General features: G+C 40.5%; 1 long non-coding RNA gene across 1 annotated transcript; it reads right to left on the bottom strand.

The window, feature by feature from the left end:
* Positions 1-40,496: 40,496 nt before the first annotated feature.
* On the bottom strand, positions 40,497-240,056 carry LOC136363172 (uncharacterized). Its single transcript, XR_010743914.1, has 2 exons — positions 239,998-240,056; positions 40,497-40,599 (listed from the first exon to the last, which is right to left on the bottom strand). It is a non-coding gene; the product is annotated as an uncharacterized lncRNA (long non-coding RNA).
* Between the last annotated feature and the right edge of the window lie 33,137 nt (positions 240,057-273,193).

Genomic DNA, 273,193 nt, shown 5'->3' on the forward strand with positions numbered 1-273,193 from the left:
GAAAAGCTTTTGAACTAATAAGAAGGGAAGACCTCTGCTTTGAAAAATTTGGTCTGGGAAACAGTTACCAAGGCTGGTGAGTACACAATGCTCTCACAGAATAAATGTTGGCTACATTGCAATGAATTCCATAATTACAGTAGTTGTGATATTTTTCTTAGCTTTTAAGCAGTTTTCTGAAAAGCAAAATTGATGTTAAAAATAAATTGACATAAATGATATTGTGAGCCAATTTCATAGCACTGCAAGAAGAAAGATCTCTGCTGTATTAAAGCACTCAGTTGAAAACATATCTTGTCGTTAGTAGGAACAAGAGGTTTAAAGTCAAGGTTTTCATTCCTAGAAGAACAAGTTTTGAAACTACTTCTGAAAGTTGATGCCGTTCACCAAATCACAGTGAATGAATTTTTAGATAACCAGTGGATAGCTCAATTTTAAAGAGATGCAATTTCTTTCCATTGTATTGTACCTCTTACTTTTATGGTACATAAAGTTGCTGTATTGCCTCAGTGGAACCCGGTAGGTTGAAGAATTTAAAAAAAATGCAGCCTAAGCAGGATAAAACTTTTTAAGGGTCTGATCCAAAGCTCCCAAGTCCATTAGCATGTTTTGCTTGTATCCCATGGGCTTCTGATAAACTTGTTAACTAAGAGAATCTTCACACTGTATTCCTTGCCCAAACAAACTTTACCTGGTTTCCCATGGATTTTGACATAATGTGGCAGTACATGTTTGGGTCAGGTTTGATTAATTCAATGATAAAATTTTCTTAAGAAAAAAAAGAAAAAGAAAGAAAAAAAAAAAAAAAAAAAAAAAAAAGAGCTTTGAGCTACAGGGCAATTCTGAAGGCAAGTGAAATGTAGTGCTGGAAGGGAACCTGAGAGCTCCCAGCTTGCTGGCTGGGCTGCAGATCCTGTCACTGTGAGAATATTGACCTTTCAGCTCCTGGAAAACTTGTGCAATTCTGTAGTCAAAGGGGAGGGAATGGACACAGCTGCTACTTAAGATAACCCATGATAGCAAACCCTTATTTCTTCCCTAGCTGGCTTCTGCGCCATTTAGAAACAGAAATACCTGTGAATCACTGCAAAGTATTCTGGTATGTGGCAGGATAAATAGCTCTCTCTATTCAAGATGGAGCACTGGTTTTGCCTCACACCTTTCTCTACAAAAGAACCATTCTGGTCTAGTCTGCAGCTTTCTTACTTCCAGCTAATTGAGTAGAGCTGAACAGGAAACTTTTTTTCCAAGGTTTCATTGCAGTCCTGTGTGTGTGAGAATAGCCACAACCAAATGTGTAACTCTACAATAGCCTGGAAAATGAGACAATTTTCATCCACCTCTTCCCTGCCTACTATGAGTACCCTTGCTTCAGGAAAATCAAGATACGGAAAACTGCCACCCACCCATGTGATTTCATGACTTCTCATGGAGCCTTGGGACTAATTTCCATATGAACATCACTGCATATAACAAGACTTTCCTATACCTCACAGTAAACCATTACTTCTCTCCATGCTACACAACATTTCAGACATGGTAGATTTTGATTTGCAATAGTTTTCTTCCTTCATGAGGTAGGTAGCAGACTGGCTGTCTTATCTACAAAATACCTACAAATGGAACCCTGTATTACTTGGTTTCCATTTGTGCTTCCACAGTAACTGCGCAACATTAAGCATTAGTGTCAATGCACAACTATATTTTAGATTTCTTCATCGAGTTTGAATGGTTTCTTAATGTTGAGAGGTGGTCATCATAGGCTGATGAGAGAATTCCCTCATGCCCGGGAATGCACTCTGAGGCCTACAGACATCTTTGGGTCAGAAAACATCAGAAATGAGCTCTGGAAATACACTGAAGCCATTTGTACCTCCAACTGATCTACTTCTAACAGTTTTAACTGCTTTCCTAAGGGAAAACCTTCTGGATGAGACTGTGCTTCAGACAGTGATTTTAGCTTCATGCTTCATCCTTTCCTGTAGGTGATCAGCCAGTGTTGTCCATTACTCCACCCTTTGTGCATCACACTGGGCTTCAAAAAGCACTGTCATGGTTTAACCCCAGCTGGCACTTAAGCACCACGCAGCCAACTCACTCCTACAAAAATTTACTCCGCAGCTTCAGTAGGCAGACAGTGAAGGAGAATCTTCTCCTGTGCCATACTTTCTACATTCCATCTGCATGTTCCATCCAAAGCCCCCAGTTGCTTTATTGGCATTCTCCTATGATGCTTCTGGTTTTCACATATATTACAGTGTTAAAAGTTTTTCCATTTCAGTAAAAACTCTAGGTTCTTAGAGTAGCATAAAAATAAGAAATGGGGGCTTCAAGTGACACTTAAGATGAAAAGTCTCTGCCGAGTTCTTAAAGAGATGCTCCTGAAGTTATCCTAATAACAACCTGGTTTTCAGAGCTGTGAAACACCTGTGGCTCCCTCCTCACTTCAGCAGGAGTTGCAGATACTCAGTACCATTGAAAATCAGGACACCAGTCTCTACTTCATGCTTGTGCCTTCACAGCCTCTGTGATTTTACAATAGCCAGATGGGGAACATGAAAGTGCATTATCATGTAGAGAATTCTGCATGTAAAAAAATTAACCCCTTGGAGCCGTGTGACACATGAGCTTCTGCATAGGAGAAAAATGCATTTGGCACCAGAGTCTCCCACCAGGAAATCCCTACCATCTGTACCAAAAATTTATGAAGTCACAAGTCATTCCCTATGATTAAAACTGGCATTTCAAACATAGGTGCAGCAATTTTATATTCCAGAACAACACTTTAACAATAAAAATTTTAAATTTAAAAGTTACCATGTTCTTACGGCTAAACAAATGACCTCAAGCTCAATTCAAGTTAGTGGATACCTCTGGAGGTTTATGTGTTGTCAGTTTGAGACCATACAGAGTTTTGGCCGGGGGCTATGCAAAGGGTTGATGATTAATTATTTACCAGAAATACTAATTAATGCAGTCCTGTTACTAGTTTTGATTATTCTGATCTCTGTAACAGCTAAAACTTTTCCAGACATATTTAACTTTTTAGATCTGCTGAAAAGTAAGATCCAAATAGATGATAGGGTAGCAGAATGTATTTAAGTTTCTAAGAAACACAAAGATTTTGTTACCATTGTATAGTATCTCTTCATTATCTGCATTACATATACAATGAGTATAATGTTTGTGAAACATAGAGTAAATCTGACTTTGCAATAAATATCTTTATGGATACATATACTTTGGTTTGATATTATAATTTCCAACTACTTTAAACTACATATAAAAGATAATCTCTATTTATTTCCTACCTGTATACATTGCATGGATTGTAATGATTTTAACTATATCTTTAGATATACTATATATATTTTTATATATATAATATACTATATACTATATTATTAACTATAAAAATTTTAGCTATAAGAATATTCTACCTCATTTTCTCCACTTTAGATCACCCTGAGAATTTGATATTTTCTTAGCTCTGGTTTAATGGGAGTTGGTGTTTCCTTTCAGATAGTGGGTGGCTTGTCTTTTTTTTTTTTTTTTTTTTTTTCTTGTCCTGTATTGATTTTTATTTCTATTGGAAGAACTTTTGAGCACATTGATTGTGAGCTCTGATTTAGAATTCTGTATTATTGCTGTGATTTTTGATGAAATTTACAGGTATGTGAGTATGCTTGGTTGAAGAAGAAAAGCAAGACTCTAAAATATAAAATTTACATATACAGCATGTGTGATTTCTTGCTTCTTTTCAGATTGGCTTTTACAAGGAAGCCAAATGCCTGAAGCTCAAATCCTCTGGTGCCTGAACTGCAACTGCAGTTCAGCAAAATGCTTGTGTATCTGTTCTGCAAATTATTTAAGCACATTTCCAAAAGTATGTGAGGACTTGAAAAATCTGACACAATGAAGTACTGAGATCGCTAAGGATGCCTGACAATTCTGAGAAGAAATCTGCTTAGAGCTCTCACTTCCCATTGTAAATTTTCTCAGCTGTCTGGATTTGGATCTTTTTGTGCACCTGCACCTCTATATCCTGGCAGTTCTGGGCAGTTTGGAGCAGAGTCAATGTATTGTTTCTAATTCCATAGTTACATTTGGCTTGTTTTTAGACTCTGAGACTTCTCTATGCATCAAGACTTTTCCCTGTTTGTCTCAACATTCCAATAGTATCAGAGGCATTTTTACTATTTTCAGGCGTCTTATTCTTCCATGTACTGGGTATCATAAGTAATTTGAAGGTGTTTCTGTTTACCTGCACAAGATTTTAATTCTTTAAATGATTAATGGAATGATTAATGTATTCTTAATGTCCAAATCACATAAATCAAGTATTTCCTAGTTCTGTTTCCTGCTCTTGGTGTTAGCTAAATTCTCCCCCTGAACTGATAACTGAATTATTGTCCCCTAAGATATCTATTTAAAATTTTTCAAACTAATGCATTGAACAATTCTTGCAAATGATCACTTCAACCAGTCCTTCTCCTTGGTGTTCTAAAGTTTGTGTATATGTCAGTGAAATAAACAGAATATAGGTGCTCATCAGGCTTCAACCTTTGTATGTTCCATGTGTTCATGGAGAAAATACTTTACTGCATTCTCCAAGAGTAGCTGGTTGTATTTTGCATTTTTGTTTTGAATGCTGCTGAAGTTTGCTTACTAAAAATTGAGTAGAAAAAAAAGTTGAAATTAAAAAAAAAGTGAACAACATAATCTGTCAATTAGTGACCCCCAGGCCTGTTACCCACAGTTGGCACCAGGTGCTGATGAATTAAACCCAACAGGTGTTCAAATGAGCCAGCACAGATAATTAACTTAATTGCTCCCATTTTCTTAAAAACTGTCATGAAATAAACCCCCTCTTCTCTTTTATAAGGTATACAATTATCTGGCACTTTGTAAGGCTTAGCTCTTTTTAAAAGGCCTAATTTCAGGCTCTGATTTTGTGGGCACCATTCAATGCACACTGCACATTTAACTACATAATTGTTCATGCAAAGGAGGCAGTTAAAATGTGTGTCATCAGTTATGCCCACAGTTGTCATAATTGCAGATGTAAATTGGCTTGTGCAGTAAATGAGGTTGCTTTGCACAATCCAAATCCACCTTTCTACTGGCTGGGAGTGTTTATTCCTCGATCATTTGCTAGATAAGTGACTTTGCTCTCTGTTTAAAACAAAATAAAACCTTTGTGAATACCAGTCTTCATGTAACAGAAAACAAATAGTTTGAAATGAGAACTGTCAGTTTAATGGGATGGATGAAAGAGCTTTGGAAACTGTCTCATCTGTGACCTCTTTCCTCTGCTGGGTATACCGTGTGACCTCAGAAAAATAATTGTGTTTCCTGTCTTCTAGCCTCTACAGTCTAGTTAAACTACCTAGTAACTCTAATATAACTGTATATTAATTAATATTAGAAAAATATATCCCTGCTCTTAGTGAAGTGCTCAAAGAGAGTCAGAAGATTAATAGTATTAATGCCAAATATTTTCTATTAATAATAAGTAACAAGAAAACTTTAGTCTTCAGAGTTGTGCATAAATTTTGCATATAGCATGTGCTTGCCTTTCTTTCCAAACTTTCAGATATGTAATTGCCAGTTTTACTGAGTAACCAGGGTAATAAAACCAAAATGTTTTCAGATCATTTAGTGTGATCTGAGAGGACAGATGTCTGATCATTTAAAAAAAAAAAAATTGTTCCTTTGTTATCCACAGCTTGTTGCACTCCCCATTATGGATCAGGCCCAGTAAAATGGGGGTGTTGTTGAGGCACATTCGTTTTCTCAGTAACCTAAAGAAACATGGATAGGTACTGAAACAGCGAGAAGCAGAGATAGTGGAAAGTCTCAGTCATCCTCTGACTCTTTGGGTTTTCTTTTTATTTTTACAGAAAGAGCTAAAATTCCTTTCCCTAAAGCACTGAAAAGCACTCTGTCTCAGAAACGGCCCCTGAGGAAGTGGAAATGGTGATGGCTCTTTTAAGCAGGAACTCATATCAAAACAGGAAAAAAACCCTAGAAGGTAAGAAATTACTTATGGGGTGAGGTCATCTATGTCAGTGCTCTCTCTGACAATGATGACAGGAAATCTTGTTTAGGGAGACTATTCAAGCCCAACTATTTTCTCTCATGTAACACCAAGCCTCAATACTTCCTTTCATTTAGCACCCCAGCATTCAGAATTATCCTTAAGGTTTTGAGAAGATGCATTTCAACATAATCCCGTTAGGTTTCATTGTGGCCCTGTTGTCGATGAATATCTCTGATTCCTTGTTGAATATGCCAATGCCATCTGCCTCTGCAGCTGCCCATGGCTGTAAGATCCAGAAATGCACTATTTAAAATAAGTAAATAAATATTTTTGTCTTTTCTGTTTTAAAATTATCTCCTACTCCGTTCATCAGATGGCCCTTATTTCTAGGAGTACAGGGTGTGGCAAAAAAGCTCACATTCTCTACTAAATAAAATCTCAGTCATGTCCCTCATCAGTCACCTTCTCACCAAACTGGTGACTCCAAGATTGCTTTCCTGACTGGTGGCTCTTGCCGCCAGTTAGATCATACTGAGCATCAGGAAGACCTGCTTGGGATTACTTTTCCCTAAGTGTACAATATTATTTGTTTTCCCTCTGTTGTTTGAACCAGTATTTTCATTGGAGGCGACTCGGGTGTTTAGATATTTGAGTTTCTAACTGTGTATTTAGGAGCGGGATTTTCAGCATTAAAGATATCAGACTACTTTCCTTGTTAGTCCTGAATATTATTCGAGTTAGCAGGAGTGTTCAGAGAATGACATTTTTGAAAGTCAAGGAATTGTCACTGTACTGCAGAAAAAGTCTTACCTTCTCAACAGGTATAAATCATTATTATGACTATTACTTAAATCACTGATTCTTATCAATCAAAGATCTGTACCAATGAATATTCAGCTGTTTTGCTAGTTTTGTCTTGTTCTCTGAAGAGATAAATCTAATGGCAAAAGGTTGAACTTCATCCCATGAAGACCACTGATCCTGTCCTGGGTAAATTTTGACCACAAAAGAGACCAGAGATACCAAAGAATGTATTTTTTGTGAGAGATGAAGATACAGGTATTCATCTCTTGTTTTCCCAATATGAAAATACTATTTTCTATTGTGTTTGGTTATTGTGATGAATATTTGAATATCTGTCATTTTGATTAAGAAGCCTAGTTAGTGAAGATTAAAATAAAGAAAAATGTCGCTTACATTTGTTAAAGCAAAAAAGAGTTTTGAATCAAAGATTGGATTTAAAATTTAAAGATGAGAAGCTCATCTCTGTGTACTGTAGGAGAGATTTAAAGTTATCTGTTATAATTCTTTTATTTCTGCATGATCTTAGTTTTGCATATTTTATGATATATATAATAGAGTAGAATTACATCAGAATATTATTTTCTAATTGTTCTCCATTGTGATAATTTATTCATATCTGTATTCTTCCCACCTGTTTAGAGTATTTATAACGTTGTGGTCTTTATTTTTTTTTATTCAAATTACACTCCCCTGAAGGTAGATCAGTATCTCTTGTGTAAAGTTCAGAGTAGAATCAGTATTTCCAAGAAAAGAAGGGAGAATTTGACATGTTCTTGGTGTCCTCCACTCAGAAACTGGGAAATAAAAGCCTCCTGAGCTCTGCTGTCTCACTCACAGTCAGACAGAAATCATAGGACATCCATTGACTTTGAACAACTCAAGAGTAAACAACTATTACTTGTACCAAAATGAGCAAACTATAAAAAGATAGACAAATATATCCTGAAGTGTTTTTTCTCTTTACTTACCTGAACCCTTTAATCAGAAAGCTTTAGCTTTCCTTTAGCACTGAAGAAAATCTTACAGCAGTGTGAACTCCTAACCTGTAAGAGGACATCCACTGACTGTATTTTTGTCAGAGTACAAATTATGGAATTGTCTAAAATGTATGTAATTTATTTGTTCTGTACTAATGGATGCCATGCCAGGTAGGCAATTTTCTTTCACGAGTCCATTTCGTTGTGTTTTACTTGCTTTTACTTCCTTTACTTTTGTTACAAACATTGAGGGTAGGGGGATCTCTGTTCGCTGAGGCCAGAATCTGCAATGATTCTTGATAACTTCATGATTCACACTCAGAGAATGTTTTAGGAAATTGCTTATGAATTTGCTTGAGGCATTTTAACACAAGTGCTTCCGTCTGTGGAATTTGTTACTGCTATTTTAGATTGCTTTCAATTGCTTATTTTTGAGCAGGACTTATGTTAAACTGCACAAATAAGAGATGTTTTTTAAAGCACAATAGAATTCCGGGGTTCCCATGACTGAAATTCTGGTGTGTTGATTAACTCTAAATAAAACAGGTGTTAGAGTAATGGCCTTTACAAGTTAATTAATCTTCATTTTCAAAGGATGAGCTACCATTTGGCTTAGGTTTATTACACGTAAGTGTAAATTACAATGTGATTTACTGTTCTAAAGTAAAAGCCGCTCTCTAAGGACAGGTCTTGCCAGTAAACTGGTATTGCGAGCAAATTATGTACACCTTTGGTTGAAAACATTTCCTTAAATATATGTACAATTTGATGTATTGCTGATTCAAGAAATTTTGCTGAGAATATCAGTTTGAGGAAATACCAGCTATTTAAATATCTTCTAATCTCCAAAATAATATTGAAATTCCTCTTACAGTCATTACAGCCTTGATTTTATTTAGGTGTGAAGTATTTCTATTACAGGGCCAAAATCTTTTTTGTACATATGTGAACACTTGGAGAGGTTTTATTTACAGTAAACCAAGAAAGAGCTTTTTGACAGCATATGATATTGAAAGGGTAAATATAGTCCTCTTATTCTCACTGTAGAACACTGCTATATGTATAATAAGGCACCTTTTGGGAGGATTGATCTAGTTTCTAGTTTTTCAGATCAGAACAAAGTCAAGCCTGTTGAGGAGAAAAAAGATACATTCTACAAAATGCAGTGAGTCTAAGCCATAGATTTCTATATTTTTCTGACAGAATTCTGTAAGATTTTCACTTTAAGCAGAAAGTTGTCCTTTTCTTTTTGTTGTCACCCACTCAGTAGCGAAGTCAACTTCACTTTTGAGTTCTAATAGTCACGCTGTTTTCATTTGATGTGCTTCAAACCTTCCACAAAGTCCCAACTGCTTTCTGGTTCTCATGACACCAGGATAGTAGGTCAGAGTGTGGCCTGGATAACTATCTCCTCAGCTGGCAGGTGACAATGCTCATTCCTTTCACTTAGTGAGAGTCACTGGGAGGGCACCTCTGGACTCACCATTCCCACAGTGGTTGCATCCTCAGCCCACCTTGTGGCAGTCCTACTCCATCACTGCACTTGCACAGCAGTAAACTTGGGGAACAGTGGTGCCTTGTGCTGATATCCTCTTATGTGCACTTCTTTGGAAGAGAAATGAAATTTTCAGAATCCCAGCAGACATGTACCACCCCTGCCTTTCAAACCAAGGGATCTTGGAAATGTACTGCTTCACAACAAAGGGTTATGTCATTTTAACAGCACTAGCAGAACACAGTAAGTGTAATTTGCCTTTAGAAAGTGAGGTATTTACTTTTCATAGGTACATTCCCCTATCCTGATGTGTTAAATCATTTCCCATCTCTGTTGATTTTAAGATATCTTGGTTAGAGCACAGCTTTTGTGACTGGCTCCTAAACCGAATTAACTTTGATCTCACTTGATCTTGTTGTGACTTCTCATTTCCTCCACACTCCGGGATCTATTTTGCATGCTGTCCTGTTTTGGTGCAGTACAATTCTGTTCCCACAACCCCTCATGTCATTTGCCACCGACAGAATGTGCACCCTGCACTACCCTGTAAGTCTCATGTATGCCTCGTGTTGTCCTGACATATCAGTATGCTTTGGTGAGGTGCAGTGGAGATCTCTGGGGCTCTCAGGAGAGAAGGCAGCAGCCTGTCAGATCCATGGCTGTGACCTGTCTCCCACCCAGAGGTGACTTGTGTCAGGCAAAGAAGGGAATGAGGAATTAGTATATAGGTTGGAAATATCTTGAAGGTGACTGCCAGGATGGGAACAGTTGGGAGGTGCTAAATGGTTGAGCTTGTGCAGGAACTGCAGAAGGGTAGAACATCATTGTCCCAAATCCTTGAGAAGAAACTTTCATTCTGTCAATGACTCCTGGCATTAAACCTCTTGTTAAACAAAATTCAGCTCTTACAGTAAGCTCCACGTATTTTTCCTTTTTTTCTTTATCCTCTTTTTTCACTCCTTTTCAATACCTCCATCTCCTCAGTTGATTCTTTTTTTCATTTGTCAAAAGATTTCTTTTTTTCTTCCACAAATCCCTTTCTTGTTTCTCCTTTTGATGTGGCTTTTCTCTGTGTTTCCCTTTCAACCCTCAGAGCTTATTTTAGTCTCTTCTCTGTATTTGTTACATGGAGGAGCGCTATTGAAAAATTAAAAGTAGATTGCATGAGATTTTCTTATTTCTCTTTTTCCTCTAGAGGCCTGTTTCTCTTCCCTGCTATTTCTATGAAGTTTACCGTTCCCAAATGCTTCCTTCTTCTCCTTCCAAATTATTTTACTCATCTTTTGCTCTCTTGCTCTGTCCTTCAACTTCCCCTTCACTTACTATTGCTTGATATTTAATTTCTCAGGCAGGGTGAGTCTTTGTGGAAGCAGCCTGGATAAATACTCCAATCTGTACCTCAGCTCTGCTGACAAACACCAGCTTCCCAACTGCATCAATACTGGCTTTTTGTTCCATTTTTTTCCTATTTCACCCCCAGCAGCAGCAGCGAGGTTGGCAGTATTAAGTGCTACAGCCACATTATAACCACAGCCTTGTATAACCCATTAAAGATCAGGTCTGTATGACATTGTAATTTTAATAGCAGTCGCTGGCAGCCTATCTCTGCTTGTACTCCTATTATTACAACCACCAGTAGAGCTGTTCTACTGGGAAATTTCAAGTGTAGACAAAGCTTTAATCAACAGTAATCTGATCCTTTAAAAATGCAACACCAATTCATTTATTTCTCATTTCACATATGAAATTTTAATAGGTACAATCACCCTTAAGGATGTTTCAAATATTAACATTATGCACAATTACAAAACAGAATCTTTTTTCTGTATGAAGCTATCAGCATCTTTGAACCAAGTAAGTAGTTTTCTGTGCAGACATCAAGTTTACTATCAATCAGAAGCTTATTAACAGCTGTGTTAGTCCTAATTAAGTGCAAAGCAATGGAAGACTTTTTAATTAAGTCTTATTTTCCTAAGAGGAGTCTGATGGGGTTTTTTTTTCCCTCTTTCTTTTCCCCACCTCCATCCTTATTTACTGTATAAAGTCATCTTTAAAAATAGCTGGGACACAAGATGGGGCCATTGACATGAGGCCAAGGCACCAGGAAATCTTTCCTTTACAGAATGGCTGTGTTGTGATTATACTGACCATATCTTTTTCCTCTGGTTTTGCAAAATAATTCTGATTTTTTTAACTTTCCTGCAGTGTTTTTAATTTTGTTTTCTTTTTAGTTTGAAATGTATTTCCTGCATCCTCAGTTTCAACCGAAGTAGAAATTAATTTTAGTGTATTAATTCACACGAGAGAAAGTGGAAATGTGTGACATCATATACACCAAAGAGGTCCTTGTTGCCTGACTAGACCTCTGTGTGCAGTACAATGCAGTAAATACTCAGTTGTTATGAGAAAGAATTGGCCTCACAGGTAAGCTGAAATTTAGAAGTCTCTACAAGTGTTTGATTTTCTTAGTCCTGAGCAGTGCCCAGTGGTGTGTGTGTACAAGTGAAGGAGGGAGAGAAGTGCCCTGAAAACTTTCGTAATCTGCACATTCTACCCAACACTGTTGGAGCAGGAGAACTTCTGTAACCACAAATGATGCTTGGATTATTACTTTGCCAAGAGGATGAGCAGTGTGTACATGTAAGAGGGCAGAGTAACCTCTCCCTGCTCTTGACAAAGTATTGTCAAGCACGAATATTCTTCTATACCACTACAGGTATAAAATGCCTTTACCTGAGCTCTGTTCAGTCTCTATTTTAATCGGAGATAAAATGTCCTGAGGCAAATCCTGGCCTGGATGAGCTCACAGTTACACCAAGGACTCCTGTGAAATGCTGACAGTTTACAAGGGGTGAGGATCTGACCTCTACACTTTAAAGATGGATCACCACATGAGATGAATTTCAGGATTTACTTCTCTAACCAACCCCTGAGCTCCTGGGTTTCCTCTTGCATGTTTTAGGCAATAGGCTGTTTTCTTTTGGACAATGTGTTCAGCAGGAAAAGCTTAATGTGTTCCTGTCAAAAGTGTTCCAATGTGCAAAGGTGGAAAGATCAAGGCATTGGTCAGCAAGTTTAAGAGGAACTGGAGCCTAAAAGCCATTAAACCTCATGGTGTTGCCTATCTAGGCTTAACACTATGGGCTCTAAAGAGCAGGAATTGTCATTTTCTGAGGGTTTGCAGAGCACTTGTTGCAACCTGAGCTGGCTTGAGCCTCAGACACTGGTGTAATGTAAGCACTGAGGTCTGTAAAATCATAGTAACAGTCAGGGTGTCTTTAAAATGCTCTGGCTCAATTATAGCAGTAAATCCAAGTCTAGATATAGCAGCTCTTCATTTATGGGCACAGGTATGTCATAATTGTCTGTAATAAAGTATGATAGAAATTAAAATGGCCACACTTTACCTCCTGCTTTGTGGAGCAAACCAGTGAATGTTTTTTTTCAGCAGCACCTATTGTGTGGTTTCTGTGTTGTTTCCAACACAGGTTCTGGGTTTGTATATTTAGAAGTTTCTGTTCAGTAATCAATACCTGGTATGTTCTGGTTCATTACAGCCACAGGGGTTAATGAATGACTATTGTTTATACGTTGTCTGATGTTAAAGCTTAATCCATATTTGGGTCTGATGCCAGCTTTGTTTCCAGGAAGAAAGAACTGAGATAATGGCTAGGCATATTTTAAAAGAGAATAGGGGTTTTATAAGGGTTATAGATCATTTTTATACTTTGGTTATCTTGAGTACATTGGACGTGTATGCTTCAGGATTGCCCAAGTCTGATTACTTTTTTTTCCCCTTACTTTAATAAAAAGCAGAATAAGCTCATTAATTTCTTCCACTTCTTTTCCCTGTCTCTCATACACTTATGTAAGGTTTATATTCATATAAGAAACACTAATATCCTCTGAAGAATAAATTTTAAAAATGTCATTTTCCTTTTTTTGACTGCAATAGCCATCTTTAGGTGGGAACCTTGACATCCGAACAGGATTCTCTAAGGTCCTCTGGACCAGGCAGCTTCTTGTAACCAAACCTGCACTGGCAGCTGTTTTTAGGGGTGCTTGGAAAGGGTTGCCAGAGGTTGGAATGGGCTGCCCAGGGAGGCAGCGGAATCGCTGTCCCTGGAGGTGTCCAAGGAAGGAATGGATGTGGCACTCAGTGCCATGGTCTGCTCGACACAGTAGTGTTTGGTCATAGGTTGGACTTGATGGCCTTGGGGGTCTTTTCCAGCATAAGAGCTTCTATGTTTTTGTAATGGAGGCCTTGGAAATGACTTTTTAAAAACAGATAATACTGTAAGGTTTCTGAAGATTCTGCCCATTTTCCATGTAAAATATCTGCTTTCCCAAGGTGAAAATTTATTTTCCTAGCTCCTAGTCTGCCAAGAGATCTGCAACACTTACCTTGTAGCATTCTCCCTTGTTTAGTGAAGATTTTTTAACTGTTGGAATTTCTTTGTTTTTCTGTCCTAGTTAAACATATTAAGGAGCACTATAAATGACACAGTGTTTATTTGATGAGCTACTGTTTTCTGGCAAAATTGAAATTAATCTTTAACAAAACTATGTCATAAAGGTGAATTCATCTTTTAGGTTGATACTGTGAAGTAGTACAGCATAGGTTTTCATGACTATACTTACAATTTCCAAGAAAAATAGAAAAATATCATGCAAACATTACCATGTCCAAATCAGATAAAAGGTGATACTTAAAAAAAACAACTTACTCTGTTTCCATAATAGTTGGTTTGCTAATTATCTATAAAGATTCAGGAATAGGGCAGCCATAGTCTGTAGAAAAATATATTAGGGAGTTGTTGGAGGATTCTTAGCATTAACCAGGAAGTGTTTTGGAATAGATGGCACATTAATACCTACTGTGAAAGAAAAGGAGACTGTGAGGTGAAATAGAAGGAAGTGGAATCAGCAGCACAAGGGTGACTGCCATTACAGGTCCCTGAAAAAAAAAGGAGAATGCACCTGTCTGGAATGAGGAGAATGCACCTGTCTGGAATGAGGAAAGTCAGCAAGAACATCTTTGAAAGAGATAAAAGGACTCTCATCCCCCTTTTCTCCCTTTATTTATTCAGTGAACTTCAGCCCTTGCAGAAAGCACCTGGCTGACAGCTCTGTACCTTGTAGTCCTGGGAGTATTCCCAGCAGGGTGTACACTACAGACATCTACAGCACCAGTTTCCCGTTTGCTCTCCTGACGGGAAATGTGGGCTATGCTTTTATTTCCAAGGTGTGCCCTGTCACGGGCCTTCTGCCCACCTCTGCAGTGGGGTGAGCACAGGCTGGGGGGTCTGCAAGGCTTGGAGACTGGACTGAAATGAGGCAGCTCATTGCTGTTAGTGCCCCAGCCATCATCCCCACCCTTTGGTGGATGTTGCCACCCCTGAGGCAGTGATGTCTAATCCACTCATGAATCAATTATTGAACTGTCGCATTTTTCAGCCTGGCCTATTAAATTAAACTGACATCAGTCTCATCTCACAAAGACATTAGGTAGTGATGAATTTCAGGTACTGTTAACCTGGTTTTGAATTGGCCAGCTAGAGACAGACAGATTCATTTTACATTCCAGCTGCCAGAACCACTGTCATGTCCTATCTTGCTGTTGTGGCTTTTTGATCAATGGCTTTCCTTGCTAACTCCTGAGAAGGAGCAATTTCATAAGAAGAAAGGGAGCATAAGAAAGCCAAAAAGGTCAAAACCTGGATTTATTTTTTTCTTCCTTTAGTAGCACTGTGAGGAAGAGGGTGCATATGTAAACAGTGAGATTGGCTGTTTGGCTGGTTAAAAAAAGCTTCCCTGAAAGAATCACAAAATGGATTAGGCTGGAATGGATCCTAAAGATCATACAGTTCTTCCTGCCATGGTAGGGACACCTTTCACTAAACCAGGATGCTCAAAGGCCCACCCAGCCTGGCATTTAGCTCCTCCAGGGATGGGGCACCCACAACTTCTCTGAGCAACCTGTGGCAGTGCCTCACTACCCTCATAGGGAAAAGCACAATATTGCCTACACGGATTTAAAAGGCACTGTTTGGAATTAATGCAGCCCAAGTCAGGGGAATTTACTTCTGTGGAAAAATGGAAAAGAAATATTCCATATTGCCAACAGCATTGCTTTATACCTGCAGTATGCCCACTGTGGATAGGCCCTGCTTGCTCAATGCTCTACTTCATCCACTGGGTGCACCTGGTGAGTAAAATACAGAAGCTTTTTTACTGTGGCCTGGAAAAATGTGGAAGGTCCTCAGAATGCTCTGAGCTGAACCTGCATGTGTTTGGCTTTGTCTGTACTCATTCCCTTCTTGGATTCCGGTTTTATTGGTAACTGAAATAGAACAGGAAATGTGTTGGTTCACTGCTTCCACACTTTATCCTCTTTTCTCCCCCCAGGACTTTGGGGGGACTGGTGAATGTCTGTGTTCTTCCTTTTGACTCTTCAAGGCAAGATGGATCCACTGGAGACCTGTTACAAGGGATGGCCAGAAGGGCAGCCTGTGAGTTTGCAGAGTGGGGTCCTTGCCAGTGCTAACGCCCTGCAAAACCTGTGTTTGTGAGTGCCCTTCTCTTCAAAAGCACTTGGTCTTTTTCATTGTGGGGGGGGAAAAAAATCGGCAAGGAAATGCTGGCAGATATTTCCTGCCTGCTGGAGCTGTGGATTCATTACTATTAATAGAACTCTTAATTGACTATTTGAGAGCAGCTATAAAAATTGATTAGATGCATATGAGGAAATAAATATGGGTCAGTCTGTAGCGGCACAATGATATGAATTTGATGACCTACTAGGACACTTTTGTGTCTAGCAAAGGATTTTTTAATAAACATTAAACACTTCACCCAAATTCTGCCCTCTAGCACTTCTCCTAGTCTAATGAATGTATAATGAAAGCAAATATTTGGTATAGCAAAAGAATCCCATTTTTTTAAAACTCATTCCTGTACATTTTTAAGAGGTTAGGTTACTTGACATGTAAAGCATCTATGAATTTTAAGTGAGGCCAGATTAGTAAGGCTCTGTAGTTGGTCTTTCATCTTAATGTGACCAAGAATGTCCTCTAGCTCACTCTATTTACTAAGAAATTAAAAAATAGCAAATTGCACATCACTGCGGGCCATATGTCCATTCCTCTCTTGGGCTCTGCTCTACAGCAATGTTAATTGACTTGCCCAAACCCTCTTCTCCTGAGTTGTGACCACTGCTGATGAAACAATCAACAATGCTCCTGAGCAGAATAGGGAATGAAAAAACAATGTAAAACACTGAACCACGTTAAGAATAAATTCTTTTCTGCAATAGTGTGATAAAAAATTAATACTGACATATAACCTAGGCTTTCAAAGTAAAATCTTGTTTTAAACTTGCTTTAAAAGTGGGGGTTTCAGCATGGTCTGAAAGTCAGAGACTTTTTAATGGCACTTTACACTGAGAAAACAAAACCAGTAATATACAAATTATTGACCCTTACACATTTATTTCTGGTTTAGTAGACTTTGAATACGACGCACAAAATTTTTAAGAAACCTGCAAGGGCTGTTAAATAAAGACTATATATGTTAAATAAAGACTATATATTCTTCTATTGGGCAAATTGATAAATCTGTATGTAGAAGATAAATTGGACTAGACTACATTGAACAAAAGTAAGAAGAATCGTAAGCTTGTAAGCCTGTAGTGTATTAATTATTTTCACTTGGGTCTTCAGAGAAACTCCATTAAATCACAGGCTTTGTTTTTTAAGCCAGTACATAACGTTTGGATGAGGATGTATTACTCCATTATGGGACACACCTGAGTGCAGGACCCAGCTGAAGCCAGTTTTCCCCACAGCCAGTGGCAGGTGCTGTGGTGGCAGTTGCCCTGGGCTCCTTGCCCAGCCCATAAAGAGGTGTTAGTGGGCTTCCATCCTCTTTGGGCAGCCGAACCTTTGGCTTCAGACCTTCTCGGCTAAGGGCTAAGTGGGCTGTGGGAAGGAGAGAGGAAGAGCCCAGGAGATGGGCCAGAGGCTGGCAGGAGCCCAGGCTGCAGCCCTGGAGCTGCCTGCACTTTCCTGCTTGGCTTAAACTCTACCCCTGCCCACCTGCTGTCCCCAGCATCTGCAGAGTGCTCAGTCCCCAACCAGCCAGGGAAGATCAACCACAGGAAATTTTTGTGAGTACTCCTTCTAATGCTTACCTTGAGGGTGCCTATGGGGCTCCTTCTCAGTGCCCTTCATCCAAACCCGATGCTGAATGTGGGATTTTCCAGTTCCTCTGCAGGCATATGTAGCTAACTCTTCACCCCTACCTAATTTTTTGTGTTAGATAACATGATCAGGTCAGAATTTCCTGCACTTTCCTTCTAGCACTTTTTTTTTTTAATGCCTAAAATAGTAGGGCTTGTGGATGTAGAGAAAATGCTTCAAATACCAAAAAGACCCAGAAATGAAAAAGCAAATATAATAAAAACTTCATTATCATTAATAGCCTGATCACTTTCCTTAGTAGTTTTGTAATTTTTTTTACTCCTTGAAGCTGGCAATGTGCAAAAATGGAACATGGTTTTGGCAAGCATATTCCAGATTTTCTTTATAATGTTATTTGGTTAGTAGCTATGAAGTAGGAATTTTAATAGCACTTTTTTTTCCTATGCATGGTCAATCTATCTTTTTACTATGACGAGTTATTTTAAACTACTTAGTATTCAGGATATTTGCAGTTGCAACGAACAAGTTCATTTAAACACCAAATCAATCAGTATTTTCACTAGAGAGAAATTTTTAAGTACCAATTAAGAATGAAAAAGTGATCTACATTCTCTAATACAATATTAATGTGCTGAGAGGGGTGATCCCAACTGCATGAGAAAAAAATGCAGCTCTGCATATGCTTGCCTTAAAAAAGGGTTTTCTTCTGTCACTTAGAAATAATTTAATGAATAAGAAGTGGTTCTTTTACTGCTACTAATGAACGGAAATCCCATCAAATTGCAAGGCATCAACACAAGGACATTACTCTTAAACTAAAAGTGCTGTAGATTATCACAGTGATAATGGAGGCCATGAGCATTTTGTGGGATGGATGGACTGTTCTCGTGGTGCTGAGCTGGAGTTACCTTTCAGCAGTGCATAGATCACAGCTAAGAGTTATACCAGGTGCTTAATTCTGTTATTCTCTGTTGAAATATCAACCTATCTGCTCGTAATGAGACCATTTAAAAAATCATAATTACAGAGGCCGTGAAGAAATCACATCCTTTAGGCTGATCAGGGTGTGCACTGGTCTGCTGAGGGAAGTGGTGGAGTCTTGCTGATGGAGTACCTCACACCCATGTTGATGGATCAATTGGACATGTCATGGTGGGAAGAACACTGGCCTGGCTCTGTGTTCCAGTGGCCACGTTCTCCTCTGGCACCCGCAGTTTGGGTTTTGTGCGCTTTGAAGGAAGGGGAGCAGCACATGAAAAGCCTTGGGGGAAGGGGACCTGAGCTTTTACAGGAATCAGGTGCAGGTACCCTGTTTAAGTGGGGATTAGATTGCAATGGAAAGAGGATTTTACAGGCCTCCAACAACTGGAGGGCAGTTCAGGAGACCTAAAACAGAAGGAACGGGTGCTTTAACCAAAAGAGGTTTTATCACCTTCACTTAGATAGCTTTGTTTCAGCTTAACGCCCACTTGGCTCTTTAGAGTCGATCTGCCAGGAACATTGCTGAACAATAAGGTGACAACCTCACCCTATCAAAATGACATAAAATACATTTTCTTTTAAGTTGTGTTTGAACTTGTCTTACCATAAAAGTATTTTTAGAGCACAGGCACCTTGGGGGAACATCTGAAAATGTGAACAGAAAAAAAAAAAAAGAACCTGAAGTTGAATTGTTGAACCAAAGATTGCCTGGCCTCTCCAAGGATTTCATTAGTGCCTTTCCTGTGAAACAGTTTCAGGAGCCTATTTACAACAATTTTGGTTTTCTTATTCAAGTGACTCTCTTGCATTAATTTGTATAAATGCTTTTTCTTTCCTGCGATATTTCTGTAAGTGTTATCTAAATATATAATTTAAAAAGAATGTTGGCTTAACTATTTTAAGATAGTATCTTTATGAAATAGGCTTTTTTTAGACCAGCAAAAGATATGGAATCTTTCTGATTATCTAGGGGGAAAAAGTATTTATTATTCATAAACACAAGGATTTGTGCATATAAAACTAGAGCCATTGAAGTTGGCTCGATATACACAAATTGAAATCAATCCATGTTGTTCTTAAAGTACTTGTTTTGCAGTTTTGGCATGAAGAGTTTGCAAGTAAAACTGTAAAGCTTCTGCTCTCTTGCTGGTTTATAAATAGTTTATATATTAGGCATTTAGTATGCGTTTTTTAATAAATCATTACTTGTCCTGAAATTCAGGATGCTTTGATCTGTGCAGGTTTTCACAAATATGTAGCGCCTCTAGGATGACCCCAGTGCTGGCAGCAAACTGCACGGGAGGGCTTTTCACAGGAATATTCCAAATTTTTGCAGTTTGGTGCGCAGCAGCCCAGCTGTGTGCTACATCACCCTTTCCCCATGCACCTCTGGGTGGGTGGTGTTGGAGATACCACAAACCTGGGCTCGAAGTTACTGTGCAGAGGAGGAAAACACCTTCCTGGATATTGCTGTGATAATCCCAGCCTAACAAGGTGAAGATACATCTAAGAGATCCCTTCAGAAGAGAGTAGGAAGTGCAGTAATTGGGGAAGTGAATGGAGTCATGTGGGAAAATATTTGTAGCAGATGACTCTTCCAGCACTGCGACTGTCACAGTAAAGAGCTAATGTGTAAGTTAATGCTGCCTCAGGCAGGATTAACTTCTGATTTGTTGGGATTGAAGATTGCTAATGGCCTAGCCAGCTTGTCTGGGAAGGAGACTTACTGTACTTGCTTCTCTTACCTGGCTGTTGCTTGGCTTATTTTACTGAGCACCTAGCACTGAATTTTCACTGTCCGCCCAACTCCTGAGGGGGCACAGGAGCTGCTGCCGAATCCAGGGCAGGGCAGAGCCATTGGTGAGGTGATTTGTGCATGAGAACAAATCAAGGTGTATGACTGACTGCTTTCCTGGTCTCTCCTTGGGCTACTCTGCTGGCACAAAAGAGCTTGTGCTACTTCCCTGGACCAGACTCATAGTAGCTGCTGCCAGTGGGTGAATCCCAAAGAAAATGGCAAATTTGCTCGCTCTGGGAATGTGATGCTTGTGTTTAGGTGATCCACTTTGGTGTGCTGAGGCTTTTCAGCATGAGAGAAGGTGCTTCCTCCATTGATGGAGGGTGTTTGTCAGGGTGATAAATGCTGTAATGGACAGAGATAGGAGCATGCCCTCTTCCAGGCCTAGTCCTAGTTCTTGCTTTTCTCCTCTGTTGTGGAGGGATGGCTGGGGTCCTTCTGGTGTGCCCCAAGTATTGAATGGAGGTAAATTCCCATGGGAACCTCCTGTGTGCCCCTTTCCAGTTTGGGTGTGAGGAAATGAGCTCCCAGCATTGCTGACACACTCAGCAAGGTAGACTTGGTGTGGGTGGGAATTCTCTGGGGACATTTGCCATGGAGCTTTGTGTATCTTCTTGGATGGTGTCTTTGCTGGAATTTAGTCTCTTTTTGCATTTCTTCCTTCCTTTGCTTCTGAGCTCTTACTCTGCTCCCAGCTCCTTCTCTGGAAAACTACTTCAGTGTGCTCTGCTATGCTGAGGGCACTATTTCTTCAGCTTCTGGCTATCTTCTCACCTCCAGTGTTTTGCTTCTCCTGATGGAGAGACAGAGCACTGTTATGTATCCCAGCTGCAGTAGGTTCTGTAGATTTGTGTCTCTGTATCAGCAGTTGTGCAGTCAATCCACTTTCTTGTTAAAGTGCATGATATTTCAATACTGCTATGTAGCTGCCCTCTTAGGATAGATGTGAATTTAAAAAATATTAAAATTAAAAGCAAGAGATGGAGAAAAATTAGTTTTTAAAATGAGTTTTCCTCCTTTTTATAAAACGTGCTAAATGTGGGTGGAAGTGTTTGTATAGACTCAGCAGCCTTGAATTAGGATTTTTCTTGAATTTTTTTTCTCAACAGGATGTTGGCATTTGCACCTAGAAACAGTATTTCAAATACAATATTTTTTTAATGTGTCATCTTTTCATGAATATACCAGCACTCAGCTGTTGCAGAGGTAACAAGACCCATCAGCATCCATCAGTCTGAAGGAGCCTCTGTGATTGCCATTTTAGAGAGTCCTGCCTGTTGTGAAGCTTTCAGGCTGAGTGCTGAATGGAATATTTTTTAGCTTGTGTGTGCACAGTGGTTGTGTGAGGAGGCAGAGGGGATGAATGGTGTTGGTGAGAAAGCCAGGAATTCCTTCAGGAATTCCTTCAGGAATTCAGAACCAGGACATGTTCTCCTTCTAGAATACGAATATGGATAAATTGGTGCTAATGGCTGTTATGCACAAGGGGAAGGATCTATCCCATTGCATGCTCTGGGAAGTGCAATTTAAAGCTTTCCTGAGGCATCTTGAAATTAAATTTCTTGCAGTATCTACCTTTGAGTTGTCTCACATGCAGAACTCCCACTGACTCAACAGGGCTTGCTGCACACAGATCAGTGGTGGGAGATTTCTCTTTTGTTGTATCTTTCCAAGAGATGTAAAAGAGACAGTGGTAAATCATTGTTATGATAGATAGGTGCTTGCTTGTGTGTGTGGTAGGGATTCACTATGACGTGTGTGCTTTTGGGTTGTGTGAATGCCAAAGCACTGGAAAAATAACCAATTAAAAAAATGGTCAGGAATTTTCTTCAATCCCTAGAAGAGGGATTGAAGAAGAAGAGCCTCCTTTTTAGGAGTACCCTTCCCTGCTGACAGGAGTTAAAGGAATGTAGATTGGTCAGATGAGCTATAAAGACTGGATTTTTCAAATGGCTAGCAAGAACATATGGATTTGCTGTGAGAAGAATTATACAAACTAAAACAAAATCCCCATAGCCACAGGACTTGGGTGACAAAGAGATGTCCCCCTAAAAAGATGGATTCTGTAGTAGGTGTGTCAGGGCTTTTACCATCTTCCTCAGATGCACCTGGTATTAGTTATGGTCAGTGATTGCAATGTGGGATTCAGCTGGCCTCTGCAGCTGACCAGTTCCCAAGTTCTGTTTTTTTCCAATTCAAAGAATTCAAAGAGTCTGAATCCTTTCAGCTCTGCAGAAGATGGACTTGTGTTATCATAGTTATGCAGTGTTTGGCCAAATCCCCTCCATTTTGCTTGCAAAATTAAGGAGGCAGCATGTGGATTGTTCTGCTGAAACATCAGACTAACACGTGATGCTGGTGTCTGCAGTGCCAAACTGCTGCTTTGGGGATCTTACCTTATTTCTTTTTCCTTCTTTAAACACAAGGGAAATTTTGAAATGATATCTTTTTCTTAAACAGATTTTTGAAATCAGTGGGGGTTAATTAAAAACTAAACTTGGAATCTACAAACATCCAGAAATTATTTACACTGTTGTTAATTTCTTCTTTAATATTCATAAGTGTTTTCTGTTAATTAAGAAGAGAGGGAGAACATCAAGAAAGGCTCAGAACAAAGCAGTTTGCATACAGATTAAGGACGGAGTTCTCAAAGAACTGGACTAAATACATACTGCCAGCACTGAGTGAGGAATTTATATGCAGCGAATGTATCTTGCAGGCAAAAAATTGGGCAGACTTTTGCCTTAAACTTACTGCATCAGAATTTGGCGTGATCTTCTTACCAGCACGGTTGCCACTTCCCTGCTTTCAGGCACTGGACATTCTGCAATCTTAAAGCAGTTTTATAGATGCATTAAATGACCAGGGCTGGAAGGAACCTTATAAAGAGCATCTTATTTCCATCAGCCTTTCAGCAGACCAGGTTGCTCAGAGCTCCATCCAACCTGCCCTTCATCCAGGTTTGGGGCACCCACAGCTTCTTTGGGAAACCTGTTCAGCAGGCACAGGTGATGCACCTTTCTCAGTGAACCTTTTCTCACATGTGGAGGTATTTGCAGCCACTTCTGTGTCTGTAACCTTCACCAGCTTTCTTCTTTCCAATTTTTAGGAGCACCTGTTTAGCTTCATTCCTACAGTGTATTTGCCTTCAGTATTGAAACAACCTCCTACTGTCAATCTTTTATTTGAGTTGTTTTGAATACTGACCTACTGGGCTGTGATTTTTCAACTCTGTAGGGTGTGGGTGAGATTTAAATAATGCACTTTAGAATACACTTATGAATAAAAGTACTGTATTTCCCTAGGCAAGGCTTGGGAATTGTGTCAGTTGTAAATAGCTAGACTTGATGTCTGTATGGGTTCTCAGTATAGAGAAGACATTGAAGGAATGACCTTAGTTAAAGATGTATTTCATTTAGGACATTGAGTGGCTAATCTGCTTGAGAAGTAGAAAACCCAAACACCTAGGTCCCTAAAAATGCCCTTTGTAAACAGGCTGTGTGATTGGCATTCCTGCACTGGTGGCTGCTGTCATGCAGTGCTACCAAGACAGGCTTATTTTCAGGTTTCCCATTTCAGCATCCCTGCCTAACATTGTGGCAATCTTCTAAGAATGAGCTGTGCAGATAACAGAAAGCTAGAAGTAAGGAAAATAGAACTTGGAAGAAAAAAAAAAAGTTAATTGTATTTCTTACCTCAAATCAAAGGTAGCAAATTTTTTGTTTTTTCAGGTTGTTTGTTTTGTTTTGGTTTGGTGTTTTTTTTTTTTTTTTTTTTTTTTTTTTTTTTTTTTTTTCCCTTGTTTTGCTTTGTTTTCCTAAGGGTGTAGAATCTGGAATGTTGCTGAGGGAAGTAATAGAATTAAAAACGAATAAGAGTTCCCCTGTGCTCCAGGGAGGCTGTTGTATGCTCTGAACTCATTGTAAACAATATTCTAGGCTGTGACAGTAAGTCAAAAGTTGCAGAAAAATTTATTTTGGCAAAGGTTTATGGAAGAAATGAAGGATATAGGAGAGTCTGGATAGCAGAAGCAGACTTCAGACTCTGGCAGCTTGAGCACAAGTTAGAGACCTGGGTTAGAGATGAGCCAGCTGTATGTACAAATACATTTCTGTGATCTTTTTGATAGGAAAAAGATCACAAATTATATCAGAAAATACAGGGTCAACTGTAGCAAGAACACCTCGGGGGAGATGGGAGTTGCAGTAATATCAGAAGACATCTGGTAATGGGGCTACAGCAGATATTTTTCCCCCTCAGGGATGACGATGGAACAGTAATTACCAAGAAAGCCAGGAAGCTGCAGAGTGCAGGAGAGTCTTGCCTGTAGTTAGAGATGCTGAGGTCTGGAATATATAGGGAGCAAAATCTGGTCTCTGAACAACGGAATCTGCAGGTGGTGACAGGTAAGAAGGCAAATGGAATGGGGAAGGAGGAGAAAGAACTGAACACTGGGATAAAGTGACTTCCTCAAAGAGCTAATGCACATCAGTTATTTTCTTTAAAAGTTCATCAGCTAATGCTACTGCATCTCTCTAACCCAAATTTTATATGAAACTAAACCCATGAAACGGAATAGTCCATGTATAACTGGCTACAGTTGCATCAGTCCCTATGTCACCCTCTTCTCCTGTGGGTGCCCTCAGAGCTGCTCATCCCAGTATCAGTCGCTCACTTTCTCTCAAAAAAACCTTCAAATTGCTCGGTTTGTGCTATTGGAGCCCTCTGTGACTTTGATAAGTTGTTATACTGTATTTATATGTAAGCATGAAACATTCTTCTCGTTGAATAAGAGGTGAACAAGTGGCAATGAAAATGCAATTGAGAACAAAATCCTACACAGCTGAATAAATTCTGTCCTTTGCGTATTAATGAAGATCTGGTGGGATCAGCAGAAGGTACAGTAGTGGGGAAGTGTTTGAGTGGGTCTGTCCAACCCCCATGTGAGAACCAAAGGAGAGGGGAGTTAAGTCACTGCAGAAAAGGGTTTAAAATCCACAGATTAAAACAAAAATCATAGATGTTGTTTTCAAAGAAATAAGGCAACAGATACTATTTTCATTTTTCAGCTGTTCACAGAAATAATTTACCACATCCATTTGTTTGTCAAGAGACCACTGGCTGCTCACTGGTGTAGGGAAATCTACCAATATAATAAAGCTTTTCTGTTTCTGAGCATTAAAACATCAAACACTGAGTAGCTTTGAAATGCCTGTTTTTTAACTGAGGTCTTTCTAGAAGTAAAATTAACTGCACATCACTATTTAATGCATGAAACCACAATTTACTGTCCTGAGAACTAATTTCAGCTTGCTGCAGTTGTAAACTTGCCCTCAATTAATGCGCTACTGGGCCCAATTCAGAGATGGGTAAAGTCAGCAGGTCTTTCCAATTACTTTTATGGATATCAGATGAAGTCTTTAATTAATGCACCACTGAGTGCTCAGGCTCATTTAAAAATTTCTCATTTCTAGATAGAATGCAGATCTTTCAAAATGTCATTGTACTTTAAAGCTGTTCTGCTCTCTTGGATGAGAAGTTATTTACACTTGTGTGACTACATCTGATATATTCCTTCTTTCCTCACACCATAATATGCCTACAGTATGTGTTTTGATATATTATGTGTATCTTTGAATACATAATATATTACCAGATGGTATGTGATTAGCAGGGTACACTAAAGTAGAAAGATGTGTTCTGCCCTGGGTACGTGTACACAGTCTGGTAGTGTACGTATTTAAAGTGAATATTTCAAGATGTATTTTTAGGAGAGAAAATAATCTGTTGGTATAGGCAAAAGTTCTGTGTGTGCAGTAAATGAGCCTACCCGGGAAAGTTTCATATGTAACGTGCTACTGGAAGTATTGGAAAACTACCTCTAATTCATGAGGTCAGCCTGGTGAAATTTTGACTGAGGACTAAATATTCAGATTCCACTGGCATGGTTTCAGTCCCAAGAGCTTAATAGTTCAGATTTGGAATGTGGAATAGTTGTCCCTAATTTGTAGAGGAGCAAATAAAAAGTGTTTCTGATGGGTTACTGGCTACTTGGGTGGGAGCATGTGAAAGCCATTGCTTTCTCAAAACAAGTAACCAAAATGCCAGCTTTGGGGTTAAGCTCCAGCATCAAGGAAAGCTTATGGATATCTTTCAGACTCCTGAAAAATCAACATTTAAATCAGAAATATTGATAGAGCCCTGCATGAAATAATGTAATTTGCTCTTAGAGTTCAGGCTGGTGTTGTGAAGACACCTGAAGTTATGGTCATCTGTTCCTTGCATAGCTTTTAATCATAAGAAAATGAATGTCATTGGCCAAACTTTCAGCTCTTAGCAATAAAAATTACACAGTGAAGAGGAATTATAGACATTCCAGAAGTGCACTGTTTATGGGTCGATTCCAGTTTGGAGGTAGGTTTAGGTTGGTAACTGATAGAAAATTCATGCAAGAGCCTTACCTCACATAAATCAATAAGGCTTCCTTGATTGTAATGAGCTAATGCCAATTTATACCACCTGAAGAGCTATTGCCCAGATTTACAGTGTAAGTATAATTACTATGACATAGATTTGCTTTGGTTCACTGAGCTGGCAACCAGCAAGGTTTAGAGTATCATTTCTTTTTGTTCTCGCTTAAATTGCCTTTCTAGAGGGTGGCTGGAGTTAGAACCCAGACCCGAGTTTCCCTCCCAGTCTGCTGTTTTAATGGTATTATGTATAAAGTAGAAATCCTTGTGGAGTGTGGAGCTCCTTCTTACAGGCCCTGTGTGCTGTTGGCACAGCAGGGAAGGGCCATTCCAAGGTGGTGCTTGGCACAGCCGGAACCTGCTGACTCCTCAGTGCCTGCAGGAGACTCCATGCCCCTTTCAATGATGGCTGCTGTAAGCAGCTGCAATTTGTGCATTATTTTGTTAAAAGACACTTCTTGTCTTTGGCCACAAGCTTTCCTGGTCTCCAAAGTATCTCAGCACAGGTCTCTCTCTGCCTGGCTACAGGCTACCATTCAATTTCCATTAATTTTCTCCTTTTCCGTTCATGATGTGTCTTCCCCAACTGTTAATATCAGTAAAAAATAAATCAAGATGATGTAGTAGTAATTAAAGCATGGGTGGCCCATTATACTGGGTGGGCTTGGTCCCTCCAAAAGTAGATTCTGCACTCAGCTGTGCAAGTGCACCTGGAGTTACTTGGTGCAACCACTGCGATCTCTGGATGCACCTGAGAGTAGGACATGCCCTTGGCCCTGGGAGATATTATTTTAAGATATTGTTAAGCTCAGTACAACTTCTGATTTTAAGGGGTTGAAATGCCATGTAACTCAGAGAAAATTGTGCAGGAGGGAGAAGAGCTGGAGTGAATCAGTGAGCAAGCTTTTTGTGCTTGGAAAAGAGAGAAACTTGTTTCCAAGTGCTCTTTGTGTCACAAATAAGAGTACAATAGTTTCAATGCTAGCATCTAGCAGTCATTTCCCACAGTATAAATGCACCATAACTTAGCATGATTTCTGTGCTCCTGGGAAGCCATACACGTAAATAATAAGGGTGCTCCAGGTCACAGCTGAGATGCAATTAACCCTCAGATTGAAGAAATACCTTCCCACTTGCAGGAAGGATTCTCATTTTGAATAGCTTTCCATTAGTTTTCCTGTGGGAATTACACAATATTGGCAGAATTTCTGGAACTAATGTGACAGTGCTAGCCAGGGAACAGCTTAGCTATAGGTCCTTAATACTTCTGTGGTCAAAGGAATTCTGTGGGCTTTCAGTCAGGCTCTGTCTTTGGTTATTGGGAAAATTTTTTTGCTCTTCTTCAACTGAGGTGATGCCATATGGCAAAAGAAATGTCATGCTTGTATTTAACAAGGGCCGTGTTTGTGTACATCTGAGATATGGTTTTGGTTTTTGGTTAATTCCTTTTGCTCCCTTGGGGAACCTGTAGATCTGAATATGGTGGGGTTTCAAGCTGACCAAAAATATTCAGATGTTTGAAAATCCGTAAAAGAAATTTATTTCTATCTGAGGAATAACCTGATAGATAAATTGAGCAGGCACACTTATAAGAATCAGAGCTTCAGATTATTCAAAGTCATGTAGCTAAGGTCACTAGGAAAAGTTTAGGAATTTGAAAATGGTCATTAATGATAGAAAACAATTTATTTTTTTTAACTTACTACGCAATTTTCACCCATGATTAACTTGATGTGTGTCTGAATTCCTCTGCCTCTTTCTTGCGGAATTGATTGTGTGTTCTCTGCTTCTCTGCTACAAGGTTTTTAGATAAACTGATATTTCCAGACTGATGCTGTTTGCTATTCAATTACTTAAATGTTCTCCCATCTTTTCTTTTAGTTTTTCATAACTCTTACTTTAGTGTAAATCCACTTCTGCAGAGGGACACACAATAAGATGAGGGGACATACAATAAAAATGAAACAAAACAGGAAATATCATTGTAGAAGAAACTTGGTTAAGGACAGGATGTCCTTTAAGTCTTTTGAAGTGTGGATGCTTGAGATGTCCAGCATGAAATAATATCAGGGAGAAGAGCCATGGGTTTGGAGAATGGGTTTGGGATGACCAATGGTTTGTTTTATTGATACTCCTAAAAGTTTTTGCATCTGGGCTGTGGAACATCAAAAGCCACTGGCTAAAAAAAGAGACTGACTTGAGTTGGTTCTTGTGAAATCTATAGAAGACGTGGTCAGTGGACTGAGTCACTGATACACAAGGACAGGCCTGCAGTGACTTTGAAGTGCATATGGTACAGAGGTAAAATAGTCTTTGTGCAATCAAGTGTTCTGCATCTTCTGCTTTCCTGCCTCCCCTGCCCATGGAGTCTGGATATCTGGGATTGTGACTTGATTACTGCTGCTGTCACCCACAAGGAGATGATAGGCAATGCTGCCAGTGGCTCATGTTATCTTTGAAAAACAAAACCTGCAAGACCCTGTAGAACAAAAGGCAACAATATTGAGAGCAGTGAGATGTAGCTGCAGCGATGAGGAGAAAAGCAATAGCTGGAAAAGCATCACAGAGGCAGTCTGGCTCATCAGTGCTGTCGTGTGTGTGCTTAGGAAGGGGTTATTCCTAGTGACCAGCTCCCACTCTGTCAGATAACTCAAAAAGTGAAAGTACTTAGAGTCATAAAAAAAAGCATAGCAGATACATATTTTAATCACATGAAAGTGAAAAATCGTCTCAATTTTGTTAAGGGACCATGAGGCAGGTAGAGAAAATTAGCAGTACTTATTTACATTTGAAACGATTATTGAATGAACATCAGATTTGGGAAGTGGGGAGATTTGGACCAGGTGATTTTCTAAGGTCCTTTCTGACCTAAATGATTCTTTGATTATCATTTTTGAAGAAAGCAAGAGGCAATGAACTGTTAAAGGATGTTTTGGCCTGTAGACACCCCCTGCCATAGCATACTACCGAGCCCATGATATTAAATGTGAAAAGGAGGATTAGACATCAGTATAGATGAAAGAAAACCAAAACCACACTCCACCCTTGGGTTGGATGCGATACCTTTTGCTGAGGGCTGGATGTTGTCTGGCCAGCACAGCTTGTAAAACACTGTAAGATTTCTGAAGAGGTAGAAAGGAGTTTCCTTTCCTTTCCCTAGTGTACTTGATGTGGGCCATGGACAGAGACAGCTCATCTGTCTTGTCAGGACATGCTCTGTGGAGGGTGAGTTCAGACTTCAGCTATGGGAAGATAGATCTCATCACAGCATGGGAACTTCTTTGTAAGGCAGCTTGACTTTCATACAAAAATATCGTGGGGAAAGAAAAAAAAATAATGTATAAATTTTCCCTGGAGTTAAAAGTTTCATTTTGCACTGGCATGTTGCACAGATGGAGAGAGGGTCCAATCCATCAGGTATTCATGCAAGGTGCTAGGCTAAGAAATGTATTAAAGGAGTAAGCAGGGAAATATTGAATTCCTTCCATGAGGAGGGTACAGCCAACTCCTTTATGCTGCTCTGTGACACCTGGAGCAATGTTACCCCAAATGAAGCCAGTGCTTTCCAACTTTTTGCAAACTAGGCCAACAGATTCTCGAAGTGTTAAAAAACTATCCATCTCTTCTTGAGTAAAAGCAGATTAAGAGAAGAGAGTTGGCTCTTTTCTACAATAAACTCACCATCCTGTCCTTGTCCAGAATTTATTTCAATAAAATGCTGTCTTCAAGAGTGGGTAATAAGAAGATTATTTTTGAAAAGTGAGAGGAAAAGAATATAAGCCTGAAACCCACTTTTGTTAGTGCTGCAGTGTGAATTTGTTGCAAGGTTAATAATAGAGTTATCGCTGTCAACAAAGGAAAGAGTCTGACAACAGAAGAGAATTCCAAATGGGTTTGAGTTCCTTGCATAATTGTTATTTTAATTACCATGTTCAGAAAAGGCTTCTGAGATTCCTCAAACACTACTCATATCCAGATGAGATTTACCAGAGCACCACTCACAAGCTTTCTTTTGAAAAGTCGCTTTCTTGTTTTATCATGTTTACAAAAAACTGAAGTGAGAGTTAGCTATGAATCTTCTGTTATTTGAGTCGATGGCAGATGCTAGGAAGGCTTGGCTTTGTGATAGAGTTAAACTCTCTGGGACTGATTACAAAGAAATTCCATTAGCAATATTTAAATGCCATCCTTGAAAGGCACTCAATAATATGCGTGTTGGCGCTGATCAAGAATAGTACCTTTTAAAAATGAAAAAGTAATGTGACTGTTAGTTTAACATAAAAATGTCAAACTGTGGGCAGTCTCTTGTCAGTTAAAGAATCTGGGCTATTCCTAATGGGAATAAGGAAGAAGGGGCGGGGGAGAAGTGGGTACTAAAAATTGCAGATGTGCAGAACTACTTAGAGATAATTTGTGCTGGCAAATAACACTGTCAGCCAGTTTGGGAGTAATACAGGCAGCTTGATACCTGTTTTTCCTGAGCTACCTTAGTGATTTTTTTTTTTCTTAGTATCTTCCTTAATAGCTAGCAAGGCTTTAACAGCAAGCAGGGCTATGGTAATGGTGTGCTGAGTGGAGGTGGATTTGTCCAGATTTAAAGAATGTGCTTGCTAAAGTTCATAAAATGTATTAAAATGGCAAACCTGCGTGTTGCTTAACTGAGGGATATACCTGTGAGATGGGAAGGAGGAGGACTCTTCAAACTTTAGGGGCTGGTGGATCTCATGCTCAGGTAGGAGTCAAGGGATGAGGATGTGCTTCTTTGTAACCTGCCAGTTCTTGTTAAGGATATGTCTGCATAAATAAAACACCACGGTCAAGTTTCAAACTTTGCCTCATCTAAAAGTAGCTTCCAAGGAAACAGAAGTCTGTTAGAATTTCACTTGGAGGGAATGCCATACAGCAGCTTTCTTTATTAGCTCACATGGGTCTGTTGCTCACTTTTGGAAGATCAGTGCCTGATTTGTTTTTTAATCTTAAATCAGTGTTATTTCCATTGTAATTCACACACGCATTTTCTCAACCATCTTTAAACTAATCTGTTTAGTTAGTGTCCTCTCTTCCTTCACAAGTTTCAAATCCTTCTCTCTTTTTAGAGAGTTTCTAGGTACTTGCTCCAAAAATGTCCCACCTAAAATGAGACCTGTGCAACAGTTGCTTGCTGTAGTAGTATGTGGATGCATATCCAGAGCTGTCTTATGATGTCAATGTCAATTGGAATGGAAGCATTAGCATCTCTGTTTTGTAAGGCAGGAGGTGAGTATGAGAGTGTGATGTGACCATGGTCATGGAGGTCTGTGGCAGGCCTTGAAGCTGAACATCCAATGTATTGTCTGAGGCCTAAGACATCTTCTTTTTAAGAAATCTTTATATCTTAGTGACAAATTTCTGATTTTCTATCTAAATGACTGTCCAAACTATAACAGATTTTCTTATTCTTCACCCTGGGATCTTTTATTTTATTCTTTCATTTTTTTCAAATTCCTTTAACTGCAAATTGTAAATTGTTTACCAAACTTTTTCAGCCAATCTTTTGGATCTTTCTCCTTTTATTAATCTGTTTCTCTTTGTGCCTTAATTTTTTTGTTTTAATAACTCTTATTGTAACTTATTAACAGTATTTCATCCAGATATTTGATGGCTTTTCATGTCAGCTTAGTGTTTTGTCATCCCTCAGGGCCACCAGTCATTGAGTCACCATTTTTGACATTGCTAATTGTTATACTTCATTTTATTGCTCTGTCCTTCTGTTATCCTTTCCCGATACTTTACTCAAAGTGCTATATAAATGACTAAAATATAGTGTTACGGGCCAGCTGTAAAGTAAATTAATGGACACTCTTGCTGTGAGGCCAAAACCTGTGGTCCTCAAGAACTATGCTGCAGAAATCCAGCTGAAATTTGAGCTCTGGTTTCTCTTAGCACTACTACTATTAGAACTTCTCAGTATTAATCTCCAATTTTTAATTTTTGTTTTGTTTTGGGTTTTTTTTTGCATATGAGCGTGTATATTTCCCTAAAAATGCAGGAGGTGACAGGAGTTTTGCATCTTTAAAGGAGCTGTGGTTATTCTAGTGACATTTTCTCAGTGTTTGGAGGTTGTTAGAGCAGAGGTTGCAAAGTGAGGAGAGGATGCTGCATGAGCAGACAGAGGGCAGGCAGTGGGTGGTGCACATCTCTCTGACAGATTGGGCTTCTACCCAAGCCTAAGACAATTTTCTAATTTTTGCAAAGCCCATGTAGTCAGTAAAGCGAGAATTTTTCACATAGCTGAAAGTTTGGACAGCTTTTAGGAGAACCAAAGTGTACCTTGTTAATTTGCCATAGGAATGTGTGAGCCTTTAATTAGGGACTCTCTAATAAGAGCAGCAGCAGACTTCCCCTCATGCAAATGCTGTGGAGGAAACTTGTTCTCCTGAGTTTGATGAGTGCACTTTTTTTTTCCTTATTGCATTTTGCCTTTAAAGAGGGAATAAGTGTGTTTATTAAGGTGGTTGTATTCACCCTTAATGCAATGCATTAAGCATCTATTTATTTCTAAGAAGTCTGCTCTAGCAGACAGTGTGCTTGTAGGAGAGCAGAGCTATTGATTAGACAGTGTCTGAGGCACTTTACTGTCATTACAGTGGGAGCAGATTTGATGTGGTGGACTCTGTTTCTATAAGCTCTGTGCTATGCATGCAGGTGTTGTCCACTGCACATTTAAAGGTTGCTGTTGGAAGGGATTTTTACTTTTACATGACATTGGTATGGGTTGAATGGTGGTGTTTCCTCTTCCTTTCCATTTGTTCTGTCAATGGTAATAATTAACCAGCTCTGATTTCACTTCTATGTAGTTGTCTCTCATGTGCCATAGATGGAGTCTCAGTATCGCTACTTTTGGATGAAATATTGCTTCTGGAAGCTCTGAAATTTCATGCAAACAGCTTTTAAAAACAAGCAGGAAAAAAGAATCTTTCAGTACAGGTGTTCCAAAAACTTTTAGGAAAACAGGGCTCAGAAATCTGGACACCAATACATGACTTAAGGGATTTTTGTAATTCTTTTGTCTGTGGTGTTACACACACATAAAGACTTGTCTACAATTTGTCTATGTTACAGCTTTCACAGACTGTAGTGAGACTAGTGTTCAGTAAGCTCATTTGGTTTTTTTAGATTTTGTTATATTTTTGAGATATGTGAAAGAAACTTATTTTCCCATGAAAAATGAAATATTTCTTCTATGGCAAACACTGATTTGCTGCTTACTAACACTTAATGTTTCTGCTGAGTGGCGTGAGGGCTTTCTTTGTTTTTTCTATTTGCTTTTACTTTTTCCTTTGCACGTCTTTTGCATTTGTTTGTATTTGTTGGAGTGTCTGTTTTTCATTTCGTTTTCATTTGGGTTTTTTGTTTTTTGTTTTTAGGGTTTTTTTAGCAATATAGTTTGTGTTCTTCTCTTTGGAAACCAGGAATTCTTGACTTCATTTTTGGGGGACTTCTGCTTCCTTTCCCCCCTTGCCCTGAACACAGCATGAGCAGCAATGGCAAAACCTGTGTTATTCATGAGCATGAGAAGAAATGAGCTGGAGAGGTGAGGGAATCAGAAATATGATACTAATTTCTTTCTGCTTCCTTGTACAGATCTGCAGCATCAGAAGCAGAAACTGAGGCTATGTCTCTTGTCTTCAAGATCCCTCACCTAATTTTTGAGACAAGTTTTGGTGATTTTGAACAGTATAGTGTCCTATCACAGTGCTCTTAAATTCTTGTCAGCAATCTTAGGAATGCTAATGACTGGGAAAAGTTTATAGATAGCAACAGCAAAAAGGCTCTACAAAGCCTGAAGAGCATTGGACAGCTTTTTCTAAATTAGAAAATAAAGGGGAGGCTTGAAATTTAAGCTGTTTCCTTTTCAGTTCTGTATTTTTAAGATGTGTGTGGATTTCTGTCCTGGGAAGGTACCTGTATGGCTTTCTTCCCTTGGCATGCCTGGAAAATTGGGTGCAAACGTTCTGTGCCAGCTTTCCAGCAAGGCTGGAAAGGCTGATAGAATCAGGGTTATTCTTCTGCAAAAGTTTCTGTTGTAGAAAGATAAACACATTTGTTTTGTTCTTCAGGGAGTGGAAAAGGAGTGTTTTTGAAGTTAGGAACATTTTAATTAACAGAAAAAGTAGACTTACTCTAGCCATATTAATACAGGTGGATGTTTATTCCAATTATTTCCTGCAAACTTTAGCTGAGGAACCTAAAACTTCTTTGGTCGGAATTTCAGAGTATAATGGTGGGTGCAACTTCCTCACAGTGGTTACTGCCTAGTTTTTAAGCACTTCAATGAAAGAAGTGTGAAAGAGGCCTTGGAAAATAAAGCAATGAAAAAAAAAAAACCAGAGTCTGGGGAGAAGTAAACCCTGCCTTGTCATTTTAATAACCAGTGCCACATATTGAAGCAGTGGAAGTGGATGCAACTACCCAGTAAGCCCAAAGACAGACTCAATGCTTGCTTTTTCCCTTCTGAAATGCATTCTTTAACCATGTAAAATTTCCTGCCTAGGACTGAACATTACTTTAAACCAAACCCTGATTATTTCAGTACATCTGGGGAATGTAGTAATTGGAAGCAGATTGTAATGATAGTGAATAGCTATTCCCAGCATTTGTATCCCTGTTGTATTCTGGGTCTTCATAGTACTAAAAGGCTAGTTAATCAAGAAATGGCATGCAAGAGACTGGATGAAAAGAAAGTGGTCTTAGCCTTGATATATCTTTTTGGTGAATACCATTCCTTATTCTTCTTTCTCCTGCTGTGGAAGCTGTATTTATTAGAAGTGTTAATGCTCCTTCTCCTTTGTTGATCTTGAGGACCAGGGTAAGGCCAGGTAATTGTGCCACTGCCATGGTGAAGAGGGCAGGTACAGCTGCTTCCTTAAAGCAGGTGTGGCCATTTCCTTGGAAAATGCAGGGAATTGGGGAGTTCCGTCTGTCAGCTTTCTCACCAGAATCCTTCACCATTCCCCAAATGATGTCATTGCCACATTTCCTCGATTTAGCCAACCTGCCGTCAGCAGAGGGACCAGAACAAGTAGAAAAGGCTGTTCCATGTAATATAATCTGAAATATCCTTAAGGATTTTGTCCTTGCTTCACAGGCAGATCTGTACCCATGAGTGTGAGCTTTTTTGGCAGCAAAGTTCCAAGCTGTGGATGTGTCTGAGCAGAGAGGTGTGCTGTATGGAAATCCAGTCCTAGAGAATACCTCAGTTCAGGCTGTTCCTGTGCTTACACACACAGTTAACCTACCTAAACTGAGACTGCTTACACATGGATTTACTCCAGTAACGTCCCTTCAAATCCCATTTGTTTTTTTGCGTTCTGTGCCTGGCTGGACTGGGAGCCCTCCTGAAGCTGCTGTTTCTCTCCCTCAAGCTGGTGGTTATTTGCCCAGCTGCTGAAACTGTCTGGTCATCTCCCTTCTGCTAGTTTCTTCCGGTTTCCCTCACCAAACGTATCCCCAGGACAAATAATTTTTCCTTTTGGGTGGAAACCCCTGTTTTTTGGGCCTGGCAGCTGCTTCCTGAGCCGCCTGAGGCATCTTCCCTGCTCTGAAAGGTTCTGTGGAAAGCACACAAGCTGTTGGTGCCTTGAGAAGGGTACCTTGGGCACAGCATGTGGCTGACAGCACTTCTGCAGCCATCCAAAAGATTACAAGTGTTGGAGACAGCCTGGTTTTGGAGGGAAAGGTGTGCTCTGAGGAAACAAGGATTTGGTTGTGAGGCCCTTGTGACGCTGTAGGAGCGGGGTCTGGTGGCAGTGGGGCTGTCTGTTAGCAGGGCAGGGATGGAGTGAGGGGACAGGCTGGGCACTGAGCAGTGCCTGGAGGGAAGAGATCTCTTTGGGAACAAAAATCTCTGCTCTCCGGCTAAGGTACGCTGGTGATGGGGGGTGCTTGGTTATCCCAGGAAAGGGGAGAAATCTCCTAAGGACGTCCCACACCAGTGCTGTGATTGAAACACCTTCCAGCTCATTAAATCAGGCTAACACTTTGTCACTAGATGGCCTATCCTTGCCATTTTTCAGATTAAGTTTTTACTTACTGATTTTTCCTAAATGTTAAGCTTCTTGCCTTGTCTTTTTCTCTTTTACTATCCTGTTTTTGAACTGCAGCCATGGAACTGCTTCTCTGCCTTGTGCCCCAGGTAAATGGCAGCAAGTGCCTCACTGTAGGTCAGGGAGCAGGCAAGGGAAAGGCTTTTTCCTGGCAGAATTGTATTTTATTCCATGGGGAGACAACATTTCTTTGCAAAACACTCTTCTGACTTTAAAATAATACATAATAACTATAAAATTACCAAATGCCAGGTAAACAAAAAGTTATTAAGAATGACCTTATTAGTTCTATCTGCAATTCGCAGAGCAAGGTAATTGTCAAGCCTCACTGTTATTAGGTTGAAATAATAGTTTGGGGACCATCAACATTAAAATTTCATTATGATGGGACAAAAAGGCTCATGTATAATCAATAGTAAGAATCCATTATTATTGACTTGGAATGAATGAAGCATGAACACATTTGTGCAGATATGAACAGTTAGCAATCTTTTGAATAATAAAGAATTAACACTACACAGATAATGCCATTCTGGGAATTGGACTCGAACTCAAATTGGTACATGTCTCTTTGTTATAAAGTCAGACCCACCTCCCTGGGTAACTTCCATTAGGCATTTTCTCAATATACTCACTGTCTACAATTTTGTATTCCTCAGCTCTGGTTTGTAAGGGAGGTGGGCACGCAGGCCAGGGTTGCATTGGATCATACCCTGCTTGCTGTGTTTGGTGATCCTGCTGGGAGCAGCACTACTTTGGGACACAATGCAGTGGGCACAGGTGGCTGGGAGCAGGTTGGAAGGGTGCAGTTGATTTCTGCCTGGCAGATTTCAGTGAGACAGTGTTACTTCTTGTGTCACAAGCTGAAATAGGTGAGGGATGGTGAATGCAGAATAGAGAAGTGCTGGGGATGCGGCCAAAGCTGTGGCTGGGATGTATGACATTACCTTTTCTGTGTGCTGAGACAAGATGTTCCCAGCATGTTCTGTTCTGTCTCAGTGGGATACATCACACTGGCAGTATGGGCTCTTTTTTTGCACTGACAAGGTGAACCAAAAATGCATTTCATTATGTGCTAAATCTGATGTGTTTAAACTTGTTTTGAACCTGACTTTGAATTTCTATGTACTAAGTGCCTTTGAAAGGTGCTGTTTGAGGGTATTGTAACCCTCTTCCATACTAACAGCTGCCTCTCAGCATTGTCTTCTGGCTGTGGTTTACCTGCTCCCTTGTGCTGGCTCCCAGCTGCTCTGACATCCAAGGTACACCGAATCTCTGTTGGCTTAGACTGCATTTTTACAGGGAAGAAGGTTTGGGTTGCTCCAAACCAACTTATTACAGCCAAGAAGGTCAAACATGTGGTATTACTTGTGGGTTATGGAGTGTCCTCCAGTGCTCCTACTCCCACATCTTCCAAATTGCCAGTCAAGGAGCACCACAAGGGAGATTCTGACCTTCTGTTCCAAGTATCAGATGTGCAATCTTAGAAGCATTCCTTAAAACTGCTGGTCCAGTCAAAGAGCACCTAGGAACAGAATCTTCTGGAAATCTGCCTGGTTTTCTGCTGTGGCTCCATTCTGTAGCTTGCCCTATTTCTAATGGAATTGGGAAAGTCACCTGATGCCTTAAAAAGAAGTAAAGGGATCTTGTGGCTGTGGCACTTGACAGGCTCAAGGAGGCTTTCTGAGCAATCTGGGAAATATTTTTTTTTTACCTGTGAAATGGGAACAATTATTTTCTTTGTCAGTGGAGAGGGAATTATTATTTATAACTTGCATTACAATAGCACTAAGGGCTGGTTAGGCTAAATGCCCAGAAATAGAGAAAGTTATTTAATGAATTAAGTGTATTTCTTTTTTCAAAAAGCACTCATAGTACTTTGGATGGAAGTGGGAATGAGTGGTGTATGGCAGTGGCACCTGCTTTAAGCCATTAGAGTGAGTACTATCATGAAAAAAACATGAGTGTTATATCCTTTCAAATTTACTAACAGAGCATTTCTTCTTCCCAATACTTAACTTTCAGATGCCTTTCAGGGGTAAGAAAGGAAAACATTTGAGAGGTAAAGGGCAGTACAGTGAGGCAGAGGGAAAAATCTGACCTAATCCTAGGAGGGAGGGAGGATTATACTGGCTCATTTCCAGCATCCCCTTTTCCAAAAAAAGGGGCTGGAAGAGGGGGAAACCCTTGGCCTTTCCAACAAGGGAGGCCAGAGGTCCAAAACTTTTAGAACATATATATTCAATTTGGCTTAATACCCTAAGCCTGTTTGAAGTGATGGGCATACCTCATTTTTTTGTAATTTCTCCCTGTGAGAACAGAGGTTACAGACAACCTGAGATGTTTTCAGTGAAAAAGACTCAGGGGAAACCTGAAGAATGGAGACACACTGAAAATTCTTGTCCTGCTGAAGGCATGAGTCTCTTCCTGTTCTTTTTAAATTTTTCTTTATTGTTTTTCTATTGACACATCATGTGAGCCTTTGATGTTTCCTTTACTTCCTTAAAGATGGAAAATAAGGAATAAATAGATGTATATAAATTTGTGGAAAAAAGAGGCAATTTATATTACTTTTTTTGGTGCTGAGTTTAATTTCTGAAAATGTTCCTGAATTTTTACTATTTTTTTTTTAAGTGAGAGATACATGCAGGGCACATAGAAACATTAAAAAGATTTTACAGAGCACATACCATAAATCAATGAATAAGTTGTTCAGAACAGCACAACAATGAATATAACGGAGCATATATAAATCTAGGGAGAAGGAAACCTTTTTTTTTAATCTTGTCAAGTCTCCTGCTGATTTATAAAATAGGTGAGTAGCCAGCAAAATCATCAAAGTGTGCCCAGAAATTATACAGTGGTCTAAAAATACAATACTATTGTATTCACAACACAGAGTATTCATCACTGATATGGTTCCATAATTATAATTGTTAAACATGAGTCCTCCATACCAGATCTGATATTTTATTAGAGTGATTGATCACTGCAAAATTTGTCTACAGAGAAAAATCCTATTTTTCTCCAATGAATTGCATCAACCTATTTTCCTTTTAGTGCTAAAACTAGTTTCAAGTACTCCGTTTCAAAGCTGACTTCTTAGCACAACTAAGTTTTCATTTGAGTTGAAAATTTAAAGCCCAAGTCTTTCAAAACTTTTTCATACCTAAAGTAGGAAGTACTATAGGCTATAAACTTGTGGGTCTTCTGCTTCTTTTGGATCTGCTTCCCTGCTATGCTGCTTGGATCTCTTTTGGCTTCCATGTGTTTGTTTCCATTTATATGTAAAAGTTTTTCTGATGCCATACATTTAATATCTGAGAAGGGACTTGACATACTTGAATTCTCTTCATGGGAAAAACATTTCAGTTCTGCCTTTCTTGCAATCTATTCCTGAAACTTAGAGGCGAATGATAAAGGTATAGTGTTTTCCATAATGAGTAATATTTCAAGTAAAAGCATTTACTTATGGGTCATAATTGTTTTTAAGTAGTATTTATAAGGGGAAAATGCAGTGCAATTTACAGGAGTTTAAACCAGCCATGAGAACGCTTCATGCTCATAAACTGCATTTCACTTTAAACTGTTGCAAATACCCAAGAGACTGTGAATTTGCATACGTGCATTTCAAACATTGCATTTTCTTTCTTTCCTTTTTTTTTTTTTTTTTTTTTTTTTTTTTTTTTTTTTTTTTTTTTTTTTTTTTTTTTTTTTTTTTTTTTTCTCCTTGTGTACGTGGTGACTTTTCCTTGCTGAATTGCTGCATCATGTTTCTGGCCTCATTTTTATTGCTGTAGCATGCCTACCACAAAATAATTGCAAGTATGGGCAAGGTCTAATTTTATTCCTCCTCCTTCTTACCAGCTGGAGAGCACATAATACTGCTGAGGAGACATAAACAGAGAGTTCTGTTAAAGCACGAGCATGTGTGAACTCGATAGAAGCCCTTTTTGTGTGACCTCCCCACTGATGCAGTCCTTCGGATTAGAGAGGATTTCTTCTCCTTAGCAATAGAGTAACTTACTCACAGAACTATTGGTACTGCTATTTCTTCTTCTGGATAGAAGCCAGAATAACGACAGAAAGTGTTAGTTGTTGCTTTTAGGTGGTTTGCTTTGTATCAGGTGAGACAAATAACTTTACCGGTTTTATGAGGCCTAGCAGCCTTCTTATTCAAAACAAATAATGACCTTATGTTTCTCCCAGCCAGTGTGTGCAAACCCAGACAAAACCAATTGGCTTGTTAGGCTGACACTTTTAAGGATAATTCACATTTAATGACTCCTGTCATTAAAAGGAGATGGAGAATGAAATTGGTTCAGTCTTTGTGCAAATGGTTCTAAGGGTTTTGTAGTCACTCTAGTCAAGTTGGCACATTTGATGTCTATCAAAAGAAGAGGTGTGAGCCATTGAGAAATGAGTCGCATCTTTGAAACAAGTCTGTTCTTTTTTTTTTTTTTTTTTTTTTTTTTTTTTTTTTTTTTTTTTTTTTGAGTGCAAAAAGCATCTTAAAAGATTTAACTTCTGTTTCTTTGTCACTTTTATAGCTCCAAAATGCTAGACAAGTGTTCTTGAACTTCGGCAAAACTCTGTGAATGTTACTGAATTTTGAGTGGTGGAAGGAAGATTCTGATGAGAAGTACTTCTGCTCACATCAGCTTCCAAAAGTTTTGGTCCTCATTTAAATCTGCTCCAGTCTTTGATCTGGCAGATGGACTGGAAGTCTCTTGGCATCTTAAACTTTTTTTTTTTTAATTTCTGCCACTGTAAAAAGTTTCTGAGAAAACTGTCTGACTTGGCTGCTTTCCCTTCTCATGTTGGAGAGAGCAGGTTATTGAGACCTTGACTTCAGTTAGGACCTAGATATGGACTTCAAAACTGGGCGGGGTGGAGGGAGGAGAAGTTTCAAAGCTGAGTTTTCCACAGCATTTTGATTGCTGAGAATATTGTTGCCAAATCTGTTTGTTTGTTTGTTTATACAGGCTTGTCTTGCCTAAAATGTATATAATTCTGTAGTAAATTCTGAGAATACTGCAGTCTCACAAACATTTCAATTTTTACATCTTTTAGTTACAATTCAATGAAAAATGATTCTGCCTGTCACAGGTAACTACTTTCCCTCTGATGTTTGAACTTCCATTATGACACTCATTATATCATGTAGTATGGAGAGTCCTTTGTAATTACATTTTGACAAATACACATTTCATGTTCATGACATTATACAAAATAACTTGCCTTTGTTTAACTCTTCCGTTTCTGCCTTGTTTTTATTTTACTGTGGTAGGGTTTTACTATTCCTGAGCAGCTTTCTTTTTATGGAATACATGTAAAAAACATGAGTGCAGTTTTGTAACTTATACGTTCATATTTGTCATATACATAGATCAGTCTTTGTGATTTCATTAAAATAGTTAGGAAAAGGATGAATAGGTGCAATTGTACCATACAATAGTTTTAGTTTATGTCTAATTATAATTTTTTATTGTAATGGTGGGATTGACTAGACTTGATAATCTCAGAGGTATTTTCCAGCCTAAAAGATTGCATGATCAGAACCTCCTCTCTGCATATCAATTCTATTCAAGCAAACCAGTGTGAGTGGAAATTGTGTATTATGAGCAGGAGGGATTCCCATTGATTGAGATAGGTGTCACATGGAATCAGCTGAAGTTTACCTGGTGTTTGCCCGTCTCTGGAGATGCTGGACAGCAAAGCTTGTGTTCTGTATTTAATCCTTGGAGAATTAAAAGGAGTTCATTCCCCAGCTGAGCACATGGATAGATAAAACCTTGTATGAGCAGAATCCCTTAAATCCTTACAAAAGAAGAGGTAAAATAGTGCAAGTTGCCTCTAGTATTCAGTGTTGTTTCCTGGCATTTTCTGCTCATCCAGATCTGTTGAACAGTTCTATATCTGGCAAGGATTCACGTAATATTTCTCCCCCATCTATTTAGCAGGAAATTATTGTTGTGGCTTCTCAGCTTCTAAGTTTTTAAGGTTTTCCCTTTGCTTTTGCTGATTGTCTTCCACTCTGCAGATCATTCACAAATGAGGCCTGATATCTCTGTGCTGACAATGTGTGAGAAATTCTTGTGTTCAATACCCTGTGTTTGGTTTTGAAATCTTTGTTCCCAGAGAACCAACTGTTTCTCTCAGCTCTGTCTATTAACAGTAGACCATATTGTACCATATTTATTTAAAAGACCATGGGAATATTGTTATCCAAACTAGCAAAATTGGAATGAATTCAATCCAAAGAGATTTTCCTCTCTGCATTCAAGGCATGAAAATTTTTCCTCCATCAAAACATAACAATTGTAATGAATGATATCATAATACTGAGAACAGCTTAAGAGCTTCCACTTTAAAACTGTAATGGGCCATGCAGACAGAAGAGGAAAAAGAGGCTAAAAGCATAAATTGAAGATAATCAATGTGAATAGACCTTACCCATTGTGCAGTTTGAATAGGATAAGCACATATTATCTGGCATAATTGGTTCATGTGATTTTCTAATTGAAGAGAAGAAGTAATTAGAGCCTAATTGAAGCAAAGTAACACAATGTCTGTCAGCATTTCTCCTTCTACCACACATTATATTATTACCTGTCATCTTTTACCTTAGCAGGAGTGAAAAAATGAGAAAAAAATACCAGTATGAAGCCTTTGGAGTTTACCTAGCCAAGGAAAAGTACAGATAAAAGACACTAAATAAAAGCAAATAGGGCTGACAATAGGGTACTTCTAAACTAGAAGTGTTCAGTTTACCTAATTAAGAAATGAATTGCGTTTGGTAAAATGATATTCTAAATCCAGTCTTATTAAATATTAGAAGATGACTATTTTGAACTTGTTGCATTTGATTCAGGGCTCTGTACTTTCTGCTTTACATTTCTAAGTGAAGAACTTCACAGTGGCAAATAAAATAGTTGCTATTTTTGGCAAAATGGTGGAAAACATCATTGCAGCCCTTTCTGCTGGTGTTTTTTTTTTTTATGAACTACATTATTTCAAAACTGTCTAACATGAGAAGACCAATTGCTCTCAGTGCAAAAAACAGAATGTACTCTGAAGTTGTTTGGGAGATGCTTTAAATAAAAAGAGAGAGGTATTTGCAGGTTTTCTCTGTCTTGGGAGCAAAAATATGTTTTTAATATTTTTAATTCCCAGAAGAGAGAGAAGAGCCCAGATGATGAATTAGTTTTTGTCACTCTACACCCATAAATTTAGGTATAACTTGAAAACAAGTTTCTTGAGACAATATGCAGTAGTTCTTATTAAGGAAAGGTGATATCTTAATGGAATAGGAGGTTACATTAAGTAAAGAAGTAATAACATTTTTAGTAAAGAAGTTGTAGCTAATCTCCACTCCCCTTGTTGGTATCGTGTATTTAGTGTTGCCAGTGGAGCAGGATGGTGAAAATTAGAGATAAAACACCTTCATATTGCAAGGCCTCTCAGGTTTCTTGAAGGCCATCCTGACATTAGTTATTAACTTTTAATGTTGGTGACAGATCTGAAAGCTTCTTGGTGGAAGCAGTGAGAACAGCACTGTGAGACAAACCAGCTAACCAGGACTGGAACCAAGCAGCCAGTTCACAGCTAGCAAGTTCAGGAGGGCTCACTTGGGCCTCTTGATAGAATCTAGAACAACTACAGAGAGATTGTTAAAAGATCTTTTAAAGCCTTTGTCTTTGAGGGGCCTAAATTGATGAAATTGAGTTGAAGCAAGTTTTGCTGTTTGTCCTGGTGCTGTTTGAGTTTCAAATAGTGCATTTCCCAGTAGAAATGTGTTACTTGTGAAAACCATGCTAGTTCTGCCTTGCTGCTGGGTAGGTTTGTACTGCTCATCAGAAAATTAAATTTTATCGAGGGACAGTGAGAGATAATGGAGGAAAGTCTGAGTAGCAAAAATGGGTGAAGGTATGCAGCCTTATGCTTGACTAGAGAATATATAGAATGGGATGGTTTTGCTTGGAGCTAGGCAGGCAAACAAAATAAGGGTTTGTTGAAAGAAAAAAAAAACGGAAATGAAAGCTCTCAATTTCTTTTGTTGTTATTTTTCCTTAAAAATATTGAAAAATGCCTCTGCTTTTTGATGAAACCAGAGGCAATTCCCAGCTTCGCTTATGCCCTTAAAGAAATAATTTTGATGGAATGGCTTTGTGTGGAGTACCTTTAATATTTTTTCTGTGGTCACAACTTTCTGGGCAGCTGCCTAATATGTCCTGGAAAGGCTGGAAAGATGTGGCCCATAGCCACTGTCCTTAGTTTGGCGCTTTCTGTAGGGGATTCTGACATTAAAGAAAAGATACTGTGGGCAATGAAGGAGAATAGTCTAATAATGAGTAAAAGCCAGAGCTGCATAAATTGGTTCTACCTGAAGCTTTGCTGCCAAATTCCTAAGGCCAAGGAATATGTGTTCATTTGGGAAGGCTGACATAACAATCCTTCCTTGTGTTTGAATTTGGTTCACTTCCCATGAGAGGAAAGATTTAAGTTAAGCTCTCTAAATTCTTGGAGAAACTTTGAGTTTAAATTTGGAGCTAAAACTGCAAGAGATTTGTGGCCCATAATGCTCCTTTCAGCACATAGCATTGAGAGCCTTCCGTCATTGCCATCAGGGCTAGCTTTTAGCTTTTCACATGTATTCACTTTCCCGTTTTCTGATGTGACATTGTGGGTAGAATCTGTTACCCTCCCATCTGCTGCTGACCACCACTGGGGCCAGGCTCATTCCTGAATGTCATTTACTATTCTGAAATACATGATTAACAGTGAGGCTGTAAAAATGCTTGGCTACATTATGTTGCTTTTTTTATGGAGGTGAGAAAGAATTACATTTTTTAAATGAAACACTTCATATGAAAGTAGATATTAAAATAGTAATGCCTCCAGATGCTGGCACTGTCGGAGATGCATCCATTCCATTTATCAGTCCTGTAACATGAGGGCTTTTTTCCTCCTATGTTGAGTTAATGTGGTGCTTTTTGTCTGCAAGGAATAAAAATTGAATGTAATGACATGCTTTGCACAAGCTGATGAGCACAAAGGAATTAAATCTGTCACCTGGCTGGGTGGAAATTCCCAGTGTGAGAAGCTCTAGCACTGAGCCAAACACCTGACTCTTGCATCACCTCCTGGTTGCTCTGATGGAAGGCATATGTTAGCAGGTGAGTGTGGGACATGGGCTTCCCAACCTGGCCAGCAAACACATCTTACAAGCTGATATCAATTAGCCTCTTTGCCTGCCTGCCCCTCCCTATGTAGTGCACAGAACCTCACAAGGGACTGAGGTGTTGCAACCATCCCTGGCAAGCAGGATTGGGGATGTAGGGATGAGCTCTGCAGGCTCGCTGCTTAACCTCAGCTTGCATTAAGCCTGTTCTACTGTGTCTTCCCTTCTGTTGATTAAATTAATTTGATTAAGTCTAGCACATATGACTGTACGCTGCAGTCATACATCCTGGCTGATTGTAATGCCAATATGTGTACAGTTAAATTCCCTTTTGCTTTACTTAAGCAGTGTGAAACTTTGACTGAGTTCTATCTTTAATAGCTCTGCAATTTATGTTCATTGACAACGGATGCAAAACAGAATGAAATTCAAATGGTAGTGAGCAGCCTCTCTCAATCTCTGTGCTTAATTAAATGGCTCTTCTCAGGAACACTAAATATGAAAACCTTGTTAGCACAGGAGACGAGGCTACCAATGTATTATGTAGGCTGTGCACACTGCGAGCAAGGTTCTGATCTTTGTGTACAGCTTTCTTTTTGTTTGACAATGAATGTCAATAAGTTTTTGCCACCAATGCCTTCAGTTCTCCTTGAGGTATGCTGTGCTGATGTTTGAGCAATGTGTGCTGCTTACTTTAAATGCATCTCTGCACTGTTGGCCTCCAGCGTGAGTGGAAAAGTGTAAAGATCAAACGGGTATCATCTGAACATTTTTCATCTAATTCTTGCAAAGCCTGAAACTCCATTGTCGAAGACATTAATGTGGAAAGAGTAATCTCCAGCAAAGTCAAAGGCCAAGCTGTTTTTATTTTTCAATACAATGAGCCTCATTCATTTGGAAATTGATGGAAAAATTAAATTAAGCATTTGCATGTACTGTAGATTGATGGAGGTCATGTTTCCAGCTTGCTTTACAATTACTTACATAGCAGACATCCTCACAAAGCAGATAAATACTGTAGGTAATACTGCTTATGGCAGTTGTGAAGAGAAGAGTTGTTTGAATGAATCCATAATACTTAAGATGTATTTTTTGATCTTAAAAATGCCAAGGACCATACCTGGGCCCTAGGAGCAACCTTTTGCCCCCCATAAGATTGTCTTTTCATGTAGGCATTTCTTATACTTAGGGAAGGCTGGAGGTATTTTGTGTTTACCCAATTACAAGCTGTATAGTTTGACCCTGTTCTTTTTGTTAATAATTAAATGGGAAGAGAGTGACAGAACATAATAACAATGATTGGATTGTAAAAATCATCTTTATGAGTCTTTCCCGTTTTTCTCTCCCAGTGCAAAAATTAAGAGGAATCAAAATTACCAGGAAACAAACTGGATGAAAAGACAAATGAAAAATTTCTTTGCATCTCTGAAGTTGTGTGGGTGTGTTGTGTGTGAAGGACAAAACTTGCAAGCATATATCCTGATTTTCTCTGATTGAGTAATCACCTTGTAAGGCTTGAGAAGCATGAATTTTGATACTATTGCATGTTGTTTGTCATACTGGGATAAGTGTACTAATTCTAACTATCTGTGTTTTTTGAGGCTTGGGTTAGATCTTTAGGAGTACAATTTCAGCTTAGTTTCTAATATGCCACCATAAATTATACTGAGGTACAGCCATACATTTAGCCATCTGTATGTGATAGACTTGTGCTAGCAAACAATTGCATGTGAAAAAACCCAAAAGCCAATATTTGAAAATCAAGCTATATCCTATCCTGCAGTAACATTCAATTTATATTTTACATTGTGGTACAGTAGCAAGTTAAAATACATGCCAACAATTTCTTGAAAAAAATTTCTCAGTTTTGCTTAAATTATCGTTGTTGAAGAACTATAAAATAGTGAAGGGAGGGAGAAAGAGGAAAGAGTTTCAGTGAGGAGACTATTCAATACAAAATAGAATTCAAAGTAAATGTGTTTACCTGTGTAGACATGTTAAATGTGTTAAAAACAACCGGAAGGAAAATGTTTAGGAGTGATAAACCAAAGCTGAAAACATGTACTATAGCATTTTTTCAGCAGTCCTGTCTAGAGAAGGAAAAGGAAAAAAGAAGCCTTGAAAGCATCAGAGTGCTGTTATATGGCTGCAGAACCTAAGGCAAATGGATGCAGGCAGGCAGGCAGTACATGACTAGGGCAAGAGAAAGATTCAGAGATGTTTCTATGTAAGATTTGGGCTGGAACTAATCTAGAAGCCTACTGTGCAGGAAAACTATTCAAAGAGAAGCCTAAAATGGTGAAAAGGACCTCTCACAAATGCTGACCATTAGCGATATTATTAACAAATGTTCTTACATAAGATTAAATTCTAGTATTTGTGTATCTTTGTTCAATCTTTGTTTCCTGATCCTAGGACTAGATACTGGATCTGAAGACTTTTCTTATCCAAATTTGTTACTCATTTATGTACAGACTGCAACCACAGCTTACATCTTAACCTCTTGCTCAAGGTGCAGATTCAGTGGTACATTAGTGGTCATGTAGTATCTTCCAAATTTTCATTATTCTTGAGGCTCTTCTCATTTCTGATTTATTAAAAGCATTCCCGCACTTCTGGATATTAAAACTAAAGCCTGTATTCCAATCCTCATTACTTTAATGCCAAACTAAGAGAAATAAAACTTTCTGATTCTGTCTTGCATTCTGATTCCTTTCAAGCATTTTGGGACCGGGTTCTTGGCAGCAGCCTTGTTTAGGATCCATACTTGGCTGAATATGACAATGACACTGAAGGTCTGGTCACAGCTTGTGCCCCACAGTCTGCACATATACACGCTGTTCCCAGATAAATTGCTTTAATAGTGACATATGTATGCTCACTGGGAAGTAGACTGTTCAGATTCTCTGCAGCTCCAGGAGGAGTATGGTAAAGATTTCAGAGAGTAAAGGTTTTAGTGAGTAAAGATTTCAGCTCTAAAAACATGAACTAAGGTGATGGAGACCTTAGGCTTTAAAACTGAAAGTTTTCTGCTCACAAAGTCAAGGTGATGATACATTGTCTCTGCGCCAGTGACTGCCTAATTAGCATGCATAGTTACTGTTAATGACTCCCCTTCTGCTCCATTTCAGGCTGGTTTGGCCGCATAGTGGTGCCTCAAACACCACGAGGGAACTTTCAAACAACACCCCATCAGCAAACACCTCTGAGCTGCCATTTCTGTTACAAGTGAAGTAAGCAAAAGTTGTTCAAGAAATAAACAACACAGAGTTGCAGGTAACGTTATGCAAATTGATTTTGGCTCCGTGCACTCCCATGGATTTCCTGGTTTGTCTTCCAAGACTGAAACAGATGCTTCTTGTGAATGTGTTTCCCTTCCTTTTTTTATGAGGTGGAGGCTTAGCTTTACGCAAAATAAGAATGATAAACTGAGTCCCAAACCTCATATGAATGAGAGACTTCAGTAAGATTATTACTGGTTCTTATGGGCTGTCTCACACTGTGACTGCTGTCATTATTGTAAACTTGTCTCCTGTACCCACTGCATTAAAGCCTTTAAAGAGAGGCTAAACACTTTCCCAAAAGGTCAGGTGTTTTCTACAGTGATGGACTGTAAAAATAAACTGCAGGAGACTGCAGATTCACGGGTAGGTGTGATCAAATGCACTTGGACTGCTTTGGGGTGTGGTGTCCTACAGCTGGCCTGTAGGCCTCAGAGTTAAAATTAGTTCCAATCTTATGATGTAATAAATTATATATATATATATAAAATATATATTATATGTGTTATATATAAAACATATATATTATATATGATATATATAACATATATAAAATATAGGTAACATGATAAATTATAACATAATAAATTATATAATCAATGTAATAATGTAAATAATCACACGATAAATGTGATTGATTATATAATCCCCTTAATTATGTAGCCTGACCAATAAGGCCCATTGGAGAGCAAGCTCAGGCCATGTGTTCAGCTGGTCTGTGTAAAACACTGAGTAGCCTGCACTAAAAGCAGCTGGAGATCTAAACTCCTTGATGCTTAGCTCCTGCCTTTTGTGAGATTTGGCTTTAATAGTAACTCAAAGAATACAAGTCTATTGCCTTTGTTGTCTCTGGATGTGAAGTCTTGTTGCAGAACTCTCCTGCAAGCAGAACTGTCTTATACCCTCCTTGTCCTGAATTATGCTGGAAGGTATAATCTTTGAAAGAAAATAGAACAGGAAATGGCCAGAATATTTTTCCAAGCTCTTTATTCCTGATATAAGGTTGCATTAACAGCACTTTGGGATTGCTTCTAAAAGTGTGACAATTTTCGTGAGTAAATAGGAAGCTGGTCAGACCTGTCTATGAACTTACTTTTAGTTTGTGTTATTATATAATCTAAGTTACATTATTAAAGGCAGTGTCTGTTATTTGCTATTTCACATTTGACAAAGCTCAGAACAAATACAGTACAGCTTGAAAATACAGTTTTGTAGGTTTGTTATTTTCAGAAAGTGACAAAACTTTCATCTCAGAAGTTCAGCCTCTGTATTAATAGATGCCTTTTTAAAAACAGGAAGATCTTTGTATGATGATTCAGCAACCCTAAAAAGGCCAGGGGGGACTGGTAAGGCATAGAGGGTGTACTCATAAGTATATAACTAGGCAGTTACAAAATGAACAAAGTCAAAGAGAACATATTTGTAATCATAAATTCTAAGAAGCCAAGGAAAAAAAAGTTGGTTCAGATATATGTGAATGAAGAATACAAGTTGCTGCATCTGGATTTATGGCATTTTGTTAAATTGCTCCCAACATGCTGAAAAGCTAGAATAAAACAAGAATGCTATTGCTAGTATTCTTGGGCCTTTTTCAGACCCAAGTCTAGGCAGCACTGACCACCCTTAGTTTCCTTCAGAGAAATATAACCCTGGAGTCAATTACTCAGAATTTATATTTAAACTAATTCAGAAGAGAACAAAATGTGTCCCCAGTGTGAGCCAAATGATACTTAAAAATAGTCTAAATTTGGTAAAACCATGATCTCTTTCATCTCCCACATTATTAGCATTACAACCATAGGGTTTTCTTAAGTATTATATGCTATTGGAAATTTACCAGTGGGTCTGGCTTTAATTTATTGTTATTTAACTTGTCCATATCTACGGGTAGCTCTGAATTTGGCCGTTCTGTGTTGTTTTTACTTTGGTGGCTATTTTTTCTTTTCTTTTGTTTTTTTTTTAAAGATAAAGATTGCAGTTTCCCACTTAGCACTTTTAAGTCTCAAATTCTCGTTCTCTATTTCTATGTTACTGACTGGAGTTTTTCAAATCATTCTCCTCTCTGTCTTGAGAGAATGTTTTGTTGCCTTAAAATCACTTTGTTGCCTTAAAATACAGAAGAGCCAGTGATCATTTTTTCCCCTTTGACTCGTATGTGAAGGCTTTGGGGACAGCAGAGGAAATTATGCTGGCAGCTTAATACAGATCCATCAGTAAGACTTGATATTGATAGCATGCATGGAATGAGTCTATTAAAAAGTCAAAGAATAGCATTTACGAAAATACAGCATTTACAGCGATATTTTGCCTTAGCATCAACCAAGAAATATATTCATGTAGAGCAACATAACATTCAGTGGAGTGGAAAATAGTTTATGTAAAATCGTCCTGACTATGAAATTGTATCAATACACAGAAAAAAAGGCGATATTTTTAAAGGTAAGAAGCAAAGCTGTTCTGTTGCTTCATGGAAAGGCTTTTGCATGTGATAAAAATTACTGTAGACAGCTAAGCAAAAAAACTAATTCACAGGAATTACCAAAGAAAACAAGTCATAGGCACTGTGAAAAGAGGTTGCATTGAGGTCAGGACCTCATAAATGATCGTGACAGAAAATCGTATGCTCTTTTTGTCTGACCTGCATGAAATATCCGTGTCTGCCCTAACTCATAAATGATATTAGATCTGCAGTCTGACTCATTCATAAACCAGTCTCTGATAATCCTCTGATGGATGGTGATGATTCCCAGTGATGAGAAGATATTTATAGTCTGGTGTTTTGGGTAGTCCTCAAGCAGAGAATCTCTTCCCACGGAAACAAGGGAGTGCAACAAGACTAAACTCTTCAGTGAATGGGTTTGATTTCTGCCCAAATCTTGCAGCCCCTGGGGATGTGTGGGAGGCCAGAGATGCCTTTCAAGCCTGAGTTCTCACTGTTCTTCCCAGTGCCATTGGCTCTGTGGCTCTGAGGTTCTCATCAGCTGTTGCTGTTGGTCTTCAAGAGCATAAAAAGGAAGATATAAAGTAGTTAATGCAGCCTCAGGCTTAGGCTGTGTGGTTGTCAGCTCTATTCACTTGCTTTTTCCCTTTTGACTGGGCCTGGAGCCAGATCCCCAGACTTTCATCTCTAAAGAGATGGTGCTGGAAGGGCACGGATGCAAGTGTAAAGGATTATGCACTCAATTACTTGTAGCCAGATGGTTTCTGTGAACCACAAAATCCCTTCCAAAAGGAGGGAGGGAAAGGTGGGTGTGGTGTTTTTTAAACTATCTTTTAATATCAAAGATCACTGCTTCATACCTGTAATTATTAATATAGTGGTCTCCAAAGAGATTTTTACCTAAAAAACCCCCAAAGAAACCCCAAAACAAGCAAATCCTAAAATCATGCCTCTGCCTTTCTAGCTGTTAAAATTTCGTGGTCTACTACAAAAGCTGCAACTGTCAGGAAGTTCTGAGTTCCAGCATTATGCAGTTTGCGTGCCCTGTTTTTTACTGGGCTTTACCATGCATAGTTTACAGGAGATAATTTTACTTGGAAATGCTGGTTAGCTTAGTGTGGAGCCAGCTTTCTGCAGTTTAGGACAAGACCCTGTGATTTTATATAAAAGACATCGTGAATCTCTTTCTGGGTTTAAAAACAAACCCAAAAAGCTCTTTGAACTTGAAACCCGTAGAAACTGCTTTTCCCTGTTGTATCAACCATATAGACAGGAGAGTTTTCTACTGATGACTTGTCCATATTCTAAATCTTTCTTTCTTGCATGAACTTTTACATGTGTTCTGTTACTACACAACTTTATAGGGTATTTGACCTATGGCTTCTTTGGGTTACACTAGTACAAAATCCAAACTATTCCTCAGTAGAGTTAATTTTGCAATGTTCTGATTACCTCAGAAGGTTATATTAAGCTCCATAAATCTCTCTCACATTGGCATTTTCTCTAATTGGCCAACACGTGGGAACTCAGAGGTGCCCAGTCTGAGTTTAGGTAAGTTATCTGTGTATACTGGAAATCTTCAGTGGCTGCCTTTCGTTTCAGCATTTTCCTCCAAACTTTGCAGTTTCTTATGCTGTGTAAAAGAGGAGAATTACTTGTACAGACACTGAATATCTGAGCTAAATGTGAAAAAGGCTTGAGGGATCAGCAATGAATCTTCCTAAAATGGTGGATATGCTACATGGAGATGACAAATACTAACTTAGTTTTCAGTGGAGAAATAAATTTCTCAGTGAAACTCTAAAGTTCTTTATTCTGAATTCTGCAATCTTGATACAGCAATGTTGGCCTCCATGAGCTGATCTCTTGGTGCATTTAGTAACAGGACTTGATGGTGGCTGTCACATTACACTGAAGTGATTTTGTATTCTGGTGGTGGCCAAGACTTTGAACACCTGGACACAATCTCTGTTTGAAACTGCGCTCTGCAGCCATCAGGACTGAATGATTCAGCAGTCACCTCATTGTTTTAACTTGAGACAATATGATCACTTAAAACAGAGCTTTATCATACTGCTTTAAACACTGCATGCCAAGTATTTTGATCCAAGATATCTTTTATAAAAATGTAAAAATTTCTTACTGGCAGCTTAGGCAAAGGGATGGGAAAGTGGGCTCATTGTCTGTGCCCACATGGCACCAACTTTCATGTCATAAGAAGTACTATTGTAACTTAAAATCTATCTCCAGTGAATACACATTCTTTGCATGCTGTTCTTGGATATGTCTGTATAGTGCAAAGTAATTTTTTCTTAGGCAGTGAATAGGTTTTTATATGTATAATTTCCTTCATTGCACATACTTTGTGCATTTGACATTATTACATTAATGCAAACTTTGTTGTACCTAATGGTGCAAAGAAAATGCAAAATTCTCCTCCCACTTATCCTCATCAGTACAGTCAACTGAGAGCCAAGGCTGGCTATATACAAACAGCCTAGATTGTCTTTCCCTTCAAAGGTCTCAAGCCAAAGGCAGTTTTAATGAAGACAGCTGTGCCAGGCATTAAAGGGATTTTTTTTGCCTTTTTTTGTTGCTAGAGGTTTTTCATGGGTTAAGGGGGAAACCAAATTGCTTGGTTTGTTAGAGAGAGATGAGAAGGAGCAGGTAAAAATATGGACATGGCAGTTGTTTTGTTTCCTTTGGAAAATAAGAGTAAGAGGCCTGCTTACAACCTCAAACTTGATGTGATGGAACCGGGTTCAAGTATTTAGAGTGAACTTGATCCAGCCATCCTTGGGAGCAGGACAAATGATTTTGCAGGAGCCAAGGTGTCTCCACAAATCGATTACATGAAATTCTCTGTAGAAGGGAAGGTGGGGAATGGAATCAGATTCAATAACATTGTTAGGATCTGACTTTTCAGAGATGCTCAGCACTCTGAGTTTGTACCAGTCCCATGGAAGTCATGTCCTTCATCTGGTAGCTGGGGCAATCCAGAACATTTTCCTGCTCTCTGTTATTTACAAACCCACAGACTAATTATGATGGATGCAAAGAACCTGTTTGGTGATGAGTAACCAAGGGTTTGAAATGGTATGGAGAATTATAAAACAATGAGGACGAAAAGGCTGTTCATACAGAAAAGTTGGTATTTACAGGATGTATAAAAAGTTGTCCCCAGAGAAAAGCTAAGACTGATTCACTCTTGCTTTAACCTTCTGTGCTGAACGCAGAAAAGCTTAAGGTACAAACAGATTGGGAATTAATTGGTGTAATTAACAGTTTGCGATTGTAATGACTTCCAATCAATACTTTATGCAGATAGCTGTATTGATGTGCTGAAAAATGGGTGCTAGTTGTATTTCGATGGGAAAAAAAAAATACAATCCACTTTAGAGTCCTAATGAAATTCAAACCTTTCAGCTCAGGTAAAGTCCTGACCACATCTTTTTCAAGGTAAAGGAGGATCCTTTAGTGACCTATTTAATTAAAATGGCTCTGATACAGCTGCTGACTAAACTTCATGAAACGAGGTGGCTGGAGGATGAAGCACATCCTCCTGCTGACTGTTCCCTCTGTTAAAACACTCTGTTTTATCACTTTAACAAAGCAAAACAGAGAAACTGTCTTGATTGGTCCTGATCCAAGCTCACAGCAGTGAAACCTCCTCCCGTGGTGGGCGTAATCTGTGGGACTTGGTTCAGATGTCAAAGAAGAGAATGGGATATCAAGAAGTTTTTCAGGGCCAGGAGGAAATGGATAGAAGCCTTTTTTTACATGAGTGAATGGAACTCAACTTCTTTCTCTGTCTCTAGAAACCACCTTTGAATTGTTCCTGATTTTTTTTCCTTCCTGAAGCTGTATTTAGTGATCACAAAAGGTTAGATAGGAGCTCCCAGTGTTTCCACACTCCAACCTTCACCTTGGTGGTAAATAATACCTTTAACACGTCTTATTTGCCAGTGATTCAATTTCTTTCCTCTTTTGAATGTGAATTGGAGATTGAGAGGCATAAAAGTACTGTCACTGCTAAGTCAGACACTTCCTGAATCATCTATTTAGATGAATGATGGAATTAAAAAGAAAAATCTTTGAGCCTTTGTCTTCAGAAGTAGCAGGAATGCTTTTGAAATTGTGGTTTGTAAACCTTCAGACATAAGGAGGCCTGAAATATTGTGGAATTAGTTCTTTGCCATGAGAGATCATCATGCTTTTATGGGTGAACTTCATGTTTTTAAGAGAGTTTTCCAATTTAAATGATTCTAAGAAATATATTTCAGGTCTTCAGTTTGGCTGTTAATGGATATCTGCTCACAGGGGACAGGAGGTCATCAGTGACAGGCCTTCCTTGATGCAGCCTGAGGACTGTGACAAGTTAGCATTCAGAGATCTTGGAAAATACTCTGTTGGGAAGATTGTATAATTGTCTTTTGTTATAAGGCTACACTTGACCAACAGAGAAGAAAACGGTGACAAAGTAAATGAGCAAACATTTTACACACACAGTGTTGGTCTTGTTTTTAGAGAAGGACTAAAGTTGTGTTTTCTTATGGTTTTTGTGTTCTCAAGAGAAAAGTCACCCTACTCAAATGTTCAAAGGGCTACTGGAGTTTGTAAGTAATGTGATGTTGGTTTCATAAAACTTGCAAGCCTTTTGGCCAGTCATAAGGAGGCATTGAACTTTTCAAGAGCGTCTGATAAGCAAACTCCCTTAGTCCTCAAAGAGGAGGCAGTTCATGCCAGGTATTGGCCAAAAATAGCTGTTGGGATTTCACACAGTAAGCATGTGTCTCATCAGCATTCTGCAGCACTGCCAAAGTTTGCTACAGCATGAAGGAGAAAGAAACAAAGAAACATAAGGAGAAGGGGGGGGGAAAGGAAGCTAATGAGAAGAAAAATTGCTTTTTAGCTGTTCATTGCAACTATTTTCATTTCCCAGTGAACCTGAACAGTATCTTAGGTGATAATGTGGGGAAGCTAGCATTTTTGGCACCTGAGCAGGACACATTTGCGGTTTGGGCACTCTGTAAAGAGCTAGTTTAAGTATTTGCTGAAAAGTGAGGGAATGGATTTTCTGTACTTTTTGAATGTCTTGCTGAATTGGGCCCTTAGTCTGACTCCAGTGGTGAAAGTGCCCCCCAAAATTGTGGGTTTTCACCTCGGACTGCCATGGACCACACTCCCTTATTAGGGAGGGTTCACACTTCACGTGCACATCAAAATCTGTTTACCTGCTCTGGGAGTATAAAACACCTTGAAGTAGCCATAAGTGCCACATGATGCCAGACCTTTTTTTTTAAATGACAGTCAACCAAAAGGTAATTCTGTTTGTGTAATTTGGTGTGGTTCTTTTAGTACTGGACAGCACAAAGTGTAGTTGCTTGAGAGAGGTGTTCAAGGGAAATTTAAGAAGACTCCTGCTTGGGTTGGCCTTCATGTGATAATTGCTTTCACTGAGTCATTTAGAATAGCAGACAGCTACTCCTGGTCTGAAGACCTTCCCTCTCCTTTGCAGCTTACAATGGTGTCCCTGATTTGCTGGGTCTGACAAATACTGCTGAAGTCAAGGTGTTCAACTCCAATCATCAGAAAGATGCCAAGGTGTGTGTGTCCCACCTCTTGAAGATGTAAAGCTGAGAGGTTCAGAAAGTGACTTAGCAGGACATGGGTGGCAGCCACACTGTTACTCTCTTTTTCCTAAGGAAGCAGTCTCTGAGTTTTTCTCTGTGTACCTACAGCTTTCTCTCCACACCTGTTCTCTCACACTTCATGTTCTACCAATAAATTTTGAATTCAGAGGTTAGAGGCACAGTGGTCTCAAAATATTAGGTTAGATATTTCATGAAAACAAGCAAGCATTGCTAGTGCCCTACCATACACCAAGACCAGTCTGCTCTGCAGTCTTCACCATATAATGAAGAGTCTTTATAACCTGTAGGAGAAACTTGTTTGGTGCTCGACCTAAATGATGCAAATGTTTGGGAACATTATTTGACCTCTAGTTTCCAGAACTGCTGGTTGCAGACAGTGGAAGTGTTGTGCTGCTTATCACAGGAAGAATAAATTAATTTTCTGGCTTTCCTGTGTTGTAAAGGTCCTTCACAGCTACAGCTATGATGCTCGCTATCACACTGTGTGCTTGAGTGATGGTAATACAAGTTCTAAAGTTTTGTCTGCACTTACGGTTTAAGAAGGATCTGACTGAAAGCAAGATTTACAGGCTCTAAAGCATGTATGCAAAAATTCAGTTGCTCAAGGGGCTCTTCTGCTTTGTCCTCAGCCCAGTATAAATTGTCAGGAAAGATGGGATCCAGCTGAAGGCTCTAATGTTTCTGCTTTGTTGAAAGGGAAAGTATAAAAAGCTAAAAACCTTTTCTGGGGATGCCTTTGATACCGCTAAGGAAGTGGAGACTGCTCTGTATCCACCTGAATTCTACTTCTGAAAAAGATGAAATGAAATATTTCTACCCTTTGTACCTGTAACAGACACAAAACTACAATCTAGGGAGTCTCTATAGGCTTCAGGAATATTCTTCAGTCCATTTACCAGCTTAGCCTCTTGTTCGTTTTCAGACTTGCTTTGTATTTGGCTGAAAAAAAAGGTGGTTTAAAATCAAAATACTTTAAATACTGTGCCTCAGTAACTTGCTGAGTGTGTGTTGTGTGCTACTTCCCTTCCAGAGGATTATGGCCACATGAAGGCAGGCTGGAGTTTCTGCTGGGTTGTGTCATGAAATACCTTTACTTTCTATAACAGTTTTGACCGCTGACCAACGACATTTTTTTTGGTATGCCTTCTGCTCTATCTTTCATGTGAAAGCATGTAGTAAATATTCTGAAGGCAAGGCTGAGAGTGGGGCTTCTAAGCTATTTTGGTACTTTTGATGTTTCTAAAACAATGTTGCTGGGCTCCTATTTATTCCTGCAATACTTACCTGTGCTGTCTCAGAGCCACTCTAAAATAATAGCCATATTAATGGCATAAACACCTTTCCAAATCAATTAATCCTCTTGAATTCTCTTGGGAGGAGGCAAAAAGGAGGGAAAGAACAGCAAACTCAAAACCAGACCTTTGAAAAGAAGTAGCTTGAGACAGTAAGATTAGAGAAACCTGACAAACTGTCCAACCACAGAGTATTTTGCAGTCTCTAGAGAGGTATCAGGCTGGGACATGGTGCTTCTGGGGCAGAAACTGGGATTGTGAGTGGACATTTAGCAGGCAAAATAGTGTCCTGGCATGGGGCTCACAGAAACAAATCAAGACAGTTGGCCAGAACAAGGTGTTTTAGAGAAAATGCATGTTTGTGTTCTGTAAACATTTGTTTCACTGAACTGCAAAGCTGATATGAGCCACCAGGCATTGCAATGGAGACAAACATGCAGGAGAAGCAGCATTTGGGATACCTGATCTCACGTCTTGATTCCTCATAGCTTGTGACCAGACAAATCCTTCCTTCTACTCTTCTGTTCCATGGCCTTAAATTGCAGTAGCAGTCATGAAACCTTCATGGTTCATTTTATGCTGTAGGTTCTTTATTTTGTCTTTAGTTGGGCTCTGGTAAATAATTGTCATTAAACCATTTTTATTCTGCAGCAAACCTCTGTCTCCATTTATCTCTAACTACTCCTCTTTGCACCTGTTTTCCAGTAGTGCAGCTGGACTGAGAACATTTTTCCTTTCCTCTTTTCTGATGAGTGAGGGTGAGAACAGGCATTTGGCTGAGCTGATCCAATCCTTGGTGGGAGTCCTGTTGCTGCACAGGATTCTCCTCCCACTTCTACACACCTGCTGCCTATCCTGTGTCAGCCTGATGTCTAAAATATCTCAGACCCTGTCCTCTCTCCTCAGAGCAAGAGTAGTCACTGAATCTTTGAAGAGGCCTCAGTGGCCTAAAGACAAGATTTTAGGAAGGCTTGGGTTTGTTTGCCCCCTATGAGGTATAAAATGAGGTCAGGCAGTTATGGCAAAATTTAACTTTATAAATATTTGGTCACGTAACGAAGATGTTATTCTGTTCCATTAGCTAAAGGTATGTGGGACTGTTGTCTTCATGATGCTTAATGTCCACTAGCAAAATATGCTTTGAAATGTAGAAATTTATTCAAAGTTTCCAAGTGATTTTGTCCATTGCCTTGTTTTACACAGTGGCAGTACAAGTCTTCAAATAGCTTAAAAAACAATTTTGATGGACAATACATAACTGTTTTTCTTTCTCCTTAAGTATTTAGTAAGTTATTGTGTGCTTTCCTTTTGTAACAAATATGTGAACAGATCAGAGATGATTAAATACTGAGGTCTGCTTCAGAGAAAAAGAACATTAATATGGTGGACTGTTTTAAAAATGGATATCTTCTGATTGATAATGAAATCAGACAATGCAAATCAAGTGAAAAAGAATTAGAGCTGATGCCTGGCAGGCTAGTTGTTTACAAGATTCTTCTGTGTGCTCTAATGTGCGGAGTATTTTTGCCAAGATTTACTAAATGATGAAATGATACTGCAATTAGAATTAAGGCTGGCAGGGACATTTGTTAAAATTCTGCTATTTCTTCTCCAAAACATAATCAATTAAAAAAAGGCCTTTGAAAATAATGAGAACAAATGAGAAGTCAGGAAGTAGCCAAGTAATCACTTGGCTGGTTCTGTTTAGAGAAACCGGAAAATTCTTCCCAGTCACAATTAAAAATTAAATTACACAAATTGCGTCCTCTGTCCTGCAAGTTCATGGGTTGGATGTGTCTGAAAGAGAGAAATAGCTGTTAAACTACCTACTTCTCTTCAGGAGAGAAGCCAATAAAGGTCAGGTTAAACCTTCCCTATAACCAAAATCAACATGTTCTGAAAAATTTATTAAAAACCCATTTGCTGCTCTACCTATTTGCTATCACCAAGTGAGATCCTTACAGCTAGCTGATGATTCTAAAACTAATCACAGACCCAATTATATGCTTATAAATATTATTAGCAAATTATTGATTTGCATAGCCTGAGCACACAAAACATCAACCTGGATTAATGTCTTATTGTCCCAGGGATGGTATGAGTAGAATGAAAAAGGCAGACCCCAGTAAATATTACAGTCTGAAAAGGGAAATGTGATACCCCAGGTAAGTAGAGCAAAACTTTGAAGGAAACCAGGTGGCTGAAGAGAACACAGATGAGTTATTAGGTTTTGTTTGGTGTTTATTTGTCGTCTTTTTCTGTGTGGTTGAATACTGAGGCCAAGGGTTCCACTGGCACATCATTCCCTGCTTCCAGGTCACACAGCCTCACTTAAGGACTGAGCAGCCTAGCTGTCAGCAATGAACTTCTGAGATGTCCTCACAAGATCTTCTGAGAAAAATAGACCCTCAGTTTTCTGTAAAATCTACAAGTTTTAGGAATTAGTATTTAGGAATTAGTATTTAGGAATTTGAAGTCAAGTTCTGGAAAGAAAACAAACCAAAGGCCGCCTGCCCCTTGGCCTGCAATTCTTACGCCTAGACACCAAAAATTGAAGAAGATTCAACTAACTTTGGAAAACCAGACTTGAACAGTATTGTCTATTGTAAAAATGAGAGTCTAGACCATTTTAAAATGAGACGTCTAAAAGCTCTTTAATTTCATTGCTACTAAACTTGTATGCAAAGCTTTTGAGGCTAGGAGGACTGGCAACAAGATGGATTCTTCTGTTCACACAGTATAATAGCAATTAAATATACAATGAAAGCCTTTTACAAGATTCTGCCAAAATTACTGGAATTATATTGAGCCAGACTCGTGACTAGTGCAACTCCATCTGTGTCAGTGTTCCTGCTACATCTAAGCACGGAGAGATGATGAGTCATAAGGAAAAGTGTATTTTCAAGGAAAGAGAGGGAAAACGGATAATTGTAGTACAAATAGGAAGCCAGTTTCTAAAATCGTGTTTGACAAAAGACAGTGTTCTTTGATATTTTCCCAGCTGGTTAAAATTTAACTAGTTTCAGGAGAGAGCATACGGAGTTTGGTCAGAACTAGTGTAGGGAGGGGAAGCTTTTCATAAAGAATTGCTAACAAATGGGATTCAACACTCAAGAGGCTCAGATGGCCTATTAATTCTGGTCCTGGCTTTCTTCCAAAACAACTGTGCTTCTCTTAATTCATGGCTAATTTCTATCAGCGATACCAAGAGACCATTTCTTTTTTCGACGGGAAGCATCCACGTTGCCTAAATGGATTCGTGCGAGGGGCTTTAGCCAGCAGACATTGATTGGCTTCTCTCTGGGGCCCAGAGGAGGCCCGGTGGGTTCTGGTTTGACACAGGCAGCAAATGAAATACGACCTCCTGTAAACGGGCCTGAGCTTTTGGGCCTTTGTGGGATCCGGGAGCTAAGGACCTTTTCAATCCCTTTTAATTAATGAAGTGATTTGACTTGACTGAGATTACACTCGCCATAATGAATTAAAAAGTAATAAAAAAAGAAATCTCTTAACAAATATGCAACGGGGAACGAGGGCCAAATTCAGTGCATATCTGATCCCCACTGTATATCTCATTTCTGTGTGCGCTTCAGATCAATAGTTTTAAAAGGGAGGCTCTTATTTTCCAAGCACTGACATCTGCATGCTTCATTTTTTTCAAGTGCTTTTCTACAGAAGATTAAAATTATGATGATCTCATATGCCTGGATGATCATTTTAGTCCTTTCTTATCTCTGTTGTGCTAAATCTCTCTATTTCTCAGGATTCTTGACACCTTATCCCAGCCACCTCTGTGCTGTACTTGTCTCCTGTGGTATGGCACAATTTTAGCTGCACTTTACTCCATACCAGTGAGCAATGGTCACTGTGTATATTTTGTAATGGGAATGCAGTCATCCAATGCCACTTCTGATGAGCACATAATGAGTATGAATCTGTGCCCAGCCCAATTTAAATAATTCCCCTCTATTATGTCTGAAATCATGGCTGCATTTCCTCCCCCATCCCTTTCATTGTCCTGTAAAGTGACATGCTGTAGAAATGATCCTAAATTTTCTTGGAGAACACGCCATTCCAACTCTGATGGGTCTGTCGTAATTTTGGAGATATAACTCACTGTCACTTGCTTTTTTTCCCAGTCTGTTTTGAGTTCAGGTGTGACTTAAGTCAGTGCAAGTCTAGAAAACTCCACAGTAATAGTGTGGGGCCATTCTGATCCAGGAACTGTGGCTTAGTCTTCTCCCTGATGTCATGTTTCAAGGTGTCTGAAGCGTCTTTCTCACCAGCTGAGAGGGTGTTTCATTTAAACACCTGATTGAAACATTAAAATCAAAGCAGTTGCTGAAATGGAAGGAAAATATAGGTTGATGGAATAAATGGAGCAAAGCCTCTGTATTCTTGGCTCAACTTGTGATATCTAGGGGCTTTCAAGAATGTCAAGTGTATTTAGGTGCATAGACAAGGTTAGCTAAGAAAAATCATGGGGAAAACTTCATTCCAAGGGTTACATTTGTATCATGTGTTTGTTCGTGGACATGCACAAAATACTGTGTGTGAGCACACCACAGTGCAATGTGACACACAGAGGGATCTTGGAGCCTTCTACTCACAGGATTTCCACTGTGAGGGAATTGCAGGGCCACTGTGGTAATCAATCATCCTTATTATATTATAGGATGTGCTTGAAGTTCAGTTAACTCAGTTTCTTTTTATCAACCAGTTGTCTTCCTCTGCTACAGCATAGATTTATTCAGTTTTAATTCTTCTTTTGTATATTTGTCTATAAGAACGGCTCTCTTTTTTTCTGCTGTAAAAAATAAATGCCATCAATATAATGTTGAAGTAGAAAACTTGAAATTGTCAGATTTCTAAAAATTTTTTCATCTTTTGACAGACTAGAGCAAAACAGAGGTACAGATGTCATAAAGGCCTTCTGTATGATCCACTGGGAGCTCATTAAAAAGCAGTTACGCTTAGCTACTATTAGGTTTTTAGGATGAGAAGGATCTTGCCATGCAGAAGAGGAGGATTTAGAGTGGTAAACAATGAGCAGTAATGTAGCAATTGGTTAAATAGCAAAGCATAACTTCTATTAAAACTTTAGTTTTCAGCATTTACAGCTTCGTTAAGATGCCAGTTAATTACACAAATTTTAAGAAGTATCTCCTTAATTGCTAATACAGTGGGGGAATCCACTGAGAGGTGGTTATCATCTACTTTAATCTGTTGTCTGTTGCTTAAAAATAAGTGACCTAAAATTAACCCCCCCTGGCTCCCTGGAGAAGTTTCCTTGCAGATTTAAGTTTAGAACTACAATAGTTTGAAATGCATGTGTAGACTTTAATGGCAATTGGAAATTAGAAGTCATCAGTGAATGAACAAACAGCTGTTTGTTTGAACAAACAGCTACGGGCTTCCTAACTGCATTTTCCTTTGAAACTTCCTCCCGGTACTTTTAAGTCCACACTGCCCATTTGGCGAGTAAGCTCCGGGAAGATTTAGTAACTCTCTTATTTTCACCATTACTCTGCGGCGGCTGCCGCAGCTCGGAACTTGAATTACTGCGGAGAGCGTGCGGCAGACACGGCCGGCTGCGAGCGGGGCAGGGATGGATCCCGCTCCTTCGGGATGTGCGGGGAAGGATCCCGGCCCCTCGGGCTGCCGGGACCCGCACCCCAAACTCCTGCGGGCTGCACCCGAGGGCCAGCGTGTGATTCCCAGCGGGAGCGGCGCCGTGCGGGACCCTGGTGCCGGTGGCGCGGCACCAGGTGGCAGCAGCGCACCGGGGGAAACAGCGAACCGCGGGATGCGGGGCCCCGCAGGGAAGTTTGACCTTGGATGGAAAGCTCCCCCGCGGAGAGATGCCGTCAGTGAGGGCGGCTGGAGTGGTCTTGGTCGTGTGGGAAGTGGTGCAGGAAGGGAAGGCCAAATAATACATTGGTGTGTCAATTTAGCAAAGTGATTAAGTACTGGAATAATCTGCCCGGGGAGGTGGTGGAGTCACCGTCTCTGGATGTGGCACTCGGTGCCATGATCTAGTTGAGGTGTTAGGGCTGGGTTGGGCTCGATGATCTTGAAGGTATCTTCCAACCTACACATTCTGTGAGTCTGATAGCATTATAAAGCTTCTGCTTATAGCTTTGTGGTAGATGACTAAGAGAAGAAAACACCTCGGAGGTATCTCTGAGGGAGAAGGCAGGTTGGCTGGAGCACAGGAGGATGGAAGTTGGCCATAGGTTACAGATGTAAGCACACACATGCACATATTTTACTTGCACATGCTGGTGATACCTCAGTTTAGTTATCTTAACATCCCAGCACCATGAACTTACTGTAAACTAGATATGTGCTCATTTTCTGTAGGTAGATCTGCTGGATTTGGTTTTCAGAAATAGTTTGAATTAGCTGGAAAATATCCTTGAGAATAGAGACATCATGAAGGAGGGGAAAGAAAAAAGAGATGTATTTATTTGGCAAAATAAATATTTGTCCCACCAGAGAAGGCAGTGATAGCAGGAAATTTTCTTAAACTTCGAATACAATCAAGTGGAAAATGGAGGAATGCTACTGGAGAAGGTATGTGAGTGAGACTATATTTAAGCACCTCATCAATAGGTAGACAACCTTGGTACGAGGAGATGACTGTTTAAAATAATGCCAAAGGAAAGATGCAGGAGCAAGACAATGGATGAGTAAAACCTATTTTCTTTTCCAAAATTTGGGGGCAGTGGGAGGATGAGGACTGAGGCAGGAACAAAACTTTATGGAATGGTAAAACTTTGGTGTAATGGAAAGGAAGGTTATATGGAAAAAAGAGTTGAAGGATTATGCTGAGAATGAGAAACGGCCAACAGACAATTTAGATCTCTTTCAGGAGAGCTGGAAAAGCCACAGAAAGCCACCCTCAAATTTAAAGTATATTCCATCCTCATCAGTACATTAGCAGGTGAATTGCTGAGAGCTCAGAGACCCCGGCAGAGTCTGGCATTTGGAAATTAAGTTCCTAGTTGGAAATATGTGTGTATTATTTTCCAATGTGGAAACTTGGGGCTCTGTGACCCATTTACCTCCAGTTTCCCTTAAATCAACTCTTTGGGTGTCACTAGTTTGATATTGTATCTGAGATTTATTGGTGAGATTTGTGCTGTGCTGCCGTACCCCGGTTCCAATGTGCACTGTGTTCCCTGGCAGTACTCATTTCTGTGATCCCTCTGAAGTCCTATGAGGAGGTGATGACAATATTTCATAAGTTTCCCTCCCTGGATCCAACAGTGCTTTATGATAGCCGTCAGCATCCTGATTCTCCCTGTGTAAACAGAGACTCTGTGCCAAGGATTAGATGGAGACATGAAACACAGGTCCATTTAGTCACCCTGCAGCATGATGGTCTGCATGGGCAGAAATCCCTCTCGGGAAGTTTCTGGCTTGGTGTTTGCCAGAAGGTGCACCCAAGGAAAGATGTCCATGCTGTCCCCAGGCTGTGCTCCCCTTCCCTGATGGAGGCAGCTCCTGGGCTATGCAGCTGGGAGTTGGCCTGGAACCTCTTTGTGACATCCATGGATTTAGATTATTCACGTTTGCTCTGATTGGAAAATTTAAAATAAAGTAGAAATTCAGAAAAGCATAATTTCAGGAAACAGTGTATCATCCTAAATGCACTACTAGGTCACAGTGTTTAATGCAGCACTTACCTGTGGCGGTATTTACATTATGTTGCATCTTCCCTGCCTTGTGCCATGTGATCCTCCCAGCACATTGCCCTCTAGTATTGTCTAAATAAATACAAGACGAGTCAGCTATAGAAATTGAGTTATTTTTACTATTTTCATGTAATAACTGTGAGCCCTGCAGGCCTAGTGCTGGCAAAATACCACAGATTTGTCATTTGGAAGCAGAAACTTCCGTATAATTTCCCAAATAGAATTTTGGTCCCCTCTGCTGCACTGAATTTGTTATTGTTGCATGTTTTTCCTGGTGTTTCTAATGAGCTGTTAATGAGCTGCTAACTATGTATGTAAATTAAATGGGGTTAGACACTGAAAGGTTATCAGGAAATAAAATGCCATATGATACTTCAAAGTGATATAAAATAAATTAGTGTATTTAATTTTGCTGGCACAAAGCTGATATTTAATAACCTATGGCCTCAATTCTTCTAAATGATGTTAATTTAAAACATTTTCAATCTGTACCCCGAGTGACATAGCAAACAAGTTATTTCATTCCCCTTCATTAAATGATATATCTGTAGTGTAGGTGTGGGTTCCTCTGTGCCTCAACTGAATGATCAAGTTAATAAAGATAATTTGAGACCAGTGAAGCTTTAATGTAAATATTTTTGTGATGATTTAATAGAGCAGGTTAAGGATGTGACCATGGTGAATACTTTGGCTGTGATGATCTTTTGAAAATTATGATACTGGCAGCTCAGCTGTCTTGCTTGTCACTTGTGGTTGTATTTTAGCACCCCAATAGCAAAGTGCTGTGGAGCAGGCTATTCACAACACAAAGGTGCTGTGGGGAAGCTTCTTTTGCTGAAGGCCTCACCACCTTGCAAAGAAGGGACAGCACAACCTTTTCTTTAGTGTCCCAGCAGAAAGATCTTAAAGAGCTGGTGAGATGCAGCTCTGGAGGTTCACTAATGAAACCAAGAGATCTCCTGTAAATATTAATATTTCCATTAGATGTATTGATATGACAGGACAAGGAGTTGATCTTCTACTTGTGTCTGACTGGGCAGGCATTAGTTAGGCTGAAAAATCCATGCTTTAATTCACTGTTCACCTGAACCTTGTAGATATGCAAAGCATCCAGCATCAGCTCCAGGCTGTACTGCTCTGAGTGTAGTAGGTACAAAAAAAAAAGTCCAGGCTAATTTTAATTTGGGCAATTAGGAAGCTGAGAAACAGTACCAGAGTAAAAAATCTAGGGTTCTGCATCACAAAATGTAATTTAGTCATTTGTTTGACAAGTGTAGTTTAGCTTAAATAATGTAGAATAATACTTCAGAGTATGCTAGCAAATGTTCTGCAGTATGTATTGAGAAATTAATGAGGTTGTGGTAATACGAGATCTCACTACCACACTTTGCCATTAAATGTTTGCTGAAAAGTAGGACAGGGCACAATTCCTTATGGTGGCTGACTTGTGAACAAGTCTGGTTAGTCTGCTAGGAATCTGCATTATCCTGCCAGACTTCAGTATAAATGGGTATTTGCTCCCTCATGTTGAATACTTCAGTTATGTACAAAATGTTGGCTTTTCTTTGTCATGATCTGAATGTTTACATTGTTTGCAGAATATTATGCTTAGTTTAGTAGCATAATTTAAATTGTTTTGGAAACCAGAAGAATTGGTAGACTAAAAGAAAAGCTTGTGAAAGCTTTTGTTTCTCATAATTTCCCAGAGTAGCTGCAGGAATTTCACCATATTTTACTGCCATACCTAGCTCAGAAAGATGGACTTCTTCTGAATTTCAGTCAGCTTAGGAGGTCTGGGATAAGATCCTTAACTGTACTTTTTCAGTACTTACATGGAACTATATATTGTGTCACTGTGTGACACTGAAAAAAAAAGGGCAAATTTTAATTTTGTTATTTTGTACTGAGCCATCTTTGCTACTTGCAGAAAATAAGATGTATAATTTATGTTCATTTCCCAGGAGATTGACAATTTTGTCCTAAAAGCCTGTAGGGACTTTAATACTCAGAGTCAGCACTCCAAGGACTAGTAACAAAAAGCAGCACTCCACTGCAGACAAACTAATCCTCTAACAATGTTTCATTCAATCAAAAAATGTTGCAGATTGGAGGTGTTATTGCATGCCTGTGTTTTCAAGAGATTATTGTGAATGAACCGTATTTTCCACTGAATAGTAACAGCAAAACAGCCTTTCCATCTAAATGTTTCTCATGATAATTTTGCCCTAAACGAGCAAAGATTGGGAAACAAGCTATTTTTTGCTTTAACCTTTCTCCTTTTGAGTATGTGAACAAAAGCTGTTCTGAGAAAAATTAATATTTGTGGTTTAAATTCCTAAAGTGAAATTTATTTTATATTATGTGGTACTTATTTTTATCTTCAACTAAATATTAAAATAAAATTGCTGTGAAATTTTGTTATAGCACACTTGAATTAATTTTGCCACACGTATATCTAGATACTTTCCCTGTATATGTGGTTTGTTTTGTGAAATCAGTACCTGATGGATCTTTTCCAGTACATGCAGTTTTCTACAAAGTTTGCCTTTATAAAATGTGTGCGATGTTAGTGGAGTGCCCATATCCCATTTTTCAGATGCTCAGATATTTTTCAGCTATGCTGCTTTTGTGTCTGAAAGTGTTCACATGTGTCTTGATGATAGAGCTGAATATTTAAAACCTGAGATCTGTCTGCAGAAAAAAAGAGTTTGGTTAAAGCCTCCATGACTGGAGTGACAGGTCAGTTCCCAAATTTGCCATTCCCCTCATTAAAGGCTCGTGTCTGATCTGAAGGGGCTCACAGAGGATGTGAGTAGCATTGTGCCAGTCTTAGGATAGTTTGGAAGTTCCTTCAATCCTCCCCAAAAATCTCTTTGGTGAAAGGCACAAAGATAAGTGGTGGTCCAATTGCTGTTGCCATTTTTTTCATAGCAGAGCTCAAGTTCTCAATTCCCTGCAAATTATTGTAAGATGTGGAGGAGATTCACAGATGGCTCAGGGGCTTGTCTGTGTCCCCCTTTTCAGGCCTGTTTGTGGAAAAATGGGTCTGTTCAAGCCTACCACGGTGAATATCCAGATGTTGGACTGAGTAGCTGTAAACTGGATGATTTTCCACAGTCCCATAGTTCATTCCTAAAAGAATAATCCCAGCAAGGTAATGAAACCAGCTGAACTGTTAATCCAAAGCCAGGGATGGGTTGGTGCCCTGTGAAATCCACATTGCCAGGCAATCTAGTAACACAGTGACTGCTTTAGTTATGGGCTGCTCTTTATTTCTGTTCGTATCTTCTTCTTAGTAATTAAATGTTTTGGTTTTAGGGCTCAGAGCCTAGCTTCACAGAGCAGAGATGAAATTTCAGCCTAGATTTGCTGTGAGGTGCTGTCAAGTACTGCAACAATACAAATGGACACTCACAGCTTATTAAACAGAGAACAACTCCACTGATGCCCACAGTCCCACCTGGCATTTTATAGGGCTGGGATTGAAGACCAGGTGGAGATAAAGGTGTGATCATAACGAAGGCAGTGGGGAGAGAGGAGTGGTGGTGCTGGGATATTTGTACTGGTAATTGTTTTGTGAAGAAAACAAAATGAAAAGGGGGGAGAAGGAAGAAAAGAAAAAATAGTGTATCCAGGGACATGTGTGTATTTATGGTGAATCAAAGCCTTCTTTCCATAAAGTGAGGGGGGAAAGGGTCTTTTAGCCAAAGGAGGTCATTCCATGCAAACCTCTAAAGGAAAGAGGATTTTCAAACAATGAAAGAAGAGGGGGGGGGGGGGTCTGTTTCTTACACTTTAATGATTTTTTTGCTTCTCATAGATAGGAACTGGAACTCCACACTATTAGCCACAAATGGCATTTTGAAATGACTTTTTTTTTTTGGGCAAACCCAAAAGACATTGCTAAGATTTACATTTTCAAATATATGCTGACCTTTTTTTCCTCTTTCTTTTAGTTCATTTGTCATCAGTATGTAATTGAATCAATATATTTCCTGATCAACCCAAAGATTGAATAAGGTCATGGGAAGCCATGTGTGGACATTAAAAATCATTATTTTACTCAAAATGAGCAGAGATGGCATAGACCATTCAGAGTTCCAAATGAAATTCTATTAGATTCTATTACACTTTTACAATTATAGAGACGTTCCAATATTACAAGGGGAAATGAAGTCATAATAAAAAAGCCCAGAGGTGTATTACAAAGAAATGGGCATACTATTTTTCTAGTTAAAAACTTGATGAAAGGAGCTCTGCTACTTTTCAGTTGCTGAGATGTGACCTTGTTCTTTTTAAAAAAAATGGAAAAAAAATACCAGGAGCCAGTTTTCTTCTAACCATTTACATTTCTTGTTTCACAGCATGTTTCTAAGGAGGACAGGATGTATAATCTGATTTCAATTGTAAAAAGATTTATATAAAGATGCAATGAAATAGGTGTGATATTTTTAAACACAAATTACTTTAGTGGCTGATACTGGAAAGGTAGTTTTGGGGAACTGCTTGCCTGTTTGTGGAAGGTGGAAAGATAGGAGCTTGTGGCATGTAAGAGACATGAATCTGATCATTTTATGTCCTTTCCCTAACTGTTCCTGCTTACTTCATCTCCCCACCCTCACTGTAGCGTTTGGTCAAGCTGCAAATCTTGGATTTGAGGCAGGCTTCTGTAATTTTTTGGGAAACCCTGAATTGGTGGCTGGGAGGCAACCATTCCTATATCTTAGGAATGCAGTAGTGCAGCTGAGGATAAGGTTACTGCAGAGTTTTAAAGGCACAGTCATTGCATGGCCAAGGACTGTGTCATCTGGGCATTCCATGGGGAAGAGTGAAAGACAACAGCTTGTGGAGTTTGAGCTCCATTCCAGGTCTGCAGGAATGGGGGAGGGTTTGTGTGTTGTCTTTTTTGAAGATTCAAGCAGGCTGTTCTGTACTTAGATATAGTGGCCTAGGTGATAAAGAGTTCTTCTGCCACTGCATCCAAAGAAATAAGGCAAGGTATTGAGACTGTTCAGAGACAAATTAATTGAAAAATGAAGCAAAGAGGTGTTGCTTGAGATACACAAGGAAAATGGTGAGGCACATTCCAGTCTCTCCTAACTACATATCAAAAAGTTACTAAGGAAATACAAAACTGAGGAATGAAGATGCAGAGATAGCCTAGATCCAGCATAAAGGCGGAGTCCTACTCCTTCTGTAAGGTTTCTGGATATCTGCTGAGAAAACCCTGGCTGTGCTGGGAAATTCTCTTTGGTGCATATGTGGATGTGTTCACATACAGGATTCTAGACTGATAAAGGCTGCAAAGGTATCTCAGTTTCTATGGGGCTATGAAGAAGGAAACAGGGTCTTCTACACAACTTTTCTGTCTGTAAGTCAGGTGGCAGCTTTGAAGGCATCTATTAAACCCTAGAATAATGTCTATTACCCACCACAATAAATTATAATCATTTTCAGAAATGAATGCTTCAGAGATCATCAAGTGGAGGTGAAGAGGTCCCATGAGAAGCATAATCTCTTCTTTCCAAGGTTTGGGACACCATCAGAGCTGCTCTGGGAAAATTCCTAGTAATAAGGCCACTGCTTGTTTCCTTTTTGGATGGTTAAAGGCAGAGACTGTGTTTTGAGACAGAAAGAGGTACTTGAAGAGCCCCCTGGTAATGCCAATGAGGGTTGGAGCATTAGTCTTCTGTGGTGTTTCCAATGTTACCTTTGACAATATTCCCTCAGTACCTGAGCTTGTTTCTGCAAGTTATGAAGTCACCTAGGGTTCCTCCAGGTACTTTTCAGGCAGTTTACACACACAAGTCCACAAATTCTGGATATATTTCCAAAGGTGAGTGAGATATGCTGCTGGATGAGTACCTTCTAAGCACATCTATTATTCAGCCTTTATTTTAAGTCATTGCATAAATGGAATGATTTTGCAGTTTCAGGACATAGATGGCAGGTTTACTCCTGGCTCTCTTGGAAGCTGCCAAAAGTCTGTTTGAATGTGCAATGAAGGATAAGATCTCTAGTATGTTGCCCTGGTGCCATTAGGGCTTTTTTCCGGACACTTATGGATGCTTTAGAGTAAATTTCATGGAATCATAGAGTGGTTTGGGCTGAAAGGGACCTTAGAGAACATCTAGTTCTAACCCCACTGCCATGGGCAGGGACACCTTCCACTAGACTAGGCTGCTCACAGCTACATCCAGCCTGGTCTTCAATACAGCCAGGGAGGAGGTATCCACAAATTCTCAAGGCAACTTGTTTCAATGCCTCATCAGACTCACAGTAAAGGATTTCTTCTGAATATCTAACCCAAGTCTATTCTCTCAGCTTGAAGCTCTTCCTCTTGTCCTGTCACTAAGTTTGAAGCTCTTCCCCTTGTCCTGTCACTACATGCTCCTGTAAAAATTCCTTCTCTAGCTTTCTAGTAAGTTCCCTTCAGGTACTGGAAGGGCATAGTTAGGTCACCTTGAAACCCCTTTTTTCCAGGCTGGACAAACCCAGTTCTCAGCCCTTCCTCATAGGAGAGGTGCTCCAGTGGCTGGTGTCTTGGTTCTGGATAGCAATATTGCATCTGCTATTTTGACCTCTAAAAATGCAGATCTATAGTGGTTTTGGTTGTGTTTTTGTTATAATTGTTGCTTTTTGTTGTTTTTTGTTTTCTTTGTGATGGTGATCCTCTTTTTCCACCTGGGGAAGAGACTTTCTAACAGGTTGGTGGGCTTTGGCACCTCTTCAGGACTTGTGCAGCTGCACAGCTTTCAGTCAAATGTTTGCAGCACATGTTAGAGCAGTAGGGGTGGATATTGAATAAGTGGTAAATGAATACAAATCTAGAATCTTTCATGTCTCTCCTGCATGTGGTAATCCTGAAAATGTATCTTTTCTTTTCTTCTTAAAGCCTCTTTCTGGGATAAATGTATTTTGAACTTGTATCTTACAAGGTCCTGTGCTAGGCCTGTGAAAGGAGTTAGTACAGAATTGCAATGAGGAAGAATAAAAGTCTTTTAAAGAGTTGTGTAGCCTGTACTAAATTAGGCTGAAGTCACCTCCAAAGCAAGAGACTGATCTTGAGTCTTGAGCACAAATTTCTACCTGCTACCTTGAGGTTGTGCAGTGAGATTTGTTTTAGGCCCGTTGCGTAATGAAAATATGTGCGAGTGTCCTGGCAGCTTTTAAATGGGTAAGTAATAATTGATGAAACAGTCAATTGCTGGAATGACCTCCCCACACCCTCCTAGCAGTTACTGAGACATTAAAGTGACAGAGATGGGATCAAGCTAGCAAATGGGAATGTGCATTGCTGTCTTCTCTGGATGATTTCCAGCCACTGCAACTATTTTGAGCCCAGAATATTGTGCAATAGTTTTGAAAGCAAATGCCTAATGAAAAACTGAATTTAAATGTCATGACTCTTTAGTGGGCTTTTTCACCCATAAATGCTTACAGTATTGGCATTATTCTTACCCTCTCTGTTCCTTTGTCAGTGTTTTTTTTCTATATGGATAAAATAGATAAAAACCAGGAAAAAAAAGGAGAAGTAAGATTTATTTTTTTTTTAAGCCAAAACCTTTGTCCTGCTCTATTTAATGTTCATTCTTTCCAAATGTTAACCACAATAATTCATTTTGGCAATCACCTTGCAAGAAAACAGGTGAATATTTTGCACCATTTTCACAGAAGCTGACTGATTTGAAGGGCAAATTTTGCTTTCCTCTCTTGTGCTGCATAGTACCTGCCCTCCTTCATGAGGAGAGCTATTTGAGTCCGACCTTAAATGATTTGGTGAAAGCCAGAAAAGCAGTCAGTGTTAGAGTGGAGGAATTTTGTGTTCTAATCCAGAGTTCAAATGACAAAACCATATATCTGATAAAATGAAACTTAAACCTGTGATACTGCATACCATACAGCACATTTAAAATGCATTTACTTCCCCACCCCAGGAGCTTCAATAGCTCCAAAATAACTTTTAAAAATAAATTGTTTATTGAAAGATTAAGGGCATTTTATTGACTTTGCAGTTATGGCCAATTTCACTGCATTTTTGTGGCAGTATCTAGTCACAGATAGTCTCTTTGCTACGTGTGATGGTTTTATTATGTGAAAGAGGTCTACCTACTGTTTATCCTTCCCTTGCTCTCACCCTCACAGTCTCCTAAATTCCCCCAGTGCTTTGTATGTCAAACGATCCCTCTGTCTCAATTCAAATCCCTCCTTAAGAGATGACTCCTGTGCAGATTTCCTATAATGATTCCCCCAAGATATCCATACTGATTTGAGACAGGACTTTCATCTATTGTGGCACGTGTGGTTGATGACACAATTTCTGAACCTAATACTTTTGTGTTCAGAACAGTTTTGAAAAAGTCTTTAAGAAAAAAATCAAACACTCTTTTTTTCTTTCTCTTGTCTTTTCTATTCACCATGCCTCTGTAGGAAAAAAAAAAAAGCCTCATTTTAAAAGCAAGGTAAATGAACAGATCAGATTTTAAATATGCAGAATAAATGTTAATTAGTTCACAAAGAGTTTAAACATTTAACTTTATTAAAATCCTGTAATGTCCTCCACATCAAAGTGCACTCCAGTGAAAGTGAATGTATCTGTAAACTTTTGCACTTTGGTGGCTCTTGCAGCCTTTCTGAGCTTTCCTGTCCCGTGTGTGGGCTGAGCATAGAGCTGGGCTGCTTTTCAGCCAGTGTCTCCGTTATAAGAAGAGAGGGAGTCTGCCCCTTGTGGGAGGTTCCCAACCAGGGAGTTTCTTATGTTCAGTTTTTTAAAGCTAGAGTTTATTACTGAGCAAAGTGCTGCCAGTTCTACCTTTGCATCTGAGCCTTTGCCCGAACATTGAATTAAAATAATGCTTTCCTTTCTTTCTTAGCTGATTAATTTCTTCTTTCCCTCCTTCACTGGCTTCTGTATGACCACAGATGGATTTTTTTTTTTTTAATCAAAGTCATATGGGCTGCTCCCTTTTTGTGGACATGGACGCACAATAAGTGGGGAAAATTAGGGGTGTATTGTGTGGTAGTTGCACACATGACTGTATTGAACAGCCTTCTAAAGGACCTGCGTGCTGCTAATCTCTGCAAATGAGACAGAATTAGCTGACCTCTGGTCTGCTCTGCCATGACAATTTCTATGTCCAAGGAACTTCTTGGTAATGTTTTAAATCAAGTCACAGAAAATGAGGTGGGGGGAAAATATTTGGAAAGGTTTTTATTCATTAGTTTCCAAATTGACTTGTGGGTGCATGTTTTGTTTTGTGTGGTGTTTTTTTGTGTGTGTGGTTTTTTAATGTTTATTATATTTGGAGGGGGAAAATTGACCAATAATAGTCATCATGCAAATGGCACTTTCTCCTAACAGAGACTGGATGGATATTAAATCCCCAGGAGCCAAATAAACTCTAAGGAGTTCTGTAAAATGACACATTGTTGCAAGGGATTTTGTGACTTATGACCACTGTGCAAGTATGAACCAGCAAGCACACATAAAAATAGACTGTGGTATTGTGGAAATTTTTAATCATAAGCCTAAAATGTTTACAGTATTTCAGTCCACTCTTGTTGAATCTTTGACTCATGTCTGTCCCGTGGCTTCTGCTTGGCTAAATGCGATTTAAAGCTGGAGTCATGGCTTTTTAATTTCAGTCCAAGAGAAGGTAGCTTTTGGAAGGTGGTCTCAAAACATGCAAACCAAAACAGTCTTTAAAAAAAGAAAAAATAATACACCTTCCCCCTGTATTTGTTTTGGATCCTTTGAACTGGAACCTCTGAGGTAATAGGTGCATCATGGATATAGATCTATAATCCATGACCTTATTACAAGTGATAAATTAATATTTGCAAACCTAATTGCCTCACTAATGTGCACCCACACCTGTCCTAACTTACTACTTCCATTTTTCAAGCTGCCAGTGAAAGCAGCTGATCACCATTCTCTACTTAAATAAATCTACATCTAGTGAGCAGAGCGAAGAAGAATATCTTAATCACACACATTAAAAAAAGGTGCCAGATGACACATAGATAGAAATAGCTCGGAAAAAAAAAATGTGGTTTGACCTAAAAGCTTTGACCAGAAAGCTGCTTAACTTACAGGCTTCACAGATGTACCACCTTGAAGCTAATGGGCTGGGACCAGTATAAATGAGAGGAGAATTTGGTCACTTGTGTTAAAATACCCAGGGCCTTTTTTCTCTTGAGTGCTGGTCTTGTTCCCCTGTGACTCCAGAGCTTCCCACCCTTCTCTCAAGCACACTGCCCCAGTCAGCCACAGCCTCTCCAATTCCTGCCCGTGTGTTACTCAGACAAGCTCACATTATCAGTCAGCAGGCACCTGGCCAAGTGGAATTTGAAACAAGAAGTGCTCCTCTGTCATTTGGCAAGGCACATTTCTGCAGGATTTGGTCCTGTTAGATTTCCTGAGCAAAGCTGAATTGAATCACTGTGTAACCTTTCGGTGATGCAGCAGGTTTTGCAGTAGTCATATCTCTGGCTTTTGTTCTCAAGATGCTCTCTAATATTGTGGTTGAAAGGAACAAAAAAAAAAAATAAATTTTTTTTTCACTGCTTCTTCCCCTGGATTCTGGAATCAGAAATCTAAAGGACACTTCAGTTCTTTTGGATGTGATCTAACTACTCTTCTAAGCAATGTTTGTTTTCTCTGATCGTCTTAACTTAGTAAACCAAATTAATCCCACTTTGCACTTGTTTCTCCAATGTATTTTATTCTCCTAAGAACTTAGTGTCCACTATGCATATTGGTCCCAGTGCACAGGTGTTTGGAACAAAGTGATAAATAGGAATATATTGATTAGGAAACTCAGCTCTAATTTCTCAAATGTCACTGAATAAGAGATCACTCTCATGCGAAGCAGGATTATCTAGTTTGAATACTTCTAGGATTCTTCTGGAATCCCAGCCTTCTGTTTCAGAAATTATTCATGAAATGCTAATAAAAGAGCAAGAGAATCTCTTCAGTGTCTTCAGGCTTTCTTCTCAAAACTAAACAGTACTTAACAAACAGACAGCCCTTTCCCCTTTTCCTGTTTCATCCTCCCCCCCTCTAAAAAGAAAGGAAACCCAAACCCCCCACAAAACTACCCACTGCAATATTTCAGCCCCATGTTACAATCCTCAAAAATTGAAATACCCTTAGAAAGTCATAGCAGATATGAAATCAGAATTTGTTTGGAAATCAAGTTCAGGATCACAATGAAGAGGGTAGGGAATCGAATGAGAATTTCCATAAAGAAAGTGAATATACTTCCAGAGGCATATAATGGGCTGATTTAAAATCTGATGTTGACAAAGAGAATAAGATGAGGGGAAAGTAAGAGCAAAATACTTAGAATCCAGTGTGTAAAAGCCACAGGTGATTCTCAATAAGCAGTAAATTAACAGAAGGATGGATATTGCCATTTTTGTGGTAATAGCAACCCTTTCATTTTTTTAGCAAGTTTTTAACTTAAAAAATTAACTGAAGAGTAATGCAAAGAATAGGAAGGTAATTGTGAATTAGGAGCCAAATTATGCCAGGCACAATTGAATAAGTTCTGACTTTTCTTACTGACAGACATGTATATTAATAGTTGGCACTTATTGAACCAAATATGAATATTCATCTTCATTTATATTTCAAGGCCTTTCAGTCCTTAAGGACCACAGTGCTTTTGACCAATTTTCATCCACATTACTAAAATGACAGCTTTCACTCCTGGGCCCTGACAGAGGTCTGCAGAATTCATTGGAGGTCCTGGGAGGAGGGAACCAGCTCCCGCTCCCAGCTGTCCACAAACACTCATTAAGAGAGGCAAATATCCAGCAGAATCTCTGTGAGAATTTTTAATCACGCAAAGGCTCTGCTAATTAGGTAGCTGATGGGGCATAGAGAGCACAAGGACGAATTCTTTAAACAAAGGACTAGAAACTTTAAGAGCTTTAATTACTTGGGCACAGAGTTCATTTCAGAACTTGGGAGCAAATTATTCTAATAACAATAAGACCAAGTAGCAGGCCATATTAGTGGGAATTGTGTGGAAAAGTTCAATCTTCTTGGGCTGCCACAGCTGTGATTGGAGCGTATTGGAAACTGAGGGGGCTATAAAGGCATTAATAATAAACTTTATTGTGAACTGGATTTGATGCAGAGGATTTCCTATGCTCTTCTTTTCTGCTCTGTCAGGGCGAGTTGCACTGTGTCCTACACCTCTTGCTGGCGTAGCTCAAGAGGTGGATACTTTTACAAAAATGAGGAACAATGCCTATTTTCAAAACCAAATCCCCCTTTTTGTTTAGTGCACCAGACTGTCTCCAAACCCTAACAACTGGAAATGTGTTGCTTTCTTGTAGGCTGGAAAGAAATCCATTTCACTGTCTGAAAATTATGGGTTTGGGGGTTTTTTGATTGTTTTGTAAGTGCATAAATAACATGGCTGGGTTGTATGGTTTCTCTCAGGACGCAGTTCAGGCCAAAACGATTTCCAGGATCCCTTTCTCCTAGGTGAAACAAGAAAAAGAGAGAGAAATTGTCAAGGAAAAGGAATATGCAGAAGCTTAAGGAATTCAAATTAGGAAATTGTGCTCTCCTAGTAGTTAAGAATAGAATATAGAAAATACACAGTTCTCCTTCCCTTGGAAAGTGGAAAAGAGCTGATGTGCTACTCTTGTTATTGCTGCTGAGAAACCTTAGCAAGCTTGTCTGTAATTGAGCACAGGGGGCACATCCTGCCCATGTGCTGGATGAGAAGCTGATTTTCCGTGCACAGTATTTGGAATTTGGGGTAGGAAAGAAAGGAGATATTTGCTGTCTGCAGCCTTGGACGTTTTTGCAGTCAGGGTAGAGGGAACGTACGTTCTGATATATACACCCATGTAGATCAGAAATCTTCTGTGAAGGTACACATTGAATGTTAGTCATTTTTTAATGAAGGGATGCTAATGTGTCTGGTGTCACTCTCTGACAAGGAGAAAGCTGGTAAACTTTTAAAATGTGTTTGTATATGTTTTAAGAAAACTCTGTTCTAAGCAAAGGGTTGTTTTCTGGTAGATTTAGTGCAAAACACACACAGGGATTATTCATATGTTAAATGCTAATGGAAACTTTAGTGTCCAAGGGCAAGTTCTCTATCTAAGAGAATGTTCACTGCTGCTGGGGAGATGAGCTTGAATATGTCAGTTGAACACGAGTAAACAGGTGAAAATGCAAGTTGTGATAATTGAGAGCTAAGTGTTTTCAGTGAGTTACTGATGGACTGGTGTTCAGAGCTGCAGAAAGAAATTGGAGAAGAAAGAAAAAAAGATATGTCTGCACAGAGAATTTGTCTGAGTTAAAGCTTCACTATCAGTTTTGAAACTTGAACAAATATTCCTCTTGTGCTTGCTATTGAGTTGCTGCATGCTTTATCCACTGCAGAGGAAAGGCACTGCTAAAGGAAAACCACTGCAATCTGTGGCTATAGACAGGCTTTCAGTTTGTGTGGACTTTCCCCACATGAATAACCAGGGGTCTGAGTGCGGTGATCATAGAGCTGAGTCGTTCCATTAGGAAGTCGTTCTGCCCACTGCTGTGGTCTCTCAGCCATTTGTGAGAGCAGCTAGACTAACAAAATGTGCTACTGACAGAAGAGCTTTTCCTTTTCATTGTTGCTTTTTGCTTTTCTTTTATTTCCCAAGAGAGCAGGTTAAGCTGACATGCAGGAGTAATTCTGTCACCTTAGATCCTAATATTTCTGACAGCAGTAAGAATAGAATAAACAAATAGGTGGGGGAGAAAATGTGAACAGGAGATAGGGAGAGAAAAGTCCTATATAGTACCTTCTTTTAAAACAATCCTTTTGTAATTTTGAAAAGCACTTAAGCTTCAGGAACACTGTGCTGCCATTCTCTCCCTGGATCCTTTGGGGGAGTGGGAATAGCATAGTTTGATGCTCATTTCATGTGCTGCTCTGTTTTTCTGGCTGTTGCTCTTACTTACTTGCACTTTTGGTCTTGGATATGCAGCTCACCAACGGTAATAGCACCAGTTTGATTGCACTGCATTGATTTAAGCAAAAAATCCCAACCCTAAACCAAAAATTTATAAAGGTCAGAGTCCAAGGACATAGCTGAAAGTAATTGGGTTTTTTGTGCATAAAAAATTATTTCATCTACTTCTATTAATAAGTACTGTTATAAATATTATTTTAATATTTTAATCTTAAAAATTATATAGAGCAAAGTTTTCACAATTATGTTTACTTTTTCTCCTTTTTTTTTTTTTTTTTTTTTTTTTTTTTTTTTTTTTTTTTTTTTTTTAATATAATTTGTGGAAAAAGTGCATGGCCCTGCTGCATCAACTTAGGTGTTATGACCCAGATGAAAAATAAAGCTCCGATTTTTCAGGAGTTCTTTCACATGTCAGATGTCATTACATATTTTTTTTTGTAAGAGTAAACTGTGTCTTTTTCTTTTGTCTTTTTTAATTGTAGATATTAATTGCCCATTTTGTGTGTTCTGAAACTATGCTCTTTCAACTTGTGCAGAGATCTTGAGCACAAAGAAAATGTGTAAGACAAAAAGACATACAAAGAAGTTTTTTCAGCACTGCGCAGAAGTTTTAAGTAGGTCCATTTTAGACAGATCGTCAATATCAAGATCCCAAAATATGAACATTTTTGCACAGAAAGATAGCTGTCTATGCACATTTGTCAACTGCTATGTTCTGTTTTCTATTGGAAAAAGAATCATTCATCATGTTACAATCACTGTCCAGTGCAAAACTGATCAAGAGGCATGACCATTAATTCATATCTGTCCGTAGATGTCAACTCTAAAGATGTATACAGTTTGTATGAAGATAATAAAAAAATATTCAAGTAGTTGAGTACAAGAGTCTTTAGAACCACCCTCACGTCCTTTTGAGGGATTTTACCCCGTAATGGGAATGTGAAGGAGCTTGACTTTAGAGTTGATACTTGAGGAAAATAATCTTGGAACTGCAGAAACTGGAAATGGCTCTTGAGTGTGGTTTCTTATCTAGAAAGGGAAATAGAAGAGAGAGATATTTCTGCTGATAATGTATTTTGATAGGTTTATGTCAAGAGAAGCTCTGAGAAACTTTTATAATGCAAAAATATTGGAATTCCTAATACAGGCAGAAGAGCTGCTTTCATATTCATATGCTTACCCAAAGAAAAGAAAAGATGTCTTTCCTCTATCTTTCAGCAGTTAAGAGTTAGATGGACTCTTTTCAGGAAAAAAAAAAAGTTGAAATTACGAATATCAGCAACACTGATTGTTTGATGGCAACACTGGTAGAGACCAGCAGGTTTGTGTGGATAAGGCAGACCTAACAGATCCCATACTGATTACACGGTTAAGATGCTGATTGAGAAGAACTTTCACCCTAACTGATGGGATGGTCCTTTTCTTCTCCTCAGTAGGATTTCCCTCTCTCCATTTGAAGCTGTGACTGGGCCTTTGACAAACGCTCAATTTGGAGTACTCAGGCTTAAAAGGGAGACTTTTAAAAATCTTTAATTGGGGCTAAGCGCTAGTTCCTCATGCAGCCCATTGTTTTGAACGAGGAGGCAGGACTAAAGAGTTAACTGCTTCCAATTGTAAATGCATCAGTGGCAGGCACATTACAAAGCTCTATACAATCCTGTGGAGTAAATGGTGGACAGCTCATCACAATTAGGCATGGTCATAATGAAGAGCCAGAAGAGAGAAAAAGGGGCATGGGGAAAAACAGACCTTTTACAAATGTTTTATATGAAGAGAAATTATAGCTAAAAGGGATAGTAATTAGTTTAAAGAATAGGTGGTAATGCCTTCTCTTTGCAGAAAAAGAATACTTTGAAAGATGGAAAATGGCTGAGTTTCTAGCTGGTGATCTGGAAAAGGAGAAAACAATTCAAAGCAATACTGTACGTGGGTGTTTCTCATAAGAGGCTGTGGTGGGAAGTGTGTGATCTGAGTAGTTTGCTCTTAGCAGAGACAGTAGGCACCCCTGTGTTTGACAGAGACCCTGCATGCAGCCTTGTTTTCACTGGCGTGTGTGTGTGTGTGTGTGTGTGTGTGTGTGTGTGTGTGTGTGTGTGTGTGTGTGTGTGTGTGTGTGTGTTATTGCAGGTGCTTAGCAGAGACAGAGATGTTCATGCTTTGCTTCCCACCTTTGCTCACCTCTGAGGAAGGCAAGGCCCATCTGGCTCCAGCTGAGAAGGATGCAGGGAAGAGCAGGGCTACAGCCAGGCTTCTACTCTGGCTTTTTTGCAGTTTCCTGGCTAGCCAGTCACCTGTAAAAACAATTTGCATCCTGAAAGTCGTTGTTTGGGGAAAAAATGAGGAATGACAGCAATCTGCAGCAGATTGTTAAAAGAGCAGTGCAGGTGTAAAGTCAAGCCTTGTGCTGCTTGTGAGATACAGGCTGTGAGACACTACCAGGAGGTGAAGCTTTTCACAGCACCATTGAATTTTTGTGTGTCTTCCTAGCACGAATGCCATCGTGTGTATCTTGGTTAGGGTGGATTTGTGTGCCATTAACAGAAACACAATACCCTCCACATACACTTTCTGCTGTTTGGATAGGTATGAAGTGCAGTCATTTCCCATAAAGGGGATTCAGTTTCGTGCTGCTGGGATCAACTTCTACAGCTTGGCTGTGCATTTCTGTGTTACACCACAGATTCTGAGAACTGCAGGATAACTGCAATCTTTATTTTTTAGTCTGGGATTTTGGAACCACATTCATCATGGCAACTGTGGAATAAATGTTGGTGTTAGCGCTGTCTGTGTCTGTCACATGGCTCAAAATAGATTATGTTATAGGAATGAATGGATAAGGTTATTATTTCTCAACTCTTTCTGCTTGTAGCAGCATGTGTAGCATCCTTTGTTCTCAAATAGAGGAGTTATTTGTAGTAAGGACCTGATCCTCTATTAGTAAGTGGGCGACTGTTGTGGGACTGCTTTGGTCTCTTTTGGCCCAGGGAAAGAAAAATTGGTATTGCAGTTGTCTCTAATCTGTCACCTGAGTTCTCTTGGAATTTACCTACTTCTACAACATCCATCAGTCTCCAAGGATGAGTAATATCCAACTACATATGCCAGCAGTTGTAATATTGCTTCAACAACCCGTAGATTCTATTGTGGTTTTTGTGGTTAAAGTGGAGGCGTGCAGGATAGAATTTTAAAACACTAGTTTTCCTGCTGTTGAAATCAGTGGTAAGACTTGTGAGGGAACAAAGTTGGATCAGTTTTTGACACTTCACAGAGCTTCCTGTAAAATATTCTATTTTTTTCATTTATTGTACATATTTGCTTGTCATGACTTCGTAGAGAAAGCTGTAGCAAAAGATTGTCTTTCATCATTGTTCTCTGCAGACCCAAGATCAATATTTCTGTGACTCCCCTTTTCTTTGAATCATCTCTGATAAGGTCTGCTTTAGCATTTGAATATGTGCAAATAAGATGGATTCATGCCCCCAATTACATTTGTCTTGTACATGAACAAACAGTATGATTAGAAATTTAAAGGATAAAACCTGTACCAGTGCCTTCATCAGGAGTTATGTAAATATAAGCTCTTTGAAAATTACATTTCATTGGTACCAATAGATGTTAGAAGGGAAGCCAGAACCCCAAAAGGCAGGTATTGTGCTGAATGATCAGGAATGCAGGAGTGTAAAACTGTAAGTAATATACAGATTTGATTCTTCAGGTCTCTCCAAACACTTCTTAAAGGTTTTGTTGTTGTTTTTTTGTTTTGTTTTGTTTTGTTTTATGAGAAAAAGAGAAATTTGTATCTTATATTTTATGAATAAAGAAAAGTCGCATCTTGCTTGTTTAGATTTAATACAGGGTTGGATGTAGGTTGTGGGATATTGAAAGGGAGAATAGAGAATAGAATATGCTGCTAGAAAGGTAAAAGAAACTCAGCATTATTCTCAAAGAAACTTGTGTCCTTGAAATACTATTGTGCAGATAAAATAATGGAAGAAGGCCTGTATGAAAATCTTGAAAGAATTAATAGGGTTTTGTGACACATTAATACACATAAAAACCTAGTGTAAAATAGGAACTTGGAAAAAAAATTTTTTCCACTCAACCTCCTGAAAGTAAGTTATTTTTATTGCTTTTGTGTATCTATGCTTATGTAGAGACAAAAATTCCAATAAATTATTCAGTTTCTCTGCAGAAGGTTGTCCTCAACCTGTAAAAAAACCCAACTCTCTAACTCTGGTCTTTAGGTGGGTAGTGAGCCTGTACCAGATCAGTCCATTCCTGTAATTTTACAGAAATACTCATCTTGGAAGACTTCATCTCTGAAGTGTGATATAACAGAAGGAAAGCGCCTTCATAAGCTATCCAGGAGCTTGGATTAGAGAGCTAAGCATCTTTAGAAATTTGTTTCTGTGAAATTTTATTTTATTTAACTGTTTGGCTAAGCAGGGAGACAAAGTTGGAGGTGATCCAAGCCCAAGAATATGTAACATAAATTGCCAAGGCATATGAAGAACATAATTGAAAAGAGAGAGCAAAAGATGGGCCCAAATAATGACAAATCCCAGCATTTTTAAACATCATAATGGCAAGAAAAGGTAGCAATTGATGGAGGCCAGGCCTATAACACTTTCTTGCAGTTTTAGCAAAGTTCTTGAGAGCTTTTCTGTCAGTCTGTGAAGTATTAATGAGGCATTTTGTAAAGACCGTCAGTCAGTCATCTGGTAGAATCCCAGTGCGAAGATGAATGGACCAGGACAAGACCGTGAGGTCTGTGGGTAATAATGTCTCTGCAGAATTGCATCTCAGCCATGGGCAATTGCAAAGCAGAAATCTCTTCATTACAAAGGCTTTGGTTCTTCTGGAGGGTTATTTGGAAAGAGTGGGCAGAGCAGCCTGACCACCCTGGCTGTTTGGATGGTTAGCATATTCACATTCTTGTTTGTATCAGACTGTGAATCAAGCTTTTTCCTGGGCTGCCATTTACAGAAACAGTAATATTCATTTTAAGCTTCAATGTCTGCAAATGCTTGCTAGCATTTAAATGCTAGCATTTAGCTAGAAAATGTTCTTTGTGAACCGGTATTTTTGTCAAATCAAAACCTACCAAAAGTGCCTTAACTGTAAGATTTATTAATAATTGGAAATTTGTTATTGAATCTAGAGTTTAAATGTAGTTACATATGCCAACTTAATGCCACAAAATAGCCTAAGAATATTCTTAAGCAGTATGTCAGCTAAATTTTATTGCAGTTCCATTAGTATTACCATTAAGCAGCTGACTAAAGGTCATAATGAATACTTACTATTTTATATCACCCAGGAGGTACTAAGTACAGCTGGAGTCTATTTCACTACTTGAACACATATAATAGTCGACAAATTGTCGATCAGTGGATACGTCCATCTTATCAAAGTACTTTGTCTGCCCAAGTATGTAGCAATTCTTCTGGTGTGCATTGCATAATAGATGGTGGAGGGTTTTTTTTTTGAGAAAGAGAAGTTCTTGTTAAAGGGCCGGTTGCTGCAGTCCTACTTTAAGTACTGTCTATAATTCTGTGCTTGTACTGACATTTCAGAAATGCAGCCAGGGCTTACGTGATTCTTGCTAACCAGTTTAACAAGCGGGGTAGCAACTATTGAAATTTCTGGTGTTCAAGATGATGACGATGATTCTGTAGTTTTTATTTTCTTAATAATGCTTTTCTTAATGCTTTTCATACTTTTCTGACCATACAATTCCTTCTACTGACTCCAAGTTCTGCTGGAACAAGATTATGCCCTTATTGTAACTGTTTTAACAGTTGTTGCAAAATAAGTCTTGGCTCTTAACAAACCAGTTCTGTGCATTTAGAATGGATTTTTTTAGAATAGTTAGTGGAAAAAAAATCATCAAAATAGATGGCTTGATGAATGCAGTGATTTGAGCTGTCTTTACTCTGCATTATAAATATCATGCAGAACTGTGTGAGCAGCATGGACTTGGGATCCTATCAACTGGTGCTATCTATCTGATGTTGTTTAACAGTTTTATTTGCAATAGGAAAGCCCTGGCTTTAAGTAGAAGCACTTAATATTTTCAATAATTGCTTTCTTCTGTTTCAAGTTGATTGTATGAGTACATAGAACTACATAGGACAAAGGGACAACTTCTTTATGAAATATGAAAAAATATTCCACAATCATCTTGGTCTTATTTCTTTTCACTACAGAGAGTCTATGAAACTTCAGACTGCATTGAATTTCACATTCATTTTGGCAGCAATAGTACTGTAAATCTGCTCATTTCCTACAGGGCTTTTGCAATATGTATTTTAGCACACACATTCAGCAATGACTGACTTTTGATCTAAAATGAATTAAAAATACTTTGTTATCAAAAATGGTTTGTGTATGTGAATGAAAGAGAAAGGTTAGCTCTCAACTGTATTTGCCTTAAATGCCTTTTGACATTAAATTGTTCAAAAGAGAGTAATTTACACTCAAATATGATTATATTAATAAGCAACAATAGGATCCTCATCTAAAAGTTTATGCTTTAAAGACCTCAGGTGAGTGAATTTATTTCCTTTTCTTCATAAACACAAATTTTTTTCTTTTCAGCAGCAAGTCTTTCCCCTTTAGTCCATTAGCACCAGGCAATCTCTTACTATTAGTGGTAAATTGCAAGATCAGAAAGGATTAAATTTTTATGGCAAAATACCTTGTTGGCCTTGTCAGTCAGAGTAATTGCATAATTCAACAGCCACTGTTAAATGAGACTTGATATTCAAATGTTGCTCTTCTCCACACCTCACCTTGGCTGAAGCTGGGAACATAACTGAGGCCAGAAAAGAAATGGGATATCTCAGAAATATCCCAAATCTCATGGCTATCACCAAAGTATGTGCTGGTCAGGTGGGGCATAGCAGAGCTGCAAGTTGAAATTTTGCCTTGCTGTAAAAGGGACCAAAGTCTTAGACTTCTTTGTTGGAATATCTCAGTCTGATGAGAACAGTGAAGCCACATTGAGATTCAATGGAAATTGAAAAAATGCAGGCAGAAAAATGGGAATGAAAATGGAGAGATATTTTTAGAATATCAGACACTTAAAAACCCAAACACTCCCCATGGTATCAGAGAAAAATGGAAGCCACACTTGTAATAAGTGGCTGTTATGCTCTCTCTACACTCACATATCAGTTGACATCACTGTGAAGTTCTTTCAGACTAGAAGTAATGGAATATAAAAATTCAAAAAAGAAGAAATGATGATTCCTGCTGACAGAATCAAGGACTATGGCTTTTGCAGCATGTTTAGGGTAAAAAAATACTCCCCAAGTATCCCAAACCCAAAGAATTGTATAGATCATTCACTAGATGGAAACTTCTAAATTCTTCTTAGTGCAGAAAAAACCTCGCAGATATGATTAAATAAACACTTAACTTGCACTTGGGCAGAAACATGGTGATGTATCCAAATACTGTAAAAGTGCAATGAACACCTTTAAAATTCATTAGCTGCTTAGCTAAAGAAGGTCTTTAAAAATAAACATTTTGGGTTTAGTTCAAGCAGGCTTAGGTGACCTCAGTACAAAAGTCCTAAAAGACTTTGCTGAGATGATTTCTGGTCAACCTTTATATTAAAAGGTGATTTTTTTGGTGTATTTTAAAACCTAAGTCATAAAATTGTGCTAGTGTTTAGAACTGCGAGCAGAACGGTTTTCATTTGTATAAATTAGTCAGCTTGCTATTGATTGCACATAAATGAATGGAAATGTTGGTCGTGAATTCGATCAAGAATTACAGAATGGAAGTGCAGTTCATTGCTGTCACATAGTTTTATGATGAAAACACCTTGTAAAACAAACTTTAAGTTCCCTCATGTGGTTATAAGTCTAATGAATGTACTGTCTAGACAGAGAGTATTTAGGCTTCAAAAAACTCTTGATGCCATGTTAGAGTTAAGAGGAGCAGTGGAACTGTCACAGCAGTATCTAACAAACAAATTGAAACTGCCTCACTGGCAGATGCCAAAGAGGAGTTTTCAATGATGAGTGCTTATTCTGTGTGATGTTTCCAATGGCATCCTGCTAGGACTGATTCTGCCAGTGTTTGGTGTCATCTTCACTGATGGGACACTAAGCCAACGACAACTTGGCCAAGTATGTTTTTGGGCTAGGACTGGTGGAAAATTATGAGGGAGGGCATCCTCAGGTTTTTATCACTTTGTGTCACGTACATTTTATTCCAAGAAGGTAGAGTCTATTTTGACACACTCAGGTGTAAGGCTGTACAGAGGAGACAAGTGTCAACAGTCATGACAACTGCATCCTGTGAAACAGTCTCTGACTTAAAAGATTTTGAGGTCACAGTGGCAAGAGTGACGAGCTGGAGCTCTTAAGGAAGTGTGCTTAGAAAGGCCAGTGGGATTCCTGGATGTGGCAGTAGTGGGCTGGAAAGTGATTTTTACCTCCAACAACTGAGTAACTCTTTCCCAATCAATACTCCGCTAACTGTTCTCTTACAGGCCCTTTGTATTGTCTGGGGAGGCAGCTTGTCTTTGTCACTGCTGTTCATGCTTCTTTAGCTCAGTGTTATAGGCAGAATGTTATGAAGCAGAAGAACAGGTACACAAGCAATTTCTCGGATAAAAGCCCTGAAGTACAGAACTTTTTCACCTGAGATGGTCTGTGGTCAAGGCACTAAAGGAGGACTTGTATATCCTGGAGCTGTTACTGGTTCCATGAAGCTTTTCTCTATGACTTGGAGCTGGTTTTGACACCATCTGTGGTGGGGTGAGAGAGAGGGAAAGTTGTGGTCCTTACTCTTGAGGTGCATTTCCTCTGGGACATCGTAGAAACTGTGCTCTGATTTAATGATTTGAAGTCATGCCCACCTGCAGAGTAGGGCCAATTCCTCTCCCCAGTCCTGGAGGCAACCTGAGGGGTGAGCACATTAATGACAGTGTGAGGACATTGCAGCAAGGAGCCCCTCGGGGAGAGCTTTGGAATAAATGAGGCAAATGCCTTGTCTAGGGGATATAAAGGAATCTGCTCAGACAAATGTCTTCCTCACAAATGCTGTGCAGAAATATCAGCCAGTCTTACTGAAACCTGATTGAAAGTTTGTTTTAAAGCTATTTTTAAATGTTTAAGACTTAATTTTAAATGTTTTAGCATTTGTGTATTTGTAGAAGTGCTTCAGTTCCATTCAAGCTGGATATCCATTTACATTCAAGAATGTATCTCTCCTTTATTAAATATATACTCCAAGGCCCTAGCACACTGTCTCCAAGTAGCATTTCTACATTGATGTATTCTTTATCATTTCTAAAACATTTAGTTCTGTGTAAAACATTTAAGTTCCTTGCTGTCTTTAAGTACTGTGGTAAGCCATGCACATGGCCAGAGAAGACAAAGATTGACTGTTTATTAACATATTAATTAATGTTTTAAAATTCAGCAAGTCATTTTAAATGACACAGATAGAAAAACGTCTTCATATGGCAGTGTTTTTAGACTAAATATAACTTACTGGAAGAAAGTAAGCCTAAATATGTGGGAAAACCAGAATGAATGCTCAAACTGGTCAAAATAAGCTACATGTTTGTCTTTAAAATTGTTTACTGACAAAAAAATTTAATGTTATTCTTGCTTTTAAGTAGTCAGAATCTTATTAACATTTTTTCCAAATTCTTTGCAAGGGGTAGTAGCTCAGTTATTCAATAGCTAACTGACAATAATTAGCCTATTATGATGATTAATGCTTATTCAGGACATTTAATTTACATGCTATGAGCATGGTGAGACAGCTAATTTGAAGTTATGCCAAATACAGTATTTAGTTTTTATATACAACGGTTTGTTTGCCTTTCCAAATATAAAATAATTGACAAGAATAATCATAGCTGAGGATGTTGGGTCAGCAAGTTTTCATTTCTCCTTTTAATAACAATGATGTGTTACTTAGTGAGCCAATTAGCAAGGTAAACTTTACTTGCATTAAAAAATGCATAAGGCTAAGGAAGAATTCCTAAATTGTAGTTAATGGAATGTCAACAAAGATGCATATTCTGTCATTTTTGCCCAGGTGAGAACCATCTGTCCCAGATAGATAGCATTTCTCCAACTTCTCAAAAGGAAGGAGGATACAAGGTCATTTTTATGCACCTTGTAATCAGGATTGACTTTACAAAGGTCAATTAAACTACTAGGCCTTAGCCATAGTTTCATAGAAATACACAGTGAAAGAATAAATTCCTTTAATCATGGTTACTAGAAGCCTTCACTTTTTTCCTCAGGAAATGCCTCTGTATTCATGTGGAACTTGCATCTTGTTCAGGATATTTGGAGGGGGACATTTTCCTTGCTGCTTCTGATTGCTTAGGTTCTCTGACCCAGACAGCAGAGCACACTTCAAAATGTGATGCTCTTCTCCAAATGCTTCAGTGCCTCTGGATTTGAAGCTTAAGTCTCCTTAAGTATGTTTCAGAAGAAGAAGCCAACAGGGAAAACATGTAGAGGCTTGTAGGAGAAAAAAAATGTCTGCAGTAGTGTCTGGAAAGTTATCTGGTGCCTTTGGAAGATAAGGGGAAAGACATGTTTCTCTATGGGAAGTGTTGGGTTTTCCTTCAAAGTCCTCCTTAGGTTTCAGCCTTTGAAGTAACAGGCATTGCAAAATTCCTCCATGGACTTCATATAAAATTAGATAGCACATCTATGTTCATGTACCAGTGTTCATGTACTAGTTCAACCAGCCATCTCTGCTTAGTAAATATTTCTGCTTGTTTTCTGCAAAAGGCGTTTCTGGCTGCTCTTTGCAGCTGAGCAAATGGCTGGACTGTGGGTCACTGATGAGAAGCAGAAGCATCTATCTTTTGTGAAGTGCCCAAATGTATATTTTTAGATTTTTTTTAAATCATCTATCAACCTCGAAATACCTGGGATGCGTTGCAGGATATTTATTCTTCTTCATGCTATTGTTTCCTCAAACTGCTGAGAAAGCGAAGTGTCTGGATGCTTTCTGACTCTGAGGAATAAGGGGGAAGAGACAATTGTTCTCCTAGAGGTGATGACAAGACCTCTAGTCTCTGTTGTTTGCCCAGGGTCCTTTTAACCTTTTGTTTTTTAGAAGAAGAAGGCAGTCTGTATTAATCTGTGTGAAAAATGGTGGACCTGTTTCTGTCCATTTGACCTCCCCTACCCTGGAATGATCACAAGCCAGTCAGGCAGGTTGTAGGCAGCACTTTCTCCAGCACTCCCACTTTCTGGCTGAAGCACAGTCACAGCATTTACCCCACTTTTGCAAGGAGCAAATTAGATGCCCTGAATCCATTAAAGTAGAACAGAGCAGCTTATGCCTGCATGGGGTAAGCTAAGCAATCCCAGGCATGGACTTGTGTGCATCCACAGGGCCTCAGTGTCCCCTAGCCAAGGTTTGTGCCCAGGCCTGGGCTGGCCCTGCCCTCGGTGATGCCCAGGTGTGGGGCAGGGGTTTGCTGAGGTTTAATGAGCAGGATGAATGAGCCCTGCTCCCATGGGGGGCTGGGAAGAGTTTGGCCCGTAGACAGGAGCCATGCCACACCACTCAGGGCTTTGTCCCCTTTTTGTTTACAATTACAGACACAGAAAAATAAGAAACTGTTCACAGTTTCTCAGTAAGAGTATGGGGAATCACTGGTTGTCCACCACCTACTTAGATCCTCTTTATTTTATTTTTCTATTACATCTCCCAATACTTCATTACCACCTTTGTAACTTAGAGGAGTGCAGGGACCAATTTAAAATCCATTGAAAGAGCCTTTGGCTTTCTGTAGTGGGTCCTGGATCAGGGCCAGGGGGTATAAACTGCTAGTGGCAAGTTTACAACAGTGCTCCCTTTGTGGGTGCCACTGCTGAGACTTACTGAGGTGGCTGAACACTCTAACAAAAGTGATTTTGCAGATTAACCCTGTGACAAGCTCTGTGTTCTCAGTGGGAACTCTTCCAAATTTTTAAAAACAATTATAGCTCTCTGTCCATGAATGCTGGACTATCACATTCTGCCAACACAGGGAAGCTTCAGAGAGGATTTTTTGGGCTATGCTGAATCTCCCCCTGTCTTTGTACTCTAACTAATCTAATCAAAGGTTAATTTGCTGCTTGCTTTATTATCCCCATATTCGAACACACACAATGCAGTATTTTGTGAGCTTACTTCTGAAATAGATTCTAGCAAGGTTAAAAAAAATTAGCTTCCTTGCACTGCATATATACCCATTTAGTACTACACCAGTCAAGCATTAAAAATACCTCTGATCTGCTATTTCCAGGGAAAATTAGCTGTAAACTGAAAGGAAAAGTGGCGCATCACACTTCAGTCTCAATCCTACCCTTTCAGTCTTGCATTTATTCAGAGCAAGAATAATATAAATACATTAGTCAGTAATTTGGTTTTTACTCATTCACAGGCAAAAATTATAATTTCCTTAGTTTGATAAAAACTGTTCTGATGGAAATGCAAACCTTCAGGAAAAGCTTTGAAATGGTTTAAATTGTCCATTGCATACTTTTGATCATTTACATGAATTTAAGGACTACCCCACTTGAAGCAAAGCTCTCAGTTAAGCCAAAGAATGAAACATGTTCCTGGCTGAGCAGCTGCCTAAGAAAAGTATAGTATTAAATTCTAACTCTGTTGGTAGTTGGAAAGCAAAGAGGTTGCATTACTAATGGATAAATCAAACTGATGAATTATTGCAACAAATTCCTCTTTTGAAAAATTGAAACAGTTCTTAGTTGAAACGTGATGAAGCTCAGAGAGTAGGTTCACAGTAGGTTTTCTAATGAAGGATTATTCTTTTTTGTAACATACGGGGCCATTTGTAGTCAGGTTTCATTTTTGCTGTTGTTGAAAACTTAGCTTAAACCTGTCCTTGTGAAGCTTGGAAGTGCTTGATGTGTTTGTGCAGCCTTGAATTCTCCATGCACAAACAAAAAATGCAGTCATGTGGAAGCTGCAGTGATGATTTCCCAGCAACCAGTGGCTTGTGTCTTGCAAAGCGTTCTTTTTTTTACTATTTCAGTTGTGATTTGCTGCATTCTGCTCTCTTTTTTTTACGTAGCTTGTAAAGGTCTGTTGTTGTTGGTGTATCATCGATACAATTCTCCTGCAACCAAAAACAAAGAAGGCAGTAGTGCTTTTAATAGAGGGTGCCTGATTGATAAGCTAGCTGCAGCCAAACCTGCTCTGGCTAATTGTCTTTCAAATGCCCTCATTAATCAAACAGAGGAGTAACTCTGACAGGAGGGCTGTCACTGTTTTCATGATTTCCTACCACTCACCTCACAGTGTGAGACCTGGCTGCGTACCCAAATCGTGGCCTTTAAAGCAGTTTTAATGCCTGCTCACTGCAGAGCACACCTGGCTTTGGTGGGATGGGGGCCTGCCCAACTCTGAGGCATGATCTATCCCAGGAGGCCAATTTAGCAGTTATTTAATGATTCATAGCTTGATGTCTGGAAATGAGTGCTCCACACGATAACATACATAAACAAATTTAATTAGTTTTTGCCTTTTTTGCATAAGTAGCCACCAGTGTATTAAAGCTGCAAACAAAACAGGTAGGCTGCCTGGAAAGTCATTGAAGCTGGTTAACAGCAGATCTTTGTAAAAGGCTATGGTGCTTTCTTTCATCTGCTGGTAGTCACTGATGCCTCTTTGGTCAGGTCCTGAAGTTGCTGACTTTTTTATTAAGAACAAGGGAAGCAGCTATCTCAACTAGCTTTTACCTAGGTGTTAGAATGACATATCTACAGTAAAAACTGGCAGTCCCTCATCTACTTCCCTTCAAAGCTGCGGAACATAAATTCTTTGAAACTGTTTTAAAAGGACGTGCTTCATATATTTCCTGTTTTGCAATCTATTAGAAATATTATTTAGTAAACATCAACTTGAGTTATTGTTCAGAGATAGGGATTTATATATTTGCATTTTTATTGAACATACATGAAAACATTGCAAAATTATTTGTTGTTGTGCACGTTACAAAATAGGGCAAAATACTTAATGCTTAAGAAAGCGAATTGAAAGCTTAAGGGACAGAATTTTTTTTTAACCTTCTTTTGCAACACTGCATAATTAACACTGGTGATGTATGAAGTGTATGGAGGTTTGTTTCTATGCTGTTAAGTGTTTCATATTCTCTGTGGAGCAGAATTCTAGAATTGATAGTCCAGAATAATATCTTGTCATTCTCCTAAGCAATAGAAGTGAATATATTTTGTATGAAAAAATGTTGTATTTTACATATATTCATATTAAGGGAAATTCTTACTTTAATAACATTTCAGGGCTGAAAATTATTCAGTGAAATACATTACAAATATTTTATACTGGAGAGTTTCTTTGAACTCCAGACAGCAGAGCAATAGAGCTTGTCTATTCTTCTTCATCTGGGAATAGTTCCTACCCACCAAGTGAAATATTTACTCCTATGAGAGGTGCCTTTTTCTTTAATAGGGCAGTTTGATCATAAATCTTTGCAGATCTTGGTTTTAGATTACAAACTGTCTAAACCAGACACCTTGTTTTCCTGAGCACTCAGAGGAAAATCTTACCGTGGAGCATGTTGGTTCCAGGAATCCTGCAGTCATCACTTTAAAAATGTGGTTGATCTCAGACTTGAACAAGGGGGACCAAGCTATGATTTAAGATGATATTCTGCTATCCAAAAGTTAAATTCTGACTCCAGCAAGTTCAGCGGAAACTTTGTTATTGGTCTCAGCGGGGCCAAATTTTATTTTTGTTGAGGTATTGCGAACTTTGAAAGCAATTTAGACTGGGAAAGAAGGTGGGGACAGAGGACAAATTGCTTTTGACCTTTTTCTTTTAGAAATTTAACAGAGACCATTGGCTCATTTCTGCCAGTACCTCCCAACACCTATCAGAAAATGTATTTTCTCTGAGTCACTATTAATTTTATATCATGGCATTTTATTTTATTATGAGAGACAGCATTCCAAGTGGTGTGATTTATAGGACATGTATACCTAGATACTGCCTCCTGTTTTCTCTTCTCTATAACCCAAAACAAAGAGCTTTTAAGGGATATATTAAAATCTAGGTACCTGCTCCTAGAATTTGACTGACTTTTACAAAACCAGTAACATGTAAGTAAACACTTTCAAAGGCCTGTGATTGATTTTATGAACTCATTCAATGCCTGTAAGTTGTGCTCTGTGGACACTCATAAGGATTTCTGATTAGTGTCATCATGCCCCCTATAAATCTATTTTCTCAGGAGTCTATATCTTGGTAATAAAAACTTGTCCTGCAGTGAAAGGTCTTGGCGTAATGGCAGAATTATTACTATTTTTACTGCATTTGAAAAGCAATTCTAGCACCTTGTCCCCCTCCTCTAGAAACAGTCTTTTTTTTTTTTTTCTCTCTCTGTGTATAATGCAGCCCCAATACATTTGTTTGGTGATTTAATTAGGTAATATTAATCAGCATACCCTTCCTTTCTTACATAGATTGTTGTGGACCCCACAGGTCCAGCCTTGTTGCTGTTACCTGCTTGTCTTGACCCCTGGCAGACTTAGTCCATAGGCCCTTCACTTGGGAAAATCTGTCAGCTTCTGGCTGCATTCCTGTTGTCTCATTTCAGATTTGGACTCCTCAGATCAGGATGGCTCTTTAAGATACAGTGAGGAATCAAACATTATGTTGAAGTGTCTTCCCAAGAGCTGTGAGATGTCACAGTATTTTAAGATTTCACGCAGGAGTTTTTCAGCTGTGACCAGTAGCCCTTTCAGGTCATCTCAAATTGCATATGTTGAATATGGCCCATAAGTCTGTTAAAAAGCACAGATTATTATTCGACAGGATCCACAAAACAGACAGTACAACACCTAATTTCTTTTGAGGCTGGCCAGAGGCTGCTGCTCAGAGTTAGTACAGGCACCACCTGGACACTTGTTGCTGTGCCTGCTCCTCAGGGAGGAGCAGTGCTGGACAGTGCTGCCTTTGTGTAACAGGTAATGTTTTTGCTATCCAGGTAAATGAAGAGTTTATCTTTATTCTGACTGGCCTCCTAGTGGCAGTGATTCCCCTCTGCAGCCAACTCAATAAAATGTTTGCATGGGAAATAAATTCAGTGATCTATGTTTTAAGTCTGTCTATAGAATATTCAATGTATCTGTCGAGAAAGCTGCTCTGCTGTACCCTTTTGAGATCAGGCACAGGCTGTAGCTAAAACGATGCTTTATTTATTTGTGGAACTGCTGTGAATCATGCAAAAAATTGCAAAACGCTTCCCTAAAACAACTGCTGAGTGTACCATCTGATTGCAGGTAGTTAAGAGCAACAGTGTTTAAAAAGTGATAAAATTCAGGAAATGGGTAGGAATTGGTAGATGACAATCCCTGTGTGAGTTGGGCATCTGGAGTGTTCCACGCTGGGGCCTGGATTCTGCCTTTGCATGAGCAGGAGAGGAGGATGTGCCACGGGGCAGCTGCAGGAAGATCAGTAATCAGATCCCTAATAACTTGAGTGATTGCTGCAGGCACTCTTTTGAGCAAATAGATTGTGCTGTAGGAACACAGTGCAGAGTGATATTGTGGGTTAGGCAGACTGAAATAACTGGATAGAGTTGAATGAAGCTGATTAATGTTTTGATGGTTTTAGCTGGTTATATGACAAAACTTATTTTCTTTTATCTAGCGATAATAATTGTGATATATTAAGAATAAACAAGATTATGAGGGAGTTTTCATTAGTAGTAAAAAGGCTATTTCAACTTACTTTTCCTTTTGTTTTTCTCATGTATAATTTTAACCATGACTTCAACAGTTTATTAGCTACAGCTTTTTTAAAATGCAAGAAAAAACCAACCAAAACATACAAAACCAAGGTCATCTATAATAATAATAATTATAAGTAATATAATAATAAGTATATAATTATATATAATAATAACAATTATATAGTAATACAGTGCTTATAGGACATTTTTTGGTTTTTGTGTTGCAGAAATGATGTTGCTTCTTCAGATCTGGTGAGAATGAGGTGGGAATACATCGGTGGAGAAAGACATATGGTAAGAATTTGTCATTAAAGGAAAAACATACAGGACTGTCATCTTAGTTAAATGCTGATGGATCATGGATTAGACTTTATCTGAGGGCTCATTTAGCCCTTAGGTATGGAGTATATCTGTGAATACAGTGCTAATGGTGATTATTGCCCTGATGGATCATCTGCTCAGAAATAATAATTGATAGGACCTTCCTGAATTTGTAACATTACCTTACCCCGTGGGAAAAATGTATAGCTGGGAAGAGCTCCATTATGAAATGGAGGTATATGCAGTAGTTTCTCTCTCTTTCAATATTTTCTGGTACTTTATTTGTTGTTATGAAGTCTTAAAGATAAAACCTGAAATTTCATATCAAACTTCAGCAGAAAAATGTGGTGACTGGTGAAAGATGCTTATTGGATTTTGGTTTATAATAACAGAAGTATTTGGGCTGAAAGTGCTTTACTGACGGATTTGAAGCAGGTATCTGGTGTAAGTCAGCTCTGAGTAGGACATAAGAAACCCAAGAGTTACTACTTCAGTGAAGTCAAACTCATTTTTGCCTTTTAATTGCTTTTATTGACTGAATTTACCATCTTGAAATTATTATGGATTAAAACAAAGGCATTGTTTCAGACAGGATTGTGAAAGTCAACTGAAATATACCCCAGGAATTTGGTGTGAAAATTTTCATTTCAAGGAACAGATAAATAACACCACTAATTTGTCTGAAATGCTGGGGTTGGGCTCTGAAAATTGTGGGTGAAATTCAGATGTCTTCACCAAGATATCGGAAACGTAGATATCAAAGGCTGGTGAAGTCACCCTAGATTCACTTCACAGTCAACTGAGGAAAAATGGGCACCTTCAGAGAGTGATTCATCTCAGTCTAAAATAGGCAGGTCAGACAACTTGCCCCCTGGAGATGCCTTTCTCTCTGTTGACTGTAGGAAAGCCTCCAGTGACAAACTGAGAATTAAATGTGTAACCTTTCAGTGTCTAAAGCTAGGTTAGATGAATCTCACCATGTGGTAAGGAGGACAGGCTCTGCCAGCTGTACTGGTGGTGAATAGCAGCTTCCTGGGGTGCTCCAGTGGGACTGTTTCTCAAGGGAATTGAGAAGGTCTGGCTGAGAAATGCAGGAGGTCCTCAAGATGAATGATCCAAATTATGATTTCTGGGGTTTGTTTACTTTTTAGTTTCATTTCTAGTCTGTAGCTTTATTTTAATCATGTAAAAAAAAAAATAAAAAAAAAAAGGGAAAATCCTGTTGTTGTGGGGTTTTTTGTTTTTTGTTTTGTTTTGTTTTGTTTTGTTTTTGGTTTTTTTTTTTTTTTTTTTTTTTTTTTTTTTTTTTTTTTTTTTTTTTTTTTTTTTTTTTCTCTCTGTGGAATCCTAAAAATGAAGGTGATTGAGTGGTAGAAGTTGCTGTGGGATATTTTCAAAAGCCAATGGCTATTATATTTTGTCCCATTCGCCTTCCCCATTTGTGGTGTTACAGAGAGATCATGGCTACCCTGTTAATCCAGTAAAGTAGAGAGGAACTGGGTAGGTGTTTTCTTTAAGGTATGGCAAGGTATGCTGGTTTTGGAGGATGTCTGTGAGATTGAAGATCCAGCTACATTTGTAATCAAAATCCTTGCCTATTTAAAAAAATATTAAAATAAATTGAGAAGGATAAGGGAATGAATGGTGGTGCTGTTTTATACAGTATTTGCTATTAACAGAGTTAATAGGAAATATTAATAGGAAGGTTATAATATTATGAAAACATTTAGAGAAAAATTGTGGGTTTGTGTAGTTTACAAATTAGAAAAACAAGATTGCTCAGAAGACCCTTGCTTAAAAAGGAATTGCCCTGAGCACTGAGCTGTACTGTCATAGAATATGTTCAGCCTTTTAGGTCACAAGATACTTTTCATGCTGAACTCCTGTAAATACAAACCAGTTTGAACATAACAGGTGCACAAGGGCTTTTTTTCTTCTTCCAGAAATCCTCAGAAGTGGGAGGATGGAAAAAGTCCCAATAGTATTTATGACTTTTATTTTCTCTTGTTCAGAGAACCTGCCAAACATATAATAATTAGAACTTTGTGCTTGGGGTCATACTGGTTCAGTGAATTTATACCTGAGCTGATGTTTTCAGTTACAGAGTGTTCTGAATTTTCTGGCAGTCATAGATGGGGTAAAGTGGCTCAATAGTTCAACACACTTGTAACCTGCTGTTATTTGTTTTTTATTGGGGTTTTTTCATGTCTTGACAAATACCAAAAATAGGACAGAGATTGTTCCAAATCTTGAATGTACCAAGTGACTAAAAAAATCTGAAGGATGGAGGAAGGAAACTTAAACTTTTACAGCTTCTTACATCTTGCTCATATGTCCAGTAACAAAGTCTTTTCTTATTTAAATACTTCCCAATATAATCTAGCACATCAAATGCTCTGTATGAGTTTAGCTGCTTGTAATTCACCAGCAAAACAAGAGGAAAGTGCACAGAAGGCAGACTGCGTACTTTGAACTGAAATTGAGCACTGCCTTCATTAATAGTGGTAGGATCTCTAAACAGACATCAATGAACCTTTGTAAATTTAAATTTAGCCAAGCATGTTGTAAAATACTCTGTTTCTCTTCAGACCGCTCAGAAATGAGGTGGTTCTGGGCACGTGCTGGCAGTTGTGTGTACGTTTCTAATCCATCTCGTGTGTACAACTTACAGGCTGCTTCACCTACGTTTACTTTCCGTTTAGCCCTTTTCAATTGCCCATTCAAACATCTTTGAAGACTGTTCCTCAGTCCTGTAATCTCTCTTCAGTGAAAATGAGTAGAGCCACAAAGAGAACTAGAATAGAATTCCTTCTCTTCTGTGTGAAAGAGAATGGATAAAAGCTTGACTTTAATACAGGTACGGGATAACACTGCTGTTCTAAGGCACCTTTTCACCACGTGGCAAACGAGCTGAAGTAAATCTGTTCCTTGTCATGCAAGGCCTTCCTAATTAATGTGGGAAATCCTTCATCAGAAAGATGAAGAAAACTGTGTAGAACTGAGAACACTAATGCTGGGAAAGGGCAAATTTCCCTGATCTTCTGTAGTTGCAATCTGGAGGCAGGTAAAATTATTGAAATAGGAACATTGCTTTAAATGCAAGTGAAATTGAGGGAGTGGGATAATTCTTTCAGCAGTAGAGAAAAGAATTTAAACTTTATTAAAAATCAGGGATTGCCTTTCCTGTATTGGCATGGCTGGAAAGTAATTTTATAGACCTATTTTTGACTCAGTTCACTTGGAGTGTAACTTACTTCCTTGAAAAATATTTATATGGAAACATAGAGTGGAGCCTCTTAGCTACAGTGATTTTCATCAGTGGCAGTCTTGATGACCCTCTCTTGGGACTGCTGTGATCTGAAAATAGTCTATATTTTGAGTTTTACAGAATATCTTCCTGAGTTCAATTTCAGAATAATTGTAGGGCTGTCATGCTTTGAAAATAATAACTATTTGCATGGGATTTAAGGAGTGTTTCAGGGCCTGACATCCAGTGAAATTTCTCAGGTTGTTGAAAGGACGGTTTGAATAACTCCTTTAGAAACTCAGTTAATGCAAGGGCATGATAATTTTTTGCCCTCACAGGACTGATAACATGATTAGCCCATTAAAAATCTGTATCACTAGGCAGGTATATCTTTGCTATGGACCCTTCAGGAGTTAGAATATTCATCATTTTGAAAAAATACTCATCACTGTTGGATTTACTAGAAAGTTTAACATTTTTTTGGGATGTTATCCCAATGTTCTGGTGATAGAAGAATTGGAAAAAATTCTGTGTTGCTTCAGTGACTGAATGTGACTTTTCCCCCCTAAATTTCCCATTAATTTTTTTCCTTGCTCAAGTGGATTTATCTCTATCAGCTATAGCAAAGGATATGCCTTCTTATTTAGAAGTAAGAGTATTCTGGGTGTAGAAATGGAATGCTCAGACTTAACAAGGTTACCCTGAAAAAATTGGCGATGGCTACTGGCCTAATTACCCTTTTCTTGTTGGGTTCAAATGCTGTTGTGAGTAACAGGCAGTGACTCAAGCCAACACAATGGAAATTTTCTTGAAGAAACAAGACAAGAAGTGAAATTGGGGGGACGTGTGGCTGTTTATGTTTGTTGTTCTAGTGAAGGAAGTATTCAAATGATGGTTGGCTTCTTTCTGAGTCTCATCATTTTCTCTGGGAGTACATTTGCATAAGTGTTTTACTTCAGGACAAAAGAATACTTGTTCTCGCTTGCCCTGTTTTGGTAGTAGCAATGGAAGTCTTGGAAATGCAAGGCCTAACACACCCATGTGGGTCCAAACCTGGGGAGAATGTATAAAAACTAAAAAACTAATGAATATCACCTTACTGCTAACTGAGACATGTAATTGTTAGCACTGGGTACTAACAGATATATAATTCTGTCCATGCTTAGCAAATAACCCCTGTGAAAGACAGATATTTTTGTCAGTGCGCTTGGTTATCTTTAACCAAAGTGGTCTCCAAAACCTGCCTTGCCAGCTGTAATGGATTGATGTTCTCTGGACAAGAGTCCTTTGTGTGCCTTTCAAAGGGAATGCAGTGTGAAGGGTTTCTAGTATTATAAACTCACCAAACATGTTTGCTTTTACTTGAAACATGACTTACCTTGGTTTTACTTCTTTTATATTGTTCTTCCCATATCATTGGATTTGTCTTTTGTTTTATGGGAAGTATTTTAGATGCAAAGTTGATTTATTGAAACATTTTTTCTTGAATATCATGGTGTAATTTCTGTGTAAGTTTGCTGCAGGGACTGCAAGCTTTTGCTGTAAATTGCCATAATCTTTAAATAAAGGACTCAATAGCTGGGAAATAATAGGAGTATAATTAGAGAAATAGAAATGGGCACACAGTGTCAATACAGAACAGAAACAAAGTGTTGGATGGGAAGAGCAGTAAATCCTTTCAATACAGAAGTTTTAGACATTTAATGACCTCTAACTGCTGCCTAACTGACAGATATAATCTAGTGCCGGGTAGAGCTCTTGACCACCTTTGCTGTTAGTAATAAGGAAGGATCAATTCTCTCATCCATGAGCACAGTGTGAGTTGTAAAACTCTCGGTGTCATTGGAGAGGGCCTGGCACTGCAACACCCAGATGAGGTGGTGTGGTGTAGATAATCTTAGCACTAAAACATCTCTATGGCCTTTCCTGCAAAGCAGAAAAACTTGCTTAGGTTGCATAAATGATTAAGCATATTTCTAGTTTGTGAATTCAAGGAGACACGACACCCATTCCTATGTTTTCAGTGTGTGTTGACAGTTTGCTTAGGAGTTTTTCTTTCCAGTCACTTCTAAAAGTTCTTTCAAGAAAGAAAATAGAATAACAGGCTCTAAAACTATCATAAGGATTTGAAAGCATAAGGATCGAAAAGCAAACAGACCAGACTCTCACAAAATTTACCGAATTTGAAGACTTCAGAAAGAAAATTCTGGGCTCACTGAAGTCAGCGATAATTTCATATTTTCAAAACTGACCAACTAGTATGTCATTCAGACTTTGTTTGGAAAACTAATTTTTGAAGTTTTTTTCTTAAGTGAAACAATATTTAGCTGAAGTTCTAAATCACTGCAAACTCTGCGTTTGTCAGTGAAATGCCAAGTGTCCTATCTTGCTCCTAATGGAGCTCTTGTATGTGTTTGTGTGTAGCCTGCAGTTTTACATTCTGTCCAGAGATGGAAACTGCTTGCTCTGACAAGGTCAGGTTGGGAAGGAGGCCGCATTCCCTGATTAAGAAAGCCAGGAGGCCAGAGCATGCCATTCCATTAGACAGCCCAGGACTCTCTCACAGAAAAGGAGGGAGAATGAATGCTATGGAATTTAAAATAACTATTTCAGCTTTTCTGTAGCTTGGAAAATGTTGCTCTTGGGCAATATTCTGTTAATGATCACTATTGGGCCAGATGTTCAGCACACGTAAATGAGTGTATTTCCATTGACTTCAGTGGAACTAGGCCAGCTTACGCCATCTGAGAATCTGTCCCCTCAGCTTTCTTTCTAAACCAGTTGTGATTTTAGATAAGGCATTGCAGTATTAACTGTCATAGTTCTGGTTTCCAGCAGAGGAGAAGAGAATTAACATTCTTATTTGCTTCATCAGTGTGAGAACAGATTAAACTGTGACAAAGAATCAAAGTGATTCAAATAACCAAATTTAGGATTGTGGAATGTAACAGACTTGCTTTGTTTTGCAGTGGGTATTTTGTCTGTCAAAACAAAACTTCATAATTTTCTAGATGGCTGGCTAGTAACTCTCTAAGCTTCTGATGCCACTTAGGCCAGTGGCATGAAATAAATTGAACCCATTAACCTGAAAAAGATCCCAAGTTTTTGTTCTTTGTTGTCGAGGTTATTTTTTATTTATTAATAAATTAAGACAGACTCCTGCAGGGGCTCTAAGGAACGGGAGGAGCTCTGTGAACTGGGTGCATTCCCCCTGCCTTTCTATTCTGCTCCCATTCAGCACTTATAATGGTAATGAAGTCTAATTACAAATGCATGTGACTGCCTGTTGTAATCTGTCAGTGTTTTTCTGAAAAACCTTGTGCCAGTTCAGTATTGGTCATTAGATAATAAGGATTGATAAAACGTAAGGGGCAAAATGTTAAAAATGCTACTATCGATTAGAACGCACCTTAATAATGAAACCATGGGCCTGGGGACGAAAGCCATGGATCATTTTGACAATTCGGCCTTAGATTGTGGATGAGACAGAGTGGGGACAATTAATCCCTCAGAGCCACAAATCACAAATAAAGTAGTTGCAGCTCATTACAACCTGACCTTGCTAAACGGCCTTGAAAACATAAGTGACCTTCTAGTATTTGAAAAGATTAGAAAGCTCTGTTGAGAAATATCTTTTTTTTTTAATTTTTTTTTTTAAGTGCTTGGGAACCACATGGCTTAATTTTAACCGATCTTGATGAAAGAAGCTTTTAACTTCGCCATCTTTCAGGAACCAAATTGCTAACGTCTCGTGGAACTGATGGTGGTACTGCAGGGCAGTGTTTGGGAAAGAGCTTAAAAGTCAAAAGTCTTGATCTGTGCAATTAATCAGTGGAAGTTTGTGCTGCAATAGCTTTGAAGAAACAATAGTTTCAATGAACTATCCGGGTAGTTCCAGTTAGGGCTTTTATACGTATTGGGGTATTATTGGAGCACTGCATAATTGCAGGAAAATGTCTTTGTGCATTACAGTCAAGTCCAATCCAAAACTTGTAAATATGTTCAGCAAAGTATTTCATTAACTCCCTTCATGTTTCCACCTTAAATGGGAATAAGGAGAGATCATGTATTTTGCATTTCTGTCCTTTGACATGTGCTGCAGATGCTCTGGCTAACTGACTTGAGCACCTTGTCACGGGCTATTGCAGATGGAAATCTCAAAAGGTTCCATCTGGGTTTCTGAGGGAATGGTCTACCTTAATTTGATCCTTAATGCTGAGTCAGGCTCACCTTTCTACTGACTGCGGTAGAAAGAGACATCTTCTCAGCTCATTCCTGAGGAGAGGTAATGACCACTATCCCTGAGGTTGTCTTGACTGTGCAATGAATTTTGAGCACTTTTTTGAGCTGATTTCATTGTGCTGTGGACTGGGCCCATGTGTGACTCTGCTTATTGCTCCTTCCTTTCCATGTACCTGAATGAAGTGCTTCTAAGTGTGCTCACCATGCATGAATTCCAGCCTCACCCCATGTACTGCATCCCCTAAATAAGATAATGCAATTCCTTTAAAACCCACTTTTCTATAAATACAAGAGGCTTGTGGATTTCTGGGTCTTTGCTCTATTCTATACAAGAGCTGGGGTCTGCTTTGGTGCTGAGGGCATCATTAAGAATGTTCTACACACAGACCTCATTTGTGGTAGGAGAGTGGTGACTTCCATGATGTCAGTGATGGCTGTGGGGATGGAGGCAACAGCTCCAAGTTTCCTAGCTCTTTGATGTTCAGACAAAAGCATCAAACATCTTATGGTAGCGTAAAACCACTACTTTAGATCACAGATTGCTGAGGCATGCTGAGCCTGAGAAATGGCACTGGAGAGATAATATTTTCTACAAAAGTGGAGTTTTCAAGATAGCTCTAAAATGCAACATTATTTAGAGGACATGGCAAAAAAATCCCTGTTGAATGTATCATGTGCACAGTAATCGCAGCCCCCTGGCTGTGTGGGGAGCAAGGTGAAGGGATCTCCATGTTGCTGTTAGAGAAACTGTGAGAGCTCACTCTCACAGCACCTGGATTTAGGTTATTTTACCCTGGTATTACCAGGACTGAAGTTTAGCTCTCTCCTTGACACAGGGCTTGGATGACAGTGCATTTGGCATTGAGAGTGACAGAGAGAAGTCTGTGTGATATCACTGCATGTAATATATTGATACTGGCTCTCCTTTTATTAGCTTGAAACAAAACAAATTAGATGAACAAAAGGGATTCCTTGGAAGCTCCATTCAATTATTTCACAGTGACATCCAGGGAAAAACTCAGTCTGTCCCCTGGATGTAGCAGTTCCTACTTCTGATCAGGAAACACTGTGGTGTTTTCAGCACATCAGTGGCTAAGCAGTGACTCCACAGTTTGAGTTAACAGTTCATCTCCTGACATTCCAGTCAACATTCCCAACTGCTTTCCAGAGATTTCTCCTCCAGAGGTTCAGCTGTAGTCAAGGTCTTGTAGCAGAGATAATCTTGGCCATGCACTTGTGGGGACACTCTCTGGGCCACAACACAACTCAATTACTGGACACAGGATTGGGAAACACATAAAATAAAATGATTCCTTGTAAGAGAAAAACCATTCAATAGTTTATTAAGTAGATCAAGACACTGAGGGTATTCCAGTATAGAAACAGACAACCAGAGCTATTACTTTGACACCTCCCATTTTCCTTTTTGAGAGGGAATTTAAACAGCATTTCTGATAGCATCAAAGGTGCTTTAAGAGTCAACCCAAAAGTTTTCTTTACCTTTCTTAGTAGCCCCACTTAGTGACTGCTGGGATAACACAGGGTTTCCCTCAGCACCTGTTACCTGGTGCTCTGGTGCTCATCCTCCTTCCCTCCATCCTGCTGGATCCTTCAGGCACACAGGCCATGGATTGCTGCAGGGACGGCAGAGACTAACAAGTGCACTAATTGCAGACTGGGAAAGAACCCCTGCTGGTTCTCAGCTGAGTTATCCTCGTAGCAAACCTTATTGTCTGTGGATGTTTCTCTATCGAGTTCTTGTGCAGTTGTGATTTCCTTTGGAAAGTCGTGGGTCATACGGAGCACTGAATCACAGCAGCTCAGCACGCAGCCTTCCACCTTCATGGATGACACTCTCCTTGCTTGGAATCAGTGACTGATTCCTCTGAAGGCTTTCTGCTCTTTGAATCCTTGTTCATTTGATTTCTGGCTTTTGGGGGAATGTTATTTTTAGGAGATATTAGGCATGAATACTTTGAGGGACAAATTCTTCAGAGGAGCAGAGAAATCTGGCTTCAAGAAGGTGAGATGCCAACTGTCCTTTATACAAAAGCTTGAAGTACTACTCAAAACCTAAGAGTAAAAACAGCTGAAGCAGTGGAGATATTTTGGTGTGGAAGGAGCAGAGAAGTGATTGTCGGCGCATAGGTGTGAACATAAGTAAATGCTGGCCTTTCAGGGGCATAAGGTCTGTCTTCTCCACCAAGGCAAACTCCTAATACCTGTCCTTAAAAAGTGGTTATTTTGGAGAATGGAGTAAGTAAGTGTTGTAGGTGTGCATTTGTCATTTTTGTGTATACCCTGCCAGTGCTCTAGACATTTCTGCATATGACTTTGCCTAATCCAGGTAATGTTCAGAATACTGGCTATGTAACATATGCAATATTTGGGCATTATGCCTGCTCTGTAAGTTACTGCAGTGAAAGTTAATAACTTTCTCCTTTGTAATTAAGCACTTGTCTCTCTTGTGGCCTGCTGAAGCAGTGAGGTAAGATGGAGGTGATGATTCCCAGGTCCAATTGTGTAACCATGGTGCTGCTGTCTGGATCACAGCCTCTCAAAGGAGCAGAGGGCTCACTGGAGATGGATTCCCTGGATAGCTGTGGGATCTTGCTGGGTAGGGGAGAAGCAGAAAAAATTGATACACTGGGAAAAGCCACATCCAGCTCTTGTAGGTAGACCTTGGGAGCAAAGAGGTGCCTGTTTCTGGGGCATGACCTTGGTATATACAAAATTTCAAGTATTTAGCTACAGTTATTTTCTTTCTTATTTGGTAAAGATCACATGGTATCTAGACAACAAACCTGTTGTTTTTTTGTTTGTTTACTAGATGCAATTTATTAATATTTATGTCCTGTATCAACATCCAGTGGCCTTTACTCCTTAGAAGTCAAATAATTTTTTTCACAATGCAAGCCAAAGGTGGTACTTCAGTTTCTTTTAAGTTGGTATACTGAGCATTGACCAGCCTATTGGATTGATGTGATGGACCATATGGATCTCAGACCAGGACTAAATCATGTCAAATATAAGTTCTTGCCTGGGTGCTTCATTTTTTTCTTCTGTAAGCCTATAACTGCACATACGGGCTCTTCTCTCCCCCTTCATAAGTACCATAAAAGAACTTAATAGCATAACAGTTAATGTCACAAGTGACCTATTTTAAAACATTACTTAGAGTTACTTATTTCAGTACTGTCTGTGCTGAAATTTTCTATTTTGGATGCCTGCCTCAGCCCACTTCTGTCTGTTTGAAATGAAAAAAAAATCCTATTCTTTTCAGAAAAAAAGAAGGCAAACTAAAATTTTTGTGTTCTTATACACATTTGATCAGCTCTATCACACTCCTCTTCATCCTCAATCTAAAAGTTTTGGTGGATCATTATCTTTTGCTGTTCCAGTGAAAATCCATCGGGCAAAACACTGAAAAACCTGTTTTTTCACTTGTTCAGTAGAGATTTGGTATCTGAATTCCCTGAAATTACTGTCTGTACAGCACATGCCAAGCATGATATTGCAGGTGTTGAGCAAAATCTTGTAAGGGATCACTTTTCATAAAATTTTAGGCTAATTTCGCATCAAGCATTGGAAGTTCAAGCATATGCTGACCCAGAGCCATGCAGCACTTGGTGCTGGGGATGCTGAGGTGGGGAATTCTGTTCCTGGTTCCAAGTACAGTGCAGACTATCAAGGCTGAAAGTGAGGAGATACTCCTGGGCTTTTGAGGTTCTCTTTTTACAGCTGCTCAGACTGAGGTGGAGGAAAACCTCCTGAGCTGAGGAGCTATAAAAGGACTTGGCTAGGGTGGGACCTTAAAGGGAGCAAGAATGAACTCATGTGGAAGTAGGGATAAGAGATGGCAGAAAAATTGGAGGAGTGTGGGTATAGGTCGGGATAGGAGGCAGAAAGAAAAGAGGTAGGATTGGAAACCCGAGGGTAATATGTAGGAGACAGGCTGGGACTAGCAAATAGGCATAAGAAGAGAAATGTATACTCCTGGGGTGAATATGAACAAGCCATAGAATACAGCACTAAACAGAAGGTGAGAATGGGAAACTTGCACTGGAGGAATTCAGGGATTGCATTTGCAAAAATACAGGTGCAAGGCAAGGACTGGGAGTGGAGGAAGAACATGAGAGGAAAGTATTTGCTGTGGAAAGCAGGTAGACCAAAGGCATACCTGAGAAACAGAGCCAAGATACATGGTGTCCTGCATTCCTGTGCTGCAGAATTTCCTGGGAAAGTTGCATTCATCCCAGCCCAGCCTCCCTTCAGCCTGCTCCATGTGCACACTCCACCGTTGCTCCTTCCACTCACGTGGCCAAAGCCTCTGCTGTGGACCATGAAGTGCCAGCCCTGTATTTCAGTATCACTGCCATTCCATACAATAGATTTTTTTCAGTCTTTCTTTTCTCTCCCTCTCTGTATTTTTTTTTAAGCAACCTATGAAATTATAGATAAAAGGGTACAAAACCATGAATGTTGCAATAAAACCAAGCGCTATAAAAAAAAAAAAAAAGGAAAAGGAAAAAGAATAATGCTGTCCATGAAGCCTTAATTGGGCCCCCTTGTGTGTATACATTTTGATACTGTCTCTAATTACATGGTCACACACTGCTTTTCCCATGGACCCCTGCATTGTTCTGTGCACTAAGTAGAAGGTGATTGCTGAATGAGTGCAGCTTTAAGTTGTTTTATTCTCTCTGTTGCACGGGTAGTCCCAGGCCTGCCTGACTGCAGACTGCTCAAGACCAATGCAGAATCACTGATTTCCTTGTGGGTTTTTCATTGCTGCCTGTTTTGAAAACAATAGCGTTTATTTTCGAAATACACTCGCTCCAAGATGTGTGATAAGTGTGTCTGCTCCCACGTGTGCAAAAAGGGGGCTGCAGGGTGGTTGAGTGTGATGTAGCAGGGCTGGTGTTTTCCTGGCTTTCCGTGGTGTAGGTCATGCCACATGGTGCTCAAACCAGGCTGCTCCTGACTCTGGAATGCAGCTGATGAGCACAAAGTCTCCTATGACAGGGACATCTTTCTCAGGACAGACAAAGTGAAGATACCACAAATAATGACTGCTTAATCTGCTGTAATCTGTTAGGGCAGAACTGCAGAGTCAACCCTGCGTCCATTCATTACTTTAGTTCCTTGCCTTATTTTTCTCTTTTCTCCTGGTCTCTGACAGAAGATGGGATATGCAAGGAGTTCTTCTTTTACTAACAAGGACAAATTGAGAGTGAGGGTTTGGTTTGGATGGTTTGAGATCATCTGGAGAAGAGCTGTGTAGTCAGACAGTGTCATCATGGACATGTGCAGGTGGGGGCTGAATTAAGGCAGCACAGAGGATATTAACTATGGCACCTGAAACTTCTGACTGCTTTGCTTTGCAACTCTAATGTTTTTGTAATTTAATTTGGGTGTACATGTGCTTAATATATATTGCTTCTTCACTTATGAAAGATGTTAACAGGCTGCACTCTTCAAATACTTTTATAAAAATTCTGAATTTAGCTTTCTGAACAGGTTTTTGAAATCAATACAGAGAGAGCTGCTAACAGGAGGTAAACTACAAACCACAAACACTTTCAATAGGATAGCTCTTTTTATATAACATTTGATATCATTTTCACAGCATGATCTCTACTTTCATACTGTGATAGCTTTTACCTGGAGTTTAGATGATTCATTTTTGTAGTGGATACTTAACTTTTATATGAGGAAAATGCAAGAGAAGCCAGCACAGCATTAAATGAACTATAGTTGGAGCATTAAACGAACTACAGCACAGTAATAATGTCGAGTGCTCAGATCCTTGCCATCGCACTGGGTTGGATTCAAGAAAGCTTCATCGATTCCTAAGTGAGGAGATATGGAGGCCTGGAATTCTCTCTCAGTTTTTGGCATATCTAATTCAGATTTTAAGAGTAGGTTGGGCCCTCAGTGGTTGTTTAGTAATTGTTAGAAATCCCTATAGGATTCTTGAAAATTGACTAAGATTTCCTATGGGTGTGGGTCTCAGAGAGCCATGTGGCTGTGTTAGTGGCTTGTCCTCATCTTTTCTTTCCCTGAAGCTCTTAAAATTAATTTAGAAATCTTAGTTTCACACTGACTTCTACAGTAACCACCGAGATAAGGATGAATTTTTGCTAAATTTTCAAGTTTGTGATGATTATTTTTTCAAAGAGATCCAGATTTTTGTGGGGTTTATATGGACTGCATGGAACAAAGTCTGTTATTTCAGCTTTTCTGGTAAATGATCACAGTTGTTGAGGCTTTCTGGGCTACCCTGCCAAGCTTCTGTTTTCACATGCTTCTGACTTCTTACGAACCATTTTAAAATAAAGTTCTCTATAGACACAATTCCTAACCAGTTTTCGTGTCTACTTATTTCTGAATAATGCAAAATTTAAGAAAAACCCTAAAAAATATTGGTTTTGATACTGTTGAAAAATAGTTTAAAGATAAAAATTGTGTATTTGCTTTTTTACTTGTGTTCAGGCTATCATCAGCCTCTACTATCTTTCTTCAGGTTTCCATCACACTCTAATTCCTCTTTTCTTGTCCAAGAAATCTACATTGGAATACAAAAATGTGAACTGGCCTGACAGTCACATGATATTAAAAATCTGTCAATCCTGAGATTAGTCATCAGAAATCTTCTCATCAGAATTTTTGGAGGGAAGGAACAAATCAATTAATAGTATGAGATAAGGTTGAGCTGGACTAATTCCTTAAATTTCTCTTTAAGATTTTTGTTTGTAATTTAGTTCTTGTTTTAGAAAAAGATAATAAAGGAAAGCTTACCTCCTTACTAGAAGCCAGACATCCCTTGCTCGTTTCAAAACAAACAAAAAAGTCTTGTAGGTCTTCTAGTGCTGTTAAAAACTGAGAATCAACCTGATTCTATCAAAAAGTATCTTGCAGGACCTGTCTTGCGCTTGGTCAAGATGAAAGTGTTTGACCCTTTCTATTTGTCCCATATATTGTAAAGATGTTTTGAGATGAACGAGGCAATTGTCTGAGCCTGGCAAGCTTTGCCAATAGGTGCTGAAAGTCCTACCCTGGCATTTCAGGTTTGAAATCAACCTTGGTGATTATCTCCTGTACTTTTCTGTACTGAGCAGCATACTGTGTCTAATCAATATTTCTTCTGCTCCCTGAGGTTCTTAATTCACATGCTCAGAAAACTTCATGTTTTGTATTCCTTGAGGTACGCCCTACAAAACCTCACACACACAGAGGAATGCACATTAAAGGCCCCCTGCTTGCACCCCATCTGTCTGAGCTTATCACCGAGAATGACTGAGTGAGGTTTGCTTTGCAACTCCAGCTTTTGTGTGTAGGCACTCTCCTGTCTTTTCAGATTCTCCTGCTGGAACTCAGGAGACAGGTTTTACCTACAGCAGGTTTTACAGTGCGTGCCTGACTCTCGTGCCTGGCTTCTCCCTGCTCCCCTGCTCAAGACTTGCATATCTGAACTCATTTCTAGCAGGTTAAATTATGCCTAACCTCGAGTAGAATAATGTTATTTCCAGTGTCTCCTAAGGTAATTTTTATTTCTAATGGGGTAGGGATCCTAGCCAAGGTCACAGCCTGGGCATGCTGGCTGCTGTACAAACATATTTTGACAGTCACTCTCCAGAGAAGGAGCTGTAACTCTTAAGATGATGGCTCACTATGCTTTAGGGTTTCTGTCTCCAAAGTCAAATTTTCAGTGCATTTGCTGAGATTGGGGAAGCAAGGCTGGTTTACACCTGCAGAGGACTCTGCTTAAGAGCTCTGTTAAATTTGAGACTCTCAAATTTAGATTTAGCTGTTTAAAACAGTAAAAATCTTGAGGATCTTGCAGGTATTTACTCTCTAAATTTTTTGAAGTGAAATCAAATCTATTTATGTGAATGTATCTTTTTTTTCTGAGCTGTACAAATTCAGAAAGATTCTTCTACAAAGCTGAAGCCTGCTGCATGTTTAAAACATTATGAGGCACAGGGTGAGGGCAAACTTATAGGATAAGCAAATACTGGGTTTTCTGACAACTTTTTGGGAAATGGAGCCAAGTACATGTTTCTGCTTCAAGACATTACTCTGTGCAGTAGACTTAAGGTTACAGTCATTTCCCTTCCCCTTCACAGAAACTCCTTTCCAGTCTGGCTTTCAGAGCCCTACTGTTGCACCTCAAAGTGTATCCAAACTGGGTAGTGCTCAGGACAAGTACCTGGAGATCTCCCTCTGACGTTTTTGCATGAGGTAGGGAATCCAATAAGAACCAGAGGTGGACAGAGGGGAATCCCAAAGCTTTCCAATCCTGGAATCCTTACAGTGAGGTTTCAGTCACTGGTCTTAAATATGAACACACAGGTCAAAGACACTCCCGGTGAAAATTTAATTAATTTAATTTAATTAGAAGTCCTCATGTGATTAAAACTGTCTTTGATACGGTTTATTAACAGTTTTGATCTCAGATTAATATTTTGCCACTATAAATTTGGATATTGGTTTCTGAACCCTCCTTTTTTTGTTAGGAAAAACATCACTCTTGTATTGCATGTAAAGATTCAGCAAATGATATAATTATGTTATCAATGGAATAGTTTGCCTTTTTTTTTTTTTTTTTTCCTTTTCCCCAGTGTGGACATTGGAACATACAGGGATTATTAACTGAATAAGAACTATGTCTCTTCTTGTAAGACCCTTATTATAAGGCTTTTGTTACTAATCTCTTAAAAAAAAAAAAAAAAAAAAAAAAGGCAGTAGATGACTATCACAACAGGACCACAGATGAAGTTATTGAAAAGCCAGAGAGTTGAAGTGTGAAGATCAATGATGAGCTCTAGCACAAGATTTATGCCCACTGAGAATCTACATATTCTTACAGTCCTGGGTATTCTGGTGAGATGCTGTAAAGAGGGCCAGGCATAAAGTCAAAATCAGATAAATTTCCTTTCATCTTCAAAAGTAGCATGATGTCAGCTTCACCTTGAGCTAAAATTTGGCCTGTGATCTGATAAAATCGTTATTTGCCAATAAAATATGGGACAACTCTGGTACCTGCTCCCCCACCCCTGCTGTGCACAGAGACACTCTGTCTTAAGCTACAGCTCATGTGGAGCTGCACCTCATCGTGGGAGCAGCTTTGATTGCCAGCAGAAGCCATAAAGGGCTTGACAAATTAAAGGCAGAGTTTCACTCTCCATCTTGGATCTGCTGCTATTTGCTGATTGCATCTTAGAATTAAAATTTAGGTTTTTTCATAATGATGCCTTGGGAAGGCTGACCTGAAACAGAGACTAGACAGAGCTACAGAGTAAAGTAGGTATTTATTGAAAGGCCTTTAAGGGTACACCTTGGGCAGGACAAGAGCCCGGCCAGGGCTAAACCCAAGGTGGACTTAAAATGGCCACAAAATGGAGGACTGGTCACGAGGTCTTACACTTTTACAAGTTTTGGTCCATTTGCATATTGAGGTTTAATTGCCCAATTACAACTTCAGGTTGTGAGGTCTCATCCTTCTTGTTTCTCTCTTCAATCTCTTGTTTCTATCTTCAATTTAAGATCATTGTTGTTTGTGCTTTTGGGCCAGAAAATTGTCCTTGGTCTCCAGCAGGAAAAGGATTTGTTTTGTCTCCCTACTCTGTGAAGAGAACTTTCTAACACTTAATATGAGGCTCAGAACTGCACCCCTGGGCAGCACAGAATCTGAAATACATGGAAGCTAAAATTTAAGGAGTTGTCAATGGGAAGAATAATTAGGCTTCTGTCATCAATCGAGACTTAACAAAAGTGTACCAAGAACTGATGGTCAGGCTGATTTTCAGTAAGAATTAGAGAAATGATCATTACAGGTATTCATCTCCCCACTTACCTCATGTTTTCAAGTGCAGCCCCTCATCTCATCACAAGGAAAACCCTCCCTCAGGCAGAACAGCTGATAGGAACTCTTTAATCTGCTGATCCTGATTCCAACAGGATTCTGAGTAAAGGGAGAAAAACAACTGTGTTTGACCCTTGACAAACTGAGCTGCAGTATTTACCAGGATTTAGAATATGCTTCACAGAATTTAAGTATGAGCAGGTATTTATGTAAATTATGATTCTTTAATTTGTCCAATAGTGTTGTGTTTTTTCTCTTCCACCTCATTACTCATTTGACTATTTTGCTTGTGACATCCAGCTGTGATCCAGGTTTATAACCTCACAATGTTTTTACTAAAATTCATTAACTTTGTATCTAATGATGTCCAATAATAATGTTTGTATTTCTGTATGTAAAGCTGCTTGCATGCACCAGGTGAAATGAGTGACAGAGGAAAGTAATGACAAAAGCAACCTGAGTAGGTTCAGTGAAATAACCAGTAAGACATTGGAAAATAAAGAAGACTTTTAACTACTGTAAATTACTGCTTGGAGAAAAAGCCTTTCAAAATTAGTTTTAACATTTGTAGTGGGTCTGTATATAAAGATTTTGTGACAAAACATGTATGTGTTGTTATACATCGAACTGAATGTGTCCCCATATCCCAAATAATATCAGGCAGTATATCATATAGACAGTGTGTGCCCAAAATAGAGTAATAGCTCAGAAACAGCTTATTTGGACTAGTGGTGTTGTTATAACAGAGGTCGCTGGGCTGTCATTTTGTGTTCTTTTACCTGAATAGCAGGAATTTCTTTGTTTGGCTAAGCCTGCCTTGGAGTCACAGAAGCTGCAGCTCAGGAGAACGTCTGGCAAACACAGCTCCAGGATATCTTTTTTGTGAACATCCAATTGTGAGGCATATCTGGGGCTTGAGCACTGCTGCTCGTCTGTTGTGTCCTGAGGTGGCCCCAAGCACTATCTGTTCAGGCAGTGGATGTGCTCTGGATCTCAGGGAAACCTGACCACACCCTTTCCCTCATTCCTGTCCTTGTTCTGCCCATCAGTGGCACAGAACGAGCTCTGCAGGTCTCCAACACCACCAGACATTCCAAATAGAGTTGCTCCTTGCTACTTGTGTAAGTGCAAGTCAGGCACAGCCACGGTGCGTGTTCTGCTCTGCTGTGTTCTAAATCCGATTTGGCTTCCTACACTGCTTAGCAAGTGAACAGGCAAGGTGGGATGGGATCTGTGCTGCTGTTCCAGGAGCCAGCCGGTGGGATATTGCCACGAAATCCCAGGTCTAACAGCTGTGCTGAGCTGACCAGCTACTTGTGTCATAATCATGCTCAGTCAAAATAGCGAACTTTCTGGCGAGTTTGGTTGTGTTTTTTTTTAAATATCCAGTTTTGGAAAGTAAATGTTAATAGCAGCTGAGTGTCATTGTTCTATTGCAGCCAGACTGCTTTCTGCTCACTTTAACCAGGAATATTTTCAAACTTTAGTTTTCAGAAAAACCCAAACTGCTGCTGCCCAGAGAGATAGGGAATACAACAGAGGATATGACCTTTCTGAATGTTTTCTTATCAGGCAGCATAAGTACTGTATGTCCCACTAAGCTGCTTCAATAGAACCTTGTCAAGTTATCACATTACTTGACATGTTGCTGATAATGAATACATAAAAGCTTTAGATATTGAGGACTCAGAGGAAATAAATAAGATTTACTGAAAAACTGCTCAACATATATCCCAGGGCCATGTTGTTTTTTTTTTTTCCATGTGGATTGTGTGCTGCCTTTAGTCCCTTAGATAAATGGAATGATGCAAGAGTTTCAGCTTCTTGAAATGTAAAGTGCAGATGTGAGCAGATAAATGAAGAAAGTAAATGGTCATCTATCTCCATTGTGGAGAACTCAATCACATTGTAACCTTATCAGTCTTATTCTCCAAAAGTGCCTGATATTTTACTTTTCTGCTACCACATGCTCCTCTAGCTCTGGTTGATATCTGCAATATCTTCTCTTGTCCTGTATTCTTACGAGCGTTGAGGAAGAGCTCATATTCATTTTTGTAATTTTGCCTTAGACCACTTGTGGTGACTTTGAGGAATTACAGCCACAAACCCAAAAAACCCAAATGCAGCAGACAGAACCAGGATCAACAACATTAACCCCTCATGTCACTGTGAAGGAAAGTGGCCTTCAGACTTAGGAATCAAACAACACTTGCTGAGAGGCTGCCCAGAGTTTCTCAGCTGGTCCCCTCCCCAGCAGGAGGGGACAGAGGGGATAGAAAACTCCAGGTGCTCTTCAAGAGCAATAGGGTGACTTATCCCCTCAATCCATTTCTGAAATGATGCATTGGTAGTGCCTCATGTGGCTTTGGAATGGTTTTGGTTAATTAATTTCATGTTTTACCTGGGTCTGGAAAGCTGTACGTCTCCCATCTGTCCCGAAGACAGTCTGACACTGGCAGAGATTTCATGTTTGCTTTATTAACAGTCTCCCAGTACAGCTGGGCAATAAGATCTGACAGTGTCAAGATGATTTGTTGCAAATAAGCATCTGAACTTTGGATGCAGTTTTTGATAGCTATCAAGGATTTATTCAACAAGAACTGTTTGTGTGCCTTTGACTGTAGAAGGTAAATTAATACCTTCTGGATCTGATCTCTGCAAATTCTGACTTGTAAGAGCTGTAAAATTCATGACAGTTATCTGCTTAAATAAATACATAATCAAGTATTTTTAGTAATCTCTGCTTCAAAAATATGCATTCTGTTGCCTGTCTAATCTTAATTTTTCATGTTTACATTAAATGGATCAACTCCTGTATAGAAGGTGACTTTGAGATTTACTTCAAGTTTACTCATTTGGTAAACTACTGCATGCTTAAAGCATAGAATAAGAAGCTATTATTTTCCCACTCTAAAATGACTGCCCAAACACCTGCAATTTACAAACCTGCAAAAAGACACCCATAGAAGTTCCTCATTTCCATCCAACACCCCTAGTGCTGCCTTTCTCCAGAAGGCTGTGATTTCATTCTGGGCTCGTATTGTACATAAGGAGACACCCTTACAGCTGCTCTCTCGGCTGGTGGAGACTTTTTCTTGTGCTTAAAGTCACCTCTTGTGTTTGAGTGATCAGGAGGAAGTGGGAAGCACTGCCATGGCACAGTGGCTCGCAGTGGCTGTAAGCAATGATATCTAACAATGCCCTGAGGAGCTAGTTAAAAAGTGCCTCTCACACTCGGGAAAGAGCTTTAATGGAGCTGCATTAAAAAGCTGTCAGTTGCTTGTTGGGCAAAACAGACCCTCTTTTTTTTTTTTTTTTTTTTTTTTTTTTTCTTTTTTCTTTTTTGTGCTGTAAGGATTATTGCAGCATTTGTTACACAGTAATTTGGAAATCATAATAAAACATTTCTAATTTCACTTCCCCCAGCAAACAACTAATGGATCTAGTGCACAGGAAGCACACAGACAGCATGCTATAGAACCGTGGAATCTCACTCGTACTCCTAATTGGGAGGGCAGGGGATAGAAGCCTGTAGCTATTTTTTTTCTTAAGTGTCCTTCCCAGAAACAGAATTTTCAAAGGCAAAGGTAGGAAAAAACTTGGTAACTTTTCCACTTGCCTTAAACTCATTGTACGCTTGTGCAAATACATTTTAGTGTTGCTCAAATGACATGTTAAATGCTGTTGAAGTGTCAGAACTCTAGCAGGTGACCTAAATGTTGTCCCAGAACAGAAACCTTGATGAAATGGTAACAGATGAATAGAGATTAGATGTTACAAATCTGAGGGTGCTTAGCAAGATGTGCTTTTTAGGGAATATTGCTCAGCAACTGTCTGCAGGCCAATGTCTTGCACAGAGAGAGAAATGAGTAATATTTAAAAATGAAAAGAAAAAAGTTGCTTTTTTCCCAAACTGTCTCTTTATACTGGCTAACCTGTCTCTTTACTACATTTTGGTCCCTACCATGCTTTCTCTCCAGAGCTAGAGAAGTAGAAATGTGATCCAAAAACTGTGCCCAAGCTTTTTGTGGCTATGATGGAGCTAATGATGGATGCCCTTGGGTCTAGCTACCCAAAGACTCGTCTTGATACTCTTCAGTTAAACTTCAAAAGCAGATCTATAATTTAAAAATAAAATACACAAAAACCTAATGCCACCACACAGTAAATAGCCTTACACCAAAAACTCAAGAAAATAATGAAGTGTGATGATTTGCTGAATTTCAACCTTAAGTCATAGTTAAACCTGATCACATATGACTGAAAATGTCAACTGTTATTTTTTGTCTGAATTTTTGTGGAATTGGCATTCCCACTCATCCAAAATGTCACAGGCCTAAGGATATCATAATGATGAAAGTACATTAGAGAACTCATAAATCTATGGAATGGATTTGCAGCTGGAAATCCAGAACACTAAGCTGCATCTGAGCAGAAGCTGAGACACCCAAATATTTCAGTAAAATTCTCCTTTAAAAGAATTCTCCCAGCTCCAAAAAAATAAAAGCAGCCTGTTTGGGAGATCTTTTAAAAGATAGTGATATACATATCTCTTTTTTTTGGTCAGCTAAGAAAACATCGATTTATTACACCACACATTCCAAACAACATTTTCATGGAAGCTTGGTTCCTTGAGTTTGTGACCAAGATGAACCTTATTTTGTGTTTCCATCTATCACACTGACTGGAACAATCCTTGATGAGCTAGGGCTTATGTTGGTCAAGCCTGGATATTAGGTGAGTCGTAGTAAAGTTTGAGTCATAGATTTGAGCATGGAAAACTCTGATCTTTTAGCCTGAATTTAGCTAAGGAGGACATGAACCGTCACCTTCAAATGGAGAATCATCAATACCAAAGATTAAATCTCTAAAAAACAGTCTGTGTCATGGGGCACATAGTTCAAATCTGAGACTGGGAACCCTACATTTTCTGACTGATACAAAATGGCTGCTGTCAAAGAGCCTTTTTTTATTTTAGATTCAGAGCTTTTTAGCAAATTTTGTCATTCCGATTGCAGTCCATATTTTTCAATATGCAATTCCAAGAAAGTTAGACTTGAAAAACTTGAAATTATTCTCTTTCCCCAGTTGCTTATGATTCTATGTCAAATATAAAAATGAAACAGTGCTGGATGCGTTTATTTGTTCTGGTATTTTCAATATATGCTGTTAAACAGTGGCTGTTAAGCTAACAGAGCAACATGTGACAGAATCCAGGAAAATGGAGAATGAGAAGGAAGTCTGGACAGAAAAGATCAAATGGCTGATTTTATTTTTGAATAGCAGCACACATAAGAGATTTCTTTAAGAGACCATTGTGGCAGAGAGGAGGAGGAGAGGAAGATAGAAGGCCCTGGAAGAAAGTGGAATCAAGTTTCTGAAAACTGCCGCCTTTACAAAGAATGTCCTTTAGATACAAATAACGTGCAGGTTTATAAAAGAGAGAAGTGGGTTTAGAATTAGGAACTCAGAATACCAGTGAGCGTCCAACAATGAATCTTAGCAAAGAAAAATACCAGTTGCTGTAGGAGCTCCAGTTGTGCCTTGAAAGTACAATGGAGAAAGGACAGAAGCGAAAAGACAACTATTCTTCTTTCTATTCAGGAAAGGACTGGCTTTCCCTTCTGACAACTGTCATCTCAGTTTGTGCAGTGTAGCCCTTCATGAGACCTGGAAGGATGCTTGATGGTAAACTGTCTTCAAGAAAGAACAGTTCATTACAAAAAAGCTTTAGAATTTGGGCCTCCTTAACAGCCTTTCAGATAAAAGGGACAGGCCAGTCTTTCTTACGTGATTTAAGTAAGAGTGTGATCACTGAATAGATCTGCAGGATGGCAACAAGGACAGAGATTTATATAAGGGCTTTAAGAACAGAGGTTTATAATTAATTAGTCAGCGGTGAATCGGTGGAGCATTGGGAAGGAGAAGTAAAGGAGAGACCCACAGTGCTGCTTGCAGGTTAGTCTGAAGTGAAAGCTCTTGGGGTGTGGGCCAGACTGACAGAGTTCTGCTAAAAGGAAAGAAAAAGCATTAACCTGTGTTCATGCCTGGATTTAATTCCACAAGACACTGCAGGACCTAAAGCAAACCAGTTGGGACCTAAGGTACATCAAGTAACATTTAACCAGTTGTATGTTCTTTTTATGACTTCTGTTTGTGAGGGAGATAAATGCATGTCTTAGGCAATAAAACATTTCCCCTGATTATAGCAAATGGTGTTTCTTTTCCCTCGTGGGATGTAATAGGAATATCAATGTTTTATATCTCTTATTAAAAAAGCCCAAATTTGATAAAAAATGAAACACATTTAGTAGAGTTGTTATCTCAGGTAAGGAAAAGTACCATTATACAGTCATAGGCACAGAACTGTGAGTGCAGCAGATTCACTTACTGCAAATCCAGCAAACTTCTCTATACTGCACCCAAAACCCAGACAAGCCTGCAAAGAAAGGTGAATGACCAGGCTTTCATACAGACCAATAAATCTCTAAGAAAAGCCAGGTGATACCTTTTATCAAAAAGAACTCTCTTGATAAATGCAGGAAATGGATTTTTAAATTGGGACATAGTTATATATAAGGGGAGTCGTAGAGAGGAAAGCATCTGAGGGAGAAAGAAAACAGAGGAGAACCAGCTCAGAAAAATAATCCTGGGAAGTGTGTCCAATTTTTCTAACATTTCTAATCACTAAGTTCTCCACAGTTGTGTGGGTATGCGTGAAAGTAGAATTTGTCCCCAATAGAGTTGGAATAGTGCACTGAGCAGATGTTTTATTTCAGAATTGTAAATATGTAAACTGGTTATGCCAAAATATTTTCTTTGATGTGGGATAATAATATCAAAAGAAAGGGTGAGGCAAGCTTGCCTTTCCCTTCTGTATTAACGAGCTGCAGTTTTTCATTTCTTGTATGGCTTCTGGGGGAAACCTTTTCCAAGCCTGCAGTTTTCAGGGACTGAGCTCTTTTCCCTTTCTGTGTTGTGGAAAACCAGACTGTTCCAATGTTTGCTTCTTGTCTGGACTGCAAAGATACCCGTGCTTGTGCAGCCAAAATCTTACCATCCTGGGAGATTACCTTGGAGGAGGGAGCCTCTCCCTTAGGGAAGGCTTCCCAAACCACTCCCTCTGGGTGGTTTGGAGCAGGGTCCTCACCTTGGGGATACACACCTGTAAAAGTGCTCTCATCCCCAGCCTGCTGTGCTAGGGCTTCTGGACATTTCATTTTGGCTTTTAACAAGCAGACATTTTCAGAAAAAGGCAATGAAGAATTGGCAGTGGCTCTCCATGAAAACATCTCTCTAACACCCCAGAAATACTGTCTCTAGTTGCAGTAAATAAGAAATTTTCTATGTTCTTCTAGGATTGCATGTGCTATGTTTGACAAGTTCTGTATGTTCCTTAACTTCCCAATTCTGCCAGCAGACTGGTTCTGTCTGCTTTGCAAACACTTGATTGTAGTATCCAGCTCTAAGCAGAGGTTTTGTGCATAGTGAGGCAGTGCTTCCACAGCTCCTTACTTCTGAATGGAGGGGTTTAATGTGGTTTGAACTGGGATTTCACTGCAAAATTATGGCAGAATAGTTTTCACAGTTAATTCTTGTGAAATGAGATGTGTTGGAGTGGGGTTTTTTCTTTATCTGTTTGGGGGCTTTTTGTAAAATTTCATTTACAGCAAACATGAAGGATTTTTTTTTAAATAGCCTATTAGTTCAGTAATGAAAGAGAGCATGACGGAGTTTGGTTAGGGGCTGTCTGGGATGAAGCACACGCGAAGGGCTGAGAGCTGGGCTGACGGCAGCCAGCTCAGGTTTGGCATCTCATGATGAGGGTGTCCTTCAGACCTGCTTTGGGAGGAGTCCAGCAGGCTGCAGGAGATCTAAGCCTGCCAGTGCTTTCTCTGCATTGCTTTTTAGGGTTTAAAGTACAATACAATTGTTTTTAAAAATTGGATATAATCTGTATTTTATGGAATATGCATGAAGTTCAAGGAACAGATTTCAGGCTTTGTACATTGGCATGATTTATTTTATTTCATGTTTTATGTACGCATAGAGTTTGGTATATTTTACATGTGTGCAAGTTTACATTAACTATGAATGTGACCTCAGAATGTTTATATTATATAATATAGTTTATATAATTGCATATAAATTATAATTTATATAATTGCATTATATGCAGTGTACTGAAGCTTCTCAAGTTGACAATTGCGAGGATGTTTCTTGTGATACACTACAACTGAGAACCACAATTCCTACAAGACAAATCTGTGTAATTTTTGTTTATCTAGATACACAAACCAGATAGTTTAACTTATCTTAGCTCTTGTCATGTTTTCTGCTATGCTTGTTAGAAATTTTTCATTGGCAAAATTTGTGTCTTTTCTAAGAAGTCTTCCATTTTTGTGAAAGTGAATAATTGCCTCCTGGAGATTAATCCCACAAATGCTTTTATATTCCATAAAGTCACTTCTGACCTCTAGTTTCATGGGATTTTGCCAGTAAAAAATGGAAAACCTTACAGAACTTGAAAATCCTGCAGAAGAAACCACAAGAATAAATTTTAATATCTAGAGATGACACACTTATGCAGAAGTATGAAGACTGTTTTTTTTTTTTTTTTTTGAACTATTTTATTGAATGCTTAAAGTTTTGCTTGGCTTTCATTCCTCCCCTCCACATGCTAGAATTGAAGTAAATTAAATGTTATCAGGTTTTCAAAAATACTGTGTTTTAATATATATCATGATTTTCGGGTGATCTAACCTCCTTTTGAAACACCAGTCCCCTAAGCTGTGACTGTGATAATCTGTATTCTAAGAGAACACACCCTAAACTGGAGGGTAAATATGTTTTACTATCCACAGTTTGAAGGCTTTGGTGGTTTTTTGTTGTTTTTTTAAAAGATAACCACATTTACTAGCATTTTTTTGACATTTAAATACCTGTAAAAATCTGGGTGACAAAACCTAACCCTTTTAGCCATATTAATTTCCTACAACATCCTCGAAAATGTTTTGTAAAATATTTACAGAATGGAAGGGATGTAACAGTTTAACAGGGTTGCCAAGCCTCTAGGATTCACCAGGACCCTTTAAACTCTGGAAGTCTGCCTTCACACTGTGCATGTATCTACAAATGTCAAAACAAGGCAGGCAGTGACACTGTGGCAGTGCCACAGCAGTAATGTCACATCAGGGACTGGAGGCTTGGCGTGGCTGCTGCAGCCACATCAGGACAGGTAATGTTCCATCTGCAGTCACAGCACAGACACTTCACACCCAGGATCTGGCACTTTCACCTGTTAGCATGATCACAGACAAGCCACAGCATCACTACTTACCCCCCTAGTGAAATTTTACTTGTGCCACATGGTAGTCATGTCCTCCTATGGATTAGTAGATTTTACTATAATGTTTTTCCTCTGTAAATAGAGTCAAAGTGCCAGGTAGGAATATCCTCCCGTATAAATCTGTTGTATTACATGTCAGTTGTGGTTAGGTTTACAGAAGAGACATTTCTATTTCAAGATATACTATAGTGATTTTTTTTCTGTCTCCATTCAGATTCTTTTTTGTTTAAAAGAAAAAAAAAATAAATAAAACCAACTTATTGTAAAATATATTATCAGAAATTGCACACATCATTAATCATTGGTATTGAAGTCCCATGGTATAACATTGACATTTTGCAATTTTATTCAGAAATTGGAACTAATGGTGTTATATCTAAACATTTTGCATGCTTATTAAAAATTAAAATATGCCATCTTTTTTCCTTAGAGGTCTTTTAAAAAATTTATCACTGGGCAATACCCACCAGAATATTTGGTGTTTTAATGGCAGTGGAACTTTCATTGGCTCCAAGTTCTGGAATACCAGTAAGACTAATATTTGAACCACACACATTCACTGTCATTTAGGATTGCATCATGCTTTTATATTTTTTTAAGTGCATGTGAACATGAAATAGCTCCACACAAGGTGTGTACAATGTACCCTCCTTCACAGTGTCCATCTGCGGCATGATATGTGGTTTCTATGGATCAAGCATTGCTTTTTTCAGTCTGGGGTTTTCTTTTTACCTTCCGATGATTTCATATTAAACTGTGGCTGAAATTCAGGAATTCAAATATTTTTGAGAAATCAGAATAAAACTGGATTTTCCTTGTATTTCAATGTAACTAGTGCACAGAAAGTTATCCACAGGGGGCAGGATGTGCAGATTCAGAGCTGGAAGTGCATTGCAACAGGACACTGAGTTGATAGGAAGAGATGGGAAGCATTTGTTTTCTGTTTTTTAACTCATATGGAAAGTTTGCCACTTGTAAGTTGAAGCTGAAAATATAAAATATTCGATTTGGCCCACCAGAGTTCCAGCAGGTAACTCACCAAATCTGTGGGCCACCCACTTTAAGGGTCAGCTCCACCTTGTCCTTTCTCAGAGCAGGGAACATTCGTTTTCCAATAGCATTTTCTTTTTTTATATTGACTGCATAAAACGACACACAACTTCCCTGGCAAAGTCACCGACGGTTGAGAAAAACAGTGATGGCTTTTGTGTAAGGTTTTGAAATCCTCCTAAAAATGTGAACCAGCACTGCACGTCTGTTAGAGTTCCACAGGACAGGCCAAAAAATTCCTAGAGGAAGGTCATCCTCCTTTACGAAGCTGCACAGGTCTTGGGAGTCATTCTGTAGAAGCCGACTGCATTGTGCGGAACTCAACTCTTTAAATCCCATAGGATTTTCCACCAAGTTTGCTGTCGAGTGCAAGACCCCGGTGGTTGCTGGCCCTGAGTGTGAGGGTTGCCCTCGCCCCACACTCTGCTCCCCCATCAATGGCCGGGTTTTCATCCCTCGCATCCATCCCAAGGGAGGAGCTCGTGGGAACCAGGGGGCAGGTCATTCTCAGCGGCGGGCTCCTGGCTGCGCACCCCGCTCCTGCCAGAAATCTGTCTGAGCCTCAATCTGGCCAAGTTTGGGAAGCGGCGGTAAATGCGCCTCTTTGTTCCAGGCTTCCACCAACGGCAGGCACGGGAATGTCGCTCGGCAGTCGGTATCCTGGCTACCCTTTTCAGGGTCCTTCTATAGCTGCCTCAATAGCTGGGAGGGGCAGGGGACAGTTTCTGCGCTGGCTGTGATCAGAGGTGCATTCTGTAAAACGTGCCCAGGTACTGCGAGAGTTTCCCTCGACGATTTAAATCTGAGTTTGTATGTATATAATATGGCTTGACCGGTTTGTCATTTAGTTTAAAAATAGAGCGTTTGGTTTATATAATTTTAGAAAAGTATAAAGCCTGAAAAATAGGTAGTGGAATAAGATCTGTGTGTAGGAGCAGTTTGCAGACTTTTTATCATGGTGTGTTTTCCTTTATTACTTTGGATAAGTGCTATAACTCTAAAGTAAGGAGAAAGTAGATATTTTTGAAAATAAAATTTATTGGTTAGCCTCAGGAACAAATATGAGAACTGGGCATTTCATGTCAATTCCCCTTTATTTCCCTTTACAGAATATGCTCTGGATTAAGATGCTGACTTCTGTAGTCAAAATGTGTTAAAGTTTCTGCACAGGACAGATTTTCCTGTGGGTAGAAACACAGTTGCATTTCAATACTGGACAAAAGCTCTGAGGGTGCGAGCCCTGCCTTGGGCATTAGCTAATTCCACTGCCAGGAGGAGTGCTGCTTTAGCCCTTTTCAGCAGAGAGATGATGTCTAGCTCAGCAGGCAAGAGAGCACTGCCTGTAGGAAATTTGCTGCACTGCAGAGTACATTGGGGTCTAGGCATTAAAACAGGCCCTCATGGAGTAGCACTTCCAAATTCTGAGTGATTTTGTCAATTATATTATTATTTGCTTGTATTTCACAAAGGCTGGGTTCTGTTACAGGTGCACTTAGACATTGCTTTCACCTCAAAAGCTGCTGCTGCTGAAGCCAATGTGTGTTCCTGTTGTATATCTCTGGCTAGATAGGAGTTTTACCATTCTACATTCCCCAATGTGTCTATCCAACAAAGAATGGATAATTACTTACAGCTCTTGTGGCTGGACAAGATCCTGAAGAGAGTGTGGAGAAGGAGAGGGAGAAGATGAGACAAATAGAGAGACTTCAGTACCGCTAGTGCTGGCAGAGAGAAAATGCCACCAGTGGTGCTGTAAGGCAGAGGTCAGACAAACAGAAGAAGTGTTTAAAATTTCCATGATGCTGAAGAGGAGCTGCTTGAACTTTGTTGTATGGGTAATGGAAAAGCCAAGCAGGAAGGAATGTGTCTGGGTGGCAGGGAGTTGGCATGTCTGAAGTGACAAGTGAGCGGCTAAGTTAGTGTTTTGATCACTGAGGGTAAATGGAACCAATTGGAGTTTTTTTCTAAAGTTACGGGAAATGGTTTGGAAAATAGTGCATCTCCTGCAACTCGTTTTCCAGCTTGAATCATAAAAGAAATCAGAGAACAGGTCCTTGTATTGTACTGTTTCCAACATAATTTAAACTGTTGAACATTTGCGTATGTGTCAAGTCCTCATGAGGATTGCGGCAAGATTGTTCAGAATCAAGCATCTTTTGATGGCTTTAATCTTGAAACATTCACCCATCAAGACATGACTGCTGAAATCACCATTTCTCGCCATGCTTGCTTCTTTTTTTTAAAGACCATTTTCTCCTGTGTCCAACTGCTTTTTCAACATTTTTTATTTGGTGAATGTTGCCTTGTCCTTGCCTCACAAGAGAATTGCTTTGCCTGACTCCCCAAAAACATACCTTTTCAAAGTTGATCCCTTCCCTGGGAGTCCAGGCACTCCAAGGATCACAGTGTGAGAAACTACTTCTTTTAATCTGTGCTTGTCAAAGATATTGTGCCTAGTCCTGCTGAGTTTAAATTCTTGATCACAAATTCTAGCACAGCACAGGCTGTGCTATCCCGGATTTTTCTGAGGAAGAAAGCCTCACGTCCAGGATAGGGGATTTATTTAAAGGATCCCAGGTGTTTAGAAACCAGCAGCTGGGACATTTCTTACTGCATTACTCACCACTGACTCACACCTTGTTAAAGACAGAATATGGTTCAAACTCCCTGCCAAAGCTTTTAAACCTTTCCGTTGACATGTGCTGGCGGCTTTGGGAAGGCGTTTCCTGTGTGAGTGAGGGGGATCTTTCATTCTGCACTGTCTCAAGGAGACATGGATCAGGTTGGGAGCCTTTGACTCGAGGAGGCAAAAGCTTTAGTGGGGCTTGGTAAGGACTGCAGAACCCTTGGCTGGTCTGGCACAGGGCCCTCCACAGGATGGCTCAGCAAAGAGCCAATCTGCTCCTTGCTGGAGGAAGGAATGTGGAGAGAGACATGGGTGTGCCTGCTTACCTGAGTTAGCAAAATGCAGTGACAGAGATATTCCTAAATGGCAATACTTCTATTTCACTCGTTTCAAAGAACTTAGGGGGCATTTCTGCTTTTTAACTCTCCAGTACCATTTTGGGTTGCTTCTTCTACTAGTTCTTTTGCTGGCTAAGAATGGTAACAAAGCTTTTTACATAAAGCAAGCTGTCTTGTAATGTGACTTTTGTTTCTTCTGAGTTATATATTTTAATTATTAATAAGTGTTCTGAATTAAGATAATTGAAACATTTCATCACTACATATTTAATCCTTAGGTTTGAGATGGACCCTGGGGAAAGAGTTTACATCTAGACCTAATGGCATAAACACATCCTTGCTTTAATTGTCAGTAAACAGTTTTATAATTTCTGTTTTCATAAGTCTTCAGTTATACACACATTTAGCAACCTTTTTCTTTGATCAAAGTTTGTGTGTGTGACAATGCAATTGTCTTGTTGCATGCATTCCCATCCTCTTCAATTTCATATCATTTCTGTAGGATCTCATCTAAAGCATTTTTTTTTCCTTATAATTATTTGGGCTTAATTTTGCTGTGGCAAATCAGGCTCTGTGCTCTTTTTGTTTCATACCCTGTCATTTAGAATCAGACAACAATAATTCTGGGATGGGAATGTGCTTTCTGCTATCTGGCTGATTTTGATGGATTGTCATGCCTCGGTTTGACTTTGCAGGGGTTGAACGTAGCATTCAAATGTTTTGAGCAGTTAACTGAACAAACATGCAAGAGAAACTAGAGAGAAAGGTCACCTGCGCAGTGTTTGGTGAACAAAGCTTTGCAGGGGTTTGGTTTTTTATTGTTGTTTGTGGGTCTGTTGGTGTGTGGTTTTTTTATTTTTTTTTTTTTTTTTTTTTTTTTTTTTCTTTTAAACTTGAGAAAAGCTTTGAAATAGTGTATTGTAACACAGTTTGCAGATCCCTGAATCATGTACTGTACACATGGTTAACCATTTATGGGGCCATGAGTTATTTAATTGAGTAATGCATATGCTTTGTACAACAAGCAAGCAGATGAAAACTCTGAATGGAAGAAATTGCTCATCCTTTGAATGGCACACGTTATATGCTATGTTATCAGAAAGTAATATGACTTTTTCCAGCCAAAAGCTGTCATTTCCAGTGGTCATTGTCTCATCTGAAGAGATCAATTAAGCATAAAAGTGTAATAAACAGTGACTTTCATTTGGGGTGTGCTAAACAAGGGCAAGGCAAAATAGAGAAACATAAGGTCTCCTGCATTAGGGTCTTGTGTTGCCATCATTGTAAATTTTAGGGTTTTTTCAGAAATGACACAGCCTATGACAAGGCACCTGGTTTTAATACCTGCTGAAACTGAAATGTGCTCTTTCTGTAGAGGTTTTAACCCAAATGAATGGGAAGTGGCAGATAGCTGTAATGATGTGTTGGAGCATAGGGTATAAAGGGTAAGGACTACCAAGGAAAAAGTATTGTATTCCTCACAACACACAGGGCTTTTTTGCAGTGGTGGCACAGCACTCAGCACACTGGGGTTCCTATTTTAGGTTGTGCTGTGTTGGTTACATAAAAATGAAAGAAATAGAAAAAGAAGAAAGAGCGACAAGCGTGATGAGGTAGGAAAATAAAGGAAGCCATTAGAGAGAAACAAAGATAAGGTGCAGGCAAGGGAAACAAAGCAATTCTCAGAAAAGAGGTGATGTGAGGATGAATTTAGAACTTCTTGCAGTTGGGAAAAAGCCTTAATCTTCAAAATTGTGTGGGACAGAAAGCGGGGAGTGGAAATTTAAGATCAGCTCTGTCTGTGCTAGAGAGAGGAAGTGGATCTTATTGTAATCTACAGCGTCCTTGTGAAGTGAAGCAGAGGGGCAGGCACTGATCTCTTCTCTCCAGTAACCAGAGACAGAACCCATAGGAATGGCCTGAAGTTGTGCCATGGCAGGTTTAGGTTGGTTATCAGGAAAAGGTTCTTCCCCCAGAGGGTGGTTGGGCACTGGAACCTCTCCCCAGGGCAGTGCTCACAGCACCAAGGCTGGCAGAGTTCCAGAGTGTTTGGAAGGTGTGCTCAGGCACATGGTGTGACTCTTGGGGATGGTCCTGTGCAGGGCCAGGGGCTGGACTATGACAATCCCTGTGTGGCCCTTCCAACTCAAGATACTCTATGACTCTTTTACAAAAGGCCCCGTCTTTTGACATGAGAGTGGTGGACATGAAGGAGCAGGGTCTTGTCCCACTTACTGCATCTCAGTGTCCATCCCAGTAACCAGAGCCACAGATCAGATCAGACAGGAATGACAAGAAGTCCTTTCAGAGTAAAAGCAGAGGCATTGTGTCACAAAGGCATCCCTAAAGGAAATAAAGCATTGTGACAGGCCTGAACCTTTCAATGTACCCTACAAGAGTGCTCTAGTGGACCCTTGAGGGATGATCACACTCAAGAGCCATGGATATAACTAGGCACTCAGCCTTCTACGAGCTGAGGCAGCCTGAATGGCATGTTCTAGATGTGAGTAATGTAGCCAGAGCACTTGTGCTCGTGTGGAAGGCTGGAAAGCTGCGCTGAAGTGACTGGCTGTCACACAGAGCAGGGATGATAGGCTGCCTCTTCAGATAAGCGCTCTTCCCCCTGTACTCAAAGCCTGAGGACAGTGCAGAGTTTCCTCGAGCTGCTGCTCAAAGGAGCTGAGTGTGCCCTGCTGGGTGAGTGGGAGATGAGAGGCAGCAGTGCAGACAGTGCTGGAGCCTTCTCCTGCTGCAGTGTCCCCTCCATGCTCAGCTTCCAGGGCTCTGCCACACTCCCTGCACCTCTCTTTGAGTAGCTCTGGCTCCTGACAATCCTTTCTGGTCAGATTTTTCTCTGAAAGCTGGAATGCTCTCTGGGAAGAGAGGGAGATGCCCCAGCCTGTCAGAATGACATTCCTGCATGTGTATTCCTGGAATGGATAGGCTGCCTTTATGCTCTTTGTAGAGCTGGAGTTTATTTTTTTTAACATCTGAGAAAGGATCCAGTCTTGAAATTTTCCCTGATTATGAAGAAGCACAAGTCTTCCTTCATGTTTCCAGCATCTGACTTCAACAAAAGTCCCCTAAGGTTTTCTAGTTACAAATTGGACTTCTGTGAATAATGGTGACTCAAATATTCCAAAGCAATTTTAATATTCCCTATATCCATCAGAGTACTGCAGCTAGGTCCATGCAACTAGCTTCAGAAAGCCACGTGAAAATGCAAATGTTTGCTTTCTCAACCAGAACTGAAAAATACTAAGCATTTCTAAAGGAGAAACAGAACAGTATGTTCTACTTTCCTTATGTATTTTATAAAAAATGCATATATAAAAATGAATATAAATTCTTTTAGGAGAAATTGTTTCATAAAAGAAACATGAGTTTGCTTTGGCAAAGATGCTTCTGATTTATGGTTCATTCTGTAAACTTGGCCAAACAATTTCCTTCTCCTTTATGATTGGAGAGCAGAGCTGTCGGGGGCAGGGAGTTACAGGATGGCATCTGTTCTTGGAGCAAGAGAATTATGTTTATTCATGATTAGTTTATGCAGAAAATGCATCAAAGAGTGTATTTGAATTTTTGATAAATTTGCCTTGTAGAAAAGAAATATTTTTCTTAATTGGACCTTATAGGAAAAATCTCAGTAATGGTAAATTCAAATGAGAAATAATCTGAATTTAAAGAGGCTTTTTTTTTCAGAACCATTAGTGCTCAAAGTAGGGTAAGGCCACTGTCTTTGCACTTTTTAATAAAATAGTGGCTTTTCTTCTCCTCTTCATTTCCATATGCATATTCCATGGTAGTACAGTTGCAGTTTAACATGTAGCTTCTTCATGTATCTTTACTGAAAGCAGGAGATAAGTTTATCAGTATCATGCTCAGTAGCCTTCTTTCCCTGCTTGCTTTTTAGTATTGAATGAGGTTTTATAAAGTGCCACCAACCATGCCAGTTTTCCACATTTTTCACTCTATGTAAATTTTTGCAGAGAGGTAGAGAGAGCAAGTGAAAGATTGACACTGGTATCTCCTGAAATGTTCCCTGTTTTTTTTTTAAAAGCAGCTCAATTTTCCTATAGCATTGCCAAAAAACGTAACAGATGATGTTTTCAGGATCAGAGACAGGAGATTGAAATGTTGCTAATGTCTGTAGCACTTAAGTCATAGAATTCTGTAAAGAAATGTGCCATGATTGATCTGATTAATCTTTTAGATGGGTGGTGAGAGAGAAAGAAGCTTCTCCACCATGCGGGATTTTTATATTTATATAACTGCTTTTTAGAGGCTGAGCTTGGGTGTCCTTGTAATATCCTGACACGGGTGACTTGTACTCGGCAATTCCAGCTGAATTGAGTGCTCTTCCTCAGAAAGGAAAAGTTTTCCGTCTGGCTATAATAGAAACATTTTTTACAATTCTCTCCCAGGAGCAAAGTCGTGTGGGATCCTTTGGGGAAGGTAAAGCAGCGTGGCACACGAGGCATGCTGACACTATGCAGAACTTGTCCCCTTGCTGAAAGAGGGTTCTCCACCTCATGAGAACCAAAAAGCTTCAGGTTATATCTCATAATTTTCAAGATTAACTGGGAATTTTGGATCAGCATAGTGGCTGTAGCTGGGCTGGAGAAACTCTCATGCAACTGGCATTTACCCTCCCATCCTGATCTGCAGCAGATTTGTGAGTCAGCCTTCGTTCAGTCCAACAAAGCTGCAAGACCTGGTGCTTGTGCAGGATTCTAGCCCGTCCTCAGCTTCTCACTGTGCTGATGAGGAGAGCAGGGGCACCTCGTTCTGTTGCCGCCAATCGTGACACAATTGCTACAGGAATTCTGGTTTCTCTTTGAAACTCACATGAGCAATTACCTGCTGGTTATCTCACGCAGAATTGGGTCTTTCCAGCCCCGCCTTTCAGCTTCAAAGGTGCAATACTCGATTAAGTGGAGCTAAAGACATTTTCCTTTTCACGTCAATTCTTGTAAGTTCTCAGCCTCTCTGGGCAGGAAGCAGAGGGCAATATTAATGCGTTTGTGTAGATACACACAATTCATTGTTTCTTTAGCAAGAGCACAGAGCTTTAGCAAGGATGTGAAAAAGCCAGCATATAATGGACTGCAACCAAGGAACAGCACTGGTGAGGCATTGCAATAATATAATTTTATTTTGGGAGGAAACAGACCCAGAAAAAAATAATTCTGTTGTTCCCTATACTAGTCAAAGAGCAAAAAAAATATTTTCAACCAAAATTCAGAAAATTTAAAACATTTGATCAAGTCTATTTGGTCTTCTCTCTTTGGGAGAGAAGTGAACACTGAGAACAATGTGCATGGATAATAGGCTTCCATAGTTGTGTCCCAACTGTTATTTGTTCAGTGCCTCTAATGCCACACAGAACTTACGGAACATTTAATATTACAATTAATTATATCATGTTGGAATAAATAATTTCCTAAACATGCACTCTGTCATGGTGACCACTGATAAGGAATTTAATTTGAAACCCAGCTCTTGGCTTCTGAAAATCAGCTTTAACTAAATTGTCGCAGTCATTACATGTTGTAAAGCCTCTATATTTCACACTTCATTTTCTGTCCAAATGGATGACAGCCTACTTCAAAGGGAAAGAAGTAAACCTGTGGTCAGAGTGTTCACCTGAGCAGCATGCTCTCCCTAGATCCCACGTCTGGCAGTTGCACGCATTTTGAATTCCTGCAGGTTTACAATTTAATTGGTCAAAAATCAAAGGGTGTCCAGTTGAACTTGACCTTATAACAGGGTCAGAGATTGGGGGCAGTGTTTGATGCTCCACCTTTCCTGACATTTCGCTGTTGCACAAAAACGGGAAAGATGTTTCAATGAACTTCCCAGGCTGGAAATGTTAACCCCAAATGTTCGGAGCTTGTGAACATGAAGTTTAGATGGAAGAGAGACAGTTTTATTGCCCTATTTGTGGGCCTAGTAGATGCTATATTATAACAAGTGAAAATAATGGGCTAGTCTGTACCTTTTCACAGTCTGTAACATTGACCCAAGTGCTCAGATTCTCATTCAGCCACTGTGAATGGTATCAACATGTAAGACTTTGCTATGGTAAACATACAAATATTTCAAACTCCAGTGGCAGGATCTACATGACCCTCAACATTGTCTTTTTCATGACCAGCCGAGGAGGACTGGCGATGTTCCTTGTTACACACGAATCTGTGGGCAGTGGTCCCTCGGTACTTCCTCTGATTTTTTTGTTTATGTGGAGATAATTGAGGGAAATGCTCAGAGACAGAAGCTGGGAAATGTTTGAAAGAGGACCAAAACCAGAACTGGTATGAATCTGAATGGAAAATTAAGATTTGTTTGCTACCTCTTTGCTTTGGACAGTTTGCTTTAAGTCGCATCTTTAAAAAAACCCTGCATATTTTGGGTATATCCTATCTGAGGATCCCTGGGTGAGATGAAGTTGGTGTAATTGAGGACAGGGGCTCCAAACTCTTTCCTCTTTTCTCCCCTCTGTTTCCTTAGGCAGTCTGGCCTAAAGTGAGCAGAAGGGAATCCAATCCTTGCTGAGGTTTGAAGGAACAGTGGGCTCTGCCCCGCTGTCCTGCTGCCTTTGCTGGTCCTGTTCACTGAGAGGGAATGCAGCAGGAATTTTTGGCAGTGGTGGCATCATAACTGAGGCAATACTGTGTGATTGCATTGGCCTGTCTTCATTTCAGCTCATGAAATATTTGTGTCAGCACACAGGGTGTGCAGCTCACAGTTAGAGAGATGCCCTGTTGCTGTTGCAGATGTGTACAATGGCCATACAGCTCAAATTTCTACAGAGACCCAAAACCTCTATTCGTTTTTACTTTTTACTTTCCTTGAACCAAACTCAATATCTTGGGCTGTGTCACAACAGATAGCAGTGTTTGGGGACCTCAGTGTCATGTGCAAGTAATAAGAACATTGTCACTGTTTATCTGACCAGAGATTGATAGTTCAATACCTTTCAACTTGACTTGGAAGGTAAGGTGCAAGGACTTTTGAGCACTCTGTTTTCATCAGGGGACTGATTTGGGCTGGTATTTGTGACACTGTTCATGTGTAAATACCTGCTTTTAAAAACATTTGTGTTTTGATAGGACCCATTTGCTTTCCTTTTGGGAAAAAACCCAAAGGAGATAGAGCTAGATAATCAGAAAATAAGTGTTATGGTAGAAAATAGAATACTTAATACTCTTAATCATTGTTCAGGCTAAAAGCAGTAATGTACATTTTTTTGAGTATATGCTACAGGAATAAATTTTGACTATCACTCATTTATAGGAAAAAACCATGTTAATTTAAAACAATTCTAATTTTCTACTCAGATTTATAGTGCCTTCTCCTTTACTCTCATTCAGATTTTTCAGGCAAAACCTGAGGTGTTACACAATAACAGATGCTGGATATTCCTTTAGTTATTTCTTTTTCATGTTTGTACCCAACACATTTGGTCATTTTCAAGTTATAACTGCGTTATTTGGCATAGCTTTCAAAAATCTAACCAACTATGGGATGGGAATTGCTTTGTACAAAGTTGTCCTCTCGTGTAAGCCCCCGCTTCCCACTAGCTGCCCATTTCACAAACACGTTTATAAACCTGGCAAGGCCCAATATCATTATTCTGTAGCAGGTGTCAGTTGGGAGGTTTTTTATCTTTCAGGATCCCTTGACCTTTCTTATGGGCACACGTACAGTGTGTTAATGATGAGCAATGTCCACACATCAGCACTAATTCAAACTTGAGCTCTTCCAGAGTTTGAAATATGCATGGATAAAGTCTGTGCAGATGGTCCTGAATTTTAATATATAAAAGTCACACTAAAACAAAGTTAACTTTTAAAATTCTGCAATAAATCAAAAAAAGCTGAATATGATCCTCTGGATGTCTTAATTAGATGAATTTCTTTCACTTAATCAGACATTCAAAGTCAAAGGGACAAAAGACACAGCCTTTTTTAGTCACTAAATCCTGAATAATGGCTTAGTGGTCAGAAGAGTTGATCAAATCACTTGCTGCCATTCATGTTTATATTTCATTGTATTCTTTTTTTTTATATTAAGTTGGAAATCACTGTTTCAATTTTTTAATAAGACAGAATCAAAAATACCCTTCATCAGGAATTGTAGTGATAGGACGAGGAATAATGGGTTCAAACTGAAAGAAGGGAAATTTAGGTTAGATCTATGGAAGAAATTCTTTGCTGTGAGGGTAGTGAGGCACTGGAAGAGACTGCCCAGAGGAACTGTGGATGCCCCATCCCTGTTCAGGGCCAGGCTGGATGGGGCTTTGAGCAACCTTGTGTAATGAGAAGTCTCCCTTTTCAGGACAAGGGAGCTGGAACTGGATGATCTTTAAGGTCCCTTCCAATGCAAACCTTTCTATGATTCTATAATTCCTAACAGCTGTGTTTCCAGGCTTGCTGCCATGCAAGAATTTGGCATCACGGCCATCTGCACACGAATGCATTTAAGGAGTGGTTGGTTTGCAATCTGACCTTCAAAGACGGGTAAATAGCAAGAACCAAGATGATCCCCACAACCCAATTTTTAGGCATCTCAGATAGGAGCCAGCAGTAAGAAGGGCAGGGGTTGAGGAACCTGAGTGTCCTCTGGGCTCAGAGAGGGGCCCTGCACCTTCAGTGTGCTGTTCAGAGCTCAGCCCCGTGGGTGTCCCAGCTCACACAGAGCACATGGAGGCCACCAGACTGGAGCAACGCGACTCTCAAGGACTCCTGTTTACCACAGGCACATGGCGCTTGTAAAAAACTTCACATATGGCTAAATTAACAGGATTTTCTAATGAGGAAATTAGCAAATGTCCAACTGCTTCAGGGTCATCTCTATACTGAGTTCCCACGTTTTTTTCTCCAAATCTTAAAAATGTTCCATTTTGTTTTTTAAAAAAAGTGATTTATGATGGCAACCTCTCCAGATTTTTCTAGCTTTATTGAAAACAGCTGTGACACTTTTGCTGAAGAGGGATGTCTTTGGTTCTGTGTGTTTGGGTTTTGTTTTTTAATTAAGCTAGAGGTAGAGCTGGAGCACGGAAGCATCAGCTGCAACTATAAACAAAGTTTTTAGAGAATGAGGAGTAAGAGAGAGCCCGAGAACAAGGATTTACAATGGGGAAGTATTAGGATTGACTCTAGGTGTCACTGTGAGCTACGCCTGTAATTCTGCAGCTCCATTTCCACTTTTATTCAGTGACCCCCACTTTCCAGGCTTCCTCCTCTCTGTTTCTCCCATGTCTCCCTCCCTCACTCTGTAACACACACACACACACGAGCGTGCATGCAAAGGAGCCTCTGATAAATTATAGCTGGAAGCAAGGAAATTACTGTGATCATTAGAGAACATGGCATTGATACAAATTAATAGGTATTTAATAAAAATGCTGGTTAACTGAATAGTTATGATGCGTGACATCTCATTTATATGAGGTCTTGGAAAGAAAAGGAGTTTAAAAAAAGTAGCTGAGCTTTCTTTTGCCCGTTTCAATATTCTACAGGTACAAGCAGAAGGCAAGCACCGGCAAACAAGATGCTCTCCCAGTTTTGTTGGTTTATACTGGACAGGGCTGAATCATTTTAGGCATTATAGACTTGACTGTTGGCACGAGGGGTTCTGGCAGATTTTGAAACTGTACCCACCCGCAAAAGCAACCTCTATCTCCTAATGTTTTCTGTTCAGTGATATTAAGTTAAAGTCCCAATTTATAATTTAGAGTGCTTTCCTATAAGATCCACTAAGAGAATACTAACTAATGACATACAGCAACATCATTAAACACTTTAGTGCCTCGGGGTAACAGACTACAATGCATCCTGCAAAGTAGCACTCAGAGGCTGTATGAACATATTCTGTCACCTTGCAATCTCTTACAGCATAGCCCTGGGAATGTGCAGGGAGATAACACACAGTGGAATAGAACAAAGTCTGCTGGAGTCACACTCTCCTTAACGTGAGGAATTATCAAGATGCCGTACGCTTCCCGGTTAGGTCCCAAACAGACCAACTTTTGTAAATGAGCAAATTTAAATGCCTTCTTATCACACATAGGCAGAACGCTGTTTTTGTGGTGTTACTGAGAGTCTGATGTTACTTTTAAGCGACTTTGTGCAGCGATCAGTACTTTGGTCCTAATTAGTAAAAGTAGTTACTGCCTCAGATTTAAATCATAAACAGAAAAATAGGTCATCTAATGTTACAATTCACCTCTCTACCTACCTGAAATGATTCCTTTCTGTACATATCCTAACTTTTTTCCCTGCATTACTCTAAATTTCTTGAGCAACAGTTTGCATGACTTCATTTTTTTTTTCTTTAGAGTTTGCCTTTTTAAAGTGGAATTTAGTAGGGTTCTTCTGAAGGACAAGAGCAATTTTTAAAGCTGCTTTGTATAGCTCCATCTCCTCTTTGATTCAGGTTCCTCTGACAGTGCTGAACCTTGAATTTTTGTAGCATCTCATGGGGAAGGGAAGGCAATCTGCAAAGTACAAATTTTCCTGGTGAATGTTGCTTGTTGCTAGATGGAACTTCAGAACCATCTCTCCTTGGTTTTTTCATGCTCGCCCTGCACTGCGCCGCACACCGAACGTTCAATGCGGTGATGAGTCCCAGATGCACCCTGCCACTAATCTAGTCACTCGTGGCTGCTGTGATTATCCACTCCCTACAAAATTACTCCTGGACAATGTCATCTGTGTAGTCTCACCTCTGAATGGAGCAGCCCTTTTTTCCTTCTGATTTTTTGGGGGTTTTTTTTGTGGTTTTTTTTTTTTTTTTCCTTTTTTAATCAGGATTAAGCAGTCAGATCTGATGGCACTTCAGACAAGTGCAGTTGTTTGAAAACATACTGTCCTTTCAATCACAGTAAGTGACAGTGTGCACAGTGTGCACTCCGCCGATGCCACGGCTGTCTTTGATGCCTGCTCCGACTTGCTTGAAGATAAATAGTTCAGAGGAAAACTCTTTACAGTAGCAAACTACTTTTGCCAAATGTTTAGCTCTATATAGTTCTTTTTTTCCTCTTACTTTTTTCTTTTAAAAGGAAAATATAACAGGGATTAAACTGAGGGAGAGTTGAGGAGCCATTTCCTAGGATGAATATTTTTTTGCTGGGGACAGGCTTAAATTCCTGTATATTTAGAGCAAAGGAGTGGGTGTGAGGAAATATGTCTAAGCTCCTTGCTCCCATCTCCATGCCCAGTTTCTCTCTCATGGATATTATAGAGGCTTGAGTGGGAGTTTGGGATTTTTCACTATGTGGGAGACAGCTAGTGGCAAAAGAAACTGGCAGAGCTGAGTAAACCCCACACGACTGCATCTCTAATTCCTTCCCTGATGCTGTCCTTTGGGTGATGGGATGGTGGAGATGAGCCTTACAGAGTGTGTGACCAGGAAGGGACGGCAGCACCCAGCTGTGGTGGGGCCTTGTGGGGGCTGTCCTTGACCATGGAGCTCTCCAGTGGCTGAGGGACCCCAAGGGCTGGGGTGTCTGGGCTGCAGCTGGCAGGAGACAGCAGGGAGCAGGGGCACAGCACCTCAGAAGGTCACTCCTGCTCCAGCAGTGCTCTGTGCAGCCCCAGCTCTGTGCAGTACTGTCCCCGGGATCAGAGGGACACCACAGCACTGCTCAAGGCTGGGACAGCTGTGCCCACACTGAACAAGGCTGGGGCAGGAGAGAAATCCCCTTCCATAGCTGTGAGCCCTGAAGTGTCAGAAGGAGCCAAGACTATTGCAAGAGGGATGTAAAAATGATCTCTGCAGGTCTGGTGGAGCCTTGTGTGGCTTTTGCTTGCTGTCTCCAGAGAGTTTAGGGATGAGGAGTGTTTCCAGCAGTGAAAAAGGAGAAGAAGAATCTTAATGGAAAATGTTCTTAGTCACAGGAGAAATTTTCACTAACTGGTTTGTTTTTTTTTTTTTGGTTTTTTTTTTTTTTTTTTTTTTTTTTTTTTGCATTTTTTTTTGTAACATTTTCTGGTGCTGTCTGCAAGTCATGCAGTATTTAAATTCTCTTAATCTTGGATGATTCACTGAAGGTCAGGTCTCTTGAAGTAATATTTTCTTTCTTATCTTCACCTAATCAATCATGTCATATATGAAAAGTCCACACAGTTGTATCAGTGCTTTAGGAAAATGTAACAATATTAGGCCAATCAAAACAAACCAATTGCATATTAGAAATTATTTTAAAGTGATATGGCAAGAAAAATGCACACAAGCTGCCAAATAAAGCTGATAAAATAACACTTATTGGTCATTACAATGTGGAGGAAGTTGCAGGGCCTTTTCTTCTTCTAGGATATTTAACTGCTTGGCTTCTAATATTTCTTTTAGTGTTTGCTTTTGCCTGGCAGGAATGTGATAAAATTATGCAAAGCTATGATTCACATAGAACAAATACAGATTGCAAACTCTACAATGTTATCCTGGCCTGCTGTTTATAAAGCAATGAATATGCCTGCTAACTCTGTATGCTGATGATTTTTTGCAGCCAGGTTTATAGCTGGATGAATGACCTTTACTTTTTCTAATTATTATTTTACACAAGCAAATAATTTACCTTTATAATCATAAGCAATCATGGAGAAAGACCCTTGGCAGGTGCAGGCATATTGTACTTTTCATATCGTTCAGTAAATAGCCTTTTTCTGGTTCTGATGTGGTTTCTATGCCTTGTGTGTTGCTCTACACAGAAATAGTGTGAATTTAAACTTAAGGCAAATCATCTCAATTGTACACACATGAATTTGAATAAAATCATGGGCTTTCCTCGTTGTGCAATCAGGCCTGTTGGGGAGATGTCCTAATGGTTCTGGTGCAGTCTCTGCTCAAGGGTGGCTGAAGAAATCAGACTTTTCTCACCCAAGCAAACAGTGGTGCCAGACTTACACAGAGTCCCAGGACTTGGAGAAAATCTGACAGTTTCATGGTCAGTGTGCCCAGAAGGGCACTGTCACCAGAGGCTGGTTGCTTAGCCATAGCCAGTTAAGCAGAAGCACATGAAAAGGCTGGCTCAGTTTCTTCACCATTTGAATCTCTCTGAGCATCTCTAGGGTCAGACACTGTTTTAAAGCACTTACAATGGAGTGGCAGTGACTGAATTGCTGACAGCATAGAATGCAATCTTGCTCAAGAAGTGTAGCATTAGTCTAGAGGCAACATGGGGTAGTTCAGAGACACCTGAGCTGTTTCAGCAATGACACTGAACTTTCATGCTTCAGCTCTTTCTGATACAGCTTCTTGTTTCACAAACAGGTGTCTAAAACTGCTGTGAAAGTCACTTCGCTTGCAGACTGAGCAAAAGTCTACTGACTTTTCATAGAATGTTGTAGTGTCAAGTAATAATGTGCACATTTTGTCTCTTGGGAATTGCAAGTTGGGAGCCTGTTGTCTGTGAAAATGAGAAGAGACCCATGCTTTGAGGGAGCTGGCAGAGAAACCTGCTGGAGGCTGCCCTTCGTTCCTCTTTGTTTTCCCTCTATCATCAGTTGTGCAGCAGAGGGACTAATTCTGCTGTATGTGTTACAGGATTTTTCCCATTTCTTTTCCATCTCAGGAACAAATTAATTGTGTTTTTTGTTTTTGCTGTTCATTGGTTTGGTTTGTGTGTTTGGGGTTTTTTTTCCTGGTGAATTCATAGAAATGCCACAAACCCCGTTCTTTCTGCAGAATCTGCCACTGCTCTGCATTGCTGCATAAAAGTGACTATAATAGCCATGTGACACGTTGACAAGAGTAATTATACCCAGAGGAGTCGGTAATTTATGTTGGGTAGCAGGTGGTATCATTTCCTGGTTAGTCTGTACCCTAACTTGTTATTATCTATGGCCATCAGCAGCTGCAGTGACACCTACAGAGGAGCCTCGGAGCTCACAGCAGGAGACTGAGCTGTTCCATTCGACTGCAGAGCCAAGGATTCCCTCCATCCCTCACCCTGAGTGCAACACATCCTTGGATAACGTGGTGGGCAAGGCCAGGCATGACTCATCTCATTGACTCTGCCCTCTTGTGCATGGCTTTTTAACAGGTTATGCTTGACAGAGGATGTGTTGCTGCTTTCTTTTGGCCACCATCATTATGCCCCTGAGTCACTCATATATAACAGGCCATCTAAATATCTGCTGTCCCTAAGGGAAGAGCATTTACCACAATATTTCTTTGGTTTGGCAAGTGACTTCGTTGCTCATTTCTGAGATGAGCACCCCATTGTTTTGGGAGTTGTACACACACATAATTAGGGACAGTCTTCCTCTGAACAAGCTTTTGCCCTTAAAAGAAAAGGAAGAGAGGCAGATGGAAAATGGATAAGATGCAGAGGTGAGAATAAGTAAATTACCAAAGAAGGTCAGGTCAAGGATCTGTGTCATAGCAAGGAGTTTACCAGGTTCTTGGAAAGGCCAAATATAATGGCCTAATGACACACTCATCTGAACTTTCCTTCCCCCCTACCTTTTATGTTTTGGATCCCCAAACCTGTTGTGTTGCTTTATTTTCTTCAGAATTCTCATGAACTGTTATACTGCAGCTCAAGCAATTCATCACTGTCCTAAAAACTGTAGTACAATCTCCTCAGTCTTGTGAAACTCTCTGGACACCTGAGCACATGTTGAAAATCTAGGTCTTTGATCTTTGAGGGTTTTTTTCAGCTCCTTCCATTTCCATTTTTTAGCTTTCTCACCTCATTTCTTCCACTTCTTCAATCTCTAATCCTTAAGATTCTCACTTTTTCCTTCTTCTTTCCCTTACCTGCCTTGGTAATGCTGACTTTTTGCTTGTAACTGGTGTCATGAACTTATTTTATCTCCTCTCAGATCCCTTTCCCCTGTGTCCTTCTGTTCATTTTTTAAACATCATCATCTCTACTGCCTCAAAATTTAACCACTGTTTATATCACTCGCTTGTTTTATCAAGCGAGCTCATCCTCTGAGGTCCTGCAGGTTTTTTCTAAGCCTGTTTACTCATCTGGAATCAACTAGCAGAGTTTCCTTGGTCACAAATCCAGGCCCACATGTGTGATCCTGACTAGAAGGCATTTACAAGAGCATCCTCCTGAGTGATTTCTGCGCTGGGAACATCTCCTGTGTAGGGATATCTGAGGTGGCTCCAAAGAAGTGCACTCTTTTGGTGCTGCAGCTCTGCCAGGCACCAAATATACATGTCTAGAACACTTAAATTACCCTATAGGTGGGACTGCAGATGCCTTAGGTGGTTGCAAAAGCTTTACCCTACACTTGGATTCTTGACCTTTTATAGCTGTCATGATGCTTGAGGTGATCCTTCTTTTTATCCATGGGCTAGAAATGCTGCTGGATGTGCTACATATTTTATGGGGGTTTTTGGAGATTTTTTTTTTTTTTTAGTAGAGGTGGGGTTTTGTAGATTTTGTTTTCCTTAGAGAAATGATAGTTTTCAAAGATAATGGCGAAGAGCTCACAGTGCTTGTCATGAATGCCTTTACATTTTTCCTTTGCAATGAGGAAGAGCATTCACTGTATTCCTTTGGCTAGGACATGGAATGCTTAGTTTAGTGTCATCTTTTCTCCTGACGTTAATTAGTTGCCAGTAAATCAGTGACTGGTGCACACTTACCTAGGGCCTTACATCCTGAATGCTCCAAAAGCATTTTACCAAGAGATAAAAATATGGGACACCAACAACTCACAACGGGAGCGCAAGAAAAGTAGCGGCCACTGGGAATTATGCTTCCCCCTGCAGGAAGACAGGGTGGTGGGGTTCATGTCCCACTCTTAAAAATAGTGCCTTAGACGTTGTGATGTCCAAGTGGGTTCTTGGGATTTGAGTGTCAAGTGTCACTGAGCAGAGCCAAGGGAACAATCCATGGCCAGGCACTGCCAGGTTTGCCATGAGGGTGAGGTGTATCCTGTGGATGTTCCCGTGCATCTTCAGCTGTGCTGCAGGAAATGGGTTTCATACAGAAATATCAGACAGAAGGGCTCAGACCATCTGTAGGACTGCAGAACTGGAAATAGGTGTTAATTTCTATGAAGTACACAAGGACAAATATAATTTTTTTTTTTCTATTAGGCTCATCAATTGGCACGGCCAAAAAAAAAAAAAATTATAGAGATTGCATGTACTGAAATTGTCATGCAAAAACCAAGTTGATCTATTGATGATAAGAAAGTGTGAGGGTAATTTTATGAGTCCCAGGAATAATTCTGGCATTTGTATTAAAAAACAAAATGTAGAGATGCAATGAGGAACCTGATTTTTTTTTTTTCTCAGGAGAGTGGAAAGGCCTTTTTGGAGGAAATAGCAGAATCTAATTTACTTAGCTTAGCAAAAAAAACCCAAAAAAACAAAAAAACAAAAAAAAAACACCACCAAAAAAACCCCAAACAAAACAAAACAAAAACAACAAATACCCACGCCCCCCAAAACCAACAAGAAAAAAAAAAACAACCAACCAAAACCATATTGATTTTAGTGACTAAAATAAAGGAAGAAGAAAAATAATTACCAATAGAAGTGTCTGTAAGTAAATGTGGACCCAAATGATAAATAGCCATTAGATGAGCACGTTTCTTGAACATCTTGCCCAAAGATTTTCCCTGGTAAGATGGTAGTAGCAAACAATGAGCCAATTTTAAAAGTTGCAAAACAGTTATATGAGTTTGCTGCTGCTACTGGGACCTCAACACAGCATCCCAAGAGAAGCCATTCATTTCTGCATTCTAGTGCCATAAACAATTTTACCTTAATTTAAGAAATTCATATTTCAGCACTTTTTATTTTCCAGTCTTTTTTTTTTTTTTTTTTTTTATTTTTAGTGGATTGAATAATGATCTTGAATTCCAGCACCACTTTAAGAGTTTTCAAGAGTTTTTCTCCCTTCCAAGGTTCTCCAGTTTACCAGCAGTAGTTGAATGAGCCTTTTGGTTTTGTCTCATAGTCTGCTCTACTGTTCACAACAGGAGTACTAATTTGTGTCCTGGAGTCAGGGAAGGCAGCCTGAGTGCTCACTGATGGTACAGCTCCCCAGGGGGACCTCTTGTACCCCATCTTGCTGAATTCAGCTGCTATTTGTTTTTCAGCTTACATTTTTTCAAAATTTGATAAAACCTGAGGGAATTAGTTGCCTAATTCTTGCAGAATTACAATGTGAGTTGGATGAATAATTTCCTCAGACTTGTTTGAAAATCTCAGATTGTTATTCTAATATTATTCGTTCTACTGCATGTGTTTTCAGAGCTAAAAATCTGCAATAAATAAGCTCCTGGAATCACATTAATTACAAGAATATTCACTTACAGAGTCATTTGTAAACACAACTCATACCTGGATTAGGTTGTATAATTTTTTTAAAAAGTAAGTCTGAATATTAAGAAGCTGAACACACTGGCTTACATAACAGCTACACACCCTACAGCAGCTGTAATTTCCATAGCACTGAACTTTAAAGGAGAGAAGACAAGAGCTGAGACAAAGGATATGTTTTGAAGTCAGAATCAGGGCCTGACTCTGTAAATTGGTCAAATAAAGGTGAATGCTACTTATCATAAGGCAGACTTAATTTCTGTCAGGTTTTTCCCCAATTAATGGTTCTTCAACCTTACAAATGAGAATAAGAAGTGTGTACGTCAAGGGAATCATATTCCCTTAACAGAAAGGGAACAGATGCCTCACCTGTAAGTTTGCATATCTCTGTTTTATTGCTGTGGGACTTGCCAGTTCCAGGGTCAAAGCAGAGCCCTAACTAGTAGGGATGGAATGGAAAAGGAAGGCAAAAGGAAGAGATTAAATCAATAAGAAAGGGTTCAAAACACATGTCTGATGAGTTCTTTCTTGCAGATAACATTGTCAAAGAATAAAACTGAGCTGGAGGGTAACATGATACCTTTGTATCCAGTCAGTTTGGTAGAAAAGACTATATTTGATTCAAAACTCTGTAGAGACAGCAGAGAGATGCTGTTTTCCATGATGTGCAAGAAATTCTGAAGGAGTTAAAATACTTTTAGTTAGATATATTATATTGTATGCTTCTCATAAACAAGAGGAATTTGGCAGAATTTGATAGCCTCTGTCTTTGACTTTTCAGGAGACTCCACATCATTTGGTGTGAAAATAGTCCTGGTCTCTTTAAGGCAGGAAAAGACAGTGGATAAATTGCCACCATGTGCTAAGAAGCTTTGGGATAAAGCCTTATTCCCCAAATGAGAATTACTAACAGGAATTCCAAAAGGATTATTACAGCCCTTTGCTTCCCATCTTTTATTTTTGGGTGATCAAATCTTTGCCAGTTCATTTAGCTTATGAGCATTCAAAAATGCCTGTTATAAAGTGTTCATCACTTAATTCACATTTTTGATATCACCTGATAGCATTTTCAGATCCGAAGAGTACAACAGCTTTGCTCTGGATTTGGCAAGAGGGTGATCAGTTTTACAACTGCAATTGGCACTGGAATTCTTCCCACCTAATTCAGGGTGTTTGTGGAAGCAACCTACTTGAGGTCCCCTGATGTCACTGCAGACCACAAGACACCCAGAAAGCAGCATTCGTATTGCCTGTAAAAGTACTGCTTTTAAGAGGAATTACTTTTTGTGCTCTTCAGAAAATTAGGTTGAATTAGACACCAAACTTTCAGAGGGCTGGAGTCAGGCAAGAGGAGTCTGTCACTTGCAGATGATTCCTTGGAGACCCACAGGATGATGGCCAGGGAGCACCCACCACACAGATGTACCCGTTGCATATAACCTTAATATATCTCTCCTTTATTGAAGAAAATTCACTATGCAGACTCTCCTTGGCTTATGAATAAATCCAAGACTTATATATCCTTGGATTTTATTTTATTTTATTTTAATTTTTTTTTGTCTCAGTCCTTTATTCTGCACAGAACTCTGCTACTCTCGGAGTAAAAGGTTAATGATCTTTGGGTCTGGACTTTTCCAGTATCAGAGCAGCAGTTTTTTTTCCTCAACTGTGGTGGGACGTGAATTCAGGGCCTGTTTGAAAACCTGGCTTTACATGCAGCTCAGGTTTAGGCAGGGGAACCTGGTGTAGTGGAAGTCCTCTGTGAAATTAGGTGACTCTGTGTTGAAAGAGGCAATTTTTTGATTAAAAGAAAAAAAAATCTGATAAAAGCATGTGTTTGTTTTTGGAGAACAGCACGACAATGTGTATCGTTTTTATCTGTCAACAGCCATCACCTTGTCAGAGTTTGGCTGCTGTTGATTTATTACAACCTATGCGAATGTATAATTGGTAGGCTGGTCCTCAGATCTGTGAAGGAGAGGCACAAATTTGGAAGCCAGATGTCCCATGGTAACGTGCTAAAAGAGAGAGATAATCACCAAAGAGCTGAGGAGCCCTTCAACTCATTACTCTTATATACTCTCTTAGCCTTAAGATTTATCAGTGTTTGTAATGAAAGCATCTAAAATGAAAACAACTTATTAACTTCTCTAACGGCACCATCTTCCACTCCCCACAAATAAATCTTTTATCAGGATCTGCACTGCAGGAGTCCCAGCCTTCTAGTCAGTTACTGGGAGGAATCCACTGAGACACACTACTTAGCAATGCTGTCCCAATGCCCAGAATGACCTTGACAAAGAGAAAAGACTTTGGAGGTGGAAATTTCCTGGCAAAATATTGGGTGCAAGGAAGTATTACTCTCACTGAGGAGTTTCAGGGATGATTCTTGGAGCTGTTTCCTCAGGACTCTTTCTCTGCCTGCACTGAAGGTGTTCAAACTGTGCCTGCAGAGGTGTGGTCTGCCCTTGCCCTGAGCATGGCTCAGCCTTTAAGTCCAGGCATCAAAGACCATTGGATCTGGAAAAGTGTATCCTGCCAGAGGGAGGACAGGGTTGTAGCTCTAGCAGAGCTGTTCTCCAGCTGAGCTGAAGGAACATTACGTTTTAAATACTGATTTGTGCTTTTAATTTGCTATTAATCACAGTGGGTTTCAGAGCACTTGGGTTTCATGAGGAGGCAGTGGCTCTTCAAAGGTGATGCCATTAGTGTGTACCTCATCCCTGGTGTTGGAATGCTGGTTGGCAGAAGGCAGGTTATTGAAAATCTGGGGACTGCAGAGGACTTCTGTCGGGGAACATTTCTGTTGGACAGGAATCTAGGGACAGAAAGGCAGAGCTGTGAAGCCCCTGTGTAAGTTGTCATTTGTCTTTTCCCTCTAATTCAGTCCTGATCTGGAGAGAGGGAAAGCGACATGTCATTAAAGGAGTCTTAGTGGGTTCACAGACCAGGTGATGTACATCCTCTATTTGCCTCAGACAACCACATGTACATCTTTCTAATGTGATTAGGCCGTCATACAGGGCACAGACCAATTTATTATTCTGCCTGAGAGCACCATGTTCCTCTTTAAAAAATTGTTACTCCTGAAGTTGGCAATTACTTTAAAATAAATTTACCAAAGACAAAATTGTGCCTCTTGGGTCAGTAAATGACTTCCCTGTTTTGTTTTTTTTTTTTTTTCTTGAAGAGACAAGGTGTTTATTAAAGACCTCCTTAGTTTACTGTGTTGGGTTTTTCACTTTGAATAATTGTCCAATTAAATATAATTTGGAAGTCCATGCTAACCTACTGCTTGCATTGTATAAGTAAGAATATCTCTGAAAGATGTGCATTAATAAATCCCACTGAGCCCTATCTCTTTTAAAAAATGGTTTCCTTTGTTTAATTTTTAGAATTCTTTCACAGGGCTCTAAGCCTTACATTTGGAAATGCTGCTGTTTTCACACAAATAATTTATACAGCCCATTCTTTCAGATTCAGTAGAAAACATTTTTATCATTTATTGTAACATAGCTTATTTTTAAAATTATTTTTAACCTATTGTTTAGGTTTGGAACATGTCTTACGGTTTAAAACTTTACAGATCCTATTTTGTGTGTGTGTATCTAGGGATTTCTATTCCTAATTTGCAAGGGGGAAATAATACGAAGTTAAGTGGATAAAAGAAAAGTAATTAAATGTAGCAATTAGATGAAGTACTAGAAACCCAAGATGGAATTGGTCAAGAAGAGATATGTAGAAGGATAAAGAAAAATGATACTTTCTGGTTATAACATGTTCCACAAAGATATAGTCATGCCTGGCCTTGCAGTCTGAGCGTGAGGCTGGCAGCAGGACCTCTCACTTTGACTCAAGCACAAAGAACATTGATGTTTCTTTATCTAGTAGGATCTAAGTCACTCTAACTCATTTTCTCCTGTGGATAGAAGACTTCTATTCCTAATAGGAATATAATGAGTATTGATTAGCTAATCAATGTAATTAATAAAGATTTTTTAGAACTGGAGAAATAACAAAGCATATGGGGAAATTTTATCTCATTTTGCAGCTCGTAAAAAAACCGCCACAAAATGAATTCTAAAAAATATTTTGTGGTGTTGTAATTACACTTTTAATTGTAATTATGATTGCTCTTACTGTACTAAAAAAAGTATTTTTGTTTTGCCATAGGTAGGAAAAGACACATACCAAATTGACATTAGGATTGAAATTAGCTGTCCTTTATATTCTGGTTGCCTTCACCCTCTAGTGAAACATAAGAAGCTGGAAATCTTATTTGCCTTTCCTAGTCTATCAGTGCACAGAACACCTAATTAATGTTGAGGTCAGTAACACAATCTGCTCTTCCTGGAGAGTTAAGATCCAACAACCATCCAGACACAAGAGTGAGCTCCAGCCAAGTGCTTTCAGCCAAAATGAAACAGAAGTTAATTGGTACTGCCCTCTTCACTGTAACACCATCCTTGGGCTGGAGGGTGCATGTATCTCCCATGTGCATGTAAATACCTGTAGAAATCTGAAGGGCATCATTCAGTTCCTGCTGAGATGGGGAGCTGTAACTTCACTGGAATAGTAGGGTGGAATTTTTTAATTCAGTATTTTGATAATGTAATTCTTTAGAAAGAGAGCTTGCAGATAGCTTGGATGCATCATGGAATTGGGAAGATTTGGGGTAGCAGGAAGCCAGAGGAAAGTGGCAGGAGACTTCAAAGGAGGTGAATTCCATGCCAGAAAAGTCGCATTATACACCTTTTTCTCCCTTTAACTACCCATGATGTGCATGCCCAAATTGGCTGTGGAATTTATAGGTGAAAAACCACCTGGTCTTTACTGGACATCATGACAAAATATCATGCCTTGCTTTGAACAAGGACACAGTAATTAGTGATTGCTCTTACCCAAGCAGTACAGAGCAGTTTAGAGAATGTGCAATAGAATAAAAAGCAGATTTTGAAAGATCAGTCCTTTGTTTGAGGATGATCTAAAGAAGAGGAGACATGGTAGGGAAGCAAAATATTAAGTAAAAACAATCTCAAAATCAAGAGTAAGAATGTTAGAGCTTCCACAAATTTCTTAAAAACCCAAAAAACATAGAGACAAAAGGGGTAGCTATACCTGTTTCACCTCCTTTGCTGCATGCTTACCTATACAGAATCCCAATCATCCATATTCTGTTTTGGAATGATGTATCAATTACTAAAACTTCACGTGCCATGCAGCTGGGCCCTAAGTACACTCTTACTTCTGGAAGAGTTGTTTGATTTTCCAGAAGTAATTTTTATGCTGATTCAATAGGAAGCAAGCCAAACAGAGCTCCCCCAAAACTAAGCAGAAGGATTGGCTTAACCCATGCTGTGATTGTTTTTTGAAAGATGGAACACTGGTGCTTTTGGAACAAAATACTTTCCTGACAGGCATGAGCAGCTATGGCACCCTTTAAAAACATCCATATCAAACAGCACCTGCAACGTTTTCATGCATCCCTGCAGCGCTCTGCATCCCAAAGGCCTGGTTTCCAGCTGGGAAAAAAAGTAGTAGCTCTTGCTACTACTTCAAACTAGAAGTTTGTTGAAATTATGCCATTTTGTGAAATAGTACCATGGTGACAAATCAGAAAATTCAGACAATATTTTTTATCAATATTTTCCAGCCAGCTCTTATTTGCTCTCCCTCATGAGCAACACAGTGCTTAGTTCATGCCATGGTTACTCAGTTAATCACCAAAACCTGCCTTTCTTCTCCATTTTCTACCTAAGTATCTACTTCACAGGCTTAGTGATGATAGTCTGGGGTTTGCAAGAGTACATAAGCAAGACTCCATATCTCTGCTCATGCTGGAAAAGTCCTACTTGAGCTGTTCTTATATTAATAAGTTTATCCAGATTCTCCAAGTAAGCTTAGGTGGATTCTGACAGTACTCCTCTGAAGTACCGAGCAGCAAGTTTCTTGTTGGAAGCAGAAAGTCCTTAAACTGGTGTTTTATGTCAGTGAGATGCACTAGGGAATGGGAGCAAAGTCCTAGAACGGATTTTTGTAGGGTTGAGGGCTGGGCCACAGTAAATTGCTATTTTCGACTGTAGATCTTCACTGTCCTTCAGCGTGTGGGGTATCACAGAGGTATGTGGGAACTAATAATACCCAGCAGAACTTTTATCAGTGCCAGGGAGAAAGAAATTTGAGTACAGTCTAATGCACCACGTACTTCTCCACTTCAGTGAGTATCAGCTCTTCAGGACCACTGTTGTGCCAAGCAGATAAGCAGTTTGTTACAGGTGCTTGAAATCCTGAAGATGTGTGTGATGATATTTGGTAGTTTTTAATGACTGGGCCAGATGACAACTTACGAAATCCTTCAGTTTCTGAATTGGCATAGTCTGAGCTAGTCTAGGATAGCTTAATGAAGAAGTGAATGGAGACAAAATTTCAGTTGTTACTCCTTCAATTTTCAGATCCATTTATATATAAGGCACTGGTATAATGTTAGGCTTGATTATAATTCAAATTATTTTATAATAAATTTGACCTCATGTACAGACAGTGATTAGTAATCAACAGATGCAGCAAAGGGCCAAATGGATGATTAAGTGATCAGAGCATCTGATGTGAGGGAGAGCTGGGACTGCCTAACCTAAAGAAGAAAAGGCTCAAGAGAACTTTCCCAATGTATATAAATACCTGCTGAGAGGGTGTAAAGATGGCAGAGACACTCTTCTCATGGAGCCAAATGATAGGACAAAAACCAGTGTGTATGAATATCAATACAAGAAAATCCATTTTCACATCAAAAGAAAAACTCTTACTGTGAGGAAGGCCAGACTCTGGCACAGGCTGCTGAGATTCCATCCTTGGAGATGCTCAAACCCCAGCTGGAAACAGCCCTGGGTAATGTGCTCTAGTTGATTCTGCTGTGAGCAAAGCAGGAGCAGACTAGACAGTCTCCAGAGGCAGCTTCCAACCTGTTCTGTTATTCTCTTTCCCATCAAAGGTTGAGTTTCTGGTGTGTAATTCAACTGAAGCTGACTGGTGTCTTTACATCAGTTTCAATGATCATGTTTTAGGTCAAGCATGAGAGGAAAAATAAACACTATTAGCAGAGATAAAAACTCAGATTTGAGAGCAGGAGTAGCAGACGTACCAATAAAAGTAAATGAACAGTCATTAAAAAGGTAGCTGCAAAAAGGTCCAAAAAGAGATATCAAAAGTGATGCCAAAGAGGAGCAGAGCTATATTTCTGCTCACAGTGCATCTCTGTTATGACAAAAATTCCTGGATTCTAGATCTCTACCTATCCAATCTTTTTGGCCTCCTAGATTTGTTTAATACCAGCCTCTATTCTAAACAACACTTCTACTTTGCAGCTGACCAAGTACAGAAGTTTTTAAAATGTGGGTTGTTTAAAGAAATTAAGCAAGTATATCTGATAGGATGCTTCTACCAGTTTCTAAATTTTCACTCCAAGTGTCCATTTTAAGTTCTTAAATTACAGCTAACACTAAAAAAGGAAGCTGAAGTTCCTTTGTTATTCAGATTTATAGTTCATTTAACAAAGCAGCTGAATATGTATTTGCCATTAACAGAGTAATTAAAGGGTGAAGAGTCTGAGGAACAAGTTTTATAAGGAGCAGCTGAGGGACCTGGGGTTATTTAGTCTTGAGAAAAGGAGGGTTGAGGGAGAGCCTATTACTCTTTACAACTGCCTGAAAGGAGACTGTACACAGGTGGGTTTGGTCTTTTCTTCCTCATAACAAAACAGTAGAACAAGAGCGAAGACCCTCATGTTGTGCCAGGGAAAGTTTAGATTGGATATTAGAAAAAATTTCTTCACTGAAAGGGTGGTCAAGCATTGGAGCAGGTTCCCAGGGAGGTGGTACAGACACCGTCTCTGTAAGTCTTCAAAAAAAAAAAAATCAGGTAGATGTGGAGCTTAGGGACATGGTTTAGTGGTAGACCTGGCAGAGTTAGGCTAATGGTTAGACTTGATGGTCTTAGAGGCCTTTTCCAGCCTCAGTGGTACTGTGATTCCATGTGTGCCATCATGCCTGGTTGTAGACACTTCTTTAAAATTGAGGATGTCAAACTTTGACCTGATGCTGAAGTCTAGACCCAGTTCTTAAGAATTTTTTTAGGATGAAGACTGTCTTAAGCATCTTCCAGAGCTTATAGGTGACCTTCTTTTGTTTCCTTTTCATGAATGTGCTTGTGGGTATGTGAGTGGCTTTATGGATTTTCTTCCTTCTGAAAATGGTTCATGATATGTTTTTATAGAAGTCATTGGTTTATCTTCTAAACTAGTGTTGTTTTTAAAGTATGGATGATGAAACCATGATAAATAACTCCATCTTTTGTGTAGACTTCTACTCTTGGAATCTGTCCAATATTTCTTAGCTCTACCCATGAAGAGTGAATACATTGGTCTCTTATTTTTAATTTATGGAAGATTTATGAATCATGTACCGTGTTAACTTCTTTCTCACAAAGATGCTTCCAAGAAGGTTATGCGTCACTGGGGCAGCAGAAACTCTGGATTACTGTTCTTCAAGAGAAGTTGTAGGACTTGGATAACGTGGAAGTGATGGTATTTCAGCTTGTTGAATGGTTTAGGAAGTGAAATAAGGCAGCCAAATGCAGTAGTGGGAGGCCGTCAGCACCTGTATGTTCTCTGCCTTGCTGTGCTGCCTGCACTGAGAATAAGATTCCTTATCATTACGCTCATAATATTTCTGCTGTCAGCTCATGGACTGGAAATGAGAGACAGATATGTCAATGGTTAAGAACTGTCAACATGATAGGGCAGTGGAAGTGGTTGAAATGGCTCCTTTGTAGCACAAGGGGAAATCTTGCCAGTAGAGATTAAGGAAGTATTGAATAATCTTGTAAGACATGGAGAAGTGAAACAGTTGTGTCTTCCTATGTTTAAGGATTAACTGGGTTTGGGAGTAACACAGGGAGAGCTTAATCTTTGAAAGGAGACCATATACCTTGTCTTGTTTTGTTGTAGGACAAAAGCTGGGACCTGATGAGAATAGTTTAAGTTAGAGGTCAGTGCTGGCACAGGAATGAATTAGGCATGAATAAAATGGCCTGTAAATAGGATGATTTTTAATCCTCAGAACAGCCTTAGTGAGTGTGATTGCCACAAATAACTGAAGCAATTTTAAGATGAAGCTGGTAAATTTGAGGAAGGGTTTTCATCATGTCCTTTGCTGTGACAGGGAAAAGGGTATTCCCTGGCACAGGGGGTCACACACAGCCATGAGCTCCTACGTCCAGAGCTGTTGGCTGTGCTTCCTTCAAAATCCAGTTTTTTACACTTTGCTCCAAGCTGGTGGTCTCCTGTTACCATCTGTCACCTGCATCAAGACTAAATTGTGTCTTACTTTGTAAGACATAGACCGTGTGATTTGAAAGTTAATGCAGTATTTGTTCAGTGTATTTGCATTTTTGTGCTTGATGCTGGTAGAAGATACAGCCCTAGATTCCTCCTCTGTGGGCTATGATTCACCTTCATTATAAATATTTCACATCAGCCTCATGCTTAATGATACTGTTGGAAGTGAGAACATCTGGATTCTTTTACCAGGTGCTATAGCTGGATCTTACAAGTTGTATGCATTGCTTTTACTGTCTCTATTAAAAATTAAAATGGGGGAATATGCCTAAATTCTTCTGAACAGCCAATCTTGAAATTACTCTATTAGATTATTGTATAATTCCCACTACTGCGATATTTGAATAACGCCCTACAATATTCATGTGTGCTTAGAGGAAATGATGTACTGAGGAGATAAAGGATGTGCTCAAGGTTATACAAGAAGTCTGAGGTGAAAGGAAGCCTGACTATGCCTCTACACATGTCTGGGCAGTGCACTCTCTACTGGGCTATTGGAAAGGATGACAACTTCCTGCTAAAAAATACTATTTTGACCTGAAACTCTGGTCTTTTGGCTCTTAGGGAATCATAATTTTGGCTCTTGAGATTTCTTTTGGTATTTTTGTGAATCCAGATGATGTGGCTTTCTGCCTAACTCCACCTTTCCTGTTCATCATACCTGTCTCCTGGTTCTTTTTTTAAGCCCTATGCTATGAGCAGCATGATGTCTGTCACAGAAATATTTACATGTGCTGTTTGCAGTGTTTTGTCTGCCCTCAGTGCTCCTGTGGACCTTCTGATCAGTGTCTGCATTGAGTGTTCACAGAAAGGGAGAACATGCAGCTGATGCAGGGCTTAGTGCTAGGGAGAGTTCTGACTAACAGCACCCTGTACTTGGGTGGATTTTTGTGGGAAGTATTATTCTGAGATATTCCCCAAGCTCTTTCCATATGGATATCAGAATTACTTTGTGAAATGATGTAATTTGAGGCCAATATAAAATTTGTACGTCAAGAAAGTTTCAATTTCTTCCGCGTCTTCCATTTTACGTTGTTCAAAACTCATTTTAAATTACTGAAAATATAGTTACTGATGCCTAAACGTGCCGTTAAAAAGCATTAAGTGCCTGCTGCTGATGATCTTGTTTTCTAAAATTTTATGTGGTTAGACTAATGACCTAGAACTTTCCACTACACCATAAAAGTGACATGAATTTTATGCGGTGGAGGCTGAAGGCTGGAGCAGGGCGCTTTGCAGGGGGTGTTGAGAACCACTGGAGAAATTGGACTCATTACAGCTGTGATGGTATTAGGAGGGGATGGTAATCAGACCATGGTGAGTTTATTATGTTAGCATTGGTTTGCTGGTGCTCTCTCCTGATAGGTGCAGCTCAAATCCTTTAACACAAAACAAAGTCTTTTAAACCCTGCTCTTTCAGCAATTCATTTAACAAGGAGAAGTGCTTTGAAATTAGTCCTTGGATATCGTGTCTTCAATTTACGTCCTCAGTGCAGTTAGCACTTAATATATCCCTTTCAGAAGCAGATTGTCACTGCAAAGTGTCTGTACACAGTCTGTCTAATTCATCCACAGAGGTCCCACTGCATTTCAATTGTGTCTTTTTTGTTGCTTTTAGGAGCAAAGCTTGGGTTGCTGCACATTCTTGCCACCTTTTTCCACTCCACTGAAATCATTCACTTGATTTAAAAAACCCTACACAACTAAATTGATTCAGTAAATCCCTTTTTCATGTACAGTAAGTGGTTTGGTGTAAGGCACAGAAATCTTTCTACTTTTACACTTCCTTTCATTTCATACAATTGTCCTTAGAAAAGTAAGTCTATAAATGATAAAAAAAAAAATACAAAGTGGAGCCAAGTTAGAAGGAAAAAGTTTTAACTAGCTTTTTTGTCAAGCTTCAAACAATGCTTTCTCTGATTCTGACTTTCTCTTTCTGGCCAGTGTCTGTTTACAGTCACTCATCATTAACTATACGTATTTATCAGGGTTTGCAGCCACTGCTGGCCTATTTGATACTCCTCTTTTTAAACAAAAACACCCTCAGAAATTGATACGGTAGCCAAAATGATATTCATAAAAAATTTAAGAAAGAGCTCTCAGCATTAAAAAAAAAAAAAAAAAAAAAAAAAAAAAAAAAAGAAAAAAAAGAAATTTTTTGAAGGAGCTGAAAAGAAAAAGGTCTTGGAATTACAAGCAGTTAGACTTGGTTTTTTTGCGTAATGACTCCTGGTATCCCACTGTGAGAAGACTTTCCCCAGCTTCTCGTCTGCATTCTTCCTCGTTCCCTGCGGGAGAATGAGTTGGATTTGTCTGCCATATTCACAGCAATCGAGGTGATCCAGGTTGAAAGAAAATCAATAAGATGTGTCCATTTATGCCTCACAAAGGAAGAAAGGTCTAAAGAACAGACATGGGACGTGATTCAAGCACTAGAGACTTAATAAGACTTCTACTTGTGTTTGAAGGGGATGGTAATTTATATTTTACTTTGAACTTTTTTTATGCTTCATAACTATTGGGATTCGGGCTGACATGGGAAGCAAGGAAAAGAAGGTTTGATGCTGTCTTAGAAGACCTAACCCATTTGGGAAGGCCATGCTCAAAAGTTCAAAAAATTTTGTTTTAGAAAAGATTAAAGGGACATCATATCATCGTACTGATTTATCGCTATTGATAAAACTGGTTTAAAGTATTTTGGATTGGGGTACAATAAAAAAAAAAGTCTTTCTTCGAGAACAGCTGCAAGTTTCTCATTACTGGCTGTCTTTTCTGTGTGTTTGATATAGTTTTGCTTAGAAATAGAGGAGCAGCCATAATAGGTACCCTGGTGCCACTTGAAGCTTTGTCAGGGCAGCTCCCCAAAAGTGGTTGTTGTTCTGCTCGATGTCTGTCACATTGGCCACCAGGGTCCTGCTGTCCCAAGGGTGTGCTCTGTCACCCCTCAGCAAAAATACCCTCTGCTTTAGCCTATATTGGTTTTTTCAAGCCAATCTTGTGGTGGACTTTTGCAAGTGAGATGTAAGCATGCTCTTATTCAGCAGGAATTAGGACCTGTAGGAGTTTCAGAAACAAAACCCAGAAAACTTAAAATAAACCAAGGCAGGCTGAAGGCGATGGGTCTCGTTATTGCAATCTTTTTGTTTTGTTGTAAAAAGACAAAAGTGAAAGCAAGCCTTCCTACCAAAGGAGTAAATGGCCTCTAAAATTATGTCTCAGCAAGGTGTGGCATAAAAGCTTGCTGATCTATGAGGTTGTGTGATTGCAAGGTGGAAGAGGAAATATTCTTTTTTGCTCTTCCAAATATCATGGCTATGCATTCTCATCAAAATGAAGGCTGACACTGAAAGGGCCCCAGATGGAAGATCTGAAATGGGGATGGTTTATCCAAGGAAAAAGAATTCACATTTTGAGTCTTGGCTGTTCTTCCTCAGTAGCCCTTTAAGAAAGTTTCAATTATAAGAGAGAGTTCCAAGAAGAAAATTGTGCTTAGTGCATTACGTAGGATAAAGTTTAGGATGTAAAGAGGATAGAGACAGATTTAGAGCCATACTTAAAAGGTATGCAGAGGTTTATCATTACTAAAACTACCATTTTTTCTAAATCAGCCCCTTTTCACTCAGTCTTGGGCAGATTTTTTTCAGTTTTATCCAACTTCGAGTCTTTTCAAAATAAATTGAAAAGTGAGTTTGAGGGACTTTCAGACTATTAATGGATTTTTTAAGGCTTAATTGGTATCAAACAAGACTTTAGTGAACACAGCCAAGTGTGCCCATTGCATCGTTAAATGAGCAAAGCTAGCATTTAACTGAGATAGACTCCTACCACTCTCCTTCACTTTCAAGAACTGTACTTAAACGGGGTGAGATCAGAATATCAAAGCAGTCCATGTAATGTGAAGTCACCTTTTTTTTTTTTTTTGAGATTTCCTTCATATGTGTTGCTACATAATTCCAGTGTTGCTCTGGAATGACCACTAATAAAAAAAGTAATAAATAAATAGAGGCGTGAACAAAGCAATTGTGCAACAGTGAATGAATACCTATGTGGGCCAGGATGCATTGCCTGAAAAGGAAATGTAAAAATAAATCCCAGCAAATTGGACAGGGATTGCACGGAGCAGCTGACCACCCTACACTCGGAAGTGAGATTTTGCAGTTTACAGGCGGCCCTTTTGCCTTAGAGGCTCTGAGAAGTGTTTTAGTATCTCATTTACATAAGAAAGGCGGTACAAAATCAGCTTTGCATCCAGGACACTACACAAGCCTGCGATGGGGAGAGGTGTTGAGCGCAAAGGTTGCTCTCCAGGCCCCTGTGACAGCAGCCAGCAAAGGCTGTGTCTCTGCGAAGTCTTCATGGCCACTTTGGGCTGGCAAGGTGCTGTTCTCAGAGGCCTGTTGCCTCTTTGGCTGACACCAAACCGATGTAAATAGCTGTTCTGCTTCTTCAGAAAGTCCCACCAATCAGAACCTACTTTCTTGGCACCTTGTCCTGCTCTGCCTTTCATTTCCCAGGGGATGAAGTGGATTTTTCTGGTACAAAGCCCCAGTGACAGTAAGTGGAGCCTGAGGTTATTTCCATTGAGGGGTGTTTCTGTGCGGCCCTTTCCGGAGCTCTTGGCAAAAGTGTTGTAGGTTTGCTGGACCACCCTTGCTTACTGGGCTGCTTTTCACTCCTCCTGCTGCAGCTGGCCTTGATTTCCACACAGGAAACTCTTTGTGAAGAAAACCTAACTTGTGGTGTAAACAAGTAACTGAAGAAACTAATGATTCAGGGTCTGCACGTTGTGTGTTTCTGTGAGCTGTCAACAGGTAGACAACATCTCAGCAGTCCTACCTGTGAGACATGCACATGTTTTTATCTGAATATGCCCCTGGGAGGAGAGAAGGACTCCTGAAGTGGCATTAGAGGGAAAGAAAGGGGACAGCTAGCACCATTTCAGCATTACTGGTAGAAGCTGGGAATCTGGAAGCTCCAGTATAGTTCTATGAACAGATTTAAGTGTATCAATGGTTCTGGGTATTTAAATTTTTGTTCATAATATTGAAAGGAAGGAAACAGCAGTATTTTGAAAGGACAAAGAGATGCCACAGCAAGGTTCAGGCTGGTGCTTTACTTGAAAATGGAAAAGCCCTTTCTTTTAACTGTGCACATCCCCTATAAAGAGCCAGCCAGCAGCAGTCTTGGCTCTCAGGGATTGCACTGCATTTGCTGCCAAATATCTCTCCTCTCCAAAAGTTTACCAGAGGGAACGGGATAGGTAGGACAATCTCACTGTTGTAGCCCCCAGGTGAGCTGCCAGCCCTGGCTGAGCACATCCAGTCTGTAAGGATGCAAGGTGTCTTCATCTGCCCCTGAGGAGATGCTCCAAATGTCTTTAAAGAATCAGGTATTTTGGTGCAATACAAGGTTTTCCATGCTGAGATCCTGCTCCACAGACAGAGCTCCCCATTGCCACCACCAGTGCAAAAAGGAAACATAGAAACATGTTCAAAAAAACATGCACACAAGGAAAAGCAGGTCCATTCCCTGCCCAGGCATCCTCAGCTTCCATTGAAAGCTGGCTTCAGCTCCCTGCCGAAAACCTTGTAGAGTTTTCACCCTGGAAGGCATTTGTAGGACTATGTCTTGATGGTGATCCCTGGTGGTTAATTTGTTCTGAGGAAAAGTTCTGAAGAAAAAATGCAGTGCTTGGCTTTCACTGTTGTATTTCTTGACTTAGTGCAGCATTTCCTCCCAAAAGTTGTAAAAACTTTACTGAATAATGATGAATGGGAGATATTAAAAAAGAAAGAAATAAAACCCCAGGCCCCAAACCCCCCAAACTTGAAGTGAGTTCACTTCTCCTTCACAGAGGAACTGTGAGAATTATTCTTCTTTATTAAAAAGAAATTCTCATTGGAATGCAAATTTTGATTTTGATTATCTGTCACGGCCTGCTTTGAAGTTTTACAGACAAAAATAAATATCTCCATAACAGAGAGGATTAGAGTAGTCTTGTTTAGAATCATCTGACTAAGAGTGGCATCTAATCTCAGAATATATAAGGTTTTGAGGCCACAGAGACTTTGAAAGAGCTTGACTCTCTTATGTTTTGTAAATTTTCTATAAATGGTTTAATAAGGTTTTTAGTTCAGCCCCCAAAAAACAAGGACTAAAGCATTTCCATCAACCATATTGTTGAAGAAATATAAAAGAGACATAATTCAATTTAAATAAAGCTGTAGCTAGGTTATATCATCCTTATCTCAGTAAAAAGTATTTTCTTTTGCCATCCCAAATAAATAAATAAATATCTGTGACGCGGCTTTGAAGGCTTCGCTTGGATAAATCAGGTTTTGGCAGCTCTGTAATTCATGAAACAATACCTCCAGCTCCACCGGAATGGGAGTGGGATGTTTCAAGCTTTATGATTCTCTTCAATTCTGGAGCGTTAATGGGGCTATTTGTAAAGAAAGAAATATAATGAGTTATCACAAAACACAGCAAGGACTCTAGAAAGGGGCAGCCTCCCATCCATCACCCATTCTAGCGTATTCACACAAGAACAGGGCGAGAAATCTTGTGAGGACGGTGGGGAATTTTGCTTTTACTCTAACCTGACTTTCACAAATTGTGATGGGCCTGGAACATTATTTTCTTTACAAAATGACCCCAACCCGATCCTAAATTCAAAGTGTGAGAGTGTGTGACACAGGTTTTTGCGGAGATTTTTTTTCTACCTTCCTCTACTTTATGCTTTGGGAAGACATTTTCTTAATTAAGATTTATTTATGAAAATAAAAGCATTATATTATTTTTATCTGATATAGTGGCTAATTCAGGATGCTGACATTGCCATATTTCTGTGGCACCTCATGGTAGGGCTATTAGTAAAGTTACCTGTCATTTCCCTTCTCTTCTCCTCTATTTTGGAAGTTTATTACTAAGCCTTGAAAAGTTCTTATGGGTTCACACTGCCATATGAGTTGGGAACTTGAGAGCAATTTTATTTTGAACCTTTTTAAACAACAGACAAACCAACACTGAGCTGTGATTTTGGTGGGGTTTTTTTTTTAAGTGATGGAAGCACAAACAGAACCAAAATCTAATCTGGTATGTGCTGTGATGTATCTGCAGTCCTATCCTCTCTCATCACACTCAGAATCCCTAATGAACCCAAAGAAGGTTTTGAGTGAATATGGTTTTTAAGAAGGACTGAAGGTTTTGCCCCAAAGATAATGAGATAATTAATGTATTTCATAGCGTAGTTCAGAGATGGTGAACAGCTCGGAGTAATGAAATGAAACACGCATACCAAAACAAAGGGCACAGCAGGAAATAGTCTGAAGTACATGATAATCAATTTTCACATTATAAGCTTTTACATCTCTCCTTCTATATATCCCATTATAAGAGGGCCTGTTGCTTATTAAAAAGGAAATTGAGATGTCACTAGCTGTGGAAGAGCAGATCCTCAGGCAGTAGAAATCAGTCTGCTGCACTGAAGTCAGCCATGCCGACTGTGGATCTGACTCAGGATCCTTTTGGTGTGATAAATCAGTTTTAATCTGCAATCTAAAACTTTCACTCCTAAAACTTTATGTGTTTTGAAGGTTGGAAGACTAAGGGAGGATTTTTTTGAATTTTACAATGTAGATGCTCTCACTAACAGCAGAATATTTAGAATTGTATTATTTAGAATATTTACCAGATTTTGCTCTGGTGATTTAGATATTAGGTGGGAAGAGTGTCCTGCCTTCTTGTAATGCTCAGGGAGTGATAATGGAGTAGGATCCCTCCAGAGGACCTTATTTGCATACTCCACACTCCCCTTCCCATAGGAACAGTTCCTTCAGTAGTGTATTTCCAGAGCCTAGGAGAGTCTGGGTTGGTACCATCTGGCAGACATTGGCAAGGGAAAAAAAGACCTTATAGTTCTCTCAGCTTGTCTGTGGGAGAAATTGTCTGTTATATACAAGGAGGTACATGAGGGAGATATTGTTTTTGCAGCTCAAGTGTTTTTTCCATCTGAGCATGGTAAAAACTTGTGAATTTCTTGCAGAGTCCAATGTCCTAAATATATGCACTAAGCCCTTTATAGAAAACGTAGCTCAAAGACTTTTACTGCAGCATCTCTGTGTAAGATTCTCTGAGCTGATGCCCCTTGTTCCTGCCTCAGTAACTTCTCCCCACGTTAAACCAGGAGGCAGAGGGATGCATTAAACTACTTACAGCAATGCTAAGGGGTCCTGAAGAGTTTTAACATTTCAATAAGGTGCATCTGAGACGTGACCCTGTGCAGAACAATCTTGATTGTCTTGTTCTAGCCTTTCTTGGTTATCCTCCCAGGATTCGCACCAACTTTGTTCTTCCTTTTCTGTCATGCAACAGGCACAGCCAAACCATTGCAAAACTTCTCCTGTGACTCCAGTGCTGAGGCTTTTGCAGCCCAGGGTGTGATCAGGTGGCATGCTCATTGATCTCCTGTCTCACTGAATTCCTGCAGATCTACAATCCGGATGGATATATTTCTCAGTGATGAGTCCCTTGTGTTTTCCAAAGAGGGAATTATTTTGCAACCTGATCTTTATGGGATTATGCCCTCTTACAGTGGACAGGTATATCAAGCCATACATGAGAAATGGCTCATGTGCTTTGACTCGTTAGCTATCCCCTTAACAATAATGAAAATAGTCTCAGCTAGTGTTCATCAGGTTCCTGGCTCCATGGAAGTAAGGGAAATTCACACATGAACTGGAAGGCTATGGCAAAGCATTGAGGATGCTACATCATTTTGAGACTGCAGTTTCCCCATGTGCCATGAGAACAAAAGTATGATAAAACCCAACGGGAAACACTTGGTTTCGCAGCACCATGAAGCAGGGCTTGAGGGGCCAGTGCACTGTGGTGGTCTGTAGAGCTGCTGACAATAAAGTGCTCTGGATGATTCTGTGTTTGGAACTCTGCAGAAGGATATGACCTGTCTTCCACAGACACCAAGGCCTGCTGCTCTGGATGGGTGGGATGACCTGAACTGACTCTTCCTCCTTCAGAGCAGCAGCATGAGAACTTGCCTCCCTTTTTGCTAGTGCCAAAAGGCTACAGTTTACAAAACTGAGAAATTGTGCAGGTTCTGAGCCTGTGCAGTATTGTACTCCATGTAGCTCATAGCTATCAGTCTTCATGCTTTAGCCTTTTATTTTTCCTTCAGGAGAAAGAACATGGAGTTGCTAGTGGCAGTCACCAAATTTACTGTCCATCTTTCCCTTCACAACTAAACAATGCATGCTGGAGGATTTTTGCGGTTTTGCTGCTGATACCATACTCAGTATAACCATCTAAGAACAAATGCAGCTTTTAAGTATTTTAGGGGCTTTCTTGTCCACAGCATCTCATTGACCGTATTCCCAATCAAGGTGAGAAGGATCTAGTCTTGTTACAGCATTGAAAGGGACTCAGAAAAAGTGTGATACTCTGCAGGATCCTCTGTAGGGTCCCTCTCCTGTGTCAGGGGAAACGTGGATGGCTCTGGTTGGCAGCAACCAGACTTTTAGAGGTAAAGTTATAAAAGGTCCAAAACATTTCTATCTGCAGTGGCAGAAAAGTGAGGCCATATGCTGAGCCACCTGGTTGTACAGAGAAGCTGCTTGTAAAGCCGCATGGCCAATGAAAGGAGATTGTTCAGGTGGCTTTGAGAAGGAGGCAGGCAGGATTGCTTTATACATTATACATTTCTCAGGCAGAGGAAGCATATTAAGCCTACTGAAGAGATGATTCCAAGTCAAAGTTTTATCAGTCAAGTGTGTGTGTGTGTGTGGTGCAACTTCTCCCCTTGCCTTGGGAGAAGAAGTTTTTCTCCTTTTGCAAGTTTTAAGGTACTTTCAGGGCCACAGAGAAAAACCTTGTGGGATAAGAAATGTAGACATTAAATGTAGAGGAAATTCCACTTCCTTTGATTTGTGGGGACTAAAATGTAACTTCTGGCTGCAGCCAACATTTTGAGGCAATTGCACAGTACAGAGGGGAATAAGAAAGTGCTCTATCTCTTTGCCCAAATGCTGAGGGATTGAAGCTTCTTAGAGATGCTGTGTAGGAGTTGAATCTAAATCGTTTGGGTTTTTTCCTTTCAGACTTTGATTGTCAGGGGGTTGAATCTGGCCTCTGTTGCATCCCTTACGTTGTCTCTGCAGGGATCACACCAACGCTCCCAAAGCCAACTCAAAGAGCCCTTTGGGGAATGTCCTGCTGTTTGGTGCTTTTCCAAACAATGCACAGCGACTGAAATGGCTTTTTTTTCCCCAGTTCCTTGTAATGTGCCTCTGTCCCCTCCCACACTGTGATAGGTGACACCGATGAGTGTGTTTGGAGAGGTGTTTCAGATAAGGTGCAGGTGGGTCACTGAACTCTGTGCTCAGGCAGAGAATAGCCCTCATAGCTGGAGGCTGGGCACTGCTCTGGTTTGATAGGGGCCAGGTGAGTCCTGACACACACCAGGCTCAGACACAGCTCCACATCAAGGCCTTGCCACCTGCTGAAATCTCAATTCATGCTCTAGAAAAGCAGCACTTAATAAGTCTCATATATTTAGTCCGGGGAGGATTTCATCCTGGTCACCTGTGCATGCTCATTCCTTGCCCTTAACTGCTCCTCAAAGGGGCAAAAGCTACTCAGGAGCACCTCTCAGGCTAAACAGGTGCTGCTTCTCCCCTGCTCTTGGAACATTTGCTCCTGTGCTGTATGTGTACGCACAGAGAGCACACAAAATAATCAGTGGGAGTGCCGTGGTGCAATCAGAAAGCAGAACTAGGAAAGGCTTTTTGGTTATGGGGAGGCAAAGGGCGGTTAGAAGGACAAGCAATGCATGGAGCTGGTTCCAGAGACATGGACAGTTGGCACTGTTCAAGGAGTGATCAAATTGTTCTTCCTGTGGCAGCAAAGGCTGCATCTTTCTTGCAGTCTGGGGAGAAGTGGTGGGATACCACTCAACCTTCAGAGGAAGGAGGTCAGCTAGAAAAAGCCTACTCAGGGTGCAGTAGGGGAAAAAATCCATCTGTCTGAGTAGCCTTAATAGGGTCTGGGACCTGCCACTCTGACAGACTAATTCTTGGCACAGGGCTGGTGTTGCCAAGAGCTCTGTTTTCCTTCTGTCTGTTGTTGCCAGGAGGATAGAGGGGAGATAAGGGCCGAGCAGGGCTCTGTGTTAATGGTCCTTCCTTAGCGTCATTCAGTTTAGCTTTCACTGACTGAGGCCCCCAAAGTACTTAGCATGAGGAAAGTTTTCAAAAGCATGAGTAATTTAGGAGATTAAAAGGCATTTTCAAAAGTGTCGACTTTTCAAAGTGCCTAATTTCCAGGGACTTTCAATGAGGTTCGGGAATCTTAAATCATCTGGTTGCTGCAGTGAATAGCACTGTTGATTGCAGCGCAGTGCATCATCAGCTGGTATCCTGCCTGTGTCAGGGGTCAGTGCTGAGTGACTCTGAGGAGGGTGAACAAATCCCCAGGGCTGAGCAATCCAGGGAATTCCGTCTGCCCCTTCCCGGACATGGCTTTGAGAGCACGGAGTTTCTGAGTCTTCTAAGTTTCTGGGCTAATTGCACGGGAATACTGTGGGAGAACTTCACTTAGACTCCCTTTTAAACTGTGTTTTCATCCGATTTTAGTGACAAGTACTGGATCAAGTTTTGCTCTGTCCAGTTTGCCACCTCTTTTCCCTTTTCTTATTTTGTTGCATATCACTCACTGTTGTCTTCTGTTTTGTGGCAGGAGGCTCTCCCTATCTATGAATTTTTATTAACATATGGAGATATAATTTAATTTACAAAAACTCTCTGTGTAAAGATCATAGGTTTCCTGTGCTTGCCTTTGGTCATGGAAAGGGTCATGTGAAGGGCTAACTCAAGCCCCTTGCTGAACTGTAGGCTCACAGAGGGAGAGATGCACGTGTTTAGGAGTAAGAAGGGCTCAGCATTTGCATTTGGATGCATGTCTTAGGGCTTCAGAGCTCTTTAGACTCCCAAGTGGAGCAACTTCGAAGTTCAAAGCGGTGTGATTTTTGGCAGGTTTTTTCCCTAAGACTTCTTCAGGGCATGAAATATTCTGCCCTCAGTGCATGTACATAACTCTCATTGGCCTTAAAAGAAGTTACATGCCTACATCAAAGGAAGGATTTACCCCATAATGATTCATCGTGAGCCTGACAGGCAAACACAACAGTGGAGAGCTCACAAGCCAAAGCTCCTGAGCAGAGTTCAGATCTCTGCCAATCAGCCACACTGCTGCTCTGATTTTCGGCAGGTTTTAATTTTTTTAAATTGTTTTGGTGAGGATCAAACTATGTCTTATCCATCTGGTAGAAGAAATGATAGGGCTCAAGCAGAGGAGGTAGCCCCTTTAACACCTTATGTGGGAGTAAACCAGGGTCAAATTAAATTGTGGTGCTTTTTTTTTTTTTTTGCCTGGAAAGTGCATCTCTCTATCCCTGGTGCTACACTGGAGACACAGAGTCACAATATTTTAAAGCAAATTAGAAAAATACCTTTTTAATACGTGCGATTGCAGAAAGTCCTGGGAAGGAATGTGTTAATGACTGGTGATTGAATGTAGTGGTTTGCAAGCTCTAAGCAGCTTTAGTGTCTCCTACCACAGCCCTGATTTAAAATTCATAAATGCTAATCCTCCATAATTTACGGTTTAAAAAGCAGCCCCACTCACAGGCCCTGTGGCTACAGCTCTGTCAGAGTAATTATGCCGCCAAGCTGAAATTGGACTACTAACTGAGATATTAAACAGGGTAGGAAATCCTCTTCCCTGGCAGCCTACCCAATTATTCCAAATAAGCAAACAGATTAGTGAGTAATTTTCCAGTTAAATCTGGTGATTGGTGCCAGAATTGTATGTTAAATATTCAGAAGTAAATAGATTAAAGATGAAATGTCCCCTTTTCTCAAGCTTAATTTAGTGTGTATATTAAAACTTTTTAGGGGGGGAAAAAAAAAATCTCCATTGAAGTGCAATACATTTGCTTTGAAAACAGAACCTTTCCTGGCTTGTTTGCACTTGGGGCAGCGCGTTCATTAGCTGGGGCACGTTTGAGCCGAGGGAACCTCGTGCCACATTAGCCACAGTATCAGTCCTGCTGTTCCTTTATCCCTCACCTTGGAGGAGCCCTCCTGGGTGGCAGCGCTGTGAGACTGAGCACGGCTCTGCTGGGGACCATCGGGACACATCCCCAGCAGGGCACTGGGATACAGGGTGCTGCCCATCCCTGTGGGCAGGACAGGACGGGGTTTGTAGGGATCAACAGTAAATGTGGGCATTTCTCATTCGTTCTGAGTCTGTTTCTAAATTGAATTTCCTCGCTGACCTGCCCAGGTTGACTTTTTTTACCTTTCTGAGCACTCCTTGTAATGCAGTGTTTGGCTGGGACACAAAGTAGAGGGAAGATGGGGGCAGAAAGAAGGAAAACGTGGACTGAATGCCCAACACACACAACTCCTGTGTACACAGGCAAGAGGCAGAGGAGGATGTGGGGCAGTGGGTCTGTCCCTCTGCAGTTCTCACCACAGGTCACCACAAGGAGCTGACTCAAGGAACTATACCCTAACTGGAGAGTCAGGCAGCCTTCAGTGGCTGAAGCGAGCTGCTCTGGAGGAGCTGAGCTGACACCTGAACCTCTCCAGAAAGTGGCTGTGGCTTGTGGCACCTCTCAGGAAGCAGGACTTGCACCTCTCCCCAGAAGGGCTGGCATGGTATCTGCTGCACAGAGCCCAGGCTGGTTGTTTGCTGCAGGCAGACCCTGGGAAGGCCAAGTGGTGCGCACTGCATTTTAGGACTCCAAAATTCTTTCTCAAAGTGAGTCTGAAGGAAACGTTTTTGCATTCATGGATTAAAGCAAGGGCTTGAATTGCTAGAAACATGCATGTACATTTCAATATGCAAGAGCACCAAAGGGAAGGAAGCTGCATTTGAGCAACTGGAATTGTTTTAGCACCTGGTGGAATTTGCTTTGAAGTTGTTTCAAGGATCTCAAACACTGTGAACAAAGTTTTATGCCGTTTCTAGTGGGTTTTCTTCCCAGTTGCTAGAAGCTTGTCGTGCTGAGGAAGTGAACAGTCCTCTTAGTTGGTAAGTGAAGTGGAAGGAGCAGCACCTGCTTTTCAAGAGATTGAGAAGTCTTGGAGTCAAAGAGCTTCAGACCCTCAGTGGTAGTTATGACTTGGTCTCCTGAGCAGGTGAGAGGACCGGTTCATTCTTAGATCTGAGTTAAATATATTCAGTGTTTAAAGTCCTAATACATTCTCCAGAGTGAAGAATGTAGAGGTTTTTATGAACTTGCCAGCATTGACTGCCATGCAGTACAGGAGGTGCATAATCTCCATCCCTCCTGAGAAGTCCCAGGGTTTGGTGATGGGACTGCATCCCGAAGTAGAATAACTTGTTGACAAAAAAGCCAGCAGTTAGGCTTGACAGGGGATTTAGATCAGCTCCCTCATACCTGGACACAGTGGGCTGAAGGAGGCAGAAATTTCCCAGCCATTGGCCCACAGATTTGATTTTCCACTGGGAAGTGCAAAAGCTGCAAGTAGGTAATGCTGAACACATGCCTAGAAAGGATTAGCTGAACTCCTGCACATCCCAGAGGCTTTTCCTTCTGCTGCATCCTCCCTAGAGAGGCTTTTTCACCTCAGCCCTCTGCTGGAATGTGCCTTAAAGGCATAATCAAGCTCATAAAAATTAAGTGGTGTGCAATCATCAAAACAAAAGGACCCTAACTAAATTTTATTCAATAAATTCTGTAGAATCAATCCATGTGTGTTTTTATTAATGTCAGAACTCACAGTATAGTTTCCCTTTCTGTGTTTCATGGGGCTGTAGGGGCTTTTGTTAAGGTTTGGGCTTTTTCCACACCACTACACACAACGACATCTTGGCTTTGAATTGAGCAGAGTTAAAGTCAAAACTACAAATTTAGTATTTTTTCTTTAGCTTGTGAACATCCTTTGGATCAAATCTAAAGGTTTACCTGTTCAAAGCTGGAATAGACTGATGAATGTGAAGGGATCCAGGATGAGGAGAGAGCCCTGTAAATTCCAGGTAATCAGCTACAGGACACTGTTTTTCTAAGGATGTGCAATTTCTACCTCTCTGATAAGTTCACTCAGTAGTGCTGAAGATGTGTTTTCTTGATTATTCTTCTACTAATGGTAACAAAGTGGGAGAATTTGTGGCATCCTGTCTGCACAGATCCTTTCCACACACTCTTGCTGCCAGAATGCTGATGGTTCAGCATGCGCTGCACATTTCAGGCCTTCCCTGTGCTGAGGGAGAGTCATGAGTCTTACTGCTTCAAAGTACTCCAAATGTCAGTGCATTCCATGTATCTATCTCATGTCTCCTGTCTGCTTCCCTGTCCCTCTAACCCAGGGATTTTATGGTTTTCCTGAGAGAAGTCACTTGAAGGATGCCATTTTCAGGCAGGTTTATCAGTTGGGTCCTTCTTACAGGAGCCCCATGAGTCTCCTGCACAGTAAACCAAAATGTTTTCAGTTGGTTCCTGACTCTTTAAAATCTTCTCTGGATGTGTATTGCTTTCAAATTGCCTGTTAGATGTTTGTGGCCAGCCTGGTTTTATGTACATTTGGTCAATTGTTCTAAGGTGGTGCAAGGCCATCACATGGGAGCTAGAATGCGAGTGAGTGTGAAGGAAAGAGCTGGACACAAAATTTGACATGATGGAATAGGTCAGGTATCCATTCACCACCTCTAGTTTATATTCCTGCCTCTGTGAGTGGCACTTTCTGAAGGCTCTGAACAGTCTGGGTTCTTTTTATTGGTTTTGCCCATTTTATTCACCTACCATTTAGTGAGTGAAGAATTTATTCTTCGTCCATGGTTTTGTTTATTCTTCACTCCCAGAAGTTTTGTGGCTGTAACCAGTGAATTCTCTGCAGTGAAAACACTGATAATTGTGTCCTTAGAGTTGCCTACATACATTCCTTTTTAAAAAACCTAAAATCTTTCTCGTATGCTTCCTCAATGATATCGTGGTACAGTGAGTTCCAGAGGTTAATTATATGTTTTGCTAAAAGCTACTTCACTAACAGGGTCCTCAGGATGAGGGTTGCTGACCCTCTTTAAGCCAGTGGACTAAAGCAAACAGCAAAACAACCCACTGAGGCTGTAAGCTTCTGGATGGCTTTTTGCCTTTCTTGCTTCCTTTTCATCAGGGCAACCTTCCTGAATGAATCTTCCTCTCAAGAAGGTGACCAGGCAGTCTGCTGGCATCATGGAAACAGAGGTGAAGGCGATGCTTTCCTTTCATTCTTGATTATCCTACGTGTCAGTATTTTGGTTTTGAGAAGAGGTTGTGCCACGATCAGCTTTCCCCAGTGCTGGGGTCCCTCTGGCTCTCCTCTGGAGAGGTCTGTACAGCCCCACCCTGGGTGGGCTCAGCTGAGGTTCAGGAATGGCTGGGGGTCATGCCTGAACTCCATTAGTCCACTAATGCATTCCCTCTTTCCTCCTGTGTTTTAAAGGTTTCTGAATGTGAATGGAAGTAGGAATCATTTTGGAAACTTGGATTAGAATGCCATGAAAGAGTTCCTTAAAGGAATGAAGAGCCTGTAATTTAATCTGTGTTTGTAGCATTTAATGTTAAAACCCTTCTATCTTATGTATTTTATGTATCTCTTTCCTTGAAGAAAGTAGATAAGGGCATCCAGTGCTTCAGCAGCTCCTGCCAGTGACAGTGAACCCGAAATGGAACCCGTGGTTGTAAATAAAATACAGATGGACACACTCTCATTAGCTAAGGTGTGCCATTGTGAGGATTTTAAGGGAGCCTTCAGGAGGTGGGATGAGCAAGGGTGACATTACCCAGATGCAAGGACAGCTCAGACCTCGTGGCACATGTGATGCAAGCAAGAGTGTGAATCTTGCACTTTTTACACTGGTTCTGTGGTTACAGGAGAAAAAGGTTTTCTGGAACAGCTTTTCCAGACATGTGGCGAGTCTCAGCCAGGCTCTAACATCCATGATAAAAGATCATTCAAGAGGTGAACTGCAGTTTTTCTCCTTGACACAGTCCTCTGGAGCACTGTTGTGTCCAAAGGCTGATGAGGACAGGTTCCAGGCTCACGTATCTCCCATTTAAGACATCCCACTGTCCACCCAGGAAAGGAAACCAACTGGTAGTTCTCAATTGCCACATAAAATTTATAAGGAGAGATGATATCTCTTAAATAACTGGGTCTCAGACCATTTAGGGCACTACAGACTTCAATCAGTGCCTTGAAATGTATCTATAAGCAAATAGAGCCAGGAGTGTTTTGTGCTATTAGGCCACTTCAGCAAATCACTTAAGCATTACTTAACACATGCTAAGTCTACTGCACCCAAGGCAAATTCTGGATATGATAAACTCTTTGTCCATAAAACGTCCCCCTCTGGATAATGCAGCACCACTTTATGGCTAAGGGTGATTGTGTGTCTGTCTGTCTCAATGGGGGAAAAAACCCTGGTAGTAGAGCTGCTGTGCTGTACCTGTATTGTTTGTGTGATTGGTCTGCAAAGTGCATAAATCTTTAACGATAGTATTTTATAATATACAGTATAACAATTGGCAAGTGTTATACATTTATTTTCACAAGTGAGAGAGTGACCCATAACTCACATCCATCACAGTCTATGAAAGCACAGCTCACTGTAGTATAGCAAGCCAGGAAATCATTCATACATGGGATGTTATTCACTTCAACCTTTCCCCTTTTCTGAAGGCAGTCAGGATCTATATGTCTACTGCTGCATGCTCTGTGTGCTGGCATAGATGTATGATGGCATCACAAAAACTGGAAAGGGAAGAAATGAGATAGGAACAGAAAGGGGTGTGGGCAAATGTTGTCTGAGCTGATAGAAATTTAAGTGGTCAGGCTTGTCAAGGAGAAGGAAAACTGCAGGGCTGAAGAGTGACTGAGATTAGAAGTGACTTTTGGAGAAATGGGAGCTGAGATAATGCCTTGCAGTTCAAAACACGTGGGACTGACGGCACAGGGTGGGCATGGGAGAACTGGAAATTAAAACAGTACATAAAACAGAAATGTATTTGATGTAAGGACAACAAAATATGTATCATCCTTTCAATTCTGGTCTGGTTCCTCTGTCATTATTCCCAGATTTAATGCCGTACTTTTCAACAGGACCTGTATCCTATAGCAATTTCTGTGAAAAATCCCCTTCACAAAATGGCCAGAGAAGCTGAAGAGAAACATTAATATTGGGACTTCATCAGTTCTTGGCACCTACCTGCTTTTACCAGGCTTGCATACCCACTGTGCACTCTGCACAAAGTCTGTTTTTTCCTCTGGGCTCTGGGAACGGTAAAATTAGTTTTAATTAGTTGTATACTGACCACACCAAGCTACCTACAGAGGCTACGGTCTGACATTTCTTTGCTAGAAACAGTGCACAGCAAGATGAGCTCTGTCCCAAATTTCTGAACAAGCAGGAGAGGCAAAGGAGAAAGAATGGTTATTTCCCATGTGGAATGATTTCACGAGTTTGCCAAGGGACATAGAGGAATCATATGTTAGAAGGAAGAAATGTCTTTGGATTTCCCAACCCCCATTTTAGCAGCTGTAAGATACACTTCCTTTGTGCTTCCATCCAGTTGTAGCAGGGTTGCCATTCCATGGTTTATTCTTCGATAGATGGTTTGGGAGATCCCCTGGGAGATGGAGGGAAGAGAAGGCTACAAGTTCAGGCAGCTTAAGTAGGAGAGAAAAAGTTTCTTGGTTGACGTGTTGAGAGCTGCTGGCTTGTTTTTAAGAGTAATCATTCTGCAACTTCTGATGGGGCTTAGTTCTAGGTTTCACTCTCCACTCAGGTCCTAGCCTGTGGCACATATTACAGGTAATAACCCAGCACAGCTCAGACACAAGGGATCTCGTGTGCCAAAAAGTAGGAGCAGGGGGAGCCCAGATATTCCTGACCTTGATGCTGAGGCATTTTTCTTTTCTCAGGACCGACTTCCTTTGAAGTGACTGTAACCCTTTTGTCATCTGCACCATGTTCCCCTTTGTCATTGCACTGCTGGACTCACATCCTTGAACTTAGAGCACAAAAACCTCTCTGGTTTTTTAACTGATGGTTTGTTTGTTTTTCCTCTTTGGTCGATGCTGGGATCAGTGATGTCAACTTGTTCTATTTGCCTTGACAGGAAAATGTTTTCAGAGTTCATTAGGATGGCATCAATTCTAACATTTGGCACACAAACATTTGATGACCTTCATGTGGAGGAAGAAATATGTAGGCAAAACTTCCATTAGTTTGAAAAAACACTTCCACTTCACACCATTCCAATTCCTGAACTGCAGCTTCAACCAGAAGTTTTGTGCAGTCCCTGTTTGTGATCTGCCTGTGGGCTCCAAACATGTAGACTGGAACTGTTGGGAACCACTTCACTTTATTTATTCATAGGAAGTCTGGACTGAGGCTGCAGTTGGATACAGCTCTGCACTCACCTGTAAGGCAGGTGCTGCCAGCAGCCAGGCTCCTTGGTTTTGGCTCAGCTGGTAGGGTCAGTCCAGCGTAAAGGCAATGGCATCCCATGGCCTCCAAATGCACAACTTCCCTAATGCTTTCCTGATAGCTCCCCTCAGCGAGATGATTTCATTTGGCCACTTTGGGCTCATTTTCAGCAATTACAGGGCTCATTAAAAGAGCTGGACTGACTGGCATTACAGCAGCTGAACTCTGGGCTAATCCACAGGAAAGGAATAGCAGGTGTTGGCTCTTCCCTCCTCGGGGTCACCTGCCCTGTGCTAACAGAGCCTCTGAGTGGCAGGGAAGGAAAATGCTCCTGCCTTCCCATGGCCTCTAACAGTCAGGGGCTAAGTAACAGTGGGAACTTCTGCTGTGAAGAAGCCTCTTCAAAAGTAGCTGGCCTGAGTCCACCAAATTATTCTCACTGGCCAGCACAAAAGTTGCTGACAGCCTGTGGTTGCTGTCAGCCAATGGGTTCAGCAAGGAACAGGTAGGACGTGAGACCCCATTTTTTGGCCATCATTTGTCCTTTGAGCCTTTCCTCTGCCTTAGAGCTGTGTAAGTCCAGCCAAACAGCTCTGATTTTCCTAGTGCCTGTCTCCAGCCCTTTTCTCTGACCTATCTTAGCTCTTATTTGCTTTTTTTTAAAGGATTCACAGTGTCTTTATGTTTTTCTCTCATATCCTGTAATCAAGTGAAAGGTGTCTCTGTGGACAGAGGGGATTTGTACTCAGCCTTTGTTTGCTCTTCCTTGACAGTGCTGCCTGCTGTAAGAAAAGCCAAATGCTGCCCGTATGTTGCTGTGCTCCCCTAAATTACGGAGGGTGAACATTTATGGCTGTTCTCACTGTTGCTTTCTCCATACTTTTCTAAATGATACGTTTTCACGAGCAATTACTGAGATAGGCAGTCAGGACTGGTTTTTGAGGTGTGCCACTTAGTGGCCTGCACGTAAAAATAGGAGAGAGCAGGAGGAGGATGGCAGAGGCTTAATACCATGCCTTGCTTAAGAGAATGTCCTTCAGGTGAGCAGAACCCTGCACCTTGTAAAAGTATGACTTTAATTTTGCCTTTCAAATATGAACTAAGCAGGGCTGTCAACACATACTGTGTTCTCCCTTGTCAAGCCATTTCACTTAGTCTGTCAGCTGTAAACAGCTTAAGAGGCATGTCATTCCAGCATTATTATAGCACTTTTAGATTTGTTTTTAGATTGGCTCGGTATCTGCTCCTGCAAAAGGTGTAGATACAGAGATGACACGGGTTATTTATTGTGTTACTGCAAAATGCTGCTTGCTGTTTTGTGGTAAGCGCTGAGTAACTCCGTTTCAAATAATGGGCACTGCAGAGTAATAATCCTGTAGTGCCATGGAAATACCATTGCCATACTTTGTCACATCAGTTGTGTCAGTGGAGCAGAGTGCTTTCTTCACTGAGGGTGTCTATGCCCTTGCACTGCATTTGAAGTTTCTTTTTTTTTTTTTTTTTCCCAGGAGATCAGGGAAGTAGAATTAAGACATGTGGAGAAAGAACTCTGATCAACAGACTCTGTACTTTTGGGTTTTTTTTTCAAAAAGTTGCTTTACATATTCAAATAAACAGTGTTTAAGCTGTTGATGACAGCTTAACTACTTCATCCCAGAACGTTTTGACAAGTGATTTTCAGCGTTTTGGTTTCTCAGGATTTTGATAACCCCCAAAAAGCATGAACTGAATTTATGTGTCACATGTTTAATTTATTTGAGATGCATGTATTATGTTGCAAAAGCAATAAGGAGGGAGTTAAAGGGACAGGGCAATACACTCCATATTTATGATCATCAGCTTCTTTACCGTGTCATTACAAGAGAAAAAATGTTCAGAGATACGGACTATGAAAAGCACTCCAACTTTTTTTGCCAACCCGTCTGGATTGTGATTTATACAAATTGTTGGTGCAATTTCCCTGTGACCCTGCTGAAATCCACAGAACTGAACCTGTTCTCCCTGCAGGGAGCCCGAGCTGCTCCCCTCATACCTGGCTGCTGCCGTGTGCGTGCCGTCCCCATGCTGTTGGCTCCTTGGCACAACGGGGATTTAATGTCACCTGGGTTCTGAGCAACAGGGAAGGACAAAGGTAGATGTGTTCTCCCCAGAAATGCATGATTTTCTGGCTGCATACATCCCGAGGTGTGGTCATCAGAAATAACACACTAATGTGAAAACTGATCTTCACTCTAATATCAAACCGGAGTGCGGACAGAATGTTTGAAGCAAAGTTTGTTTCATCTCTGTTTTGGCAGTTAGGTGTTGTCCAATTTTGGGTTGCTTCTTTTTCCTCTGCCTACGTTGAAGCAGAAAAAAGATGGGATATATCCTGTACCTTCCTGGGCTCTTAGACAAGAAGTAGGGAAAAACACAGGGAGAGAATTCCTTTTGTAAAGCTCCTAGGCTGCATAATGTATTTTGCTCAAAAAAAGGTTCATATCTCAATATCATACCTCAAAACCTTTTGAATATTACCCAGTATTTGTTTATTGGTGCTTCTGTCATGAGTGCATGATAGAACTAGAACCACTGACATTTAGAATTAGAACATTAGAATTTAGCATATTAGAAGTATTGAGAAACCCTCCTTTAACTTTTTCAGCACTCAGGATATTGCTATCCTGTTTCTATATCAGAATGCCACTTATTTTATTTTGTAAGCAAGTTGTTTCCATCAGTACTAGGCAGCACATGTCCTTAATAAAATAGAAGGAGCTGTTTTATTTTACTAATTCTTATGCCAACTTAAAACATGTCAGTATAAATTCTTATTTTATAGTAATGCTGTACAGGTACTTAGGAAACCCTGTGCATTATAAATACAATTTGACACTTAGTATTTCCCACAATCAAAAGAATTGATTTTTTTCTCCTAAATAAGTGGTATTATAAATAAGAGTATTTTTCACAAAAAATGCTTCTTCCCCCCCCGCCACCCCCCCAAAAAAAAATTCAAAAATCCCAGCCCAAAAATTGTAAAGGTTTCATCTCATTGCGACTTTGTGCTTTTTGAGTATTAAAATGTCTTTCAAACTGAAAATTCTAATTTCAGTTGATCAAAGTGCTGATGAGGGGGATCATAGGTGGCTTTTTAGACATTCCAGGGTCAGAGACCCTGGCCAGATGGTCAGGTGTGATGTGCTTAATGCAGCCTTAGTTGCTGCAACTTTCTTCTGATACTGGACAAGTAGCAAGCTTTTTGATAACTGGGGAGTTTTAGCAAGTATTTAGTATCTGGCTAAATTGTCTTTAATTTGGCAGGTTACGGTGTTATCTGCATCCTGCTGCTTTGGGGAGGAGGAAGACAGGAGCAGGCATGTTGTGTTTGATTTCCCCCTAATGGAGAGGGGAAAAGGGAGGAGACCTGACAGCTCTTGACAGTGAGAGGGAGATGGAGTTGCCTGTGTAAAGAAAAAAATAGCCCCTTCTGCAAGAATGAGGGGCTAGGAAGACAAAAAATAAGCATTTTCAATATATTACAAACAGAATTATCTGCCAAAAGGGCAAGATAATTATCCTAATGTGATTTTTGACCAAGATAAATTCACATTATTTTATAAACTGGGTAACAATTTGAATCTTATGCAAAACCTAGAAATAAATCTAAGAAATATGATAATGTAATAAAATTGAAATTATTAGCAGTCCAAGTGGCATACTTGAGGCAGTAAAACCTTTTAAGTTCCAGTGGAAAATAGGCTAGTAAACCTGGAGTAAGTTACTCCACTGTAATCACTTGATAAATAGCTACAATGTTTGGAAGAATTGATAGTGTCATTACAGCAACATCCCTTTTTATAAACAGCCTGGCGCTGATTTGATTCTAATTGCTGCCAGAGGAGCAGTATCAAAGTAGTGCTGCTCCAGCAGTGTAACCTGTGGGGTGAGCAGGAGCTGAAATGAACTGCCTGAAAACGAAGGTTTTTCAAAGGCACGGATTCCAATTCTGGGATTGATGGAGGAGGGCTGAGTAAATTCGGTGCTGGGAGAAACAACAGAGGAAATGCTTAATGAAGAGAAAGCACGAAGTTGGCAAAACAGGCACAAAATAGTGGGAAAACAGTGGGAGAAGCCGAGAGGTTTGAACATGAATGTGTGTTTGATTTCTCATCACAAAGAATTCTCCTGCTACCAAACTGCAGCTCTGGTCTCCTTGGTTTCAGGCACCAAAGACCTAATTTTTAAGACATTCTTAATAATTACAGCATCTTTGCATACTTGTGGGCACTGTGTCCACCTTTCGCCCATGAACGTACCAAAAGAATTAAGATTGCTTTTGCAGAAATGCATCTTTAGCAACTCTCTGGTTTTGCACAGCAAATCCTGGATTTTACCCTTCTTGAGTATGGAGTAGATATCAGCATTGTACTGATGGCTGCTATGATGGTTGAGGGCAATAAATATACATTTGTGTGGAAAAAAAACTTGAACACATGCTTCTAGGCTGGGTCTTCTTCCAAAAACCAACAAGAAGTTGTCTTATTTTGGGAATGGTAGGAAGAAAAGCAGGGCTCCATAAGGAGGGAAGAGGAGGAACATGTTTAATAGTTCTGTCATGTTAGCAACAAACCCCAGAATAAACAGAAATGCGAAGGGGAGAGGTATTTATCTTTTTAAACAAATCATGTGATAAGCTTCTCCCATAGATTGGGGACTAAGTGAAATATGTAAAATAGCTTATTGAAGAAAAAATTGCTTCAAGTGGGACTGAATGGCTCAAGAGATTAGTGATGGGATAATAGCTTTTCTCCATTTAAGTGGCAGACCAGTTCAAATCAATTCCAGGTCTCTAGAGACTGGAAGGTGTTGCTATCCTGTGACTCCTCCGCAGTTATTTGAAATGATTTTTTTGGTCTCAATTCCACCCTTAGTTGCCAGAAAATTATCCCCAACCCAATCAGCGCTGAATTGCTTTGAGCTAACTGTTGTATCCTCCCCCTAAAGATGCACAGCCCTCAAGGCTGTTTTATTTAGCACCACGTTGCTGGTCAGAAATATTTTGTCTCCCGTGGAACGGACAGATTGCACGAAAGAACAGACAACTAGGACTTACAATGCAATGTAAAATCATCCTTTAAATAAACGCTACGGTTCTTTGGTTTAATGTGGATTTCTTGAGAGGGCAGGGCTACTTTTGGACACTTCCAGCTGCACCTCACTTGCACCCAGAGCCTGCTTGTTTGCCTGCAGGCTGTGTCACAACTTTCCCCTACATCCATGTAGATCACAGAGCAGGGCCACAGCTTGGAAAACAGCTATTGGTCATAAGGAGCAACTGGAAAATTCAAACTGTCGGCGTGCCCCCCAGGTTTTTTTTTGAAGCATCTATTTACTGTGTGAAGCTGGACCAGTGAAGTGATGTTAGAGAAATGCCAATGTATGGCAGCTCAGAGTCTTGCTTATCAGTTTCATTCTGAAATATTATAGAAACTAAAATAGCAGACGTTGATTATTCTGCCTAATACAAAGATTAAGCAAACAAGTAAGAAGCTATTCTCACCCAGATGAGGATGATTTGGATCTTTTAGTGGCTATAACAGTAGGTGTAGAGCTAGTGAACCACAGCAGAATTCTTATTATTCAGTGTACCAAGGAAAAAAGAAAACTGAGATAATTAGAGAAGACTCCCAGCAGTTTTGTGTGTATAACTGGTGGAAAAAACAAATAGGATATTATGACAACGTAAAGGAGTTGACAAATTTAAATCACATGGTTATTGGTCACATTTTCTATAAAACTGATGCAATAAAGAATCACTTACAGGAGAAATTTTATTTTTGCCTTAACCCAGACAGCTCTAGGTTTAAGAACGCTTATCAGGGTGGAAGGCTAAAGGGGTTAAGGAAATAAGGCATGACAGAGGTGACCTATGGGAACTTTCATTATTATATGGAGCCTTGATGAGTGAAATGAGAGGAATTGCTCTCCATCATGAAAGGCTGAAATGTCGAGGGAGCAATTGCAAATTAATCTATTAAGAATAAGTAGGAGGCTGAACAGTGTGACTCAAAAGGATGGAAATGTATGGAATAAACTGCAGTTTAAAATCACAATGATTTCTAGACCCAATCTTAAAGACATCCATCTCTGATTTTTACAATGAAACAGGGATTTCTATATGTGTGTATATGAGAGGCAAAGTTTAAGCAGATTAAATTGATCTCTTTCTTTTCAGGTACTCCCAATATCTGTAATGACCAGGCCTGAATGAGAAGTTGTATTCTCATCCGTGTGGCTTTAACCAGAACAATGTGTCAGGGATTTTTCTGAGTTTTTTTTTCCAAGACATACAAATAAAATGCCTCACAGGCAGTTTTCTGTGTGGTGGTTTTCCTATTTTGCTGTGACATTTTGAACCTGAATTTAATGTTTGTAAAAGGTACTGTGTGATGACATTGTGTAACTGAAAGCCTCTTTTTATTGACAGGTCATGAACACTCAAGGCTGGAGAAATTTCTCTGTGTCAGACTGCAGAGGTAGACCCCCCACAGCCTGAAGGAACAAACTTCCAGGAGGAAAAATGGTAGGTCTATGTCAGTCAGTCCAATCTTATGTTAAATGTCGCTGCATGGTTGTTTTTAAAGAGCTCATATCCCAAGGATGTGGAGAGAGGCACGAAAAGTTGCCCAACTTGCCAGGACTATGCAGGTTGTTTTCTCTGTTCCCCAGCTGTGGTTACAACTTTCTGGAGTGTTAATGCTTTGTCTTGTGGCTGGAGTGAGGCTTGGCCTCGATTGCCAAGGGTATTTTGGTGGAGCTGATCCAGCAGGGTGTCCCCAGCTCTCCCTATGGTCCTTGGGAGGTGAGGTTCTCGTCGCTCAGTGCCTGTCCCTGATGCCAATCTTTGGGCCTCAATGTTAAACCTTTCACAAAGCTCATGTAGTTTCAGATTTCTACCTTTCCCAGCTTATTATAGCCCAGGAAGATGAGATGTGACTATGCTGAGATACAACCCCCAGTGATGGCACTTTATAATACTGTATAACTGGAGGATTGCTATTGTAGGCAGAGAAAAAGGCAATAAAGCAGCATTGATATCCTGCCTGCCCTCTTACAGGAGTTATTGAATCAAACCTACCAGAACTGCCAGACAAACAATTTGCAGCTGCAGTCTGAAGCCTGACAATGACACAGAATCAAAAAGAAATAGTTGGAGTGCATGGGCTTGTGAACTCCTCTGCGACCCACCACAGCAGGCTCCCTAGGATTGTTCTCCTCTTTCTGGTCCTTTGCCTGCACAATTCCTTCTCTTTCCCTCCCTTTTCCTCTCTCCCATTTTCTCTCCTACATCTTGCCATTTTCAGCTTTTCACACCTTTTCCCCTTCCTTTTCTTTCTCTCTCTCACTGCCTCACCATTTCTTTCTGTTGTCTCTTTCTTGTTTTTACTTTGTGAGTTCAAGTACTCTCCTGTGTTTCTCAGTGTCTCCATTTCCCCAATTCTTTCTTGGTTTTGATTAATTTAGTTCCCACCTTTCCCAGTTTCCCATAGTCATTCCTAGTCTCCCTTCCTTGCTGTCTACCTTTTTTTCTGTTTCATTTCCCTCTTCATTTTATTATTCATTGTTTTTTCTTTTCCTGCCAGTTCTACTACCCTCATTTTTCTTGAGCCATATTTATCCAGTAGCTGAGCTCTATGCTGCTCTTACCCCTCAAACGTGAGGATCTGAACATTTCCTGTGCCCTAGGATTTCCAAAGTGCCAATCCAGCTCAGCTGAGGGGAACTGATGTGGTTTGGCTCTAATGTCTATGAAGAGAGATACTGCAAAATCCAGAGTAACAGTATCACTGACCAATGCTCTTGGGCTCCTGACCCTGCTCCTGTAGGTGGGTTCAAAGCTTATCAAATCAATGGGTTCTGGATCAGACCTGCAAGTAACAACACCACATCAGATTTCTGTCCTTTATTCCAATAGAAATCCCAGTGCTCTTGGTTTCTTCTAGCGCTTGCTTTGGCTCAGGCCATTATGTTTGGTTCAGTTTTTATTTCAAAATAACTATTTTAAAGTACATATAATATATGTAGGAGTCAATGAAAAGAGACCATGCTATGAAATATATTCAAACTCATATATATATATACACACACATATATATATACATACATATATATATACATACATACATATATATATAATTCCTAGGTTTTGGATGCCCATAACAGTTTTCTAGTGTTTTGGGAATTATTTTGTCATTCTCTTTCTTCTCTTCTAACCCATATCTAACCATTGGCCTTGTAAACTTTAGCTGTCCAGTCTACTAAATGGGTAGCAAGATTGTTGATAGTACACAAATACTACTCTTTTTTATTATTCTTTTTTTCATTCATCCTAAGTTACAAACTCAGCTTTTGTTTCCAGTATTTATGGGGCTATTTTCAGTTACTTTGGGTTCTTTATGTTCCTCAATTTACTTATTTTCTTTCTTCCATTTGCCCAACGACTTCAATGTAGAAACATTTTGATTTGTTGTTCTTCATGACAATATTTGGGGAGACCTTATAGCATCCTTCCAGTACTTAAATGAAGGCTTACAAGGAGGGTGAAAAGGTATTTTTCCCAGTGGCAGGGAGGAATGGCAAGGAGGAATGGCTTCAAACTAGGAGAGAGTAGGTCTGGGTTAGATATTAGGAAGAAATTCTTTACTATCAAAGAAATGAAGCACTGGAAAAATTTGCCCAGTGAAGTTGTGGATGTCTCATCCCTGGAGATGACCAAGGTTGCACGGGATTCTGAGTAACCTGGTCTAGTAATTTTTAAGGTCTCTTCCACCTCAAGTTGTGATTCACTGAGTATTACCCACTTCCTTTCAAAGGGTAGTTGATCCTGCTGGTTATTTCTATGTTCTATGCAGCCCTCACCATAAAGTGACCTCTTGAGAGGGGACTGCTGCCAAGGCCAGCTCCCACTTCCCTCCTCATCCCTGTGGAAGCTGTCTGAGAAATGAATGGGGGTACTCACCATCCCACAGGTGACTGTGAGCAGGCCCAGGAAACAAGCCCAGCCCTGATGCTGTTGACATGCCACCACCTTTCCTTCTGTAAAATTATGTCTAACAGGAGCATGAGAGAAACCCCACCTTCCTCTTCCCTTTTGTCTGTCTCCTTCTGTCTTTCCAGCTACTGTTCTTGTGAAGTTCAGTGCTGGTGACAATTGGGGAAAAACAGTTCCTGTCTAATCCAACCCTTTCTGCTCTGATTGGATTTTTCTCCTTGTGTCTGCTTCTTTATTTGATTTAAAACCTTCAACTCCTTGAAGGTTTTCCATTAAGATTTGGAGCACAGTTTGGAGTGGGGGGAGCAGTCAGAGCATTACCTAAAAAGTGCCAGTTTATTTTTAGCTAATGGAAGAGAGGGGCTGATTGGATTAGTCCAGCAATGTGAGTACCTTGTGCAGGCTATCAACACATCAACAGGGGAAGGGTTAAGTGCAGTTTCTTTCACTTTCTCTCATTCACCCCTTTTACCCTCTCCCGCTTTGCCTTTCCTCACCCAGTAAGTGACACTTGCAGCAGCAGCAGTGCAAATTCTTGGGCATGTTCTAATACTGGTCAATGCAGGAGTAAATCCCTCCTGCTGCCCTGCATTTGCCACCTGACAGCAGTGGATGCTCAGGAAGACCAAGAGGTAAACTTTTAAAGCTTCAGCCTGTGTTTTAGCCATGTGACAGCTATTAAAGCAATTGGGAGCCAGGTGGTTAAAATCCAGTGCAATTCTTTGTAATGGTACCCCTGAGAGTGCCCATCTCCTTTTAGCACTACTATTGATTAGGCAATTCTTGACTTTGAGAAACAAAATTGGTGCGTGCATCAAGGTTCTTTTCCTCAATTTGGCCTGGTTTGAAACGAATCGTTCACCCTTAGCCATTATTGTAAACAGCTTTAAGCTTTGATAAATTTCAGTGTGATTTGAGTTTTCTATCCCCCTTCCCTATGGAGGCCTGTTGTTTACTCCTCTTTGCCAGGACTTCTCCAGGGCTGTTTGGTCTTTATCCTCATCTCCCACATTGATCCTGTTATGTTGTCCAGTGTGATTGTCCAAGCTCAGTAAAACGCTGGGGGCTTTATTTAATGGCTGCACACAGTGCACAGCAGGCAGGAGTGAGGCTGAGGGGTATCTGGTTTTCAGGAGATGCAGTGCATTTTATGAGGTAGACCATGTTATGTTCTAGCCTGTGGTCCAGCCCCTGCCTCTGCCTTGACTGAACGGATGTGGAGTTCTTAGAGGGAGCACATAAACCTTGAGAAAGCTCCTCCTAACTTCAGAAACACTTAATGAGTATTTGATGATTACTAGGGGCTGAAGTGCCACACAAAGTGTATACTTATGTTCATGGGAAGGTGAAAATAATTGTGTAAAAATAAGAAGGGCAGTTCTCCAACCCTCTTAGGTTTTGTATTTCCCTTCATATATCTTTCCCATTCCTCCTTATTTTTCTAATGTGTGAGAAGATTTTTCAGCATGTTGTGTCCTTATTTGAGGAGAGAAAGGATAAGTTCTGCACGAGGGTGTGCCCTTTGCTCTGGGAGTTTAATGCATCATACTCGTTTATGTGGGTTTTCCCATCTGTTGCTTTTGGATATTCTAGATCATTCTTGTGAAGTACTGCCACAAGTGACTGACATTGGATAGCTTTTTCCTGCAATAAAACCCAAAGTGAAAGCTGGGCTGGACTTGGATGGAAAAAGCTCTCAAGCCAGTCCAGTGCTTCAGCAGCCAGGTAAATCTGTGTGAAGGCTCTAGAGTCTGCTGCTGCATTACTTTTCTCAGAGCTTCCCCTCTCCTCCCTGTAGTCCCCTCACTACTCTCAGTAACCAGAGGAGGTGGTATTTAACATTTCTGTGTTGCTAGAAGACCTTTTTTGGGATGTTTGGGTGTGGGGTGAGATGCAAAACAGAGAATTGGAGATGGAAAGGGAATTCAGAAACACTGGCTTCAGAAAACCAACTGTTCCTTGTTCATGTTTCTGTTCTAACTGGGAGAAAGCAGGTCCTCAGGTGTCCCAGTAAACCTAGGAAGTCCATCATCCCCTTGCTAAAGAGTGTTGATTTAGGAGCCCCATGAGCAGTTTTATAAGACATCCCTGTTTGTGTTGAGCTGGGAGGTTGTCAAAGCCCAAAACATTCTGTTTGAACAAGCTGTTGTATTCCAATGAGAAGTTGTTTCATCTGAAAATTCACAGTCAGTTCTACTGAAAATTCAGCTCATCATGAGCCTGGTGTGAAATGTGATGCCAAGATGACACGGACAGCATTGCTGTTGGACTGAGATGGAGCTCCAAGGAAAGGAAGGGTGTGCACCACCTCTCCTATTCCAGTCAAGTTCAATGGAGGTTTTTCTGGAAGGATAATTTTAGAAATCCTAGCAGGATGACAAATTCCAAGATATGTTAAAAGTATATCTATATACATTTATATAGAAATAATGCAGTGATACAGAGCACAAATAGTGCAGAAACATGAATATTGAAAGCTCCAAGGCAGATTGCTGAAGCCTGTGTAAAAATACGTGCACCTTTGGTATTGGAGGCCTTGCCAAACTAATTAATGAAGCATATGCAAACGTTCTACTTTGTAAACATGCTTTCTGTTTCATTAGATTCTCAGAAATCAGTATGAGGAATCTGAAGGGAATGGTCTTTGATCTTTAAATTTTTGTTTTTGCAGGAAAACACATCCCTATGTTGTTTTACATTCAAAGCTGATGTTGTGTCACAAAGTCTGATATTTGTAAAGAGCTTTATATTTAAAGGAGGTTAAAATCTCCTCTGTTCTAACTGAAGTTCCTCAGCTACACATCTGAAACTGGTGGTTTTCCATAAATTATTTGAGTCGAGGTAGCCTCTGTGCATAGAACTAAACCAGATATTCCCCATGCAGGTAGCTCTTACCACAAGGGAGGTACTGCAGACATAAAAATGCTCAAGGGCAGAAGGGGAAATCCTTCTCCCAGAGTTCACTGAGTGGGCTCATGATCTGTGATTCTCACTCTTTTCTGCCACGTTATTTCCACTTTACAGACCAAAACAGAGGGCCAAAGAGGTTGGGAGAACAGAGCCGTGCTTTGATGGGGAGAGAGGAGAATGTGTGTGTAGCTGTCTTCAAATGGCTTCTGATTCTTTTGTGTTGTGCTGTCCTTTCGAGCTAAATTGCCAGTGGGTTTTCCAGACTTGGGAAAACAGCAGGGATCAATAGTGAGAAGAGGGAATTGCTATCAAATTTGGTTCTACCTACGGTGCAATCCTGTTTATTTGCAAAGAACAAACATGGTTCCATCACCTTGCCTGAGCATAGGAAAGATCCTATGGCTAATGTATTTGCTATCAGATCTTAAGCATCCCTGAGCCAACATCCTTGTCTGCACTTGTCTGTTATTTTTGGGTTTGTTTTTTCCCTGAGTGTGTCTGAGATCCTTTGTCCCGCCTGTTTCAGCCTTGCAATGCCCATTTGGAAGGTAGCCATTTGGTTCAACTGCTGCTTAACACGTCTTGTGATCTCTTTGTTTTGGTTAATGACTCCTGTTGCTTCATTTCTTAAAGGACCTTACTTTTTCCTATATCTTAAATAACGGGCTGTAAATGTGTCCAAAGATCTAAGCATTGCTTCATTAACTGCTTCACAGGAAAATGTTTAAGTATGCTAAAGTATTAATTACAATATAAAAATGAGAAACAGTTATGTCCAGATATTCTTTAGCTAAGATAAAACATTACTTCTTCCCCTGACCTCTGTGGAGCAGCACCATTTTATGTCAGGAGGAGCTGCTGTCTATTAGCAGTCAGCAGTGTTGGCTCTTCACCATTGTTTTTCTTTCCCTTGCTCCCTATTGAAACAGTTTTGGTCCACACATTCAAACACAGGCTGAGGAGAATTCTTTTCTTTTAGTTCTCCGTATGGAAAATTTTACAAGTAGGCATCACCTGCCCAAAGAACTGAAGTAATTTTATGTGACCAAAGGCTCTTCTCCTCTCTGCCAGTTTTTTCTCCATAGGCACCAAAGTTCCTCAGTGACCTCTTTGGCATCGTTTTATGGCATCAAAGAAATGAGTGAGTCACAACCACTCTGCTCAACCTGGTTTCCTATCCTCTAATCTCAATGCATCTCCCAGTAATGCAGGCTGGGGATGTTTCTTGATAGTTATGTCAGCAGTTCTCCCCAGGAACCACAAACTATAGGTCCCAGATCAATCCATAAAACTGAAGAGTTTTTCCAGAAGTGCTGGGGAGGGAACGCCTGGGACTTCTCACCCCCTAAGATAAGGAGCAAATGTACCAAGCCGTGCTGAACACTCATGGCTTGGTTTTCCCTGGGGATAGTACAGGCGGTTTTGTGCCTTCCGGCATTCCAGGGTTCCTCAAACCCTGGGAAGAGGAATGACCAAGCCAGGTGACAAGGCTGTGATACCACACTAGTCCTGAGTCACCCAGATGAAACCATGCGGGGCAGTGCCTGTGGAAGGAGTGTGTTTAGGAGAAGTGTGGTACCTCACAGTATTTTGTGCCATTCTGCCTGTACATTTCCTTTCAGAGGGCCCAGGAGCTTCAGCTCAGTGTAGCAGGGTGCTCTGGGAGGCATCCATGAACCTGTCATCCCTGAAGCTTGAGGGATGTGTTTGAATGACACATTGCAGTTCTCAGTGGGGGAGTTTTAGTTTGTTTTTCTGTGGAATAGAATACCCAAGTACAGAATTAAATCAGCATTTGGAAAACATTCTGTCCCTCTCTACACTGATTTTCCAAAGCTGCTTTTCACTACATGCCTAGAAGGTCCCATTCAATTAGGAAATGTAGAAGTGCATGTACATGGTTTAAAGCAGTGCATTGGAGGCTGTTCGATTTTTCAAGCTCTTAAAAAATGTGACCACAGAGGATATCAACACAGATTTGTGGGATCATCTTAGAAAAGGTTGAATACAAAGCTTTGTTTGCAAATACATATGCCATCAAAACTTGATTTACCAATGCTGTTTACCATTTGATCAGATAAAAGAATATTAGCTCTTAAAAATGAGACACAAACTGAATTCCCTCTTCAGTGCAGTATATAACAATTCCATATTTCTCTGGGCTCATATAGCTCTTTTTGTCATCCAAACAGACACATGCAGAAGTAGCTTTTGAGCCTCTTCCCATGACAGTAGTTTAAAACAGTAGAGGTCCAGGTGTAAAGAAAGTTTGAAATGCCTTGTGGTGATTTCTGCTTTTGTGGTTTAAATGCCCCTGCCTGCAGCTATTCCCCTGCTCTGCTGCTGGAATTACCAACCAGCAGCCCGACAGAGACCTCTGATGCTGTGCCCTGATGTGGGGAGCCAAAGCCACAGGCTGCTCTGCAAGGGCTGCTAGTGAGTAGCTGGGACAGCAGTACCTTGATCCTCCACACCACATTCCCAGGGGACTGTCATCATCAGGACTACAGCTTTGTTTCCAAAGGGAGGCTCAGTTCAAATCAGAATAAATCTCTCATTTCTTATTGTCTAGTGTACTGCAATGGAATAACATCAAGTTTGATCCAAAGTTCACTCCACTGGTGCTTTTCTTGTGGCTGCCCTGGGCTCTGAAAGAAACCAAATAAACAGCCTGTGAGCAAAATTGTATAGAATGATCTACATGCAACAGTCCTGCTGCGTTTGCCTCAGCCGTTAGTCATTATGAAAGCCTGCATAATTCTGGAGCAGGACAGCAATTTCCACACAGCAAATTGCAGATCGTGTTTGCCAACCCACAGAAACCATCACAATATTTGCTTTGAAACTTTACAGTGCTATCAAGGGCAAATTCACTTTATCTGTACAAATGGACCCCTTGAGAAAACTTAGATTACACATGCAAGTAAGAACGGGCAGAACTTGGCTCTGGGCATGAGAGAAGTAAATCTGGATTCCTTCTGTGGTGGAAATAGGGAACAAGTAAACACAGAGCTGGGGAGATTCGTAACTGGCAAGTGTTCCAGGGAGAAAATGTCAATGCAATTGTGATGATGGATCTCTGGCTCCCCAAATTCATACCTTGTTTGCCTTCTTACCCAGGTCCTTTGGAAAATCTGCTCTTCTGCAGGCTTCATGTGAAACACAGCATTGTCCAGTGCACCTTTGTACTTCTGCAGATCAAATTTATCAGTTTATCCATGGTGTGAGAGAACTTAAGCACTGCCAGGAGCAGCCCCATTTTTTGAAGTTAGAACTATTGAAAAACTAGTTTGCGTGCTTTATTTTTTTTTACTTGGGTTATCAAAGGATTTTAAAACTTTATTTTATTATTCAGCATTGCAGATATCACTGAGTTTGGTCTCAGTTTTAGGTGGAAAGGTTTTTTTACATTCCACCACCTATCTTGACTGATTCTGTGTGTGCCAGAGGCAGTGGTCTTAACCCTGGATCAAAACCTAATCTCTCCTGCTTTTGTAAAACCTTTCCCTCTATTTCTCTCTCTAGCAAATTATATTCTGTTCTTTGCCCTTGAATTATTTTAAAATGTATAGAATGAAGTGTGAGTGTGGGGGTTCTGTTCCATTGAGTGATACCTGGTAATCAAAATACTGCATTCATATCTTGCTGCAATGATCTCATTTCTACTGGGGCAGCACTCCTGTGAGCGCAGGCCCGTGTTGTGTTCATCCTGTTACAACCAGATAAACTCATAATGCAGACAGATAAGAGCTATACTCATTAATCTATTAATTGCCTATTGTCAGTTGTCAATACGTTTCGCTTGATGGGAAGCAGGAAGATTAGCTTGTATTGTGAGGATGTCGTTTTTTGTCCTGTATTACTATTATTTTATTTTGATCGGCGGCATGCTGGCGTATTGCAGCCAAGCCTTTGGCGTCTCACCCGAACGGAGCAGGGCTTGCTGCTCTTTGGGTTCCTGGAACCAGAAAAGTGCCATGCCCCAAATAAAAAGCGTTTTTTCAACCAGAGGACCCCGAAAGAGCTGTGGCTGTGTTGAGTAGCACGTTTTTTATGATGGGCATTCAGGACACTCTTAAAATCAACACAGCCTGAGATACCCTGATTTCCCAGGGAAGCTGAAACTCTGTGGGGACTTCATTGTTCGCTGGAAATTTGAGACTGATTTTGTCTGTGACTGGAGCTGCTGGAGCAAGATTTTATTATAATTGTATGACCTTTAATACACCATGAAGAGATTTCAACTTCTCTATTTTTCTAGCCTATAACAAATCAAATGTTTTACTATAATGTACAGTCACCAAGTTTACACCTTAAGAAGGGTGATTTTCAAGGGCTTATCTCTACAAAGAACAGTGGAGCAGAGACAGTTTCAAAAAAAAAAAAAAAAAAAAAAAGAAAAAAGAAGGGAGAGGAACATCATAGAAGCACTTTATAGACCTATTTGAATCACAGCTTTAAGTCATTTATATCAGGCCAAAAAGCCCATCCATGTGTGCACTTAATAATGATGGCCAATTCCGAACGAAGACTGGAAATTTTCCTCTCCGTGGCACGAAGCAAAAAAAACCCTCACTGTTTCTGAGTTGGTAACTTGACCTGTTTGAATTATTTTATTGCTTGCTAGACTGTCAGCCAGGTGGCCAGCATTAAACTCCTAGGACAGACCTGGGAATTGGTTTCTGTGGAACTACCATAGTTAGGAGCAGCTGATTATTGGGCAGCTCGGGCATTTTCTAGGTACACTTGGGCAGCTCTGTCTGACAAATATGATCTCATCCATGGGGCAGTGAATTTTGTGCCATCCATGCACATGTTTTAAGGACACCGGCAGATTTTCCATATTATCCAGGATATCTGTTGGTGGTACACGCCTTAAGAACCCACTTTCCTTCATTTTTTACCATGACAGAGGAAAGAATTTTACTACCTCAAGGCAGCCAAGATGTGTTCCCCTCTGGCTGCAGCCACCCCAACCTGCAAATGGATATAGGAATCCATTTGCAGGATCCATAACCCTCTGTTAGGATTATCAAGGTTGGTCACATAGACCATAGTTTAAACAGATGCATTTTCTCACGACGGGTGTATGGCACCAGAGTTTTATTTCAGATTTCCAAGCGGAAAAAAGAGCATAGCTGAAATGCATGTGGGTCTTTTAATATCCAAAGAATTTCTGTTTTCTCTAGCTATTTTACTCTTCTAGGGTTCTTTCTTTCTGTGAAACATTAAAGATGAAAATATATTTAAATTAAATGAAATTACATGAAGGGAGAAAGGAAGGAAAAAAACCTGCCTTTTCACTGAAAATGTGCCAAACCCCTTTAAACTGAGGAAATTACTTTTCTCAAATATCATTAATGTTTTAACTTATTTTTTGGAAAGCCACAGGCATTACAATTTTACTCCTCCTCATCTCCTTTAACCTTCTCCAGAAGAGAAGGCATTTTGGAACCTGACACAAGAGCAGAAGGTAAAGTAGGAAAAAAAGAAAAAAGAGTGAAGAAAAAAAAAATCACTGGCTAGCATTCAGATATTTCTGTATTCACTGGACACCAGTCAGATATTTGTATTCAGAACCTCAAAGGTTGAAAATGATAGAAAGGTGTGAATGGAAGTTTAATGCTTTGAAAACTTATTTAAGAGTAAATGTGATCCATTTAAATGCCTCCAAAATAGAAAAATTCAAAATACAGAATTTTTTTTTACATCTTTCCATTTCAACAAACTATTTTGCTTTCTCATGAATGTGGCTGAACTTAGGGGATACTTCAGACTAAATACGTGTCGTATCCTTCCCCTAAGTATTTCTTCACTGATGAGGACTGAATTACAGAGATTAAATGCCCATAGGACACACATGGCAGAGTCCTGAAATGGAGCCAGCTGTCCCAAGTCTGAGATGAGCCCCAAAGCCAAAATCTCTTATAATCTTTTGTTTCTTTTTCTTTCCAGTACCTCCTCTAAACATTTATTCTGTTTTGTTCATGCAGATCAGTGGTCTCAGCTTGTTGCAAGCACCCTAGAATTTGACCCTTTATGTTGTTTTTTCTTTTGTACTTTTCCTATATATCGAGTTGCTAGCTTTGCATTTCTCCTCGCTCCCGGATCTCTCCCTACTGTGCAGAAGGTGACAGCGTCGGGACCACAGTGTTTTGTCATTTTTGACCTTCAGGATAGTGCACACCCCTTTTTCGCCCATGTCCCATTGTAAGTCATCCCCTTTTGATCCAGTCTCCATCCCCTTTTATTGACCAGCTCCCCTATTTCCACTAAATGTTTCAACCCTGCTGCCTGCTCCTTTTGTGCTTTGTTTAATTCACAATATTTCTGCAGCAGAGCTGACTCTGCCATCAGTTTGTTTAGTGGAGCAGAAGACAAAGCCAGGCTGGCGCTGGTGCTGATGAATAGGTCACTGGTGACAGCAACCTGTGCTGCAGAAGTCAGCCCCCACTGACACTGTTTTCAGTCCACTTGAATGGAAGCTCTGGGAGTCTTTCTTTAAAGAGCCCAGGGGTGAGGGAGGCTGGAAAAGGCAAAGAAAAGGAACAGAATAATTAGAGCAATAACACTCCAACTTTCTCAGTTGTGCATGGACTTGGCTAATCAAAATGAGAAGTACCTTGGGCACCTGTAGACATGGCAGCTGAAGGGATTGCTCCCTTTTCCCACTGTGGCCTCTGCAGTGGGGCACAGTGACTTGCTCTGTCTCTGGGTTTCCTCTCTGCTGTAAGGTTAGGGGCTGTCACCTCTAGAGACAAGTCCTTACCCCTACTGAGTGAGGTATAGCAGTGATAGGAAGGGAATTGATGCTGGTCTGGGCCATCCAAGGAAGATAACATCCAGTACTGCAGCTCTGGCTTCTCCCAAATGAGCTGAAACCACCTCTGTGGTGTCTCACTGCAAAGCTAGGATAAGAGAGAGAGAAGTGCTGGGAATGCATATAACAAGCCCCATCTTCCAGAGCTTCTAGAACACACATCACTCGTATTGAGATATATTCTAATCATAAAATTAGGCTTTCTTCCTGTCCAAATGAAGTGCATTTTATTTAGACACAGTTGGAAACAGCAGCTGTCTTTGTCACAGGATCCTGAGGCTCAAACTCTAGGGCAAAACCACTTGAGTTATAGGTACAGGAAAGGATGGGCATAAGTAAGGAAAGCCTTGGTTGCATGGACAAGACTGGTGAAATAGCTCTATTAATCAGAAAGCCAGTTTCTCAAAAGGTAATAGGCAAATAGTTTTAACACGCTTGCCATAGACATCCAGAAATTCCAGCAGAAATGCAAAATAAGATGTAGATACTGAAATATTTCAAATCTAACCTTTAAAAGTGAAGTAATAGATTTTCTTGAAGACCTTTAGACATTTAAATCTTTGTTCACAGATTTACATAATATAAATACTTGGAGGAGATGAACTTTTCCCATACAAATAGGAAATTAATTCTATGAAAAAGCAAAATGGATGTAATTTTGGCATAGACAAAGAGGATGAGAAACACCAATGGAAGAATTCAGTGGCCAATTTGTTTCTGTTTCTGAATTACATGTAACTAAAAGTGGTCAAACGTAGTAGAGAATACCACTGAATAATTTTGGTGATTTTTTTTTCTGACTATCTCTAATTGGTCAGAAGAAAACCTAATCACACAATATATACAAGTATATGTGCATATTTCTTTTATATACTCTACTTCAAGTTTTACATAGGCTGTATATTTTAGGGAGTTAATTTTCATATAACTTTCTTCTCATTCTGCAGAGCTTTTGAGGTCTCAAAATAAATTTCATATAGCTGACCTGTATGGCAAGAAGCTTGCTTTTTTAGTTTGTATTTATGAAGAATAGTGTCTGTTTTATTCAGTAGAAGTCTATTTCTGTTAGCAAAGCACTTAAAGAGTGTCATGATGGGGATGCCAATAATCAGAAGAGGGAAGGCACTAAATTTTGGAATATAGCATAGCTTCCAAATCATGTGTTTTTGAAAAATTGTTAAAGTTTTGGTGCTAAGCCAGCTGTAAGCAGAGTTTAAACATGATCATTGCTAGGATGGGTTTCTCTTTGAGCCTCCTTTTTTTTTTCAGGCTAAACACTCCCAGCTTCCTCAGCTGCTCCTCACAGACCCTTCCCCAGTTCCATTGCTCACTTTTGGACTCTCTCCAGCACCTCAGTGTCTGTCTTGTAGTGAGGGATCCAGACTGAACACAAGGATGTTTATCTACAAATTGCTTCAGGGGATCTAACCTGGGTCTTCATTGCTCGCTGTGATCTGTTATAGCTGACCAGGTATATACTTTCCCAACTCCTGTGGTTTGCCCAAGCCAGTGGAATTTTTGGGGAGTAGATAAATTTTTTTGCAAAATTTATTTTACTTAATAGTTTCAAGCTCTTGAAAATATCAGATGTGTGTTTGTATACTTTGGTACAAAATCTTCTGATTTTAGGTTCAAAACCAGATTAGAAAATGTGGAAATTTGTGGTCAAATGGGAGTTAAATGTTCCAAAGTTGTTGAAATATTGGTCAATATATTTGGTCAAAATTATCAAATTGAGTAGACGTCTAATTTTTAGTTATGAACACTTTTAAGATTTTGAAAGTGGTTTTTATGCAGATTTGGGGTTGAAGAATATAGAACCTCAAAAAATTTCTGAAGGAGAAAAAACTGTTTCTGTTTGATTTCTCATTATTTATACCACTATTTTTAGTATAGAATATTACCATTCTAATTTGGGGTATTTTACACTTCTTTACGTATCAGTAAGGCAAACACAACCTTATAAATAAGGATAAGAATGCAGAATGTCTTATAGAATTGGCTCCCAAATGATTTCATAGGAATAACAAAAAGGGAAACTAATGTTTTTATGTCTTTTCCAATATTTGATAGTCTTCTGGTTTTATGGGAATGAGTGGGAGTTGTATCACCATTTAGTTTCACATAAGAGATGTTTTTCCTTGTGTCAAAATCCTTAAAATTCTTGTTTAAAAGGAGGAATTCTGGACTGCTCTCATGAACTGGCAAATAACCCAGAATTTTCACAAAATTATCACTATTGAACATTTGAAGAAAAAGTTTATTTACATGTGAAATATGGAGGCAACTTGAAAGTCTGTCTCTAAGAGCCCTTTTTGCCACTGGCATATCACCTACCCAGTAAAAATTACTGTTCTGCTATCGGCAGGGATTAACACTCACTCCTTCCACTTTGAAATATGCTTTTTGAAGTATCCTGCCAAATTAGGACACCTTGCAAGAAAACTTAGGAAAATATTCTATTGCAGATGATGATTTTGAATTCCAGGCACTTTATCTTAGAATCCTTGATTCTGGTTTCATAGTGTAATGATTATTATGTTTTCTAACCCTCCCCGTGGCAGCTCATTGTGCTAGTAATCACATTGCAGCAATGTGAGTTTGTAGGAGTATGCGCACAGCAAAGTCTGAAGCTCCAGACCTTGATGAGGTTCCACTCTTCACAAATATCACAAATAAATAAATTCCTAAAAATTCAGATCTTTTTAGCTGGTGCCCATTGACACATAGTGCTTTCAAATCAGATTGAGTGCCTCTCCAGAAAGGGACCCCATGGCAGTGTAGGGATGGTGGGTGCTTCATCCTTCCAAGGGCATTCCTTTCTCTTTCAGGTTCTGATTGGGGTGGTACATTACATTTTGTAGAGGCCTAAACTCAGTTGGTTTATCAGTGGGCTAAACACAGCACTGAGAGAGAACAGGCACCAGCATTGTGTGCACATTGCTGATGTCCAGAGGCAGCTTAGCAGGCAAGCTTGACTGGATCTTTTTGGAGGACAGTACCACGCCATTGTTTTCATACAACTAACACATCCTGCCCTCTTAATTTATGTTCATAGAAGCTCTTTTTTTCAGATTACAGTGGTGTAAGAACTGTAAGACAGTTACATACCCAGTAAAAGAGCTGAAGCACTGCATCTGTTTTACAAGTAACTTACCTGCCAGAAGTGAGGAGAAACCAGTACCCAATGTCCTGCACCACTAGGCACAGACCTCCCTTAAATGTTCTGTAGATCAGCAGGAGTGGCTAAAAGCAAGAAAATTCTGTAAGGAAGCTATTAACAGCATGATGGGCAAAGCAGTCTCCTCTAGAGGAACCTGCTGATCTAAAGGAGCAAAGATGAGGTTCTGCTGGAATTTAAAAACAATGATCTAAGGTGAGAATTCCTCTGGAAAACTACATCTGTGTTTCACTGAGGGTATGTGGATGCACAGCTCCACAGCCGTAAAATCACCCAGGTGCTGTGAGCATTCAGCAAACACGCTTTATTACCCCAAATCTACATTTACAGGTAAGCAGTAAAACTTGAGCATTAAACCAACACTATCAAGTTGTTTTACAGAGCTCCAGAAGTGAGATAACCTTATGAGTTCCTCCACCCATCTGCACAGCACTGAGCTTCTTCCACTGGAGCTAATTTTAGTAATGTTGGCAATCCTGGTTCTATTGAAACAGAGTTTCATGGGCTTTCAGTAGCATTCTTTGTGACTGAAAATAAAATTTAAAGAAGTTAATTTTTTAAATGCACAACCAGCGTGAGTTGGTGTCTTATAGCAGAAAGGTACAACGCAGTAAGAGAAATAATTGCTTCTGCTGCACCCTTGATTTTTCACTAAGAGAAGCACAACTGTGCTTAATCTGAGACATAGCATTGCTACCAAGAACTGGACAAGTAGGGAGCTGTCAGTTATGCAAAATTTTTGCTGAAGTATAATAAAAGTACTATGCCAGCTTATGGTATGTATCACAGGACCAGCACTATTTTGTTAAAACAGAAAGTTGTAATTTTCATTTATCACAGTAGTTCAGGTGTGTTTTGGTGTTCCTCTGTCCTTGTCATCCTCTCAATTTGCTGACTCCATTTAGTTTCATCATAAAATTTGTAGAGGTTAGTACTTTTATGTCACTCTTCAGTACTTCTGAAGGCTGCAGGAGTTTACTTTCTGCATTTTCAGTTCATTGAGCTGCAGATAGATTTTTTTCTCATCTAAAGCTCATCACTTCCTTACCATTGGAGAAAAATATAGTACATTTAGGAAATTAGTGTGCGGCTTTCTTCAATTTGTTCCACATACAACTGCTCATCAACAGTACAGCAGCAAGGAATTGGCACACAGCTATGAGTGTGTGTTCAAATTAAAAGTGTACTCTGCGCTTTTAGTCTGGTGCTGTGCAGAGATTATGGGAGGAAAATACTTTTATCAGGCAACTAAAAGCACATTAATGCCAGGGAAAGCTGTTGCTACCTCCTAATTTCTGTATAAGGCAGTAAATGAGGAGAGAAGCCATGGCAGAACCTCTGTGTGCAAGTTGAGTTTCAAGTGACTCCCCTCAGTCCTGAACACTGTGTTGGCATTAATGACCACAAATCTGGTGTCTCCACTCACCTCCTCTTCTGTTTTAAGGGCAGTGAAGTGTAAGCAGTAGCCTCACAAAACATGTACTGGATAGTGTTTGAAGAAAAACTCCTTATTTGTTAATTACAATAATACTGAGAATCGTAGAAACATTAAAATTGGAAGAGACCTTTAAGGTCATCAAGTCCAACTGTTGAAGCACAGGAAGCTGAAGAATGGAGATGCGAAGTTAAAACCTGACATTTCCCACCCAGACTCTGCAGTGATGATGGTTGGCTGTGGAGCACCTTGGTTCTGAGGCAGGGAGGATTGATTTGTAATTACCATAGAAATTCAAGGTGATTTCTGTGCTTTTCTAACAGGTGGCAAATAAAATGCTTTAACTTCTTTCAAAATTTTTAGGAGGGTGAAGAGATTACTTTCTCATTAAATTTTTAGCCTGGGAAAGAGAGAAAAAAATTGAGCCTAAGGTAATTATTTAACTTCATGTATTTTGAGGATAAGTTTTTCATTCTGACTCTGTGTTTCACCTCATTCTCTGAAATTCAAAAGGCAATTTTCACTATTTTCTGTTTTAAAAATGCTATATGCTCTTCTATCAAATGTGGCCGTGGTTAGCTTTTGTGCCACACAGTGCCAGAATCTCTCAGAGAAATGTGCTCTTTATAGAATGAGATGTGATTTTTTTTTTTTTTTTTAGGCTACCATATAAACCATGAACTAAATTTGTTCCTGCCTTTCTTGCACCTCCAAAAGTGGGGATCAGAGAGTTACAGTACGGAGCAGCTTATTGTGGCTCCTTCACTTATGCAAAGAGGTCATGGATGATGGAGTCTGGAGTACAAAAGGTGTAGGGCACTCTGCATCTGCAAGGAGAGGATCAAAACAAATCTCCTTTATCTAATGCAGAACCTATTACTGAATCAAACGTGGGGATGGGAAGGGTCCAAGTGTGTTTCAATAATCTGTGTTACAAACAGACCGTAATCTGCACAATTAAGCTCCTTGGAGCTGGCAGGATTTTGTGCAGTTGGCAGCTCTCCCCTTGAGTAAAGGTCAGAAAGAGGGGAGTGAATCAAGCGACGAGTAAGTTGTTAAATGTATTCTGTAATTCCATTGAACGTTAGAAATATTTTCTTCGTGGCGCCGGTGTGTTTGGGGAAGAGTGAGTTGTGTGTCCTAATTTAAAAGCCTGCCTATTCCAAGGGTAGGGGCAGGTTGCACAATAAAGTAGCGAGGCAAAGGGAATAGGAAACCTCCCTCTGGCTCCCTGTGGGTGGGACCTGAGCTGCCAGCGTGTGTCCGATTGTAGCACGCCCTGGGGAGCTCTGCTCGTCTGAATGTCACCTTAGAGCTGCCCTTAACAGCTACCCCTGACTGTTTTCTGGGTTCAAGTGTTTCTGGCACCCTGGGAGAAATGCCTGAGACTGTGCTTACTCCATCCTGGCTCGATGTCTTGCTACCCAGACCATGATTTCTCCTTAAAAATGCAATTCCCCTTCCAGCAGGGAGATAGAGTGTGTGCAGTTCCACCCAAATGGGTGGTGTAGGGTTTCTCTCACAGTAGAACAGTCTCTTTTCTTGATTACAATGATGAGAAAGTTTTGTCATTTAAATAGGAAAATGCTTGAATGGTTCTCTTGCCCCTTGCCCCTCCTCTTGGCAAGCAAAGGCATGGCTGGGGCACTGAGTTTATCACAGGCCAAGGGGGAATTCTCTTAGGAGCCTCTTGTTGAAATGTTGGCAAGACATCACTGAGCAGTTCTAAAGACCTCGGGAAGCCCCAAATGGCTCCAAATTTTCCCACCACCAGTCTTGAATGCGGTTGCCTCTTTGGCTCTGCAGACTTTGGGAGAACATCAAGGTATGTCCTTGCAGCCTCCACAGTGTGCTCATCAGCACAGGGGCAGCCCCACAGGACGGGAAGGAAAGTTGATTGGAAAGGGAAAACCACCCACGTACTAATCTTTTTGTTTCCCATGGTTGGTTTTTTTTTTTTTTTTTCCCTTCACCTATTCTCCTCCACAAAATACACTCAAGGGAAAGGCATTATTTGCCAGAATCTTTTCTGGGAGAGTGAGCTGGAGAAGCTGTGCTGCCTTTGCTGCACACAGATTCTCAGATCCTTCAAAAGCCTCTGTCCAGCTGCCTCGCTCTCGCTGCCGCTGTGTGGTGCGGTCTGACTTCCTTCATCTTTTGTGTGTTGCCACTACAGTGTAAAATCGGGGGAAACAATTTTCCTCCTATTACACTTCACCATTTTGGGGCAAATTAATTCTGCTGCCACTTAACTCGAAGAGATGCTTGCAGAACCATGGAGGGAGGCGGCAGAGGAGATGTAGAATTTTTCTTCTCTGTGTATGGAAATCAAATATGGCCTGACCAAAGCCTCCTTTGCTTTCTGTCCTCCTCACCTCCTGCCTTTTTTATCTATTCTATTTTTACTATAGCTGTTAAATGTTTACTAAATGTCATTTCAGACAGCTTGACTTATTATTTTAACCAAAACTGTAATAGAAAAATAATTTCCCTGCATTGTTAAAATGCAACTCTATACCTGCTCAGTTACCCACACTGTAAACAAGAATGCGTATTTGCCGTTGATATATGGAATACATTTTTTGTTAAATCAGAGAATGGTTTAAGAATTAAACTAGCAACAAGATGAGGAAAAAACCCTCAGAGCTGTAATCAAACATCCATTCCAACAGCTGAAACATGTTATTACATCTTTCAGCTGATTTATCGTACCCAAAGAGATTTCATAATCATTCTCAGTATTAAAACAAGGGGAATAGAGGCACATTTCAATAACAATGATTGTTGTTTGGAGAATGCCAATCATGTCTAGGAGTGTTATTTACATCAGACAATATGTAGATATTGTGCCTCCAAGCCTGTTCCTGCTACAAGCCTGTTCGGTTTTGTTCTTTGACTTACACAAATGAATGCTAAGAAATGTTGACAAGGAGGTTCAATAGCTAAATACAATAACCGGGGTCCTGCTGACTTCCTTTGGGGAGGAGAGGAATCTTTACCACTCATGTAATGCAAGCTGATGTAGAGATAAATGTGGCTATAAATGTCTGAGCTGTCTTTGGTGTGAAAGGTGGGGAGAAATTCAATCCGTGCACCAGTTTTAATTTGTACTCACACATTAGCTATGGCTAATTCGAGAACAATTAAAAGGCAGGAAGGAAAGAGAAAAGCAGATGTGGAGCAGCGGAATGTATTGCAGAGAAGCAGGCTTCACTGTGTGTTATTTTGTAACACGCAGTTTTATTTTTGCTGGAGTCTGTCACAAATCCTAAAATACCATTACAGAGTTAGCAGATGGTTCCCAAGTATTCATACCTGATAAAGCCTCCTGGGTGATCAAGCACTGAAAAATCAATATATTTTTCAACTTTCAATGGCTGGCTATTCAGTTTCATTACATCTCGCTATTCCTCCATGGCTACTGTGATATGGACACTTCACCATTGCATTAAGCTCTAATCTCCAGGCCAGCTGATAGAGGCAGTTAATGAATAGCTGGAGTACCACCTCGGCATGCTTCACAATTCTTCTGATCTCAGTAGGATGTTTCGAGTACTGTGATCTCGTGTTTAGTAACACCCCAGCTCTTCCCCCTCTTTTTTTTTTCCACACATACACAGACACCCCTCTCCAGCTGTCACCTTGCTGAGCTTTGATAGGGAAATGCAGAAAATATGCTTTTTAGCAGAAATATTTTGCTGTGGCCTTTGACTCTTCTAAATAAAGAATATCAGCAAGTCACAGTAAGTCGGATCCATGCCCTCTGGGTGACCACAGGAGCCATATTCTTAAATCTATAATTTTCAATAAAGCAACAACTACAGATAGATCTTTTAAAAAGTCCTCCTTTGGTCCCCAGATTATCTACATCCCCCACAAAATTGCTTTGCTCTCTGACTGACTGGTATTGCTTTCTTTAAATCTTTCTTTTCACTTCTTAACTTAAACTTGTAGCATGGGAAAATTAACTGGCAGTAAACAACAAAGTGTGAATCAGCTTTGTAATTTTTACAGATACCGGACTATTGGTCTTTGTCATTTATTTTGGACTTCCCTTAGGGTAGATTTCTAACGTGGGGCATCTCTTTAGGCTTCAATTTGCATGGAAAAGTAAGTGCAAGTTAAATGCTAGTGAATGCAGAAAGTAAGTGCCTGCACATGGCCTCCCTCATAAACTGGTATCCTATATTTTTTTTAATTCTCCATTAGCAGTAAATATTTCACAGAATTTTACTATTGCAGTTTAAATGAGGTTGTTGTGAGCGTTTACTGTCATTGTTTTTGCACATCAGCCCAAGTCCAGTGACACAGACCAGGCTTACTTTACATGCGCCCAGGCACCATGACATCGGTAAGCCTGGGGCATGCAGGAAGCCTATTGAGCCTGATTAAGGCATGTCTTAAATTTCAGACATAGGTCTTAATTCAGTCAAAAGTGCAGGAGATGAGAACCTCTTTGTTGCAAATGGAAACATAAATACAAACCACGTGAATATTTCCTCTTAACTGCATGAAGGGCAAGACTGGTCCTGCGTGTGCCATGGCTGCGTGGAGAAGGCTGCTGTTAATTAGGAAGAGCCCTTTCCATGTCCTCAGTGTCTGTGCCAGGCAGCTCTCAGGCACGGGTGCTGTGACTGCTGTCCCCCAGGGAGCCTTCCTCTCAGAGCAGTGAGCACAGCAGCAGGAGAGGCCAGGGCTCCATGCTGGCACACCGTCCACGTGCCTGAGCAGCCGGGGCTGGGCGCTGCTGACAGCCGCTGCTCTCCTTTGATGGTGTCCTCTGTGATGTCTGGAAATAGGAGCTTGTTGCGGTGTGTTTCATGTGTCCAATCCTGTCCAGTGAAATGCCGTGGGGCCAAACTCAGCAGGATGTCCTACAGCTCGATCCCTTGCTTTTGCTGTGGAAAATGTGGCTTTAGAATCCTTTTTTTGGGGGGTTGGTGGGAATTGGTGTCGTTGAAGTCATTATAAATTTTTGTCTGTTCTTGATTTGGGCTGCAGGCATTCAACCTGTGCTGCCTGACTGCAGGAGCCAAATAACTTTGGAGAAAAAGACCTGTGTCGTCTGCAGGCAGTTTTATTAACATCTGAAGCACACAATTGTGCCATGTAGGACCCGAGTCCACGCCAGAGCCCTTTCATTACCCTGCTACACGGCTGGATTTATGCTGGTGGAAGTCCTGGCTAAAAAAGCTTTTGTACAATGATTAATTGACCTTAACAAGTTTAAGGATGCTTATTTGCACACAGTTACGAAGTGTTGCAATATGTCACAAATGAGAGTGGCTTCTATTATAAACATAATGGCATAAACAGTGAAAGCTGGTTATATTTCCTTAAAAGTTCATTGCAGGGAAATGGGGAAGCTTGAGAAGCTAAACAAATCCAGGCAATAATGGAAATGTAGCATGAAATTACTTCTGTAAACAACAGCCATTCATTATTTGAACATTTTTCATAAGAGAGTCAGCAGACGAGCGTTGATGTTAAAGGGTGTGTATGGAGGGGGAGGAGGTAGCAGGGAGATTATGAATTTCGAAAGAAATCTTTCAGGGTTATATAGACAGACATACATCTGTTAAAAAAAAAAAAAAAAGAGAGGTATGTAAAGCACTGATTGATCCCTGAATATTAACAATCGATGCCATTTTCTTCATTAACTTCTGAGTGGAGCACAAAGAAAGGTATATTTGATTTAAGGCAAAGAGAAGGGAGCACTATTTAATGTTGATTTGGTGTAGTGAATAACCCCAGAGAGAAATGTAAATACCAGGCTGCAATAACATGACAGCACACTAATCATATTTACAAACGATATTAAATCTGTCCATTGTGCTTGCCTGGCTGCGGATTGGCCCGACTGTAATTGTCACTGTAACCAGCGCTGGCTTGTGGGAGAATTTAACTGCAGTGATATAAGGTGAGTGCTAGGCTTATTATTACTTTATTATTACCCGGTTTATGTTTATTAAAACAATTTGTCATGCAGAACAGGAATGGGAGAATGGGAACATTAAATCGTGCTGTACTCAACCTGAAGAAATGAGTTACAATAAAATTAATGGCAGGCAGGCCACAGCTGACACTTGTAGCCGTGTGGAGCAGCTACACACTGGTTCGTTTCATTTGCTGATCGTTTCTTGTTAGGGTCACGCCATTAAACTTACATATTGAGAACTACTGAAAATCTGAGGCAATGAAGGTAAAGTTTATGAAGCAAAAGTGGGGTTTTTTTTCTGCTGCTAATGCATTCCTTTCAATTATTACAGAAATCAGGAATGCAGATTGAAAGTTTAAATCATACTGAGTTATTAAAGGCGTGTGTTGGAGTGAATGTCCTTCAATTTTACAGAGGCTTAGAGAGCTGAGAAAGAGCTGAGTTTAGGCTAAAGTGAGACCATTCTCTAAAGGCTTTGAGCAAAGAGAACAGCGAGAATAGTGGTCATGAAAGGTCTCATAACAAGTTTAATAAAAGCTGCTTTATTTTCTTTCCCTGGAACTCAAGGGGTCCTTATTTGATATCTTCAAATTTATTTCAGCCCAAATCTTCATTATTTTAAAGTAGAGGCAGGAGGCAATGACCATGGGAATAGCATTGAGCCTCTTGGAATTCAGCAAAGAGGCACAGTGACATAAACCCCTCTTGTGACACAATTACGGAAGAAATTAAAAGTGTCAGGCTCTATGTACTTTAGCTGCATAGAAGAAATCTGGCCTCCTGATGAAACATCTTTGTACATGAAAAAGTAATACCCTGCCCTTGTTTCCCATTATACAACAATGTTAAGGAGTCTTCTGGGGTGATTATTAGGGATTTGGTGAAGCACAATAAATGCTGAAGATTAAATCTGAGCACTAGCAATTAGTATTGGGGGAGGAAGAGCACTTCTTTTTTTTTTTCCTTTTTCAAAGTATTTATTAATGAAGCTATTTAAAGAAAACCTAGCCAACTGCTGCAGTTAGGAAATGTGAACCTTTCATTTCTAGCAGTTTTATACTTGTGCAAGTCCTACAAAGTCCATGGGGTTATTCTTGATTTATACCAGTGTGAGAAAGTAGAAGATCAGGCTGTCTCTGTGGGATTTTTTTCCCTCATTTTCCTTTTTTTAAAACTAAGATGGTTTTTTTAAGTCTTGGAGAAAGCCTTCAAAGGGTGTATTGAGCCACATGTTCTCTGCCTGTGTCCCCAGTCACAAAGTCTGGACGGAGCATCCAAGAGTTCAGCATCCAACCAGTGTAACAGAACACTGGAATGGGAGCTGAACTCATGAAAATACAGTTTGTTAAAGTGAATGAAGATATTTAAAAGACTTTCTTTTAGAAATCTGCCTTGTCCTTTTGACTTTTCAATAAGGGGAATGGTAGATGATTCACTCGGAGAAGTAACTTCATGTTTAGCCTCAGTGGTGAAGCTGTTGCAATCACAAAGGCCATTCCAAACCTGAAAAAAACATATGGAACAAAAATTCCCTTATCACTTCCTCACAAACAGATCACCTCCTTGAAATAACAGCCACTTCTCTGAGAGCACCAGTAGGTTCTTTTCTGAGGATAAAAGGAGAGACCAAAGGCCCTGGCACAGGGATTATTTCCCCTGCTGAGGTCTAGTGCAATAAGAGCAATCCACTGTGGTGGCAAGCACTCATGGTGGCCCCGTGTCTTGGAAACTCCCTGGCTTTTGGAGTGGCTCCTGGCTGACATTTTGTCATGGTGCTGCAGGTGCAAATAAAAGAGAAGTGGTTTAGGGTAATGGAAAAATCACTGAGGGGATAATTGTTTCTATGACATTGGGCTCTTTGGCTGGTGGCCTCTTCTGAGGGCCAACGTGAAGAAGTGAGGAGACACAGATCAGGGGGATTGGATGCTTTAAATCTGGATAACCAGCAGTGGTCCATACTGCTGTGGTGGGAAGTGCAGTGGGACCATGGCAGACAGCAGATACCCACATACAGCTGGCTTTAAGTCCTTTCCTGTGCCCTCTTTTACATTCATTGAAAGGAAAACAGATTTTATTAAAACATTTTGACCTCTTTCCCTTTCCAAACAGGCTTTAAAATGTTACAGCAAAGCTCTGACCCAGTATTTTTAAAAGCAGGATTTTAACATAATCTTCCATCTTAATTTTGGGGGGGACGGGTGTGTAACACTCAGCAAACTTGGGGAGAAGCCAGTTGGTCCTTTATTCTCTCATTTGTAAAACTCATGAACTCTGAGTAACACAAACACTGTGAGTGTCTTGCTGAATTGCTGTGCTTATTATATGTGCAAACACCCCTTTGACATGAAGGACAAGGATAAAGTAGAGAATTTGGAGTCATATTTATCACTTGGATTATTAATAATAATAACATTTGGCATCTTTACAGCACTTTACATTTTCAAAATGCTGCATAAACATTAACTAAATGGTAGTTAAGTGTGCATAAATGATATTCACAGCAATTACCCTTTACTCACTGTGGGTCTGCACTGAAACGTGTGTGCTGCTGGTTGTTGGAAAATCTTTACTGCTCATGTGAAGTATCAGTTTTTCCTGGAAGAACCAGACTGACCATTTTTCATTTTGTTTCACATGCACCCGAAGCCTTTTGTCCATATTATGGATTAATGGTCTGCAAAATTTCAGTTTATTGGGGAAAAAGAAGTTGTTGATTTTAGTTACAGGAGCGTAAAAACAAATAAAAATAACGCAGAGAGCTCAGAAAGCAAAACACTTCTCCAATTTTCTTTTCTTTTTAAATCACATCTTAGTTTGATTCTGACCATGGCCATGCATTTTATGCTCTGTTTCCTGACTGTGGAGTCTGCTTCTGCTCCACCACATACATTTGAATGTTGGATCCTCCTAGGGCTGCATGCCATGGACCAATCTAGCCATTCAGAGCTACCTGATGTACTTGTACCTGTATCAGCATTGCCAGAAAAGGTTCTGCTTGTGGTCCATTGCATAGGGGTTGTTCAGGATCCTTCTGTGCTCCTTCTGTGACCCATTGTTTTCAAAGAAAATATCTGTACTTTATCCCTCTCCCCAGTTTGCAACTTTCTTTTCTGTAACCATATTAGTTTGTATTGCAGTAAAGCTTTCTTTTTTTATAGCTTTGCTGCCGTTGTGCCATTTCAGTAAAAAAGAAAGTGGAGAAGGTTTTAGGAGCATCATGCCTCTCAGTAGCTATGGCAAGTCTGTACCTGAAAACAATTTACTGTGTAACCCCATCAAAGAGGAGCAGAAATCAAGGGAAATGTCAAACAGCAGCTTTCAGGCTGTATTGCATCTACGTAATCCAGGAGCAAGCAAATAATTCCACTGTCACTTAATTAAAAGTTTTAATACCTTATGTCTTTGACCTTGTTCTTTAGCTGAACACATAAAAGCAAAATGGGTTTCTGCCTTAATCTCACTTCGTGCCGTTGCCCTCTGATGAGAGAATCCTCCTGGCACCTCTGAAGTGTCATTGAAGCAAAGGGAAGGGCTGTGCACAGTGCTTGCTCCTATCTTCTGCACGGAGCATACCTTGACAAAGTTCCTCTTGCTATCTTTAGTCTTCTCCCTGGAGCACCTGGCACATCAGGACATGAGGGATCTCAGCCCCACAGCTTCATTTGGGCCTGTTAACTGTAACTACTGATGTCGTTTACAAGGATAAACCCTTAAAGCCAGGCCAAGGTAGACAAAGAAAGAACTCTGGAGTAATTCCCTTTGGACAGCAGAGATTGGTGTTCAAGTTATTGAAAATCTGTGTAACTCATTTTCTCTTTTGTCATACTTAAAAAATCCATGAAGTTTGGCTGAGTGCAAACAATAAGCTTTTATAGTTGCTGCCCTTGTTCATAAATGTGTAATCTTCTGGGACCATCAGAAAAGCTTTGGTACAGCAAATTAAAAGTCTCTAAACTTTCCTTTGTCTCCTTGGACGTTTTGTAGACCTGCAAATACCAAGCAGTAATCAATATAATGCCTCTCTAATACCTCAAGGCAAGCTGGCAGCTTCCGAGTCAGAGAGCACAGTGCAGCTGTCTCACAGCTAGCCATGGGTCCTGCCAGGGTCACAGAGGAACAGTGTCCCTTGGCTGGCACAGGGAGGTCAGGAGGGGCCGGCTGGTTACAGCTATGTGCTCCCATTTCCAAGGTTCTCAGTACTTTCTGTCCCATCATCAATCCCCTCATTTCAGCAGCGCTGCCAGTGAGCTGTGCCCAGAGTCCGTGCTGGTCTGTAGGTCACAGTGTTTTGTGATCTCCTGTTCCCTTCATGTGTCCATGTGTGCACTTTTCCCTAACGAGCCAATTATAATGCAGCCAGCAGGGTGAGTTACATATTCCCTCTCTCCTCATTGTTTTAGCACAGTTTAACACTACTCTCTTACTACAGCCTTTATTTTATCTCTGAGAGAACTGTGTTATTTTTATTTGTGGCGAGGCATATGGTATTCAATTACAGAGCATTTGCTCTTTCATATCTTGTCAGTGAATAACCTTATCAGTTTAACAGCTTCGGCGAGGAATATTCAGCACGGGCCAGAGAGGGTGAGAATTACGGGTGTATTTTTTGCCTATTGCCAAACATTTGCATTCTCTCTCCACTTACTGAGGACTAAACCTTAGTCAAAATGACTTTGTAACCACTGGCAAGCAGCAGCTGTGGGGTGGGGTGGCTGAAAGTTTAGTGTTTTCTACCACTGCCTAGCTCCTCTCTCGTTATTTGAGCCATCACTGCTCCCCCTGAGTGGGGAATGGATTCCTGCAGTCGCTCGTGCAAATTCAGTGTATGCAGCAATTCAGGCGGGCAGTGCTGCTGACTGGGTGCCCAGCTGTGCTGGAGAAGCACCCGAAGATGCAGAAAGCACAGCTATACCAGTGACCAACCATGTTCTAGCTACAGAAAAAGCTTGGGCAAACAGTACCCATGCTTCTGACCCCTGGGTGCTCTCTGGGATAAGGTGGCAACCTGTGCCCGCTCATTTATGGAGCCAACTGGCCCAATGCTTTGCTGAGAGGATGAGAAAAATGGAGGGAAGTTTTGTCTGCATGGAATTTCCTGTAACTTCAGTCCATATCTAATGGCTGCTTATTTTTGTAATAAGGAGTGCTCTTTTCTCAAGCGTGGCCTGTTCCAAAGCCCATTTTCATCAACATTAAAGCTTGCCACTGACCTAGTGGCCTTTGGATCAGGCCCATAGCCTCCTTATCTTCTTCCATATTACTGGCACACCTTTACCTTAGGTCTTGATTTCTGTGGAGCTCTTTAGGTCAAGCTCTATCTCATTGATGTGCCCGGGCTTAAATTGATTCAGAGAGAAACTGACTGTTCTTCTAAAGAGGTGGTCATTTTTCTTAAGCAGCTTCTATTTTTAGATAAAACTCCTTGAGGCAGCAGCCAGCCTTGGTGCCTGGCTGGCAGGAGTTGCAGTGTGCTTTGTGACAAGCCTCTTTGGGGCACAGCACGTGGCAGCTGGAATTGCACCCAAGGATACCCCACCACTTCCATCACCAGGCTGGTATCTGGAAAAACATCAGATTATTTTCACTCTAGAATTGAAGAAAGAAATAACAGAGTTCAAACTTGATTTGAGTTTTCAGTTGGTTGGGTCCTAAAAATGTTGCCTGTCTTCTTGAAAAATCTTGGAAGTGTATCTCTTTTTTTTCCAATGGAGACCTTGCTTGAATGAAAAATTTTGGCTGGTTGTCTTAAATACTCTGTGTGTAATTACGAGATTTGTAGTTAACAAATTTGTAGTTAACAACTGTTTGTAGTTAAACTGATGCAGACTCCTTTAGCATCTTTTGGGGAGCTTGTGTGCCCAGCTGCTGGAATCCCAAGAAGGCCCTCTGCCAAGGGTGGCTCTCTAGTTAAAGCATTACAATTAATTTCTTCCCTTCTTCTCTCTTCTGGCTTCTCTCTCTCTTTTTTTTTTTTTTCTGTAGCACTGTTGGTTATGGAAGCACTCAATTGAATGTAATACAGGTACAGGTGATGAGAAAGGGAGTCTTCCCAGTCACAAAAAATATTTTACAGTGCAAAACTGAGACCTAATTCTCCTTGCACAACCCCAGTGCTGTGAGGCTGTTGTAGGGGCAGGGAGAGGTGTGGGGCCTTGATATAGTCCCATGGTAGGAAATGCTTGGTTCTCAAAGGCCAGTTAATCTAAAATTGAGAAACTCTTGAACTCGTTGCTTATGGCAGAGTTATAATTTGCTTTGCTCTTTCTGAAAGCAAATAATTTCTCTGATGTCAGGGAGGATTAAACACCTGTATTCACAATTATGTTTAAGAAATGCAATCATTTGTCCTTTGGCCAAAACCCATAGGACTCTAATGGGGGCTAAGGAGTAACTTCTGCTCAAGGCCAGCTCTTCAGTAGATGTCCACAGCAACATTTCATGTCCAAAACATTTGCTACTGGCCATTGGCAGAGAAAAGACACCTGTACTCCTTTTTTTAAATTGCTTATTAAATTAGTCTAAGTAAAGAAGGATCAAAGAAAAACTAGTAGAGTGAAGACTAATGCTGGTGACAGATTTCTGTCAGCAGGTGACTTTGTGAGGTGGAGTCATACCTTAAAGTGCCTGTACGATACCAGTGAGTTGGGGCTGTTTAGCTGGGCAATGCCATCACTTGATTATTCTGTGAGAAATTCCAGAAATACAGTTGCTTTATGAGCCCGGCTTCTATGATGATAAATTTCCAAAAGCAAAAATGTGAATTTAAATTATTCGTATTCATGTGAGCGTGGTAGAGATTTTTGGAATTGCTGCGGCAAGTTATGGATGATGCATGAAATGAAAAAATCCCTGCCCAGTGCACAAGGAATACAAAAAGGGTTCTGCAGCCAGCACTGTGCTGCACTGTGCCACGGGTTTTGTGCTCTCTGGGGAGAGGGGTTTGTACCTTTTGAAAAGCACCCAGCCTTCAGGACATGCACAAAAGTAAACAAAAGACAGAATGAAAGAAGGAAAAAAGAGAAATACCCCCCCCCCGACACCCAGGAGCACCTACAGTGTAAGACTGGTGCTTCATTTACTACATCTGTCTTGACAGCCCCCCTGAGCTGCAAAGTTCTGCATGTGGGGCAGGTTCTCCTCACCTCAGGTCAGCTGTTGATAAATAAGTAACTTTGGATTGCAGAAAGAATGGGGCAAAACCTCTCCCAAGTCTGAATTGCATATCTCTCCCTGGCCCAAGGATGACATGAGACAAATAGGAAAAGTATTATCTGGGGTAAAATGATCACATCCACAGTGCCTCACATGAAATAGTGTCTCTCATGCTTCTAGTCTGAAGCTGATCATGTAAAACAGTGGGTATCCAAAAAAATCCCTGAAAAATACCTGCAGATAATTTTTTCTAAATTTTATTCTAGCATTAGGATTTTCCCAGTCTTCTACTCTGCAGGAAACTAGAGTGATTGTTCTTTCTGGGATTGCACTCAGCATTATTGTCTTCCAGATCTGAATCTTCAGTCACTTATTTAAATGATTGAACTCTTAAGTTAAATAGATCATATCTGCAAACACTGAATGTGATCTGACTTTCTCCTCCAAATTTAACATCTTTTCTAATTGTCTAATGAACTCTTATATGTGTGCATGTATTCTTACCTGAATACTAGTATGTGCAACTCATTCCAATCTGTTAAAGCATCTTCTGACATTCTTTAATATCTACTGCCTTGTGCTAATTCAGTAATTTTTACACAATCTTAAAACATCTATGTTTTCTGTTTCAGATAGACCTTGTATGGGCCTTCCGATCCCACAACTTTATATCTTACTCTGCTATAAAGGTAGAATGGGAGCAGATGATCATTTTATACCCCTTCTGACTGGAACCATTCTATTCTGTCCTGTTTTAGTGTGTGGCCACCATGGCATTCAATAACATTTAGATTTTGCTTTTAGTGCTGGGAGCTTGGTACAAGTGATGTGTGTGGTGTTTGCTCTCTGTTCCTGAACGTCAATGTGTGTTTTCAGAATGTGCTAATTCTTTTCTAATCTTGCAATGCAGTTTGTTGAAAGCCTCCTGCTGTGTAAATAGATTAAGACATCTGACCAAAACCTCTGTTTTATCTTAACCTTTGCCTTCACTATACCTTTGCTTTCCAGTATCCTGTTTATTAAAATACTTTTGGTTTTTTCTCCCTCCCTCTCATATGTTGAGCCCAGGATGACTCATTTAGGAAGGGTCACTGCCTTCTCAACACTCACACCTCTTTGCTGAACACAAGTGTGTGTTTCCATGCTTAGTGCAAACAGACCTGGTCATTTCTCACCTAAGAACAAAAAGAATTTACAGAACTCATTTGTGTTTTGATGGGCATTAATGGAAGTATCATCCTAGTCTTAAAACCCTGGGTTTCTCCATAACTTGAGCTTGAGAGGTACTGTTGAGATTTTAATGAATAGAAAACACCACAGTGTTACAAGAGTGCAGTCAGGCTGAAGTCCATGAGCAGTGAGCAGTAGCAAGCAGCTACCCATGTATCACATTTAAAATTGATTGCACTTTGTTCTTGCTAATGTTTTCTTTTAGAAAAAAAACCCCAGATTTTAGTAGTTCTGCAAATGTTGAGGCCCTTTCCCACAACTTTGCTTTGACCTGTCTTTTCTATCACAATGTTCTGTCTTAGTCCATCTGCTCAAGCTTCCTATCTCTGTGGATCAAGTGCACTTCTCTGATTAATGATGCTGTCTGGCAACTGGTTTTATAGACTGCTCTGGCACAGCATGCAGTAATGTGGTTCTATTAGCCCATGTAAAAGGTTTCTGAAGCTGTTACAGCAAGGGAGCCAGACCAGTGGGTCAAAAGCAGCACCTCATCCCTATTGCACCATGATCTGCTAAGTCTGCCAGCTTTAGACAACTTCTTTCCTTTCTCTGAAAACTCATGGCTTATGCTTTTCTGTTGACATTTCAGGGTGAGGTTTCCTGTCAGTGCCTGTTGACTCGTGTCCCCTTGGGAATCAGCCTGCTGGGTATGGATGTGTCATGGGCAGAGATCTTTGGGGCTGGAAGTGCTGGAGAAGGTGCTGCCCTCACCTTGGTGGGTGGCGGCACCCAGCACCTCCCTGATGTCTTCAGGGTGGGCTGGTGCAGTGCTGAGCCTGTTGCTTGGTCTGCTCAGCCTGGCCCCTGTGCCTGGACACTGCTGTGTGCTTGGAGAGGTGGGCACCACCTCTGATGGCACCCCCCACACTTCTTTTGCTCTGGCCAGGTCCCACCAGCTGTGTCCAGATGTGAAGTGTTCAGGTGGGCTGATGTGCTTCATGCTTGCTCGTGGTTTGTCATGTTACTGCTGGTCATGTGGCACCAGGCAGGGCTCTGTGGTGTGGCACAGCCAGCCTGTGCTGGCTCTGTGGCTGCTGCCCTCCTCCACACCCCTGTAAAAGCTCTCTGTCCTCTCTTGGCACCTTCCAGAGTGTGGGCCCAGCACTGCTGCTGGCAAAGCAGCCACTCCACAGCAGCATCCATATTTATGTGGGTCTCCCCAGTAAATGTGTCCTGATATTAATTAGCCTCTGTGCTCTGTAACTGCTTCCTTAAAATGGGAAAAACATGCCCTGGAGATGCTTCGGGCCCATTTTCTGTAGCAGTAAGTTGCCTGTAGCTCTGCCCACCATATGTGTCTCAGCATGCTTTGTACTGTGTTCTCAAAGCACTCAGAACTCTTGAGGATTATTTAAGAGAGCAGTCATCCCATGACAATGCATTTTTATAGGCTGGTGAAAACCCCAGCCATGAAATAGTTAATTAAAAAGTCTCTAATTAAGAACCGAACGTATTTCGCAAAAAGTTACATTTGTTCTTCTCAGTGAGAAGAAAAAAAAATAAGCAATTCAAATCATTTTGAAGTTCCATTCCTTCATTCATTAGGAGACTTAGCTTGCAAAATCCTAATTAAAAAGAACATTTTGTGTTAATGAAAATGTTCTAATTTTTTACCTTATGAAGTTAGTTAATTTTTTTTCCATAGCATCCGGGAAAAAGAGGTCTCCTTAATGGCTTTGTTCCAGTTTATATTATTTGATTGCAAAATTTGTGAGACAAAAGAGAGCTAAACTCATTCTGTGGTGCCCTCCAGTTAACTGTTCAGTTGAAAAATGACCTTCATAACTAAGTCCCTTGCCTTTTCATCGATATCAAGGAGTTACAACTCTAACCTACAGTTGAGGAGGTGGCTTCAGTCTGGTAAACCATCAGAAATTGCATGAGCACCCCGTGGAGTGTAGATATTTATAGATACCTAAGAGGACTAGAGATAACTAAATAATTTGAATCTGAATTCTCAAACTGCCCGGGGCTTTTCTGCTGGCTTTCAAACCCAGCATCCTCTTGCATGACTTTCAGTCATTAAAAGCAGAGGTTCATTTCAGTACCTAATAATTCTGCGTCAGACACAACAATATTGCGAGTCAGAGATCACAGGAGGTGCACATAGGTTCCCACCACGGTACAACAGTGAGAAAGACAGCGCTTTTTAGATGTCTTTAAATCAGCTGCACTATATGTGAGGTGATGTTAACTGTGAAACATGCATTTATGCAGCCTCAAGATTCAATGCTGAGCTCTCTGCTGGTGTAAATCAGGGTGACCGTAAGTCAGTCGTGCTGAGCTGAGATATGCTCACTGAGAGCCCGACCATTAAGGAATTTTGCACCTTTGGTTTTGTTGCCTTCATTTTGCCACTAATCTATCTCTGTAGGGGTGGATTTTAATATTCCAAATCTCTTCATAGGCAGAAATCGCTATAAAAATCTTGACGTTCTCACAGAAATACAGATTGGGAGTGTAAAAAATATTTTGGACTTGCTCCAAGGACTGGAAAAATATTTATTGGAGTATCAGGGAATCACAGAAGCGCAGAGGTAGGAAGGGTCCTCCAGAGGTCCAACAGTCTCCCCTCCTACGTGGAGTGAGTCTGGTGAGAGCAGGTTCTTCAGAGCCGTGTCCAGTGGGGTTTTCACTGTCTCCAAGGACAGGCACTCCACAGTGCCTCTGCACCACCTGCTCCTGTGCTCTCCACCTTGACAGTGACAAAGCTTTTCCCAACATCCAATGGAGTTTTCCCAAGCTGTAGCTCATGTCCATAGCCCCTTGTGTCACGCTGTGTGGTTCCCAGGAGAGTCTGACTCCATTTTTCTGTGCCATCTCGTTAGGTTGTGTAGAGAAATAACATCTCTGTTTCACTGTCTCTTCTTTGAAGCCAGCAAACCCAATTGCTTCAGCTGCTCCTCACCTTACATTTTCCCAGCACTCCAGTCGTACTTGTGGCCTCTACTTTACTTTCTCCAGTAAGTCAGGATCTTGATTTTCAGTGCAGTGGAGCCCAGGACTGGACGCCAGACTCCAGGTACAGCCTTGTCAGTGCTGGCTGGGTGGGGAATCAGCACCTCCCTGGCCCTGCTGGCTACATACCTGAAGACACAGGCCAGTGCAGAGCTGGCTGCAAGTGCAGCCCTGTGGGCCACCAGCTGTGTTGGCTGCAAGGGCCACTCCTCACTCCTCTCTACAGGCTGTCCACCAGCCCTTCAGCTCATTTTTATGAAAAGTGTATTTTTTTCTGTCCCTTTAGCCCACAGCATGCACTGGTGCATGGGCTCCTTCCATCCCAGCTGCAGGAATACTTGGGGTTTGGTATTGATTCCAGTAAATTGTATCTTCTACTTTGAACTAAGAGCTATTGTTGGAGGTGCTTATACTAAGGAGAGGCAAAAAGCCCTCTTCAGCCCTTTCTGCCAGTGTTGAGGATCTGCTAATATTTAAAAGGTAGCACCTTTCTGCCATACTTTCTGCTTGTTATTTGCTTTTTCCTGGTACTTTAGTGGTCAGCTTTCACCCCCACCACTGCCCGTAAAAATGAAGTGCTGCACTGGCACGCTCAGATTTTCAACCAGGACACGCACATCAAACTGTGGGTCAGAGCAATACATCTGCAGATCAGGCTTCAGATGCAAAGTGTCAGGAATGCACTGGAGACTCCTCTCCATCGACCTACACAGGGAAAGAATTACACTATAAAACTGAGACTCATTTAAAGTAATGATCAAATCTGAGGAAATGGCAATCTGTATGCAGACTCTCCACAAGCTGAAAAAGAAGCTAAATTCATGTGTGAATTATTTGCTGCCAATTATTCTCCCAGCTCTAATATTGAGTTTTAAATATTTAGTTAGATCCACTTCCAACCTAGAATTTTGGTTTTCATTTAACACCATGACTGACTATATATATGTATGTGTATACGACATATGTTATTTCATTTCGCCTCCTTTGCATGCAGTTGAATAGTAATGTGAATGACCTACCTGCCTTTTGGTAGGCTTTTGGACAAGGTATAAGACTTTTCTCTGTGGATTTTGGTAGTTGTCTGAGTACCTCTTTGATCTGAAAGTGACCCTGCCGGGTTGAAATGTGGGCTTGGCTAACTTCGTGGCAGGACTCTTGGAGAATTACAAGATGGCTGTAAAGATGCACTAACCCTTTTCAGGGCCTAAATTAAGCCTTAAATCAAAGCTAACTAGAATGCCACCAAAGCTTTTCCATTAAGACTGGCTTACACACCCTTGCACTGTGATGCACAGAAAACATCATAAATTCTGAACCCAAACTGAAACCCTGAAGCTCTTGTCTTTACTTTCAAAGTTCATGAAATGCTTCTTCACTACCAGTGAGCAAGCCAGTGTTTGTGTGAATTGCTTTTTGAGTGTGAAGGCAGATGCTGACCTAGAAGGCAGTTGGCACTGGACAATTATCACCAGAAACTGAATCTCAGTTCTAATCCAGCATTTTAGTTATCAGAGTGCAGGCAGTGCCATCATTTTAAGGCAAAAAGCCCTGCATGCATTCAAGGGGTGACTTTGTGTTAGAATAAGCTCTTCTTTGTGATTGACGCACACACAGTGTGGCACCTCGAGGACAGGCCATCACAATTTATATATTGTTGTACTTAAAAGCAAGGACTTTTGTGGTTTGTAAACCAAATATGTGGAAAAAATAGATTTTCTTTTTTCTTCAGTCTGTTTTATTCTTCACTGAAGGTAGTGAGTGGTGTGGAACTTCACAAGCAATGAAGTAAAACCAATCTGTCTCCTGAACATAAAGGTTTCTCACCCAGAGGGTGGTTGGACACTGGAACACCTCCCCAGGGCAGTGGTCACAGCACCAGTCTGACAGAACTCAAAAAATGTTCGGACAATGCCCTCAGGAACATGGTGTGACCCCTGGGGGTGTCCTGTGCAGGGCCAGGAGCTGCACTCCATGATCCTGGAGGGTCTCTTCTAACTCAGTTTGTTCTGTGATAAGATCTGCCTAGTCAGAAATGAGCCCTTGAGCAGGGTGTGAGAAGAGAGGAAGGTTTACAGCTATTAGCAACCTGGGGCAGTATCTTCCTGTGAACTTGGGCACCAGATCACAGCGCTTTCTCAGAATGAAACTGGTCAAGGAGCTGAGAAAAGAGTCGGAGCTGGCATTTGCAGGGGAAAGGATGTGGGATTCAGCCAGGCCCCCAGGCAAGATGGGGGAGGATAGGGCAGCACATCTGAGTTCCCTGCTCCCAGAGGATAAGAGGGCCTGACTCACTTGTGAAAAAGCTTATCAATAACTGCTCAGGCTGAGGTTTTATGCAGAATTCCCTGGAGCTCCATGCACTCCCATTCAGAAACAGGGGTGTTGTAGCATCATTGTGAAATACCATGGTGAAACAGTCCATCGTACTGCCAATGGTTGGCTTTAAAGCTAGGGCAGGAGAGGAAAGAATTGCTAATGCTCCAAGGAACAGCTTGTCAGCTTGAGGGCCTTGTGAGTGCCAGCTGGATTAAGTTCATGTCTGGATTTGATCCACTAATGAAACATCATCCTCCAAAAACTACTGGCTGAAGGTGGCAGACCTCTGGAGACCTGCAGGGTTGATTGGAAAGTTGACTCTCTTTTAACCATATGCTCATGTGTATGTCAGTTATGAAAATGAGTCAGATTTTCAAGTTTTCAATTAAAAAAGAACATTAGGAAAAGCATTGGCAAAATAGCTGCAATTTTCCCTCCCCATTGCCATCCCCTTAGTGTAATGGAAACAGTTTTGTTGATTTGACTCTAGGCTCTGGGGCTCTAGGGCTTTAATCCCATTTTGGCTTTGCCAAAGTCAATGTATTGCCCCCTGTGGCTCCTGCATCCAGTGAAATGTTTAAGAGTGGAAGAATGTGACATTTTAAGAAAAAAGGCTGATGGAATCTATGAATTTTCTGAAAAGTCTGGGGTCAGTTCCTATGTGATGACAGTTCTGGGCTGAAGCAGACATAATACTTTTGCCTTCCAGCTGAGGGGAAAGAAGGATTTCCATTGAAGAGACATAGTTCAAAATCCATTACTCTGTCCCAAACGTAATACAGAAGTGTGTCTCAGCAGCAAGCTGGTTTCTGAGCTGGGGAATAGAGGAAGAGTTTTTCCCTGGAACTCACAGGGCAGTGAGAGTATGCATTAGATAGCCTCCAGAAGATCTCTTCTACAGCAGGCTTGCAAATGGATGTACCCTTTCCACCCCCAGCTCTTCACTCTTTGCTCATATAAATATTTAAGTAATTATTTTTTAGAGCTCTGGGAAACCTTTATCAATTGCCTCTATCAGAACCTGTTCTATTAGCTGAGAAACTTTCTGCCATTATGGCAGCTTTTCACTACTTTCTATTTCATTAGCATTCATTTTCTTTAGACATATGACAGACTACCCACTGGAAATGTAGGCATCTGGGAACATAAAGCTAAAAGCTGAGGTTTGCTTCAGTGCTTGCCAGCCCACAGAATTTTATTACCTAACCTACCTTTACCTAAATCACAGAAAAATGACAAACCATTTGATGCATGTAAAAAAAAAAGAACCCGAAACAGAGTTAAACTGCAAGCTTGACTGATGCAAACTGACATAAAGCATCACAATGGCATGCATCAGAGACAGATGTTTTCTCCAACTCCAGTTTAGTTGTATTTTCGCAGAGTGCACTACTGATTGGTTAAATGTAGCTCTTGTAAAAAGATGTGGGTCTGGAGTTCAAGCTCAAATCTCCACGAGTAATGGGCGAGCTGATGGCATTACCCTCACAGGTGGAAATGGGGAATGCAAATTTTAGGAGCAGCACATCTGTTCTCTTGGCTAATTGGGTATGAGTTCTACAGGAACGACCACATTAGCAACCTTGGTGTCATAACTGGAGGGACACAAATCAACAGGGCTGTGTGTGCTAATGTTGAGGAATTTGGAAATCTGAGCTGCGGATTTGCATAGCCCTGGCTTCTGCTCATGGAAAGTCTCTTACAAGATCCCAGAACCAAAAGGTTTCTCAGATGAAGGACTGGTGGGAGGCAGTCCTGTCAGATAATGCAAGAGCTTTGGTGTGGTTTTGGTAGAAAGTGGTCCAAGCAAATGTGAGATACATTCTTATAACTGAGAAGCTCTTGCTTCCTGTGCAAGAAATCCCTGTGAAAGGAGGTCGCTAAGTCATTAGCTGATTTTTGGAAGAGAATCACACAGATTGCTTTTGTTCATGGTGTTCATCAAACAAATATTCAATTTTGGGAATTTTCTTGTTAATGTCTTGTTACCTAAGTATGCAAGGGCTGAGAAGAAACTCAGCAGAAAGACTGGCCCCAAATCTCTGTCAGTAAGGTTGAGATTTCAAGCTTACTGGCTAGGTGGATGAAATGGCCTGTCCCCATGCTGCTCCATTAGTAGAGATATATGGACATCCCTTGTGGTCAGTTTTCTTTTGGTTTTCTTTCTCTTGCAAAAACCCGGACAGGGAAAAAAAGCAGAAGTTGCACAATCTCATATTAACCTGAAGTCTTCTGCTCTGTGACATGTTACAGGCGACAGCCTGTCATTTGTCAGCTGTGCACCCTGGACATTCCTCCTCACACGTGGGTGGAAATTGCATGGCCTGAATGCAAACACTTCAGAAACCCTTTGAGATGTCAGTCTTGGATGTGTTTTGTTTTGAGCACCTTGCCCTGAAGAAGTACAGAGTGTAGTGTCTGATATCAGCCCCTTAGGACAACAACTCAGCACCACACCCTGTATCTAAAACAAGCTTATGCAAAGTTATTAACCCAAAAGCTGGCCATTTGTCAATGGTTTAATACACCTGGAGTGATGTCCCTGACATTCTGTACCACACGCTGGTTTTGATAGTGCAAACTTCTTATAATTAACACCCAGATGTATTTACCCAATAAATGTTGTATCTATTCAACAGAACTTCATACATGACATTTTCACAAAGATATGCACACAGAAGTTGATGATACTACATTGCTAAGAGTGTTTCAATTTTCCAGTTGTTGGCATATTCTTTTGTCCATAGCTTTGTTGTTGTCCTACATGACCCATTCAGGGCCCATTCAGGTGATTTATTCCTGTTCACAAAGAGAATTGTAGCTCCTGTGAGCAACTCCTCGGCATTCCATAGGAGGACACTGCCTACCTCTTTTATCCAGCCCCATCCATGGCTATCCAGCCTCTCTGCAGAGGGCTCTAAGCTTGTTAAGACCCTGTGAATACTAATGGATGTGTTAACTGGTGCTATACTCAGCTTTCTGGTGGAAATCTAAACTCGTTTCCTGTTTAGTTTTGCATGGCATACTGAGGGAAAAAGTAACCCCAAGTTCTTTTTCTCTTAATTGTATCCCTTCAGCTGGCTAGCATTTTATTCTGCAGATGCTCAAGCTGTCATTTGTTGTATGCAGATGCATCAGTATCTTGTTTCAGGTAGCCATAGACCAAATGAATTGAACCTAATTAGCGTTATAACTTCTAATTCAGGAGACTACATCAGACACTTGAATCTGTTGCTATTCAGGAAAGTGGAGATGATTTACCAAATGATAAAAGGAAGAATGTGCTCTTACAGCATTCTTTCTTAACTGGGCCTGGTAAAGTCTCTTTTCACATGTTGTTGTACCCATGTGACAAACCCGAATTTTGTACACAGTGTAACATCATTTTCAGGATAAGAAGATATTTTTTTAATCTCTTTTTAATTCTGTATCTGAAAAATGGCTTTATTAACCTCTAGTTACTAAGGAATAATAACTCTGTGGTCTGTTGCTCTTCTGCAAAGATGTGATAACCTCTGAAGAAATGCTATGTGCTAGACATAACAATGGAAGTCTGGTTTTAGCCATTCATCTAATCATTTTTGGACACCTGTATTTAAACCACTGTTTATCCTCATTAGGCTGTTTAGACATGACATGTGATATTAAAAGGTTTTGGGCACTTTTGTCAGACTTTACATGGGCACAGAATGTCCCCCATCCAGAGAGCTTCTTTATGCCAGCTCCCAAGCAGTGCACTGACATCTGAACACCACAGCCATTAAAATCTGTGGAATGTTACTATATAATAAGAGGGTCAAATATAAAATAGCCACAAAAAACTATGGAAGAACATTGCCTTACCTAATGTCTGGGCTACACCCATTACTGGAAAACTAAAATGGCAGAGAAATTCAATGGCAGTATAGCCAAAGTAACACTCACTGGAAAGTGGGAGCAATGCTCACTGGAAATTGGGAGCCCTGGCAATATCTACACAGCAAATTGCCTTAGATTAAGCAAGGGCAAATGAGTTTTTACTACTCAGAAGAAATATTGTGGAGTCGCAGTGATTAGCTCTCTAAAAATAGCTAGTTATTGCTCAGCAGCAGCTGGGAAAGCAAGGAGAATTTTCCGAATTATTAAGCAAAGAGAGAAAACAGAGGAGAAAATATTTATTCCAGGGCGTAAATGACTGTCAGGGCCGTGTTTCGGGGCAGTTTTCCTCACCCATCCCAAAGGGAAGCGAAGCAGCCATGCATCCCGCCACTCCCTGTTCCACACGCGCCCACACGGACACGGTGATGGCAAATGGCTGCCCCACGGGGCCTGCAAACTCTGGGGAGCTCCACGGCTTGGAAATCGTGTGAGAAGCCTCCAGCCAGCAGCTCAACAGCAGCCAGCCTCAGTGTGGGGTGGGATTTGGGGCAGGAACAGCCTCCTGGCCTCCGCAGGCTGCCTCGGAGTGTCCCGTGGGGATGATGTCTGCCCCTGGGAATGGCCACAGCTCCACTGCCTGCAGGAATTCAGTGGGAAATGGAGGCACAGCCTTGTGCAGGAGTGCCAGACCTTCCATCAGTTGCTTCTGGAGACGTTGTGACTATCCCTATGGATGCTATAGAGTCAGGAGGTGACCTCCTGTAAGTGCTTCCTCCTGTGTAGGGCCAAGACTCCGTCTCACTCAGGCACCCATTCCCTCATTTCATACCCTAACCCTCCATTTTGAGCAGGAATGGAGTTGGGCCTGAACAGGCTGCAGGTTTGTTTAAAAATACTTGACCTGGATTTAAGGCCTGGCTCAGAAAAGTGTTTGATTTTTTGGTTTTAAGAAATTGAGATGGCATAACATAATTCTGGTATCATTTCCTAAGAGCTGGCCACCATGAGAGAGAGGATACTGTGTTAATTGGATTTGCTGTTTGATCTAACGTGACAGTTCTTCTGCCTTTAGCAACAAAAGAGGAATCAGCTTCTTAGATTTCCACTGCATGTTTATACAGCCTGTTGGCATTTTCTTCATCATCCGCTGTCCCATGATTTTGTTTCAAAAGGAGGGCAGGGCTGTGGTTACGGGTATGCAGGAGTCTGTACATCTGTGATCTCTCAGAAGGTTTATGATGTCATGTGTCAGTGTGCAGCTTCACTTCAGTCATCTGTGTCTTGACCCAGTCCCTGAAAAATTGATGGGAGTCTTCTCTGTGATATGAAAAAGCCCAGCTCTTTGGCCTGCTTCAAAGCAGTGGGAGTTATTCCATCCATCTCAAATGGATATGGCCTGCAACTTCAAACTGGGCAATGGTAGCTCTTAAACACTGTGCAATGATGTTGTGAGGCTTAATTAATTGAAAGGAATTAATGGAAAGGAATTTAAATGGAAGGGGAGACGTAAGTGAATAATTTGATTGTGTGGAAGTATCTTTTAGTGCAATTTTAAACTAAAAGGGTCTGAAATGTATTCCTGCTCCTGAAAAATGCTGAAGGGTTAAAATGACCTAATTCAACATCAACTAATACACTCCAATATACATTAAAGCAAGTAGATTATTTTTTAAACAGTGCTATCCTGCTAAGTGATGCACTGTGCTCAATGATAGACTGGTTGAAGCTGTAAATGTCATTGTTAAAATGAGTATCTTTAACAGCTAATATCTATTAAAATGAAGCACTTAGGCACCAGAAAAGAGAGCTTTAAACTGTTAGGTTCCCTAAATTATTTTTGTACAATCAAAATGAGACTCTTAGGGATTTGGTGGCAGATTCGTTTAACATATTACTTTTCTAGGTGAAAGATGTACCATCAAATCTTGCTTAAAAATACAAATGAGCTGGGATTGCTATTCTTCAGGTGACCCAGCATGTGTGTTTCTAAAATATATTTTAATACAATTGATTGTGATTTGCACTAGAAGTAGATAAGGACTTTGCCTGCTGCTACCATGATTTGAGTAAAGGTAGACTAGGGCTTGGGATCACAATTTGGATTGTTCCTTTGATGAGCTGACAAAGGATTTTATCCTTTTTATAGCTCAGTTTTCTTACAGCAACATCTTGGTACACAGCTCCAGCAGGTGTTGTAAAGGCTTAAACTCAGCATATGAGAGAAAGGCTTTTCAAAGCAAGCATGTTCATGTAGTAAAAATCAGGAATAAGGAGGTGCCCACCAGTATCTGTAGGTGCAGAGGGAAAGTGCCTGTAAAGAAGCAGGTTCTGGTATATTTGAATTAAAACTCTCCAACTGGCTTGTCACCACGTGTTTGTTGTAATTCATCTGAAACTGCAAGCTGGACCACAGGTCTGTGTATAACCTTGCACTTGAAAAGTGCATTTATCTTGAAAAGCAGAGATGTTACTACTTCTTTTTCCTTTCTTCTCTGTTATTAAATGCCTATAGGTGAGGTACACAGTCCCCAGCATTTTTTCTCCCTCATGAAGATGAGGGAATGCTTCCTATATATTTCCACCTTGAGTAATTTCTTAGTTCACAAGACCCCAAAAAGCTTACCTTGAGACACACCAAATGTTAAGAACTTTACCGAAAGCTTTTCTGCATGGGTTGATCACAAATCCTTAAACCATTCCATGGATGTGATGCCATATGTTGCAAGATCAATCCTTCAGTGCACTCATTTTTTAAATTTTTTTTTCTTGTATTGTGATCTTCCTCTTTTTGTGCATGTATCAGGCTATCACTATCTTGTTTTTTGGTACAGATGGAGGGTGTTGCCAAGAAAAAAATAAAAAAAAGGTATTCTGCTTCATTGCCATAAAGAATTCTTTGTTTTCCTGAATTCTTTGTTTTAGTGAGGTTTTTTTGTTTTCTAAAGACAACTTGTTTTGTTCAGTAGAACCTTAGCAAAGGATGAGTGCCAGAACACAACTGGTGTCCTGCTCTTTCCAACAGCAGCTCTTTGTCTCCCAGTGCAGTACACACATGCTAAGAGAGGTTATTCTTGTTTTGGAATGAAGTGATCCAGAATTTCCTTTTGTGCATCTTTCTCCCTAGGACTGTGTTGGTGCCAGCAATATGAGTAGGCAACATCTTGACTTGCAGAACCAGATTTTAGAGAATAGCAGCAATTAATAGCAAGATTAGCTTAACCAAAATTTGTTCTAACTCTTGTTTTCCATAAAAATCTCATTTATAACCTCCCTAAACAGTTGCATGCCAGATAATGGGTAACTGCTTTCTTGAATTCTGCCAAAGACCAGTGCAAAGTGCCTCTGATGTTCTTTGAATGCAGCTCTGCTGAAAGGAAGGAATCCAACCTTCCACCATGACTTTTCATAGGAAAAAACTAAACAACAGTATATAAAAAACCAAGAAATTTCTGCCACAGAGCTGTTAAATATAGTTGTGGTTACTATTTCATAGTAAAAATGAATTATTTCAGGAAAATGTGACAAAGCACGGGGGCAATTCACAGCACTGTTGCCCTTTTTCTGGCATGGGAAAGCCGGAAAATAGAAAATGTCAGGTTGTGTCTTTCCATGCATAGAAAGACAAGGTTGTTTGCAGAATTAAAAATAACTGCTAGCATAGCAGTGGCACTTTTGGGTATCTCCATACAAATGAACATAGTTACAGTGTATTACGCTAATTTAAATTGTAAGAATAAATTATTTTCCTATAAATACTGCATCAAATGATACATTTAGACACAACTTGGCAGTATTCAGAGCTCTGAATAAGTGGCAGCCCACATTGCAGTTTCTTTAAAGCACCCATTTTAGCATGTCAGAATAAGTTTTCTGCCTAATATAAAATTATTTGTATTTCACATCCTTAATTGATGCTTTTAATTACTCTTCATATAGTTTAATAGTTTTCATATAGAAAACTGCTTTCTGTGCAGTAAGCCGAATCTCCAATCTGCAGCAAAACTTGCTTGAGTCAGGTTTTTGCCAGGCTCTGTGTACCAGCCCCAAATACTAAATTATGTTGGCACTCTTACAGTAATCAAGGGAATAATTGTGAAGGCAAAGTTTGTTGTAAGAAAACCAAATTAGGAGGGGAAAACAACATCACTTAAGAGAAATATTTAGCATGAACTAATCTTTTTGGTCTTTCTCTTCCCTCAGTAAGGACTGTTTAACCATGGAGTATAATTACTTAAAACGTACTGCAGTTTATCCTGTGTAGATTAGTCTTCTGCTTTATTAGAATGCTAAAAGGCCAGTCTTCAAAGAATAAGCAAATTAAAGCTCTGTCTTGCTGTTTACAATGCTGGGGTCAGATCTCTGATATCTACCAGCTTTAATGCGAAGCAGCCATGAAGCCCATTTAGTTAATCCAAGAGTTGATGTCTATTTAAATTTACATGAATCTTTTCAGTGCCTCTTGTGGTCACTCATTAAGCTGTTGCAGAGTCGGGTATCTCCCCTGTGCCAGCTCCCTTTTACTCGCCAAAAAATCCCCACTGGACTTCAACAGGAACAGGACTGGTCCTGCTGAACCATCCCAGTACTGCGTCCTGTCATATTTTATGATATTGCACTTCCAGTGGCAGTTCAAGTTGCTTTAGGCCTTCTGCACAGCGATGAGGCCAAAATTGCCCTCCTGAAGCAGTATAACAGAGGGCTGATAGCATTTGAGTGCTGAGGAGGAGCTTGTCAGGCTGGAGCCCACGGGTATTTGTGTGAATGACTTTGTTTCTGCTTCCTTCGCAGAGGTTCCCCACACCTCCTTTCCACTTGCATGTCATAGGTATTTCCTGCCTTTCCCTTCTTTCTATTTCCCTCTCTCCATGACAAACAGACTCAACTCACCCTATGTGAGGGAGAAAAATGTTTTTCTAAAGTGAGTTCTTCCCACAGAGCTAGGATTATCCTTGGGTCCTGCTGGTATCAGAGTGTAAAATTTCCCCCTTTGCTAAGATATGTGAGGCCTTTCAGGCTGTCTCATATGGATTTTCTGCCAACCATTGGAGTCAATCCAAGCTGGGGGCTGTCCATGCACTTTGCAGTTCTCAGTCTTTTGGGATTTTTATCCCAGGGCTGTAATGGAGTTTGGGGAGAGCTTCTAGAACTCCGGGTCTTGGAAACTCGAGATTTCATGAAAGCCTATGCTTGAAAGTGTGAATAAATAAAAGTGCCCAAGGAGCTCAGAAGACAGAAACTAAAGGGAAAAAGCTGTTGTGTTACTATTATTTCAAAATATAATAATTTTAAAGGCAATTTCATGTTTCTTTTGTAGAATCTTGAGTGACTATTTTGGACCATGTGCGGTTGCTGAGATTGTGTTCTGAAAAACCCAGAGCTATTCAGATGATTGCATGGATTCATTTCAGCTGCTATGTGCAAAACCCCTTCCTTGCTCAAGCTTTTTCACAATATTGGTATTACCTCTTATTCTTGGCCAGGCCAAATATACAATGAAAATAGCCTTTGTTTCTTTATTGCAATGCTTAAACTTCCTGTCCAATCCAAAGAAGTACAGGAGAATAAACAAACAAAAAAGGGATCAAATTTAAATGCACAGCATGCGTGCAGCTTTGGGTCTGCTGTCTCTGCATTGCACTTTTAAATGTAAAAGGCATGAATCCTGCCCAGATGGGGGGTATGGCCAAGAGGGGAACCAGGACGGGGATACTCTGCTTTCTATCTCCTGAACAGATTTTATTGCGTGTTTGTTCTTTCATTGTTGTTTTCTTTAGTCTAAAATAAAGATAAACTAGACAGAAAGCAAAGTGGCCAGGCGCCACTGCACAATTATAATTAATTCACTGTTAATGTTTCAGACATTGTAACAGAGTACATTGGAATTGCTGGGGCGGGGTGAGATTAGTTTGAGCTCTTCGTGTACAAACTACAGGAGAGTCATATTAAATACCCACTGTAATTAATGTTTTCAGAATGAGCACCAAAGGGAATAGCATGGCTTGCCACTGACAGGAAACTTGGTTTGTGCTTCTGCTTCCCAAGTTCTCGCTGTGTTCTCACCTCAAAAGGTGAGGATGTGAGAACATATTGTGCCATGACCTCAGAGCTGAATGTGCACAGCCCATTCCTAAACATTGCTTCACCATATTATAGGATCACCTTGGAAAGGAGGATGCACCTAAGTTCAGACTCAAATCTGGGTATCTGCAGACACAGGAACATTCATGATCTCATCTGGTCTGCAGAAGTTGTGGGAGTCAAAGGCTTCATTTTGTCGAGAGCAAAATGGCTCAAGAACCCAAAAGACCAGGTTCTGCAGTGTTTTCAGCCAAACTATAGAAAGGAAAGCTGTTTTATCTTCCCAAAATTTTGAAATATCCAGAATCTATTAAACTGAAGAGCACTTAATGTAAATAAGAGGTCTCAACCATTACACTGTTTTAACAGTTAGAGGAATGAAGTAGATTTTGGAACTCCAAAATATCTCTGTTCATATTTTTTTCTGCTGCCAGTATTCTCTGTGGGAAAGGAAAGCCATGATAATTGTGATCGGATACATAATGATATGTGGTATTCATTACAAACCTTCTTAATTTTAGAGTAAGTCTTCCTGCGGGTATTGAGTCAGATTGCTCAGGCCAAGCATCCAACACTGTGTGTCTGGGCTGGGTGTCTCTCCAGTTCTTTCTATTCAAGCTCTGTGTCTGAGGTGTAAAAGAGCCCTTTGTATGTTAAGTCTGAGGGCAGCTGAAAGTGTGCCTCTGCTGGCTGGGTGTTGCCATTAAATATAGTTTATACTCTATCATCATTTATGCAAGGTGACAAAATCCACATTAAATTTCTGGTGAAACCTGGTCTGCTGCGGAACATTATTAGCGTACTTATTAGTACTACATTTTTCATCATGGATGTAGCCTGAATATCCTAATTTATGACCATCTGGTCTGCAGTCAAGAACAGCCCATATGACCAAAATGCAGCTTCCCTAGGTCAGCCAATACATCCATGCTGTGACTTAAAGAAGGGGGCAGAGTCCTCTGCAAAAAGCCATAAAGACCTCCAAGAGAACTTTGAGAGGAGGGGGGTGCCCTTCCCCAACCCCTTGTACAACACACCCAGCAGGGCCAGTCATTGTATCTGTTTATTCATTGGTGTTGGGTAATGGTAACGCTCATTTCATTTAGGATTTGATTTGTTTATGAACTAATAAATATGATTTATAAAAAGTGCGTGTGGTTCACTAATTACTGCACATATGGCGTTTTCATTTTGTAAAACTGGCATTTGCTTTCTATTATGATTATGTCTCTGTTCACCAGTGCTAATTAGTTTGATTAGACAGATAACTTTAACCATTATTAGGACTAGATTAGGGGAACTTTGCATGCAGGGGAATGCGGGGAAGAAGGGTTCATCACCAGTGAAGATAGGTCAGCAACACAGAGATTGCTCCTCATTAAATATTTTAAAATTAGTTTTTGTTTTGTTTTCCACATAGAAGAACTGAGAAGCATTCACATTTAGCTACTTACAAAAATCCAATTAAACACAGTTGTTTAGCATGAATTTGTTAATCAGAGTTAATCTTTCCAATGAATGCATAATTTGGAATCTGTGTCGAAAATGTTCATTTAAGGATAAGCATATTATAGACAAATAAAATATAAAATGAGATTCTCTTCCTTGGAATTGACTCTCAATATGGAGCAATATTGACTGTTTTGTGTTGATTCTCCTGCATGCTGAGGGACAGAAGTGAAATGGGATAAAGACTAAGAAATGGCACATGAAAACCAAAGCCACCTGGGGTAGGCCGTGTTTTTCCCAAGAGCCTCTGAAAATTGTAGAATAGTGTCATCTGAACTCTACAAAATGCAAATAAAGAAAGAGAAACTCCTATTTATGATCCATGTTAGGATAAAAATAATTATTCAGGGCTGCAGAAGTTTGATATTATTTTATTTCTTCAAATGGATCCTCTATCCTAAAAATGAGAGGCAAGTTTTCTTTACCAATATATTAGAAATTATCTTAGTGCACTAGGAGAGCAGGATGTGGAAGGCCTCCTTTAGAAAGGAAACTGATACTCAAATTAGGTAACTGTGGATGCTTGTTTCTTTAAGATGGGCACTCGTTTGACTTTGGATGATTGCTTGCATTCATCCAGTTTCTGGGTAATTAATTGGTTTGCCAGGAGAACGGGGATGGTGCCTTGCTATGGATGCACAGTCCTGCTGCATCTACTGGGTCTCTCCTTGCTGTGCTCATGTGCCAGTGCCATTTGTGAGTGGCCCTTTTGTTGTTGTTTTTTTTTGTCTCCAAAGCAGTTTGTAAGGGAACAGAAAGTTCTTTCCCATTTGAAGAGAATTGTGGGAGTATTGAAAAAGCCTTAAATCTGCTATTGAAGGGCAAACACATAGAGAAGCAGTAAAGTAGATTGTTGCAGTATTCACTCTCTCCTTGGCTCTTCTGGAGGATGCCTCCTGCCATGCCTTTCAAAGAAAACCCCAGACAATTTAAATGTCAAAGTCTCAAATTTCAACATGCATCATTATTGTTGGAAGCATTTGCTCCAGGAAAAGTTTCAAAATTGCCATTTCTGTATCTTAAAAGAATGTGAACAGGATGGCCAGATTCTGAGATGGTATAAATTGGCAGAGGTTCGTTATTTCAATGTGGTTATCCTGCTTTACACCAACTGAAAATCTGGCCCTGGAGAATGAATATTTATGCCATGCCAGCGAGGTTTGAAACCCCTTCTTAAAAAATGAGAATGAATAAAGAAAGAGCTGGGATATGCTCTGTGCTGATGAACCCAAAGCCAAATATGACCTCCCCTTGACCTTCTATGCATTTAAGTTGAAAAAGGCCATTTTGATACATTCCACTGGAGCTTAAAATGTCTATATTTCAATTCCAAAGGTCAAGCTCTCTTCTCAGTGTACTGTATGACCCAGCCTTGGCTGCTCCCCATTGATGTTGCCTGACTGTACTTCTTATTTGCCATTGACTGTTTACTGTTTTTCTAGGTAATGCCAGTGAAAAAGACAATTCAAATGATTTTGAGCTCTGTGTCGGTTCTGATTCTGATTGTGTCACTTGTGCTTGGTGCAGCGTTAGTGGCTCCAAACTCATTAAGTCTCCAGGAAATTTCAGATTACTGTGTTAACTATACCTTAATCGATGTACTTGTCTTTGATTTATGTATTTATAAATTCCACTCAAGTATTTTTAAAGTTTTCTTTTATCATTATGTCTAATATCACTGAAATAAGTAATTTTTCTTCACCCCTTGTTTTCTTTTCCTTTTTGAGGGTTTTGAATACTTTTTTTTTTCAAATTCCCAAATTGAAAGGGAAATATTTCTAGGCAATTATGTTTCATGCATGCTTTAAAGTAAATCCCCACGTCTTCAATGGATGTAAGCACAGCCCCACTGGGAGGAAAGGACTGTTTCAAATCTTCCTGAAACTTTGCATCACTGGAGCTGTGTCAATTTACACCATCAGTGGTCTGGCCCAAATTAAAAACGTAGTCAGACTTTTGTGGCTAACAAGTCACACATCTGCCTACCTTCCTCTGGATTTGAAACAGCCATTATACTGGATGGTTCCCAAAAATGGTATAAATGCAGTCCCATCAAGCAGGCTGACAGGCCTTGGTAATTTCTCTAGATAGAATCGCAAAGTAATCATCGTCTCTAATGATCTCTCCAATTACTTTATAGAATAATAGTTTATTATAAAATCTGTTTTAGCAGACTGTCTATTTTTATCCTCTCCCCTTGAAAATGAAGTCAAACACATAAGAACTGCAGAACACTTTTGCAAAGTTAAGGGATTGCTCTTACCTAACAGCAGAAACAATCACGAGCATCTTTTAACAGGTATGTTGTAATTTCTGTCAATTAACGCAGCTTAGTGAATCATTGGTGATGAACACTTTGCTAAGGGCCCCGACACCCTGCTCCTGTTGAGATGTGCCTTACTGCACAGTCCTCAACAAACCATGACCAGATGTTCTTGTCCCACCCCTCGGCCATGTCTAGGTTTCCCTCCAGTGATCAAATGAGAGGGAATCCAGTCCAACTGGAAAGATAAGGTGCAGGCTCCTTCCAGTGTGAGGAGAATTGATAAGGAGCAGATCGATACCTAATCCCCTTCAGAGGGCAGCAAGGCCCACCGTCTTAACAGTGGGACATCCCCTCCTTTTCCTCTTCTACTAAATTGCAAAATTTCTGTAGTGGAAAGAGTGTAACACTGCAGCTGGGTGGTAGGAACCAAACAGAAATAAACCCGGGTGGGGAGAAGTGTATACATGTGTTGAACTAAGGCCAAACAGTGTATTTGCCTTTAATTTATTTCATCCTTGGAAGGGACACCTGGGTTTGGTAACAATTTCATCACCGTGGTACATAGCCAGAGCTGTGTTCAGCCCTTCCAGCCTGAACTGGCAATATTTGGCAAAATTTAAAGCAACTGGAATTGCTGGGCAATGTCAGGCAGCATCAGGAGTTGGCGATGCTACCAACTGCAATTACAATGAAAACCCGATAGGCTCTTGACCATGGAAAACCACTTGGACAAGCAGATCTGCATACAGCTCATGTAAACAGCTGGAAAAAACCAGTGTAGTTGCAATTACATACACTGTCAGAGAGGGCACTTGGGCCTATGTCTTTAGTACTTTTTTCTGGTTCAGCTGTTTGTTCAGCTAGGAGATAAAAACTGACTCACCTTGCATTTGTACCTGCCAAGTAGCATCAAAAGGACGATTTGTAATCACAGTTCATTCCTGGAGCTTGGAGTGTAAATATCAATGAAAAATTGTGTGTCTGGCTCTCGAGGTCTCCATCCATGTTTCTGCTTTCTCTGGAAGGGTTCACCTGTTGGTTTTTCACTCTGTGTCCAGCTTCTGGAGCTCCAGAAGTCTCTGGTGGCAGCAGGCAGCCTGAATTGCCTTTATGAGAACTTTCCATCTATTTTATTTGAGGTATTTCCCAGATTCCCTCTCCCAGACCATGGACTCTTTTATAGGGATGGTGACTCCATCTGCTTCAGCTTTTCTGAAACGGATAGAAGAAAATATAAGTGCTAATTATCTCTTTTCTTTGTGAGCCGAGATGAATTTTGCTTGATATTTTGGTAGAAACATTGGCATAAGCACCACTGAAAGCTTGGTGGGAAGCAGGTTAACTCTGGTTTTGTACAACTGTTGCTCCCAGCGCTGATACTTGGTACAGAAATCAGATTAAGCAATATATAGGTTTATTTCCCACGACCGTCCCCAAACTGATTCATTGGGAGAAGAAGAGGTTTGATGACTGAGTTGCTTGCATGAGTCAGGGAAGGAATGATAAGTAAATCTTGTCCCTTGGATTAAGCAAGTTACTTTTCTGAACTTTGCCTTGGGCTTGGATGAAGGAAGCTGCTATGGGTTTTAGTCATTGTCTGGGGAGTTGTTTAACTTTTGTTATATTTTTCCCTTAAAAAGGCAAAAGACTCTTTGGATTTATTTGTCATTACTTTATAGCAGCAGCCATAACGTGTGACATGTTTCAGAAAGTGCATTTATGAGAGGAATTATGTGATGTTAACCCTGCAATACTCAAACTGGACTCAGAGATCCAGGGTTGCTCCTGAATGCCAAGGCCCAGCCCTCACTCTTACACTTTTGAGAAAAAGGAGCTCATAGGGCCATGACAGACAGTTGATTCGGATAATGAAAAAGGAGAAAAGATACTTTATGAATACAAATAATTTCTCTGTAGGCAATACAGCAAATGCATTAAAAGTAAAAATGCATAGGAATGCACTTAAATCTGAATGGGAGGATGTAGCATCCCTCTATCCTCTGAACAACCCGTAGAGGGAGAATAGATTATATTTAGGGCTAAGAGGGCTTTTGGCCTCTCATAATCTTATCCTGTGTATTATTTTTTCCTCTTCTACCTTGACGTTATTTTCCAGGCAGTTTTCATTCTGCCCTTCACAAATTGTGTTGTGTGCACTGAGTCATGGGCTTGGTGTTTTCAGAAAGGTTGTCAGTCACAGCTATTCTCATGCAGCAATGATATGATTAGCTCTGGTTTTTACTGCAGAGTATTAATTTAACTGAAGTTTGAACACGGCGAAAAAAGAACTATCAGTGGGTGAATGTGCCAGCTTAAAAGCAGAGACACTGTGTGGTATGAGTGGTTGCCTTCCTTTGGGATTGTGGGAAAGGATGGCAAGGAAAAACAAGCCCACAGGCACTGTCGTGCATGGGAATATCTCAATAGCCTTCATTCCAGGGAGTGCCTGGGGAGGTTATGGACACAGGGCCCTCCACAGCCCTGGTGTCTCAGAACCCTGGTCCTGGCATTCCCAGACCCTGTGCCTGGGTCTCCTCTGCAGGCTCACTTCTGTCTGGGCGGGGGGGTCTGTAAGGTGCCTGGTTTGTGGGTTTCTCCCAGCAGCTGTCACACACATACCTGCAATGGTTAGGCTTCCGAAAAACAGAGAGGAGGTGGAGCTGCCTGGGTCCCTAAGGCAGCCGTGATTGCCATATCTTGACGTGTCTCAGTGCTGCCTTTTTCTTCCACTCTCTCCCTTGTACCTGAAATTTGATTGGTAATCGACCAATATGGGCTGAAAAAGTGGTGTCAGCCTGAGCTGTGAATTGACCTGCTTTTGTCAGTTTGTCACAGTTTTATTGCTGTTTTAGCACAATGCGAGCGCGCTAAAGCCCAGCACTTCTGTCACCTGGAGAAAAGCCTGGCAGGCTGATGTCCTCAGGAACAGTTTCCATGTGCAGAGGGGCCAGGGGTTCCCTTTCTCTTCACCAGCTCACCCAAACTTCATATTTTCCTTCTAGTCAAAGAGCAGCTTAAAGCCAAAACAACCAGCAGGTGTTTGCCCCATCTCCAATACTCTTGGAGTATTTCCAATTCACTCCAATTCACTTGCTGTGGTATTCAATAGCATTGCCTAGTAAGATAAAAACTGTGTGCTCAACTAAAAGTGACTATATTAGGTTCATCTCTTTGCAATTGTTAAGTTTCTTACAGGAACAACAGACTGGATTCTTCAAATCAAAATATTTCAAGTGTAGGAAATGAGGGATAAGAGAGAATTCCAAGGCCTTTTATGAAAGGCTCATCTTAAAAGCTAATTTAGCTTCCTGCACAGCAGCAAATAGATCTGACAGTTCACCCAAAACCTAGCTGAAAGGATGTGTGCTTATACCTCTTATTATACCGAGATTTAAAAATAAGCTTTTTGAAAAAGCTGTGATCTTTTATTTGGTTTCCTTAAGCTAGGAGTGTTGCAGTGTCAGACTCTGTTCTCTTAATTGACTATAACTTTGCTGTTCTCGTATTGCAAAGCTGATGATGAGTGAATAATGTGTTGCCCAGTGCTTCTGCAGCTGGGCCCAGAATTTGGCTTCCAGTGCCTTTTTCATATCTTTGTTTCTGACACAAATATCTTTGCTGTTGCTTTGGATAAATGAGTCCTTTCCAGCGGCCCAGGGTGCTGGAAAATAGTCATGATCCAGACAGCATGTCTGAGTGACCCTACAAATAGCAAACATGGGAATGCAGCTCAGCATGTATAAGCAACCCTACAATAATAACTTTGTGTGTGCAGTCCAGCAGGTGGGAACAATCCAGAACTAGGTTGATAAAAGAGCTGCTGAAAATGTTATGGGAGGAACAGATCTGTGCGACCTCAGTTTTCTTAGTTTTACATCTGCAAAATTTTTATTATCATCATCATAATAATTCTTTTCTTTTATTTCATTATTTTATTATCATTATTTCATGGAGCAGTTGCCATTACCTGGCTTTGCAGCCCCGTGTTATTTTTCATCAACAACATCCAGTCTGTTGCTTAGCTTGTTTTTCTGGAAGCTGTTCCTATCTCTCCAGCTCAGCTCCTAACTCTTACCCATGTCTAAGTCATCTTGCACCTCACTGCTCCTCCAGCTGCTCTGTTCAGATCATGAAATCGGTTTGCAAACAAGAGCCTCAACCCCTGAGCATCCTCAGCTAGCGCTCGACATTATCAGTTTTACTCCCGGAAAGGGATAAAGTGAAGCTCAGAGCACGCTGGACTCTAAAAATGATGACAATGTTATTGTTATTTCAAAATGTTACTCCCATATGTTCAGGAAGCAGGGCGCCGATCAGGTTGTGTAATTGGCTTGGCAAAAACACCCGTTTGAGCCGGCAGAGCGGAGTGGAAAGAGCGGGGCAAACCCAAACCTTTCCGTCCACCGAGGGACGCGGTGTCGGTGCGATGGGAGGAGCAGCGAGCCGGAGGGCGCTGCCAGGGCCGGCTGGTCCCCGCGGACATCTAGCGGCGGCACGGCTGCGTACAGGGGCTGCGGACCCTTCCCTGGGGCTGCGACCCCTTCCCTGGGGCTGCAGTCCCTTCCCTGGGGCTGCGATCCCTTCCCTGGGGCTGCGATCCCTTCCCTGGGGCTGCGATCCCTTCCTTGGAGCTGTGGACCCTTCCCTGGGGCTGCGATCCCTTCCCTGGGGCTGCGATCCCTTCCCTGGGGCTGCGATCCCTTCCCTGGGGCTGCGAACCCTTCCTTGGAGCTGTGGACCCTTCCCTGGGGCTGCGATCCCTTCCTTGGGGCTGCGGTCCCTTCCCTGGGGCTGCGGACCCTTCCCTGGGGCTGCGATCCCTTCCTTGGGGACGCGATCCCTTCCTTGGGGATGCGATCCCTTCCCTGGGGATGCGATCCCTTCCTTGGGGACACGATCCCTTCCTTCCCGGCGCCCGCCGCATCCTCAGCCCCATGCACATCCAGGTTTACAGCCCCCTCCCCACCGTGCGCGCCCTTCCTTTCGAGAAGGGGCGCCAAGCCCCTCGGAAAAGTGGCCAGGAAATTTCATTTATATCCTCCTAAACCCTCAGTTACTCCTCGTCATTCGTTCGTGTTTGCTGCACTGTAGTGTTCGATTTTTTTTATTATAAATTTAGGAGATTTTAATTGTTCAACAGCTCATTTCCCAAAGGATTGCAGAGGGCTGCTGTCACCAGCAGTGTCACCTACCTGAGGTATTCTGCCTTTAACAGCCCTCTCTGAAGGACCTCTTTGGCCTTCTTGAGGAGACCCAGTCCCTCGAGGATGTATGTAAAAGCATTGCTTAGAATTAATATAGAATACTTAGTCATATGAAATACTCAGTGTCCCTGTGAGCCTCAAGTTAAGGACTGCACTAATCCAGGCCCAAAAGGAGGCTGAGCAATAATTGCATGCAGTGGGGCAGTTGTGGTTTAGATTGTCCCCTGCTCATATTAAATCTTGAGGTTGCAGGGAAAACATTCCACAAATCTTAGATTCCCTTCCATCTACCCCCTCTTGCACCAAACTGAGTATTTAAGGCACCCTTCCTTGTGTTTCGTGTTGTCTGTCTGTCTGTCTGCCTTTCTCAAAATAAAAGGCAGGACCTATCCAGCCCTATCCAGATCTATCCAGATGCAGTCAAACAAGAAAATGCTCCGATATTTTAATACCCTAGAGCTACCCCTCAGCAGATAAAATGACTAAAAATGAAATTTAAAGCCCATCTGATTTACCTGTTGTTTGTGTGACTCAAATACCTATGTTTAATTTTGTCTATGGATTGGAAAAAGTTAATTTCAAGCCTTGTTTCTCTTGCTAGCAGCAACAACCTTTTAAACTGAGTATTACTGGTGAACCATATAGAGCTGGTTAAAAAAAAATGCTTTTCAGTTCCACCATGCAGTTGTTCGGACGACAATTATGGCAGCTGAAGTTTAATCATAGTGTTTGATAGCTCATTTTCTCAATGTCAACACGAGGCACTGTTAAAAAAAATGAATTCTTTCATTTGATAAGCTGGCTCCAGAGCACTGGGCTCATTCAATAGGAAAACTCTTTCACAGGGCTGCAGCATGCATGGTTTTTCTCTTTTTTTTTTCCTTTCTTTTTTTTTTTTCTCCTCCTTTTTTTTCCTTTTTTTTTTCCCCCTGAAAGCCACCCAAGAAGAGATTAATCACAAGGGGGAAACTCAGCTTCACCCTCTAGCTGCAGGTCGCAATTTTTATTTGTATGGAATTGGCTTTTGGAAAGCTGAAGGCTGCCTGAGGGCAGGGACCTGATATAAGAAGAACCTGAGAATGAAGCAGCAGGGATTGATTAGCCTACTTCATATCCCACACTCCATAAGCACACTCCAACCGCAATCTAACACACCGCTGAGCTGAATAGACAAGAGAAATTGGATTCCTTCCTAATATTTAACCTTCAAGTCAGCTCCAACAGTTGTTGATATGTTGTTCTACCAGCAAGTAACAGTCGCTTTTTTATTCCAGCACCCACCCACACACATATATATACAGTTTTATAAGTTATATGCTATATATTTACATATTTTCCATTTTCAATCTGTTTCAGAGCATGGTTTACCTAATCCATTTCAGTAAAAGTTTCAGGGAAGAACAAACTGACCAAACAATTATGCATAAAGCTGTAGTGAGGGAAAGGAGGGAAAGAGAAATAAAAAGTAGAAAAAAACTCATTGTCTGTTTCATGTCTTTCAAGGTCTTTTTCACACAGTCGTTTTTTATTTTACCTGTAATTTTCCCAGTTCATTAATTGTAGGAATAGTCAGGATTGTACCTAGTGATATGGATATCACTGCTGGCACTGCCATCCTGGAGGTTTCATTTTAGATTTTTCTGTGTAGATGAGATGTGCATTTTGGGGGATGTTTATTCTTTCAGGAGTTTGCAACCTGAATAGAAGGTGCTGTGAAACCTGGACATAAGACAGGACAGTCCAAGGGAGCAGCCACAGCTCCTGGGCCCTCATGGAGCCCCTCAGGAAAGCTCCCCTTTCCAGCATGAGGAAAAACTCAGAACATGATGCAGAATGGCCAGGAAATGGGGATTACAGGGAGTGTTTGAGGGCCTGAGTCTCAGAGAAGCTCTGGGAGAGGGGTTCTCTTTAGGAAAGGCTGGTTGTGGGGGGATTATCCAGGTCTGTAAACATGCCCACCCCACTTTGCCAAGGCCTGACATGCTGAGCAGCCCCTGGCAAGCTGCTGGGGTCACTGAAAGGCTGCCTGGAAGCTTGCTGACCTCCCCAGCTGCCTTCCCTCTGCTGGGGTTGTGGAGTTGCAGACACGCCAAACTCCCCATGTCTGCCTGGCTCACGGGCCATAGGTCTTGGCTTCCAAACCCTCAGGAGGGCTGGGCTGCCACCCACACTCTGCCATGCTCCCCACAAACTCCTGTGTACATGGGATGTGACACGCACCCCATGGGGTTCTCCAAGAGGGAGTTTTCTAAAAAATGTCTGTCCTAGGGAAGATCCACATTTCTGATTCTTCATTCACGTCTGGATGAACAGAAAATGCAGAATCGGGATTTTTCTCAAAATGGTCATTTTGATTCATGCTTGGCTGCACAGCTTCTGTCCTTTCTGAGAAACTGAAGTGCCTTTATAGGCACTCCTGAGAAAGGCTGTGGCAGGAGCAATGACTCTTCTGTTGCTCGGTTGTCACAGGGTGAGGACACGCTGGTGAGAAACACTGGCTTGTCCATCCTGCTTACTACTATGGCCAGAGAGTACACCACAATTTTCTTTATGTAGAAAGAACCAGTGAGCAGTGATTATGAAGCCTTCTCACACTTTATAACCAGCCGAGACATTCTAGAATTGGGCACTGTCATTTTGCAGCTCATTGTGAAAAAAGGTTGTCTTAATAACACAGTCTATTGGGAGAACATGCTGCTGAAACTGCTGCAAGCAAAGTGAAATTTTCATGTAAACATCTTCAAATATTTTTATGACCCATCAGCTTGAGTTTTATAAGTCAATGTATGAGTGAATACACAAAGCTTCTCTCTTTGTTTGCATATCCTGCCTCTACTGAGTTTTAAATGTTCATGCTATGTGGACAAAATCCAACTCTACATCTGTTTATGGCATATGTAGGCAGCATCATCTCCAAGATTTTTTATTTTTTTTTCACATCTAGTTGAGCTCAGTAGCTTTGAGAAAAAGAGCTCTCAAGACCTGAGCTATCTTCCCTGTACCCTGACTGTGATTTCCCTTATAGGCTTGGGATCCTCTGGACTTCTTGGCGTTTCATGTTCAAAATAGGACAGCAACTACCCTCCCCTAAGAAAAGAGATGCACGTGACACTTTTCCCCCCCAGTGATGGCCCAGATGATAATTATGTCCATGTCCCCCTGACCACAGTGATGTGACTTTCCAACCTGTGGATCTGGAGACTTTACCTCACACAATAAAGCCATGTCCTGGAAAAAAAGTGTAATAGAAGTGAAACAATGAGGGATATTCAGTTATTTAGGTTGGCATTAATGAGGGCATTAATGAGTCTGCTGGTTATGCATCTGCTTCCCAGGGTTTCCTGGATAAATCATAGAATTATAGCATAGTTTGGGTTGAAAAATCATCTCATTCCAACCCCCTGCCATGGATAGGGACACCTTCCACTATTTTATCCTACCTACAGACTGATCAAAGTTCCATCCAGCCTGGCCTTGAACACTCCCAGGGATGAGGCAGCCACAGCTTCTCTGGGCAACCTGTGCCAGTGCCTCACCCCCCTTACAGTAAAGAATTTCCTCCTGATATCAAAATCCCACGAGCCTCTCATAAGACAGCATTTCCTTCTGTGTGATTTCAGCATTTAGTCTACAAAATCTATGGATCTGTCTATCCCAAGTGTCTATCCCAGGTCTTATCTCTCTGTGGTTTGAGCTGATGCTTTAACACAAAATTTTACCCTGTTTTTTTTTTTTTTTTTTTTTTTTTTTTTTTTTTTTTTTTTTTTTTTTTTTTTTTTTTTACCTCTGGTAGGGACATACTGGAACTATTACACAAAGCCAGGCCTTGCTCACCAATTTGATTATTTCTGTTACTGATTAAGAAAGAAAAGGAGTTCAGGAAAGGCAAAATGGGTTTTAAAATATTTTGTGACACATCATTTGACAAGTGACAGAGCACTACAGCCTTCATGATGGAAAATAGAGATTTAGCAGCCTCAAAAAAATTGTGGGAACAAGCTGATTTGATGAAGATGTTTGTAAAATGATCATTATGTTTCATTTTTATAAGGCTGAAGTGCTTTCATGGGATATGAAGTGTTTGGTTGAAAGGAAGCCCTGGGACTATATCCTAAGAAGTTAGTTTGGTGCAGTTAGATATTTTCATTTGTTGGAATTTTTGCTCTGTCTGAAATTTGGACTGTTCTGATGTGGGACTTTTCTGAGGAATTGAAGCTGTGGCCTTTCCTCTGCTCCAGTGATGTGGGCTGTGATTCACAGGGGCAGTGATGGCAATAAACAAAGCAATTCCCTTCCCTGTGCACTGGAAGAAGCTCTGCCATTGCATTGGTTTTTAAATGCCCTCATTCTGAGTGTGTGTGTGTACATACACATTTTATATGTTACTGTGTCTCTGCCTTGATTCTGCACATTCACACCAGCCTGCTGCTACCAGTAATTCCCTGGGCTGTGTTAGCCATACCTGCCGAGCAATTTGGGATCCTTCCCCTGTGAGCATGCTTTCCTGATGGCAAGTACCTCAGACTGCAGGTTATAAAGAAATGCCATTTTTTTAAAGCTGAAACATAAATATATGTTTGCGTGGTGATCCCAGCACAACCCAGCACTCTGGCAGTGGAGGGGAGCGAGAGTGCTCCGCCTGGGCAGCAGAAGGAGAGTTCCTCCTGAAGAGCTTGAGAGACATTTTAAACATCTCCCCCTTTTGATATATGTTGCTATTTAGGTGCTGGTTGCAAATTTTGTAACTAATAGTCTCGCCTGGTATTTCTAACAACTTAATGAGTGCTGTGACAAATGTAAATAGCGTTTGGGTAACACAAGTTTCCAGTTTGTATTAAAATGGAAGAAGGCCTTTAGTAAGACATAGCTCCTGCTGCGCTGCGTGCTGTAAAACCTCATTTGAGCCCTTGCCTGTACCTGGGAGCTCAGAGCCCAAACAGGCGAGAAGGATTTCTGTCTTCATTTTTATAAATGAGAAACTGAGGCAAACGAGTCATGAAGTGCCGTGTCCAGATTGCATGGAGACGGTGTAATAGAGCCAGAAAATGTATTGTGCTATCTTCCTGTCAAAGAGATGTGTTGCTTTCCTGACCTTACTGTTATGGAAACCTTGCGTGAGGTGAGTAGCCTTTCAAGAGTGGGATGCCAGACTGTATTTCTTTTTTCCCCAAAATAAATTTGTCCGTGCCACTGGAAGCTCACCAGTAATCAGGAAATATTGCTTTCCAAAGAGATAAGATGCTTATCAGGTGGCAGAGCTGCATAGGGTGGCTGATGCTGGGGTACCAGAGGCAGGGGTGGGCAAGCAGCAGCTCCTACCCTTGGAAAAGCCCCTTTTTGGTCGCTGCAAATCCCCTGTGTCATTGCTCCCCTAGCACCAGCCAAAATTCCTCTGCTTGCCATCCCCAGCACTGCTGGTGCCTGTTTTAAGCCCTGCTGTCACTGCTAGTAAGCAATGAAATTGTTGTATTCACAGGATTGCCTGAATTAAGCACATGTAATCACCTCCTGGAAAAAAAAAGAAGTATAAAAGGAGACTTAGGTCGAATTTACCACAGGAAGATATAAAATATAAATGCAAGTAGAGGGGAAATGAGAAATGCATAAGAAAAAAAAAAAAAAAGTAATAGCAATTAGATGAAATGACAAAAATGCTGGGTTTAGCTGAAAGAAGACTTATCTGAAGAAACATCCAACTGTTGGCCCTAATCTCATCAACACCCAGACCCTAATGCTGGTAAAATCCCATAGTGTGCCTGAGCCCTGTTGAACACAGGCTGCAGCTTGGCTGGGGCTGCCTTTCTCTGCTGGTAATAAAATGCTCTACAAAGTAATTCAGTAATTTTAGGATGCTCCATTTATGATTTTGCAAAAATTGCCACTCCCTTCTGGGTTTCAGACTAACTTGAGAGGATTTAAGCATAGTGTATGTAATGCCTCTTCTGTGAAAAACCCATAACCATGAAGGAAAACAGAAATAGGAAATAATGAGGAAAACTCTGTGTAAAGCAGGAGAATTCTCCAGGTGCTCTGGTAAGAGCATATTTTATTAGATATGATTATTTTCTGTGCTATTTATTCAATGACAGCATCATCTCCATCGCCCTTTTCCTCAGCTCCTCTGCAGTCACTGTCATTTCACATCATGGACAATGGAATTAGGTGCATATTTATTCCCCCTGACCCAAAAGTAAGTTCTGTGGCATCTGTATCCACTTGCTGGTGTTGGATGTGTTGTGCTAACATTCAGATTCGGCATGTGAGCAATGTTCTGACTCCAGCAGGGAGTGAGTTTGCTCAGTCACAGCCTGTCATTCCTGCTGACCCTGCCATGTGCCCTGCTGGCTGCCACCACGGCAAATGTGGCCTTTTTGCTGCACACCTTACCAGAGGATAGGACCTGGTCTCTTTTTGTTTCATTACACCCACTGCTTCATTCTTCCTTTTGGGTTTCCCATCTCTCCATGGAATCTTTTCTTCGAAGGTTCTGCTTCCTTATGGGACCTTTTGGTCTTCTCCATCTATATCCTCATCCACACAGATTCCCACAATGACATACTCTTCATTTATTGGTTCCTCTTGCTTTTATCCTATTCTTTTAGCACCTACCTATTCACAGATGCTTCATTTTGTCCTTTTTATACAATCTTATCCCACAGATAATGTACAGTACTTGACCCACAACATCTTTATTTAGGTTGAATTCAATAGTTCTTCCCAACGAAAGCAACCTCAAAGCATTTGCTGCTTTTTTCACACTGAATTTTTTTTTTGTAAGTTCTCTTGCCAAGACGCATCTTTTTGATGGGCTCAATTTCTTTACACCTCTTTGCAGCCAAACTAGCATAATTTTCCCTTTGAGATGAGCAGTTTCTCTGTGTCCACTCATTCCTCCTGACTTCTGGTTGCTTATGAAATCTGAAAGCAAGCTATGCTGGACAGCAGGACTTCTATTTTATCAGACACACAGATTGTGTTCCTTTGCATGTTATACTTAAGAACGTAACCTACTTGAGGGGTCTTTAGACCATGTGCCAAATAATGGCTACATTGCACTACAATTACATACCCACACTTTGAAGAAAATGCCGTTTCTGTTGTGACACTCTTTTCATCCAGTCTAATGGGTTTTATTCCCTAGGAAAGTAAAAGATCAGAATGCTTCTATTAACCTTGCTCTCCTAAATGTTTGAGTAGTTAAATTCTAGGTCATTATATTGATTCACAAGGCAACAAGTAAATTCTGTGGTTGGTAAGTATTTGCCAGTTGACTAGGCTTTATCCAATTTCATCTTGCTCCTGCAGCAGCATAATATTTCCATTGCAGTCAGCTTATGGGTGCAAATGATCCCATCTGCATCTTGATTTATTCCTTACTAGTTGGAAATATGCAGTGTCAAGTATTCAGTGAATTTTGCTAGGTCCTAATGAGGATTCAGTGTAACAGGATTTTCTCCAGCTTCAGTCTTGTAGAAAAGTTTTTCTGCATATCTGTCTTTTCAAATCAAAAAAGATACAGTGTGCTGGTATAGAGTACATTTTACTTCCAATAAAGTTTTAGGCTATGCTAAAGAAAAAGAGAGCTGTGCACTTCAGTCTTACCACTTATACCACTGGGGTATTGACAAGAAGCAGAAAAAGATGGTTGGGAAGATGAGGATTAACTCCTGGGTCTGGCTGAGAAGATGGAAAAAAGGGGTTTTAAGGCCTGTTGACTCTCTTGAAACAGATGATCAGTAAAAAACAAAGGGTCAGTAGCAGAATTTAGGGCTCAGAAAGGCTGCCCTGAGTTGCTCAGTGCACAACAACCCATATATTTAAGTGGTTTGCTAGACTAGTGTTACTAGAACATATTGTTTTCTTCCCTAAATCCTTTCTTTTCTGACTTATATGCGTTGGAGAGGAAGTGAATAGCACCTTTTCTTTATGGCACTGAAAGGCTCTGTCTGGATTGATAGGAACCACAGCAGCCTTTGTGGATCACAGGGACTTTTTCTTGTGATGGCAGAGTCTGTCCCTGACCACATTATTCACTCATCCAGGCATTTGTCAGTCCAGGTGTTTCAGAACTGGTCCTGCTGCTTGTTTAAGAGTGAGGTGCCAAAAGGTGCAGTTGCTGTTATGAAAAGATATCCAACTCGGTTGCTGAGTTAAAATCAGATTGTCACTGATTTAAAAATCTGATATTGCTGCCCATCACACTAAAACATGGTAATGGTTGCTGTAAAGTTGATAATCCTTGTGCTTATGCAGTGTTATGTAGTAACGCTCCTGGCCAGTGTAAGCACCGAGATTTGGTTATTATGTAGAAGAGTTATAATAAGAAATATGACTGCAAAAGCAAAGCAGTCAGTTGAAATTGGTCTATAATTAAATGCTTAGAAAATTCTATGCTTAGCTCATTTTAAAATCAAGTGCTTCTTTGTAGCAATTTCCTTTCTTTAATTACAATTTCCTGTCTAGTTTGACATTTACAATGCAATCTTGGGGGACATGTTTGTGATTTATTATTCTTGCTCCTATCAGGATATCACTCGGCAGAAATGAGTTTATAAAATAAGAGCTCAAATTATTATGGCCTTTGACCAATAAAGCTGGCTCATAATTTCAGCCTGAGAAAAGATTAACATTTTTGACAATCAAATGCAGAATTACCAATGGGGGACAATTTTGAAAACTATTTCAATTTTCTGAAACATTGTACATTTTAATAAGGAATATATAACTGGTTATATATCGGAGCATCGGCTTAAGAGTAGAAAGAGCCATAGTGAATTGTAAAGCAAACCTGAAAGGAAGACTTGAACATCTAACATTGTTTAGCCTCTTCTGAATGAAATTGAAACTGCTAAATCAACACTACTTGAAAATTATCTAATGGAAAAGATATAAAAGCTCAGACAAGTTCACAGCAATGCACTCTCCCTTTTCTTTAGCATTCCTGATTCCATAGGCTAATTTGTCTGGAGGAGCCAGGAGAATTTTTTCTGGTTTTGGTTGGTTTTATTTTTTTTCAAATCTTACTGAAGAAATTTTTTCTTGGTTATTATTTTCCTTTTGGGGTTTCATTTAGAGAAACAGATGCCCCTGCTCAACTGCATAAACATGATCTATTCGGCTGTCACTGCTTTTCCAATGACTTTCTTTGTCCCTGATTCAGGAAAATGTCATTGTTCAGGACAACACAGAAGTCAAAATGAATTCTCCGTGACTCGTGCAAATGTTCAAAGTTAAATGTGAACTTGTCTGTAACACAAAGTAGGCACCCTGCCTCATGCCTTGGGAAGAGTGAGTTCTCAAAAGCTCCATCCAAAGTGGTAGGTGTGTTTTTAGTGTTAATTTGATGTAATGTCAAAATGGATGGCCTATAAAATTATATTGAAGGAGAGAGAAATGGTATTGGCAGGGAAGAAAATCTGTATCTTTGGAGATCTTTAAAACAGCTCGTGTACACATTGCTAGGAGGTGCAAATGCTTAGCACCTCTCAAAGTCATGCTGCTTTTATTTAGATGCCAGCATATAGAGTTAAGAGCCTATTTTTAAGTACTGTGAATTAAAATCATTATTTTAAAGAATCTGTCCTCCCTCATGCCCAAGGAGATGAGAAAACATGGTATTAGTTACTTTGTTTTAGCAAGGCAAAAGTGAGAAAGTGGCACTGCGCTGACTCCAAGTAGACCCTGGGATAAGGGCAGGGCTGGGAGTCCTGCCACAGCATTTCCTGGGCCCCACCTCACCTGCCTGCACCGTACTGCACCCTAACACTGTCCTCTAAAAGCAAACAGCATTATTCCATGGTATGTCTTTTACTTCAGGAGTGGGCTGAAGTGGGTGCTCAAGCATCCCTTTTCTATGGCACCTGTCTGCAGTTCTAATGGGGAGGAAGTAATATGGAAACTGGATGAACCCATGGAGAGGTGATCATGAGCCACCTGCACTGCTGCCCTGAGCAGGAGACCTGGCAGGGATGAGGGACTGCTGTCTTCCCAGAGAAAAGACTCCAGGCAAGTCCATGGGCTGGGTAAAACATGTAGCTCCGAGGTAGGGAAAAGGAAGGTTAAACCTACGGAGCTGCATGGTTTGCTTAGAAGATTATCTGAGCAATTTTGGAAAGTAACGTGGTGGCAGGAGTCAATACTTGCTAGAAAGGAGGAAAGTGAGTAATGAGACCAACATATTTTCATCATCCAGTGTCAAAACAGAGTGGAATTTTGATGGCTGGTTATGTTTGACTTTGGGCTGTGACCAGTACTGATGGCCAGAGAACCATTTTCTCCAGCTACTTCCATTGCTTAATTATTTTCTTACAGAGTTACCTCAAAAAGGAGAAGAATTTGTTAACCTGTCATCTTTGCATCTTGATATTGAAATAGAAAATAATCAAGAATTCCATTACTATCTAGTCTGGAAAGACACGTGTTATGAACTCAAATATCTTCTGGCTATAAAAAGGTTTTATGCAATCATAAAACTGCAGAGTTTACATAGGAGCTGCACATGTCAGGACACACCTGCCAAAAGTCACCATTCAGTCAAACTCTGAGACATAATAGGTCATGCTCTGTCTCCTCTCATTAGACCCTGGCCAGAAGGCCAATGCTGGCAATTCAGTCCAAAGGCCTTTCTAAACATCTAGAAAAGTTTTCCCTATTGAGAAGGATATGCGTAGGAAATCCTCAGCATGTTCTAATTTGACTTGAATTCCTAAATTGAAAGAATTAAATTACCTCTCCAAAAATCTTCTTCCTTTTCTCTGAGGATTATGTTATACTCTTTAATTCTGGTCTGAGTGAATTCCCATACAGAAAGAAAAACATACTTATGAGACGAGGCTCCTCAGCTGATGTGAATCAGCAGAGCATCACTGGTGTCAGTGAAATCATGCAAGTTTATACCTGCTGATTACTTGGCCCTTGACATAACAAGGTTTTCCTAGAGCTGTGTGTTTTGACTCTGTCAAACCTTTCAATCCACATATGGATTATATGTATTTTTTACTTGCACAGATGTTTTGGGCCATGGATAGAAGTAGTCTCCTGGATGCTGGCAGGATTCTTCAGTTCTAATGTTATTCTTTTAAAAGTCACAAACAGAGAGAAAGAGGAAGATCATTTTGCTGAATAGTGATTGCCCCTTGGCATCACCGCTCTAACAAGACCGCCATAGATAAATGTGTAATAATTTTGTTGTCCTGAGCCACAAAGGGCAGTTCTTTGGTCGTAGCAAAGTCTTCTGCTTGACTTCACTGCAGCTGTAGGTGCTCTGATAAACTGAATTTATAAATATTTTTAGAGACTTCTCTTCCATTGTTACCATCTACCTCTCATGCAGCATCTAGAGTTTCTGCTACAGAAAAAAAAAATGATGTAAATATCTCAAGGTACTGATTCCTTTTTGATATCAATGTTCCCTTGTCTGTGGAAAACAGATGTAAAAAATTTGGTGGGCATTCTGCTGTTGTTTCAACCTTAGCCTAGGGTGCCTACTGTGATACATTAGGAGACCAAGATTTTCAAGGTACTTTGAAAATCCTCTCCTAAGTTCTTTATTTATGGACTTATTTGAAAATGGCCTTGTTTCTCTTGATATGAAGAAACCAGCACTCCTCATTATTTACACCTGGATCTCCAGGATTAGGCCCTCTCTCCCAAGTGGAACCTTTAAAATTCATATGAAGGGCACACCCTGTGATCCGAGAACTCAGGCTTTGTTTGTGTTCTTAACAGTAGAACAAGCCACATCATCATGCCTGGACACAACATTGATAAATTCCAACTCCTGAAGAGGATCAAAGCATCAAACATTCAGGGTGTCTCTTGGGTGTGAGCCCAAAACTAGAGCTTGTCCTTTTCTCCCATTGATCTCGTGTGAAATGTATCTTGTCTGACTCTCCTTGAAATCTGCGGGGGTTCTGTCATTAAGTCAACAGAAAGCCCACAGTTTATTATTTGTAATGTATTTCTTATTTGTTCAACCCGAGCACTCCTTTTGGTGTTTTCCGGGTAAGCAGAAAGTTCAGGAGGGAACCTAGTTCCAAAGTTTTTTTTTCCATGGATTCCAACAGCTTCTGATTCCAGCACCAGTTGGAGTTCAGAACCAGGTTCAGCATCCCTGCTTCTCTGTTTTGACTCTGCTCAGCAATGAGGCAGTTCAGGAAAAGGACTGGTGTGCAGCAAACAGCAGCCCTTCAGCTCTGTGAATTTTTGCACGTTTTGCTATTTCGGAATGTTTGTTTGGATTTCGCATACTGCCCAGGAGAAATTAATTGCTTGCACATTTCTGAAAACTTAGTCCAATGATCTCTTTTTCTGTTTCCTGGGGTATGTATGCTTTTGGCTGCCAAAAATAACTCTGAGAGACAGGTTACATGGAAGCTGGGATTATCCATGGAAAGTAATAGCAGTACTCTCATGCACGAAGAATGAGCAGGCTGCCGATTGTAATATGTTTAAAGGGTCAACAGAAATCTATAAGTGGTCAAGAAACAAGACAAACATCGGCCACCAGTCTGATGGGAAAAGCAACATCCATTAAGTCCATTAAATTTAACATTGGAATCAATGTTTAAACCACAAGAAGTAATTAGTGTAATTCATATTACAGACCTTTGGATTTTTGAAACCGGGTTTAATTATATTGAAAAATGACAGCTTCATTTTCCTTCTATGGGTGGGTTACTACCATGTTCCCGATGCTTTTATTAGGGCTGGGTGCCGATATCAGGTTTTTAATGACATTAAGCAAAGTAGTGTTTCAGCCATTTGAGGAGCAATAAATCAGGTTAGATTCTTTTTGAATGGAGACAACACAGATCAAGTGGCTTTTAAATCATTTTTCTTCATCACTGAGAAGTGGAGCTGTTCACTGGAAACAGCAGCCCATGGGAAAAAAACGCAAGTTGTAGAGTGTGGAGTGATATTTGGATTCTCTGGCTCCCTTTGCCTGCATCAGTGGACAATTCATGAGCTACTGCTAAGCTCTGGAAAGGTATCTCTGTAATCCTTTGCCAATAGAAACTCCACAAAACTTTTATGAGGTCTCTCATTAGCACTCTCAGATTTGGAGAAAGATGGAGTGATACATCCTCTGCATCCTCTAGACTTAAAACTTTTTAATATTGACAAAGATCTTGAAAGGATAGTAAATGTGGCCATGAAGATGCACAAAACCTGTTAATTTTCAGAATATTTTCATTGCTGGTTTTGAGGAGAGTAAAATGTTTATCTTATTTCTATCCTCTTGATGTGCTTCTACACACTTTACTTGACTCTTCTTTCTTGAGCTACATTCTTTAGCTGGTTCTGTTTAATTTGGGAACTTTTCTTCATAGGCCAAATTTTTGCAGAACTATCAGTAAATGTAAAGCTCATGGAAAACCAGTGGTGGTTTCTTTTTTGGCTTCCATTAATGCAAAAAATAATGCAAATCATTGATTTTAAAATAAGTGTCTCTTGGCCTGGAACTGTTTCCTGGTTCCACCCTGTACTTGGGATAGAGGAAAGAATTTCACATTACTGAGCAATGCAGATAAATGTGAATGTACATGCACAGCCTGAGTTTATAAGTAAAGGTGCTGAAGCCAAGAGAGCTCTGTCATTCTCCTTCTGCGTACCTGCAGAGCAATCCAAAGTGTCTGAGTCAGGAGTGGGTGACTGGATGTTGTGTAGGAGTCCATCAAGGAGTGGGATAATGACTTGAAATTTTTTGGTCTGTGGTCATTCATTTAAACTTATAACAAAAGTAAAAATTTAGGTGGCTTTAAATTGTTTGAAATTATGAAGCATCCAGCTGCTCCCTACATCAGAGGAAATAATTTTCAAGAGATGAAAATAATGTGATACTTCCTCACAGACACCACATGACCCTGGGTTTGCCCATTCCCTTCTAACTGTGGAGGCCCAGTCATGGTTTTTACAGATTTGTCTTCACCACAGTGCAGGGCAGGGATATGGTGGAGCAGTGAGACCCCAAAGAATGCTCTGACAGGTCTTGGAAAACAAAATATGGAACTGCCAAATAAGAACCCAGGAAATCCAGTAGGTATTGCTGCAAAGAGGAGGATGGGTCATGTGCAGGAGGGGCACCACCAGCAAGCCTTAGTGATGTTGGTGCAGAAGGCAAAGGGAAGTAGTGCAGCAGTGGAAAGAAAGGGAGGCAGATGTGGTATGATGTGGGACCATTTTGTCAGCTCTTTGGGTGAAAAACCTGTTTAAACTGGTAGAGAAGAATGCCCAGCATATTCAGGACTTTGGGACTGAGCAGTACTGAAGGGTCCTGCACCAACAAGTGAAGACAGCAATTCTCTGTAGCAGTCAGGAGCATTTTTCTGACTGCGGGGATTATGAGTGCAGGTACAAGATCTCTTTACAGGGCATGGTAAAAAGAAAGAGGGAAGGAGAAGATTCCAGACCTGTAAAGAGATTTCCAGCATAGATTAGTCTTTGGGCATGTTGATACTGTACGGATAGATGTACACTCATCGTGCTCATGCTATTCACTGAAAAAATCCTTCTCATGAGGGATTATTAGCTCAGGCTTGGTGCCAGTGCAATCACATGGCTTCTGTCAGATTGGAGCGTGGGCAGAGCTTGCTCATGGCTGTTTGCAATATGTGGTATAAACATACCCAAAGAGTAATAGCAGGTGGTAGCAGAGGAGGTGGATGGAAAGGAAGACTTGGAACAAAAGATGCTAAGCTTCATTTGCCGTATGATGAGCCAAATTCATCATTGGTGTAACGCCCTGAAGTCAGTGGAGTTATAATAATAAAATTAGTCCAAGGAATCATATCCGTCCCTGGCACTCCATGCAATGCCTTTGATCTGATGAGGTATAAGTCATGGCAGCATCTTGGCTTCTGAACTAACAACATGATGCCTCCAGGGTGAAACATGGGGTAAAGCACCTCACAATGGCACTGGGAAGTCACGAGCTAAATTTTAAATGTACGCTTCAGTTTGAAATCCTGGCAGAGTAGTTCTTTTCTTCTTGCACATTTGTCCCAAATGGTAACAATATAATGAAATCTCTAGCCACACATTCCATGCTCAAAGTGGGATTAATTTCTTTCTGTTTGGCTAGTACAAATAACTGCACATGAAGAGTTTATGCAATAGCAGAGGGTGTTATTTTGTCTTGGCAATGGTTTTGTCTGGAGCGATGGAAGAAACTGAGGTAACATGAATATTGTATTTAGCTTTCTTCATCCACAGTAGAAAAACCAGCATTTCATTTGGCACTCCCCACTTATTAAAGTGCTCTTTTTCATTGCTTCCCAACTTCAGCTCTGCAGCTCCCAAGCAGGCCAAGCACAATTCCTCTCACCTCACTCCTCCTCCCTAAAAGAAAAACTCCAAGAAAAAGCTAACACAAAATCCAGGAAAACAAACCAAATATGCCCCAAGAACCAAACACATTTCTCTCTCTTTTTCATTATTGAGTAAATGCACTCAGAAGTTGTACTGGTTAAAGCATCCCGAGCTGGTTTGAATTTACCTGCCTTGAGTGAGTTCAGTGAGTGAGTTCTCAATTTACAGTAGCTGAGAATCTGGGTCTTGTTAGTAAAGGGTTTAAATAATACAGGATCAGCCACCCTTCAAGACTTTGTATTCTCTCTGACCCCGGGATTTGTGGTCTAGGAGGCCGAAGTGGCTGTCCACTGGAAGTGGTAAGTGGCAAGGAATGGGTGCTCAGGGACTTCTCTGCTTTGCAGCTGCTTCACAGAAGGGCTTTTACCCTTTGGGCTACCCAAAAGTACACTTTTGTGTTGTTGCTTAAGAGGAAGAAGTTGCTGTCTCCCTCTGCATCTCCACTCCCTCATACTTGTCCTGTGGTGAAGAGGGATGTTGTAGATGGCAGCTTTGCCGTAAGAAATGATACCTGTCCTTGACATCCCACACCTGTGGGAACAGAACTGTGCTTGGCTCTGGTGCTGTCCCTGTGCCCTTGGCAGAACAGCTTCTGCAAGGCCACAGCCAGAGTTCCTTGGAAATATGGATTCTACAGATATGTTCCCTGTGCATTACTCTCCACTCATTCTTGAGCCTCTTGTAGAGCCTCAGCAAAGCTGGCTGAGGGAGAGGTCTCAGAGCTATTTAATTCCTGCCAATGTATGAAAAAATATGGAGCCAAAGAAGAAAGGAGGCAAAAGTCATACATACTCAACTCGTAGTAACCAAGGGACCTAGAGGCCACATACATGTCTAATCACAGAGAAATTAAAAAAAAAGGCTTTTTATTATAGTTTTTACTCCTTTTTATAAACTATCTGCTCAAGCGGTTTCAAAAAGCACTGAGGTACAACTGAGCATGTAATGTTCAAGTAATATATCAGATAAAAGTTGTTAGGTTTTTTCCGCTCTTGAAATTTTTCTGTGCAGATCAGAACATGGTTTTATGCTGGCTTTAAGTTTGTCAATCTTTTGTGAACAGGTTTTTTTTTTTTTTTCCCTATTTTTTCAAACCCACTGGGAAGTAATTTGATGCAAGTAGCCCACACTGAGCAGCGTGGCCTCAGCACCACTGGCCAGATGGGTTATGTGTTTGGATGAGTGAGAAAGCAAGTGCATCTGGCTCAAATGTCACCTCTGAATTTCAAATTCCTTTTCCACTAACATCATTCATATATGAGACTTGGAAATGTGTTTTGAGTAATTTATTGTTATTCTGATTTCTATTAGAGTTGTGTGGAGTGATCCCAGAGAAGACAGGGCCCAATGGGTTTAATTAGTTAAGGTGTAGGCCTTGATAGATGCAATCTATTTGAGTTTATACCTGAGACAGGTAAGAGAAAAGGAGGAAACGGAAGCACAAAAGGGTAAAAGGACTTGGTCAAGGTCACATCTGTGTAAGTAAAACCTGATCACTTGAATGTTCATGGCAAGTAAATATGAAAGGAGAGCAGTCAGCCAAAGTAAATTCACTTTAAAACCTGAATGAAAATAATCAATAGTATTCACCCACTGTGTCCCAGATGCCTGAATCAATTTGATAACAAACAGTTTGTTCCCTCTTCTTAGTTATTTGTAAAGAAGTGGCTTGATTGCCAGTGTGCCTAATTCCAGACATATGCCAATTCCCTAATGGTAATGGAGCTGCACTACTGCATGCCAAGACTGAGGCAGACACTCAGCTCTTTCCCACTAGATTTCTCCCAGAAGATCTGCAGTCAAATCCCTGTTTAACGACTATCAGAGGAACATATGTGGATCCAGTTCCCATCCAGGGTAAACATGTAACAGTAGCTGGGTTCCTGCGCTGCGGTCCTGGCCCTGTTTGTAAGCACACACTTCAGGCATGCCTGATGCTGCACGAGTCCAGGGCCACCTGAGTGCTCACTGGGAGCCACTCCTGCTCTGGCACCTGGGACTTCTCCTAGGAGAGCACCCTGCGCCCAGTCCCTCTCCCAGGAGCTGGCTCCATTGGCCACTGCCTGCTGCAAGAGGGCTGAGCTCTGCAGGAGCTCTCTGGGCACAAAGAAAGGCTTCCTGTGGAAAATGTCTGGGCACAAAGAAAGGCTTCCTGTGGAAAATGTCTGGGCACAAAGAAAGGCTTCCTGCGGAAAAACATGATGCTGGTGCTTCTGGTCTGTCAGCTCCAGGTGACTTCCCAGGCACAGCAGCTGGGCCCATGGGAGAGGCACAGAGAGCATTTACAGAGCCATGGGGAGAAACGATGGATTTCCTGTCAGAACTGCCACGGCCATCCTGCAAGGGGGTCTGGTCTCCCTTTGGCACAGACCAGGCGGCAGGGCCAAAACCCAAAAGACTCTTCTGGCAATTAGCTCGTCCCCAGATCAGCTGGGGACAGGTATATCAAGAGCAGTGGGCTCTCTTTGCACTGGAGGATGATTAGGCCTATACTACATGACCCTCCTTCAACAGGCTATATATTACCTTTCAGCTAACTGATGATGTTTATTTTTAACTTTTTTCCTTTCCTATTAGATCACATTCACATTTGAGATAGTGAGTTCTGCTTTACAATTTAGCTGAAGTTCTCAAAATGGTCAGTCAATTTGAGATTTTTTTTTTCCAAAAGCAACAAGAAATGGAATGCATTTGGGAGTACTGATGGTGGGACAAATACACCTTTCTGGAAGTTCTCTATCCTAGTCTACCAGCTGAGTGCTGTAAAAATCTCCAAAGCATGTAATATTGTGAATTCATGATGGCAGGTCGTTTGGTCCAAAACATCAGCCATCAGATATTTCCTGCACTAGTCACTATCTGCAGAAGGGTTATTCATTAGGTCTTTGCAAATTCATATTCTTTTACCCATACTGCTAGATTCCATAGTGTTGCTTTTCCATCTTCTTTGAAAATTAAGTCACCGTGTCAGTGATTCATGTGGAAAATAACAACACGTGCATTTCATCCTCTTTTGGCTGTGTTGCTCAGGTAAAGGGACACCCTTTGCTGAAATCAAACCAAATGATGAAGGTCTGGACTAACACTGTCACAGAAAATGGATATTTTTGGTAGTAGAGCTCCAGGGGGAAAGCCAGCTATAGCCTGAGCAGTTGAAACTTGCTATGCTCTGTGTTTGACTTGCATGGGCATCTTCATTATTGAATGTTCAAAGAAAACTGTTTCTTCCTATGTGGTGTGGTGTCTTCTGTTCTGTGCAGGGAATGAATAACTTATTCCTTGCTTCATTCACTCTTATACCTGCCAATGCTATTGCTGTCTCCTGTAAAGAACCATGGAGTTGGATTTAGAATATTTACTGTGTAATTAAAGGGTATAAAATACTGCCACTATAAGCATCTTCCCTGATAAACATACATGGTCATAAAATATTAAGGGAAACTAGATCAATCTATTGAAGATATTCACATACAAAAGTGGTTTTTGTAGGTCACAAGAATTTGTAAGAAAACTTACTGCACATTATGCAGCTCTGAGCTGTATGACCATTTTGTATCCCTGTGAATATAGCAAAAGTATGCTCATCAAGTTACTGGCACACAACTCAGTTTTTACATGGAAGAATAAAACTTGGTGCTAAATAATGCCTAAAAGCAAATAGAAAGCACCTTGTCTCCTTCAAATGGCATCCTCCCAGGAAATGCAAAAAAATCAATATATTATAGTAGCTTATGATCTCATTTAAGTGATTCAACACAACAAAATTTCAATGACATTTCTTTCTTCTGTGACTTGCCTTTTCCCTCTGAATGGCACTACTAGATTTGGATTTTTTTTCATCCTTTCCTTAGGCCCATGCTATGGAAGGCAGCCTGTTCTGGGAAAAAAAACAAACATATGGTGTATTAAACTACTAGAGATTAACAGAAGCCAAAAAATTCATGAATGCCATGGACTCTGTAGCTCTAGTCTGGGGAGGGGAAGACCTGTGCTACATCAGGCTGCCTGGACTATCCCCTGGGACTTGTGGGATTGTCTCCTACCATAGAGGTCTGTGTGTTCTTTCTAATTTATCTTAGGTTGATTTTTCACAGAACAAAAGCCGTACTTTCCCTGTTAAATTGCCTTATGGCTGCCTTATAGGGGAAGTGTAGATGGCTTATGCTTCCCAGTCACACCATTTTTTATTTCTTTCCGAATGGGACTATTGCTTGGGCCTCCAGAAGATGCTATACTTATTTACATGTTCCCCTCCTTGAGGCTTCACTGCAGAAAGAAGGTGGTGGTGGCAGCGAGCAGATGAATCACAAAAGACACGCTTCATCTGCCCGATCTCTGGTCTCACTTCTGCCCTTAGAAATAGTGCAGTAGTTCAAGTTTATAGCCTTTGTGGATTAGAAATTCACCCTTGTGCTGTTGAAAAGAGAAAATGTCCATAAACAGTGTTATTGACAGTTATTGCTGTTGTATCACTGAAGACCAGGGCTCACTGTGCTAAGTGCTGTGCAAATGTATTTTAGAGGGCTTCCCTGCTATAAACAGCAATATTTTTGTTAGAAGCAGAAGGTCTTGTTATTCCTACGACTCTCTTTGCTCTATTTTGCAGCTCAAATCGCACATGGACAGTCATGCCTTAGTCAGAAAAACCAACTTAAGACAGACACATTTCCATCATGTGAGTACTTCTTTTTATCTTCTGTCTCCACCTCATTTGGAGTTTTGCTGTCCTTACTCCTGAGAAAATTTGCCATATTCCATGTGGTCGAAAAGAAACCACCAGAAGCAAGCAGTGTGAAGAAACATAAACTGGTTGAAACAAAAATTTGAGGGTTTGCTATTTTCAAAACAAAATATTTGGATCTATAGTTTTTGACCTTTTAGAATAAATGTGTGCTCAGATTAATCTATGATGGATTTAGAAGGCACTACAGAAATAGTGCAATTGGCAGATGCCTATGACTGAATTCTAATCAGAAAACAGAGTTCTTCACTCTTTCTGTAGCTCTAGTCTGGTGATCCAGATTGCCCCTAACCAACACCTACCTAAGGGCAGAAAGATGCTACAAACATCCTAGAGAGGTGGTGTTGGAGAGGCCTGAGAGATTAGACATTCTTTCTATCCCTGGCTGTTTGATTTTTTTGTAATATATTTTCCTTCTCCCCTTCCTTTCTTACATGACAGCTCTATTTACACCTTGCAAACTTCTCACTCTTTAGTTTTGGTAACAGTATTGCTGATTCATTGATCCATTCATGATCCAGGACTCCTTTCAGGCCTTTCCAGCAATCCTGCTGCCTGGCCAATTATTTTATTGTGCTGATGCATCTTTTCCTTTCCCCTCTGACCAGCTCTTATCTCACAACCGTCTCCACGTTTACTTTGGTGTGTCCTTTTCAAAATGGAGAGTTAATAACTAGGTCAGCTTCAATAAGAAAGGTGAGTGTGGAGAGCTAGTCTGTGCCCAGGAGCCTCCTTGCCCCTTACAGAAAAAAATCTCTCACATTTCCTCAAACTTAATCCGCTTTTAATGGCCTTACTTATTAGTTGCTAAGCTGTTTTCTTCTCGAGAGCTATGAAGGATAGCCCACATAGTAAGATGCTGGTATTTTGTGGTTAGGCACAACGTCAGAATGTCTGAATTTATATCTTGCTCTTTTTGGTGGAATAGGACCACTTAGGAAACTTATTTAGTATGATCTGCGTTTAAGAAATGAGAGCCTGGATGAGATTTCTGGCCCTCGAGCAAATTTTTCTGAGTGCCCTTGGGTGACTCAGTTGCTTGTCTCTGTTTCAGCTTTCCCTCTGCCAGACTGATGTAATATTCCATGCCTAATATAGGTGCTGAGGAGATAAATTAATGAATGCCCATGGAGCATGCGGATCACTGATGTACAGATCAGTACCCCTGAGAGACACCAGCAGACAGCTGCTTGGGAACAGAGGCTGGCTTGCCAGGGTGGAGAGTGAGAAAACTCTCAAAGGAGTGGACAGGAGGCTGGTAAAAGGAAGCAGGAGAGAGCCTGGAAAAATTAGGGCTGATATAACAAAAGGCATTCACTACTTGCTACAGAAACTCTAAAGGAATCTGACGTTTGGATGTTCCCTTCAAACTTGGACACTTGGAACGCTTTAATCCAACAGATTTGAGTGGGAAGTCTACAAGTCTAAAGAAAGAGCTCCTGAAAGGCACTTGCCTAGTGCACACAGAAAAAAAAAATCTAATACAGATTAATTTAAAGCCCAAAATTAAATAAGCATTAAACAAGCCCTGAAAAATGCACACAAACATATTCTGGTGAAAAGCTACATTGTGATCCTTCTTGTATGAATTATAGCACATATACAATAACTGCCATGAATTCCGCAGGGAATGTGAGAATGTAGGCACCTATTCAGATTGGAAGCCATAAAAAAGGAACCTCTAATAACAAGTGGATCCTAACATTTTTTGAAATAACTAAAATAAGAAAGGGACCAGAGGGAGTGAATTGCACAAGGAGTGGAAAATCCTGAACCCATGCTGGCCCGAAAGAAGTATCAGAAAGAAAGAGCTCCTTTAAGTAAAAAAACTCCCAAATTAGACCTTTGTCTGACCAATTCAATAAGAAAGGAACAGGGAATAGGGAAAGTCATTCAAATGTATTCATTAAGTTGCCAGAGAAATGCTTATTAAAGAAACTCTCATCTTGATTCCTTTTTTGGGTAGAAGGAAAAGAAGAAGGAAGGGAAAGATTTTTTTATTATTATTATTTAACATTCATTCTTCAGAGGCATTCTTCCTATTATTCCTTCTATTTTGACTTGCTGCATTTGAAAAATATGTTGTCTTTTAAATAGATTTATTCCTTTCAACAGCATCTGACATCTTTTGTCAGACGTTCCTTCATTTTTCCAGTTTATTTCTTAACGTGTATTTGTATAAGTGGCTTCCACTGTATTAATTGATGTGTTTGTGTCTGTTCAGAGCAAATGCATTCTCCTCACAGGGATTTTAACAGGCATTTGTTTAAGTGGGTTTTGCTTTTCTGTGTCTATTTCTGCTTGTTTTTCTGGTAGAGAAGGAGACATTACTAACATGCAGCCGACATAATGAGTCCCATTAACTCCCAGTTCAGCTTGCTTTTTGACCACCTCTCTTTTAATGACTGTACTTTTCTTGACTGCAAAGTTTGGGGAATAGGAAAGCTGTTCGCTCTGCTGGATTTTAATACATGTTTACATCCTCCTTTGCAGAATACCACCACCTCTCAATTAATGTTACTCTTACCCTTAAAAAAAGCAATTGGTGATAAATAAATGCGTGCATTGGCAAAGTGTGGTGCTAGCCAGAATTTTTACAAAGGCTGCTAAGCGATTTTAGAGACGAAGGAGTATTTGTGTTCTAATATTTTAAAGCTTTTTCATTGATCTCCTGTTAAATGAGAAGCAAGAATTAACCTCAATGACAGTGCTAGTAGCTCTGCAGTCTATTTTGGCCTGTTCTTTAAGTAAAAAGAGCAACCTAGATGAGAATTTTGTGCTTCACTGGATATTGAAAGATGAGGCAATAAACTGCTAAACTTGAGTAATCACACACTCCCAGAGGAATGCCTCAAATGGGGTTGGTCAAAAACCTTGAAATTCTAGCCTTCTGCACACTGCCTGGGCTTTAACATTTGATGAGAGTCATTATAGTGGGGGACTGAATACAAGTGTCTTCTGATTACAGACCTTCCATTAAAAGTTCCCACCAGTGTGCCTTTCCATAGAGAAGCGTCAATGGGATTAAAATCTCAATTCACCCCAGTCAATTCTCCAGTAACACGATTTCATTAGAGGCAGGCAGGGAGGAAAATGGACTAGAAAGCACTGAAACAGCTGGTGTATAAATTATAAAGTGTACTTTCTACTAAGTGAACACACCTTCCGCTCAGCCACATTACTAATTAATGTGTAGGGTAGCCGATTTTATGTAAATTGTATTCTTCCTCTCTCCTGTGCTTTGGTTAACAACAGGTTCTTCTAAATCTTGGAAAAAGAAAGATTATGCAAAGCTATCATCATATGAAAATAACGTATTAACATACTGCCTGTGAACTGTATCCAATCAGTTCCTTTTCACTGGCGTGTGTACAAAACAATTAAAATCAAATTTATATTGCACTTCTTTAATATATTCTGGCATTAATATAATCAACGAACAAGTGTTAAAAAGTCTTACAGGCCTATTCTGCTTTAAAATAATATGTTTGTTCTCAGGGTTAGTGGATATTTTCAGCTTCTCTGAAAGGGCACTAAAATGAAAAGTTCTCAATGTACAAATGCAACTCTGGCAGCCATCGGTTCATGTGGAGCCTGTCTCATTCCAGCTTCTCTCAGCCTGTTGTGTTCAATTTTTAGCTGGTGTCTTTACTCCTGGACTTTGTCAGCTGCCCCCCACTTTACCTGCAGCATACTTGTTTTTAATTATTGGGTGTTGCTGAATGATAAAGCTCATAAAGTTTATGAGAGCCCTGAATTGTCTGGATGATGCACAGGCTGGTTGTGCTACGGGCTGTTCTGGTGTCAGGCAGATGATGCACACACCCAGGAGCTGTCTGCATTCCTGCCAAGGCCCAGGATTTCACCTGGAGAATGAAGGATGGCCCACATGCCATCAGCATATCCTTATTTTCCATGTTCCATGCTCTGAGGCTATGTTTTCCCTGTCTGTTTTCCTTCCTGCCTTTGGCGTACTCTCATATGACATGTGGCAGGGAGAACCAAGATATTCTGTCACTGCTCTCAGTGCTAGAAGATCTCAGAAACAAAAAACCAGGTGTGAGTAAAACGTTTTTGTCATTCACAGGGGTGGAATGTCTACCAAGAGGTTGTTTATTCTGTCCTTAACAACATCTCCATCTCCCCAGGAACAGTGCCTTGTGGAGCACCTCCACCAACAGGCACTCCACACTTCCTCAGGCAGTTTTTCTCAGGGATTCTGAGAGGATTCTCAGGGATTCTGAGAAGATTCAAACAGAACTTTGCTGTTTCTTAAGGCCTCTAGCTGCAGGTAAGCCCGTTTCTTGTCCTATGCACTGAGGATAAAGAAGAGATTACTCTCTTCTTTGCCTTTTACTTATTTTGAGAATTTATCCTCCCTCAGACACATATATAGAGACTAATGCTAGTGCCCAGCCAAGATGATTCTTGAAACCACAATCATGAAGCTGGAAATGATGGGTTTTCCCCTCCCCTGACAGTGCTGAACTTGCTTACAAAGACACATCCCTCTGAGGAGACAGGAAGAGAATGTATTTCCTAGGAGAAATAAACGAGTGGGATCCTCACACCGCTTCTGAGCCTTTCTCTAAAGCAAAACTGCTTCTTAAGGCAAGAGACAAACTAAGAACATAAGCTCACTTCAGTTTGGACCAGAGGATAGTAATAAACCAGGGCAGTGTCTTTCCATTAAGTGGTCCTGTGTCATCCTTATTTAGGATTTCCTAACAATTAATTTAGCCAGATAGAAAATGTGATTGGCATAATTCCATCTTGAAATTGCAAACTGGAATTCCGGAAAGTATAAATGGTTGTGCATTTATATTATCAAAAATAGCTTTAGAATCAAATAATTTTTTCTTCTCTTCAGCTCTTTGCTGCAAAGCTATGAAATGAAGGTGGGTGAGGAATGCAGAGGAGAGGAAAAATCGCTGGGATTCATTGCCAAGCACTTTCTTTCTGTCCCTCATTTCCTACCGGCTGATTTGGAATGGAACCAAGCTGAGCAGGTGACTGACAATGTACCTCACACTGAACACTTGGTCAGACCTACTGCAACATTTTCCTCCTTGGTGGTGTTGATGGAATAAATGGCAGCAGCAGACTGGCCCTCAGCCTTGAGGCAGGGGACAGCATCATCTGCAGCTCCTCAGAGGGACAGAATAGAGTGGAGGAGGTGCACATTCCACTCTCGGTCACAGTGGTGGAAGCCCAGGAAGTATCAGTGGGAACCAAGGAGGTGGCTGTGCAGAGAGACAGATTACAGTACTTATCTTCCCTGATTGCTCAGCACTGGAGGTAAATGTTGTCTCTCTCACTCCCTTCACTTGTAAGTCACTGTCACATCCTTCCCCACTGCCTGATGGACGGTTTGGTGGCACTCCCTAAGCCTGCCAGGACTTGTGGTGCTGTGACTACTCACAAAGACAGAGAGCTCTGGTAACTGAGTTAGTTTTCCCACTTACAGCACCAGAAGAAGTTCTTTCAGAAATATTTTGCTGATGAACTATTGCCACAGAAGGTGACCAAATAAATCTCAGGAACCTCTGAAGGTTTTCAGCAAAAATGGCTTAACAGGGCTTAACAATGGCTTGTCTAGCCATTTGCTGGTTTGTTCTTTTTGGAAGGAACAAATGTCTGGAAAGATAAGTTGTTGTTTTCTAGGCAGCTCAAAATACAGATAGAACAGAGAAAAGAAGCTTCTCTTTCTTTGGGGGGTGTTGTCAGGAAGGTTGGAGGCTGATGGTTTGGGGTTTGCACATCCTCAGTCAAAGAGATTTTCTTATTCCTGCAGTTTTTAAATGGGCTTTTTTTATGCTGCTGTATTATTTGTACCAGTGTTTGCTGTATTCGTGGGTAATTATCCTATTTGTCTTCAGTGGATACTGCAGGAGACTCAAAATGAGAAACACATCCATAAAGTTTGTTAGGGTTCAATATGTAATTTTTTTTTGTGATAAGGAAAATGAAAAAGATAGTTGTAGCTACATTTTAATTACATTTATTGGATATACACATTGTCTAAAACCTAGAATATCTCTAGCATGATGGAAGACAGCAAAAGAATGGGATTAAAGCAGATGAAGAAAAGATCTCAGGCCTAAATAGTGATACAGAGAGGATAACCAATCTGAAATGATTGAAATTGTCTAGCTTTAGGGGATGTTTGGTTTCTTAGCACAAATTGCCAGTGATAGATTTTAATTTCTGCATTCATTCCCATAATTATTTTTGTTTCGAAGTAACTGTGAAATTGAGTCTTTTGCTTCTGCTGATATCAGGTCACTTCTGAAAACAAAGTGTATCACAGAGAACAGCAATATTATTATTATTCAAAGGCTGCATGCAACATTATGCAAACATTGTCCTACTGTCAGTCAGTGCAAACCTTTCCTAAAAATACCTGGAACCCTTGAAATAATTAAACTTCTCATCTCCTCCTTTGAATGCCACCACACAAGTGGTCCACCTCCTGGCCAAACCCCCTCCAAAAGTCTCCCCATCCCAGGTCATTTTATCTTGCAGCTGTCCAGCTGAACGTTGTTCCGCAGTGGACAATGTTGCTACTCTAATCACTGAGTACAAGCTTATATGTGTACAGTTCTGCAAACTCTGTATGCTCTTTTAGCAAAAGTCAACTTAGCGACTAACATGTTGCAAAAAGTGTGAAATCTGCTGAAAGCAGCATTGCTTTCCTGAAAGAAATAACCACAGTTTTTGTGGCCTAACCTCAGAGACAGCAGAGGCTGATGTTCCCTTTCCATCATGGCTGGAAGTTTAGGAGTACAGTTCATATGAAAACAGCTGGAGAAAAAAAAGGCCTGGTGGGAAAAAAAAACACAAAACAAAACACAAAAAACAACAACATACCAAGTGTAATGTAACAAGAATTTTCTTCTTTTTTTACACCCTAAGTACTTTTCAGGGGAATAAATGGTTTATCTTTTCAGATCTGTATATTACTGCAGAAATATCCCGCTGGGAAAAGGCTGCATAAGCTCTGGCCATCATGTAAATCCCACACTGAAGACTCACTTGGGAAAAGACACAAAATATGCTGGCTCTCTAAGTGAAGGTAAGTGTTGTCCTACATTAACAGTAATGAGAGCAAAGCTAACTGGTGCCCAAATTTTGTTTCATGAGCAAACCAGTGTTAATGTCAGCCAAACCCTTCGTGCTTTTTATGAAAGTGGAGGCCTATTTTCCCTTTGTCTATTCTTACTCCTTGGTAAACAGGCATGTATAAAAACAGGCCTATATAAAAAGGATGGCATTCATATCCTCTGTTTTGTGCCCCCCCAGCTCCACCCCATGTGTGTGGTACTCAAAAGGGCAAGTGTGTCCCACAGGGAGGAGGAATATTCAGCGTTCCACAAATGGCTTTGAACCAGCTGCACATCACAAAACCGCCCTGCAGAGCCCCTGGGCCTGGGTACTCTTGCTGGGACAAGTTCATCCATGGCTGTATGGGGAGCTGCTTAATTGAGGCTCATTACTTCCATTTCCTACTGACACTGTGCACCCCGTGAGGCGCGCTCGGGCAAGCGCCAGGGGCAGGGGGTGGAACAGCTGCTGCTGCTCGCATGGAAGCCGGAGAGGATGAGGGATCACAGTGCCCTCACCCAGCACTGCTGCCTCTGTGGTTGGTGCTGCTCGTGAGGAGGAGCCAGCTGCTAATCTGAGCCCCTCAGACAGGGGCATGCACCTGCCTCAGCCACCACAGGCATGGAGGATGGTGGCCTCCTGACAAACTGCCCCCAGCAGGTGTTTCTTTCACCCCTTTGGGATGTCTGGCAATCTGTATGTTTTGTCCTTTTTTTTTCAGAAGGTTCATTCTTGGAAGAACCTCAGCTAAAACTCCTGAAGAGGAGCATTTCCCTATTTTAACAGGTAACGTGAGCTATCTATTTTTTCTTATTCAGGTTGTGTAACCTGCCTCTCCAAGGTCAGACAAGCATCCTTCCAATGCCTCTAGCTCTGATTCTGTTTCTTCAAGCACACAAGCTCACAGGTGGGCATAGACTTCCTGTTCATTCCTGGTCCTGTGGATGTCCTGAATCCCTGCCGAGAGCCTTGTTCCTATTTCTTTACAGACATTCTTGCAGTTCTTTGTTGATGTGGTATCCTCATCCTTTAATAGTTTTCACTCTTAAAGAACCCTTATGGTCTTTGGCTCCTACAGGTAAATATGCAGTATCTTCCACTTTATGTCAACTTTTCCAGAGTACCACAAAAGCTGTTAGAGGAATTAATCACCTTTTGATTTCCATGGGACAGTGGAAAACCTGTGAGAGAGAACTTAGGCAATGATATCTGTTATTATCACCCTTCTGAAACTCACCACTGCTGAGTGAAAATGAGCTTTGTGAAGGTAATCAATCACTGGCCACCACATGGGTTCCCTCAGTATAACATTAAGGGTAAAAACTCATCACTTTGAACAGCATCAACGCAGCCTTGTGTAACACCAATTCTCACTCACCCACTTCTGTAGAGGAGATGAAAGAGGGATCTGTTTACTCAAGATACTCTGGCTTTGCATTTCACCACTCCCCTGCAAGTAATGACTTGCTGGACAGCCATCAGACTGGCCAGGCAAGGGCTTCCTGTGCTGCAAGGTGGCATGGGGCCACGGTAGCTCTGCACATGGACTGAGAAGTCAGATAAAATATAACTACCAGCATCAAAGCCGTAAAAAATGACAAAAAAATACATAGAATACAGAGAGTTTCTTCCTTTGCAGCTGCCGTTATTCAGGTAGTATGCAGTCAATTCATAGAATAAGAAATTATTTCAGAACATATTGCATTATACCAGAATGTTGTTGACTCCCCCCAAAAAAGACAACCCTACATAAGTGCCCTCAGAGGGTGTTTTAGGTGAGGTATAAACTCAGAGAGATGGTGGTGCCCATTGTGTTAGACTCTGCACATTAAACAGTTGGCAACCCAGAGATTAAAGGTGTTGAAAGGACCATGTTTGTAGGCAGGGGAGCTTTCTTGTTTGGCAGCACCTGAGAGCAGAGCTAAGCTGGTTCAAGGCATTTGGGTTTGTCTTCTCTGCTTGTGTCTATGTAAAGATGCCCAGGTGATTTCCATGGCACAGGCTTTGCAGGCATGCAGTTGCTGGATCCTGTCTCTGGAGACTAAGAAGCAGTGGCAGGTCATCACAGAGAGAATTAGCTCATGTATTTTGACAGGTGAAGCTAAATAAAATGAAATAATTTGACAGGAAGTGAGGCAAAAATACAACAAAGGAATAGACTTGCATGAATATCAGGTTACCAGAGTGGGGGGGGAAATGAGGATGGGAAATGTATATACAAATAAATAAATACAGATATGTTCATGAATCTGTTTCAACGTCAGCAGTCTGGCTAGCTCAGAGTTCCCTGTCTCTTGGCCTGTTTGGGTAAGGCAGTGCTGCTATCACAGTAAGTGCTTTCACTTCCTCACACATTGTAAGGGGACTGCAAGATCTCTTGCCAAAATCTCTTTCAAAACTGAGTGTGAAGTGATAAAGTACGAAAGTCCACTTGAGTTTGGAGAGAGTCTAAACTAGGAGCTCTAGGAATTGCAAGCTGCTCTATTAGTCTCTTTTCAGGCCCATGGGCTGCACAGGTTTTGTGGCCAAATAACTGCTGATTGTGACTGCTATTCCCAAAGGAAAGAAAGAGAAATGCTATATGGGGCACAAAAGCAACAATGGATTTCTGATGATATAGTCTTTCTGGTGTGAGCACAGGCAGCTTTCTGCTCTAAGGAAACAAGGACAACTTTGCCACTAGTGGCTAGGACTGTCTTCACAGTGTTTCGCTGGTAAAAAAACAGACAAGCAAGGGAGAAAATTTATCCAAAATTAGGGCAAAGAAATGCATGAGAAGAGGAAAAAAAATTATAAACTACACAGGTGACACGGAAAGCAACGGTGGTGTTTTCTCAATAAAGATGCTGAGGACATAAAATGGGAAAAGGCAGTGCACCAACACAAGCTGTACCATTCACAGCAGCGAGGGCCAGCCTGTTTCTGAGCACCACTGCAGTCATCCTCGCAAACAAGCACACAGATGCATGGCACTACCCAGCCTGATCAGGCTGTACCAGCCTGCAAGCCTCCAGCCAAACATCCTGCCTTTTAGTGGTACATGTCCCTTGGCTGCACACAGCAGCACGGGCCATCTGTGAGGGAACAGGATCCCCCTCCTGTGCCTGGGCAGCGGCACTGCCTGGGGACCTGCCGGACACGGGCTGGCACAGAGACAGCTCCAGGGTGACAGGGTGATGGCACCAGGGGCCACTGTGAGGTTTGGCTGTGATACCTTGATACCAGAGCCCTGGGAGGTGGCCTGAAGAAGCACTGTGTCAATGGCACTGAGACGTACAGGGGATGGGCTCTCCAGGATGAGAGTGAGTGGGAAGGACACGTGTCACCAAGGCAGCTGAGGAGATCATGGGATAATGAAAAGACAGTTTAATGTTGCATGTGTTTAGACAGGCACAACTGTGGTTTAGAGACCTGAGCAAAGACTTGTAATATTCATAGGTTTGTTTTCTTCAAGAGACTGTTGCTTTTAATCTGTTTTGTTCTGAAAACATTGTGTGTTTAAGCACTTTGCTGTTATTCCTGCTGTTTAGACTTTGTTATGGATGCACAGGAAAAATCTGCTGGTTATGTACTTTACTTGGATGAATCGTTATCTGACGCTAATATGAAATGTAGGCAGAGTCCTGCAGGAGTCATCCTTTGCTCTAAGTGTGCAGTTTTATTAATCACTTTAATATGTTTCATGGCTCTTAGAGTTGCCAAAGCCTCTTTCAAATCTGAACCAAGTGTGAAGCAACAAGGCAAGAAGGTGCACTTGATTTTAGAGAGTCTAAAATAAGAGCTCTAGGAATGGCAAGCTGCTCTATCACTCTCATTTCAGGCTCGTGGACTCCACAGGTTGTGGCCAAGAAACTGCCAAAATCCAACAGTTGACTAAATTTATACCTGTGTGTGCTATCGAGTTTCAGCTATTGCTGGCCAGATTGTGTAGGAATGCAGGGATGGGAAAGGGGGTCATTTCTATCAGCCAGGGTAAACTAACTGCACACATGATTTTAAAAATAACACCACCATGGAATTTGCCTGACAGAAACCTCAGTCTCCCCCTCATGTAGAAACACTCTGTAACTTCAGGGAAATAAACAACCAACTGCCCTGGAACCTGTTCAACAGGAAAGGACTTTGCTGTTCTTCCCTGCACAAGTAGACATTAAAAAAAAGGACAATTACAAGATAAAGTATTACAAAAATGACTACTTTCAGGATCTGTTGTCACAGCTTGATTCAGCTGTGAGGGAACTACCCTTGGTATGATTTCTGTGTTCAAATGCTTGAGACATTTATCAGAGATACTGATGTGGAATGCTTACAAGTGGAAGATCTCACTTAACCTCAAATTTTAGGCCAATGTTTTTCGCAAACTTACTGAAATCCAGCCAGGCCAGGCCTTGTTCCTGACAAGGATGTACCCAGCTATTACCTCTGTACATGGATTGGTAACCTAGAAAAGTGAACACCATAGGAATTTCAGATTTAACATGACTTCTGCTCTGTCATTTAAGGATCATTTTCCACTGTGTCCATGCATTTGAGCAGAAAATTAATGGTTAACTCTGCAGCCACTCTTATAAATAGGCCTGGGGTTTTTTTGGGTTTTTTTGGGGTTTTTTTTGTTTTTTTTTTTCATAATCATAAATTTGCAGAGCAATGAAAAGCGAGAAAATAAAGATATATTAGGTCCACATTATCAGGTATTCTAGGTGGGCTTCTGCTGTGTGGGAGCCATAGAAACACACAGACTTTTCTTCATCACCAGCAGAGCTATTCAGCCGGAAGCAAGGCTGATTTCAAACCAGTTTTTGCCTAAGACTGCTGGTACCTCCGACTGAGATCTGCTGGAGGGTGCTAGCTTAATTATAAACTATCTCCCCTACAGCTGCAGAACACTAATCCTGATTCACCAGAATCCAAGGCCTTTGTTTGATTATAGAAAGTAGCTTTTGAATCTTTTGGAGTCAATCTAGCCCTGACCTGAGCCATATGATGGATATAGAGTAGTCATGGGACACTTTGCACGTTATTAATGCGCCTAGCCAGGATGATGCCTTGGGAACGCTGACCTGAAACAGAGACTGGACAGAGCTGGAGAATAAAGCAGATATTTATTGAAAGGCCTCCAGGATCCACCTTGGGCAGGACAAGAGCCTGGCCAGGGCTACACCCAGGGCGGACAAAGAATAGTCACAAAATGAAGGACTGGTCACGAGGTCTTACATTTTTATAAGTTTTGGTCCATTTGCATATTGGGGTTTAATTGTCCAATTACAGCCTCAGGTTGTGAAGTCCCATTCTTCTTGTTTCTCTCTTCAGTCCACCGTTGTTTGTGCTGTTGGACTGAAAGTTGTCCTTGGTCTCCAGCAGGAAAAGGATTTGTTTTGTCTCCCTACTCTGTGAAGGGAATTTACTAATACTTAATACAAGGCTCAGAACTGCACCCCTAGGCAGCACAGAATCTGCAAACACAAAAGCTAAAGCTTAAGGCATCAAGGACACCTACTCTTTTTGACATACTCTACGAGCCTGTCAGCCAGGGTAACAGTGACTTCAGTTCAGCCCTACATTGCTATTTCAGCAGGACACGAGGTCTTATCATGTAAGTTTAGTCAATAAGGAAGTGATTTTTCTTCCAAGGGATGAACGTTGCGTGGCAAGAGTTTCAGGACGCTCCTCCCAGTAGCATCATGTGGTCACTTTTGTGCCTGGATGCATCACATCGATGGGTTCCTTTTCTGGATGGCAGCTTCTCCTAAATCAGTGGCTCCTGGGAAGGTTGGAGTGGGCCCCTGGTGAAGGTGGAAGGCAGGTTGTACCCTGTGTTAGCCAGGACCCAAGGGCTCCTCCCTCAGCAGTGAAACTCTGCCCATCTCTCCTTCAGTCGATAGCCCTTACCTGCAGGCATTCCAGCTTTGTATGAATTGTCAGGTCTGTGGCCCTGAAAGTGTATTTCAACATTTGGGAAAGACTTAAAACTAAATTAGGCAGCACAGTGAAAGGATTTAGTTTTTCCAGAAATTCCTGTGACTTCTGTAACATTTCTACCTTTACGGCTTAGACAAAAATAGCTTTTTAAAGTTGAGGAACTTCTTGAGGGTTGAATGTGAATGAACTGAGGAAAAAAGAATATTCTTTTTTTCCAGAAGTTTTTCAGGATTCTTTCCTTGGTCTGACAAGGAAGTGTTTAAAAAAATCATTGATATATATATTTTGTTTAATGTGCTATATATTTGTCATAAGTCTAATTAAAATCTGAAGCCACTGCTTTTACATTATTTATAAAACTTCTTAGCACACAGTATCATAAATGAAACTGATTTCATCTTAAAGCTTTACAGGTCAAGCCCAGGGCAAAGGGGTCCTGATTTATTTGGAAATTTTGAATGAAAACAGAGGATAGGTATTTATTATTCTAAAAAAATAATTCCAGCTCTCCCATAATCTTAGGCACTGAGGCCATTATAAAGGAGAATGAGTTCTGGTACGCAAGTAGCAGATAGTGTTTTGCAAAACTACTCTGGTGTTATATTAAAATCTTAAAATCTGTTCACCAGAATTGCTGTCTCCCTCCAGCTCACATTATAATTTTCAAATCTATGAAAGCCACGAGAAACTTCAACCAAAGTAGGAGAACACTTTTTTAGAAACCTAAGGTCTGGCTTGTATTTATGTTAAAACTCTTTCACAGTACCCAGTAAGAGAATGTTTTTAAGTTTGTCTAGTACAACCACGAGGTTGATAGCTTCTCTCCACTCATCTGCATTTAGGGATGACTGTGGCTTTAATGAAACAGAATATTCCAAATACTAATGGATCTTAAATTGCTTATTCTTACCAAGAGGTACTCCAAATAGCACATTTGCCTCAAGTATGTGATATAAAGTGATGAGTTAATTCATGTACTTGTGTCAATTGCTTCAAGATACTGAGAATTAGCTGCATTAGTGATATGCTGCCTTTTTTTTTTTTTTTTCTCCTTATGCTTTACATACGAACAGGAAAGTGCATAGGAGTGGAGATCAATTTAAGCTGTGCTGCGCAAAGAGGGGAGAAATCTGGTGATGGTCCTACAAATGTCATTGGCAAGGTTAGTAAATTCTTTCTTTTTTGCATTTTCTTGCTGTTCCTTGTACTTAGGCTTGACATAGTTATGATTTTTGGAGCAGTCTGTGGCAGGGAAATTTCTGATTGCAACGAATTAACCCAAGAAGAGTTTGTCTTCAGGAGAGCCACATCAAATGGAGCTTGAAAATCCCTCCTAGTGACCTGCACCAAAGCACAGCTCAAATTGTTTCCAGGACCTCTTCTCCATCTGGACTCCCAAACCCACCAGCATCCTGTCTTGCAAAAGCAAGGAAAATGTGGGGACAAATGCACATCCCAGATATATCAAACTTCCCTGGAGATCAAGGGCCAGAGCACAGTGAGATTCCCCAGCCTCAGGGTTCCTCTGAAGTAGAACAGAGCAACAGGTGGCAGCTGTTAATGTGCTGAATGTGGCTTCCCCCTGTGTCTGGCCATGGAAAACAAAGCCAGCCAGAGGATCCATGCCAAACACTTTGCAAGCATGGAGCTTACACAATTGGGCTCCACCCACATGCCTCACATGGGAATTTTCTCCCTCACCAGCTGGGTTAAGATCACAAGACAGAAAAAAAGGAGAAGGGGAAAAAAAAAAAAAAAAAAAAAAAAAAAAAAAAAAAAAAAAAAAAAAAAAAAGAGCTGGAGTTGTTTTCTTTCCATTGTGGCTCCTGAGCTGAAAGTTCCTTTGCAACAGAATAATAGAATAAAGATGAGAGTGAACACTGCTGATGGCTCAAAATCTGGCACCAAAATCTATTTTTCCTAAGCAGTCTGAGTCTGAACAGTCTTGTCAGACAATGTCAACAGAGGTGAAAAAAAATGATGAAAATCATTGAATCTAGTTTGGCTCAAAAATGAATAAATGCACCAGACAGGGTAAGTATATGGCCATTAAAAATGGCATAACCCTGACTGAAAACTGAACACCCTTATGTGTATTTTGTACTCTCAAAGGCTTATCATGCCAGCTGTATTTTTGAATGAGCTAAGTGTCTCCTCATAAGAAATGAATGCGAGTAGGCACACATAAACTTTCTCATCAGTGTCCATACTCATAGCTGGGTATGTATTGAAGTCTCTCAACTCAGCTTGTTATAGCTATCACGATGCAGAGCCTGAAAATGCCTCTTCTCCAAGTGCAGACAAACGTGAACTGACAAGCACTGTATTTTGCCCTTAAGGCTCCTGTCCATGGTGATGCATCGTCAGTTCTTCTCTGTAAAAATCTCTGCCCCCCCCATCCCACATGTGCTTCTCTCTTCCCTTAGTGCTTGTCTAATTCGGAGGCAGGTACAGTCCGTGGGAAACACTGACGACGCTCCAGCACCGACGTCTTAATGCTCAGGAGGAAGATGTGTGGGTTCAGCATGGGGCAGGCAGGCTGTGAGAAGGATAGGGACAGAGCCCCACAGCACGGGGGTGCTGCTGCCTGCGCCTCACCCGGGAACCCACGGAGCCTACACGCCTGTCACCCATGGAAATCAATTTCCTCTTGAATGGTGCCTGTAGTCAAGAACTAGATGCTCGAAGTCCCATTGTAGCCTGACACAATGAAAATAAAACCCGAGGACAATACAGATGCTGATGTCTTTACTTGCTTTGATAACAATGACACCAGTAAACAATGATGTTTAAGTGCACTTGCATGGTTCTTAAATTAAAAACAAGATAGCCGAGGGCAGTGAGAAGTCACTAGCGTTCCTGAGACTGGCACAGAGAAGGGCCTCTTATTTACTTCAAGGTGGAAACAAACCCTGCAGTGTGGGGATGACCATGGTACCTTTATAAGGGGGTGACAGCTTCCAGGCTCTCAATTCTGCTGTGATTCCCATTCCACCAAACTCCATTTACACAGTCACGGGAGCAGCGGGGCTTGAGGCTGGGGCATCGCGACGTGTTTGATACAGGCACCGAGACCTGTTCTCTGTGGGTGCTTCAGAAGGGAAAGAAAATGGAGAGCTAAAAAAACCTCTTCCTGCTTTCCTCCTTTCATTTTACAGAAAAAGAAAAGGCTAAAGGCTCTGCTGGAGTGACTCCATTGACTCCCATGGCTTTCGTGGGCTTCAATTTGCAAAACAGACAGAAGACGAGAAAACCCTTCCTCCACCTCTCTCCCTTGCAATTCTTGAAAGTGACATCTGTGCAGTGCTGCAGGAAAGATTACACATCTTAGTCTTTTTGTTGTTTTTTTTCTCTTTACCCTGCCACTCCCAATTTACTCATGCCCACTACCATAATATTAATTTTTAGCACGGAGGAGTGCGGAGTGCCCCCTGGGCCAGCGGGGCTCTCCGGGCACGGAGCAGCCCAGGAGAGGGGCAGGGCACGGGGCGGAGGTCGTTGCCTCTCCAACAGCACCAGATCCGCCTTTCTCACCGAGCACCCAGCGCATCTGTCCCGCGAGTCTGGCCGGAGCAGTCCGGGCTCTGCATCCGAGCGTGGCACCGCTCTGTCTTGCCACCACTTCTCCCTCCCAGCCCCGACTCTGCCTCGCCTCCCCCGGACCCACTTCCCTTCTCGAAAGATCCATCCATTTATTTCCAATTACAAACCACACCACATAACACAAACATAATTGCTTAAAAGTTGTTCCACATTTGATTCACATGCATTATGCATCCTGT

The sequence above is a fragment of the Sylvia atricapilla genome, chromosome 6, assembly GCF_009819655.1.
Source record: "Sylvia atricapilla isolate bSylAtr1 chromosome 6, bSylAtr1.pri, whole genome shotgun sequence".
Lineage (NCBI taxonomy): Eukaryota > Metazoa > Chordata > Aves > Passeriformes > Sylviidae > Sylvia > Sylvia atricapilla.